This window comes from Lissotriton vulgaris, chromosome 4_1 (assembly GCF_964263255.1).
Source record: "Lissotriton vulgaris chromosome 4_1, aLisVul1.2, whole genome shotgun sequence".
NCBI classification, from domain to species: Eukaryota; Metazoa; Chordata; class Amphibia; order Caudata; family Salamandridae; genus Lissotriton; species Lissotriton vulgaris.
Window position 1 is genome coordinate 581,696,627 of NC_141691.1, and position 288,358 is coordinate 581,984,984.

Consider the following 288,358-nt stretch of genomic DNA (forward strand, 5'->3'; position numbering starts at 1 on the left):
GGTAGTATTCGGGAATACTGCCTCTATTTGAGTTATTTTCTGTGCTAGCCAGAATGGAATTTGTTCCCATTTTGCGGGTGTTTTTCCCAGACATGATTGTATGTTCTGTGGTGTAATTTTATTTGTGTTCCCCTGATGAGGGGTCAGCTGTGGAATATTAACAGCTGGTTGGACTGTTGGAGTCCGCATTACATATTGGACTAACTGTCTGTGAATTTTAATTAGTAATTTTAGCTGTGCTAAAAGTTCTTCTCTTGACATTTTTTCAATGTCTGGATGTGGTGTGTAGCTGGCTAGAACAGGCCATGTTGCTCCTGGTCTACCTAGTGGACCGAGCCTGGTGATGTGATCATTATGTTTTAGGGCGCCTTTAAACCAGAGCAGGTGCTCTTGGTAAGTTAGTGGTATTTCAATATCCTCGAAAGGAGTATATTCATCCGGTGGTTCCTTTATTCTATAATAGTGGAATTCGTGTGTTGTAGCGTTTGCCGCTGGAAAGTTTATCCATGAATAGAATACCTCTGTCTGCCGATATTCGTGTGCCTCTATCACGAAAATGACTGTACCACCTCGTGATGTCAGTCCGTTTTCTATAAGTTTTAAAGTTATAGTTTTTCTTATATTGACCGGAATGAGGATAGCATTCTGTTCATTCTGTAGGAGACTCGTGTCTTCCTCTAGCAGTCGGGATGCTAATCTAGCTGCTTCCCTTTCGTCTTCACTCCCTGGCATTTTTACTGTCAGAAAGGTTTTTGTTGCAGATCAGGTTTCAAGGAAACAAAAGATTAGGTGCACAATATTTTGGAACACTGTATCCTTCAACGTTGACTAAACCAGAAACTCTACATAGGAATCTCTTCCTACTAAGTTCAGGCGGATTTTAACCTTTCACCCACTCCAGACGTCTATTGGAGTATTTACGGGAGAAAGGGTCTGTGTGAAAAAGCACGACTGAGTTACTCCAACGTCTTGCGTTAGTTTTATCGCCTTACCAAACGTTGGGCGCCATGTAGTGTAGTTCCTATTTTCCCTATAGGCCCTGTGCATTGGAATAACATAAACAGCAGTTTAGACGTAGGACTGAGGTCTTCTAGGTCTCTATTGACTATGTTAGACTTAATTTAGGTTTGCGCCAGCTAGCTCAGAGGTCACTGGAAACTTTCTTGACTGAATAGGAAGTGATCAGCTTCCCCGGCTCAGACAAGAAGGGATTCAGCTTCCGACAACCGCATAAACATGAAAACTTTGCTCCCTCAGAATAAGAGTCAATCTCTAGAGTCGTGTGAAACAATAGACAGCTATTTCACTCAGTCAGTTGTGCTTATTTAATTTCACCAGGGTGCAGAGAATAGAGAAACGGGCGTTTTCAATAAAAGGTATTATTTATTGAGCAGTCTTCCTTCTCATGCAAGAGAAATGAATCGCCACAATTGAAATACTTATTGTGAAGTAAAGTACGTACAGTAAAAGGAGTATTATGAAATAATACTGTAAAAGCATTGATATGGTTTCTTAGCCATAAGACACTTTAAAATGGATAAAACATATATACATAGTGTAACATGCTCAACTGGTGCTTCTAAAATACGCCTACCCTGTTGTACCTGACCTAAGCCTAATACCTGGGAAGGAGTAAGTAAGTAGCAGTTCAAGTTAAGTAGGTTTGTTGCCAAGGATCTGTTCAAGAATTCTTTCTAAGGGTTCAGTCAGCACTGTACCTTGGGAATAGAATGTAGGAGGTCTGGTATCTCCCTCTCAGGACCCGATATCCCAGTCACCCGCAAGGGTAGGCTGGAAACACCAGTGCTGGATTTTCTCGGCAGGAGAAAAGACAGCGTCTTTCTCAGCGCGTCAAAGAGGAGGGGCAGCGTCCGTGGGCTTCTTGCTTCTGCTAGGCTCTCGGAAAGTAGATTAGCTGCTCTGCTCCAGAATCACCACCGTGTGTTTGCTTAAGGCAACGTTGGTATTTTTATACCTGAAAGGTGCTGCGTTTGACGTAAGGTTTGGACATAAGACATCAATAAAGATGTCACTAAGAACTGGCCGTTCTTACAGTGCTCGCAGGAGTTCTATTACAAATGAAAACAAAGCAAGCAGGACTTTCCCAAGTTGCTGGAGGTTTGGTGTGTCGAAAGAACTCGGTGTGCTCTCTAGGAATCTAAGGAAGTAGTTTCTGCCATGCCTTGGGCTGCAGGGGCGATTTACTGAAATATGGATCTGATTATTATGCCATTATAGGAATATTATTGATTATAGCCGTATAGGGGCATAAAGTCACAATATTGAATCGGGTTCCTAGATAAAACACATCAGTGGCATAATACAAATCTGATCTGATAAATACATTTTGTTCACCCTCTTTGATGAGCTTAGAGGGCTGTTAAGCCTGCTGGATGAATTGATGAAAAATTTAGTTTTCAATATAGATAAAGAAAGTGCATTGGGTGAGGGTTGCTCTGTGCTCATTTTGGTCTATGAAAAAGCAATTCATTGGGATATTCCCTTTCTGTACCCTCTGTTATCCGAGCATGTGAAGAATATTGGGCTGCATTCAGTTTTCAACTTTTTATAGCTTATCTGCCAAAACTCCATTTTTTTCTGTTTGGCTAGTTTTTGTTGCATGTTATGAGTAATGTCTTTCAGTCTGCCACTATGATCTTTTAAGTCTTGGATTAAAATACCAAGAGTAGCCACTTGCTTAGAAACTTTACATACTGCTGCTTGGGTTTTGTAATGAGATGTATGTATTTCTAGCATGACCTTTTTTATACTCCTCCTGGTAAGAGCTGAACAGTTCAAATATGGAGGCTATATGGAGGTCATTGGTGCCCCAAGTTTGTATCCGAGGTCATGTAATTTAAGGAATATATTTGTTGTATATTGCAAGGAGTAGCAGATTCAATAAAAGAAGCCTTCAACAACAACGTTCACATCTGTATTAGACCCTAGGAGCAATAAACATAGTTTTGATACATCCGAGAGCCCAAAATAGGTTCAGAATATTGTCTCTCGCTTGACAGTGAGAATAGTCTCTCGGGATGGGGGGCTGGGTTGTTAGGCAGAGGGGTCCTTTAAATCAAGAATTTTGCGAAGCCTTAAATATCCTTTCTCACCTCCTTGGACAATGACCTTGTCGACTGTGATGTTTAAACCATGAACAGAGTCGGGCCAGTACCCCCTTCTAAAGTCAGCATCCTCCCACTAAGCAGAGCCATCCATAGAGAAAGTAAAGGTGTTTGCATTCATGCACTTTAATTTCGAAAATTACTTCCTCAGCCATGTAATTGTTTGCAGGTATAGAAGCTTGGAATTGTGTGGTTACCTTTAAATTTAAAGCATCTACACCTTTATTCTGCTAAGTTGTCATATCAGTGGAGGTCAGAGAATCTTGGGGCTGCAGCTGACTGCCTTTACTTTTGTTATTCCTTCGTTACACTTCTCTTGTCCTTTTCGTAGCTAGGAAATATAGTCCCAGGTCAAGGAGTGACCCCGGAAGAGATCTTCCTAGACCTAACCTTCGAGCAAGAAACCACTGGAAGATGTTGGTCGGCCGAGTTCTTGGAGCAGAGTAGTCACTACTGCTGAAACATAACATCACAATATTCTGCAACAAATATGCTTAGCATCAACCAAGAGAAATCCAAAGTCATGTGCATTAACATCCATAGAAACAGAATAACAAATAACTGGTTCTTGGCATCAATGAAGCTGGACATCGTTTGTGAATACAGATATTTGGGGGTCATTGTAGATGACAAGGGCAATTTCAAGCAACAATACGACGCCATAAAAAAGAGAGGCCTAATGACTGCTTTAAGAAACTTAAAAAACAAGATCACTAGTCCAAACCTCCTTTCTCTTATTAAGGTGATCCAAGCTAAACTAATTCCAGTGATTACTTATGGCAGTGAGGTAATGAGAGGGAGGGACGCTGCTACAGTTGACGGCACAGTAGCAAGAGCACTGCGCATGATCTTTGGCTTGTCTAGTTATACATCTCCCGCACAGATGAGACTTGAATTCCGGCTTTAAAGAGAAGAGCTAGCATGCAAAGGATCATATATAAAAAGCTGGCACAAAATAAGCAGGGGAGAATTGAAAACGCTAAATGCTCTCCTGTGGAAGGAGCTACAAACCAAAGAAACTTGCCCTGCAAGGCTTTAATTTGGAGCCTACCATCAACCAGCTGGGGCTACGACAGCTTTGGGAACTTCCAGGGGCCCAGGCAGGCTTAAAAAAGTAGTAAACAAGACCATCAGGAAAGAATCACTTTGGCAGGATAAAGAGTCCCTGGTAGAGCGTTAACATGGCTGGTTTACGGTACGTTCCTACATTAAACTCTTGCCTCAAGGATACCTCCAGACTGGCTTCTCCCAAAAAAAACTAAAGAGACATTTTTGAAATTGCGCCTATAGCTGCTACCCTCGGCAAATCATCTACTTCCTTGGCTACGGGCCCAGACACCAGTAAAGTGTCGTCCTTAAGGAAAAGGTGAAAAAAAAATAGTGCATCTGATAACCATTTGCAGGGAACTACTACAAGATCGACGGGCCCTCCAGAGACTGTTCTTCAACAGAAAACGGATATGGTCTAGCAAGCAAGCGGTGCTGGCATGCTTTTGAGGCGATGATATTCAATTGAGCTACCGGATGGTAAAATTCCTAGCAGCTGCCGAAGCTCGATTCAACAACAAACAGAACTTCATGTAGACAGGAGTACGGATGCAGAGGAGAACACCCTTTCATGACCCACTCGAAGAAAAGCTCCTGAATGCCCTAGCAAAGAAACAGGAAGAACAGCGTTGGCAATTGGAGCTTCTTGATCCAAGACACTACATCTGAAGGGGCGACGGTCGCGATCTTAAAAGTACTGTTTTAATGAATATTTTTTGGTAGCACGTTTTAAACTTTCGATGGTTCAAAACAAGCATAGATTAAGATCATGCAGTGGGTTATCTCAGGCCGCCCCCTTGTACCAATGGTTCTAATAACTAGCTGGGCGGAAATGGAGACCAAGCAAGCTTAATTTACTCAGGGGGGGGGGGAGTTAATCCTAGCGGCTCTGCTACACCTGTCAATGCCCTTTCTCGTAATAAGTCCTCCTCACTTTTTAGTCCTTTGCCAGGCTTATTCTGGCAAGGAGCTCTGTTTCTAGAAATAGCTGCAATTTAAGTACACTATGTATTTCGAGCTAAGCCCCAAGTGCCGATCTTTGAGGCACTGCACCCCCCCCTTAAGGATAATTTTGGAATTAAGTACTCTCTATCTCTTCGCCCATGCTGGGCCGAGAGTGTCAAGACGACTAACGTCAGAAATATATGTAAATTAAGAATCTAAACACAAACTTAAATCATGCCCTGGCTTTTTTTGTCTAATATATCTGCAAAGGCTACCTCGCATATATAGATCTGACTAACTGCTCTTAAGACTAGAACAACCTCATATGGGCAATGAGTAATGAAATCATTTCAACGCCCCCCTGGTCGCCTTATTAAGGCTCTTAATAATCCATACGAATGGTACTGTATTCCCTCCCAACATCCCCTGCAGTAGAAATGGTTCTGATAGGGGAATTTCTGGACAAGCCTTCATGTTTATTTGAGGCTTATAATTTTTTAACCGCATGTTTTATAGTTGTCATCTTGTATTCTGAACAAATAGCCTTTTAGCATTGAACTATTATTGTAATTTGCTGTCCTCTCTTTTTTAGCATGAAACTGTGTAAGAAAGATTTGTAATGGTTTTAATTAACTGCACAATACATTTTATCTTACCTTACTGCTGCAATAGGATGTTATTGAGAATGCTGGGAGAGCACTGCTGTTCTTGTCCCCTCAAATAAAGCGTGGCTTCATACTTCGCTAGGTCCAGCGGTCCATACTTCCCAAACAGTCACATTCAACAACACTCTCCTATGTCAGCCAAGAACAAAGCTACACTCGCAGATTAGACACTGCATAAGTAATTGCTTGCTCATGGCTCCAAATAGTAAGACCAAACAATAGCATGAAGACATGTGAGGGTAAAGCTAAAGTTGGATTTCATAGGAGTTTTTTTCACAATATGTTGATAATGAAATATCATGAAAGCGAAGGGCGGGGTGGGGGGGGTCACTGACATTTCTTCTATCTCAAAAGCACTTGACACTGCCCCCTGACCTTCTCTGCTTATGTTAATCTCTTTCAATAAAGATTCTTGACTTCCTCCTTCGTAAAAAGAAACCAATTAACAAGTTACTTACCTTCGGTATCGCCTTATCTGGTAGAGACTCTATCTAGCGGCAGATTTCTTACCCTAGGATTATCCCCAAGTGGTTTTCATGACTTGTATAAACTATGGAGGGTGAGCCTTAGCATTTTCCCTCTATCTCCCCTTGTTTTCTGATAACTTAGTATTCAGCACGCAGCTGTCGGAGACTCATTTATTACACATTTATTCCAACCCCAATGAGTGTTGTGAATATGACTATATAACATAGCTAGGCTCTTAATCTCTGGTTCAGAGGTTTTCATGACCTGATTATCCCCAAGCGTCAGACTGGATCCAGCAAGTTGTTCATGAGCAGTACCCCTGTGAGTTGGAGGGTGGCGTCATTTGGCTATTTGTCGTACACTTTGTAAGCTATTTGTAGTACACTTTGTATTGCCCACTCACCCGCAATATAATTGGACAAAAGCACAGCTGTTTGGCGGGTCCCTTTCCCGGTACTCCAGACGTAGTTGCTCTTTAGTGGCCATATTGGGGGGATAAAGGCACGCCCGGTGGCAATTCCTAGGCGCGGCAACGGTCTAGTGGTTGCTAGGCGGCTACTTAAGCAGGGTAAATCGAGGAAGTAGCCCTTTTGCGTTAGCTGAGCGCGCGGCGCTGTTGATATCTACATAGCTGCCTGATCGTAGGCTTTTAATAACCCCGTTTTTGTATTTCTGTTGCATTTTGCTTTTCATTCGCCCCCTTTTAAATATTAGCTATTTGTAGTACACTTTGTATTGCCCACTCACCCGCAATATAATTGGACAAAAGCACCGCTGTTTGGCGGGTCCCTTTCCCGGTACTCCCGACGTAGTTGCTCTTTGGCAGCCATATTGGGGGGGGGGTAAAGGCACGCCCGGTGGCAATTCCCAAGCACGGCAACGGTCTAGTGGTCACTAGGACGCTAGGCGGCTACTTAAGCAGGGTAAATCGAGGAAGTAGCCCTTTTGCGTTAGCCGAGCGCGCTGCGCTGTTGATATCTACATAGCTGCCTGATCGTAGGCTTTTAATAACCCCGTTTTTGTATTTGTTGCATTTTGCTTTTCATTCGCCCCCTTTTAAATATTAGCTATTTGTAGTACACTTTGTATTGCCCACTCACCCGCAATATAATTGGACAAAAGCACCGCTGTTTGGCGGGTCCCTTTCCCGGTACTCCCGACGTAGTTGCTCTTTGGCGGCCATATTGGGGGGGTAAAGTCACGCCCGGCGGCGATTCCCACACGCGGCAACGGTCTAGTGGTCACTAGGACGCTAGGCGGATACTTAAGCAGGTCATTCTGACGCGCAGCGGGGTCGCCGGATTTCTGCCGGAGTTATGCCAGAGTTTTGCCCGTCTGCACCCGTCCGCGCTGAGGAGGCGCTGCAGGACGAGCCCAATGGTATCGTTGAAGCTTCCTTGGTACTTAGTCAGGTAGCTTGTTTTTACTCCCTTGGAGATTTAATTGGTCTGAAACCATCTATTTTGCCATGCCATCACAAATCTACCCCTGAGAGCCTGGCAGGCTCTTTCTTTTGCCGCCCATGCAATAAAGACCCCCCTCCTATTACTGTACTAGGAAGTCCATCAGTCTCCTCCTGGGATCGGGTTCCCCCTCATTCGGAAAGGGTTTTTTAATCAATGCCCGATCACTCATCAAAAACAATATCGCCTTCCATGACTTTGTCACGGCCAGGAATCCGTCCTGGGTTTTCACAACGGAAACGTGGGCTTCGGATTCGTCGGGTCCGGACCTTCTGAATGCCATCCTGGAAGGCTATGCGTTACATAGATTGGACAGAGTGAAACGTAGGGGAGGAGGATTGGCGATTCTCTATAAAACCTCTTTCTCATGTCACATAAAAGCTCTTTCCGGGCCCTCTGACTCATTTCAGTCTTTATATTTCGTTATTTCCTCTTCTCCTTCGACATCCTTTACCGGCCTTCTTATCTATAGACCCCTTGGCCCCAGATCTAATTTCTGTCATGATTTATTTAGAATTATGGAGCCTTACTTTGGTAAACCTTACTTCACTATTCTAGGGGATCTTAATTTCCATCTTGACGATTTGAGTTCTAAAGATACCCTCTCTTTAACAGACCCTCTCACAGCATGTGGTTTCCCACAGCTGTTGTCCAGCCCCACCCATCTGGCAGGACACATCCTGGACGGGGTGTTCTCAAATGACCCTAGGTTATCCTCTGGTCCTCCCGTACCACTAGTCTGGTCTGACCATCTAGCTGTGCCTTTGGAGCCGATTACCCCTTAAGGTCCCCTGACTTCTCAGGCTCCCGCCAATTGAATTCCCAAGCGATGCCTTAGGAATATTACCAATGAGGTACTTGCCCTTTTAATAGGATCTGTGGTTGATCTGGCTTCCAGAGACGCCGGTGCTGCTGCACACGAACTTGACAATTCCATCGCGAGAGCTGTTGATGTGCTAGCCCCAGCCTCGCTCTGCTATTCAGCTAGGGCAAAACCCTCGGCCCCCTGGTTCTCAGAGTCCTTGAGACTCTTGAGACAGAAGTGCAGGAGACAGGAGAGGAAATGGCGGAAATCCTGGGAACCTACAGACAGAGACTGCCATAAGCGGCTACTGGGAGAATACAAGGCCGCGATTATTAAGGAAAAAGAGGAGTTTTTCTCAAAACGCACGATGTCCCTTACCTGACCCAGGGAGCTCTTTAAGATTGTCGATACCCTGTGCACTCTACAGGAACCGGATCCAGTCGTAGCTTCTCAAGATCTTTGCGACAGGATCTCTGATTTCTTCCACTCTAAAATAGTGGATATTTACACCATGTTAGAAGCACAGAGAAAGACTCTTGACGACGACTTTAGTCTTACCCAAGACAGTATAGAGCCCTGGTCTAGGGACTCGGCTAAGACCCTTACGGTCTTTCCCCTCCTCTCTTCTGAAGACCTTGACTCCTTGCTGAATAAAACGAAATCGGGTTCCCCTTTGGACCCCTGCCCTTTAAAGGTCATGAGGGATTGTAAGGATACCTTGTTACCACCATTTTTGGAGGCAATGAATGGTGCTATCCATCCTTCAGGGCATTTTTCCAGCAGCCTGGAATAAGGCCATTGTTAAGCCCCTTTTAAAAAAAACTACCTTGGACCCAAGAAATCTTAAAAACTTCAGGCCCATTTCCCTGCTCCCTGCCCCTGCTAAGATGCTGGAATCTCACCTTAATTCTCATCTCACCACTTTTCTTGATTCCTCTTGCTACCTGGACCAATCCCAACATGGGTTCAGGAAATCACACAGCACGGAATCTGCACTTACTGTGGTGATGAATAATATCCGAACTAAGGTTGATCAAGGACAGACCACGTTGCTAGTCCTTTTAGATCTGACGGCAGCATTCGATACACTGTCCCCCTTGACTTTAACAACTCGTCTGAGGGAGGTAGGGTTGCAGGGCCCAGCGTTGAGCTTGCTGTCTTCCTTCTTAGAACTCAGGGAGCAGAGGGTTAAGCTTGGAGAGTTCCTCTCCCCTGCTAAACCGGTGCAATGTGGGGTCCCTCAAAGGTCGGCGTTAAGTCCGACCCTGTTCAATATCTATGTGGCCCCCCCTTGCTAGGTTAGTTAAATCGCAGGGGATGGAGGTTATATCATATGCAGATGATACACAGATTATGGTATCCTTGACCCACTCGGTCAGCACCACCGCGTCCAGCTTCAGGAATTGCATGCAAGTAGTTGCAGAATGGATGATCCGCAATTCCCTGAAGCTGAATGGCGATAAAACCGAGGTGCTGATCTTTGGCAAGGACCAGGATGTCTGGTCCAGTGAGTGGTGGCCTCCATCATTGGGAGCCTGTCCTACACCTTTGCCTTCTGCCAGGAACCTTGGAGTCATCTTTGATACTTCGTTGGCTATGAACTTGCAGGTAAATCGAACGGTGGCTACCTGTTGGGGAGTCATTAGGATTCTGAGGAGAATCGCTCACTATCTCTCCCCCCAGGCACGTAAACAGACTGTAGTCGCGTTGGTGTCTTCTCGATTAGACTACTGCAACGCTCTGTATGCAGACATTAACAAGGACATATTCTACGCCTCCAGAGTGTGCAGAATGCTGCTGCGAGATTTGTGTTGGATGCCCCTAAGTCCTTCTCTGCTACTTTTGCCAGGAAGAACCTCCATTGGCTCCCGATCCAGCAAAGAATTGTGTTCAAAATCCTCTGCTGGGTTTTTGGAGCGCCTTTGGCAGGACCATCAGATGCCCTAGGATCTCTGTTAACCTCCTACTCTCCTAGTAGGAGCCTTCGTTCTTCAAACAAGAATCTTTTGTGCTTCCCGCGTAGCAAAAAAGTCAGATGGGGAGGCAGGGCCTTTGCCACCGTGGCCCCCCGGCTGTGGAATGCCCTCCCCTCCGACATAAAGATGCAACCTTCGTTGCCTCTTTTTAGGAAAGCATTAAAAACATGGTGCTTTATTAAGGCTTATCAATAAGCTTGTTATGTGGATATCTCCTTTGGATTAGGCGCCTTGACGCCCCTCTGGCTAAGTAGCGCATTATAGGATGGACTTTATTCATTCATTTTGCATCGTCTGCTCTGGAAGTGACGTGTGCAGTGCCTTTACAGGCGCAACCCCAATGCGCTGACATTAGTTTCCTTTAATGACTTCTTTTAATGGCGCTTCGTTCCATGGGTGCTAAACTTGTCCAAACACTGACCTTCAAGAAAGCCGGCTGGGGAGGGAGGAGCTTTATCACTTGCACATCCAAGGCATAGAACGAGTTGCCGTTCCACCTGAGTAATGCTGCCAATGTCTTCTGTTTCAGAAGAGCACTGTAAGTGTAGAATTGCACACCAAAGTTTGACCTTCTATTTAAAATGAACCTATGCTTATTCTGTAGTAACAACTATGGAAAAGCGAGCAGTCTAGCTGGGGGAATACCGAACCCCCTAATTGAACAAAGTACTGTCGAGGCCAGGGTACACCCTGGTCTGAAAGACTCTCTGGCTGTGAGACCTAAAACGGTCTTTTAAAGACTTCAACAATTTAGATGCAATGATCATCAAAACTATATAATCAAAATTACTTTAGCAAGAAGAAACACATAACAATACTCTCAATGCTTTCAATCTTTATATTTGAATCAATCATTATTAGAAAGCAGTGCTCTGAAAAAATCATGAATAAATTTAACTCATGAATCAATCCATATATCATTGGTACATAAATAAATGGTGAAAATCAAAAACAAAAACCCAACGCATTTCGGGTCTATATGCGCCCCTTCTTCAGGGGTGAAACATTTCAATATACTATCATGAGCATATTCAGTATCATGTTCACATTGCCCATAGGATCTTGGGTTTCATCGCGCTGGCTTTGTGAAAATATATACATACACCAGTTGTTCGCACATTTCATTATGTATGTCACAATTAAAACAATAGGGTTTGCACATGCGGGACTCTATGTACAGTGCTGCATATGGGGACCACCCAAAGAAACACCCAAAATAAAGGAATAGTGTTTGAAGAAGAGAGCCACCAATATATTCAATGTATCAAAAGTTCAGAAAACTCACGTGCTTCTTATAAGCTTTTAACTCTAAGTTAAAATCAAAAAGCGGAATGAATTTAATGCATTTCCTTACAAGGAAACTTGGGAACCGTTTTCGCACTTCGTATAGAACACAGGTGAAGGCTGTCTCATTGTAATTATCGGTAAGCCTTTCGCTTTCAGCATATTATTACTCTTTGGAAATATCGGAGTCTCAGAAGGAGAGTATCAATGAGGAGTTAACGGAGGAAGAAATTGGGAAGGCCATTAAATTAGGGAAATAAAATAAAGCAGCGGGTCCGGACGGGCTCCCTTTGGAAATATATAAAAAATTAGAGGAAGTGTTAGCTCCAGTTCTAAAAAAACTTTTTTGCGCTATATTTGAAAAGGGAGAAGAGATCCCTCCCTCTTAGAATGAAGCTATTGTTACGCTTATATTAAAACCAGACAAACCACCAGACTGTTGAGACTCGTATAGGCCTATCTCACTTTTAAATTCTGATTATAAGATCTTTTCAAAGATACTAGCGGATAGGCTAAACGGGGTGGTGGGAGCACTCTTGCTTGAGGATCAAAAGGGGTTTGTCAGAGGGAGAAATATTAAAGATCTTACGTATAACCTCATAGGCGCCATCGATCTAGCCTCAACGGATAATTTGCCTTTAGCAGTTATTACTGTTGATGCAACCAAGGCTTTTGATCGAGTGAGCTGGCGATATTTGGAGGAAATTTTGAGGCTATCTAATTTAGGTGGTAATTTCTGTAAGGCCATAATGCAAATATATACAGCTCCATCAGCAAAAATATTAATAAATGGCAGATTATCTCAAAAGTTTAATATCTGCAGGGGGACAAGACAAGGGTGCCCGCTATCCCCTTTACTCTTTAACCTGTATATCGAGCCCCTAGCGGAGAAAATTAGGAAACATGCTAAAATCATTCCTTTCAAAACTAGGGGTTGGGAAAATAAAGTAGGCCTATACGCCGATGACTTTGTGGTATATACATCAAGTTTGGATTTAGCTTTGTCAGAGGTGCATGAGCTTGCTGCCGGTTTTACAGGATCTCTGGTTTCGAAATAAATCAGCGTAAAACTGTTATTATGGCTTGGAATATGGATACACAGGTAGATTGTGTAAAAGAAGAAATGAGATATTTGGGTATAAAAATAGTACAGAACATAGAGCAAATCCCTGAAACTAATTTTCAAAAGGTCAGCAAAGAAATTGGGAAATTGCTGCCGAGTTGGTCACACCTCCCATTATCAATTTATGGAAGAGTAAATATCATTAAAATGGCCATCCTTCCAAAAATCACTTTGCTATTTCAACATATTCCGATGGCCTTTAAGGAAGAATGGCTCAAGAAGGTTCAGTCCAAAATTTCCAGCTTTATTTGGGCCTCTAAAGGAGTGCGTATCTCCTGGAAAAAACTTAGAAGACAAAATGCTTAAGGAGGCCTGAAGTTGCCGGATCTTTCTTACTACGCATGGATGTTTTTACTAAAAGGAGGGAAAAGTCTGGTTAAATCTCCAGAGTCAGATATAGGCAAAATGTATAAAGCTATGCTAAAAAATGTAAAAGGGGGACACACTGATTTTATTCATAAATATGGGGACCCTCCTTATTTTAAAAAGGTTCGATTAAAAACTCTGCAGGGTTTAGCTATTGCTTGGTATAAAGTTAGGAGGGAATTAAAAATTAACTATTATAGCCGTTGGGCGTCAATCTTTGACTCGCCAGGATCCCCGGAATGGACTATGGACAGCTTGGCACTACCACTAAAGGAAGAGGGAATACTGCACTGGGGCTCGGTGATGAAAAACGATGTTTTAATCTCTTGGGAGGAGGCCCAAATATCAACGAAGAGTCCCTTATCAAGATTTAAATATCTCCAAATGCTGAGTTGGAGTCGCACAGTGGGACTCTTTGGCGGCTGGAGCAACCTGAAAAAAGAGGTAGCACAAGGATATTGGCTGTTGGTGGAGCTGAGTGATGGTCATTTTAACCTGCCAAAAGAATTGTGGGAGAAGAGCTTGCCTGGGGAACAGTTGGAAGAATTATGGCAAGTATCTTGTACTACTTTATACTCCACAGTACGGCCCGCAAATTTAAGTCGGAACCACCTCTTGTCTTCACAGGGTTTATTGGACGCCATATAAATTATCTAAAATGGGGAACGGAGTAGTGCCAAAATGTCCTAAATGTGGTAAAGAGAAAGGCGATGAAATCCACATGTTCTTTGATTGTCCAATGATCCAGGAATTTTGGTCGGAAGTGAGTAATACAATTTCTATTATACTTGGAGAGATGCTCCAGGTAAGCATATCTTTGATTTTTTGGGGGTCCCTGTTAATTATGCATCACAGAGATAAAATATAAATAAATTGATCTTTCTTCATATTTTATTCGCCCGGAGGGAAATATGTAAAAATTGGGTAAAAGTGGTGTCTCCCAGCAAAATAGAATGGTTGGCTTCTATACAACATATTCATGTTTTAGATAGAGCTTCAATAAGTAAGAGGAATAACTTTTGGTTTCCATATGAGAAATGGGTTGAATCTTTAATAGTCCAATGATTAGGCCTCTATACCTATTTGCCTAATATTCAGATGGTGGCATACGAGGGCCGTAAAGAATCAGCTACCGATGGGTGAATAAGGAGGGCAAGGTGTAGAGTGATCCATCCCAATATACAGTTGATGGGGCAGTTTCAATCCCTGTTCTTGATTGGGACCCGAGACCCAGCTCTGGTATACTTGGGCAATGAGGACAAAAAAAAAAAAAAAAAAAAAAAAAAAAGAAAGTGGACTTGTTGCACATCCAGCCTTTAAGGTCAGATACCTTCGTTGCATGGGCAGAGATGGGTCTGGTGAGATTCAGTGAAGCATAATGTGCTTAAGAAAGCACACAGGAAAGTCAACTGAGCGATGCAGAGGTCATCCAACATGAAAGGACTGCACAAGATTCAAATGTGTTTTGGATGAATGGCGTTTCTCTCGTGCTAATGGGGAAAGAGTATTACCTGTTGAAGATTATGAAGTTACTGCTGAAATCGTTAGGGGTAGAGTTGCAATCTGAGGGTGTACGTTGGTTGGGGGCTGTTGGAGAGGCAGCTACTGCAGCACTGTACACAAAGTTCAAATGGGGAGTGGGGATAGGAAAACACTTGTTAAGTGTTTTTCTGGTTGCAATAGAAGGCAATAATGATGCACTATTTGGAGAGAGCTAGTACACCACAGTGAGGGCATATCCAACTTGGGTTGGATGGGGAGTACAGGCATCAGTCGACATTACCTGGAAGGAAAATGGCCAGTGGTAACATAATAGTGACGGGGAGCAATAGAATACCTGCTCGTCAGAACAGGCAAGGGTCTGAAGAGTTGTGATGTTTGAATGTCGATACAATTTGTCAGCTGGGGGATATAGTGAGCACAGTGTGGATTAAGGGTGGTAGGCGTTTGAGAATTTGGATTAGTGGGGCAGGGTAATGTATTGACGTATATGTATCACTATGGTGACGTACAGACCTGTACTAATGAAGCAGCCTTTGCCTTTATAAAAATAAAATGCCCTGTGGTCATTTGTGCTGTTTGGCCAGATTTTGTGACAAACCCCATCCAGCTGTACAAATGGGGGGGCAAGCCACTGAAGGCTTACGCCAGATGGTCCGCTCTGCAGCAGCTTAAGCTGTTCTGTCACTCTCAAGCCAAAATTAGGCCGAGCCAAGAAGCTGTAACTTCTGCCTCCTGTATCTCCCTCTTATGTACTATTAGAACATTCTACAAACTCCTCTGGGTGCATTAACGGAGAAGAAAAGCAGAGCTGCTTGTTATTTACAGATCTACGATCAAAATGCAAGGTAGGTGGCACTGGCCAGCCCCTACGCTGTTGCACCCTAGGAGATCTGGGATATGCTATATGAGTGTGTAAGAGGGATGCAGGGAAGGCAGAAAGTAAGGACAGGATCTGTGTTGGCAGAAGACACTGGCTGGCTGCATTATCACTGCATCAAGTAGCTCAGGATAGGGTGTTCAGACAAGGCACAGGAGAGTCAATGGGCCACCAGGGGGTGAAAGCGAACTACAGCAGTGGAAGAGAAAGAAAGATAAAGGGGGAGGAGAAAAGAGACAAAGGGAAAAGAGGAGCCAAAGCGAGCAATAGAAAGAAACAGGAGGCAGGTAGGTAGAGTCTGTGAATCAAGAGTATTCATATGGCAATTTTTTTTTGGCTCTGCTGTTCTGGCTCCAAGAGCCAAGTCGGTCACCTAGAACGGCTCTCATACAGCCCTTGCCTCTAGATGGCCATGCTCATTGCCTCCTGCTCATAATGGAGACAAGTGAAAATTGACATGTTAACGAAGGATGGAGCGATGGAGGGTGTACATGCATGCAAGTAGGATTGAGGTGTGCGAGGGATGGAGAAACATGGGCATGAGGAGCGGAGACATGCGTAAATGTTAGTGAGAGGCATTAAGGGGATGCAGACACCAATGGGAAGAAATCACTGATCTGAACATTGAGAGAAAGTAGGGGAGTGGAGGGAGATCCAGGGCATAAATGCCAACACTTTAGATTTAGGTGGAAGATTTGAGCTTTTTAACCCAAAAGTTGCTAAATGTTTTATTGCAGCTTTCTCCAGTTTACAAAATCCTGTTGGTTGTGTGCATGGAGCAAGGCACTATCCTTGTCACTATCACTCCATGCACAGGGAAAGGGTGGGTTGAGGAAAACGCTGCAGTGGTGCTCTGAGGAGGAGGGGGGGGGGGGGATTTTAACGCAAATCGGGAGGGTGGGAGAGGTTGACTTTGAAGCTCCAAGGTCGGCTCCAGTGGTTGCCTGATAAAAAAATAAATTAAGAGGCTTGGCCAAACAAAAGGAAAAGCTGCCATTAGGAGCGCTTACAAAGCATGGGCAAAATACATGCTGGATGCATAAGGAAAGGGGAGGGGGAAATGTATTTCTGCTCTGAGGGTGAGGGCTTCTAAAGTGAATAACGAGGGGGAAAGAAATAAAGCATAAGAGTGACCCCCTTTAAAGCGTGCTCACGAAAGGAAAGGCAGCCATTAGCAGTCCTCGAGCACTGCTTGACAACAGCTTAAATTGTGCTCACAAGTCTAATAAATAACATGCAGCTTAACAGGCCATGTAACAGGTGGAGTCCTTATGGGAGGTTAAAAAAATCTGAAAAGAAGGAACTATTAAGCTATTTCACCAATGAAAAACCTGTATTTCCCAAGGACAGGAAGAGGAGCCAATAGGAAAGATGGGAGGAGCTTCAAGCCCATATTCTGAACACTGCATGTCTCAGAGACAGCGCAAGAGCTGCCTAGGCAAGACCTAAAAAAAAACGTTTGTGAGTGAGGTTTTTTCAAAGTCACTGTTGGACTTGGCCCGCAGGGCAGGTTCACCCCTAGACTTTTTGCCTTATTTGTGACCCTGTGTCAGTGATTTTTGGGTCTCTGCGCACTTTTCCCTGGGCCCCAGAGTGAAAGTGCGCGCATGTAGTATGGCTGGCCTGCCCTCCCATAGGAATGCATGGGGAATGTGTGTGTCCCTGGTAGTTCCTGATGCGTGGGGAGTACAGGCTCGAGTTTAGTATGTATAAACTCGTGAGAGTGAATGCTGCAAGATGGTGTCTGCGGCATGTTTGTGTCTAGTTGGGAAGTGCTACTTCTGGACATTGAGATATGTGTGCAGTGAGGGTGCTGGAGCGTGATTGGCTGGAGCTGGCTGGCATGCCAGGCTCCAGGAAGTCTGGATGGGTCTGCCCGGTGGTGAGTGGGAGATTAGCATGCTGATGGCTGGGGAGGAGTGTACCTGTGGCCTGAATGAGGCTGGGTTTTCCCCAGACAATGCTGGCTCCGCCCCCCTGTGGTGTGACTGATGTCCCTAGCCCTGCCAGTGAAAGAAAGGGGTGGTTGGGCCATCAAGGGTACTCAAGAACCAGCTGCGACTGGTTCCGCCCCCACCCTGCACCTTCAGACAAAGGAATGTACTGTATAAAAATGGGGCTGTGTCCCCACAGAAGTTGTTCTTCTTTTGGAATCCTGCCAGAGGGGGCTTGTGCCGCTGCTGGGGCCAGAAGGACCGCCACTTGGGGAGTCTCCCTGCCTGGAGACCCAGTGTGCTGGCTCTGGCCCAGCCTTGCCCCCCCCTGCCTGCCTCCAGCCCTGCTGGAGCCCTGTCCTGTCCTCCAGTGCTGAGGAGCACTGAGGACACCTGCCTACAGCCTGAGAGCGCTGCTCTCTGCCCTTCAGCGCTAGGAGCGCTGAGATCGCCTGCCTAAGCGCTGGAAACGCTGTACTTTTGCTCGAGCGCTGTGAGCGCTGTATCCTGCCCGCTTTGTAGGAGGATTCGACGGCGCGGGTGCCACCCCGCTCATTGCCGCGGTACTTTGCCCGGGTTCGTGATTTGTTGGAGTCACGAGGGAGCCCACTCCTCGGATCCTGGGAAGCCGCCTGCCTGCCTAAAACGGGCCGCCGCGCTGCCCGCGACGACCCGGAAGTGTTCCAGACGGCCGGCCAATCAGAGAGCGGCCCCGGAAAGGCCGACCGGAAGTCCCGCCTCCCTCGCCGAGCCGAGAGAGAGCCTGCCGAGGCTCCCCGAGAGGGAAGGAGAGCCCCGGGACCAGCGGGAGAGACCCGCCTCCGTGAAAGACCAGCCGGTGAGTGCAGGTGCCTGCAGAGGAGGGGGGGAGCGTCGGGACACATTGCCGGTGTCCGCCCCGCCCCCTCCCTGCAGCGCGACCTCGCGCTCGCGCGTTGGGAGCCCAGAGAGGCTCAGAGGCAGCATTTTGTTGTTGGAGCCCGAGAGGCTCATCGGGGGCAATTATTTCACGAGCCCTGAGAGGCTCTGAGCGCCCCACCTTCCCTGCGAGTCCCCAGAGGGGGGGCTCCCCCAAAGAGAAGCGCCGCACTTGTGCCTAGAGCCTGAGAGAGGCTCAGGGCGCCCTTTTGGAGAGCCAGAGAGGCTCGCAAGTGCCTTGTCTTTGCCTTGGGTCCCCAGAGAGAGGGACCCCACAGCCCAGCGAGGCTGCACCTTGAGTTGCTGGAGCCCTGAGAGGCTCAGCAGCGCCCTTTCTTGTTTAAGAGCCTGAGAGAGGCTCACCAGTGCCACAGTGGTGGTTCCTTGAGCCCAGAGAGGCTCCAACTTTGTGTTAACTTTACCTGCTCCAGTTGTCCAGCACTTAGTGGACAACTGCCACGTTTAGGCCCTGACATTGGGACACCGGGACAGTCACAGGTGGTGACTTGTGAGTATGGGGTAATGGTTATTGATTCTGCACCGCTGAATGTATTGCTTATGCGTCATGTGCCTTTACACCTCTGAATGTTGATACATCATGTGTTTTATCCTTGCACCCCTATAGGTATTGTGACATGTAGGTGGTTGTTTTCTCCCTAGTACAGGTGGTGCTAGAGAGGTCCTGTTACCAGTGATTACTGGTTGTATGCTCTACTGTTATATTTTTGTGCTACAGTAATTATTTCTAAAAGTGCTGATACCCTTGACAGTGGTCCAAGTGGCCCTGTCCTGTACAAATATCCCTTGTAAATTCCGCCCGTGTCTGTTGGCACCGGGTAATAAGATGTGTGTTTTATCTGATGTATATTTTTATAATACAAAGGCTATTTTTACATAACCTTGTGTGGAGTGTTTCTTTGTGGTGGGCCTTGGGTGTTGTTGCTGGGGTGCGTGCGCAAATACTTAACTTACATCGCCTCCAAGTTTAGCCTTGACTGCTCGCGCCACGTTACCTAGAGGGCGAGTAGGGGTTGCCTTGGTGTGTGACTCCCTTGCCCTGACACTTAGAACTGGCGATCCCTGACTGACCTCGACGCGAGTCTTGGCCGGCCAGGGTCACGGTTCTAACATTGGCGGCAAGCGGTGAGGATAAGGATTTGTGTTTGCGTTGTACCACAGTAGCAACTGGCCACTACAAAGCTCTGCATTTTTAGATGACCACATTGTTGGGGATTATTGTGTTTTTGGTGAAGTTCCATTATTGCTTCTCCTGAAGAGTGTAATTTGATAATTGTGTTCAGTACATTTGTCCCCCGCCCTGCTTCCAGAGTTTGGTACCTGTGTCACTTGTGGTCAGGTTGAGAAGTCAGGGGTGGTAGAAACTGCCTTACCGATCCGAGGGGAGGGTGTGTGTGGATGAATGGTGTGTTTCCCTGGACGCATGAGTGAGTTCTTTTTTTTTTAAGGAGAGTGTGGAAGTTTTGGAATTGTGTACTTTTACTTCAGATTGCTAGTTCCCTTGTGTTGCACGTGTTTGTGAGCATCCTGTCAAGATGGAATCTCCTTTTAACCTTTGTGGCCTGTTTAAGTACAGTGTGCATGAGTTGGTACGGTTATGTAAGGAGAGAGACATCCCAGTGAGTGAGTCAGACACCCAGTCCAAGCTTAGGGATAACATGATCCTGTGGCAGAAGAGTGACTGGGAGCGTGAGCACAGTGAGAGGGAGAGGGCCCGGACCGCACACCATGAGGGTGGTGGGTCTGAGGGGAGCCCTGAAGAGTCTGATGTGGAGAGTGAGTTTGACAGTGGATGGGCGCCAGCAGAGAGCGAGTACCCCCTAGATAGGGAGTCCCTTGCTGGGTCCAGTGTCAGATGTAGCACCCCATCCCTTTCCCTGTCCCCAGAGGAGTGGGTGGATAGGAGAGAAGAGAGGGAGCACCAGCTGGCCATAGAGAAGCTCAGGTTAGAGCATGCCTGGAAGATGGCGCAGCTGGGTGTGAATGAGCGGATTGCAGAGGCTGAGAGGGCCTTGGCCAGGGAGAAGATAGCCCTAGAGTGTAGGTTATCCCCTGACTGCAGTCATAATTTTCTGGATCCCCCAGGGAGGGTTGAGTCCAGTGGTGGCAGCTATTTGAATCTCAGTGCAGGAAATCCCACTCCCAGTTCCCAGAGTCTGGTACCTGTTTCCCCAGAGGAGGAGTATAGGTTGAGATTCAGGGGCAGTAGGAAACTGTCTCACCAGTCTTGGGGGGAGTTTGTGGATGAATGTCAAGGTGCACTGGCTGAATGGTTAGAGGTTCACATGGAATCTGAGTTTGACAAACTATTTGATCTGGTTCTAAGAGAGCAGGTGCTTAGTAGTTGTTTGCCAGAGTTGCGCCTACACCTGTTGGAATGTGGGTTGACTGATCCGGACACCCTTGCAGAAGAAGCAGAGCGCTGGGAGAGTGCCAGAGGTTCTGTAGAGTCATTGGAGAGTGAGTCCAACTGTAGTGGTATAGGTATCTTCCAGCCCAGCGTGGTGGAAGAGGCTCAGTGTAGCCCAGCTAGGTCCCAGTATAGTGAGAGAGGTGGAGGGGCTGACTACCTGGCTCAGTGGAGCAGGAGTCAGTGGGTGGCTGAGAGCCCCCAGAGGCCCGAAGCCCTGTCTCAGAACTTGGGTGGTTTCTTGAGGGAACACCAGGTTAGGGACCTAGGCTGTCCTGGTAGTACACTTGAGGAGGATCTCCTAGTGTCTAGGGAACCTGGAGCGTCTGTAACTAGAGCTCCAGGGGTTCCAGTGTCCGGCAGTGCTACTCCAGGAGGGAGTGCACAGAAGTCCGAAGTGAGGAGTGATTGGGGGATGAGTTTCCCAGTGGATGCACCAGTGGACCAGAGACTAGCCAGTTGGGCTAGATCTTCTTGGGTGGACCCGGGTGGCGCCACTTCTGGTCTGGGGGATCTTTGCGCACTGTCAGGTGGACAGGAGGCGGGAGATCTGCGCCAGACAGACAGTCACACGACACATGGGTCATGTGTCAGCCTCAGGGGGATTGCGTGTGAGTCCCCAGAAGTCCTGGAGTGCCAGGCAATTATTCCACCAAAGGTTTTAGACCGGAGGTTGGGAGGCCAGGTTCAGGTTCTGCCTGACCTGAAGGGTAGGACAACTGTAACCAGTGTCCTGACCGGTTCTTCCAGAGGAACTTCTCCAGTTGGGAGAGGGCAGACCTCTGGAAGGGGGTACAGAGGGTGGGAGAGCCCACCTCTGACCCTGGTGCAACCTGAGGGGTTAAACCCTGGGTTGGAGTGGCGTTGTAAGGGTACCCCTCGCAGGAGGAGGAGGAACCCTGGAAGAAGAGGTAAGGGGAGGAGAGCCTTCCCTGAGACTCCTGGTCCGCCTGAGGTTGTAGACCAAAGGCTGGTGAACCAGTGGCAGTCCAGTCCTGTCTTGCAGACAGGGAGAGTGGAGAATGGGTACTATGTGCCAGGGGTTACTACCCCCCGCTCTGCGAATTGGCAAGGACCGGTGGCACCTGGGTGGCCCAGGGCCTGGTCCGGGCCGCGGACAGCTGAGGAGTACCAGTGGGGTAGCCCAGTTGGTCCTTACAGTAGTTTTAGAAGGAACCCTAGGGGTTCACCGTGGCATAGAACAGGAGGGTGTCCCGGCAGTGGCGGGCCTGCGTCCGTGTTCTATCGCCCCAAGCAGGGAAGTCCATCACGGTGGTGATTGTTCTCCCCTGCGTTTTGGCTGGAAGGGGGTTGTGTTGGACTTGGCCCGCAGGGCAGGTTCACCCCTAGACTTTTTGCCTTATTTGTGACCCTGTGTCAGTGATTTTTGGGTCTCTGCGCACTTTTCCCTGGGCCCCAGAGTGAAAGTGCGCGCATGTAGTATGGCTGGCCTGCCCTCCCATAGGAATGCATGGGGAATGTGTGTGTCCCTGGTAGTTCCTGATGCGTGGGGAGTACAGGCTCGAGTTTAGTATGTATAAACTCGTGAGAGTGAATGCTGCAAGATGGTGTCTGCGGCATGTTTGTGTCTAGTTGGGAAGTGCTACTTCTGGACATTGAGATATGTGTGCAGTGAGGGTGCTGGAGCGTGATTGGCTGGAGCTGGCTGGCATGCCAGGCTCCAGGAAGTCTGGATGGGTCTGCCCGGTGGTGAGTGGGAGATTAGCATGCTGATGGCTGGGGAGGAGTGTACCTGTGGCCTGAATGAGGCTGGGTTTTCCCCAGACAATGCTGGCTCCGCCCCCCTGTGGTGTGACTGATGTCCCTAGCCCTGCCAGTGAAAGAAAGGGGTGGTTGGGCCATCAAGGGTACTCAAGAACCAGCTGCGACTGGTTCCGCCCCCACCCTGCACCTTCAGACAAAGGAATGTACTGTATAAAAATGGGGCTGTGTCCCCACAGAAGTTGTTCTTCTTTTGGAATCCTGCCAGAGGGGGCTTGTGCCGCTGCTGGGGCCAGAAGGACCGCCACTTGGGGAGTCTCCCTGCCTGGAGACCCAGTGTGCTGGCTCTGGCCCAGCCTTGCCCCCCCCTGCCTGCCTCCAGCCCTGCTGGAGCCCTGTCCTGTCCTCCAGTGCTGAGGAGCACTGAGGACACCTGCCTACAGCCTGAGAGCGCTGCTCTCTGCCCTTCAGCGCTAGGAGCGCTGAGATCGCCTGCCTAAGCGCTGGAAACGCTGTACTTTTGCTCGAGCGCTGTGAGCGCTGTATCCTGCCCGCTTTGTAGGAGGATTCGACGGCGCGGGTGCCACCCCGCTCATTGCCGCGGTACTTTGCCCGGGTTCGTGATTTGTTGGAGTCACGAGGGAGCCCACTCCTCGGATCCTGGGAAGCCGCCTGCCTGCCTAAAACGGGCCGCCGCGCTGCCCGCGACGACCCGGAAGTGTTCCAGACGGCCGGCCAATCAGAGAGCGGCCCCGGAAAGGCCGACCGGAAGTCCCGCCTCCCTCGCCGAGCCGAGAGAGAGCCTGCCGAGGCTCCCCGAGAGGGAAGGAGAGCCCCGGGACCAGCGGGAGAGACCCGCCTCCGTGAAAGACCAGCCGGTGAGTGCAGGTGCCTGCAGAGGAGGGGGGGAGCGTCGGGACACATTGCCGGTGTCCGCCCCGCCCCCTCCCTGCAGCGCGACCTCGCGCTCGCGCGTTGGGAGCCCAGAGAGGCTCAGAGGCAGCATTTTGTTGTTGGAGCCCGAGAGGCTCATCGGGGGCAATTATTTCACGAGCCCTGAGAGGCTCTGAGCGCCCCACCTTCCCTGCGAGTCCCCAGAGGGGGGGCTCCCCCAAAGAGAAGCGCCGCACTTGTGCCTAGAGCCTGAGAGAGGCTCAGGGCGCCCTTTTGGAGAGCCAGAGAGGCTCGCAAGTGCCTTGTCTTTGCCTTGGGTCCCCAGAGAGAGGGACCCCACAGCCCAGCGAGGCTGCACCTTGAGTTGCTGGAGCCCTGAGAGGCTCAGCAGCGCCCTTTCTTGTTTAAGAGCCTGAGAGAGGCTCACCAGTGCCACAGTGGTGGTTCCTTGAGCCCAGAGAGGCTCCAACTTTGTGTTAACTTTACCTGCTCCAGTTGTCCAGCACTTAGTGGACAACTGCCACGTTTAGGCCCTGACATTGGGACACCGGGACAGTCACAGGTGGTGACTTGTGAGTATGGGGTAATGGTTATTGATTCTGCACCGCTGAATGTATTGCTTATGCGTCATGTGCCTTTACACCTCTGAATGTTGATACATCATGTGTTTTATCCTTGCACCCCTATAGGTATTGTGACATGTAGGTGGTTGTTTTCTCCCTAGTACAGGTGGTGCTAGAGAGGTCCTGTTACCAGTGATTACTGGTTGTATGCTCTACTGTTATATTTTTGTGCTACAGTAATTATTTCTAAAAGTGCTGATACCCTTGACAGTGGTCCAAGTGGCCCTGTCCTGTACAAATATCCCTTGTAAATTCCGCCCGTGTCTGTTGGCACCGGGTAATAAGATGTGTGTTTTATCTGATGTATATTTTTATAATACAAAGGCTATTTTTACATAACCTTGTGTGGAGTGTTTCTTTGTGGTGGGCCTTGGGTGTTGTTGCTGGGGTGCGTGCGCAAATACTTAACTTACATCGCCTCCAAGTTTAGCCTTGACTGCTCGCGCCACGTTACCTAGAGGGCGAGTAGGGGTTGCCTTGGTGTGTGACTCCCTTGCCCTGACACTTAGAACTGGCGATCCCTGACTGACCTCGACGCGAGTCTTGGCCGGCCAGGGTCCCGGTTCTAACAGTCACCTAGTTTTCTAGTAGGATTGGCCAACACAGCCTATAATATTCGCTGCAAAATTATTTCATGTCATGTGAAAAGACATGGTCTTCCTGAAGTAAAGTGAAAATGGAACCAAAAGGACAATTCATTCAAAGTAGTGCTACAGAATCACGCATGTGGGCAGAACTATTCAATGCTTAGGATGAGCTACGGAGATCCCCTGAAGGAGAATACACAGGTCCCAGAGCAAGAGAGGAGTCACAGCAGGCCTTTTGTTTTGAAACATGTGCAAAAAAAACAAAACAAGTTGCAAACACCCATGCCAAGCGATGCATAGCAGGAGTATCCACAACAGAACATATACAGCTAAAGCTAAACATGCTACCAAAAAAGTATTTCTCTAAATGTGAGCAGCATAGAGATAAGTCAGCCAGTCAAAAAGATAGTAAAGAGGCTATGCTGTAGGTGAGGGACAAACCTGAAACAGATAAGACATTGAATAAGCAGAAAGCTAATGAGTGACAAAAAGCCACCAAACAGTAAGCAAATGATGGGTTCTAAGCCCATAAAGTGTTAGACATCGACAGAAGTCATTCGCAACACTAAAAAAGGAACCCTTGATCCCAACAGGTAGGTCGCTCCCCCTCTGCACAGCACCGCCTGTGTCTCCCTGCCCCAGCTGCCGCTGCTGAGGAAGTTCGAGGCCCTCCATCACCCACAGGCTACCACCTGCACTCATCCCTGGTGGCCAGTAGTAGGCCGTAGGTAGGTTTGTTCATCCTTCGCTTTATTGCTTTTATTGTATTGCCTGTATTTTCATTGTTGTGTCTGCGACTGCTGCGGTCTGTCTTCCCCTGCTGCTTGTACGTGGTCCGTGCCCCTTTTTCTTCCCTCTGTTCCCCTCGCTGTCCCCATGCTCTCTCTGCACGGTCTTTCCTTCTGTACCCCTCGCTGCCCCCGTGTCTCTGCCTAGTTTTCCCTTCTGTTCCCCTCGCTGCCCCGTTCCTCTCTGCCAGTTCTGCCTTTTGTTCTTAGCTGCCCCTGTATTTCTGTGGTCTGTATTTTGCCTCTGTGCCACTCGTTTTTCCCTCGTTTTTGTGCCCCTTTTGCCTTCTGTGCCACTCTTTTGTGCCCTTCTGCCCTCTGTGCCACTCTGTTTTCCCTTGTTTCTGTGCTCCTTTTGCCTTGTTTCACTCGTTATTTGTACCCTTTTGCCTTCTGTGCCACTCGTTTTCCCCTCCATTTTGTGCCCTTTTTCCTTCTATTACCTTCGTTGTCCCTCACCGCCCTCGCCGCTGCGTCCCCTGCAGCCCCCCCCTGACGTCCCACTGCCCATTCGCTGCCCCCGCCTCCCAGCTGCTCCTCCCTCCCACCTCCCCATATATGCCGGCCGCTGGCGCGCCTAAGGCAAGCCCGTCTGCGCCCAAACCCCAGACCCCTGCCACGACGACTGCCGTCACTACGCCAGCAGTCTACAAGCTCTAAACTCCGTAAGGAGCAACACCTGCTTCAAGGCCGCCCCAAAATGCACACACGGCCCCTTCACCTGCCAGAACTGCAGCTACACCAGCCTCAAGAGCCGACGAACCACCTGCCAAGAAACACCCCAACCACCTCCGATGCATACTACTGAACACCTGCTCTGCGCGCAAGCATGCTGTTGAGCTCTGGGAGCTGCTTGACACAACATCCCCTGACATAGCCTTCCTGACAGAGACCTGGTTTAACGACTCCTCCGCATCTGACATAGCCATAGCCATCCCAGATGGCTACAAGATCACCAGCAGAGACCGCACCAACGGAGTCGGAGGAGGAATCGCCATCGTCCACAAGAACAGCATCAGGGTCTCGACTAGCACCGACGACACGCTCAGCACAGCCGAACACATGCATTTCCAGATCCACACAGATCCTAACTCCACCCTCAGAGGCACCCTCGTCTACGGACCCCGCCCCCAGTTCAGCGACTTGATCAGCACGCAAGCCCTGACCTCCACCGACTACATCCTCCTCGGAGACCTGAACTTTCACCTTGAGAACAACCACTCCATAACCCTGATCAATTACCTCACAAACCTCGGACTGAAGCAACTTGTCACAACGCCCACCCACTCCGCCGGCCACATGCTCGACCCAGTCTTCTCCTCAAGCCCGCACGTCCGTCAGCCACACCTCCGAACTCCTCTGGACTGACCACCGCTGCATCCCCTTCACCTCCCAGAAGCCCATCACACACCACCGCACCCAACAGATCCCCCGCCGCTGCTGGAGCAAAATCACCGAAGACCAACTACACGCAAACCTCGCTCTCAGCCCCCCCACCGAACCCTCCAACACCGACGACGCTGCCCACAGCCTCAGACCCTGGGTCGAGGACTGCGCCAACACTCTCGCCCCGCTGAAGAACCCCCCCACAGAGACACCAGCAAGAGGGCCAGCAGGTTCACCCAGGAACTTTTAGCCTTGAAGTAAGCCTGCTGGAAACTAGAGAAGAAATGGCACAGTGAACAAACTCCGGACAGCCACGCAGCACACAAGGATGCCATCCGCAATCACCACCACCTCATCAGGGCGGCTTAGAGGACCTCCTTCAAAGACCGCCTCGACAACAACGCACACAATAGCAAAGAGCTCTTCAACATCGTGAAGGAACTCTCCAACCCCAGCTCCGGCTCGAAAAACCAACGACATCCCGCCGTCGCAAGCCCTGTGCGACTCCCTTGCCACCTTCTTCCACCGCAAGATAGCAGACATCCACGACAGCTTCAACACCCAGACAGCCCCAACAGACAGCAACACAACAGACCCTCCGCACACAATCGACCACGACCCCCTGCTAGCCTCGGCCAGCGTGAGCAACGATGACACAAACAAGACCATGCTCACAATCCACTCAGGCTCTCCGTCAGACCCATTCCCGCACCACGTCCTCAACAGAGCAAGCAGCTCCATCGCACCCGACCTGTGCAACGTCATCAATCTCTCCCTCGAGACCGCAACCTTCCCAGAGATCTGGAAACACGCCAAGATCAACGCCCTACTCAAAAAACCTAAGGCAGACCCAAGAGACCTCAAGAACTTCCGGCCCATCTCTCGGCTCCCCTTCCCGGCCAAGGTCATCGAGAAAACTGTCAGACAGCTAACCCAATACCTCGAAGAAAACAGAATCCTGGACCCTTCCCAGTCAGGATTCAGCAGCAACCACAGCACCGAGACTGCCCTTATCACCGCCACCGATGACACCTGGCCCCTGCTGGACAATGGCAAGACCGCAGCACTCATCCTCCTAGACCTCTCTGCCGCCTTCGACGCCACCTGCCACCGCACACTACGCGCACGCCTCCATGCCGCAGGGATCCGAGACAATGCTCTGGATTGGACCACCTCCTTCCTCTCCGGCAAAATCCAGAGCGTCCGCCTCCCCCCATTACGTTCCAAAGCCTCCGAGATCATCTGCGGTGTACCCCAGGGATCCTCCCTTAGCCCGACGCTGTTCAACATTTACATGGCCCCGCTCGCACACGTAGCCAGACAGCACAACCTCAACATAATCTCCTACACAGACGACTCAGCTGATCCTCTCCCTTACCAAAGGCCCCATCACTGCCAAAGTCAACCTCAATAAAGGCAGTCGCCGACTTGATGAAGACCAGCCGTATGCAGCTCAACTCTGACAAGACTGAGGTCCTCATACTCGGCTCCAACCCTTAAGCCTGCAAAGACTCCTGGTGGCTGACGGCACTGAGGGCAGCCCAGACACCCACTGACCACGCACGCAACCTGGGAATCATCCTCGACTCAACGCTCTCAATGACCAAGCAAGTCAACGCGTCTCCTCCTCCTGCTTCAACACCCTCTGCATGCTCCGCAAGATCTACAGACGGTTTCCAACAGATACAAGAAAGACAGTCACCCAGGCCCTCATCAGCAGCAGACTAGACTACGGAAACACCCTCTACGCGGGAGCCCCGACCAAGCTCATCAAACGACTTCAACTCTGCCAAAACGCCTCGGCACGACTGATCCTTGACGTAACACACTAGGGCCACATCACCCCCAACTGAGAAACCTGCCCTGGCTCAACCGTCAACAAGAGGATATCCTTGTAAATGCAGCATTTGTAAAGCGCACAGCTACCTCCGACGGAGGTGTCCCGGCACTGGGGGCCGTCGGGAAGATTAAGCAAGCTATTGCCCAGAGTCACATGGTGTTGGGTTAACCTGCCGCCGGAGCCAGGGATCGAACCGTGAACCCTGGCTGCTGCGCCACACCTCTTTCACATCCTTCAAGCTCATCACCCACGCACACAAGGTACTCCAAAAGACCGGCACAGCCTACCTCAACAGGCGGCTCTGCGCTCTACATCCCCAACCGCCAACTATGCTCCGCCGACCTCTCACTCACCACCGTCCCGCGCATCCGAAAACTACCACCAGTGGGAGATCCTTCTCCCACCTAGCCGCCAAGACATAGAACACCCTCCCACTGAGCCTACGACAGACCCAAGACCTGCTGACCTTCAGGAGGATACTTAAGACTGTTCGAACAGTAGCGCTTGCCCACCCCTCCCTCCAGCGCCTTGAGACCCTTGCGGGTATGTAGTGCGCTTTACAAATGATTGATTGAACTTCAGTGGCGGCACCTTTTCCAGACCTGCAACGCCCTCTTGAGCTGATGATACGATATTACCAAATCATTTTCTAGGTCTCGTATGGCCCCTGAAAAAGCTTCATATAAGAAATATCTTAGTAAACAATAGCAGTTAGCTTCTATTGATCCAAAATACTATTCTGTGACAGGCAAGCCTCTCAGCTGTGTGAGTGGGAATGTGAAGGTCACAAGAAACACTTAAGAGGGCAGGAGAAAATGACCCTACTCCACGTCAGAAAGTGTAATATGCATGTGGTAATCTAGAAATGACAGTTAACTTAATACAATAATTATGGTTTACACACCCACAGTGTCAGTCTGGTAGTGTGCCATTAAGTCAGTACTGTCCTACTAATGAGTCCCTCTACACGGGAAACATCCTTTACATCACGGCGATAACCGTGCGATGCATTTAGAACGCAGCCATTACATTGACAAGCGTTACATCGACTTGTGCTGGGTGGGTCTATAACCTAAGGAAAAGTAAGATTAACTATTACAACACCTTCCATACTGTACGTAGACTGGTGTTGGAATAGTAAATCTTACTACTCCCTAGTCCAGCGCAAGTCGTTGTAAAGACTTGCGTTGTAAAAACTGCAATGTTACATACTGCGATCATGTTCATCGCGTTGTGACATCACATATTCCTCTACACAGTAGTAATAGTTTTGCAGCTTGAAGAATTTTCTGGATTCACATGCTGTGCATTATTCTGCCATCTAGTGGCTGGGTCCAGAAACATTTGTTTTATTTCTGTCTTTTGTGAATCCAGAAAATTCTTCAAGGTGAAAAACTACTGCTACTGGTAAGTAATCATTTTGTTATGCAGCATGAATACTTTTCTGGATTGACATACTGTGCATTACAATATGTAGAGGTATCCTGTGCCTTGGTTGTTTTGAGTTGGAATGTGGTTGTGCAGACAAACAGCTGTTGTAGTATCTACTTTCTCACCTTTGCCTCCTTATTAATTGTGTTGTCCACATAGTAGTGTTTGTGAAGGTGTGTAGAGATGACCAGATTGCTGCTGTGCAGAAGCTTACATCAATGCGTACATTTGCTAGGAATGCAAGTGTTGTGCACCTCTTACTGACTGAATGCGCTTTTGGGCACAAAGATAATGTTTTTTCCCACTTTGGTGCAGCAGGTTTGCATTATTTTCACTATACATCGTGCTATTGTTCCCTTGGTTACTGGAGATTTCTTCCTTGCTCTGGTAAAGGAGAGAAATTGGCATCCCTTACGAAAACCTTTTGTTTCATGTAGAGAGACTCAGGAGGATAGGGATCCTAGATGAGGCGATCACCTGGATACAATCATACCTAGACAATAGAACCTTTCAGGTCTTTTCAGGGGGACTCAACGTCTAGGAGACTAGCGCTCAGCTGCAGAGTCCCGCAGGGATCTTCGTTGAGCCCCACACTATTTAACGTGTATATGCAGCCACTCGCTGATATCATCTTGCCTCACTGGATTAAAATTGTCACCTATCCGGATGACACGCAGCTGGTCATCACTCTTAATGGTCCCCGTAACTTCCCCTCTGACTTTGAAACATGTCTGAAGAAAGTGGCCTCTTCGATGGAGCACTCCTGTCGCAAACATAACAGAGGGAAAACAGAACTCATGCTCCTAGGTAACAACTCAAGCATGGATCTCAAAAAGATATGGCCCTAGTGCCTTGCCCCCCCAGCCTTACTCCCAAAACTAGGATAAAAAGGCTGGCCATTTGCTTAGACAATTCTCTCAAGTTTGACCACCAAGCAGTGATGGTGACGGGGGCCTGTTTGGAACGCTCAGAGTACTTCAGAAGCTCCTCCCTATCCTTCCAATGGCTGCAAAAAGAATCCCGATTCAGGCCTTGGTCCTATCGCGACTTGACTATGGCAACTCTCTTTACTTAGGGGTTCCCAAAGCAACATTAAGGAAGCACCAAGTCATGCAGGATTCTGTTTGGGATTCCAAAAACTCAGTCAGCAAAGCCAGCCCTAAAGACCCTACACTGGCAGCCAATCCCCGTAAGAGTAAAATTCAAGGCTCTCTGCATGGCCCATAAGACCATGTGGGGAACTGGCCCTGCCATCAACATCTCCCTCATCACCCCCTATCGCCCCAAGAAAGGCCGGCGATCGGCTAATCTCAACCCTGCAGTCGTTCCCAAAATCAGGAGAGTAAGAGGCAGAAGATCCTTTTCCTATAATGTGGCAAAACTCTGGAACACACTACCCCCACACCTTTGCATCAACCCCACCATTTTCCATTTAAAAACTTCTTAAAACCTAGTTATTTCAACAAAAGGCCACATAACCCCACTCGTTTTCCTCTGTTCAGTCTCTAGTGCTGGGATGCCCTAGCGTAAGCTATGCGCTTTACAAATGCTGAATTATAATTACAAATGCTGAATAACAATGTAGGTAGAACATTACTGCCCTCTGCACGTCCAGTGTGCCAAGCACCCTTTATATCTGTTATTGGCTCTTGGAAGAAAACTGATACTTGGATACTTTAGTTGTCATGGTATTGTGTCACCACCTTTGGTAGGAACTGGGGATTTGTTCCAAACACCACCTTGTCCTTGTGGATCTGCGGGTAAGGTTGCTGTATTGTTAGAGCTAGTAGCTCGCTGACTCCGCGTAGGGATATGATCGATAATAGAAATGTTGTTTTAAGAGTTAGAAACTTTAAAATCAGTCTTGTGCATAGGTTCAAACGGGGAAACGGCGTTAATGCTGTACATAACCCAGTAATTTTACAACGTGGTCGTTGCGACAATAACGTTGTTACCACACGTGCCATTACATCAGAAGTCATATCAACGACTTGCTGTAGGGGGCAAGCAATACCAGGGAATGTGTTGGAGTTTAAATCTAACACCTTTCCTAGTGTTGCGCAAACTGGAGTAGGAATAGTAATTAATACTATTCCTAAGTCCATGGGGGCCCCTGCAGCAAGGCGTTGAAACTACTTCCGATGTAATGGCACACGTGGTAACAGTGCGGTCATTGTAAGAAACGCATTATAATGCCATGCATAGTGAATGTATGCGATGTAAAGTCATACATTCGGTCAAAAGGCTCCGTCATCAGTTGTGTTAGCACAGTGTTTAGATTTCACATTGGGGCTGGTATTGTTCTTGGTGGTGCATCCCTTTTTGAACACTCTAAGAATCTTTTCACTACTGGAAGTGTGAAGAGACTGGTCTTTGGTGTACCTCTGGCATAAGCTACTACTGCTGCTTGATGTACCTTTAGTGATGCGTATGCCAGTCCACTGTCTAACAGGTGCATGAGATACATTAATACCGTTTCTGGTTCTATCCTTGTTTCCATCCTTCGGTTGCTTGAGAACCAGTGGATGCGTCAGTTCCATTTATTCAAGTAGTATTTTCTTGCTCTTTGTTTTCTAGTCTCCCTAAGAACTTCCATTCTCCCGGGGGTAGTTGGAGGTGCCTGAATTCCAAGTATTCAGGAGCCATGCTGCTAGGCTGGGTGTGGCTGGTTCCGGATGATGCACTTGTGTTTTGCAATGTTAGCAGATCTTGCTCTGGCCTGATTGGGATCCTGCGTCCCTTGGTCATCTCCAGCAGGTCCGAATACCAGGTCTGTGTGGCCTACTGTGGGACTATGAGGATGTGCGTTGTTCCTCGCTGTTTGGCCTTGTCCAGTATTCCGGAAGGTGGTGGTGGTGGTGGTGGGGTTGGGGGGGGAAAGAATCAATGGAAAGGCCTATGCCAATTTCCCTGGCGAGCCTATTGACAGGGCATTCCCTTTGGGCTGGTGATGTGGAAACCTAGGCGAAGCCTTGGCATTTTGCGTTTTGTGGGCTTGCAGAGATCTAGGCTTGGTGTGTCCCAAGCTTTGAAAATTTTCTTTGGTACCTCCTGTTTTATCTCCAATTTGTGGGAGGTGCTTACTTTCTTGCTCACTCGGTCTCGATGTTTTGTATCCCAAGTAGGTGAACTGTTTAAAGTTCGATCTGTCTTTCGATGTCCCACTTCCATATTTCCAGAGCTAATTTAGAAAGGGTAAATGACTTTGTTCTTCCCTGCATATCGTGGTAGAACTTGGTTGTTGTGTTGTCCGTTTGGATGAGTAGTCTTACCTATTACGTGTGCTTGGAATGCTTTGAAGGCAAGAAAGACTGTCTTAATTTCTAGATAGTTTGTGTTTAAGGGCATCCATGTTGTTCCATACCCTCTAACCTTTAGGTTGCCTGTGTGCACTCCCCAACCCTTGTGGGATGCGTCTGTCATTATAGTCACAGTGGAGGCTGGTGTTTTGAATGGCCTCCCTATGCTCAGATTTTTCGGGGTTCACCATTGTATTTCGTTTTGTATCTTTGCTGTGATAACCGAGAGATCCACCCAGCTCCCTGAGGCTTGAGACAGTCCACTGCAGATGTATTCGTGAATGGGGCACATGCGTTATCTCACATGCAGTATTAGTGAGATGCATGATGCTATCATGCCCATGAGTTTCATGACAGTCCCCACCATCAGAGACCGACCACTCTAGTAAAGGCGAGCCAACACCTCTGCTCTCTTCTGGACTGGGTATGCTTGTGCTTCATTGAGTTTATGGTTGCTCCCAGGAACACTTTCACTTGTTCCAGTTATCATGATGATCCCTTGCAGTTTATGGCGAAGCCAAAGCGCTAAAGTTTGGCAATAACTGTCTGCATGTGTTTGCGGCATTTTTCCTTTTATCGTGCCTTTACTAGCCAGTCGTCTATATACAGATAGACATGCATTCCTTGCCTGTTAGGTGGGCTGCCCCAGCTGATAGAAACTTTGTAACTACTCTTGGTGCTTATTTTATGCTGAATGACAGCACCCTGAACTTTTAATGTACCTTGTCTAGGACGAACCTGAGCTACTTTTTGTATCCTTAGTTCATACATACCTTTAAGTAAGCCTCTTTTAAATCTACGGTGGCCATGCAGTCTCATTTTCTTAGGAGGGGTATTACTCCTTGCAGTGCTGTCATCTTGAAATGTTGAGTTTGTTTGAACTGGTTTAGAAATCTGATGTCTAGGATCGGTCCTAGTATTAAGTCTGGTCTTAGAACCAGAATGTAAGGTGAGTAAATCCCAATATCTGCTCCCCTGGGGGAACCCTTTCTATAGGTCTTTTATGGAGGAATTCTTTGACCTCCCACCCCCTCCCCAGGTGTCTTGTGGTATGGTGACTGTCATTTGCTTGCTGATGCTGCCGAGGAGAGAGACACACACACACTTTGGGGCTCCTGTTACATGGATGTGAATGCCCACCTGCCGGTTGGCGTTCTGTTTGCAGTATCCCCTCTCCTGAAGGATCCTCTGAACTGATGAACCCCCGTGGCCTTTGCAGGAGTAGAAGGAGTCTATGTTTCAGACTCTATTTTTTCACTGCTGGTGAAAAAAACTTCTACGTGCATATATACGTTGAATTTCTCAGAGGATCTGGTAAGTGGCATACAGGAAATCCAAAAACAGGATAGCTCTGAGCTGTAAAATCTCCTTGCTCCTCCTACAAGAAGAAGAAAAAAATTAGAAGACAGTGTATGGACTGATACTTTAACATTAAAGACTTGGGTAAGCAGCTCCAGTTTGTGGGCACAAAAACAAGGAGGCAGTTAAAATGAGAAAGAGGGAGGGAGATACATGAGGAAGAGAGGCGAGCAAGAGGGCTGGGAGGTAGACAGTGGCAGGAATAGTACGGTGTGCGTTTAAAGGAAGTGTATCCTCAGCGTAGAGTTTGCACCTTGAATATCACAGCACTGCCACTTGCTGACTTTCAGTAGATCGATCGAAGAACAACTAGGCTTGGGAGTCTAAGTGCGCTACACACACATCTGGGCAGGTGTGGGGTACACATTTCCACAAGCTCTCTCATGCCAAATATGACACCCCCAGAGCACAACTCTACTTACCTATCAAAAATATTCTACTGGACAAGTTACTTACCGTATGCTTTATCTGTTGGACATGATCTAGCCGCAGATTCACAACCTTAGAACTTCCAGGCATTAGGCTGGATCCGGAAGATTTTGATAGCAGTGCCCTGCGCAACCATAGTTGGAGTCTGTCGACTCAGTGTAACAGCGTGGGCATTGGTTCGTCATTTAGTCTGCGTTGCCTATATAGGCATCACCTCAGCGCACTGACGTCAGTACTTTGCATGACTTTCCATGCCTCAAGCAAGGAGACATGAAGTCACGGACCATGGTGTGTTAAAAAAAACCAACTAAGGCCCTGAAGGGAAACATCCCTGACACTAACTGATCCACAGTGCAGGGAGGATGGGTGGGTCAGTAAGGAATCTGCAGCTAGATCATATAACTACCAGATCAGGTGTTACCGAAGGTAAGTAAGTTGTCTCTCTGATAGCGCCATCTAGCCGTATATTCCTTACCTTAACACAGATACCCAAGCAATACCATCTCGGGAGGAGGGACTGCAGAAAAGTATTAGACCAGAAAGTCCTATAAGACTGAATGGCTGAAGAGGCCTTCCCAACGGACTGGATTATCCAGGCAATGTTTGGCAAACGTGTGCAGGGATGCTCACGTAGCCGCCTGGATGATGTTAAGGACTGGAAGAGCTGTGGTGACTGCCTTAACTCTGGCTGAATGAACTCGAAGACCTTCAGATGACTGTTTCTTTGACAAAGCATTACAGATTTTTCTGCAGAGGATAACCCAACAAGAGATGGTCCTCCTCTGCATGGTATGACCCTTCTTTGCTCCACCATACCAATAGTTTGCCATCCACCTGAAATTCTTTTGTACGATCAATGTAGAACGATAACACTCTTTTTGGGCCCGATAGTGGCGACGCTCTTCCACCCTAGAAGGATGTGGAGGAGCATAGAAGGTGGGCAAGGTCACAGATTGCCCTAGATGGGAAGGTGTCACCACCTTAGGCAAAAAAGGAGACCTACTGTGGGGCACTACTTTGTCCAGAGAGAGGGCCAGGTAATGAGGCTGGGAGGAGAGATCCTACATTTCGTTCACCCTCCTGGTAGAAGTTATTGCCATTAAGAATGCGGTTTTGATAGTAAGCAGCCATAGGGGCAATTATGCAGTGGCTTGAAGTGGGCACAAATCAAATAGGTGAGAACTAGCTTAAGGTCCCACTGGGTCATTATAAATGGTGAGGGAGAACATATGTGTGACCCCCTTCAATAATCTATGTACAATGGGAGATTTAAAAAGTGATGGTTGATCTGGCAACTGTAAAAAAGCAGTAAGGGCCGAAAGGTAACCCTTCAGAGTGCCCAGAGCAGAACCCTACAGGGCCAAAAAGAATGAAAATAAGAACGTCAAAGAGGGAGGTGTACAGGGGGTCAACAGACCGTTCTGTACAATATTTACAAACTTTTTGCCTTTGACAGGCATATTCCGACTTTGTGGAGGGATGCCTAGCTTCCAAAGTGACTTCAGGAAAAAGGTCAAAAGCCTTTAACTGTCGCTGCTCAATCTCCATGCAAGAAGACGGTGGGTGGACAAGTTCGGGTGAAGGACCCTTCCCTGCTGCTGTGACAGAAGATCCTCCCGAAGGGACAGCCTGAGCTTGGGATACCAAACTCTCCATGCCTAGTCGGAGCCACAAGGAAGACTTGAGCCTGGTTGCTCCCGATCTACTGGAGCACTCTGGACAGGAGTGGTGTGGGCAGAAAGGCTTACAGGAGGCCAGTGCTCCACTTGAGATGAAAAGCGTCGCCGAGCAAGAGCCACCTTGGAAACTCCAACACACAAATCTGATGACATTGTGCGTTTTCCGCAGAGGCAAACCAATCTAACCAAGGATCTCCCCGCTGCTTAGAGACCCTGCACCACCTCCGAATGGAGATGCCATTCTTGAGCCGTGAGGCACAGACGGCGGAGTTCGTCTGCCCTGGTATTCAGAGAACCTGCCAGGTGTTGAACCACAAGGGAAATTCCCTGCTGTTCCAGCCAAGGCCCGAAGCACAGGGCTTCCTGACCCAGGGTCACGACCGCACCCCACCTTGTTTTTTTCAGTACCACAGGGCGGTGGTGGTGTCAATGAACATCTGAACTAGCCTTAAGAGATGTTAAGAAGGCTTTCAGTGCCAAACAAATCGCTCAAAGCTTCAGAAAGTTGATGTGGAGTCTGGCTTCTGCCAGAGACCAGAGCCCTTTCATCTCCACCTCTCTCAGGTGGACGCCCCATCCCAAAAGTGATGCATCTTTCCCCACTGTAAGAACTGGAATAGGAAGGGAGAGGGGTCTGCCTCCGACCCAATTGCGGTTTGTCAGTCACCACTGCAGATCTTTTGAAGTGCCCTCCGAGATCTGAACTAGGTCGGCAAGTGTCCCACGATCCTGCGCCCACTGGAACTTCAGGTCCCACTGCGAAGCGCACATGTGCCATCTGGCATGATCCACCGCTAGCATGATGTAGGAGGCCATGAGGCCCAGCAGCCTCAGAGTCAGTCTCATTGAAATCCAGGATAGAGGCTGAACCACTGGTATCTTAGCCGGAATATACTGGCGTGCTGCTCAGGAGTATAGGTTCAAAACTGCATCTTGTCCAGAACTGCTCCGATGAAGGAGAGCGTCTGAGAGAGAGTCCGGTGTGACTTCGGCATGCTGCGAGTGAACACCAGTGAATGCAGGAGGTTCGCCATAGTCTGGAGGTGGGAGATGAAAACCCTGGGCGAGCACGCCTTCAACAACCAGTCATCTAGTTGGGTGCAGGCTGAAACCCCTGACCTTCGCAGATGAACTACGACCACTGCCATCACCTTGGTGGACACCTGCGTGGCACTGGTGAGGCCGAAGGAGAGCATAGTAAACTGAAAGTGCTTGTGATCCACTGTAAACCGCAGGTAGCGGCAATGGGCGGGCAGAACGGGAATATGGAAATAGGTGAAACGCAGGTCCAACCCTTCCATCGTCTCCTGGGTCCAGGGCAGACAGGACCTGAGCAAGAGTGAGCATCTTGAACTTTTCTTTTTTGAGGACATAGTTGGGGGCTTAAAGGTAGAAGATAAGACTAAGGCCTCAGTCCTCCTTCAGAACCAGGAAATAGCAGCCACTGCCTATTTCTGGCCCAGGAATCCTCTCCATAGCTCGTACGTTGGAGGCGTGGAGGGAGGGTTAGCATCCAAGGGAAGAGAGTAGCCCCTTTGGACTATTTGAAAACCCCATATGTCTGAGGTGATGTCCTGCCAGTGATGGAAGTGATAGCATATCCTGCCACGAACTGGAAGGACATGACTAGGAAGGTTTGGAGGTGAAGGGGGGACAGGTTTGTGTCTGGACTAGACTTCTGGCCCCCACAGGGTCGGAATGAACCAAGCCCATGCAGAGGTTGCTGAACTTGCACGGTCCTCTGGCTCGGATAGGGCTGATGCAGTCTGAAGCCCTGTCGGTAGCCACGAAAGGCAGACTCAGGCCGGGATGATAATGAGAGGCCTAAGGACTTGGCTGTAGCCTGAGACTCCTTAAAGTGCTCATTTACAGAGTCTGCCCTGTCTCGGAAGAGACGGGAGACATCAAAGAGCATGTCTATGAGGCTGGTATGGACATCCCCGAAAAGCCAGACGTTCTCAGCCAGGGGTATTGCCTAATGGGCATTTTTCAGGAAATCGCTCTGCCAAGCAGGTCTGTTGTGTCTAGACCACAATGTATGGCAAACTTGGCTGCATCTCTCCTGTCTGCAACAGCTTAGGAGAGGACAGCCTGGGCCTCCTCCAGGAATGTGGCAGCAACTGCGCAACAGTTTCCCATAGCAAATAAGAATAACGGCCCAAGAGGCATGCAGAGTTTTCCGACCGCAATACAAGATTGGTGGAAGAGACTATCTTCCTACCAAAGCTGTCCAGCTTTTGGATTCCCTATCCGGGAGTGAGGAATGGAATGAGTCCAGTGAAGTAGAGGTTTGGACTACCAAGCTCTCGAGGGTTGGGCGATTGGAGAGTAAAGCTGGGTCGCCCGGTGCAGGGCTATGGCGGCAGGCGATAGTTCTGTTCACAGGAGCCCCCACGTACCCAGTAGAACATCTATCAAGGCCTCGTTAAATGGCAGCAAGGGTTCAAAGGTGGAGATACCAGGCTGCAGGACCTCCATCAAGATATTGGTCTTGACTGTCCTAGTAGGAAGCAGTAGGGCCGAGACCTCCGCAGCCCTATGTACCACCATTGCAAATGAAGCCCCCTCCTCCATAGCCAGATTAGGGGAGACAACATACCAGGTTCTGGGGAGGTGTTCAAGCCACTGGCATCACCCAGGTCCTTGTACCAGTCCGCTTCTTCATTGCAATGTGGGATTTCCAAGGGATCCTGCCGCCTCTCCCAATCCTCATCCAATCCTAGCCCTTCAGAATAAGGCACAGGATACTTCATGAAATATTTTGAAGTACTTGGGGTAGAGGGTAGTGATCATTTCCTACTGCTGATGGAATTACAGGTAAACAGGGATCCGCAGAGACAGAGAGTGTTACAAATTGATGTTGAATACCCAAAGCGGCTTACAACCCGGATAAGCGAGGAATATTTAAAGAAACTGAGAGCTCTCCAATTATTAGTTGGGCTTGAAAACCCCCTACCAGGGGAGGCTTTACCCTGGTATGAGGATACAATAAGACAACTGGTGGAATGCCTCAGGTAAAAATCAAACGGGGAAATTTTGAGCAAAAAAGAAAAGCTAGGGCATCCTCAATCAATAAACCTTGGTTTGATGATGAATGTCGGTATTTAAAGGCCGCTCTTAGTAAACATGAGAGGCCTCAGGTGTAATTATAATGCTATATCATCATTAGAACTAAAGAAACTAAGGATAAAATAGAAAGCGACCATTAGAGATAAAAAAAGGTCCTTTAAGGAAAAACGCTGGGTGATCCTACTCGAGACTATTGAAGAAAAAAATGTTAAAGGATTCTGGAAACTGATTAAGACATGCACGGGGAATGTCGTGGGATCCCTGCAGTGCTCCGTTCCAGAGGTTAAGTGGGTAGCCTACCTTGAGGAATTATATGGTAAATGGCCGAGCAAAGGGGAAATAATTCCAACAAGCTGGCCAGGAGTCAGGGAAGATATAGTAGTGCATTTCACCTCAGGATATATTAGAAGTGTAACAGCTGGCTTAAACTTAACACGAGCCGCCGGCCCTGACAACCTACCAGCAATTATAAAAACTAATCCAGACTGGTGGGCTGAGTTTTTTTCAAATATGTTCCAGGGGATATTAAAGACAGGTATCATGCCAGATAGTTGGAAAGGGGCTATTGTTAGACCAGTACACAAAAAAGGCAATGTAAATTCCCCAAAAAACTACTGCCTAATAAATCTCCTTGATATTGGGGAAAAGTTATTCTCCAAAGTAATCCTAGGCCTGCTAAAGGAATGGGCAGAAGATAATTAGATAGTACCCCCAGAACAGGGCGGGTTCAAAGAAGGGCATTCGACGGTGGACCACTGTTTTGCTCTCTGGGCCATCACGCGGAAGTCGATAGAACAGAGGGGTAATTTATTCTGCTGTTTCGTGGAATTCCGCGCGGCTTTCGATCTTGTGGGCAGGGAGCAGTTATGGTCAACCTTGGAAGGATACAATCTACACGGAGACCTTTTGGCCATTATAAAAGCCTTACACACTGAAAACTGGGCCCAGATAATCTTGGATGAGGAGGGTGGGTTGTCTGGGAGGATCCAGATTGGAAATGGCTTGCGGCAGGGGTGCGTACTTGCCCCACTGCTTTTTTCTCTGTTTTTGGCAGACCTAACAGCAAAACTAAGAGAGGTTAAAGGAGCTAGTCCAAAATTGGGAGGTAAGCATGTCTCCTGCCTATTATACTGAGATGATTTACTGAATATGGACCTGTCGCAGATAGGTCTCCAGAGGAAATTAAACATGTTCAACTAACATTGTCGGAATAAAAAGTTAACCGTGAACATGGATAAGGCCAAAATGTTATGCTTCGGTAGGAGTAAAACTATATTCCCTTGGTGTCTGGGTACAAACTTACTCGAGAGGGCGAATGAATACAGATACCTAGGAATCTGGTTTATGAGTAACCTTAAATGGTATACCCATCTGGAGGCTCTTAAAATGAGGGCATCTGCCTCTGTGAAGGGGCTAAAAAGATTCAATAGCGTCTATGGAGAAAACTCAGATAGGCCGGTTATAAAAGCCTACTTAGCAATGGCCCCCCCGCCCCAATTCCTGTATGGGGCAGAAGTGGTTTATTTAAGTGGAAAAAAAGGGTGGGATAAAGAGGGCAATATTTTAAAAAACATGTTCTCATTGCCTAAATCCTCTATGGTACAGGCTGCAAGGCTTCAGCTGGGAACTACTTCCTGGGCTGTAACTGCCTGTATGGCACTAATTCGCTATTGGCAGCGCTTAGGGTCTGGAGAGCGCCTAAAAATTTCCCAGTGGTGCAAAAGCGAAATTGTCGATAGTGAACTGTCCTGGGCGAAAGAAACAAGAGCCGCACTAAGGGAAGCTTATGGAGTGTTGGGTTTAAAACTATCCCCGCAACTGGGTCATCCAGGTATAGCTAAGAATGAACTGAGGACACTGGGTGCTGTGATGTCCCGCACATATGACAGAGTATCTCTCGCGGAAAGTTTCGGTGTCGCATATGATCCTGGCTTGGGAACTTAGCCAACAGTATCCCTATTTAGGCAGATTGCCAAGCTTCCATTTAAGACGTGAGGTACTAAAAGTTCGAATGGGGATAAACCCCTGCTATGGGAATAATGTAGTTAAAAATGTTATGCTGAATAATAATGGTACCTGTACTTGTGCATTAGGTACTCATTGTGATATTGTACATATTTTTTTAGACTGTATGATGTTTTTAGATCTACGAAAAGAGATTTTATGCCCGATATTTAAAAAATACAGGATCAGAAATAGGATGCAAGCTGCTAGCCTAATAGTTGAAATTACGAATCTAGATATTGCTTGTGCTATGGGGAAATTTATGAGCAAAGTGAAGGCGTTCCTTAAGTGTACAGAGTAAATATCGTATTCTGCGCATTTGGGGCAGGATGAGTGTGCATGTAAAGGTTAACGATATGGCATGGAACCTCTTGGAAAGGATTTGATGCTGATGGAAAATTACCGGACTTAATCACCCATAGGGGGACATTTGTATCTAGTATGAAGGAAAGTGCTATTCTATGTGATGTACAGATGCCACGTTTTTAATATGATCTTGCTTATGTTTTTATAGAAATTTTATGTATAGGGTATACTTTTATGGTTGTAATTAACCAAATAAAGTTTTCTTACTGACTGATTACTTCATGGAGCTCAACGATCGGTGGTGTTCTCAGCGTCGGTGGACGCCCAGTCAGTTCGGTCTCTTCCGGAATAAAAGATAGGGGAGGCGTCACAGAGTGTCTTCACTTCAGACAGGGCGCTGGAGAAGGTCGCTTATGAGGTACAACTGGCGCCAGTCCAGATCGCATCCAAAAGGAGTCCTGGGCGCTGGGGTCAGAGCCTGTGGCGCGGAACCCAAAAAATCTCCTTCTGATGAACCTGCAGGGCCTCCGGCATAAATAAGTGGAGCCGGACTCCGCTCCCTGATCCCACGAAGCTGCTGAAGGGTAGGATTAATGCCTAATATCAGAAGCAGTCACTATACCGCCGATTAAGACCCTAAGATGCAGGCTCATGGGGCACGCAACATGTGAAACGACTGGGCCACAATAGGTCAACCTTTTTTCTCACGCTTCACTGAGGGCCCACTCAAGCCCAGAAGCATAACTTGGTAGCCTATTTTTGATACCTAGTTTAGGACATTAGGCATACTATATTTATTTACAATTGAGTATTATCAGTAGGGATCATTAGAGGTCCTGAGGAGTAAGCAGGAGGGGTCTGCTTACGAAACATGTCATGTTGACCAAGTAGATAACGTATTCCATTATACTTTCATTACCCCTTTTTACAGTTCCCAGCCAGAGAAGTTAATAAATTATTTTTTCTACTAGCCAGGGAATTTTTAATTTCCTTTTTTTCACCACCACATGTAATTAGGTCCCTACCCCCCTATCACTTATCACTATCCTCACATCACACATAGCCTATCGTCACCATACAAAGTGCTCCCGCGTAGTTCGTAGCACGCCCCGCCCCGTAGAGGGACGGGAAGACCCCTATGATGAAGCATGACACTAAGGGATTCATAGTGTGTGTGGGGTATTTTAAAAGCATAGTACTCCCTTTTGCCTCCCGCAAAGAGAGCTCTCCTCACTTCTTTAGACACCAGGTCTTTATAGCCAACAATAACTAATAAATATTCACTCCTCACTTTGATAGAATCCCATTGGTTATGGGCCTGAAGGTGCACCAGAAGGATCAAGCTGCCCAAATATGGCATCATAAAAGATTTTTAAACGGCAGGGACTGCTCCTGGCCCCAGAAAGGGAGGGAAACGTGGAGCCAATGCTGAAACTCGAGAAAAGAGAGAGGTCCTACTGGCCTAAGGGACAGGACACTAAAATGACACAAAGTCTAAAATAGAGTCCCTTTGAGATACCTCAATAGCATACCAAAATATTTACTCACCACATTCAAAAACAACCGATCACCAAGAGAGGATAGCGGTAGCCAAAACGCCCTATATGGAAATGTTCATTTGATAGGTTAATACAATAGTTAAAAACAATTTGAAATTTTCCCACAAATGTACCACTTAAAATGTTAAAATTACAAAAATGTCATATTGTAAGACAAAATATAAAACTAAATGTATAGAAAAAGTGCAAATCAATGAATACAACTATTATATGCAAAGGGAACCCTCATGGTTTACACAAAATTATTTTTTATGAAGACCATGAAGCAATGCGTTTCGATGGTATAAAACGGTCTAAAGTGGACTAGTTTCTTCCAGATATCTATTCCCCACACGCATAAAAACAGATGGAAGGGGAATATCACCGCTCTTCCAAAAATGTAAATTCGAAAAAACTAGCGGAAACCAACCCATCAATAATATCCTTTGTTAGTATTCCCAGGCACCGTGTTCTGTTTAGATGGTCTGCTTGGTTTAGAAAGTAGGCTAGTTCCTATATTGCGTTGCTGCTGCAGTTTTTGCCACTAAATTCAATTAAAGGGCCCAATTGCCCGGACTGAAAAATCTCCCTTTTCATAGATTGATCAATATAGGAATTAGCCTACCTTCTAAACCAAGCCGACTATCTAGACAGAACAAGGTGCCTGTGAATACTAACAAAGGATATTATTGATGGGTTGGTTTCCGCTATTTTTTCGAATTTAGCATGTGGACCATATCCCCTAAAGGATCTACGATTTGAAGGGAAGAGCTGCAATATACTGCGACGTATTTATTGTCACGTTTTTGGAAGAGCAGTGAGATACCCCTTCCATTGCTTTGTCTTTATGCGTGTGGAGAATCGATATCTGGAGGAAACTAGTCCCTGTTAGACTTTCAATACGCTCAGACTGTGACAAAAGTGCTGGCAGTCATTTTCACTTAGGCCTGAAGAAGATGGTTGGACCTGTTTATACCACTGAAACGCGTCGCTTCTTGGTCTACATAAAAATCATTTTGTGTAAACCACAAGGGTTCCTTTTGCATATAATAAGAGAAGAGTATTATCAAATGTTGAATCGATTATAATTGTTGGTTTTGGAGTCATATAAATGGATTTACACTTTTTCAATACATGTATTTTGTCTTGCAATATGCAATTTTTGATGAATTTGTAATTTTAACATTGAGTGGTACCTTTGTTGGATTTTTAAAAAAATTCTTTTTAACTATTGTATTAACCTATCAAATAAACATTTCCATATTAGGCTTTTTGGCTTCTGCTATACTCTTGGTGATCGGCTGTTTTTGAATGTGGCGAGTGATTATTTTGGTATGCTATTGAGGTATCCCAAAGGGAATCTATTTTAGACTTAGTGCCAACGCTGAAACACCTGCTCCTGGAGCAGGGCCTCAAGCGCAGAGACGCCTCCGTTGCATCAGGAGACAAACCTGGCGAAGTTAAAGCATGCTTCGGCTTATGTTTTTTATGCTGCTCCTCACCCAACCTCAATGCCTTCGAATAAGATGATGACATGGAAACCCCGGAACGGTGCTCGGACCTTCCTCTCGACAGATCCGGAGCGGAAATGAGATCTCTGGGGAGATCTTCAAGGCACCGGACTCAGAGCTGTGAGCAGCTTTTGGGACTGCTCCCTCAAAGCTTTAGCCGCCATGGCCCGGCAGTCGGAGCACGACTTTGGGTCGTGGTCATGCTGCAGGCATCAAAGAGACATGAGGTGGGGGTCAGTACCCAACATGGCGCGATGAGAGGCACCGCACGGTTTGAACCAAGAGGTCTTTTTACTTGACATACCTACACACTGTGAAAAGTCGTCAAAAAGGCAAAAAATGTCTGTCTAACAGTAAAAGGGGGTAGCTCTCTTTGAACGATCTGCGCTGGCTGGTACGGAAAGAAAAGAACTGAAGTCAGCGCACTGAGTTGGCGCCTATATAGACAACACCTACGTCATCACGAGGAGTCAACTGACCTATCGGCGCACAGGGGTACTGCTATCAAAATCTTACAGATTCAGCCCCAGGCCTGGAAGTTCTATGGTAAGGAATCTGCAGCTAGATTTCTATTAGATTATTAATGACAAGACTGAACATTTTTTGCCATCATGTGCCTATATGTGAAACAAAAGGAAATATGCAGATTTTCTCTGCCAAGCCTAGCATTCCTCTGGAAATTATTTTGCTGTAACAAACCGCACAGCTAACCAGCACTAGTTCTGAGCAGGACACATTTTAAACTCCAATTACATTTGGTGAAATAAATCTATGGCCCTAATCCGGTAGTAATGACACATTTTCACAAAAGCAGCTGCTGTGATTGGTATAATGTGCCATATTCCTATGCATTCCGATTATATATTGTATCTGACTGAAAAAGCTGTTCAGAAAAACCTTGTAGCAACAGAGAAAAACACACCACTTCCCCAAATGAGAAAAGGAACAGCAGCACACTATTCTTCCAGTCTTGCGTGCTAAATATACAAAACAGAAAAACCTTGAATGAAGAAACACTCATTTTTAGGTCGAGGACCGTCGCACTGCGAAGCAGTGGGAGGAGTCCAAAGAGTTAATGCTTTTAGGTCAGGGGGGCTTGAACCCGCCTCTCTCCTCCATTGGCTGGCTTCCTAAACTGAGGCCAGCCATTGGAGGAGACAGGCGTCACTCCTTTAAAGCCCCGTCTCTTTCGGATTCGGGGCGTGTTTTTTGCCTTCTTTCGACTGTGACCTCATCCGTCACTCAAACATAAAAACACGCCCCTGATTCCGAAAATCTCTGAACTTTGAGGCGGCCATTTCTGCCCGAAGCTCGCCATGATGGTTGATGTGACTCTCTAGCGCTCTGCTTCTCATCTCAATCGCCTTGCGCCTTGATCCCTTCCCCTCCCCCCCACCCGCCTGGACCGCTCCGCACTCTTGCCTCGGAGTGCCGCTCCCTTTGCAGCCCCCACCGCAAGAATCCCCTTCGGAGAGCTCAGAGGGGCCTCTGACCGCACCGGTCCATTTGAAGCCCCCTCCACTGGTGCGCGTGTAGAACCTACAGCACACCATAGCAAAACTGTTGGATTCTCTTTGGGGACTGATCAGGAGCACGCGCCACTAGAAAGGTATGATGCACAGACACCGACATGGCGTCATTACAGATTACCCCACTGCAGCGAATGCACGTACTTCACATGGCCATGTTGCGGGGTGACAGTCGTGATTGGTCGGCCATTGTGGCAATGTGGCTGTCTCTGTTTTCCTAAGAGCCGAACCGTGCTTCTGGTTACTCCTGCTTGTGGAAACAAAACACAGACCCGGCTCAGAAACACCTGTGCCATTCAGTCAGCCTCAAGTACGAGAAGCAGAGATGATTGCGAGCACTGTTCATCCGTGCAGTGTTATTATAAATGACTCACTTGGAGCGGCGGACTGAATTTGAACAAAATCCCTCACAATAAGGTTTCAATAGTGTTTACAGTTCCCCCCAGCGTGAAACTTGCCAGATTCTACGCTTAAGGCTAAGGCGAGCCGGTATCTCTTATACAAAACCCATGGACGTACTTATAGCTAGTTGTGACTGTCAAATACTTGCGCTGATGACAGAGTGCAGAGATCCCCCACGTCAGCCGCCTGCCGCGCTCACTTCGGGGCTCCCTGGCTGCAGAAGGTGAGGTAGGAGTTACTGGGGAGGGACATAGAGGCAGGCGGTTCGTTCAACAGGAAAGGGTTGACCATAGTGGCGGGCGACACAGCACACGTCTGCTGCCTAATAACGCACAAATTTGAACCAGCCCCAGATCCCTTCAAAACAGACAGTGTGTGATGTACAATGACCACACAGAAATTCTGAGCGTAATTGTTTTCAGGTAACATCTGGCTGAATTTCGGGTTTTCATTTCTGGTTTTTGTCTGTGAAGTATATTGGGTTTTTTGTTTTTTCAGAGTAGTCTGAGTTAGTTTGATTTGGTTCTTTAACTTGCTTCCTTTCTTGATCACGTATTTGTGAGGTAATTTACGGTTCAGGGAAGTGAAGTCACAACGTCAGATTGCCTTCAAGATAACGTTGAACATTCATTATCTTCAGGAAAGAAAGCAAGCAAGAAGAGTATGCGGGAGAAATAAAGGCTTGCATAGTTAAAATGCATAGTTAAAAAGCAGAAATAGGTGTTCAGAGAGAAGCAATGCTGCACCCAAGTAAGAGTTGATATCACTTTTTCGGATTTCTGCCACAATCGGACACCTGGTTCATATACTGATTCCATAGTTTGGTGCCAGGTTCCCAGAGTGACATTTGCAGCATATCCAGGTATTAACATAATTAGTATGTTCTATTCATAGCGCCAAGTTTCCCAGGTCCATGTGTGATGTTCAGACCCAGTCTATTTTTTTTTTCTTTTTGTGGGGCTTGTAGACTTGTTTTATAGTCGGATAAACACGACTGCAAGTTCCACAATTCAAAGACAAAGGCTGGGACCGTAACAGCACATTACACATTGACCTGGGAAGTTTGACAGGGCTATATATTCTCTCACTGTAGGTGAGCACTAGTAGAATAGACACACAGCTGTACGTCTGAGCTGTACACATCTCATGCACACGCAAATCACCAGTAGGAGCAATGGGCACTTAAATTACTGTTACAAAATATCCCCAGGGCTATGCTCCCTTTACGCCCGGAGAACTAAGAGATAATTTGTAACGGTCTAAACGTTGCCATAGTAATTGTAACTATTTTTTTTCTTGAAATGTTTTTATACAGATTAAAGTTCTATTGATGTGATGTTAGCGAATGACCTTGGACACTGTCCCCTGCAGCAGGGCATGTAAGGCCGAGGCCTTCCTGCCAACCATCTCTGCGGCATGGGGACAGGGCGGTAGGCAATACCACTGGGATAGCACTGACTACTTATTTTATCTTAAACAGCTAAAACGCGGTCTGTAAACATTAAAATATTTTAAGGATCTCACCAGGCCTTTTATTTTTTTAACAGTAAGATACTTTGGGGCAAAGGTAAGAGAGTGATCACTAATCAAAAGATCCACAAACCATTTTGCATTTCTTCCTTATTGTGAAAGAAGGGGGTGATTGCAGTATATTTAAAATGTAAGATTAAAGCAGACCCCAGTCAAACCTCTTAAATGCCACGTCCACTGTTATAGGAACGACCAATCAATTGATGCAATTACTGTGGCTTGGGAGATAGCCTAAACTAATCCGCTAGGACAGGTATCGAGTGGTAGCACAATGCAAGTCAGACATTTTCCCTCGTGAACAAATTAGTGAGTAATGTTGAATTAATATAGTGCTTACTACCCCCGATGAGACGTTGAATTTTGTGTGCCAGTGTCCACGACTGCTTGACCTCATATGTTAAAGCTCTTTGTAACATTGCACCCCTTGCTCGTCACGCGCTTGCCCTGAGATCACTCGATTCTCTGCCCTGCCATGCTTGAGCATCTGATGGACTGCTACTCTCCCATGCGTTTAACTTTATGCCCTGTATCTCCTATGCCTTATGATGCAACATTCCTGTACTCTCCCAAGCCCTCCAATCGCGGCTCTTTCATGACAAAACTCCATGTATGCCACTCTTCCGGCATTCAGCCCCCTCCGTGGCACTTCGTGCCCCCGAGAACCCTTTGCTCTCTGCCCTCCAATGCCCAGAGCTCTCACGTCATATGCCCCTATCACGCCGTCTTCCATTGGAACAGCCCCTCATTCTGCACGCTGTCCTCTCTGCTTGTCACTCACTTGATCCGGCAGTCCATGGTCATCACATCGCGCCTCAGACCGGGCAGACGGAGAAGCCCGTGCAGCCGGCGCCGAAAGCCTCTCAGTTAAGCCGGCGGATGGAAAAAAAAAAATCTTAGCTCTGCAGCAGTACCTATGCGCAACCTTTGAAGTAACTTCAAAGAGACTTGTTATAGTTCTTTCAGTCTCATCATTTCAGAACAGAAGTATTTTCAATATTCTACTCAAGAAAGCCATAGTTGTTGCTTATGCCATTGGCAAAGCCAACAGGCCTGGCTAGTTGTAGGTGTAATGTTACTTGTTGTATCATATGTCTGGTTTCTTTTTCCCCTCAGCGCTACCTGGGAGTGCAAATATTTTGCTCTTTCTTTGTGTGCTGTTTTCCCCTCATTTCCCTAAGCTAATCCATTGCTTTCCTCACTCCTCCCCATCAAGAGAGTGTGTGTTCAATCGTGTATGCATGTGTACGCGCACGTATATACATGTGTTTTCTAATTATTTGATCCCACAACCATTCAATGTTGCTGCGAAAACTGAGTTGCAGACGTGATGGTGCATGCATATGTATATGTCATCATGCTGAGGTACCCGTAGCGTCTGGATGCAGAAATGCTCTTCACAATCATTTGTTACCATATTGGGACTTTCTTTTTAGTTTATTTTTTAACTCTTACGCGTTGGGAATAAAGATTTTTTGTTTGTGGCTACTACACAGCATTGGCAAACAGCAACTGGCTTGCTAATGCTGTCTATATATCAACTTCCACATTTGCTGTTTATAAGCACTGTAAATAAGAGATTATAGTATTTTCAAACTCATTGCTGCTAAGTTTATTAACATCAGAAAAAATAAATGAGTTGATCGATTTAGCCACATTATAAACCTAGATCTCCAGCTGATTCACAGATCTCATCAGCGAGTCCGTAACTCACTGACCTGTCCAAGAAGCATTGATCTTATGTATAACACTAACTTCCCAGATTCTTAGAGCCTTTAAAAACTGATGTTAATATGCCCAACTGAATGATGCTCATTTTATCAGCCATAGAAAGATAAAAGCATGTGCCAGCTACACCAGGATTCAAAACAAACCTAAAAGTTAAACACAAATGTCAACAGTAAGTGTGTCGGTTTGTGAACATATATATTTTGAATATTTTACAGTATCCGGTTTCCACAAAATTTGTCAGGGCCAAAGTGCAGGATTAAACAAATCTGTACATTTCCATTCGGGTGATCGTTTGCTAATGCCTGGTACGCATTTTAGGTTTCACCTGTATAGCGCTTGCAATGTGCTTGAGAAAACGATTGTGTTTAATATAAACCTACAAGGGACTTATATCCTGCCTCACTCTCTCACTATATAATACTCACTCTTTCACTTTTTACTACTCGCTCTCTAATACTCTTTACTAATAACTCTATCCTACTCACTATCAACTACTCACTCTACTACTCTACTGCTTACTCTGTGTGTGGGTGCTAATGCAATAGGTCTCGCATATGCAAACAATTAAGCTATTGGCAATGTAAATGACAATGCCATTTATTTATGATTTAAAAAAAAATGTCACGAGCAATGCCAATAGCTCTACCTTTAATAATGCTGAGACCATTGCATTGTAAATGCTTGTTTTATATATGCCCCAACTAGACGAATGAACGTATAGTCTTGGCAACAAGCGGTTCTTAAATATGAAAAATCGGTGGTAGCAGGTTGCAAGTACTTCATTCACAGTTCAAACAAATTTTTGAGAAGCTTATCACAGCACTCCTGTGGGCTAGTAATTCTAGCAATTAGGGCATAAGTTATAGACCCTCAATATATCAGAACTCTACTACTCGTAGAGTATTTTAGAAGGAAAACAATTGACAAGGTTGCATTCAGTAAGAGATATCAAAACAAAAAGGGTTTCACGATATAGTCCACTTATTTGGTTTTCTTCAATCTTTATTCTTTCAATTCCATAAAACAGATGTTCCCAGCAAAATTTAGATATCACCAACACGTGTTTCGTCCTACACAAGGACTTTTTCAAGGCATGAGCACGGCGAGCTGAGATGTATATTGAGCATCACGTTTTGAACAGAATGAACCGTGACTTAGGGATGAGACTTAATATCCAAAATATATGTGGCAAAGAGAGAGTTAGAGCAGAAATGCGAAATGAGGACAGTTATCCGGTCAGTAGCAACAGTTCCAGTAATCAGATACGACCCAGCTCATCAGCTAGCAATATAATAAACGATAGGTCAGTAAATGTCTGATAATATTAGGTTCTTTAATGGCGAACACTTCGAAGGTAAGCTGGTGTTCTCAATGAGGTAAGATTTACAACCATGACAAGTTGGTGCACATAAGTATAGTTATCGCATTTCTTCACTCAAACGGTATTCGTGACGCGAAGCGATGCGAGTCGAAAAGCGGCATTTTATGCTCTGGCCGCTCAACTCATGGTTGTAAATCTTACCTCATTGAGAACACCAGCTTACCTTCGAAGTGTTCGCCATTAAAGAACCTAATATTATCAGACATTTACTGACCTATCGTTTATTATATTGCTAGCTGATGAGCTGGGTCGTATCTGATTACTGGAACTGTTGCTACTGACCGGATAACTGTCCTCATTTCGCATTTCTGCTCTACCTCTCTCTTTGCCACATATATTTTGGATATTAAGTCTCATCCCTAAGTCACGGTTCATTCTGTTCAAAACGTGATGCTCAATATACATCTCAGCTCGCCGTGCTCATGCCTTGAAAAAGTCCTTGTGTAGGACGAAACACGTGTTGGTGATATCTAAATTTTGCTGGGAACATCTGTTTTATGGAATTGAAAGAATAAAGATTGAAGAAAACCAAATAAGTGGACTATATCGTGAACCCCTTTTTGTTTTGATATCTCTTACTGAATGCAACCTTGTCAATTGTTTTCCTTCTAAAATACTCTACGAGTAGTAGAGTTCTGATATATTGAGGGTCTATAACTTATGCCCTAATTGCTAGAATTACTAGCCCACAGGAGTGCTGTGATAAGCTTCTCAAAAATTTGTTTGAACTTATGTGACACACTTCTAGTGTGTAACTAACGACACCTTTAGGTGGTAGGTGTCTTGAGTTTCTGTAGCACCCTATCGACTATTATTTTTCTTATAAGAAAACAGATCATTTGAAGCGTACCAAATACAGAAATAATAAGATTGTTTTGCAGAGTGTGTGCAGACGTTTCCCTTTGGGAACACTACCACCTATCTTTTTGTACTTCATTCACAGTAACAAGCCAGACAGGCTCCTATTGAAATGATAACATTGCTCTTTGAACAAGCACAACTGCACCACCAAGTAAACACCACAACAATGTTCGGTTTCTTTTTTTAATAAATTAATGTCATTCAAAATACAGTGCCAGAACAGGATGCAGCTGAACATGCTAGTAGGGTTTGTCATGAAGCACCTGTGCTCATGTAAGATTGGAGGTGGCGCCTCACTACTGCTAGTGGTTCCTGGGATTAATGCCAGAGCAGCACTAGGCATCTGCTCGCCTGCACAGAGTACAGAATATTCTTGAACAGTTCACTCTCCTCCCATCCCCCAGAAAAGGTCAAATAAAAAAATGATAGCTACAGAATATCTAAACACAATCACACTACAGTAATGCATGTTATTAAATTAACAAAACGACCTGGTTATTCCAAACTAAAACTTTGTTTTACGATGGAAAATACATCAGCAGCAGGAAGTAATATGCATGAGCCCATGTAACTGTATTACAGAGTGTGGAGGAGTTTGATTAACGCGCTCCACATAGACCCGCACTATGAGGGGCTAGCAATTCTATTGCAAGCCCAGCAACTTAAGTCCACATCTGGTAAATTACCAGCTGCTTGGAAGACCTGTGTTCTAAAAGGACAGGTACAGATAGGTTAGTGAAAACAGAAAACATGCACCTAAAAACAGTGACTGAACCTGCAGCCATGATTTGCTCTGCATGTTACCATAAAACAGAGATCCACCCTTGCTATAACTGGCAGACCAAATGGGATTTGGTTATTTTTCAGGTTTTTCTTTCATGGAATTTATTTATCAACACATCAGTGATAAGTGCACCGGAATTCAACCTTGAGACAATTCGATAACCAGTCCAGCACTTATTAAGAAGTTCAAAAATAAATGGAAGAATCTGCAGAGCATTTTGTTTTACATACCACCCTAGAAATAGTAACTGCCTTGAAGTAAACTCTTCCTTAACGGAAACCCTTTAAAGGGCAAGGATCAATGCATTACACACAATTCAAATGCGTAAGCTGGCATAATATACACAAAGGTTTCTGTCAATTATTTGATAAAATATTTTTGATTATGGAAGCCTATGTCCCCATAAAAATTCACTAATTTGTACAGAACATTAACGGCTACAAACATGTTAATAGGGCATAAAAATAAAAACGTATTAACAAGAAGTCTGATGGTTTCCAGCCCAATTCTTTCATAAACAAAATGAGTCTCAGTTCATGAATGCTTTATGCAAGAAAATCTCCTGTGTCAAGTCTTTTAATCCCCAGAAGCTATACAGGTGGCAGAGTTACCATCTCTCCATCCAGCTCAAATTCATCGTTCCCGTCCGGAGAGAAGAGATATGTTGGAGGTTTCCATGGAGATACTTCAAGGCAAGATGGGTAGAGCTTCCCTACGGTGCAGCGAAAGTCTTTGCCTAAATCCCAAAACACACGCTCAGATATTTGTTGCCGCAAAAACCACTGATCAACTTCCATATCATACTGGTAGATGGCATATTTGGCTCTTTCGTTCATGTGCGTTTCTCGGATGAAGACACATAAGGAATTGGAGATGACCACAGCGCGGACACAAGGGTCAGAGTATCGCTTTGCAGGGATATTGGCGGCCATCCTCCACTCATTTTTATTCACATCGTACACTTCCACTGTTACAGATGACCCATCAACAGTGCTGGTTGGAACTCTTATACCAGAATTGTTGCCAATATGCAACCCTCCAACATAAAAAATGTTATCACCAAAATCAGCAGCTGAAGCAAAGCATCTACTAGTTTGCCGTGTGGCCATTTCCACCCATGTACTTGACCTTGGAAAATAACAGTATGTTAAATTGTGTGCCATAACGTAAATACAGTCATGTACAACTACTGCAGCATTCCACTGCCATGCACAGGGCAATGGGCTTACCATAGTCCACTCATCCTTCTCAGAGTCATACCTTTCAACAGTTCTTCTATTGAGTTCGCCACCTACACTATCTCCTCCAATTGCATAGATATACCCTTCACAGCAGACTAAGGAAGGCTTTAGGCGAACAAACTTCATTGGGGTCTTTGGAATCCAAGCATTTTGCTGTGCATCAAACCAGTAAAAACAATTCACCGTTCTAAATGCAGCTTGCAGTTTGCTTGCTTTGCTGTGATTGCTTTTTGCATTTTTCAGAGGAACTTGGCCACCTGCTATGTAGATGTCATTGTCAGGAGTTACAAGAGTACCAACTTTGTGCAAATCAGCGGGAGGATTGCAAAGCTTGTAAACCTTTTCTGCCTGGGGACTGTAACAGACCGACGAGTAATAACTACCAGAGTTTTCAGCAGCAGCTTCGATGAATATTATCATTTCTTCTTTTGTCATGCCAAGTCTTGGCTTGAAGAACCTGGGCATAGACTTGTACAAGCCTTGAACTACCACAGATTTATCGTTGGGTGGCAGACCCTGGAACCACTCACGCTGAATCACTTCTGAGAGAGCATCGATCCTGATGTGGCTAAGAACAGTGGACAAATACTGCGAACGTGAAACAGTGTTGTACTCCAGCCAGGACATTGCAGCCTCACGAACAGTCTCTTCTTTCTCCACATTTAAATTGTCACTACTTACAAGGTCTATCAGAAGCTCACTGGACAGCTGCATGAAAGCTTCCTGGTGGCAAACAGCAGTAAATTTGTGTTCCACCATCCTTTTTGCACTCTGTTTCAACTCTTCACAGCTAAACAGGTCAGCGAAACTCAACAATCGCACACAGTTTTCGGCATTTATTTTCTTGATTAAATATTCTCTACAGCGATGCAATACATCATCCACCTGTAATTCAAAATAGAGGATAATTAGTTATGGCAATTTTTTTAATGCAATATGTTTATATGTATACACATACGTTTGGCGTTTAGTGTAGAAGGCATTTCAGTGATTTAAATATTTTTAAGGTGAAATCAGAAACTAAATATATAATGATGAAGACTAATTTCACACAGAGATAAAGAATTATGGCTCAATTGGAATGGAACCTCATCAAGCTTGAGATGAAAAAAATGCAAGACAGCAAACCTTTTGCTCTACTACTATGTTCTGAAACTTCCTCCGCACCTTGATCTACACGGTTTTTTGCAACAGGCTCTTCATCTCTTCAAACAACACCACAATATCAAGCAATACTCCGGAAAGTTGACACTAGCGGGTCTCCTGGTAAGAGACCTGCTCTCTCTCTCCCCCTGCAGCTTCGCTGTTGTGAAGCTGCCTGTGCAGTGCCCTGTGCAGGTAGGTGTTCGAGACCTTCCTCCACCTGCAGGCTCCTGCCTGCGCCTCATCCCTGGTGGTCCAGTGGGAGAGCCTTGCTCTTCAGCTGGTTCAGCCGCCATCTGTACTGTGTTGTGCCCGTTTTTAGGTCTCGCCCTGGAATTCGCATCCGAAGGATGCGTCCAGGGCGGAGACTTATAGCTGTCGGCTGCCGGGGAATGAGGGACAAGAAACTGTGACGAGCTTTGGATTGAGCTGCGTGCACGCGCGTCAACATTCACGCATGCGCACATCACAGCCACACGCATACACAGCACTCACGCATGCGCACATACACAGGCACACCCCGTCACCTACACGCATACACAGAGACCCCTCCACACACACCAGCCCCTCTCCTCTCGGCTCCACACACACGCACACGCATTTACACTTACACAGACACGCAGGCACCCAGACAGGCAACCCCCCCCCCCCGTCACACACACGCATACACACAGACTCCAGGACACATACACATACACACACATGCACGCTCACACACATACACAGTCCGCCGCCGCGCGCGCGCACACAGATGCCCCCCCCCCCCCAACAAGGCGAAGCCCCACTCACCGGCATCCTCAGTGCAGCGGCTCCCACCGGCAGCAAGACTCTTCTTCCCTTCTTCGGCACCGGGGCGCAGGGTAGGCTCCTGCCTGCTCCGGTGCTCCAAACAATCGCGGCTCTTCCGTGGGAGGCGGGGTAGGCTCCCGCCCTCCTACTTCCGGTTGTCCCGCCCGGCCTGCCTGACTTCCTGGTCGCAGGCCGGCGCAAAACGCTGCATAAAAAATGCTTACAACAAAGGCTGCTTCTCAGTTTCCGCGACCGCGCTCCGGTTACCGGCGTCTTGTGTTTTTTCTTTTTTAATTGCGAGCCTTATATTTTCAACATTTTTCAGTCTCAATTAAGTGCATACTATTATATAACTGAGTTAAGGTCCCGCGACGAGGGGCTGAGCAACCGTAGTGGCGAAGCGAACCTGCCCTGTGAGGCGGCCTGATTGCTGTGGCGGAGCCTTATATTTTCAACATTTTTCAGTCTCAATTAAGTGCATACTATTATATAACTGAGTTAAGGTCCCGCGACGAGGGGCTGAGCAACCGTAGTGGCGAAGCGAACCTGCCCTGTGAGGCGGCCTGATTGCTGTGGCGGAGCCGGAATCGCGGCGCGACAGACCGAGCCCGGGCCTCATTCAGGTGCGGAGAGAGGCGTCCGCGAAGTAGCAGCAGCTCCGGACTGAATTCCGGCCGCCTTTACCAAGATGGCGGCCGTTTGAGTGAGGTTCCGGACCACAGACGCGGAGACCGAGGGAGAAGCGGAACGGGTCCCACCCGCGAGGCACGGCGCTTGGTGGAGGTGCTACCCGGGAGCGGAGAGCGGGGGGATCCCTTCACCTCCCCCCCCCGCACCCCTCCCCCTCCAACGACGAAAACCGCGGGCGCTTGGATCGGCGGAGCTGGTCCGTTCCCGCAGGCGAGATTGGACGCCTACAACGGAGGTGAGCCCAGGAGTCAAAAGCGGAGGAAGGGACCGCTTGGGGGGGGAGGCCTTGCGCCAGTGGCCTACCGGTCCGGTGCATACCCCCGAATTCCCATTAGTGCCACCCGCATCGACGGAGGTGCCCTCTCCCCACCCCCCATACACACATTCCCGCCTGTGGAACGGCCGGTGGTGAGGACACACGAGACACGGGGGCAGGCGACAGACTACGGGAGGCACCAGCAGCGGAGGCTGACCCCGCCAGGGACGACACTAGCAAGGAATCGGGGCCACGCAGGGAAGGGAGAGCAGAACGATCACGAGAGCGGCAGGGGGTGAGACTCCGGACATTGCCCCCCCTCCCCCTACGTGACAAGGCACACAGCCGAACGGGGAAGAAGGCCCTGAAGCAGCAGTGGGGATACTAGGAACTGGAAGAAGAGATAGTGCCCCCCCCACCCCCCCCCCTGCACCAGGGGTCATTGTGAGAGGACAAGCGCTACACGGGAGAGGGCCGGACCATATTCACGAACCGGGCGGAAGGAGAAGGGATGAGATAGCCACCTCAGCCAACCCTGACCTCAAGGGCCACACGGAGATAGACCACTTGCAAACGCACAACACGCCCCTGCTGGCAGAGACCCGCCTGGGATAGCTCCAAGGGACGGGCTTCGGAGCGACTGAAGACTGAGCACAGGGAAGAAAGACACCTGGATACGACGAGGGGGGTGGCAGGATCGCCCCACCCGGAACCCTGAGGTGGGTGCAGAACCAGACAAGCCCGATACTGTGCGTGCAGAGTGACAGTGAGTGCGGAGTGACAGTGAGTGCGGAGTGACAGTGAGTGCGGAGTGACAGTGAGTGCGGAGTGACAGTGAGTGCAGAGTGACAGTGAGTGCAGAGTGACAGTGAGTGCAGAGTGACAGTGAGTGCAGAGTGACAGTGAGTGCAGAGTGACAGTGAGTGCAGAGTGACAGTGAGTGCAGAGTGACAGTGAGTGCAGAGTGACAGTGAGTGCAGAGTGACAGTGAGTGCAGAGTGACAGTGAGAGCAGAGTGACAGTGAGTGCAGAGTGACAGTGAGTGCAGAGTGACAGTGAGTGCAGAGTGACAGTGAGTGCAGAGTGACAGTGAGTGCAGAGTGACAGTGAGTGCAGAGTGACAGTGAGTGCAGAGTGACAGTGAGTGCAGAGTGACAGTGAGTGCAGAGTGACAGTGAGTGCAGAGTGACAGTGAGTGCAGAGTGACAGTGAGTGCAGAGTGACAGTGAGTGCAGAGTGACAGTGAGTGCAGAGTGACAGTGAGTGCAGAGTGACAGTGAGTGCAGAGTGACAGTGAGTGCAGAGTGACAGTGAGTGCAGAGTGACAGTGAGTGCAGAGTGACAGTGAGTGCAGAGTGACAGTGAGTGCAGAGTGACAGTGAGTGCAGAGTGACAGTGAGTGCAGAGTGACAGTGAGTGCAGAGTGCGTGCAGAGTGCCAGTGAGTGCAGAGTGAGTGCAGAGTGAGTGCAGAGTGACAGTGAGTGCAGAGTGACAGTGAGTGCAGAGTGACAGTGAGTGCAGAGTGACAGTGAGTGCAGAGTGACAGTGAGTGCAGAGTGACAGTGAGTGCAGAGTGACAGTGAGTGCAGAGTGACAGTGAGTGCAGAGTGACAGTGAGTGCAGAGTGACAGTGAGTGCAGAGTGACAGTGAGTGCAGAGTGACAGTGAGTGCAGAGTGACAGTGAGTGCAGAGTGACAGTGAGTGCAGAGTGACAGTGAGTGCAGAGTGACAGTGAGTGCAGTGACAGTGAGTGCAGAGTGACAGTGAGTGCAGAGTGACAGTGAGTGCAGAGTGACAGTGAGTGCAGAGTGAGTGCAGAGTGACAGTGAGTGCAGAGTGAGTGCAGAGTGACAGTGAGTGCAGAGTGCGTGCAGAGTGCCAGTGAGTGCAGAGTGAGTGCAGAGTGACAGTGATTTCAGAGTGAGTGCAGAGTGACAGTGAGTGCAGAGTGACAGTGAGTGCAGAGTGAGTGCAGAGTGACAGTGAGTGCAGAGTGAGTGCAGAGTGACAGTGAGTGCAGAGTGACAGTGAGTGCAGTGACAGTGAGTGCAGAGTGACAGTGAGTGCAGAGTGACAGTGAGTGCAGAGTGACAGTGAGTGCAGAGTTACAGTGAGTGCAGAGTGACAGTGAGTGCAGAGTGACAGTGAGTGCAGAGTGACAGTGAGTGCAGAGTGACAGTGAGTGCAGAGTGACAGTGAGTGCAGAGTGACAGTGAGTGCAGAGTGACAGTGAGTGCAGAGTGACAGTGAGTGCAGAGTGACAGTGAGTGCAGAGTGACAGTGAGTGCAGAGTGACAGTGAGTGCAGAGTGACAGTGAGTGCAGAGTGACAGTGAGTGCAGAGTGACAGTGAGTGCAGAGTGACAGTGAGTGCAGAGTGACAGTGAGTGCAGAGTGACAGTGAGTGCAGAGTGACAGTGAGTGCAGAGTGACAGTGAGTGCAGAGTGACAGTGAGTGCAGAGTGACAGTGAGTGCAGAGTGCATGCAGAGTGCATGCAGAGTGACAGTGAGTGCAGAGTGACAGTGAGTGCAGAGTGCGTGCAGAGTGACAGTGAGTGCAGAGTGCGTGCAGAGTGACAGTGAGTGCAGAGTGACAGTGAGTGCAGAGTGCGTGCAGAGTGAGTGCAGAGTGAGTGCAGAGTGAGTGCAGAGTGAGAGTGAGTGCAGAGTGAGAGTGAGTGCAGAGTGAGAGTGAGTGCAGAGTGAGAGTGAGTGCAGAGTGAGAGTGAGTGCAGAGTGAGAGTGAGTGCAGAGTGAGAGTGAGTGCAGAGTGCGTGCAGAGTGCCAGTGAGTGCAGAGTGCGTGCAGAGTGCCAGTGAGTGCAGAGTGAGTGCAGAGTGACAGTGAGTGCAGAGTGACAGTGAGTGCAGAGTGAGTGCAGAGTGACAGTGAGTGCAGAGTGAGTGCAGAGTGACAGTGAGTGCAGAGTGAGTGCAGAGTGACAGTGAGTGCAGAGTGACAGTGAGTGCAGAGTGACAGTGAGTGCAGAGTGACAGTGAGTGCAGAGTGACAGTGAGTGCAGAGTGACAGTGAGTGCAGAGTGACAGTGAGTGCAGAGTGACAGTGAGTGCAGAGTGACAGTGAGTGCAGAGTGACAGTGAGTGCAGAGTGAGTGCAGAGTGACAGTGAGTGCAGAGTGAGTGCAGAGTGACAGTGAGTGCAGAGTGAGTGCAGAGTGACAGTGAGTGCAGAGTGAGTGCAGAGTGACAGTGAGTGCAGAGTGAGTGCAGAGTGACAGTGAGTGCAGAGTGAGTGCAGAGTGACAGTGAGTGCAGAGTGAGTGCAGAGTGACAGTGATTTCAGAGTGAGTGCAGAGTGACAGTGAGTGCAGAGTGACAGTGAGTGCAGAGTGAGTGCAGAGTGACAGTGAGTGCAGAGTGACAGTGAGTGCAGAGTGACAGTGAGTGCAGAGTGACAGTGAGTGCAGAGTGCGTGCAGAGTGCCAGTGAGTGCAGAGTGAGTGCAGAGTGACAGTGAGTGCAGAGTGAGTGCAGAGTGACAGTGAGTGCAGAGTGACAGTGAGTGCAGAGTGACAGTGAGTGCAGAGTGACAGTGAGTGCAGAGTGACAGTGAGTGCAGAGTGACAGTGAGTGCAGAGTGACAGTGAGTGCAGAGTGACAGTGAGTGCAGAGTGAGTGCAGAGTGACAGTGAGTGCAGAGTGAGTGCAGAGTGACAGTGAGTGCAGAGTGAGTGCAGAGTGACAGTGAGTGCAGAGTGAGTGCAGAGTGACAGTGAGTGCAGAGTGAGTGCAGAGTGACAGTGAGTGCAGAGTGAGTGCAGAGTGACAGTGAGTGCAGAGTGAGTGCAGAGTGACAGTGAGTGCAGAGTGAGTGCAGAGTGACAGTGAGTGCAGAGTGACAGTGAGTGCAGAGTGACAGTGAGTGCAGAGTGACAGTGAGTGCAGAGTGACAGTGAGTGCAGAGTGACAGTGAGTGCAGAGTGACAGTGAGTGCAGAGTGACAGTGAGTGCAGAGTGACAGTGAGTGCAGAGTGACAGTGAGTGCAGAGTGACAGTGAGTGCAGAGTGACAGTGAGTGCAGAGTGACAGTGAGTGCAGAGTGACAGTGAGTGCAGAGTGACAGTGAGTGCAGGGTGACAGTGAGTGCAGGGTGACAGTGAGTGCAGAGTGACAGTGAGTGCAGAGTGACAGTGAGTGCAGAGTGACAGTGAGTGCAGAGTGACAGTGAGTGCAGAGTGACAGTGAGTGCAGAGTGCATGCAGAGTGCATGCAGAGTGACAGTGAGTGCAGAGTGACAGTGAGTGCAGAGTGAGTGCAGAGTGAGTGCAGAGTGAGTGCAGAGTGAGTGCAGAGTGAGTGCAGAGTGACAGTGAGTGCAGAGTGACAGTGAGTGCAGAGTGACAGTGAGTGCAGAGTGACAGTGAGTGCAGAGTGACAGTGAGTGCAGAGTGACAGTGAGTGCAGAGTGACAGTGAGTGCAGAGTGACAGTGAGTGCAGAGTGAGTGCAGAGTGAGTGCAGAGTGAGTGCAGAGTGAGTGCAGAGTGAGTGCAGAGTGAGTGCAGAGTGAGTGCAGAGTGAGTGCAGAGTGAGTGCAGAGTGAGTGCAGAGTGAGTGCAGAGTGAGTGCAGAGTGAGTGCAGAGTGACAGTGAGTGCAGAGTGACAGTGAGTGCAGAGTGACAGTGAGTGCAGAGTGACAGTGAGTGCAGAGTGACAGTGAGTGCAGAGTGACAGTGAGTGCAGAGTGACAGTGAGTGCAGAGTGACAGTGAGTGCAGAGTGACAGTGAGTGCAGAGTGACAGTGAGTGCAGAGTGACAGTGAGTGCAGAGTGACAGTGAGTGCAGAGTGACAGTGAGTGCAGAGTGACAGTGAGTGCAGAGTGACAGTGAGTGCAGTGTGACAGTGAGTGCAGAGTGACAGTGAGTGCAGAGTGCATGCAGAGTGCATGCAGAGTGACAGTGAGTGCAGAGTGACAGTGAGTGCAGAGTGCGTGCAGAGTGAGTGCAGAGTGACAGTGCGTGCAGAGTGAGTGCAGAGTGACAGTGAGTGCAGAGTGCGTGCAGAGTGAGTGCAGAGTGACAGTGAGTGCAGAGTGAGAGTGAGTGCAGAGTGAGAGTGAGAGCAGAGTGAGAGTGAGTGCAGAGTGAGAGAGAGTGCAGAGTGACAGTGAGTGCAGAGTGACAGTGAGTGCAGAGTGCGTGCAGAGTGAGTGCAGAGTGACAGTGAGTGCAGAGTGCGTGCAGAGTGAGTGCAGAGTGACAGTGAGTGCAGAGTGAGAGTGAGTGCAGAGTGAGAGTGAGTGCAGAGTGAGAGTGAGTGCAGAGTGAGAGTGAGTGCAGAGTGAGAGTGAGTGCAGAGTGAGAGTGAGTGCAGAGTGAGAGTGAGTGCAGAGTGAGAGTGAGTGCAGAGTGAGAGTGAGTGCAGAGTGAGAGTGAGTGCAGAGTGAGAGTGAGTGCAGAGTGAGAGTGAGTGCAGAGTGAGAGTGAGTGCAGAGTGAGAGTGAGTGCAGAGTGAGAGCAGAGTGACAGTGAGTGCAGAGTGACAGTGAGTGCAGAGTGACAGTGAGTGCAGAGTGACAGTGAGTGCAGAGTGACAGTGAGTGCAGAGTGACAGTGAGTGCAGAGTGACAGTGAGTGCAGAGTGACAGTGAGTGCAGAGTGACAGTGAGTGCAGAGTGACAGTGAGTGCAGAGTGACAGTGAGTGCAGAGTGACAGTGAGTGCAGAGTGACAGTGAGTGCAGAGTGACAGTGAGTGCAGAGTGACAGTGAGTACAAGCACTCAGCACCACCACATTATCACTCAGAACCACCACAGCACCACTCAGCACCACCACAGCATCACTCAGCACCACCACAGCACCACCATAGCACCACTCAGCACCACCACTGCATCACTCAGCATCACCACAGCCCCATTCAGCACCACCACAGCATCACTCAGCACCACCACAGCACAAATATGTTCTCTCAATGTTTCAAGCTTTATTACAAATGTCACAAAAAGATGTTAATATTTCACTTCTGTTCTTGGATTTTGTTACAATAAAATACACTGAACATAATCTTCACAAAAGTTATTTACAAAAGTTTAAGCTATTGCCATTATAAATTACAATCACTTTTATTAAGTATTAAAAAAAATTAAAAGCCATTGTTATTTGTAATATCAATACATCTAAGTCACGTAAATACAAATGTTGCATGACAAATGCTATAGGTGTCACATTTGCGAAAGTTATAACTATTGGCATTGTAAATGACAAAGCTATTAATTTAGCTATTTTCAAAACCAACACATAAATGAACATTTGGTGAATTTCCATTAAAATATTTGACTTTTTTACTAAGATAGTATTATACTGTTTTATGCAAACAAAATTTAGATACTGCATAAATAACTTTAATAAAACATATTTTATATGAAGCTTTTTATGTAAAAAAAAAACTATAGCATAAAGCAAAAAACAATTGCCATTTACAATGCTAATAGCTATTGCAAATGCTTGTTCTGTCTGTTGTCATGGTGTCCGTTTTTCTGTCCTACCCTTATTGTGCCTCTGTACCTTTATTTGTAATCTGTTAGTTGTTGCTTTGTCATTCTCTGCCCGTTTTGTTTGCCTGCCGGTTTCCTTTTCCTGCCGCCACTGCCCCGCGGCGCCTTCCACATGCCAGTTCCCCCTCCTACCTCGCAGCTGCGCTTCCCTTCCCCATCCCTATTTAATGGCAGCCGCTGTGCGGACACGCCGAAGGCGCACCAATGGCGAGTCCATCTGCGCCCGTCCTTGACCCAACCACGACCAGCGCCAGGGACCCTGGCTCTCCAATCACCCACCGCTACGACTCAAATGCCCTCCTCACACTCAACCCCATAAGAAACAACTTCCAGCTGTCCACGCCTAACCTCAGCAACCCCACCTCCTCCACCCTACTGGACAACCTCGCCAACCTCAGACAGAAACAACTCGTCACCACCTCCACCCACAAGGCAGGACATACCCTCGACCCCATCTTCGCAAGAAGTAACATCCACTTCAGCCACATCACGCAAGCCCCATGGACATACCACCACTGCGAGCACGAACAGGGTCTTTGAACACATCGGCATGCCTCAACATGCCTTTGATCATAGGGAGAGTCTGTGTGTACTACTCAAGGTTTTAAACAAGAAATCTTCCTCTATGAATTCTTTGTGTAATTGTACGCCATGAGATCCTGCAGCTCTGGCAAGTAATTCTAAATAACTTACATTGTTATAAGGAGGGGAAGGCTTTGCAGGGTAAAGGTCTGGGTCATTATCTGTAGGTGAATCAGTATTGTAGTCTTTCCAGGGATCTACAGGTAAATGAGTGCCATCATCATCATCATCATCATCATCATCAGGCTGTGGTGGTAGAGAGATCAGTATATTTTCTAATGCTGGAAAAGGAGGTGAATGTGTAGGGGAGGGTGGTGGAGGAGAAGGGTTAGTACTGACATTCTTCCTCTTTGAAGAGGATTAATGTAAAGTTCCTTTTGTTGTGGGTCAGATTTGGGAGGTGGGATGTCGAAAATCAGATCCTGCAGCTTCGAAGAAGCATTTTTGACTTGTCAGCGCAGGAGGTATGGGTTCCTAAGCAGTTTTCGATTTTGGCGTAGAGGGTTTCGGCTCCGAAGCAGTCTTCTGCTTCGAGCCCGAAGGTTTCGGTTCGGTGCCAGACTTTGGCCAGCTCGATCTCGAGCCGGAAGGCTTAACGATGTGTTTGGGTGCCGAGACGGGATGCAGGGCGTTAGAAAAATTTCTTGATGCAGACCGTGGGCAGGATATGGAACCGAAGCCTTTTGTTTGGTCTGAATTGGATTTCGAGCAATAGATGTTCGGTACTCACGGGACGTTGAACTTGCAGTATGTAGTCTTCCATCTCAGAGTCTAATTCCGGAATAGATACAGGTTCATCTTGCTCCTCTTGGGACCCTTGTGCTTCGTATTCTTCTTGCTCGGATCCTTCACCGTAGATGTACGGCGTGCATTTCACGACGCTGAGCCAGACGATCGCGGAGCAGTCTTGTTCGTTGTGCTCCGGAGATGGGCACAAGCTGTACACTTCGCGTAAATCGGTGCGTGGATACTTTGCGTGGCACCAAGGCCAAAATTTGAATGGAGTCCATTCCATCGACTGTAAGGTGGACCGACACGGTCAGGCCCAACGGCCTTCCACAAGTCTTCTGATCGGAATAGAAATTTTCTTCAACTGATACGCTGAGAAGTGGGATACGTGTACGAAACAATACTGATGCGGGTAGAGTGGATTGCGCACCAAGGGTAACCAGAAGAACGGTTTGGAACCGGAGAGTAACAATGCACATCCAAACCCGAAGGCGATGCCCATACGCGCTATCACCGAAAGGAGGAGCCACCTTACCCCGTGACTGGAAAGACTTCTTCAAAGAAAAACAACATGCAAACACCTGGACGCAACACTAGATGGAAGGAGTATGCAAAGCATGTGATCTACAGCTCACATGCCTCGAACCAAGATATTTCTGCGGGTGTCAGTTTAGGCTATCAAGAGGTATGGTTGAGGCTTCCCTGGTAGAGAAGACTCATTCAAGGGAGATAAGATGGTTGAAGCCTTTGAGGACCAGATGTCTAACAGATATGAGGTTAATTTAACCTGCCTGTTTATGACACTTTTCCAGGCTGTATAGGGGATACAATCTGATTTTAGAGGTGTGCCTTCGATTTGAAGTGAGCTTATTGCTTTTTGAGCTGGTTGGTATACCAAGGATTCCCTGGGCTCTCAAACGTTTCTTTTAAGCATGCTTTTAGAGTGTTTTCCTGAGCTTTTAATACCCTTATATAGAATTCCAGAGTGTCAGCATCGCTTGCGAGTGATTGTTTTGGGAGTCCGAACTCTAGCCGCAGTCCCCACCCTCTGTTTGTATTTGGGGAGTTAAAAAATCATTTGTAGGCCCAACGTTGGGTGTGGTCTTGGTTAGCTGCACACTACTCTGGGAAGGCATGTTGCATGTAATGTAAGGCCAAGAGAAGAGTGGCTTTTATGATCTTTAGTATGAGGTCGGCTTAGGCGCTGTTCAAGGTCTGGTTGAAACTGATCAAGCTGTTTGTTATGGCTTCAGCTTTCTTTTCCAAGGCGGCTAGGCGGACCAAGGGTCTGGAGGACTCGCTCAACTAGACCACTAGATTGTTATACTTAGTTGTTGTTTTGATGGATGGACTCCCATATTCCAGGTTAGGAATCTCATATTTTGTGTGATGACCAAAAACCAGGACTTTAGGCTTGCCCTGGTTGATTGAGAACGTTGGCCTAGTTTTATTCCTGTAGCCGGTTCAAGGAGAGTTAGATTCCAGTTTTGGTGTGGTCTATTATGACGATGTCATCGGTATAATGTAATAGGTGTAGTTTTGAGTGGCCCAGATGTGGTGGAACCATGCAGCTAGGCTCCAGGAAACTCCACAGATTGGCAGTATAGAGGATGAAAAGGAAGGGGGCAAGGACGCACCCTTGCTTCAGGCCACCGTTGTTAGTAATTTTTGAAGATATAGTTGAGGGGCCTGTTCGCACCCGTACCCATGTGTTTGTGTGTAGAGAGAGTGGAGCTCCAAGGAGCAGCCGGGGTCTCACCCAAGTATTTCATTTTTTTCCAAAGAGTGCTCTGGGACCAATTTGTCGAAAGAAGCACTGTAGTCAGTGAAACAGAAGTAGCGAGGGGTGGATTCTTTTTTAGCTGTTCAGTGACTCAGGATGGCTAGTGCTGTGATACTGTGGATTGTGGAAGCGTCAGCGCGGAACTCAGTTTGGAAGTAAGGCAAGATATAATTTTCTACAACCCATTCTTCTAGCAATTTGAAAAGACACCTGGCATAGACCTTGGCCTCTTAATCTACCACGGCTATAAGTCTGTAGTTAGAAGTGATGGTTGAATTCCCTTTTTTATAGGGTCGATCCTCTCCATGACTCAGGGATCTGTGCTACAGTGTAGGCTTGGTTGAAAAGGGAGGGGGGCGGTTTAACACCGTGGCACAGCTTTTGCCAATTTGGGATTACCACGCTGAACAGTACAGGTTTAGGAGAGAGCACAGGCACTAGGGTCTTGGCAGCAGACTCCAGCGCACTATCAGTCATAACCAACAGCATCTAGAGCAACGCGGACGAACTCGCCCCACTGAGGACCCCGCCCAGCAGACCCGGCAGCAAGAAGGCCCCGTGGTTCACCGACGAACTCAAGAGCTCCAAGAAGAACTGCAGAGCCCTCGAGAAAGCCTGGAGAAGGGAACCAACACCGGACAACATGACCACCCTCAAGCTTGCCACCCGGAAGCACCACCAACTGATCCGCGCCACCAAGAAAACTGCATTCAAGGACCGGCTGGACAACAACGCACACAACTGCAAGGAACTCTTCAACATCGTGAAAGAGCTCTCCAACCCCAACGCCGGAAACAACGACATCACCCCATCGCAAGACCTCTGCAACTCCCTCGCCTCCTACTTCCACAACAAGATCGCGGACATACACAACGGCTTCAGCACTCAACCGACGCACGCCACGACCGAACCACCGCCCCCCACCACCACCCTCCGCGCCTGGACTCCGATCACCACCGAAGACACTGTCCGCATGATGAACTCCATCCACTCCAGATCTCCAACCGACCCCTGCCCTCACCACGTCTTCAACAAGGCCGACGCTGTCATCGCACCCCACCTGCGGGACATCATCAACACCTCCTTCGACATCGCCACCTTCCCGGAGAGCTGGAAGCATGCCGAACTCAGCGCCCTACTCAAGAAACCTACAGCGGACCCCACCGAACTCAAGAATTACCGCCCCATCTCGCTCCTCCCGTTTCCAGCCAAAGTCATCGAGAAGACCGTCAACAAGCAGCTGGCCGCCTTCCTCGAGATGAATGGATCCCTCGACCCCTCACAGTCTGGCTTCCGAGCCAACCACAGCACCGAGACCGCCCTCATCGCTGCTACCGATGACATCCGAGCCCTCATGGACAACGGAGAAACAGCGGCCCTCATCCTCCTAGACCTCTCCGCGGCATTCGACACTGTCTGCCACCGCACCCTAGTGCAGCGCCTCAGCAAAGTCGGAATCCAGGAGAGGGCACTGGAGTGGATCATCTCCTTCCTCGACGGAAGAACACAGAGTCCGACTACCACCGTACAAGTCAGAGGCCACCGAAGTCATCTGCGGCGTCCCTCAAGGATCCTCGCTGAGCCCCACCCTCTTCAACGTCTACATGAGCCCCCTCGCGGCCATCGCACGCCAGCACAACCTCAACATCATCTCCTACGCTGACGACACCCAGCTGATCCTCTCCCTGACCAACGACCCCGCCGCCGCCAGAGCCGACCTCCACGAAGGGATGAAAGACGTAGCCGAGTGGATGACGACCAGCCGCCTGAAACTGAACTCAGACAAGACGGAAGTCCTCATCCTGGGCTCCTCAACCTCCGCCTGGGACGACTCCTGGTGGCCCCCCGCCCTGGGCACCGCACCCAAACCGACAGACCACGCACGGAACCTGGGCGTCATCCTGGACTCCTCCCTCTCCATGACCAGACAAGTCAACGCCGTCTCCTCGTCGTGCTTCAACATCCTGCGCATGCTACGGAAGATCTTCCGGTGGATCCCCACCGAGACCAGGAAGACGTTCACCCAGGCCCTCGTCACCAGCCGACTGGACTACGGCAACGCTCTCTACGCCGGAACCACCGCCAAGCTCCAGAAGAGACTCCAGCGGATCCAGAACACCTCAGCCAGACTCATCCTCGACATCCCACGTCACAGCCACATCTCCGGACATCTGAGAGACCTGCATTGGCTCCCCGTCAACAAAAGAATCACCTTCCGTCTCCTCACCCACGCACACAAAGCCCTACACGATCAAGGCCCGAGCTACCTCAACAACCGCATCAACTTCTACGCTCCCAAACGCCATCTCCGATCAGCCAGTCACGCCCTCGCCGCCGTCCCCCGCATCCAATGAACGGCAACAGGAGGAAGGTCCTTCTCCTACCTGGCCGCCAAGACCTGGAGCTCCCTCCTGACCTGCGCCTGACCCAAGACCACCTCTCCTTCAGGAAGAAGCTCAAGACCTGGCTGTTCGAGCAGTAGCAGCCCCCCCCCCAAATGTCTTTGATTGATTAAGGGTGATCGTACAAAAAGGGGCACTTGCCTACAGTAAGGTAGAAGGATAGATTCTGGACTATTGAAAATGCTCATTGGACTCCAAATACACTACACAGACTGGGTCTACTAGATTCCAATCAACGCTAGAATTGTGAAGAAGAAAATGATGACCTAAACAATATGTCGTACTACTGCATATACACCAAAGCCCTCTGGTCCAAAAAACAGATCCTTTTGCAAAACAAAACCTTCACATCCGCATGGAATTAAAGCCCACTATTGTAGCCTTGGTTAGCTATGCAGTTATACCTACTTTTCCATTAAAAAAGAAATCTGAACTTTTACTGATTGATCTTTTCTCGGCTCAAGGTCTCAAAAGCATACCACCAGAGTGGAAAAACATAGTAAACTTTTTTAAAAAATTTGGTGGGCCTGGCTCTACTTCACAAGAAGTGTCGATAATATGTTCTCCTCAAAAAACCACTCAATTTGCTCCCCCAAAACAACTCTGGAATAAAATCGAGCTCCACCTATATAATAACAATCTACAATGAACACAACATGGGGGTATCCTTTGTGACATTGATTAGGTACATAAAAATCACCTCTATTAAGTCAAACACATCTCCACTACTTCCAATCCCACATGGATATCATAATATTGCTATAGGTTATTTTACTGATGAGTGCCACAACCTCTGTCTTCATTTACTTCAAACTCTTTCTCACTATTCCTTTAAATACTGTATTATTTTTCTCTTTCTACGTGGACACATTTTCACCACCATACAACACATAATACTTTACTACTACACTTATGTCACCTACAATGAGCACTCACTCTCAAATCTAGTTAGAACTGATTGTTCAGCCTAAAAACTGGGATTTATGATTCAAGTTATTTTTATCTCAAAGACTCAAGAGCACTACTCTGACTCTGTAGCACAATATGCTGCAAACTAATGATTGCCATCTTTCAAATGCAATAAGTTTGACATACATTATGTGTTAAACTTTCTGATAAATATTGATCTCTGCATCTTGAGTCAACTAAATTCTTTCAAAAATAAAAATGTAAGAAATAAAAAAAATGTTAGTTACTTTTACTATTTCAATGATTGGGACAGCTTTTACCAGTTGAGGTTAGGCAGTTCCAGAAGGGTCATGGTATTGGAGTGCTAGGAACATATGAGAAGTGCAAGGCTATCTAGTGTCAACTGGACAATCTATTTTCAGTTTTTGTGTGTGCAGGAAATGAAGTATTTAATGGTCTTCTATGTTAAAAATAAAAGATACATTTTTATTCAGCTGTCAGATCATACTGAAGCTTAATTTAAACAAGTAAGGGACTGGTAGCAAAAATCTGATTGCAACTCGCAACCAGTATTTTTGTGATCAGTCAACAATTTTGAGAACTGGCCTATGTACTAATAAGATGGCTCATTACATTTGTGGGTCGCATTCCGATCCTGGACTAATGACCATCCCAACCCCCTTTTTTTTGGCAAAGGTTCATAAATCTGCAAAAGCATTACCAACCTAACTCAGGAGCGAGTCATTTTTCAAAGTTTTGCGACTTGATTAGGGTCACAAACATTGATTAATCACATACCAATTCGTAATTCGTTAGAGTGGACTAGAACACACACCTTCCAATTTGCATATCAATATCCATTGAGAAAGCCATGTTAGGAGCTGGTAAAAGTTTACAGACTAGTAAAATGGATTTAGCACATCCAAAAAAGCATTTTAACAGTTGCAAATACTGAATCAGAGCACTAGCAACTGTTAAAATACTTTGTACATCTGGCCTAGGATTGTCAAGAGCATTACACTACATGGTCTACATACAACCCAAAAGTAACCAAGGCCTCTGGTAACCAGTAAAAAACATTTTTCACAAAAAGCATGAATGTTCATGAGATGAGACATTTACTTTAAAAGGGATCAGATTTCTAGTTCTTGGTTAGCATGCACAGGGAAGTGTAATAGAAGGGCAAATGCCACATATCTGAAGGCTCTTCAGTATGAGAAGTCAAGTCAAGTCAAACGATTTATATAGCGCGCTACATACTTAGAGGGTCTCAAGGCGCTTGAAGAAGGGTGGGGAATTACTTGTCGAATATCCAAGTTTTAAGTTGCTTTCTGAATGCTAGGTGGTTCTGAGTGAGGCGAAGGTGAGTGGGAAGTGAGTTCCAGGTTTTAGCTGCCAGGTAGGAGAAGGATCTACCTCCCATGGTGGTTTTGTTGATGCGAGGTACAGTAGCAAGGGCTTGGTTGGAGGATCGTAGCTGGCGGGAGGGGGTGTAGAAGGAAAGTCGTGTGTTGAGGCATTCGGGTCCAAGTTCGTAAAGTGCTTTGTGTGCGTGGGTTAGGAGGCGGAAAGTAATCCTCTTATTAACGGGGAGCCAGTGGAGGTTTTTCAGGTGGCCAGAGATGTGGTCTTTACGCGGGATGTCTAGTATGAGTCTGGCTGAAGCGTTCTGGATGCGTTGGGAGTTTTTTCTGGAGTTTTGCGGTGGTACCGGCGTATAGGGTGTTTCCGTAGTCCAGGCGGCTCATGACCAGTGCGTGGGTGACCGTTTTTCTAGTTTCGGTGGGGATCCAGCGAAATGTTTTTTGAGCATGCGAAGAATATTGAAGCAAGATGATGAAACGGCGTTGACTTGTCTGTTCATAGAGAGTGAGGAGTCCAGGATGACGCCTAGGTTCCGTGCGTGGTCTGTCGGGATGGGTTCTTTTCCAAGGGCCTCTGGCCACCAAGAGTCATCCCAGGCGGAGGGGGAGGTACCTAGGATAAGGACTTCTGTTTTGTCTGAGTTCAGTTTTAGACGGCTGTGCTTCATCCACTCGGCTACTTCTTTCATTCCTTCATGTAGGTTGGTTTTGGCAGTGTTAGGGTCTTTGGTGAGCGATAGGATCAGTTGAGTGTCATCAGCGTAGGAGATGATGTTGAGGTTGTGTTGGCGTGCGATGGCCGCGAGGGGGCTCATGTATACGTTGAAGAGGGTGGGCTGAGTGAAGATCCTTGTGGCACGCCGCAGATGACTTCAGTGGCTTCTGACTTGAATGGTGGGAGGCGGACTCTCTGGGTTCTTCCGGTGAGGAACGAGGTGATCCATTCCAGTGCTTTTCCTTGGATTCCGATGTTTCTGAGGCGCTGTAATAGGGTGCTATGACAGACTGTGTCGAAGGCTGCGGAGAGGTCGAGGAGGATGAGGGCGACTGTCTCCATTGTCCCGTAGAGTTCGAATGTCGTCTGTTGCTGCGATGAGGGCGGTCTCAGTGCTGTGCTTGGCTCGGAAGCCGGACTGTGAGGAGTCGAGGGATTTGTTGGTTTCAAGGAAGGCGGCGAGTTGATTGTTGACCGCTTTCTCGATGACTTTGGCCGGGAATGGAATGAGCGAGATGGGGGCGGTAGTTTTTGAGTTCGGTGGGGTCAGCTGTGGGTTTTTTCAGAAGGGCGCTGAGTTCGCCGTGTTTCCAGCTATCCGGGAAGGTGGCGGAGTTGAGGGAGCAGTAGATGACGTCTCGGAGGTGTGGTGCTATGATGGAGTCTGCTTTGTTGAAGATGTGGTGAGGGCATGGGTCTGTGGGGGATCCTGAGTGGATGGAGTTCATCAGGCGGATGGTGTCCTCAGTGGAGATTGGGTTCCAGTCATTAAGGATGTTCAAGGGGGGTGAAGGTCCTGCAAAGGGTTGGGTGGGTTGGTCTCCGGGTCGGTTGCCGAAGCTGTTGTGGATGTCTGCGATTTTGTCGTGGAAGAATAAAGCTAGGGAGTCGCAAAGGGCTTGAGAGGGGGTGATGTCGTTGGAGTTGGCTGAGGGGTTGGTAAATTCTTTGATGACGTTGAATAATTCCTTGCTGTTGTGGGCGTTATCTAGACGGTCTTTGAATGCGGCTTTCTTGGCAGACCGGATTAGTTGGTGGTGTATGCGGGTGGCGTTTTTGAAGGCGTCCCTGGTGCTTGGGTCTTTTTTCCAGGCCTTCGAGGGAGCGACAGAGTTTCTTAGATTTCTTAAGATCATCGTTGAACCAGGAGGCGTTTTTGCTGCCTAGTTTGATTTGACGTTTTTTCAACGGTGCTAGGATGTAGGCGCTGTTGGATAGCCATTGGGTGAGGTTAATGGCTGCTTGGTGGGGGTTTGAGGAGTGGGCAGGGGGGTTTTGAAGAATCGATGAGGAGATCTGGTCGATGGTGATTTTGTTCCAGTTTCTTCGCAGAGTAGGTTGAGGATGGTTGTGGTCTTATTGTAGATAAAGTGAACGTAGGTGTGGTCCGTCCAAAGGAGAGCAAAGTGTTGGAGCTTAAAGAACCTGTTTTGGAGACACACAGCAAGCCTGCTCGATATGTTAAGAATCTAACTAAGTGGGATACAACAAAAAAATCTTAGAAAAAGGTAGGTAAAAAATCCACAAGCCAAGTGTCGTACATTCAGTTAATCCATAAGGAATATGCTACTTACCAGTATGCATCTGTTCTTGGCATAGAGGGCTGCAGAGTGGTACATTATGAATAGATCGCCATCTGGTGTTGGGCTCGGATGATTGCACTTTGTTTTTCTCTTGGAGAGTCTTTTGTATGTTGGTGACTCCTCCCTTAGTTGGTAGTGCGCATGGGCATCGGCTCCATCCTTAGATTGTTTTGCCATAGTAGGGTTAGATGGAGTAGTATAGTAGAATACAGATAAGAGTGCCCATGTAAGTGTATCTAAATAAGATAATGTTGGAACAGACACAGGTTTCCGGGGAGGCTGGGAGGGCATGTACCACTCTGCAGCCCTCTATGCCAAGAACAGATGCATACTGGTAAGTAGCATATTCCGTTCGAGGCATATGGGCTGCAGATGGTACATTATGAATAGACTATACAGCAGTTCTCTCCTTAGCGGTGGTCGCCCGTGTCTGTTGCAACTGTCTGAAACAATGTTTTTAATACTGCTTGTCCCACTCTAGCTTGTTGTGTTGTGTGCACATCAACACAATAGTGTTTTGTGAAAGTGTGCGGTGTAACCCAGGTAGCCGCTTTGCATATGTCATCTAGTGGAATGTTTCCCAGAAATGCTATAGATGCTCCTAGTTTACGTGTAGAGTGAGCTCTAGGAGGAACAGTTAATGTTCTCTTTGCCTTTAAGTAGCATATTTGAATGCATTTTACAATCCATCTGGCAATGCCCGCTTTGGAGATGGGATTGCCTTTATGTGTGGGAGAAAACGCAACAAATAGCTGTTTTGTCTTTCTGAAAGTTTGTGTTCTCTCTATATAGTACAATATGGCCCTCCTAACATCCAGTGTATGTAGTGCTCTTTCCGCTACTGTTTGTGGTTTTGGAAAGAAAACCGGTAATTCCACTGACTGATTGATGTGGAATGCTGAGATAACCTTTGGTAAGAATTTTGGGTTTGTTCTAAGAAACACTTTATTTTGGTGTAGCTGCATAAATGGTTCTTGAATCGTAAAAGCCTGCAGTTCACTTACTCTTCTAAGTGACGTGATAGCTATGAGGAAGGCCACCTTCCATGTGAGGAATTGTATTTCACACCTATGCATAGGTTCAAAGGGTGGCCCCATTAGTCTGGTAAGCACTATGTTGAGATTCCAGACTGGGGAAGGTGGTCTTCTTGGTGGAATGACTCTTTTGAGTCCTTCCATGAAAGCTTTAATTGCTGGTACTTTAAACAGTGACAGGTGTTGCCTGTTTTGTAGGTACGCCGCTATGGCTGCTAGATGAACCCTAATAGAGGTATATGCTAGATTACATTGCTGTAAGTGTAATAAATAGCAAATGATTTGTTTAGTGGATGCGTCCAGAGGGTTGATGTGCTTACTGTTACAGTGTATAGCAAACCTCTTCCATTTTGCTGCATAGCATGCTCTGGTGGTAGGACGTCTTGCCTGTTTAATGATTTCCATGCATTCTGGTGGTAAATCTAAATACCCAAACTCTATGACCTCAGGAGCCAGATCGCTAGGTTCAGTTGTTTGGGATCTGGGTGCATTATTTCTCCATGGTTCTGTGTAAGATGCATGGGTAATAACCTTAGCTTTTGATGTGGTACTTGTGAGAGTTGTAGCAGCGTGGTGAACCACGGCTGTCTTGCCCACGTGGGTGCCACTAGTATCATTGTCATTGAGTGTTGCTGCAGTTTCCTCACCAGTAATGGAATTAGTGGTAGAGGAGGGAACGCATAAGCAAATTTGTTGGACCAATTTATCCACAGTGCATTGCCCTGGGACCTTTGGTGTGGGTACCTGGATGCAAATTGTTTGCATTTTGCGTTCTGATGATTTGCAAACAGATCTATCTCTGGTTGCCCCCATTTTTGGAAGAATGGCTGTAGTATTTGGTCGTGCAGTTCCCATTCGTGAACTTGTTCTGACTGTCTGCTTAGGATGTCTGCTATTTGATTTTGAATTCCTGGTAGGTGTTCCGCTAACAGGTAGATTTTTTGAGGAATGGCCCATCTCCATATGTCCTGTGCTAGTTTGGACAGTTGGAGAGAGTGTGTCCCCCCCTGTTTTTGAATATAATACATTGCAGTCATGTTGTCTGTTCTGATCAGGACTGCCTTGTTTGTTATTTGCATTTGGAAAGCTTTTAGTGCTAGAAATATTGCTAATAGTTCTAGGTAGTTGATGTGCAGTTTCTTTTGCTGCGCACTCCACTTCCCCTGTACTGTGTATTTGTCCATATGCGCTCCCCATCCGGAGAGCGATGCGTCCGCTGTTATTATTACTTGTGGAATTGGCTCTAGGAACGACCGTCCCTTGGAAATGTTTTCTGTGTTCCACCACTTCAGAGAGCGATACGTCCGGTCGTTTACCAACACCAGATCTGTAATCTGACCTTGAGCCTGATTCCACTGTGTCGCTAGACACTCTTGTAGTGGGCGCATTTGTAGTCTGGCATGTGGTATTAGCAGTATGCAAGAGGACATCATGCCTAATAGTTGCATAAACACTCGTGCTGGTAGTGAGTGTTGTGGTTGAAATCTTTGTATTAACCCGACCATTGTCTGTACTCTGATTGGGTTGGGGTATGCTATTGCCTTTTCTGTGTCTACTGTAGCCCCCAGGTATTGCTGGATCTGGTTTGGTTGCAGGTGTGATTTTTTGTAGTTCACCGTAAACCCTAGGTGGTGCAGCAGTTGAATTGTCTTCTGTGTGTTGTGAAGACATTCTTCCTTTGATTTGGCCTTTATTAGCCAATCGTCCAAGTATGGGAAGACATGTATTTGTTGTCTTCTTAGGTGTGCTGCCACCACAGCTAGGCATTTTGTGAAAACTCTCGGTGCTGTTGTGACACCGAACGGAAGGACCTTGAACTGGTAGTGTTGTCCTTCTAACACAAACCTTAGGTATTTTCTGTGGGCTTTGTGAATTGGGATATGAAAGTAAGCGTCTTTTAGATCCAGTGTAGAAAGAAAGTCCCCTTTCTTCAGTAAAGGGAGTACTTGTTGGAGCGTGACCATGTGGAAGTGTTCCGAATTTATGTAAGCATTGAGAGGTCTGAGGTCTAATATTGGTCGTAGGGACCCGTCCTTTTTGGGGATCAGGAAGTATAGAGAGTATACTCCTGTTCCTTGTTGATCCTTTGGGACCTTCTCTATTGCATGCTTTTGTAGAAGTGCTAGCACTTCTTCTCTTAACAATGTCAGATGATCCTGACTCATTGGACGCTGTTTGGGGGGGATGTTTGGTGGGGTAGCTGTGAGTTCTAGGCAATAACCATGTTGGATAATTTGTCTCACCCACTTGTCTGACGTGATGTTTTCCCAGACAGGTAGGAACTGTGATAGACGTCCCCCGACCGGTGTTATGTGGTCTGGGGGAAGATCTATGAAGTCACTGTTTTGGTGTTGAGGCGTTGCGGTTGTTATTATTTCCGCGGCCTCTACCCTTATTGTTGTTACCTCTGTAATTACCTCTTGAATTACCTCTGGGTGATGTTGGTGTGAAAGATGTGGATTGCTGATTTGTTCCTGTGTTTTTTGAGCCCCCTCTATAGGTGGATCTACGAAAGGAACCTCTGTGCGTTGGCTGTTGCAATGCTCCCATTGACTTAGCCGTTTCCGTATCTTTCTTCATCTTTTCTAATGTCTCGTCTGTACTTGAACCAAACAATGTCTTCTGATCAAATGGTCTGTTCAGTAGGGCTGTTTGAACTTCTTGTTTGAATCCTGAGATTCTAAGCCACGCGTGCCTTCTTAGCATGACACTAGTGTTAATAGACCTTGCTGCAGTGTCTGCTGCGTCTAATGCACACTTAATGGAAGTATTGGTTATTATTTTACCTTCCTGTATTAATTGGTCTGCCTTCTTCTGATGTTCTTTTGGAAGATGTGTGAGAAGTTTTTCTAACTCATCGTAATGTGCCCTGTCGTAACGTGCGAGTAGTGCTTGTGTATTAGCTATACGCCAGCTATTCGCTGCCTGTGATGCTACTCTTTTGCCTGATGCATCTATTAACTTTGACTCTTTATCTGGTGGAGGAGCCTCTCCTGTAGATAATGAGTTTGCTCTTTTACGAGCGTTTGAGACCACCAGCGAGTCTAGAGGTACATGGCCTCTAATAAATATTGGGTCCTTTGGAGCCGCTTTGTATTTTTTATCGATTCTTGGGTTTAACACCCTGGCTCTCACTGGGTTTTCGAATATTTCTTCTGTGTGAGTGAGAAGACCCTTTAGCATAGGAAGAGTGCCTGATGTTCTCTGTGCACTAGGTAGAGTCTCTAACAAGAAATCCTCTATCTGAGGTTCTGTGTGCATATCTAGTTTGTGATATTTTGCTGCCCTATTAATGAGCTGCACAAAACCTGTGTTATCATCAGGTGGTGAAGGCTTTGAGGGGTATAGCTCTGGGTCGTTGTCCTCATCTGACCCTACATCGTAATTTTCCCATGGATCTTCCTCATCTGGGATAGATTAGTCATCCCCTTGAGGTTCTCCCTCCCCTATATCACTGTCTACATCTGACTGAGGTGTAGCTGGTCTTGGTGTGGAGGGTGTAGGAATATGTGGCCTATTGTGAGGAATAGGAGAAGAGGGTGTGTCTCTAGGACGAGGAGAAGCAGGAGGAGTTATGTTCGTCCCCATTGTTCTCTTTTTTGAAGGAAGAGGTTTATCTTCTGACTGTTCACTCTTTCTCTTCTTCGTGACCACTTTCCCAGTTTGTGGGTCAATAAACAAGATCTTTTGTTTGGGATCTGTTTGTTGCTCTTGAATCGGTACCGAGGGTCCTGGTTCCGAGAGCTGTTTTTGTTTTCGATCTTCAGATCTTTCTGTTTGACACCGAATGTCTGCTCGATTCCGACTTTTTGGGTATCGAGTGTCTTTTGGGCGATACATCATATTTCTTTTTCGACATGGAATGTTTCGATACCGAGCTCTCCTTTGTATGCAGCCTCGGTGTCGAAGTCGATGACGCCCTTTTCTCGGATCCGACGTGGTGGGATTCCGAGTGTTTCGGTTTCGTTGCCGGGCCCGAAGGCGGGGCGTCGGAAACTTTTTTCAGCGGTTTAACCGGGCCCGAGGGCGGGGTCGTTACCGCACGGGGTCGGTTTTTTGGTAAGGGGACGTCGTCACTCACGGTTTGTTGCTCAAAGAGTTCTTCAACCTCCGACTGGTCCCCTTCCGACCCCGACTGGTCCTCTTCTTCCTCGATTTGTTTGTCTCCGAACAGCTCCGGGATTGCCTCTGCCTGCATTCTGGAAGCCTCGTGTCTTCGAGCTCGACGATTTCTAATCGTTAGCTTGGAGGAGAATGCTGCGCAGGCTTCGCAGTCCCTGGATTCATGTTCAGGCGATAGACAGAGGTTGCACACCTCGTGTAGGTCCTTGTGTGGGAACTTAGCACCACACGATGGACATTTTTTGAATGGAGTCCTTTCCATGGACTCCGGGCTTGACTGCGTCGAGAAAGGTCTCCTGTTCTTCGACGTAGATCCAAGTTTTTCTCTTCTATTTTGAATTTGTAACGCGTCGGAATGGAAAAGAACGCGTTCGCTAATACCGTCGAATTGGAAAGGGAATACGCGCCGAAAAATCACTTTCTTCTGAAGTTGATCTGGAGCGTCTCGATCTTCATCCGAACCCGATGGCGGAAAAAAACAATCTAAGGATGGAGCCGATGCCCATGCGCACTACCAACTAAGGGAGGAGTCACCAACATACAAAAGACTCTCCAAGAGAAAAACAAAGTGCAATCATCCGAGCCCAACACCAGATGGCGATCTATTCATAATGTACCATCTGCAGCCCATATGCCTCGAACACTAATCCCTTCGATAATACAGAACGCATATTTAGCTGTGAAGACCTATTGATTCTCTCTGGCACAATGAAGCTAAGCAGTAACAAAGAAAATAATTCAAGTGCTGCAACACACTGAAGATCATATGCATGGAATAAATGAATAGTTTACAAGGGACATGTTATTTTTGTGAACACAAAAGGAAAGTGAATAAAAAGAATGGACAAGAACCACTAGATCTGAGAAAAATCAAACAGACTAAACAAATATAAGAACTGAAAAATCGAGTTAAAAGCACTTTCCATATTTGGATCAAGAGGTTAGCAAATTTGGGATCTAGGCACTCAATTTCCAATTGATCTAACCTTCCAGTATATAGAATGCATCTGGCATACCCAGAAGACAGCTTAATTCTTTTTAGGATATTGGCTTCATCACATGCTATTTGGCTGCACATGTTCTCAATGTGTTTCACAATATACAAGTATCCAACTATCCTTCATTTAATCATAACTTTATAGAATCTTACTGTGAGGGTGCAAAGGTGGAATATATTTCAGTAACTAAAAGCTTCCATTATCTCAGATATGTAGCCTAGTCAGTATATTTTTTAACATTAAAATTACTGTAAAACTATCTCCTCTCACATTATGATTAATGTAGATATTTAAATTCTATGTCAGGACCCGGAGGCAAGGATTAGGCTGTTCTTTCTTCTTTAATTTAACACGTTCGAAAGCTAGGAAATTTTTCATTCATATTACATAATGTGCCCTGAAATTATTTTTACTGTTCACCTTACTTTACACCATAAGCTTTGATAAATACTCACATTATATATACTGAAATGAATTAAATGGAAGTTAAGGTAATTTTCTGGTCTCTCTCTTAAATTAAAAATAAAATAGAAAAATGACTTCATATTAATGCATTTATTTCACATATAATAAGCTCTCAGCCTAACAATAAGCAAAAATAAGATTTCTAATGTAATTAGCTTAGTGAATTAAATTATTATAAATGGATTTTTTTCACACAAGGAAACCTTAAAGCCCTGCTAGCAAACCCCAACACACAACTATGGTATTTACTATACTTATTTTATCTATTTTTGATTAGTTTCAATTATATTTGACACCGCTTACCCAAATCAAATTTATTCTACTAAAACTGTAAAAATAAGGATATTTGGAATGGTCACTATAAATAAACAAAAATTTAGCAAGAATGTCGCAGGGCAGTGAAAAACATTTTCCACGTAGAGGATCCAATCAAATTGGATAGATTAAAGATTGCTGAAAGAGCACTTTATTCCATTTATTGTTGAGCTGTATTTGGCTTCAAGGACGTGCCCCCAGATAAGGGGGTCTTCCAATTACATTTTGCTTACACCAAATCAATGTATTAAATCATTAAGTTACTAAGTTCTCTATCTTATGACACTTTGACATCATCAGAATCAATGCATTTGAATTCTAATTCTTTTGGGAAACTGATCCCCTGTCTCATCAACATTGACTTGGTACACACTCCGATTATAGTCTCACCAAGATAAACGCTATTTTCTCAGGTTTTCTTCTTGAGTCTTGCTGGGCTAAAACAGTTAAATCTGTGGCCTCCTCCTTCACTCGCTACATAACTTCCCTTTGCTATACTCATCTTAATTTAGGGACTGTGCCGACAGCTTGAAAGGCTTCTTTGGTAATTCCTTTAGTTAAATAAATGTAAAAAAAATACAAACCTTACTCTTGACCAGACTTATTTCAAACTACTGGCTGGCTTCTTAGCTACCTTCAATGGATGAGATTGTGGAAAGGTGTGTTACAGAATCTGAAAACACACTGATGAACACTTCTTACTGGATACCTTCCAATCCGGGTTTCTACCCCACCTTAGCAAGGAGGCTGCATTAGGTGCATCTTTCAATAACATAAGGAGGATTCTAGATATGGGAGACTGCCCTCACCCTTCTGGACCTTTACGCAGCCTTTGATACAGTCTCTAATGGTATCTTGCTTTGTAGATTGGATGCCATTAGTGTCACCTGCAGAATCTACAACTGGCTCTCCTATTTTTTCTTTTTTTTAAGAGCTGTCCCAAGTTGTGACCATGGCGGACTATCATTCCACATTTAAGCCCATCAATTGCAGCAATCTATATGCAGCATCATATGCTCTTTAACATCTATGGCAGGGCTCGAAAATTCCACTCGACCGCTCGCATAGTCAAGCTAAATTAACAAGGTAGAGTTGTTTTTAGGTCCTACTCGCCCTTTCTGGCGAGTAGGAAAACAAACCAACTTTTGCCCTCTGTGAAAACAGAGCAAATGTGACAAGATTTAAAGGCATTTTTATTGCTCACAAAGTTAATGAGCACTAAAGATGGCTTTAAATCTTGTTATCTTGTCACATTTGCTCCGCTTTCACAGACGGAGGTCAAGTAGGTTGCAGTTAGGTAGAGGACATTTTTCAAGGTACTAGTCCTGCAGGACTAGTACCACTTTTTTTTTTATTTTGAGCCCTGTATGTGACTCCATCTGACGCCCTAATTTCATTTTATGAACTTCGATGCCACGCTTTTGTGCATGATGCGTAGATTTTACAACAAGTTTGATATTGCAAATGCTACTTACCAGTATGCATCTGTTCTTGGCATGTAGGGCTGCTGACATTCATATCTGTGCATAGATCGCCGCCTAGTGTTGGGTCCGGATGATTGCACATTGTTGTCCTGGAAGAGTCTTCGAAGTATCACGAGATAGGTGGCTCCTCCCCTGGACTACAGTGCGCATGGGCATCGCCTCCATCCCCAGATTGTTTTTAGCCATTGGCCGAGATGGAGTGAACTATGTGAGTGATGCCCATGCTATGAGCATATATAAATATGAATACTGCAGCTGCTAAAGGCGCCGGGGAGGAGGGCGGGCGATATGAATGTCAGCAGCCCTACATGCCAAGAACAGATGCATACTGGTAAGTAGCATTTGCAGTTCGAGGCATGTGGGCTGCTGAATTCATATCTGTGCATAGAATACATAGCAGTCCTCCTATCATTGGCGGCCGCCCGTGCCAGCTGCAGCAGTTTGAAAAAGTGTTTTGAGAACAGCCTGACCAACAGCTGCCTGCTGTTTAGAGTGCACGTCTACACAGTAATGTTTAGTAAAAGTATGTGTGGTAGACCATGTGGCTGCTCTACAAATATCCTCTAAGGGAATGTTCCCAAGGAAAGCCATAGAGGCCCCCAACTTTCTGGTGGAGTGGGCTCTTGGTGGAATTGTGAGAGTGCGTTTAGCCTTAGCGTAACAGATCTGAATGCATTTCACGATCCACCTAGCAATACCAGCTTTGGAAATAGCGTTACCCTTGTGGTGTGAGGCAAATGCAAAGAAAAGTTGCTTGGTCTTTCGAAAATCCTTTGTCCTGTCAATGTAGTACATTAACGCTCTTTTAACGTCAAGGGTGTGGAGCATCCGCTCCGCCAGCGATTCAGGGTTTTGAAAAAACACTGGCAACTCAATGGTCTGGTTTATGTGGAATTGAGATACAACCTTGGGTAGAAATTTAGGGTTAGTGCGGAGCACCACCCTGTTAGCATGTACTTGGAAAAAAGGTTCTTGGATGGTGAGTGCCTGTAACTCACTAACCCTCCGTAGCGATGTAATTGCTACTAAGAAAGCCACCTTCCAAGTCAGAAACTGAAGCTCACAAGAGTGCAGTGGCTCAAAGGGAGGACCCATCAGCCTTGTAAGAACCACATTGAGGTTCCATTCCGGGGCTGGTGGTGTCCGTGGTGGAATGACCCTTTTGAGTCCTTCCAGAAATGCCTTGATAGCAGGAACCTTGAAAAGTGATAGGTGTTGCCTATTCTGGAGGTATGCGGCCATTGCAGACAGGTGAATGCGGATGGAAGAATACGCCAAATTGCATTGGTACAGATGGAACAGGTAACAAATGATGTTCTGAATGGAAGCATCCAGCGGGTCAATGTCGTGGTTTACACAATAAACGACAAACCGCTTCCATTTAGCCGCATAACATGCTCTAGTAGTGGGCTTCCTTGCCTCCCGAATGATGTCCATGCAATCGGGGGGAAGATTGAGGTAGCCAAACTCTAGGACTTCAGGAGCCAGATCGCCAGGTTGAGCTGTTGCGGATCTGGGTGCTGAATGTCGCCATGGCTCTGCGTCAGAAGGCTGGGTGTGAGATGAAGCCTTTGATGCGGTACCACGGAAAGTTCCAGAAACGTGGTGTACCATGGCTGGCGAGCCCACGTTGGAGCAACCAGGATGAGAGTCATCGAGTGCTGCCTGAGCTTGCGTGCCACCAGCGGTATCAGAGGTGCTGGGGGAAAAGCGTATGTAAATCTGCCTGACCAGTTCATCCACATCGCATTGCCCTGCGATTGCGGGTGTGGGAACCTGGCGGCGAAGCTTTGGCATTTTGCGTTCTCCCTTGTGGCGAACAGGTCTATACCTGGATGACCCCACCTTTGGAAGTACGGTTGGAGTACTGATGGATGTATCTCCCACTCGTGTATTTGGTAGCTGTGCCTGCTGAGCAGGTCCGCCATCTGATTGTCCTTGCCTGGGAGATGCTCCGCCATGAGGAAGATGTTCCTCTGAATGGCCCACTTCCACATGCTCTGAGCCAGATGAGACGGCTGCGGAGAGTGTGTGCCTCCCTGCTTCTGAATGTAGTACATGGCCGTCATGTTGTCCGTCCGGATCAACACGACCTTGTTGCACAGATGTACTTTGAATGCCTTCAAGGCCATGAAGATCGCCATCAGTTCCAATACATTGATGTGCATCTTCCTTTGCTGTAGTGTCCATAGTCCCTGCACTGTGTAGTGGAGTACATGCGCTCCCCATCCTTGGAGAGAAGCGTCCGTCGTCAGGATAATCTGTGGCACAGGCTCTTGGAACGGTCGGCCCTTGCAAAGGTTTTGTGGATTCCACCAATGCAGAGAGTTGTACGCCCGACCGCTCACCAACACTAGGTCTGTTAGTTGCCCGTGAGCCTGAGTCCACTGACGTGCTAGGCACTCCTGGAGCGGACGCATATGTAACCTCGCGTGCGGGACGATGGAGATGCAGGAGGCCATCATGCCTATCAACTGCATGAATACCTTCGCTGGAAGCGAGTGCCGAGGTCTGAATCGTTGGATCAGCGTCTGGATACTGGCGATTCTCACTGAAGTTGGCTGCGCAGTGGCTGCCAGAGTGTCTATTGTCGCGCCCAGATACTGCCGTATATGGGCGGGTTGGAGATGGGATTTTGGGTAATTCAGCGAGAATCCCAGATCGTGCAGGAGATGAATGGTGCGGGACACGTGGTCGGCGCACTGCTGTTCTGACTTTGCCTGAATGAGCCAGTCGTCCAGATAGGGATAAACGTGGATGTTCTGGCGTCGTAGATGCGCTGCCACAGTCGCCAGGCACTTTGTAAAAACTCTTGGCGCTGTGGTGACCCCGAAAGGCAGAACCCTGAACTGGCAGTGCTGGTCTTGAATTGTGAATCTGAGGTACTTCCTGTGTGAAGGATGCAGGGGAATGTGAAAGTATGCATCCTTGAGATCTAGCGTAGCCAGGAAGTCCCCTTGCTGAAGCAGAGGGAGAACCTGCTGCAACGTGAGCATATGGAAGTGTTCTGACAGAATGTACCAGTTGAGGGGCCTGAGGTCCAGGATGGGCCTGAGGGATCCGTCCTTTTTGGGGATTAGAAAGTACAGAGAGTAAACTCCTGTTCCCCTTTCTTGCAGTGGCACGAGCTCTATTGCCCCTATTTGCAGCATGACTATGACCTCCTGCTGCAACAAGTGCAAGTGCTCACCGGACATAGGACGGTTTTTTGGAGGTATGTTTGGTGGAGTGGAAATAAGTTCCAGACAGTAACCGTACTGGATAAGAGATTTGACCCACCTGCCCGTGGTGATGGATTTCCACGCGGGCAGGAACTGCTGGAGTCTCCCCCGACCGGTGTTGTGTGGTCGGGGGGCAGCGACAAGGCGTCACTGTTTGTTGGTGGTGGAGGACCTGGAGCTGTTGTTTCCACGTCCCCTGCCTTTGACGTTGTTGCCCCTGTAACCACCTCTACCCTTGTTGGTGTATGAGGTCTGGGTGTTGCTTTTATAGTACTGCGTGGATTGCGATGCCTGACCCCTTGAGGTGCCTCTGTTATTGGAGCGGCGAAAGGAACCACCCCAAAACTGCTGGGACTGGAGGGCCCCCATAGACTTGGCAGTGTCCGTGTCTTTTTTCATTTTTTCAAGGGTTGCATCCACTTCAGGGCCAAACAGGTGGTCTGGATTAACTGTTTGATTTAAGATGGTTGTCTGTATGTCTGGTTTGAAGCCTGATATTCTAAGCCATGCATGCCTACGCAGTAACACGCTAGTGTTTATAGCCCTGGAGGCGGTATCAGCCACGTCCAGTGCACACTTAATGGAAGCATTGGTGATTAGCTTCCCCTCCTGAATTAACATTTCAGCCCTCTCTTTGTACTGTGCAGAAGTGTTTCTAGGGTGTCGTAGTGCGCCCTATCGTAGCGTGCAAGTAAGGCCTGCGTGTTTGAAATGCGCCAAATATTAGCTGCCTGCGCAGCAATACGTTTTCCTGAGGCTTCAAAGATTTTCGATTCTTTGCCGGGGGGAGGAGCATCACCCGTGGTCTGCGAGTTTGCCCGCTTGCGTGCGTTGGATACAACCAAAGAATCCAGTGGCAAGTGTCCCTTGATGTAAGTTGGATCAGTGGGCGCTGCCTTGTATTTTTTGTCAATACGAGGATTGATGACTCGCGCCCGAGTGGGCTCCCTGAAAACCTCTTGCGCGTGCTTCAGCACTCCCTTGAGCATAGGCAATGTTTTTACCGACTTTTCAGCCACTGAGAAAGAGTCAAACAGAAAATCGACATCCACCGGGTCCGCATGGAGGTCGACATCATGATTAGCCGCAGCTCTCTCAATTAGAGCGTTGAAGGCTGCAGAGTCCTCTGTTGGAGAAGTTTTCGCTGCAAAAAGCTGCGGTTCGTGACCTGACTGAGGGTCCTCAGGGTCGCCTCCAGCAGACCAAGGTTCATTGACCTCCTCTGGATCAGAGTACGCTCGATAATTGTACTCGTCCTCCTCATCTCCGTCACCTTCCCCAGCGTTGGAATGAGTTGGTGAGAGTTCTAGATTTTGTGGAGATGCAGGCTCCATAGGGGCAGAAGTACCCGCAGAGTCCAACTTCTTTTTGAGTGGAATACGAAAATGTTCTAACACTGGCTCCGGGGTAATCTTCCTTTTAAGGAGAGAGAGTTTGCCTGTGTTGGCGTCGATGACAACCTCTCGACGCTCCTCGTCCGCGAGTGGCTGGAGCCGAGGCTTCGGCACTACCAATGACGCTTTAGGCGTCGACACCAGCTTCAAGGGCACCCCGGCCCCATGTCCTGGAGCGAAAGCCTTCGGTGTCGTCTTCGGCGGCAGCGTGAAGCGGATCGGCGTCTGCGCCTTTGCCGGTTTCTGTGGAGGCTTCGGCACCACATCCTTCGGTTCGGGAGCCAATGCGTCCTTCCGAATACGTTGAAGGGATTCCGTGACCTTTTTGGTGAAGGACGGGGAGGGCTGGCCCGGCCCGAGCGATTCCCCCGAGTCCGGAATAGGGTCGGCGATCAAAGGCACAGTCTTCGGAGCCGACACATCACCACCCTTGGCCTTGACGACCGGAATCGGCGCAGCCAGAGCTTTGGGGTCGTCTTGACGCTTCTTCGAGGCTTTTTTCGGGTAATCGACCTCGACCATCTTCGGCGCCGACGCGGCCGCGTTCGTCGTCTTCGCCTTCGACACCGGGGTCTTCGGGTCGGCCATCTTGGCTTGGCTCTTGATGTCGGCGGCCATCTTGGACCTTTTAGGCGCTGAGGCCTCAGGAGCCTTCTGTCCCACCAGTGCGACTTTCACTTTCGGTTTCGATACCGTTGGTGTGGACCCTGACTGCTTCACTTTCGGTTTCTTTACCGGGAGTGGCGCATCACCAATGTCCGTGGCCGGGCTCGGAGGCGGGGCCGTGGGACGAGTATTGAGGTCTTGGGTAAGGCCCGAAGGCGATCCCTCGACCTGGGCCGTATAATGGGGATTGACCCCTGAGTCAGTCTGAGGATGCTCCTCCTCTGAGCTATCCTCCACGGTGGCAATGGCCCCGTCGTCGTCCCCTACCTCTCCGACGGCTTCCTCAAACTCCTCGTCCCCCGCGTCGTAGTTTTCCTCCTCTGACGCCGGGCTGGAGTCGGAAACTTGTAAGACGGTGTCGTCATCAACGTCTTCCTCGAAGATGTTGTCTGGTGGGGGCGCTGATAACTGGGCCTGGAGTCTAGCGGCCCGATGAAGCTTGAGAGTCTTCTTACACCGGAACTTGGAGCAGGCCATACACCTGGCTTCATCGTGGTCCGGCGACAAACACTTGTTGCACACTGGGTGCACGTCGAGGTGTGAATACTTTGAGGTGCACACCGGGCACCTCTTAAACGGAGTTCGTTCCATGTTAAGTAGTCTGGAGCGTCGTGTAGGCCCGTCCGCGCCGACAGCACGCGGAAGGGCAGCAAGTGTTCGGAGCTGAGGAATAAACAAACCCGAACGATGGACAATACCGACGCTAATCCTAAAGACCTTTTGGTCTCAAGTAAGGAAAGTTAAACAACTATCGATTCCGACAGAGGGAACCGAAACACATCCGAACCCAATGGCGGAAAAAAACAATCTGGGGATGGAGGCGATGCCCATGCGCACTGTAGTCCAGGGGAGGAGCCACCTATCTCGTGATACTTCGAAGACTCTTCCAGGACAACAATGTGCAATCATCCGGACCCAACACTAGGCGGCGATCTATGCACAGATATGAATTCAGCAGCCCACATGCCTCGAACCTGAATTTCCTACAGAGCCCATTCAAAGTGTGCCTCTGCTCTATAACCGGCTGGACTAATTCCAACTCTCTCATACACAATTGAATAAGACAGAGGTTATCCTTTTTGAAAAGCCCTCCATCTGGTACTACTGCAGTAGGCCTGACACTCTTTGTGGCCCTCATATTTTTACCTACACTCAAAACCTTGCCATAATATTCAATGAAAAGCTTACCTTTTAGGCATACATTATTAAGCTCACCTTAAGATAGACTGAAAGCCAAAAGAACAAGCATTGGAAATGCAATAGGTCTCGCAGTAGTAAAGTTTGAGCTATAGGTGTTATTTATTTTTTTGTTTTTTATTTATGTGTTGTTTTTTCTAAATAGCTAAATTAATAGCTTTCTTCTTTACAAAGCCAATAGTTATAATTTTTGTAAATGTGACACCTCTAGCATTTGTAAAGCAACACGTTTTGTATTAACGGGACTTATATGTGACTTATATGTATTGATATAAAAAAAATCAATGGCTTTAAAAAACAATTAATAATTAATACGTAAATAAAATGGATTTTATTTTATATTGCCAATAGCTTAAAGCTTAATAAATATATTTAGTGAAGATGCTGTGGTTGCGCTGAGTGAGGGTGAGGGTGAGTGAGGGTGAGGGTGAGTGAGGGGTTGAGGGTGAGTGAGGGTGAGCGGTTGAGGGTGGGTGAGGGGTTGAGGGTGAGTGAGGGTGGGTGAGGGTGAGTGAGGGTGGGTGAGGGTGAGTGAGTGAGGGTGAGTGAGTGAGTGAGGGTGAGTGAGAGTGAGTGAGGGTGAGGGGTTGAGGGTGAGTGAGGGTGAGGGGTTGAGGGTGAGTGAGGGTGAGGGTGAGTGAGGGTGAGTGAGGGTGAGGGTGAGGGTGAGTGAGGGTGATGGTGAGTGAGGGTGAGGGATTGAGGGTGAGGGGTTGAGGGTGAGTGAGGGTGAGTGTGAGTGAGGGTGAGGGTGAGTGAGGGTGAGTGAGGGTGAGGGTGAGTGAGGATGAGGTGTTGAGGGTGGGTGAGGGTGAGGGTGAGTGAGGGTGAGGGTGAGTGAGGGTGAGTCTTTGCCACTAAGTGTGGCTCCTCGGCCCCCGCGGGATGTCACAGAGTTACTAGTTAAATTAAGGAATTTAGCAAAAGCTAAAGATGGGCTATGATATGGTGCATGTGCTGTGTAAAGGTCTCTGTAGACTTTGTACACTAATGCACCAGCGGCTGATGAATAGGTGCCAGGATCAGCGAGCTAGAGAATGTCCTCTTTGTTCCACCGGCCAACACTGTTGATGCAGTTTGCATTGTTTGCACTATGCAGGTAGCCTAGCCAGACAAGCCGCAGTCAAGGCGGGATGAGCTAAACTTGCCAAGAATGCTATTCGAGGACGTATGTAAAGAAGGGTGTGCCAATTTTGCATCTAAAGGAATTGAGTTAGTTACCCTTCGAACATAACCAGTTGGTCTGTGTCCAGCTGAGGTGACTGCTTGCTCACTCCATCCACCAGAAACTGAGTTGTAAATCAGCACAGGGGTCCAGTAAGCAAACCAAACAGGAGTCTACCCAAATCAAGAGACAGGTACATTTTGCTGCAGTGCGTTCTCATTTGCACGAAACCTTTGACAGAGCTCAACAGCGTGGGGTTACTTTGTGACTGCAGTGACTTTAAAAAGCAGTGAGAACGTTGGACTGCTTAAACTATGCAGCAGTCTAAAGACACACAAATTCAAGAGGGTTGTCTTGATTCTGCCAGATCCGGACATCTTTAGAAAAAAATCTGCATGATTCTGACCGAGACGCGTAGGGACCAGCTTTCGCCATCTTGCCTCCCAAATAGCTCAGTCTCACAGAAACTAGTAAACTACATGTTCCAGCCCCGTCTGCCTCCAGCATTGTGGCTTCCTACAAACAGTAGGGGTTTAAAGTAGCAGGCGTGAGTCACCGACCGTCTCAGAGGCAGAGGAAATTAAAACTGCAGACGATTTACTGAAAAGACACCGAAGTGATTTGTTGGGGGTGGAGGGGGGCGCTTAAAAACGGGAGCTGCTTATACTGCTGTCTCCGGACACAATGAATTCCTTCCGCAGGTAATTTCACAGTGTCATCCAGAAGACGAAGGCAATTGCTGCACGTAGCCAGCAGCTATGTCTGCGCCGGCTTCATTAAAGGCGCACCTGAAACCTCCAAGTAAAATCTAATCTGGCCTGCAGGCAGGATCAGAAGATAGCGCAGGACTTTCTGGTTTGTGTCGATAAATCAATCCCCCTGCTAAGCAAGCTCTCTCTGGGTTTTCAAGTCTTAAACGGGTTTTAAAAAGGCACAAGGAAGAGCTACGTAGGTTTGCTTTCGGCATGTACTCAGGGCATTGATATTGGGCACCCGGTGACCCGGAAGAGGTCCGTGTGCACCACCACATCGCAGAATACTGTTTCCGGTGTCGTCCGGGGCTCCTCAGTACGGGGCGACCCAGCACTCTAAATAAAGGTGACCTTGAGGGTACTGTCCTACAGACATAAGAAGGGGACGGGTGAGTAGCAGCGCTCACAGGGACCCACTCAAAACGGGGGGCCATGTCTGCACAGCAAAGCAGAAACCGCCCCATCACGGCCACTTAGGCAAGCTGGACATCTAGTGAAGGGAAACGAATGTAGTCGCACATCTCAAAGCATTTCAACAATAAATGTTGTACAGGCAAATAGATTCATATATCATTACTGTAACAGCTCTGTGGTGAGGAGACTACTACTTAAATACAAGAACTGGACGTGGGTTTCTCGAATGTTATGGGACCTATTACAAATAATTGGTGGTAGACAATTACAATTCCACCGCAAAAACAGTTTCCAGTCAAAGCATTCTGAACCCCTAGCCTGGTAGCATGAATATTCACTCTGCGCTGTATGCACTGCACTACACAGTATTCAACGGTATGTGTTGGCAGTGTTTACTTACAGCGTCTAGTCACCACAGTAACAAACAATACCTGCTCCCGTGACTTGCGCACAGCCTTCCGGAACAATGGCAGCGTGACGCGGGCAGATCTATCAGCTGCAAAAAACAAGACTGACCGGTGACGGCGAGCCTAAGAAGGTAAACACCGGGGCGACACGAAGGAGAAACATAATCGGGGGAGGGAAGGAGAAGGATCGGCTCCGAGATCAAGGCGGACGGGGCAACCTGAGGAGCGGGTGGTTTACGAACATAAGAAGGACGGTGTTAGGAGTGAAGAGAAGAACAGTTAAGGTAGTATTGGGAGCAGTAGGATGAAGAGATTCGATGGAAGGTTGCAGCGGAAAGACTGTAGAAGAGTGCTGGGAGAGAGAGAGAGAGAGAGTGGGGAGGAGAGTAGGAGGAGGAGGGGGGAGGAGAGGAGGAGGGGGGAGGAGAGGAGGAGAGGAGGAGGGGGGAGGAGAGTAGGGTAGGCACGGCGAAGTGAAGAGACAAGACGGAGGAAAGGCAGAGAAGGGGAAGGGGAGGGGGAGGAGAAATGAGACACGGCGGGCGGGGGGGGGGGGGGGGGGGGGGGGGTGGGAGGAGTGCGCCTTGAGGGAAAATACGGCTGGGGGCATGTGCACGCGCTTTTAAGCTCAATGCGCATGCGCATTGAGCTTAAAAGTCACGGGCACTGCAAGGAATCGCCACGATTCCTTGCAAGTTGGACAAAGAGTGGATAAGCCCCCATAGTCTCGCTTGCTCGATGCGCATGCGCATCGACAGGCGAGACCTAAAAACTACTTTCTTACTGCCCAGCTGCTCCAGAAAAACTTTGGTTGAAGCGCTTATCTCCAGGCTGGATTACTGCAATTCCCTTTTTCTAGCTTTGCTCAGTCATATCCTTCAGAAATTCAGAAACTAATCCAGAACGCAAATGCCAGCCTCATCCTAGGATTGAGCAACAAATCCCGTACTCTGGCCAATCTTTCCATCCTTAATTGATTATCTGTACAGAAACACTACTAACACAGTATTTTTAGCCTTATGTTTTTCCCACACATCCTTGTGTAGCTTGTCTTACGACAACTATATGACATTGCTCCTCGCTCAACTGCCACATGTTTTTTAAATTCCAATCTGCTAATGTGATCATTCTCACTTGTAAAAATTGCAGTTTTGGCAGCGACTACTTTTCTCTCAATCTAGTAGCACTCTTCCTTCTTTCATAAGATCTCGGTAAAATCTTTTCAAATTTTGTAAACTATTAAAAGTTTGCTTGTTTTCACTCTAGGTCGGTTCTGTGTGATCAAGTTTCCCACAGCTAGGACACCTATTTCTAGGGTAATCACTTTCTATATACAACTGAGGAGATTACAGGAAGGTAGGGCTAAACCCATGCCAGCTAAAGATTAAGAACATACATCTACTCACACTGTGCCCAAGTCTGAAAAAACATGCAGTTTCGCCAGAAAAAGCAGAGCAATTATGCCAGGGCGGAGTACTGTTCTAATACTTTATTGAGGGTCATGTATCCTAAAAACTTCAATCTGATTGAAACATTGCAATTGTCAAAAAAAGGCTGAATGCTCTAAAACTCTGCCAGTTTTACATCTTTTAATACAAATTTTTTTACTCGCAATGGGCATATATGTTCCCCTGAGTTCCCACCCGAAGGGTTTAGCATCGTACTGCAGCCTCCTTTTTCTTAGATGTCATATTCCCTGTTGCAAGCATATGACTACATGATGCACTGGTTTAACAGGAATAAGAATTCAAAACGGACTTGTGACGTTTTCTTGCCCAGTAAGGAACATTATTAACATTGATGCACTGGTCTATCAGGAATAAGAATTCATAACTGGCATGTGACGTTTTCTTGCCCAGCAAGGAACATTATTAACATTGATGTCATTTTCACAGAGTGAGAATAGGAACTCCAAACCCTAACATATAGCGTCATTTATCGCTACTATCTTTGGGGACTCTATCCATCCATCCAAGAAGAGTGCATATATAAGAGAATATTGACAAACTACAAACGCTTGGAATAACGAACAAAGAGGTGAGAATCCTCATACTAACAGGTGCATGTTTCTTGCACCTGGTGATGGGCATGGTCTTAAATGGTGGAAATACTCCGTACAAAGTCACCCAAACATAACAATTTGCATCTTGAACTGTGCTGTGTGTTCCCTTGGTCCTCTAATACTTTAGATGGCCAATATCCTTGTTCACTTTTCCACCAGTATAAACTTATGGTCTCTGGGAGACTTGATCCACTAGGGTGTTTCTGTCTGCTTATAATCACTCTATTTGGTTCAAAAGTGCTTTGTATAAAACTAGGTTGATTATCTTAAGTTACGAGGGATTTTGCATGCCCAACTGACAATTGCAATGTTTCAATCAGATTGAAAGTAATCACTATCTGATGGATATGTACAAACATTTACTTGCAGCCTTGAAAAAGCCCTGCGGACGAAACGTGCGTCGGCTGCTGTCTTTCCTCTTATGAACTGTGGAAATTAAAACGAGATCTCAACCTAAGAAGATTTGTTTGGACTCTCTACTTTTCCTTTGAGACTTTTTGGATTTAGAACATACAGGACACTGAGACTTCATTGACTGTTTTAGAAAAATACTTACACTACTTTAATTTGAAATAATGATATGGTGTGCTCAGGTGTTGTACATACTTTAAAAAAAGGTAAGCATTATAAATCAGTCTGTCAAAAAAGTAAATTTTGTCATATATGCCTGGCAGATTTGAGGTCTTGCATCATTACTCAAACACACTGAAGCATTTTCAACAGGATTGCCTAAAGCTTGGAAGAGAATAGGTGACATGTGTGGAGTAAAGGAGGAGTTGGTCAGAAACAAGATGTAGCTCACATCAGAAATGTGATGGGGGTTACTACTCGAAAAAAATGGCATGCATGCATTATGATCCAATAAACCCTTACCACACGACTGGTTGTTAAAACATTCTGGACTAGCATGAACTGTCAATATGTGATGCTAATATTTAAATATTTGTTGTAAACTAGATGAGGAATCTTTTGCAATAATTTTTATTACATTTTTTACAGGTAATGGTTCATGGGTTCTGCAGGTTGTACAACTTCGCCTATATCTACCAGAAGAGTTATTTTCCATGCACCTGGTAGGGTTGGTTAGAGAGATACTTTAAGACTGTTCCTCATACCACTTTATTTTAAATGTATTGTGAGTGTCAAAAACTACGTTCAGTGCGGCTGTACTATTTAGGCATGTTCTTTACTGTTTGAAGGCCTTACCTGCAAGAAACACGCAGTCTCATATAGCTGCTCTACAGTGCTCTCTTTTATTGCCAGGTTACCCGTGTATGCATAAGTTATTATGATCTGTAACGAAGATGAATCCACATTTCTCAGATGTACATGTGTCTGCTTGCTTTCACTTAATCCACTCATGAACATAGCCCTGGAAACAGAAGTAGTTTAACAGGTTAGTAAACAAATCAACAGAGCAGCAAACACTAGGTTTAAATCACAACTCCATTACGCATCATGCCCATCACATAACATGTTATTGTTAAAGGTTAAAAGTTAAATAAATGGCTTAGTTTGTAAAAAAAATGAAAAAAAAAATGTAATGAAAGCTTTGAGTTATACCGTAAATAGAAAGCTTGCGGAGAGTGAGAGGTTCCACTAAAACGTATTTGTTAACACTAGTAGTTAATTTGAATATCACCACAAATGATCGCAAATGCTAAACATACAGGCTAATTTACTACTTACTGCCAATGACTAGTTTCCAACAATTACCATTAACAAATTTCGAACAATAATGATGCGCCGAGTAAAAAAATGTATTTAAAAAAAAAGAATCACAACACACAAGTTGAAAAGGCAGACTCCCGGTAGTTTCATATTTTACTTCTAATTTTACATTACATTTTATTTGCTTTATCATCATCCTTGTACAATACAAAAATTTTACAATCTTATAAATAAAGTCTAAAACGTTTCTCACATTATGAGCCAGCTGTTTAATATGCTGAACAAAAGCATCTAAAATGCCCACTTTTCTGCAACTGTGGAACCTATTGATAAAGGTTGATCGATATGTCCTTTTGTGGTTAATGGCATAGCTTTAGAAAATGTGTTCAAGAGACTCTAGCAACACTTTTGGGTAAACACTAAAGTGCAAAAACCACAGTTGATGGACAGAATGCAGAACAATGTCATACATTCACCCCAGTACAGAGATCTGGGCCTAAATCTATCGTTTTTTTCCAGTCCACACCACCCCAGTTCAGACATGGCCATATGCAAATCAGCCTTGACCCTGTGCCTCATGGGAACAGTCCAGCCCGTACTACCAAGCCATGTCTGAACTGGGGTAGTGTGGACTGCAAAAAAACGATGGAATTAGGCCCAGATCTCTGTACTGGGGTAAATGTATGACATGGTTCTGCATTCTGTCCATCAACTGTGGTTAAAGAGTAAAGTGCTCCATAATCCCAAGGTGATTTATGAAGAGTAATCTTTATAGCTCTGGGTCCATTGAGAAAGTGCAGTTGCTTGGTAAGAGAAGCTCATGGAGATGGAAAAGATTCAATGAATATGACTTAATGGTTTTGTGATTGACACTGTAAAACAGATTTCTTAAAAACACTTGTGAGAAGATATGTAAAAATAATCACCTAGTCCATCATTCTCTCCCCAAAAATGTAAGTATTGTACCAAGGAATTCGATTCAGAGGTTTTTGTTTTGCATTTAGTCCTAAGAAGTTGCTGCTCACCACTCTTCCTTTTAAGGACAAAAACCTGCAATGACAGATTAGCAAAACCCAAGCACAAATCCATTCTCACTGTGTGCACTGGTCTAGGATAACTACATGATATTATAGATGTTCTAATGCTAAATGCTTAACTAAAGCTAGCTGGATACAGATTTGCCATCAACCCTACTGTTGTGCAAAACATCAACATACCATCGGGGATTGATGTGTGAAAGCTGCTGTGGCTTTCTAATGTAGTTCTAACGGTGGCTAAAGTGAAGAGGATTTACAATCTGTTCTTGGGAAATCAATCAGATTGAGACACTGATTCTACTATCAACAGTTAGTTGGGTAAGGGAGAAAATTGTATATTTGCAACGCTTTCCTTGCTCCATGGTGTTGGAAACCCAAAGCAGATCTGATGCTTTACACAGACGTGATCTGCTAGCAGGGAGGTATGTAGGACGGCCAGCAAGAGGTTGAAGAAGATACAAAGGCAAGAAGTGTCACACTGTGCCTTTTGCCACATACATTAATAGTTTTTCATGGCACATGATGCTCACTAGTCACATGCTTTGTTTAGAGTATTCTTTTGTAAACACCCTGGCTTCTAATGTTAACCATTAGCATATCTCTCATCATCTGAAGCCACAGAAAAACTTTCAGTCCATCGTCGAACGACTGAAGTGGTGAGAATGGGGGAAGGCTCTTCCTTACAACCCTTTTCTTTAAGAAAAGAGGTATACAAATCGGGTTGTCCACAATGTCAGGTGGAGGACCAGGGCTTTGGAATGTGCAATTACTGCTTCACAGAAGGCTTTGAGTGCTTTCTGTGTGTTGTCGACCTATAATTCGAGAAAAAAACACAAGGTTTAGCTAAAGAAAAGTTATAGTTCGCTTTAGTTCGAACAGCTTCAAGGTTTACTGGAAAAAACAGTTAGTGAAGTTACGGTTTACAAAACAATGTTAGCTTAACAAGCACCAGCAATCGAAATATAACTGGCATATAAATGAAACCGCCTCTTCAATCACTGATGGATTTAGGAACCAAAAATTCACCATGTATGTCATCTACCACTGCTCCTTACACTCGTGCATCCATTCAGCCACCCACTTAATTATGCTTACATTTACCCACTTTTACAATAAAACACCCAAAACAACATGTGCAACATTAAAAAAAGAAGAAAAAAAACAAACTAGCTGCAACCTAAATTGAAGTTTCATGCTTGCAATAACAAATGAAATATGGTAGCGGGGGCAGTTTGCAATAGTATTGCACAGTGTATTATTTTAAAGATACATCCTAGCTGCCAGGTTTAGAAAACATCTTCGAATGGTACATCAATGATAAACCATTTAATGATTGTCCCCAGCCCGTTACCACAATCAGATGAACTGCAGCATCTTCTAAAAATGAAAATAAAAAGAGTAAATGAAAGGGGGTCTAAAAAAAAAAAAGAGACGCACACATTTTCAGGCAGATATGCATGTTGTCATGCAAGTGTTGTCATTTACAGTGCAAGGGACGCAATGGCTGAAGTGTACTGATCCACGACCCCCATGATGTCATGGACGGGCACGCAGTATAAATGACACTCATACAGACCAATGGCAGAAGACTACTGACCCAAAAATAAGTGAAGAGAGACTGAGTAATTGCTCCTTTTTTGCTGAATTGTATTGCTGGTTTTTAGACTCTGCACACTGGAGCACGGCTGCTCAGTATATGTGCTCCGATTCATTAAACATGTATAAAGTGGCTAATCCCAGATTGGCTTCTTTAACTTCTCTTTAAAGCCATAGAATATAGTGAGGATTAATACCCTCATGGTATGAAACATTTTCACCTGTGGACTGCGGCACTTAATGTGACATCTTGGATGACAAAGGAAAACATGGCTTCAGGCCTATCATTGTAGCCTGAAAGTTGGTTATTCCTAGTTGTTTTGCCCTGAGCTGCACCCTCGGGGCAGCACTTTCTGCAATTCAAAATACGACTTTATAACCCTTCCTAAATATATTTGGGGAAAGTTTCTCTTCCCCTAATATTAAGAATACAACATTTTAACTCCCAGTGTCACGTACTCCCATTGCTGTACTGAGTGCACAGTTCAAGGCAAAAAACACGAAAGTGCCGACAGTTAGTCTAAAACCTCTAGTAAGACCTGTTAAAATAAGCCTTTTTAACAGGTAAAAACATCCATCTTAAATATTACTCAGTCAGTCCTAGATCTTCTTGAAGATCACAAGTTAAGGTGCCTTGTATTTAAAAATAGGTCATGTCGAAACTTAATGATACCATGTGCCTGCAGTGACTACGCCTTAAAAGCTATTTCCACTGTGGCAGGCCTGTCTTGCACAGAAAATCAGAGTACAGATTAAAATACTAATACTATATAATCTGTAATTGGACCAGCTAGAAAAATATTCAAACAATTAATTTAAATTGCTATTAACAATCCAATTAAATGGTGAAGTCATATTTTAGATAAATATTAAGCAAAAGTAACTTTCGGAAAATTACCCTTTATATGCCTGAACTGCCCAAAGGCAATTTAGCATAAGTTTCAGTCAGTTCCCAGTCAGCATTCAAGCCCAGGAATAGGTGGGAAACGCCTCCCAAGAGCAAATAGGCTGACCTAGATGGGGAGATGACAACTTATCTTAACTCCACAGAATGTTCACAGTTGGGACTAAAGCATTGTGTTGATATCACCCCGTGAAATCCTGCTCGACAGATCTGCGGAGCCACATGCACCACTTGGGGCACACTTCAAAGGAAGAGAACAGAGTGCCAAGACAATTCCTGTGTATACCGTCTGGTTGCTGAAGGACCTTGCTTTCGTCCTGGCAGACTTTGGTCTCTGGATTTGTTGTGGGTACAGTGCCTACTTCAAATTAGAATTTAGTGTTCGATATGGGAGGACACTGGTAGTTCCCCTATGATACTCCCACCCACCTCAAGCTCAGGGCCATCTTTAAAATGCCTTGCAACAAGGAATATGGGTCAGTTTGCAGTAAGACAAACAGGACCTACCTAAAAGGTGGGTAAGGGGGGCCCCTTACCCACCTTTTAGGTAGGTCCTGGAAGTTTTACCCCATTGGTTAGGGAGAGCTCAGGAGTCATCCCCACACAGTGGATAATGCCAGACATACATTTAGCATCCCATGGCAACTCTTCAGAACATTGCAGGCCTTACAAAAGGATACCAGGCAGGCTAATTTTGCTGTATTTGGGATCTGTGACCTGCGAGACGGACTTGCCCTGTTGAAACAACCGGATCAATTAAAAGATGGCCACCCAAGTAATGCTGGTTCGGCGATAATCTCTTGTCCTCCCTCACTACGTCACAATTTTGACGGATATTTAGGACCTTTGGTTAAGTTGGAAGCACATTTACTTTATAGAAAAAAATATATTATACCACACCAGGAATACAATGCTGTGAAGGTAAGTCGGATAGCAAATGTGTGAGTTTGGCCTGGGACAGGAAGTGAATAATAGCTCAATTTATGTTTGGATTTTTTGTAGGAACAGCGCATGTGTTTACCTTATGAGACTGTTCGTTCACCGTATGAGATTCTATTGTGTGTGTAACAAATTGGAAGTACATGAACTATCTTTGAATTGGTGGGGTGTTAGATGCTGGTACTTTGAGACACACATACTGGAGACATAGATTATGTAGGTAATCAAAATACTTTAGTTAGTTTGAATTGTTTTCTCTATAATTGCGTGATCGGTGTATGTATGTATTGGTGGATATCCGGTGTAATGGACTATGACTATCTTTATTCTAATTACCCTGATGAAGAGACGGATACTTAAATACAGCAGTGCTGATTCCCAGAACAGATGGCAATTCAGAAAAGTTTTATATGAAGTGCAATGACCTTTAGGTGTAGGTGAGGTGTGTGATTGAATGCGAATGGTTATAGAAATAGATAAACGGCGGCGATTGTTTACAAAGGTGTCATGGTGGTTTAGCAAAATCTGCAATCTTGATGAAGAGTATTTGCTGTCCTTAGGAAGGTGTACTGTGTCTGCCAGGTTTCACTAAAACATGAGTCCGCACCAAACAAATAGTTTACCTGTCGGTGTAGTTTTGCAGCATGAAGATCTTTCTGGATTCACTATGTTGTGCATTATTCCGCGGTCTAGTGGTTGGGTCCGGAATCATAGTCTTTTCTTTCTTTTTTTCGTAGGCCAGATGGGCATCGACGACTCACCTTTTGGTGTACTTCCTGTGACGTCGGCACGCTTCCTGCGGAAGCTCCCACCTTTGGGCGCCCTTTTTCTTGTTTTTATATTCTGTTTGTGAATCCTTTGGCAACTTTTTCTAGTTCTTCCTCCAAGTAAATGATTTTTCCACTTTGTCTTTTAAGGTGTCTGTATATTGTCCTTGTATTTCCACCTTCTTCTCCTGCCTTCTCTTTCCGGCATAGGTGGGTGGGTTCGCTAGTGAATCCAGAAAGATCTTCAAGCTGCAAAACTACACCGACAGGTAAGAAACTATTTGTTTTGCAGCGTGAATCTTTCTGCATTCACTATGCTGTGCATAGACTTTGTAGCGGTTTGTTATGTTTGTGGCGGCTGGGTCGAAGATGAGCGTTGGTTGTTGAATATATGTTGAAGCACCTTCTGTCCTACTTGTGCTTCCTTGTTCATTTGTATATCCACACAGTAGTGCTAAGTGAACGTGTGCACTGAAGCCCATGTAGCTGCCAGGCATTTGTCTTGAATGGGTGTGTTAGCCAGGAAGGCTATTGTTGCTCCCTTCTTCCTGGTAGAGTGGGCTCGTGCCCCCTCTGCTAGTTCTTGGCCTGCCCGTTTGTGGCAGAATTGTATAGTTTGTGCGATCCATTGTGCGATGGCTCCCTTCGTTACTGGTCTATCCAGGAAACTGCTCCCGAAGGACACAAATAACTGCTTTGTTTTCCTGTGCTCCTTAGTTCTTTTCATGTAATGCATTACTGCTCTTCTAGCGTCCAGAGTGTGCAGTGCGCTTGTGGATGGTTTCTGAAAGAATCTTGGTATTTGCACTGTCTGGTTCATGTGAAACCTAGACACCACCTTTGGCATAAAGTGTGGGTCAGTTCTCATTACCACCCTATCATTGTGTATTTGAAGGGTTCTTGTAGCGTCAGCACTTGCAGTTCGCTCACCCTGCGAAGCGACGTGATTGCCAATAGAAAGGCTGTCTTCATTGTTAGCATTTGCAGTGAGGCCTTATGGATGCGTTCAAAGGGCGCTTTCATAAGTTCAGTTAGGACCAAATTGAGGTTCCATGCCGGTGGCGGCATCCTCTTAGGTGGTGCGATCCTTTTTGCCCCTTCCAGGAATCTCTTTACTGCTTGTGGAGTGGTGTGGCTTACTAGTTAGAGGCGGCAGACCCGTAAGCAGAGAATAGCCCGGGACCAGGGTTCAATCCCCGACGCGGCAGGGTCGTGGACCAGGGTCAAACAGACCCGATAATTCTCACCTTGGTGCCTACTCTAACCAGGGAACACACTCGGCAACTCTGGGCATTAAGCTTGCCTCATCTCTACAACGGCCCCCCACAGACGCCGGTGATGCCTGGTTTCACCTTGAAGATACCCAGAAAGGGACCATCTCACAGGGAAAACCAGGACGGGTTCCCCAGCGGTCTTCAGCGCCAGGATACTCCTTGGAGTCACTGTGCGCTTTACAAGTACACCCACATTTACATGTACTTGTGATGTAAAGAAGCTCTTTCCGGTCTCTCCTCTTGTGTAGGCTAGTATCGCTGCTAGGTGTACTCTTAGCGAGGATGAACTTAGTTTTGCTTTCAGCAGGTGTGTGAGATATCTTAGCACAGTTGATTCCCTTGTCATCTTCTTGTGTAGTTTTTTCTTGCTGCACCATTGTGTGAACCTCTTCCATTTTGCCACATAGCACCTTCGTGTGGTAGGCCTCTTGCCTCTCGTAGCACCCGCAGGGTGCTCTCCGGTAGCCTTAGGTGTGCAAACTATGTCTTAAGGAGCCATGCAGCTAGGCTGAGGCTCTCTGGTCTGGGTGTAATTCTTCTCTGTTTTGCATGGAGAGTAGGTCTTTTCTTTTCCCGAACTTGTGGGGTGGTCCCTGTGCCGTTTCCATTATTTGTGAGTACCTTGCCCACTGTGGTGCCACCAGTATTAGTGTCATGTTGCTGGTTCTGCACGTTGAGTACCCTGTGTATCAGTGGTATTGGGGGAAAGGCGTAGGCAAATGTTTTAGACCAGCTTATCCATAGGGCATTCCTTTGGGATCGTTCCCCTGGTTGCCTGAATGCGAAGTATCAGCATTTTGCATTCTGGTGTGTTGCAAATAGGTCTATCGTCGGTGTTCCCCACCTTCTGAATAGCCTTTGCGTTTCCTGTGCATTGAGCTCCCACTCGTGGGAAGCTGAATCTGTCTGCTGAGCCGGTCTGCTTCCACATTGTCCTTCCCTGGTAGGTGTATGGCTAGCAGGTCTATTTTGAGTGGGATGGCCCATTTCCATATTTCCTGCGCTAGGTTGGACAGTGCGACTGATTGTGTTCCTCCCAGTTTGTTGATGTAGAACATCGTTGTTGTGTTGTCTGTTTGTATCAACACTCTCTGGTTGTACAGTTGTTTCTGGAAGGCCTTCAGGGCGAGGAACACGGTCTTCAATTCCAGGTAGTTGATGTGCCTGACCACATCTGCTGGAGTCCACAGACCCCTCACCTTGAGCTTGTTCATGTGTGCTCCCCATCCCATCTGGGATGAGTCTGTGGTGATGGTCACCGTTGGGGTTGGTGGTGTTAAAGTCTTCCCTTTTGTTATGTTCTCCCTGTTCCACCACGTTATCTCCTCCTGCACTGCGTGCGTTACAACTACTAGATCTTCCCAACTTGCTGTAGCTTGTGACCATTGATGTTGGAGCCATTCCTGGAATGGTCTCATGTGGACCCGTATATTGGTGACCAGGTGTATGCAGGACGCCATCATCCCCATTATCTTGCTCGCTGTCCTCACGGCCGGAGCTCGCCCCGTCTGGTGGTGGCATGTCTCCTTGAGCAGAGCCAGTGTTCTCTTGTTGCGGAGGAACACCTTGCGCTGTATGGTGTTGATCTGTGCACCCAGGAAGATCTTCACTTGCTCTGGTTCCATTGAGGATTTCCCCCAGTGTATGGAGAATCCCAGGTCTGTCAGCGTTTCTGTGACCCGCTGTGCATGTTCCTTGCATGTCCTGTGTGAACATGCTTTTATTAGCCAGTCGTCGAGGTAAGGGTATATATGAATCCCTTCGCTCCACAGGTACGCTGCCACGGCCGAGAGACATTTGGTGAAGACCCGTGGTGCGGATTTTAGTCCGAAGGCTAGGGCTGTGAACTGGTAGTGTTCTCTGCTGATGGTAAATCTTAGTAGATGTTTGTGCTGCCTGTTCATGGGAATGTTTAGGTAGGCACCTTTGAGGTCTATGGTGGATATGAAATCTCCGTCCCTTATCTGAGGAATAACCTCTTGTAGGGATGTCATTTTTAATTTGTGTCTTTATGTATTTGTTTAGGAACCTTAGATCCAGGATGGGTCTTAGCGTTTCATCCACCTTGGGTACTAGGAAATAGTCTGAGTACACTCCCTTGTTCCCTTCTCTGAATGAAACCGGTTCGTTGGCCTCCTTTCAGAGGAGTTCCTGTGATTCCTTTAGGAGCAGCGCTAGTTCTTTTCCTGAATGAGCCTTCCTTTTTGGTTTTCTGTTTGGTGGTTTCTTTTCCAGTTCTATGCAGTATCCGAACTGTATGATGTTGAGTATCCATTTGTCTATAGTTATCTTCTTCCACTCCTGGAAGAAGTGCCTCAGCCTGCCTCCTACTGGTGTTACATGTTCGTTGATGTTTGGTCAATGTAACCCTTACTTGTTGACCTTGTTGTGCTCCACCCTCGGAGGGGTTGTGTGGGTGGGCACACCTTGGTGGACGGAGTCACTGATGTGGGTTGTTGGCCCCCTCTTCTTGTTTGGCCTCGTCCAATTCGCCCTCCTGCGAAAGGACTAGCCCAGAGGCTGGTACTGCCAGGTTTGTTTTTGCTGTCCCTGCCGTGATTTATGGCCACCCTGGTGCGCCTGGTGTGACGTTCCCGGCCGGTTTCCTCCCCTTCCGTTTGGTCTCCGTGTCGGGGTACCCCTTCTCATCCCTCTGAATTGTAAGGCCCCAATGGACCTTGCAGTTTAATTTTCTTTCTTGAGCTGGGTAAGTTTTTCATCCACCGGTGCCCCCGAACAGTGTTTCTACATTGAAAGGGGTGCTCAGAATGTTGTTCTGTACTTCCGACTTGAAGCCTGAGATCCTGAGCCAGGCATGCCTTCTTTCTGTGATTCCTATTATCATAAGTCTGCTGGATGTGTTAGCCCCATCCAAGGCTGTTTTCAGGCAAGAATTTGCAATATTCTTTCCTTCCTCCACCAGGTGTGACGCTCTTTGCTGGTATTCCTCGAGGAGGTGCTTGAGCAGTTGTCCGACCTTGTCACAATGCTGGTACTGGTGTCTGTTTAGTAGGGCATTGGAGTTCGCCAAGCGCCAGTGTACCGCTGCATTTCTCTCTATTTTTCTCCCAGTTAGGTCCATCCTCCTACTTTCTTTGTCTGGTGGTGGGCCTGATGTTGTAGGGACGTTTGCCCTCTTCCTGGCTGTTGCCGCAATAATGGAGTCCGCCGTGACGAATCCCTGGATGTAGGGAGGATCCTGAGAGGAGTGCTTGTATTTTTTCGCCGTACTAGGTGCGACAGACCTACAGGTCGCTGGGTCTTTGAACGCCTCCCTCCCTCGGTCCATGACAGACGGAAGCCTGGTGAGGAACTGACTCTTTGTTTGAGTGGGGAGCAGGGTCTCTAAGAGGAAGCATGCCTTTGGTTTTTCCTCCTCCAGTTTGACTTCATAAGCCGCTGCCGCATTCCTGATCATGTTATAGGCCCCAATGTCATCTGGCAGCGAAGGCCTCGAAGGATACGTCTCTACGGGCTCTCCCGGGTTTTTGGAGTCGAGGTCCTGCCATTCCAGGTCCTGTGCCATCGAGGATGCAGAGCCGAAACTCGTTCGGTGGTCATCGTCGCCTTCTTCCTCATAGAATAGGCCCTCTTCCTCTTGGTGTTCCTGGGCCTCTGGAGTTTTCGGGCGGCTCTTCGGCATCAAACTCCTCTTCCTCTTCTATTTTTTTTTTGTTGTGGAAAACCTTTATTTAAAATTCAAAGCACACAGCTATTCAGCCTTACATCCCGGAGGCTAGGCAGCATTGTAGAGAACGGATAAGAGGTGCGCACAAAACAGGTCAAATAACATATCAGGTTTAATTTTTAAATGTAAATACAATAAATCTATAAAATACTAACGAAAAAGAAACACTAAGAAAAGGCAATAGGCAAGGAACAGTGCAAAAGCGACAACACACAGTCCCGGGAAGTAGGGAGGGCCAAGCGGCTTCACAGAGCAACCATACTGTATAAAGTAAATGAACGCGGGGGAAAGAGAATCAGGATATCAACCAAATGAGAAAATGGTTGGAAGGGAGGGCTAGGGAGAAAGACGAACCTCCATCGGGTCACCATCGGAAGGTAAACAAATGTCGCCCCTATATTCATTCCAGGCCCCCCAAATCACTCTCCACCTCTTGGGTTTACCCCTGGCCACGTACACAGTCTTCTCTCGAAGCATGCACCAATCCATATTGGTCTTCCATAATTCCACGGAGGGGGGAGATGGGGCCCCCCACTTCTGGGCGATATCCCGCTTAGCCACCATGTTCCCCAGCGTGACCCATTGAGTTTGGGCATTATTGTAGTCCGTAGGACCCCACACATTTAACAGACAGCGCCGGGCCTCCGCTGGCAAGTCTACCCCCGTTACCTCACGCATCACTGCATGCACTCGTTTCCATTAAGAGGCTATAGCCTGGCACTCCCAGATGGTGTGCAAGAATGTGGCCAGTTCTCCACAGCCACGCCTACAAAGCCCGTCCACTGAGAGTCCCATATAAATTAGCCTGGGGCCAGTCACATACACCCTGTGGAGAATCTTCAATTGAACCAGACGCAATCTGGCCGAAATTGCCACCTCTTTAGGGGAAGACACCGCACACTGCCAGTCCTCATCATCCAGTTCTACTCCATCCCGCACCCACTGGTCTCTCACACCTAACAAAAGATCCGTGTGGACATTGATCAACTTTTTGTAGATCAGGATAATGGCACTGTCTGGCATATGGCCGTCCAGCACCCTATCTTCCAGCGGGGACGATTCGGGGACCTGTTCTCCCGCCGGCAATGCCGATGTCAGGGCATGTCGCAATTGAGCATATCTAAAGTATTCAGTGTTTCCCAATTGAAATTCAGTTTGCAAAGCATCAAAAGACTATCTCACCCCTGGCCATCATATCACCAACTTTGGAGATACCAATGAGGTCCCACCGGTCAAATCCCTTCGTATGCCACATCCTACCCAACAGATCAGAGTCATACAGTGGAGTAGCCCTAGTAATCCTACCCTGCCACCCCTGTGCTTTCCTAATGGCCCTCCAAAGGTGCACAGCGGTCCTGGTGGGACCAGTCCTTTTTCCATCCAGAGATCTTGAGTATAGTGCTCTCTAGTACTTCCCATCGTCCAGGAGCCACCGATACATGGCATACCCCGGGCTGTCGGCCGGTCCATAGAAGCCATGATTAAGAGCTGCGAGTTGAGGCCCAGTAGTACCTCCGGATATCAGGCAAAGCAACACCGCCGTCGTACCAAAGGATCGTCAACTTGGCAACAGCAATACGCGGCCTACCCTCCCACAGGAGGGTCCGCTGCAAACCTTCAACCTCGTGAAAATATTTAGAAGGGACAGGGTCCTGAGTGTTCTGGAGCGCATACAGAAATCTGGGCAGGGACATCATCTTAAACAACGCCGCACGTCCAAGCAGGGACAGCGGCAACTTTCTCCAACCCTCCACGTCGTGCCAAAGGCGCGCAAGGGGGGGAAGCAAATTATTGGAGTATCGTGTCCGGGCATCCGTTGATATATAAACACCCAGGTATTTGAAACCCTGCCCCGCGATCTGTATAGTACAGCCCCTGGGAAGACGTGGGGTCTCTCCACTAAGTACGTAGAGGTAAGATTTCGACCAGTTAATGACTAGGCCCGAATATCTTCCAAAAGTACCAAACACGTCGAAGGTCACAATCAAGGACTTACAAGGGGAGGTGAGGTAGAGCAGGATATCATCCGCGTATAACGACACGCGGTTCTCAAAGCCAGGCGACCACTTAATCTCACGAATGTCTGGGTGGGTACGTATCCAAGCAGCAAGCGGCTCAAGCGCAAGAGCAAAAAGGAGCGGCGACAGAGGACAGCCCTGTCTGGTGCCTCTGCGCAAAGCAAAGTAAGCTGATACACGGCCGTTGACCGTAACATTGGCCAGCGGGGAAGCATATAGAAGTCTAACCCAACTGAGAAATTCAGGGCCAAACCCAAACTCGGTCAGCACCGCCCACATGTAATTCCATTCGAGGGAATCAAACGCCATTGTTGCGTCCAAGGATGCCAAGACGGTCGGCTCACAGAGTTTGTCAGCTCGTGCCATGACCGCATTGAGTCTCCTGAGGTTTAGGGCGGTGTTGCGGTGGGGTATAAATCCCGATTGGTCCGGGTGGACCAGATCAGCGATCACACCCACCAGCCGGTTGGCCAATAGCTTAGCCAGAATTTTAGGTTTGGCGTTCAGCAGGGAAATCGGGCGGTACGACCTACAAAGGTCTCTAGGCTTCCCCTCCTTGTGAATAACCACAATGGTGGCCAGTCGCTGGTCCAGAGGGAGCTCACCGGCCTCGCGCGCCTCCAGGCACATATGTCGCAGGGGTACGGCAATGGTATCAGCCCTAATCTTGTATAGCTCTACCGGAAGACCATTGGGGCCGGGAGCTTTACCAGATCGTAAGGAGCGTATCGCAAGCGCTATTTCGTCCGGCGTAATGCCCCTGTCCATGTCATCACGCTCGGTATCCGACACGCAAGGAAGCTCAATCCCGTCAAGGAGAGAAGCCGAATCCAACTCCGTCATGGTAGAAACCGATGTGTACACAGACTCGAAGTAGTTGGCAAAGGCCGTAACTATAGCGCTGGGGTCAGTAACAACCACCCCGTCGTCACCCAGCACCTCGGGCACCACACGAGAAGCCATCTCCTTTTTATCCAGCCAAGCGATAAGCTTGCCTGCCTTATCCCCTGCATCGTAGATCCTCCCTTGCTGTTCTCTGCCCATCACCTTGGCCGCGTCAATGGCAGTGGCTCGGTACTCCGCCTGCTTTAGAGAGAGAGCATGCAACAGGGCAGGCGTCGGATCAGTTTCCAGTTGAGAATCAAGATCCTCAATCTCCGACTCCAACCGCACCACATCCTCATCTCTGCGTCTGCGCGCCTCAGCTATTAAGGAGAAAGCTTCACCTCTCAGGACAGTTTTGAAGGCCTCCCATAGGGACATGGCCGACGGCACCGAACCCGTATTCTCGGAAAAATACAGGTCAATGGCTTTAGCCAGGAGGTCACAAGTCTTAGGGTTGCGAAAATACCATGGATTGACCGGCGCTACCCTAGAGGCTGCCACGATACCAAAGTCAAAGGACACCCAGACCAGGGAGTGGTCCGATATGCCTCTAGCCATCAAGCAGGCCCCGGAGACAGCCGGGGCCTGGGCAGCTGGAGCCAAGATGTAGTCAATCCTGGAGAGGCTACCGTGCGCACCCGAATGAAAGGAATATTGCCGCTGGGCGGGATGGAGAAGCCTCCAGCAATCAATAAGTCCCATGGTATTCAGGAAGTCAGGGAGCCAAGATTGCGCACCACGAAGATCTCTGGATGGAAAACGGTCAAGGGTCCCAGATACAACTGCATTGAAATCTCCAACTATGAGCCGTCCCTCCGGCAGGCTCAAAATGGCGCTCCCGAGATCTCGAAAGGTCGACGATTGCAAGCCAGGGGGTACATAAACAGAAACCAAAACCAGGGGACGCCCCTCCCATCTACCCATGACGGCAACGTATCTTCCTCTATCATCGATTACACTAGTCTCCACCTCGAACGGGAGAGACATGCGCACCATAATCCCCACCCCTCGGGACCCCGAAGAGAACCCCGAGTGTGCCACCATTTTAAACCCTTTCCTGTTGAGTGCGTGGCACGTATTGCCAATGAGATGAGTTTCTTGTAATAAAATGACATCGGGAACACACCTTTTGAACATTTGCAACACCAACCCACGTTTTATGCGATCACCCAGCCCATTCACATTCCAACTCAATACATTTAACGTCTTACCCCCATCATCAAAGCACGCCCCCCCCCCAGAGAGCAGTCATCGCTACATAGTGTTCAGAAGAGTGATCACCTTGCCTTGAAAAAGAAGAAAGGAAAACACAAAGAAAACAATCAACCCAACCACCCCCCACCCTGCACCCCTGCATTAGACTAAAAAGCCCCCCCAACTAGCAGTGTGCCTGTCGCCCTAAAAACTACTCTACGAAAAGCCCCCAGAGGAGAAAGGAGACAACCTATCCCCCCCGTATCCCCCGATCCTGAAAAAGAACAATAATAGAAAACAATAGTCAGCGACTGATTGCATGTGCAGGCCCATCCACCGAAGGCAGTCCGAGAAAGTTCACTCACTCCTGAGGATCAGGTCCGCCCGACGCCCCTTCCGTCTGGTCCTCAGGCGTACCCCGTCATTGAGGCAAAGTGTCCAGCCAGTCCCCAGCCGCTTCCGGCATGTCGAAGAACATCGCCCGGCCATTATGTTCAATCCGAAGTTTCGCTGGAAACAACATGGAGTATCTCATCCCCAACTCCCTCAACCTACGCTTGACTCCCATGAAACTTTGCCGGCGTTTCTGCACCGCCTGGGTGAAGTCCGGGAGAAAGTTAATCTCAGCGTTCTGAAACTTCAATGGCCCACCTCTCCTGGATGCCTGCAGGATAGCATCTCGGTCCCTAAAATTGAAGACCCTGGCAATAAAGGGGCGCGGAGAGGCTCCCAGTTTCGGCTGGCCTCCAGGTAGTCTGTGCGCCCGCTCCACCGAGAAGAACTTGCTCAGTCCACCGGGAGCCAAGTGCTTGAGTACTAGGTTCTCGACAAAAAGGTCGGTAGCATCCTCCTCAGCGCCCTCCGGTACTCCAATGATGCGGACGTTCTGGCGCCTGGCCCGTCCTTCGAAGTCATCGAGCCTGCGGGCAAATAACATGTTCGAGGCTTTCAGGTCCCGAATCTCCGACTGTAGGTCAGTCACGTCAGAAGTTAGACTCGACGCCTTTATGTCGAGCGACTTGACCCTGTCATTAGTTTTGCCAAGATCGGCTCTGATGAGATTGACTTCAATCGCCAGCGTGTCGACTTTGTGCGTTAATACTTCATGCTGTTTATGCATTTCGGCCTTGATGCCAGCAATGGCTCCCATGACATCTCGGAGGGTGGGTTCCGAATCATCTGGGAGACACAGCTCGCTGCGGGTCTTTTGTGCGGCCTGAGGCACCAGGCGATCCCTTCGGGAGGGTGAAGCGCTCGGAGATAGTGGGCTGCGAAAGTGAGGGTTTCCTGCTGACCCTAGGCTTCCCTTTGTCCGGATCTCCCCTGCCCGCCATGTTGGGTGAAGGGGGTCGCTCAGTTAGGAGAGGGACCCGGTCGGCCCTGCAGCCCCTCGTCGGTAGAGGTCAACACTTGCCTTCACCGCTCCTTCAGCACTTCAATCCGCTCAGTGGTCTGGTCCGGCCGCTGTTGTAGAACGGGGCAGTCTCCACCAAATCAAACTACAAGCACGTAGCAGCACCGCCGTCGCCCACGTAATGCCAGGCTATTATGGCGTCGTCATCCCCAATCGTCAACACGGTGTAACTCCGCGTAGGAAGCTCGGATCTCCGATCAGAGAACGGGTCCCGCATCAGCAGCAGTTCAGCGACAGATTCCCACTAGTGTGGGACAGGATAGATAGCAGGATTAATTCGTAGGATCGGAGGGTCTTCGGAGCTCAGAGCTCACGCGGCCATCTTGGTTGCCCGCAAAGCTCCTCCCCCTTCCTCTTCTATTTTGATGATAATCTGCGGTTTCGACAGAATCTTGAACCTTTTCATTTTCTCGTCGAACTCTTCCTTTGCAGGATGTTCTCCATTTCGGCCTCGAGCCTTCTCTTTTTTCTCTCCATCTTGGTGGCATGTTCAGCGTCGAGCGTTTCGGCCTATGTCTTCGACTCAGTCGTTGATGTCGAAGCAACCTTCGGGTCCTTCTCTTTCGAAGTCGAGCGGTCCTTTTCGGGGACGTGCTTGGCTTTTCGCCGGTCTTCGCCGCCTGAGAGTCCTTTTCGAAGGATCCGCTGGGTTGTTTGTCCTTGGATGCAGCTGCGGGCGTCGAGATTTGGCGCCAGTGCTCCCTTCGAGGACTTAGACTGTTTTTCGAGAGTCTAACTCGGGCTTTCGAGAGTCTTTCGGGGTTTAGGGGTCGACATCTCTCCTACCTCTTTAGATGCCTTCTTATCAGTCTCTACGACCGTGTAGTTGGCTCTCCTCTGTCTCCCTCTAACCCTGAATGTCTTCGGGGTGAAGGCGGAGCATGCGTTTTAATCCTTGCTCTCGTGGACAACCGGCAGGCAGAGGTTGCAGACCGGGTGCTGGTCCTTCTGCGCATATTTGTGGTGGCAGTTACGGCAGAATGTAAAAGGTGTTTTGTCCATTCCTGTGCTCAGGGGGCCCCATGTGTGCGCATTCTCCGTTGGACGTCGAAGATCTCGAAGTTCTCCTCCTTAGTTGGCGTCCCGGCTTGGTGATCTTGTTCCTCGGTATCTTCTCCAATCTTTTCAGTGTAAAATTCGTCTTTTTCCTCTTATTTCCTGCAAAAACTCTGGAGCCTCTCTGTGACAATCCAGACCCAACGGCGGAAAAAAGAATCTGAAGATGGCGCCCAAAGGTGGGAGCTTCCGCAGGAAGCGTGCCCACATCACAGTTAGTACACCAAAAGGTGGGAGGTAGAAGCCCACTTGGGCTACGGAAAAGGAAAAAAAAAAAAAAAAAAAAAAGACTATGATTCCGGACCCAACCACTAGACCACGGAATAATTCACAGCATAGTGAATCCAGAAAAATTCACGCTGCAAAACTGGACCCACATCATAAAGATATAGAGGGCTGATATAACTGGTTAATTTTCTGTGGCCTACAGTAAAATGATTGAAGGGAATTTTTTATATGCATCTATGTAACTTTAAAAGTATTACATTGGTATAACACTCTTTAAACTAAATAATTGTCTAAGTCTGTGCAATGATCCCATTGATATGGGTAACATTCATTTAAATTGGTTTATAGATGCAATGTATGGTATGTATGACGAGTGAGTGTGCGGCATGTATTTTATGAGGGGATGAACGCACAGGAAGAGAGGAAGGGAGAATGATAGATTGAATCTGTGTTATTGTAAAATGAATTATAGTTAGTATTTGTAGAAGTATACTTTGCACAAAAGAAATATATCCTAATAGAAGGAATTTTGATAATAGCTGTTAACTTCAAATTAAACAAAGTAAGTTTATATTATTAAATAACAAAATAATTTGTAAGGACAATATGGTTAAAGGTAGGCGGTTTCATTGATGCCATTTAGGCCTACAGTCTTTAACATTGACTTCAGATTATAACCAAAACAGGCCTATTGAAGTTTGCATAAACTGAAACCATCTTGCTTACAGTTACACAATTACAAAGATGTACAAAACTACAGTCTGCAAAACAATACGCAACCCATCTGAAAACGAGCTAACAGATCACGTAAAAAGCTTCTATCCCAGGTTGCATTGGGAGGAGAGGGAGGACCAAAACTAGAACATGTGCCTGCCACAGTAATCCGTGGGATTTGAAGTAACAAAATATTTGTCTGAAACCTGTACCAACGTGTTATCAATCCACTCTTAAAGGCCTATTGGCCTTAACAAATGCTATTCTGAATTAAAATGTTATGCCTACAATCTTTGTTATAACTTTTTATAACTAACAGGCAGTGAGCACAAACTTTCCCTAACGGCAACCGTAAAGACAAACCGTCATAGAATTAAAAATACATGTACAAAAATATAGTTGGCAAAACATACTACCATTCCTAGGATGGCCTAACAAGAATTATAACAGAGCTAATCTTCTCACCACAGTTTGTCAGAGGGGTTAACAAACACCAAACTCCTCGCCTACTACAGTAATCTGTGAGTTGCAATCTAAAAACATTCCTCTCTACAAGCTTCAATTCAGAGTAATAACAATCCACCCTTAAATGCCTAATAATGTTACATGCTTTTCAGAATAAAAATGTGATGGATATGGTCTTTATTATAGTGATAGTAAAGAAATCCATTTTGTAGCCTTGTCGACTAGCTTGCCGCTATTGCCAACTCAATATTACACATATGCTTTTCCATAAGGCTAGAAGTGCATGCAAACACTTTCAGTGAAATCAACTTCTGTCTAACCAAGTGCTGTACTGAAAGGGAGCATACACTAGGGCAAAGCCTTAGCACCTCTATCACTAATACATATGAAAGTTTTCTATTTATGACATAAGGTACACATCAAAAGCTAACTGAAATTATCCATTTACGTAAACTAACCATAACTCAAGGTCCAGGTCATGCACTTTCTTATAACGTCATCACAGGTGATACCACTGATGAAATCATCCTCTGTTACCAATAATCTGCACATTTTCCTTTAAGAAAATGATTTTTTTAATGAACAATCTAATACATTTTTAAAAGTAACCACAAAAACAACTAAAACAGGTTCACCGGTTCCCCATGTGACATGTCAGTCATACAACACTAGGTCTTGGAGAGATTAAGTGTCTAAAGCAAAATAGTCCAGCTATTTGCCCCATATACGGGAGTGTTTATGCTGGCTGCCACTGGCCACGTAGATTTGTTTTTCCAGTGGCACCCACCAGTCCAATCTTCTCTACCATTCCCTAAGGGCGGTTGTTGACTCTGGCCTGCATTTTCAGGCAATGTCACGCTTCGCCACCACCATTGCCATCCCAACCAGAGACTGATCCTCGCGAGAATGCCAGACCCCATCCAAAAAGGACAGAAAAGCCTGAGTGGGTGCAAGGGCGATGTGGGTTTGGAGAATTGGAGTTAGGGCGGCCATAATTTGCTGCCAGTAGGCATTTATGAAGGGGCACTGCCACGCCACGTGGAAAAAGTCTGCATTCGTACAGGGACATCGGGGACATCCCGGGGTGTTACCTCCAAGGCCTGCAAAGCAGTGTGAGATAGGGGACATGGAGAAAGCTAAGATACATCAAGCGGAGCCTCGAGGCTATTGATTATTTCACGGCAGGCCATTGGCTCCAAGCACCGCTCATTATCGTCCAGCTGACCAAACCAACCCTCGCATTTCTGTCTGCAGAATCGGAAAGCGACTGGAGCATTGGTCAAGAGTGCACGCTACAGCTGGGAGATGCCACCTTTCTCCAACCCACTGATCAGTACCTTGGGATTTAGGGGGCTATGTTCTGGGAGGGAGAGTATTTGGGGTTTATAGGGTTGTAGGGAATGCCTCAGTTGCAAGAGTATTTGTGACAAATTGGCTGCTGGAAAGGGAGGGTGTCTGGCGGGCCTGGAACATACTCACGAGCCCCCCACCCACATCTTTAAGGGTTGTGATGCTAATCCTGTCCCACTTGACAAATCCTGATAGTCAGCCCATGTGCTTAAGGCAATGACCCTGCAACAGCGGGGTCTGGATGGTCAGGATGTTCCTGCACCCCATATTCCGGGACACCTCCCGCCATGTGTGAAATACCACTGCGTCCAAAAGAATGCCTATCAAACTGTCCAACCCGGGAAGTGAGAGTTCGGATCAGAATGCCAGGTCGTCCCAGCCACTAGTCAGTCTTTGAGAACTCGTAGTTGTGCAGCTCTGTAATAAAACTGTATATCAGCCATGCCTAAACCTCAATCATAAACTTACTTACGCAGCTCTTTGTGTGGGGATGAGGGCTGGCAGGATCAGAGAAAGGAGAAGAACATGGAGGTCAAACAGCGGAACCAGCAGTCAAGGATATGGAGAGGGATGTTCTAGAGAAAATACAAGTATTTCTGAAGGGTCATCATTTTGACTACGACCACTCTCCCAGGGATTTTCAGTGGCACGGCTCCCTAGCAAAGATGATCTGCGTAAGTTTACGGATTTAAGCAGTTTAGATTAAGTTCCCACATCTCCGCACCATTTCCAGAGAAATAGATCTCTAAATATTTTAAAGCTGTGGTGCATACGGGCATTGGCAAAACAAAACGGCAGCAACGTGTATGGGTTTGCTCCGTGCTCTACGGAAAATCTTGCCACTTCTCCCTCGGGGCTCCAGAGCTGAGGTAGTGCGTAGTTCCATTCTCAGTAGGATCGACTACTGCAACGCACTACTTCTGGGGGCCCCGAAGATTCTGGTCCTAAAGCTCCAAAGGATACAGAATATGGCCGCTAAATTGGCCTTGTCTCGACCGCGGTCCGCCTCTTCATCGGCAGCTTTGGTCGATTTGCATTGGCTCCCAGTCCAGCAGAGAATTGCGTTTAAAGCTCTCTGCCTTGTTTTTAGGGCCCTGCATGGACTAGGACCAATACCTCTTCAGACTCTTTTCCTCTGGTATCAGGCAGCCAGACCTCTAAGATCATCTTCGGCGTTCCTGGTAAAAGTCCCTAAAATCAATAGAATGAGAATGGGTGGTCGCGCTTTCAGCTTTACGGCTGCCACGCTGTGGAATACTCTACCCCTGGCATTAAGGAGTTGCCCTGATCTGCTTACTTTTAAAAAGGACCTTAAAACTTACTTGTTCCCCAGAGTAATGTAGCTTTTTTAATAGATGCATGGTTAGGTCTCAGCGCCAGGATACCCTTTGGGTGACAGCTGCGCTCAATAAGCAATAAATACATACATACATACATTGGCGCTTGTCACATCGGTTTGTCATTCCCCTCCCAAATGAAACAAGGATGAATTTGCAGCAAGTTGACTCGAAGGTCTGTGGCCTGCTCATACAAAAGCCAAGATTTAAATACAATAGGATCCAGAGGTCTGGAGACAGGAGAGCTAGAGCAGGATATCGTCTCCGTCTAATGCAATTTTGTCCTCAACTCCCCCCTACTATTCCCAGCCTGTTACTCGGGCATCACAGCATACTAGTTTCGCCAAGGGGTTCAATCACGAAGAAAGAAAGTGGTGATAATGGGTTGGTGGTGCTGAAGAAGGGGCACGGATGAGATAGGACACACTTTACCAGTGAAGAAAATGTCTTTTAAGATGATTACCATAGCTGCTGTAAAACAAAAACATTCACACTTCAACAGTTTCTGTAACGTAGTAACACCCACCAATATAAACATGACACCCGAATCACAAACACAGAATTGATAAATAAAAACAACTTGCAGCCACTCCAACTATGAAAATCAATAACCGATATACCCACTATCATCAAGTAACATACACCAACATATAAAATAGCACACAAGCACAAAATTAGTACGGCAAACCCATAACCCCACACCTCCATATATATATTCAAACAGTGCAACTTATAAATATGCAAACCCAGTAGGGCTTGACTTTATGCGAGTGCTGAGCTGCCAGCTTTTGCCAATGTTTGTCCGTGAAGTACTGCTTAAAAATGTAAAAGAAAGTAACATTACAAAATACTGGAATAAAGGTCTGATGTACGTTTCACTGAAATCAGCAATTTGGTCTTCCAAATAGCCCAGGGGACAGATTTATAGGCCTCAAGGAGAAATGTCATCCTAAGTACACCTTCCACCTTAGGCGTTAGCTGAGCGAGTGCTGCAGATGGTCATTGCCAAAAACGCCTTTGTGTGCCAAAGTTTGTACTTTCATGTACTATGTGGATGCAGGAGATAAAACAAAGATATCCTCTAAAGTATGCATGCTCTTCAGCTATTCCTCAGCAAGAAGAATGGCGTGAGGAGCAACACAGTACAAGGGGAGTGCAAGGGAGGGAACCACCACATACAGGAGAGAGCTAGAAAACATACTCACTCTCCTGGAGAGATGAATGCAAAAGAATGAGGTTTCCTAAACGTGACCAGGGAAAAGGCACAGGTTAGCCAATTAAAAATATCGTAAAGAGGCAATGCTACAGTGGATGGACAAACACAAGAAGAGGAAGGCAAACCATCGAAGAAGAAGCAAGTAAATAACAGTGCAAAGTCAACCAATGGTAAGCAACTGCAGGCTGTAAGTTCAGTGCAAGTTCACAATATGTCTTTCGCAATCAGACAGCTTGTGCTATCTGGTATGAGTCTAAAAAACTAACCAAAACATTGGACCCAAAATAACTTGTTACATATAGGTCCGATTTCCATACTATCACGTTGTTAAATCCTTAGACTCCCCCCAAAAAAAGAAAAAAGTTCAAGGGATTCTAAATTTCAAGTGCAAAACCTTCAAAACTCTGAAACGCGCCATTTGTGGCATATTAAAAGAAAATAATTAATTGCATACCCTGCATGTACTGCTTGCGACATCTGAGGTCAATGAGGACTTCAACATTACAACATCCCTAATGTGTATAGTTAGGTCAGAGTTTCCATAGCGGAGCATGTATACGTTTTCCCTAATAACTTTGATGCGGTTTGACAAATCTGCACGAAGCTCACTAATTATTATTATTATTTTTTTTTCAAAAAAGCTCTTCCACCTCTGCTCCTTCATGGAAAGTTTTAAGTCTGTCAAATAAGGTCCAAGAAAAACAGGAGTCCCATAATGGCGTTTTCCCATGTTAATTCTTAAAGGAAACTGTGTTCTCAGACACATAAAAAAGCTGGTGAAAATAATGAATGCATTCGATTTGACAATAAGTTATAATCTTACCCAGAAAGTGAGCCTTTTGTGATTTGTTGTGAATTTGTTCAACCGTGTAAGAAATTCGGGTTAAAAAAGGGATTCTGGTTGGGTACTTCCGAGCCTGTCCCATGAGGTACTGTGGGAGTACTGCAGGAGCCGCTGTACAAGCTTACATCCAACTGTACCGTGCAAGCTTCCTCGGAAGAAAAGTTGTGCATAGCAGGGGATTGGACCACCAACAGTGGGGCTGGGTGCAACAGGAGTGAGCAGTAGGCCCGTGCACAACTGGGACGCTGACTGCAGGTTGCCAGAGGAGGTTGGACTCATACTCACATTTGAGTATTATTAAAACACTCGAATTTACTGGGAAAACGAAAAGTAAATGACATTTCCACCAAACGTTCCTTTAAAGTTGTTTTTTTCCAGTGATTTTCAAGTTTTTTTGTTTTTTTATCGTTAGTCACCATCCATACATTAAAGGCAGGCCTACTGGTTTTGTCTAGTGGTTATTGCATTGCCTGTAAATATTTGAATTAAGCATTCATAATAAAACCAATATTAATCAAGTGCAGACTATCTTTTACACTCTTCCAAGCCACATGATGCAGCCATATGACTAACCACAAGGGGTCCCTGTATTCTAAAACTGAAGAGCAAGGACCCATCTTTGGGCTGATGCACTCCCCGCAATACAGCACCCTATTACATACATTTTTTTTTAAATAAAAGTGCCGATGGTACCCTGCACGGATTACAGCATAAATAAAAAAAAATCAAAGGAGTGAGGTAGAAGAAGCGTCTTCACGCTAGGTGCAATCTGCTGTGCACCCACGCCATTCTCGGTGACCATTAGAGTCTCTGTATTTGGTACCCAATAATAGTAATAGCAAGGCCTCACAGACCACTTTCCTCAGTAAAATTTTATCACCACTTGCATACTTGTGACCTTGGCATCAATGGACCTCTCCTTCACCAGGAATGTTGAGTCTTTACTCTGAGACATGCCGGGATCCGAGCAAAGAGTTACTTAAAATGTCTTCCTGTTTGACTTATCAGCCAATCTTTGTGGCCCGAGGCTGCCCACAAAAGCACTACCGGATATGGAAGCGATGGGACGACTATCGAGGCCTGTGGCTGAAGCCTCCGGTGGAACGGGAGGTTGCTCTGGAGGTGGCATAAACGGGGCCTAAAGGAAGGTGTGTGTACATGATCAGACCAAAGCTTGGTTCGTAGTAACTGTGAGACTATGTCGTGCGACCGGGGCGGGTGGGATCCAGGTGGGGGGGGGGGGGAGTTGGGAGACAGGTGGGGGGGGGAGTTGGGGGACGGGGACGGGGGTGTAGATTTGTTACGTTTGATATTTTTTGACTAAAAATAAATGCATAGATTGCCAATTCTTTGAGGTTGTGTATTTGATTGGCAGTTAACTCCGGAGTACGGGGTGCTGCGCTATGTGGGCAATCTGTCAATACAAAAATGTTTAAAAAAAAGCTTGCTGTTTTTTAAGAAAAATGCTTTTAATCTGAAGTTAAAGAGAACCGAGGCAAGGTTAAAAAACAAAACGGGATGTGTACAAGACATTAGGTCGTTCTACACATCTAATAAAGAAAAGAACGGGAGGTCGCCATGTTTCAGCCAACTTGAGCCCAACAAGGTTGGTGGCTTTCCTCAGGACCAAAGTTATCAGATCCCCACAATACTTAATGAGACGATTTGTTCCCCTGCAACATATTTTGATGGTGCAATTCGCACATACCTTTAGGTTAAAATCTTCACAGCCCCTAGAAAATAAACAAAGAAGGGAGAAAACTATGTATATACTCTTCACTCAGAAGAAAAAAAATACATTATGCCTGGTAAAGGGCATACACAACTAGTGTGAATGTTCAAAAAGTGTACTCAATGGCTTTCCTAGTTAATTGTGTTCTGCAAGTCAGAGGGGCCAAGTACGATGCACCCGTATGGTGATGGACTTGGTGCACTCGGATTCCCATTGAACTCTATGGGAGCCTGTTACTGAACGCGTTCACAAGCTCCCATAGCAAAAAGGGGTGGGTGGGGAAAAGCATACACCCTGTGATGGACACCCCATGGTACTCGCCACACTGTGCATGCATGGGAATGGGGGACCCATTGGTCCCCCACGGGACAGATTCGGATGGTCCCTGGTGAAGAGGGGCACAATACAGCCCCCCAAAGTCAGATTGCCACAGTTGTTTTGTGTCGCTGAGACAGTCGATACGGTTGTCCGGATCGTGCAGCACGATTCAGCTGTGAACGAGTCGGACTGGCAGGATAGGGTTGGGAAACGATTCGGTCGACGCAGACTAGATCTTTGCATTATACTTGGTGGTTCCGAACAGGGATGATTCAGTCGGAAATAGGATTCGAATCGGATATGCTCGTTTCAGAACCCATCTGGAGGCCTTCCTAGCGAGATCGTACTCGGGCCCATAATATTACAAGCATTGGAAATGCAATAGGTCTCGCAGTAGTAAAGTTTGAGCTATAGGTGTTATTTATTTTTTTGTTTTTTATTTATGTGTTGTTTTTTCTAAATAGCTAAATTAATAGCTTTCTTCTTTACAAAGCCAATAGTTATAATTTTTGTAAATGTGACACCTCTAGCATTTGTAAAGCAACATGTTTTGTATTAACGGGACTTATATGTGACATATATGTATTGATATAAAAAAAATCAATGGCTTTAAAAAAAAAAAATAATACGTAAATAAAATGGATTTTATTTTATATTGCCAATAGCTTAAAGTTTATTAAATATATTTAGTGAAGATGCTGTGGTTGCGCTGGGTGAGGGTGGGTGAGGGTGGGTGAGGGTGGGTGAGGGTGGGTGAGTGAGGGTGAGTGAGGGGTTGAGGGTGGGTGAGGGTGGGTGAGGGTGAGTGAGGGTGAGTGAGGGTGAGTGAGGGTGAGTGAGGGTGAGTGAGGGTGAGTGAGGGTGAGTGAGGGTGAGTGAGGGTGAGTGAGGGTGAGTGAGGGTGAGTGAGGGTGAGTGAGGGTGAGGGTGAGTGAGGGTGAGTGAGGGTGAGTGAGGGTGAGTGAGGGTGAGTGAGGGTGAGTGAGGGTGAGTGAGGGTGAGTGAGGGTGAGTGAGGGTGAGTGAGGGTGAGTGAGGGTGAGTGAGGGTGAGTGAGGGTGAGTGAGGGTGAGTGAGGGTGAGTGAGGGTGAGTGAGGGTGAGTGAGGGTGAGTGAGGGTGAGGGTGAGTGAGGGTGAGTGAGGGTGAGGGGTTGAGGGTGAGTGAGGGTGAGGGGTTGAGGGTGAGTGAGGGTGAGTGAGGGTGAGTGAGGGTGAGTGAGGGTGAGTGAGGGTGAGGGGTTGAGGGTGAGTGAGGGTGAGGGTGGGTGAGGGTGGGTGAGGGTGAGTGAGGGTGAGGGGTTGAGGGTGAGTGAGGGTGAGGGGTTGAGGGTGAGTGAGGGTGAGGGGTTGAGGGTGAGTGAGGGTGAGGGGTTGAGGGTGGGTGAGGGTGAGGGGTTGAGGGTGGGTGGGGGGTTGAGGGTGAGTGAGGGTGAGTGAGGGTGAGTGAGGGTGGGGGGTTGAGGGTGAGTGAGGGTGAGTGAGGGTGAGTGAGGGTGGGGGGTTGAGGGTGAGTGAGGGTGAGTGAGGGTGAGTGAGGGTGGTGGGTGAGGGTGAGTGAGGGAGGGTGAGTGAGGGTGAGTGAGGGTGAGGGTGAGGGAGGGTGGGTGAGGGTGAGTGAGGGAGGGTGAGTGAGGGTGAGTGAGGGAGGGTGAGTGAGGGAGGGTGAGTGAGGGAGGGTGAGTGAGGGAGGGTGAGTGAGGGTGAGTGAGGGTGAGTGAGGGTGAGTGAGGGGAGGGTGAGTGAGGGTGAGTGAGGGAGGGTGAGTGAGGGTGAGTGAGGGTGAGTGAGGGTGAGTGAGGGTGAGTGAGGGTGAGTGAGGGAGGGTGAGGGAGGGTGAGTGAGGGAGGGTGAGTGAGGGAGGGTGAGTGAGGGAGGGTGGGTGAGGGAGGGTGGGTGAGTGAGGGTGAGTGAGGGTGAGTGAGGGTGAGTGAGGGAGGGTGAGTGAGGGTGAGTGAGGGTGAGTGAGGGTGAGTGAGGGAGGGTGAGTGAGGGTGAGTGAGGGTGAGTGAGGGTGAGTGAGGGTGAGTGAGGGTGAGTGAGGGTGAGTGAGGGTGAGTGAGGGTGAGTGAGGGTGAGTGAGGGTGAGTGAGGGTGAGTGAGGGTGAGTGAGGGTGAGTGAGGGTGAGTGAGGGTGAGTGAGGGTGGGTGAGGGTGGGTGAGGGGTGAGGGTGAGTGAGGGTGAGGGGTTGAGGGTGAGTGAGGGTGAGGGTGAGTGAGGGTGAGTGAGGGTGAGTGAGGGTGAGGGTGGGTGAGGGTGGGTGAGGGTGAGTGAGGGTGAGGGGTTGAGGGTGAGTGAGGGTGAGGGGTTGAGGGTGAGTGAGGGTGAGGGGTTGAGGGTGAGTGAGGGTGAGGGGTTGAGGGTGAGTGAGGGTGAGGGGTTGAGGGTGAGTGAGGGTGAGGGGTTGAGGGTGGGTGGGGGGTTGAGGGTGAGTGAGGGTGGGTGAGGGTGAGGGGTTGAGGGTGGGTGGGGGGTTGAGGGTGAGTGAGGGTGAGGGGTTGAGGGTGGGTGGGGGGTTGAGGGTGAGTGAGGGTGGGGGGTTGAGGGTGAGTGAGGGTGAGGGGTTGAGGGTGGGTGGGGGGTTGAGGGTGAGTGAGGGGGGTTGAGGGTGAGTGAGGGTGAGGGGTTGAGGGTGAGTGAGGGTGGGGGGTTGAGGGTGAGTGAGGGTGAGTGAGGGTGGGTGAGGGTGAGTGAGGGAGGGTGAGTGAGGGTGGGTGAGGGTGAGTGAGGGAGGGTGAGTGAGGGTGGGTGAGGGTGAGTGAGGGAGGGTGAGTGAGGGTGGGTGAGGGAGGGTGAGTGAGGGAGGGTGAGTGAGGGAGGGTGAGTGAGGGAGGGTGAGTGAGGGAGGGTGAGTGAGGGAGGGTGAGTGAGGGAGGGTGAGTGAGGGAGGGTGAGTGAGTGAGGGTGAGTGAGGGTGAGTGAGGGTGAGTGAGGGTGAGTGAGGGTGAGTGAGGGTGAGTGAGGGTGAGTGAGGGTGAGTGAGGGTGAGTGAGGGTGAGTGAGGGTGAGTGAGGGTGAGTGAGGGTGAGTGAGGGTGAGTGAGGGTGAGTGAGGGTGAGTGAGGGTGAGTGAGGGTGAGTGAGGGTGAGGGGTTGGGGGTTGAGTGAGGGTGAGGGGTTGAGGGTGAGTGAGGGTGAGTGAGGGTGAGTGAGGGTGAGGGGTTGAGTGAGGGTGAGGGGTTGAGGGTGAGTGAGGGTGAGGGGTTGAGGGTGAGTGAGGGTGAGGGGTTGAGGGTGAGTGAGGGTGAGGGTGAGTGAGGGTGAGGGTGGGTGAGGGTGAGTGAGGGTGAGGGTGGGTGAGGGTGAGTGAGGGTGAGGGGTTGAGGGTGAAAAAAATCCATATAAGTTCTAGGCCAGTCATATCCGATAGTTAACACCACAGCATAACCTGGCTCAGCCTCGAATAATGCTAGCTCTGCGCGATTTTCCATCTGGGACAGGAGATACGATACAGTCTAAGAAAGATTTAAACAGCTGTGGAACTACAGAGATGTAGGAAACATCAAAGGATAAAAAAAACAATCCTAAACTAATGATAAACCCGGATATGCACATGCTTCAGTGACCGCCAGCGAGGCATTTACTGCTGAATGAAGGCCATGCACAGAGTGTGGAAATCTGTGGTCAGTGTTTAAAATGCCGTAACCAGCAACGGCATGCATTTGTAAAGAGCTCACAACATTCCTTTGAAACTAAACATTGAGAGATTTCTCTCACTCTTTGAACGAATGCTATTTTGTCCAGCAAGACTTTCTGAATTCAGTTTGGGGCTTACTGTGGTGGGCCATCCAAAAGTCACAAGAGAGAATGTGCTTGAATGTGTGTGATGGGGGAGGGGGTTTGATGAAATCATGAAGAAAGTTTCTGGTTGCACACCACGGTCTATGCCCCAGCCACCCTGTTCACTTACCATAACACTGAAAAGTTTTCATATTTTTAGAAAAATATGTTTTTAATCTAAAAAAAAAATCTAAAATAAGTCTCTCCGCATACGCAGTCCGCAGTTATTGTTCATGCTTTTTTGGTATCATACTGAACGCGCCTGGTATCCATTAGTCCATAGGACAAGCAAGTGCAGCAATCCCTAATGCTCGCTTGTATGGGGGCAATGCCTATGCCAGTTCCATGTGCCAAGGACCGCTTTCATCAGACCACAGTGAAAGGAGGGGCATGCACTTATACGGACCCTTCGCAAGAAGATTACAGGCTATCCCTAACAAGACGGACGGACGGAAGAGAGGGGAGGGGGGAGGAGAAATGCGACACGGCGGGAGAGGGCTGAGCGGGTAAACATAGACGAGAGGGGAGGGGGGAGGAGACGCAGTTATTGTTCATGCTTTTTTGGTATCATACTGAACGCGCCTGGTATCCATTAGTCCATAGGACAAGCAAGTGCAGCAATCCCTAATGCTCGCTTGTATGGGGGCAATGCCTATGCCAGTTCCATGTGCCAAGGACCGCTTTCATCAGACCACAGTGAAAGGAGGGGCATGCACTTATACGGACCCTTCGCAAGAAGATTACAGGCTATCCCTAACAAGACGGACGGACGGAAGAGAGGGGAGGGGGGAGGAGAAATGCGACACGGCGGGAGGGGGCGGAGCGGGTAAACATAGACGAGAGGGGAGGGGGGAGGAGACGCAGTTATTGTTCATGCTTTTTTGGTATCATACTGAACGCGCCTGGTATCCATTAGTCCATAGGACAAGCAAGTGCAGCAATCCCTAATGCTCGCTTGTATGGGGGCAATGCCTATGCCAGTTCCATGTGCCAAGGACCGCTTTCATCAGACCACAGTGAAAGGAGGGGCATGCACTTATACGGACCCTTCGCAAGAAGATTACAGGCTATCCCTAACAAGACGGACGGACGGAAGAGAGGGGAGGGGGGAGGAGAAATGCGACACGGCGGGAGGGGGCGGAGCGGGTAAACATAGACGAGAGGGGAGGGGGGAGGAGAAATGCGACACGGCGGGAGGGGGCGGAGCGGGTAAACATAGACGGACGTGCACGCGCTTTTAAGGTCAATGCGCATGCGCATAAGCTCAATGCGCATGCGCATTGACCTTAAAAGTCACGGGCACTGCAAGGAATCGCCACGATTCCTTGCAGTGTAGATAAAGAGTGGATAAGTCGCAATACTCTCGCTTGCTCGATGCGCATGCGCATCGACAGGCGAGACCTAAAAAGGGTGTAGATAAAGGAAGGGCAGACAGTGGGCGTGCCTTATTTAAAAGTGCATCAATGTCTATACTATTTACAGTTAATAAACAACTGTCGTAAGTTACTCCGCTGAATTTCTAGCACAAAACTCCTACACGTTTCGAATAAATGTTCTTGATCAAGGCAGTGTTCTACATTAGTCCTTTTTTAATTTCCACATTTTATACTCTCACCCTTTAGCTTTCAGGGTGATGCATTATGGGCCATGAAGTTTATTTGTTATTGTTCATTTTCAGTATGTTTTAGCTGGGATTATTGTGGGGATGCTTATCTAAAGTGATACTCTTTAACACGTATGATCCTTTAGTAGGAGATTTATTACGTGTTTGATCATGGAAAACCGTGAAGATGTCCCATGAATGCCATTGTTAAGCAAAATAGTTTTTTGAGTATTCACTGAATTATATCGCATTAATTACTCGGGGTGAGTGCCCGTTACCCCACCTATTACCCACTTATATACTATTCACTATTAGAGGCCCTAGAGTAATTAATGCGATATTCAGTGAATACTCAAAAAACTATTTTGCTTAACTAATGTAGAACACTGCTGTGATCAAGAACGTTTGTTCGAAAAGCGTAGGAGTTTTGCGCTAGACCTGTGAAAATAAACGAAATATCTGCTGCCAAGAAGTGTGCTGCATGATTTCTTGTTTCTGCATCAAACTGAGACACGCTCCCGGTCTCAAACGCGGGCATCGACAGACTGAGTTCCCTCTGCGACGGGAACAGCTGAGAGGAAATATGGAGATATATATTTCCACAATCCTGAAGTGTGTGCAGCCAGCCAGCGACACAGGTACAGACCACAGCAAGGGATCGTAGGGATTTAAAGTGCTTTTATTCCATCGATGGGATGTATATGTACATACATTTGAAACCTACATTTCTCAAAAACTACTACTGAACTGATTTATAGCAAGTCATAAAAAGCATGATTTCTGGACTAAGGTCTACCTTTCTACTAAATTTGGAGCAATTCAGTTCAGCCTTTTTTTGCTGCATCGCTGCTCAGTTTTTCTATAGAAAACTGCTTGGGTAAAACACGTTTTGGGACCCTCCCCTTTACTAGGCCCCTGCTTGATGGAGCACTACAACATTTTCCATGAAGGAGCGGATGTTGTTAACCTGTGTTTCTTTTTTGGCGTCGGAGGCTGGGGGGGACGTTTTGTGAATATTCATCAAACGATGCCAAACTTATTAGCAAACCAAAAAATGCTTTCCTATGGAAACATGGACCTCCTAACCATAACTAACCAGGGGTGACTGCCAATGGGTAATATATATTTGTATTTATTTATTTGAGGGTCCAGCAGTCGTATATTGCAGTCTGGCCACTCTGCATGAAATATATATTTTTTATAACACTTTCACACTGGTACCTTTTTTTAAATGTATTGCTCCAAGTGGAGTCTGCCATTTTGGATTGGTAAATAAAAAATAAAATAGCGCTCTCGTCAATCAGGAGGCACATGCGTGAAGGGATGCATATGCGCACATATATCACAAATGTACTCTCAATGATATGAAGGTATCACACTTTTTCTCTAATGCTGTGCAATACTGGAAATAAGCATTTTGCTTTGTTTAGATGCTGTGTAGCATCATTTAAAAGCATTGGCAAAGCCAAGAGGTCACAGAGGTGCAAGCTACCACCATCGATGATAGCAATTATATTATAATAGCAATGCACTGTCAGTTACTTTCTATCAAGAAGGTGCACGTGCTCCTTCCATATTTCTACTAACAGTACTTGCCAAAAGTTGAATCAGTTTCACCAGAATTTCTGAACTGGACAGCAGCCACTGGTTTACCAAATAATTGAGTTTTATGTGAATGAGCAGTCCTAACCTTCTCCAGGAGCAAGTAATTATAATTTTTCTGTGTGAACGGAAATCCCCAAAGGCACACAAATATACTAGTTGGGGAATTAATGCCACCTTCCTTTCCTGCCAGGATGTTCAATTGAATTTTTATTCACCTCACCTCAGTGACATGCAAAAACCTTTGTCTTGCGCCAAAGGCTGAGTCACCAATGGGGTGATAAATAAATTGCAAAGTGAGATAGACTCTCTAAATAGACATTCATTTCTGGGATTTTGTTTCCTACTTGAGAAACTCCAAACTGGAGGCTACAATAACCCAGCAACTATATTTTGGTCCCAGGAGAATGATTGAAGATTTCAACTGAGTAGCTCAGTGTGCTTTTTTGAGACACTGTCCTTTATAAGGCAAGGCAGCTTATCTTCTGACAAACTTCAGAAAATCAAATGGCATGCACCTAATCCCTTACGCTGGCACCAGACTCTTAGATAAGTGTAGTAATAACACAAAGAAGTTAAGATCCTTTAAGACCCTGATACTATAGAGTACAATACTTAGTGGATACTGGTTAGGCAGGGGGTCCAATATCCAACCCCGCAATGCACCTGGGAGAGACAACACTAACATTCATTATCATGTAGGTTTGTATGGAAGGTCGCAAGATCAACTCAGTGCCTTTCAGATTACAACTGCAAAAAGAACAATTGATGGACAGAATGCAGATCAAAATTCATACATTAACCCCCATACAGAGATCTGGGTCTAAATCCATTGTTTTTTTGCTCACCATGCCATTCCAGTTTGGACAAAGCCATATGCAAATCAGTCTTGACCCTGCCCCCAATGGGAAGAGTCCAGCCCAAACTGCCAGGCCAGGTCCTCCCTGGACTGCCAACAAGCATCCACGGAGGGTTTCAGCCCTGATCAGCCAGGATAGCTCGACTCCAGTGGCATGGAGAGCACAGGACTCATGTCTGAGCATACACGTCCCACTCGGGTGACAAATGCAAAAAGAACAATTGATGGACAGAATGCATAACAATGCCATACATTCACCACAGTACAGAGTTGTGGACCTAAATCCATAGTTTTAGAAGAGGGATGAAACCCCAAAACCGGTCCTAGGATGCTTGTTTCCAGTCCAGGGAGGACCTGGCTTGGCAGTTCGGGCTGGACTGTTCCCATGAGGCACAGGGTCAAGACTGATTTGCATATGGCCAGGTCTAAACTGGGGTGGCATGGCGAGCAAAAGAATGATGGATGGATGGACATCTTATACAAGTCAGGCTTGGTAATGCTCCAATAAGAGTAGCCCAGCCCAAATTGATAGGCCATGTCTCCTCCAGATGGAAAGGCAAGCAAACTCAGACCAATTTCAGCCAAAGTAATTACCACTGGCTGAGATTAATACAAGCATTTCCACTATCATTTGTTTTGTATTTTTCATTGTGATACCCCAGGTGCAACAAGTATGCCCAGATGTGGGTCCGTGCTCAATTTCATCTTCTACCTACACATCGGGCCACTTGGTGCATCAAGATACACAACTCTACTTAAAAGGCACATCTACTTTAGTTATCCAATGCCTGTAAAACTGCTTGCACATAATCCAGACCTTGATGGACAGTGCCTTCAACTCAAGACAGAATTCCTTTCATTTGAAAAGAAAAATAAAGAAAGTACAAACCTGGCTCAATGAAAAGAACCTGGACTTCTTCTAACCTCGACTTTCACGGAATGCCAAATCACTTGGATTTGCCCTGGATACTTACACCTTGCCCTCAAGCGACGCACTGACCAAAAAGCACTCCTCCCCTCCCCCCAAAAATAAAAACAGACCTTGGTACCAGCTCTCTTGTATAAAGAAAGTTAAACCATTGCTTCCAGGAAGGTACTTCATAACTTCAAGCATTTGCACTCTCACCTAGATAGTGGTAATGACCTTCTCAGTGACCTCCCAGACTCTAAACTGATACCACTTAGGCCCTGGAAGAGACCTTTCGGATGCCCCTGAGGAAACATGTTCACTTCACTCCCATCATGAAGGAGATCCTCTATTGGCTACCCATGCCGGCCCGCACTATCTTCAAAACCAGCTGCATCACCTACAAATTTATCACAAACAGCAGCCATGCTCATCTTGCAGACAAGTTCACCAATGCTGGTGGATCCCAGCACACCCATAGCCAGGACACTGTACACTAAGTGTAAAAAAGAAAAAAAAGAAGACAGTAGGCGTTTCCCATCTATGTACACAGCATCTGGAACCCACTCCGTATCCAACTGGACCACCCCAACACTATCCAAATTAGGAAAGAGAAGTAGACTCGCCTCTTCAAACAAAACTACATCAAAATCATCCTCAACCCAGCTTCCACTCCTCTAACTCGTAGACTTTATATAGGTCTTTGACCATGTACAGTGCACATACATACATACTGTGCTTTTGGAATCAAACCAACAAAATCTAGAGGCCTAAATAAGCTGAAATTAGTCTGGGAGTGCTGGAGTACCGCTTCACAGAGGACCTGACTTGGCAGTTCAGGTTGGTCTTTACGGATTAGAGCACAACCAAGGCTGGTTTGCTCATGGCTGGGTCTAATCTGATGTGACATGGCCACACAAAAAAAGAAAAAGAAAACGATGGACTGGGATGCAGCACCAAGTTATTAATAGTAGCGTAGAGAGATTAATTCAAGCATTCCATCCATCACGTTTTAGGTTGAGCCTGGACAACGCATGCGCTGCTCTGCGAGGCATGCTGTATTCAGGTATTGACTTGAAGCTCTGCCCACTTCCCGGACATCTTTTCAATGGGCTGCTGTGACGGTTCTTCCTAAATTTTGGCTTTTGATTTGTTAAAAGGCTTATGAGTCCCTCCTTAGTACCCCCAGTCTTCTTTTGTAACCTCCCATCAATGCTGGATCTTTTAGCAACGGCAGCAGCTTTTTTTTTTCCAGGGAGCTATGAGCCCTTTCAATTTCACAATGGAACGCGGCTGCATGCCTTTCTTTTTCTCTGTATTTTTGAATTATTCTTGTGGAAGCCCAGCCTGGTTCGGCAGCAGTGTATAGCAATGTAAGTCCTCTCGTCACACCCCATCAGCTCCTGGGCTCTGCCCTCCGTACAGCAGCGCAGCCTGGCTTCAGCACAGGAGAGGGACTGCATGCGTGCACGGAGGGAGGTTGTGATTAAATGTGCAAATCTCCTCGGGCTTTGTTCTGGGCAGAGCAGCAGATGAATTAATTCAAGGTTCTGAACCTGGGAGCAGCCACATTACATTCCCGTCAGTGGCAGGGGTTACATTTCTCAGCGATTCGCAGTCAACATGTATATTTCAACTATCTCCTTTGTTTAAACAAGCATTTACAATGCAACAGTTTCGCCTTTGAAAAAGTTATCGCTATTGGCATTGTAAATGACAACATTTTTATTTATGTGTTGGTTTTCAAAACCGATAAATAAATGGCACGGTCATTTACAAAGCCAATAGCTTAATCTCTGGCAAATGCCACACACAGACCCACAGAGTCCCATACACATACATACCTGCAGAGCCACACACACATACACAGAGCCACAGACACACACATACACAGAGCCACAGACACACACAGCCCCCCTCTCCCCCCGTTGGGACGCACACTCCAGGACCAGCATGGACGGGAAGTCCTTGCAGTTTGCATAAAATGGAAAAACGGTGATGTTTCAATTTTGCTAAAAGCAGTGCAATTACCACTCTTTCACCCACACACTGTTACTCTGGCTGGAATTATGCCCGAAAAGCATATTATAAATCAGTTATCTTACAATCACTTTTCATTTGTAGGGATCGTTTTAAGCATGTTCTTATGTGAGGGTGTTGGTTATTGTGAACATCATACTTTGAAGACTTGAATTTGCATCACAAATATTGCAGAGACCCCAGTTTCATTTGTACAAATATAAGTCCTAGGGTCAGAGGTCTGCCACTGCAGCTGGCATTAACCACAGCTCCTCCAAATGCCAGTGTCTGTATTACTGTGGCAGCATTACTTACAGAAGCTGACATTTTACACAATTCCAGGTCGCCCGAGCTTTAGGAAAGGCCCCAAAGTGCTATTTCTATTTATGTTTTTATAGTACATAGCATTGGTTTGTTAAAAAATAGAGAGACAGCGTCGCCTTGTGGTTTACTGTTCTAAATAATTGTCGGTGTTTAGAAACAAGCAACGGTGCCAATCATTGGCAAACACTGGCACTAACTGACCAATGGCAGTGGCTCAAAACACGTCAGAGGATCCTAGAGCAACCTGTTGCATCCACCGCCACCAGTCGCTACTATCTCCAGTATAAAGGACTGCTGCTGCTGGAGCAACTCCCTGCTGCTGCCATCCCAGCCAAATGCTACAGGTGGAGCTACCCAGAGATCAACAGCAGTGTCATAGCAATCAGACGAAGATGTGAACCCGTTACACACGAATAAATCATGCACATATCATCAACCAATAAACAACAAAAGACACAAATGAATTTGCTATTGGCTTGGAAAGTGTTTTTTAGCCATATGAAGCAGTGTGGGTGCTGTGCAGCATGTGTGAAAATTTGGAGAAGGAAATGTCATGAAACAGCCAGCACTGGCTGCATCATATTGTTTTGTTTCTGGTGGGAAGGGAGGGGGCAAATAACAGAGCAGCACAAGCAACAATACTATAGGGAGCATGAGGGACAAGGGCTAGTAACAAGGCGAGTAATGTAATGAGGGGCATGGGAACGCAACAGGGTGTCTGTGGGGAAGATGGACAGGTAAGCCACAACAGGGGAGGGGTCGAAGTTACAAGGCAAGCAACAATAACGAACAGGGAGGCGGGGGGAGTAGGGAAAAGCAGCAACAATAGCAAAATGGAAAGGGAGAGGGACGGGAGCAAGCAATAACAAGCATTGGCAAAGCTAATAGGCTTTAAAAAATAAATATATATTTTGGCAGTGAGACGTGAAAGAATGACAGGAGGGATAAAATAATCAGAACAGAAGGACAGGTAGGGGAAATAGCATGGAGGGCAGGTGGGGGAGAAGCGGAGTTGAAAAATAAAAGCACACTGGAAACAGAGGAAAGCAGTGGGGAGAAAAGTACACGACAGACAACAGGTGGACACACATGCACTCTCATGGAGTGCTTCGCAAAAAGGAAAAAATAAAACCTGAAAAGCAGACACTGGTGCACGCTTAGAAGCAGCCAATCAGAAGGGTCCCGAGAAGGGACAATTACAGGCTGGCCTAGCTAATACATTGCGCCAGCGAAGGACAAAACAAAAAGGCAGTGTTTAGCAATGGGAAAAGTGCACTCCTAGGTCCGTTTTCAGCATGTCCACAAGAAGCCAGCACACGGTCTGGTGGGCTCCGACCTAAAAAACTGTCTTTATTTTATTTATCCAGCTATGTTGCATTCAGACTTGCTTTAGTCCTCCGTGTAGGCAAGAGGTGGGAAAGCAGCTTTTACTTAACCAGAGAGAGAAGGAAAAAGCTAGAGCTACTCTGCCTCTAAGAGATGCTATTTCCATTACAGATAACAGGACAATTGTTCAAGTGAGGCACTGGAGCACGGGTGCAGCTTAGCCTCGTAGCTCCCTTTCATTTTAGAAGTCTAGTGCACCAATATTTTTTATTGTCTTTACCAACAGAGCAATAACAATTGCTAAAAATTCTCCCCTTTTAGGCCTGTCAAGTAAGTTACAGAAGGTACACATGATGGAATTTACACACTAACAATTTACGTATACAGTCGGGATTATAAACAAGGTGAAGATAAAATCTCGCATGAATCGGTGGAGCAGACCGGAAAATATTGGTGAAAATTAAAGCAGGAACAAGAAGGTGGTAGCACAGTGAAAAAGAGAATGGGGTATGGGGAGGAAAGAGAGAAACAGGAATGGATGAAGGGAAGAGAGCAACAACAGAAGGGCTAAAGGAACAAGTGAGTGCGAGGTTAAATACATCACGAGCATGCAGCACGGCAAAGAATACATGGGTAGAGGGAAGGGGAGGCTAGAGCGGGACAAAGGAGAGCTGCAGGCGGAAGGGGTGCACAAACAGGGAGTCAGAGGCAACAAACAACGGCACAAACAAGGGGGTAGGAAAACGGCACAAACAGGGGGGCAGAGGCTTACCTCATGTCCTCGGTAGACGCTGCTTGGAAAGCAGAGCGCCGTGTAGGGGTTCGGGGGCGTGTGTTTCGTGCTCTCCCCTTCCCATTGGCTGGAAGGTAAAATTCCAGCCAATGGGAAGAGGAGAGGGCGGGACTTAAAAAAAGACATGGAAAAGCCCCCGAATCGCGTTGTGACGGGGAAAGAGTGATTGACAACCAATCTCTTCCAATTGCTAGCCTCCATTTATGGAGCTAGCCAATGGAAGAGAAGGCGGGACAAAGCCCCACACTGTAGGATCAAAAGATTTCGCCTGCGCGAGCACTGCTGCGCAGTGCTACGGCCAGGCGAAACCTAAAAAACAGGAATGCAAATAAGAGATGCGTGGGCTTGGGAACACGTGCATGATGCTTTGAGGTATTCCAGTCATGGATTTGTGTGGTTTAGTCAGTGCCCCATACGGCGCTTTCACTTTAATGTCAGCCACGCCCCTTTCTTTAGACAAGCCACGTCTAAATAAAGGTGTGCGGCCGTTATTAAAGTAAAACTGTGGCATGGGGCACTTTTACAAATAAAAACATTTGTCTGTCAACTTGACAAACAGATGCTTTTTTATTTTTATTTCGTGAAAGCGCCCCATGCCAAGGTTTCACTTTAATAGTAGTAGTGCCCCTTTCTTTAAAAAGGGGCGCGACCGCCATAAAAGTTAAGGCGCTTTTCCAAAAATTGCATTTGAAATGCAAAAGGTCTCGCATTTGTGAGAATTTAAGCTATTGTCAATTACAATGCCAATAGCGCAAACTCTCGTAAATGTGAGACCTATTGCACTACAAAGGTTTGTTGTATTTTTCTTTCAAAATACAACTGCAGGTCACATCTTACAACCAACCCATTAGATGGGATAAGGTATGTACATTGACCCCATGGATAAACCTAGTCACACATATGCAGCCGCCCAAAAACTTTAAAGAGCCTACCTGATAGACATAAGCTGTATAAAAAATGTGACACAAACCACAGGAAGCATCTCCATTTGTCATACATGTTTCAGTGCGACAAATAATTCCTCTCAGATTAAAAGCATTGGATATTTGCCTTCGACCACCAACTTGCACAGCTGAGCAAGTGCTGTTGGAGTTAAAATATTGAGCCAGCCAGAGTTGTGACCCAAGAGATGACCCTTCTCTTTAATTTCAGGAGGCCAAGCAGAAGGGTGCGTCAAGAAATGCCTGAGATACAGTAGCAAGTAATTCTTGCACTGAATGTCCACTTATGGCCAATTCCTGTCCATAATTCTTAGGAAACATGAGAAATATGGTTACTGGAAACTCTGTATGGAGGTTTCTAGATCCCTCTCTTTGCCTTTAAATTAAATTATAAGGACTGACCTAACCAAATGTACCAGCCACTACAGAGTGCCCAAGTGGCTCAAAAGTGAAGCCTCAGATATGTCAACATCGAGCAACAGCACACTACGGCAAGACTGGCCTGCTCTATGATGCATTGCACAATTCAGTTCAACTAGTAACACCAACCACCTCCTGAACCCCTTTTTATAATCCATGTTCTTCTATATAGGCATGTAGTTATGTGGCATTTGTAGGCATGTAGTTTTGTAGTATTTGTATAGTAGGAACCTGGACAAAGGCAGAGGAGGGCTGTACAGGGTCAAAGACAAGTATACAGCCAACAAGGAATTTGAGAGGTAGTAGGTTTGTGAACTGTTACTGCATCATGATGTAGTATTCTGCAAATAAACATCTATCCAATTCTTTCCTGAATTGGAGCAGATTTGGGGCTGTCCTGGTGGAAACAGATTTTGTTCCAGATCCTGGTTGCATAAATGAAAAATACCTATTTTTTCATTTTCACACTTTGTCTCCAGTCTGGTTGTGTTATAGCTTTGGGTGTGCTCATACCTACCAGACATGGTGAGCTTGTCAGCCTGACAGACAGGGATACAGGTTGTAATGGCTTTGTAAATGATGCAACTGGTTTTGAGATGGTGAAGGCTGGCATCGGGAGTCACTGAGGCTCCCTCAAGATCGAAATTATGTGGTCATATGTCTTCAGCCCCTGCATGATACATGCTGCAACCTGTATGATGTGCTTAAGGGGTGGTGTGCCAGTGTGATAGCCAGGAGGCCATGGAAGATTTCACCATCCTGATGTGACAGTATGTCTTAGAGAAGCAGTTCTGAAGTTGCTCTCTGAAAAGAACAGTTTCATTTTGTTCAGTAGAGACAATGGAATTAGGCCATCTGTTTTCTTGGTAATGTACTCGAGTTGGAGGTTGGAATCCAGGTGCAAGTAACTAGCCATTGGATGAAAGTTGGGGTTTGAGGACATCAAAATTCATGTCATTGAGTCAGGTTTACACTATTTCTGGGCAGATACCAGGAAGTCTGTCTTGGTGGGGTGATTCAGGTAGGTGCTAGATATCCAGGTCTTGATGAGGTGCAGGCAGTTTTGGAGGTGCTGGATGTCTAATGCAGAGGAAAATGTCAAGTAGAATTGTGTATCTTGGGCACATTAGTGGAGCCTAAAGTGGTTATCGCTGATTAGAGTCCTAGAGAGTACCATGTATGGAACTCTGGGGGAAAGTACAGGTAATGGGGCTCTTCTGGGACTTCAAAGAGCCCATGAAAATGAAGTGTTGTCAGTACCAAAAGTAGGAGAACCATTATAACATACTGCCAGTGAATCTCAGAATTAAGGGTATGGATGAAGGTGGGATAGTAGACTGTCAAAGGCAGCTGACAGGTTTATAAATATCAGTAGGCAGGAGACATCATTGGGTTAAAGTAGCTGTCTCCATGCCGCAGAGTGAGCTGAAGCAAGCTGAGCAGTCATGCAGGAGATGGACACTGAAGTGATATTGGAGTTAAATGTACTGTTTTTAATTATCTTTCAGATAAAAGTTTGATAAGTGATGTATAATTGGACAGGTCATCTGGCCCTAAAGTCGTTTTCTCTAGGAGTGAGCAGATGTGGCATGTCATGAGAGCTACTTGGAAGATGACCCGAGCAAGTGAGGCACTGACAACAGTGAGTAGGGGTGAGTGCTACTCCAGACACATCTAAAAGGACATGTTTAAAATATTTTCATACGAGGTGGCTTTGAGGGACTTGATCATCTTTGTGGCATTCACTAGAAATAGGGTTTTGATAGATCATCATTACAGGTGTCTGTAAGAGGAGAAGCGGCTAGGTGTCGCCAATGTGCAATGTGTGAATGTCTGTTTATTCTTCACTTAAGAAGAGTTTGATATCTTTACATAAGAAGAGTTTGATATCTTTACACTGGCCTGTATTGTATGTTACTACACATTTCTCATTACACGGTCACCAAAGCCCCCAGCCTCTAGCATGGACAGCCTGCACCCGCACATGTACAGAAGAAAGGCAGGATGCTTGTGTCAAACACCGCATTCTACTTTTTAAATCTTGCCTGAGACAGCACATGTGCTGCCGCTTGGAAGATTTTGTTTACTTACAGGAGGCTTATAGCTGTCCATTACCTACAATTGGTTGACTTTGTCATCGCTCATCTCCTTGGCCCGCATGGGCAGGCTTTACTTCCTCTGCATTAGTATGTCCCCTGGAGCTTGGCCCAAGTACTGCTTCCTTGCCCAGTCAACTACCACTGGTTGTGCTTTCAGAGTTTACTTTTTTCTTTTAGTTGCAGCACTCAATAAGAGAGCATGTGTTTACAGATCATACCTTTCCTGACCCTCCCAAGCCCTGCTCCCTGTATAATACCCCTTCACACAGTCTAGTTACAGAAAGTCAGTTCTTTTTGTCCACATAGAGGCTTATGAAGGGTATAGCACAGATATCTCTGCTGCATAAAAATCTCAGAAAGAACACAAACAAGAAATGTCTCTTCCTTTAGAGACAGAAACTGCCCTTTATAACTTAGTCTGGGAGGTGAATTCCGCTCGCAGTGTTCGGCACTCCGCGTAGTTCCCAAAAACTCCGGTTCGCGGAGCAGAGTTTTTTTCTGTGCTCCTGTTCGTCAACGTTAAGTTGGCGAGTGCAAGCGAGGAAAATCCACCTGTCGAGCACGGAAAATCAACGTCCTGGCAAGATTTCTCAACGCGGGCGGTCAGATCTCATTGCGAGTGGTAGCGTATGCTCGCGTTGAGAAACCATCTGTTCGCGTTGAGAAAGCTGGCGCTCGAGTAAAAATCTACTCAAACGGCAAAAAGGAAACGCCACCCGCTTGCGCTGTGCATGGTGATTGCACAGTGCGGACAGGCATCTTGCACTGAAAATCACAGCAACAGCATTTATTTAACACACTCCAGTGCTGGCGAAGCTCTTCGTAGCGCTGCAGTTAGTCTTTGCACTTTGCAGAGTTCCGAGTAGTGGAACTTCGCAAACTCTGCACAGGCTTATTTAACCCCTTCCACGCTGATGACGAGCTGGGCTCGTCATGGCGTAGCCTCCTCGCACGCTGATGACTAGCCCAGCTCGTCACGTAAAGTGCGATTTACAAAAACTCCGCGCAGGAGCGGAATTCCGCTAGCGCGCATGGAGTTATAACCCACAGAATAGTATGGGTGGAGGGTATACAAGAACAAACCGAGCACCAGAAAACAAGAGGGTGGGAAAGAAAAAGCTTAAATGAAGAAAAGTAACAACAAAAAGAATTTTGGACAGAGGTTTCCTCATCCAAACGAATCATTAATTTGCTTTTTCTGCAATAGGTTACTTCTCAGAAACCCCTATCCCCCCCCAGCAGCATGACCTTCAGATGCTGTTACTCAAAGCATCATTTGTGTAGATTTTTCAGGCTTTCAATTGCTGGCAATTAATAATTTTAGTTTAACAACTGCTAAAACAAGATCTTGCACCTACCTGAAATAAGAGCTGCAGGTGGCAAGGACCATTTTATGACATGGAAATTCAGTGCCCTCCACAATTAATACTATATCAGTTAACAACTGTTGTTCATAGAACAATTTCAACTGCTCCAGCAAGGACACAGCATACTCCGTATTGATCTGCCTTTCGTCCTGGCTGGACATGACTGTTTTCCATTAATATTCCAAGCTCCAAATCAGAAATGCCAGGACCGTATATTAACAGTTCAGCCTGCGTTTTCAGGAGCGGAAGAAAATTGCGCAGTAGCTTCCACCTGCAATGCGATTAGAGCTCCGAGTGACACATTTTGCGAGGATCTCACAGGCTGCTGAATCAGAGCGTTGCAGACTTCCGAGCAGGAGGTCCTAGGTCATTCTGCATTGATTAGTTGTCACAATTCACTCCCCAGAGGCTTTGATAAGGAGCCTGCAGATGCTATGTCACAGCACATTTAGCCCACCCAAAAAAAAGGTGAGGGCCGAGGTAGATTCACGAAAACGTCCGATAGGCAGCTTCTGTCAGAAGCTAAAAGGAAAGGGAAAAAAAAGGTTTTACTATTCATTCAAGACACTGCAGCAACAATAAATCAGACATTTCAAAATATCTGGGGCTAATTATTACAAAAAGGTGTATTAAAGAATGGACTACTTCCCAAGCTTTTAATAATCTCGTTGCCCCGTACTAAACATAACCATGCAAATACATACAAATACAGACATTTTAATCACCAGACCAATAACTGTTTAATAATTGAAGAAGTTCGCGCTTTCCAGTAACCATACTTTAAGTATGGAGCATCAATTGATAACTTCAGCTGGTATGACATCCTAACCATCCCAAACACGAAGCTCAACGGTATGTGCAAGTATGTAAATGGTCTGTTTTATGAGACCGTGCCAACAGACTAAATTGTGTATGCAAAAGGTTTACACTAATTTAAAACAGCATTGTTCAATTTTATTGTAATCTATATGTTGCATGGCGCTCTGAAACCCAAAAGGGAAGTCGCGGGTTATACAAAACATGCAAAAATAAAAAGAATCTTCGCTAACTGTTCCAGCATTAAGGCATGGAATAAAGTAGATTCTATGCACAGTCAACTCCTCCAGCAGGTTATGGAGATTCCTGCATAAAACAAAACAATAGGTCTGGCGTTGCTTGTCAGCGTATTGGCAATTTCTGTTTCGTCATGGATTCTACAAAGGTTTATTTTTCAGGAAGCTGCTTAGGGTCTCGACAAAAAAAAAAAAAAGAAGTCTCATAGTAGCAGACATTACCATACCTTGGAAATGACGGGAACTACTGATACTGAAATCAGCCTATGGCTAAAGTTGGCCAGACGGACTGCCCCTCTGATGCATGATCGAGTGGGCTGGAGAAAAATGTGAACAAGATAAACACAGACAAATGGATGAAGTATGCCTGAAAACTCCTATAATTAAAGGTCACATATAATTATAGTAAAACCAAATGGCCTTTGCTAACAAACCTAGGGTGAGAGGAAAGCTAGAAGGAAGTAAAGAAAGAAAAATGAAAGTAAAGAAAGAGGCAAGAAAGGAAGGCTAGAACTAAAGAAAGAAAGGAAAAAGGCTAGAAAAATGAAAGGACAGGGGAGGAAAAAAGCAGAAAAGGATGGAAGAAAGAAAGATGGAAGGAAGAAAAGCAAGAAAGAAATAACGGCGAAACAAAGCAAGAAAGGAGGAAAGAAAAGAGAAGGAAGAAGGAAACAAAGTAGAAAGGAAATAAAGAACCATTTACTTACCTTTGGTAACCCCATATCTGGTAGAGACTATCTAGCCACCGATTCTCTTTCAGTACAATATTCCCCAGGTGTCAGACTGGATCAAACAATATTCGAGCAGTACCCCTGTCCACCGGTACGTGACATTATTTGGCTCCACGTCAGCCACGGCAGAAGTGACGTGCACTTATGTGCACACCACCCCAATGCGCTAAGGTCTGTTTATTTTCACAACTTCCCACGCCAGAAACACAGCCATGAGAAATGCTGACATACTTGAGAGGATTGATAAGGCATGGGGAGGATGGGATGGCTGGTAAGGAAACTGAGACTAGTCTCTACCAGGTTAGGAGTTAAGGAAGGTAATTAACTTGTTCATCAGATAGAGATTTATAGCCAAAGATTCTTTACCTCAGAATAGATACCCAAGCAATTCCTTCCCGGAGCCGGCTCTGTAAAACAAATGAAATTCAAAAGACCTACAGGACTGAACGACGGACCAGACCATCTAGACAGTAATGCTTTGTAAACGTGTGAAATGACACCCACGTTGCCGCCCGACAGATGTCCAGGACAGAGATGGTGCACGCTAACTCAGTGGTTGCAGCCTTGGCTCCAGTAGAATAAGCATGCAAGCCCACAAGGGGTTGCTTTTTGGCCAATGAGCAGCAGGTCTTCACCATCAATCGTGAGAGGATCAGTTTCCGCACGGTCTTCTCTTTCAGATATATAATCTTTAACAGTGCCCAAAGCAGAGTCCTGCTGGGCTTGAGAAATAATAGGGGGAGGGGTGCATCGGGTCAAAAGCTGTAAACTGGAGGGGCGTGGCTTGAGCGCCGCACAAGATGGCGGCTTGACGTCGGAGCTCCGCTGACCGGGCACCGGCGCCGGCAGTTATCTCCGCTTTTACCGGACAATTACGGACACCACACACAGATTTTGGTGTCGGAACATGAGGTGAGCAGGAGGATCTGTGCCTTTTTCCTCTACTCCAGCGACATGCGCTCCTTTTCACAGTGACGCGGTCCGCTATTCCGGCGGCCGCCATTTTCTTTCTGCAGCGATATTTTCTCGAGCGGTAATTGCCGCTTTTATGCCTCATTATCTTCTCTACAAGACTTTTTACTGTCTGCCTCATGCCTCAATAGTCTGAACACATTGCAGAATGCCTCTCCAGCTTCAGCTTTCCTCTTTTATATTTTGACGTGCAAGCGCCGTTTACCATAACTCTGCCTCAGCACTTCACGCTTCGTCTTCCTGAATGGCGCCTCTTTCCACCGCAGTTTAACTTGCGCAACACTTGCAAGTCTACCACAGGGTTTCTCAATACGCATTGACATTGCAGTAATCTTCCTCACGAACATTGATTCCATTAACATATTGACTTGCTGGATATACTGCGTATCCTCTTCATTGCTGTCCTTGTCCATGCGCTTGGATTTACTGTTTCTTGACTTACTGCAATGTTCTATTTGCGCACAATATTTATGGAAGTTCTCCTGAGGAGGAGCAGTGTGATGTACAGCTACCAATCTGCATAATCCGACATTTTCTCAGCATTGTTGGGCGCATTTCCTGTACGCATTCAATAGTGCCGCGCCACAGTGCTTATCCCTCGCATATTATTTATAAAATCTTTCTCCTGTGGTGGCACTAATATTTTCCCCCCTGCCTTTTATGGGGAAACTGCGTATCCTCAAGCTTACTGCTTCTAAGACCAAACCACGTCATTCCTCAGATTCTGACTCCACGACTCAGAACATGGATGATCCCGTTTCCCTTAAGCCGGACTTAACCCCTGGGGCAATTCCTAAAGCTACTCCCTCAAGTAAGCTTTTACAACCTGCTTCAACAAAACGTCTAAAAAAGGATCCTCCCTCCCCAGGCTCTTCGTCGCATTCGGCATCTATGGATCTTATTCTTGAGGAAATTCGTGCGCTCAAACCCTTCATGGCTGAGACTACTAAGACTTTGCAGTTTCTTCACGACAAATGGTCCACTCTTGAATCACGGGTTCTTCTGGTGGAACAAACCACGGAGTCTCTTCAGACCTCATGTTCTAAGATTTCGCTGCTGGAGAAGGATGTCTCTTCTGAGAAGGCAGACAGAGGAGTTGGAAAATCGTAATCGTAGAAATAACCTACGCCTTTATGGACTTCCTGAACTTACAGAGGGATCCAACCCAACTGCTTTTTTCCAAACCTTTCTACCGAAAATTTTGGATCTTCCTCCTTCCTCTTCACTTAACATTCAGCGTGCACATAGACTTGGTCCTAAAGTTTCCACCAAACCCCGCGGAGTCATCATGCTGTTCTTACAATATACTGACCTCCTTCAAGTACTTTCAGCAGCAAAAGCTAAAAAACAAGTTATATGGGAAGGTCACCGATTATATCTTTCTCAGGATGTAGCTAAAGTGACAGCTGATCGACGGAAACAATTCCTTGATTTGAGACCACGACTGCGAGCTCTCGATGCCAGGTTTGGACTGCTTCACCCATGTCTCTTCAAGGTGACCTATAAAGATAAGACAACAACTTTCGAGGATCCACAAGTCCTTCAAGAGTTTCTTCGTCATCATGAGACCGAAAGCATGGACACTGCAAGAGCTGTTTAAACACCCATGTTTCACCATGCTAGACTAACTTGTTTGCCTTTCTGTTACCCTACCGTATCTTGTTTTTGTTCCTTCTTCCCTGCTGAATATATCTTGCCCTAGTATTGTGCAGTTTGTATTTTGTATTTCATATGTCTCTTTAACATTCCGCTTAATTTTTGTCTTCTTACAGATCCTCTTCCCCTTTTCTTCATCCCGGTGTATTTATGCATCCCTTCAATTCGGTCCTCTGCTGGTTCCTCAGGTGTTCGGTGGCGTGTGTTCCGTTGTCGATGTCGTCATTTTCTGGCGTCGTCACCCCTCATTCTTCGTTCTGTATCTGTTGGTATGTTTCTACATTCTTCTTACATTATTCCATTTTTTCTACTGTTCTCTTTTACTATCTCCTTTCTTTGCTCTTTTCTCTCCCTTTTCCTTACTATATTAACACTATTTTCTCTTGATTTATTTCTCTTACATACTCTATTTTTACATTCCTGCTATTACTCTCTTATCTTCTCGACTCACTTTTTTATTCTATCTTTTCTTTCATATCATTCTATTGTTGATTTATATTCCGCGTAGTTACTTGGAATGTTAAGGGGTTAAATATGTTTTTCACTCTCCTGCCTTGGGTAAGAAAAATGGTTCTGTTATATTGTGTCATAAAAAGTTAACAGTTTCTGTTATATCTCAAGAACGTAATGTTAATGGTCGTTGGGTTCTTATAAATCTTCTTATAGATAAAATACCTATAGTTATTTTCAATGTTTATGCTCCTACAGGGGTTGATAAATTGTTTTGGCCTGCTATTTCTGACAAACTTGTTACACTTGATGAACAATATGTTATTTTCGGTGGTGATTGCAATCAAGTCCTAGACCCCTTTTTAGACAGGAATTTTAGAGTTAAGTTTGTTTCCTCCAAAATGCATCCCCAATTTACTGCATCTATTCGAAATAACGCTTTAGTTGACATTTGGAGATTATGTAATCCTGACCTTAGAGAGTACACATTTTATTCCCCCACCCATCACTCCCAATCTCGTATTGATTACCTCTTTCTTAGCAAACCCCTAGCACAACTTGCCCTTCACTCAGAAATCGGTTCAATCTTAATTTCAGACCACGCTCCCGTCTTTGTTGATATTGATCTTATTCCCTTCTCTCCTCACTCAGGACGTTGGAGATTTAATAACTCTTTACTCCTTGACTCCGATTTCTGCACTCAATTTACAGCTTTTACCACTGAATTTTTTACACTTAATCATCTCCCTGAATCTTCCTTTCTCATGGTGTGGGATTCATTTAAAGCGGCTGCTAGGGGATTTATCATTAATTTTGTTTCTCAAAAGAAAAAGCAATCAATTTCTAAGTCAACTCAACTTTTGGATAAAATTAAGAAGTTAGAATATGCTTATTATAATTCTAACTCTGAATCTTCCCTTCGCAAGCTTATATCAGCCAAATATGATTTTAATAAATTCACCACAAATGCAGCGTCAAATTCTCTCCTTAAATGCAACTCTCGTTATTATGGTGGTCAAAACAAAATGGGCAAACTTCTAGCCAATTATCTCAAAATACGAAAAGAAAGAACAAAAATTGACTCTCTGCAAGGTCCGGCTGGAGTTTCTCTGTTTAAAGATAAGGACATATTAACTCAATTTGTTTCCTTCTACCAAACTTTATACATTCCTGAATCTAGTCCTGATCCTATTGATCTTCTTACTTATTTTCAAGACATCCCTTCCCCTCTCTCCTCTCATGTTGATTTTCAATCACTTGATTTGGATATCTCCCTCTCTGAAATTTCACATGCTGTTTCTGTCCTTCGTCGTGGTAAAGCGCCTGGGCCTGACGGTTTCACTATTGAATTCTACAATCACTTTTCCTCCCTTCTCCTCCCTAAACTACTCCTATTATTTCAGTCTTTTGTGGATTCCGGATCTTCCCAGGGAACCTTTCAAGAAGCATTAAGTTGTTTAATTCCCAAACCAGACAAAGATCATACCTTATGTAAAAACTATCGCCCCATCTCCCTGGTAAACACCGATTATAAAATTTGCGCCAAAATTATAGCTCTTAGATTAGATCCTCTGTTACCTGAAATTATTGGCTCTGAACAATCAGGCTTTGTCAAAGGCCGTTTATCGTCAGATAACTCTCGTGTTTTCTTTAACATTTTGAGTAAGGCCCCCTCCCTTTCTAGTCCATTAGCTGATATCTCTCTTGACGCTGAGAAGGTTTTTGATAGAATAGGATGGGACTTTGTTTCAAGCTCTTCGTTGGTTCGGTTTCTCACCTAAATTCATTTCTCTTATTTCTTTACTTTATTCTAGTCCCCATGCTTCAATTTTTGCAAATGGTATGACTTCAGATTACTTTCCCCTTCAAAGGGGTGTAAGGTCAAGGTTGCCCTTTATCTCCTCTTTTGTTTGTTTTAGCTTTAGAACCCTTTTTAACTAAGTTTAGACTTGATGAAAATATTTCTGGTTTTCATTATGGCTCTCAACAGCAAGTTAAACTATCTGTATATGCGGATGATATTTTATTCTATTGTTCAGACCCTCAATCAACTTTACCTTTCTTTTTAAATCAAGTTTCCTCCTTCTCTAACGTTTCTGGTTACCGTCTTAATATTGATAAATGCGAAATCTTGCCCTTGAACCCTCTCTGTCAAAAACATCTCTTTGATACTTCTGGCTTTTCCTGGCAGCCTTCTAAGATTAAATATCTTGGTGTTTGGTTCGCTCCTCGTCTCTCAGACACTCTTAAGTTCAATTTCGTATCACTTTCTAGTAAACTTACTGCATCTATCAATCGTTGGAATCCTCTCTTCCTCTCCTGGTGGGGTCGTCTTGACTCCATCAAAAGGATGCTGGCACCTCTAGTACTTTACTCCATTTCCATGATTCCCATTCGCATCCCAGATCATTACTACAAGTCGATAGATTCTATTCTGCTAAAATTTTTGTGGAAAGGTAAGAAATCTCGAATAGCCCTTTCTGCTTTGAAAAAAGATAAATCCCTGGGTGGAGTCAAATTTCCTAGTTTTAAATCTTATCATAACGCTTTTTCCTTAAAGCAAGCCTTGCGTTGGCTCTCTTCAGATCTTCCTTATTATCCCCCTCTTTGGCTAACGTTAGAATCTTCTTTCCTTCATCCTTTTGACTTTAGTGAGGTTCTTTCCTTCTCCTCTAATGTAACGTCTCTTCGTTCCCCCATTATCTCTCGTTCCCGCTCTCTTCTTCAACCTTACTTACTATCCTCTTACCCTTCTGCTTCCTCTACTCATACCCAACCTATTTGGCATAATAAACACCTCAAAATTCGTAATCGCTCATTATATTGGAAAACCTGGCATTCTCTTGGTTTAAAATGGATCTCTCAACTTCTTTCCGGTAATCAACCTCTTCCTTTTCAAGACCTCCAAAAACAATTTTCGTTGCCATCCTCTTCTCGTACACAATATTTATCACCGATTCCTTCCCTTACCCAATACCTTTCTTCACTCCCTGCTACCAACTCTATCCCTATAACATATCTTCCTGTTTCTAATGCCCTCGATCAGTCCCCTTCTGCTTCTTTTCTCTTTAAGTCTATTCAATCTTTTACTGAGCGTACCAAATCTAGGGTTGAGTTGGCTTGGGAAAAAGATTTGTCTCAAATTTGGTCCTTCACTTTATGGGATAAAATTTGGTCTAAGATTCACAGTAGCTCCAGAGCTGCTAACACTACCCAAACCTTATTTTTTGTTTATAACCGTACACTATTTACTCCATTAATTCTGTCATCATTCTCCTCAGACACTCCCTCCACTTGTTGGTCCTGTCCCTGCCCTTCAGCTGATTTGATGCATATGCTGTTCGACTGTCCTCCCATTTTTCATTTCTGGCAATTGGTATGGTCCCAGTTTCAAAAGATTTTCAAATTTCATTTTTCCTTCTCCACTGTTCATATTTTTCTAGGTTCTCTTTCTCCTATTTTTACCGATTCGTCCCACAAACATAAATTACTTGACCTTTTGATAGCCATTGCCTTACACCATATTACATCGCATTGGAAACAGGCTAAAGATGTTTCCTTTAATGCTTGGTGGAATGCAGTCGGTTTTAATCATCGTCTAGACACTAACTTTGTTTCCCCCGTTTCCCTAGCAATCAAACGTGATCTTTTATGGCTTCCCCTTACCGAGTATTTATCCAGAGTTGTCAGAATCCCTCCCACTTCTCAAGTCTGCAATGTTGAAGTCCAAAAACCACCGTGATTGCATTTTCTTAATTGCATGTAATGTTTTTTCATATCACTTATGTGTTTTATTATACAGGTTATACCTCAATTCCCCTATGTTCATGAGCATTATTGTTTACCCTATTTTTCTGTATAGATATTTTAATCAGTTCTACTTTTTTGTAAGAGAGATTTCTTGTTTTTTATAACTTATGACTGTTTCTTCATTTTCTGTCTGCTTCTTTATACTTTAATAAACTTCAAACTTAAAAAAAAAAAAAAAGCTGTAAACTGTCCCTGCTCAATCTCCACACATGAAAGTGGAGATTGTGCATCACCTCTGGGTAGGAACGCAATTCCTGATCTGTTGCGCATCAATGCCGAGTTAGTCTATCCTGGCATTCACAAAGCCCACAGGTGCCGTACCACCAGGGGAATACCCCCACATTCCAGCCATGTCCAGAGAGGTAGGTCTCCCTGACAAAGGGTTTATGATCCCACCTCACCCTGCTTGCTGCAATGCCACATAGCAGTGGTGTTGTCCTTGAAGACATGAACTAGCCTTCCATTGTTTGAAGGAAGAAAGGCTTTCAAAGTAAAATCAGATCACAGAATAGCCGAGAGCTCCAGCAGGGTGATGTGAAGCCCAGACTGCGCTGGAGACCAGAGCCCTCTGGTCTCACCTCTACCAGATGGACGTCCCATGCTACAGTTCACTCCGGTTGGAGAAGGAAGATGGGTATGCTGCTGACCCAATCGCAGTTCATTAACCACCACTGCAGGTCTTTTGCAAGTCCACAGAGAACTGAACCAGATCTGAGAGATTTCCCTGATGCTGTGCCACTGGAACTTCAGGACCCACTGCAGAGCACTCATGTGCTGCAGGGCATGTATCACAAGAAGGATACAGGACACCATGAGGCCCAACAGCCTTAAAGCCAGTCTCGCCACAATCCAGGATAGAGGTTTAAACATTGGAATTATAGCCAGAAAACCATGGACTCACAATTTTGGGAGGACAGGCCCAAAACTACAGTGTGTCCAGAACAGCCTTGATGAAAGGGAGCATCTGAGAGGGAGTGAGGTATGCCTTCGGCATGTTGATGGTAAACCCCAGCGAATGCAGGAGGTTCGCCGTTAGTCTGGAGTTGGAAGAATTCTGCCTTGAGCGAGTCCGCCTTTAACAGCCAACGATCAAGGTAAGGGAAGATTGGAACCCCAGACTTCTGCAAACACCCCAATCTCCTTCATGAACACCCTGCGCAGGCCACAGAGGAGCATGGCAAACTGAAAATACTCTCTGCTTACCCTGATTCACGGATAGTGCGTGTGGGGCAGCAGGACCGGGATGTAGAACTGTGTCCTGCAAGTCCAACTCCACCATCCAGTCTGCAGGGAACCAAGGATTCGAGCAGGAAGCAGTTGAGAAGGGGCAAGATTAGGTTAGTTATGGGGCCTCTGTCCTTAATGGGCACAGAAAGTAGCAGGAATAGCAACCACAACCTACTTCTGATGCCGGCAACCTCTTAATGGCAAAAGAGCTAACACTTTCTGATGGTGCAAGGAACCGGAAATCGGCCGGAAGTAATTAGGTGGCATTGGAGGAGGTGGCTCCAGAAAAAGGATGAAGTAGCTCTTCTGGACCCACTTTTCAGATGTTATCGACTTCTAGTGAGGCAGGAAAGGGCAAATCCTGCCTCCCCATTAGGTGCCCCTTGTGGTAGGAGAAAATTGCAAAAAACACAGTTGATGGACAGAATGTAGAACAATGTCATACATTCACCCCAGTACAAGGATCTGGGCCTAAATCCATCGTTTTTTTGCACTCCACACCACCCTGGGTTAGACACTGGCTATATGCAAATCAGCTCTAACCCTGTGCCCCATGGGAACAGTCCAGTCCGAACTACCAAGCCATGTCTTTCCCAGACCGGAATCAAGCATACAAGGACCGGTTTCTGGCTATCAGCCTTCATTCAGCCTGGATAGCTTGACTCCAGTGGTGTGGAGAGCCTGGGACTGACGTCTGAGTATACCCAGCACACTCTGGGTGAAAATTGTCAGGGTCTGACTATGCGCCTGCATGAACTTCTGGGGGGAACTGCATTACGTATATTCCGAAAATGGCAAGGAAAACTACATTTCCCAGAAGCCTCGGCTGAGGCTACTTTAGGCGGAATGACACGCATCCTGTTGCGTGTTATTCCAGTGTTTTGGTTCGGCGAGAGAGGAGTCTCCTCTCGTTGCTCCGTGTATCCTTCTTAGAAACTCCTGCTCTGGAAACCGCGGAGAAAGGTAGGAGCGGAATCCCCGCCCCTTATATTTACAGGCTTTGAGCGGAGCGCTGTGGTAGCCGCCACGCGTTGCCGTCTTGACCTTGCGTGCAGTGAAGGAACTGCAGCGCATATCCATTGATTCGATTCCTTTTGATGCGGAGCATAGTGGTATTCTGCCACACGTTGCCGTATCTATCTGAACTTGATTTTCTTCCTGTTACTTGTTCGAGACTTCCTTACTACGGTGGCGTAGGTGGTGCACGGTGGTGGTCGCAGCTACGTGACACCAGAACAAGCTGCTTGTTTACATAAGTGTGGTGATCTGATTCAACATTCTAGCGGAGCGCGGTGGCGGTCGCAGCTACGCGTTTCCGTGAGTGATACTGATGACTACATGGGGTGCTGTGTCCTTATAGTATTAGTCTGTGATAATACTATTCAACAACACACCTTTCTTTCTTTTGGATTCCTTCGTTTATTATCTGTGGAAGACAAACTGTTTGTTTATTCTATTAGATTCGGCAGAGCGGAATGCTGTGGTTCTTGCATCCCACGCATTGCCGTGTTCTGCGTTTCTACCTTCTGTGCTGCCTCTCTTTGTTCTCCTCAGTCCTCCTCTTCAGTGTTATTAGTGGGAAGCTATCCCAGGAACTCCCTTATGTTGAATAGCAGTTACTTGTAGAAGGTAGGATTGACATAGTATACCAGGTTCAGTTTTGTGCAGTTGTGTATATGATTCTTGGTCTCACTGTACTTATATTTCATATAGGACGAGTGTACATGCAAAGAGGGATAACAGAGAGACATTATTCGAATTCCTGCTTTTATCCACAGGTATTCAGATTATAAGGAAACTATATGAGTGTTCATATTGCTGAAAGGAACGGTGTTCTTATCCCTGTGTATTTTGTCGTTTCAGATATTCCCTTTCCCAGCAGCCCCCTTCCTTTCCTTCCCTGTTTATTATTTTGTATTTACCCCTCACCTAATGGCTCAAATCCTGTTGAAATTTAATCAGAGGGTTTGTGACGTTTGGAGGTGGGCTGTATGATCAACATCCGGATCCTGTGGAGCGTACCTGACAAAAATTGCAAAAAACACAGTTAATGGACAGAATGTAGAACAATGTCATACATTCACCCCAGTACAAGTATCTGGGCCTAAATCCATCGTTTTTTTGCACTCCACACCACCCTGGGTTAGACACTGGCTATATGCAAATCAGCTCTGACCCTGTGCCCCATGGGAAAAGTCCAGTCCGAACTACCAAGCCATGTCTTTCCCAGACCGGAATCAAGCATCCAAGGACCGGTTTCTGGCTATCAGCCTTCATTCTGCCTGGATAGCTTGACTCCAGTGGTGTGGAGAGCCTGGGACTCACGTCTGAGTATACCCAGCACACTTTTTTGCAATTTTCACCCAGAGTGTGCTGGGTATACTCAGACGGGAGTCCCAGGCTCTCCACACCACTGGAGTCAAGCTATCCAGGCTGAATGAAGGCTGATAGCCAGAAACCGGTCCTTGGATGCTTGATTCCGGTCTGGGAAAGACATGGCTTGGTAGTTCGGACTGGACTGTTCCCATGGGGTACAGGGTCAGAGCTGATTTGCATATAGCCAGTGTCTAACCCAGGGTGGTGTGGAGTGCAAAAAAACGATGGATTTAGGCCTAGATCCTTGTACTGGGTTGAATGTATAGCATTGTTCTACATTCTGTCCATCAACTGTGTTTTTTGCAATTTTCACCCCTTGTGGTAGGAGAGCAAACTAAAGGAGTTTGGAGGCTGCAGCTGTTGGGGGAAGAGGGGGAGGGGGCTGGCCTTACCCGACCTCTGGCTGGGGTGTTCCCATCTTGATTTGTGGCCATGAAAGGGCTGGGAACCCTGTTGGCCTTGGTGGCTGGACAGGAAAGGATTCAGTTGGTAGCCCCTACAATAGCCACATAAGGGGCAGAAGGCGGACTGGTGTTGGTGAGAGGCTATAGATATACCATAAAAGCGCTTCAGCACAGAGTCTGCCTTCTCACCTAAAAGGAGAGAGCCATCAAAGGGCATGGCATGTCCATAAGTGAAGCTTGGACATCCCCAAAAAGTCAGTGGGGACAACTGAAAGGTCCAAGACCTCAGCTGCCCTCCGCACCACAATTGCAAATGAGGCACCCTCCTCCAAAGCCACGTGAGGACAGTGTCTGGCGAGATGTCCAAACCACTGGCATTCGCCAGTTCCTCATACCAGTATTCATCTATGTCATTAAGGGGTTGATGGTAATGATAAGGGTCTTCAGTCCCCTCCCATTCGTAACCCTCTCCAGGCCCGTCAAAAGGAAAAGGCACTGGCTCAGACTCGGAAGGCATGGTATCAGTAGGTGCCAAGTTGGCGACAGGCATCCCCCCATCTGGCTCTATGTCGAAGTTCGGTGTAACGATGGGGCCAGGCAATGGCAGTGCCAGGAGCAATGGCACTAGAACGGATGTAGAGGAAGGTTGTGATCTTGCATGCCATGCTGCTCTGGATTCAGCACCAGGCTGACAGAGGGCAAACTCGCTGGTGAAGGGCCAGTGAGGATCCCTACCGTACCCATGGGGTCCGAAGGTGCGTCAGAGGGACCGGGCCACTCAAATCTGAAAGGCATGACCGCAAAACTGAGTTGGGATGGGGCCAATCCGGCTCTGGGAAAATCAGATAGGCACGGAGATGACCAGGACACAGGCTCCACCGCTGAGCGAAGCCTTAAGTGCCGACTCTACAGCTGAACTGGTGCGGAGAAGTAAAAAAAAAAACACTTCCACTTGGACTTCTTTTTCTTGTGGGACTTACCCGACTATTTTGATTGAGACAACGATCATTGGGAGTGGCTGCACGAGCAGTCTTAGGCACCTTCTGTATGACTGGGATCAAGAGCAACACAGGGTCTTCCGGCAGCAAGGACCTTGATGGATCACACGTCCAGAGCCTTGTGTTTCATGGCATAGCAGTACTTGCAGGTCTTGGAATCGTTGTGCCATTCCAAGCACCAGAGGCAAACTAATATGGGTCTGTCACAGATATCTGCCCAGGATATGCACCACATGGTTTAAAGCCTTTTCTTAGGGGAAATTCCTAGTTCACCACGAGTTTTAAATCTCAAAAAAGCCTTGAGAAATACATTTGAGGGAAGTGTCAATCAAAAATTGACTGGGGGTAGCTTTCTCTAGATGCGCGCTACCTGTTGTGGAAAGAAAAGAGCAGTCATCAGCGCGGTGGAGAGGTGCAAATATAGTTACCGCGCACGTTACTCAACGTCGACCCGAACAAAGACCTACTGGGGTACACTGGTACTGCTTGAAATTTTACAGAACCAGTCTGACACCTGGAGAATATTCCAAGGTAAGGAATCTACCTATCAGATAAACGTGTTACAATAAAGGCTGATTTATTAAAGAACAAGTAAAAACAAAAACACAGGCCCTGACGGAAACTACCTTGTGTGCTCATTGTGAGACAGTGGAGTGCAGTCACTCAAAGAGAGGTTAACCAGTGGCTGAAGTAGGTTGACCCACTGCCACATGCTGTGTACTATAGTGGGCAAAAGCAGCATGTGAATGGCACAATAGACCAATGAATAAAGAGAGGTAGCTGAAAGCCCCTTTGTGTGTGTATACATATACGTTTAGTCAAATCAAAAGGTCTTGGCTAAGGTTAGGCCTAAAAATGGAGCTGGAGTCAGTCTACAACAGCTGCTCAAATGATTGAGGCAAATATTTTTCTAAGACACGTAGTATACCATATGTTCCCCTTACTTACTCTAATGCATGGAGGTACTCTGAGATGTTTGCATCAGTTTCATATGTTCCTATCCTTACATTGGTGCACAACGGATTCAATTTTCAGCATCGCTTCTGGCACTAGCGACAAGACTCACTTTTTGATCCCGCTTCGTTAGTTAGTTTCTGCTGGTCTAAGTTACATCGAGGACCTAGAAACTAACAGCTTCCAAGGTCTAAAGAAGGGGGGATTTACACTCACCTAAGGCCCAGCTCATGCAAACCTGCTACAGGATGCAAAAGCAGTGTTCCATGAGACAACAGCTCAGGCCATCCAGGATGGACCAAGGGTGTCGCAGACTGCACTCTGGATAGCTGCACTAAAGGCAGCAATGGTGTAAATGATACAGGGCTCATGGCACAACAGCCTGATATTATATCAGTGAAGAAAAGGGTTCCTGTCACTGGCAAACGCAGGAGGGAGCCCTGCTGTATGTACCCCCGCCTTATTTCTGCAAAGTCGTTGATGATCCTCTTCACTGTGGTTTGATGTAAGGCGGGGGGGGGAATGCATCAATGGATTTCTGGTGATCTGTGGAGCCGATCGACAGCACAAGACAAGAGTTGCCAGTTTGGGTGGGTGGGTCAGACAGGTAAGGATATGCACAGGGCTGTCTGGGTGCCTCTCATGACACCTCCATTTTTGTAAACTGCTTATATGAGACATTCAAAGTGGGAGAGGGGAGTTGCTACCTCTCTATGAACTGGGATTGCTGTACAGGAGCATGTTCGCTATTCTAAATGCTGACAAAGACTTTGAAAGAACTACTTTGGTGGCTTCTCAGGGCACCAGCATCCTGAAGAAACCTTGCTATGCAGGGTTCACTCAATGTGATGCTCAATGCAGCATTACAGGGTAGTGAACACACATACTAAACATTGTCACAAATCTATTTGGGGACGTTCTAGCGGACAGACTGTTGACCATTGTGATGGAGTTCATGCACAGCAACCACTGTAGGTTTATACCACAAAGGACTGCCCTCAATTTGAAGCACTTGGCACAGGTCATTGGGGGGAAACTCAGAGGGGAAAAGATCCGGAGTAGATTTCTCTAAACGAAAGAAGACCTTTAATACGGTCTGTTGATGCCACTTGTTCAGGGTACAGCAGTGCGTAAGCTTTGGACGAAATACAATGGGAGACTAAAGCAGCTCTATAAACAAACAATTGCATTTGTCAAAACCAATATCGTGGTATCGGGATGCTGGAAAGAGAAACTGCTGTGGCAGATGATGGTCCCCCACTCTTTTCACCCTGGCATTTGAACCACTAGCATGGAAATGATGTCTCCTATAGTTAAGGCTAAAGAAGTAGGCACAAAGGAGCACATGGTCTCTGTTTATGCAGACACACTTTTTTCATATGAGAGATCCATTGATAGTGGACTGCCTCATGGAGATTTTGAAACTGTTTGGCTGTATGAATGGCCTGAAAGTAAATGGAGCTTAAATGATCCAACATGATCATTGTACTCCAGTCTGGCTGGTTCCCTGCGGGCTTTGCATAGGCACTTTTACTACTGGCTAGCAGGGCTGAGCTGCACAAAGTTTCAACGCTTTAAGAAATATAGGGACTAGCAAAAAGGTGAAAAATACAGGGAGTTATGGAATGGCACACAATCCCTCTCTCAGGGTAATTCACTAACTGTCATGCATGGATTTTCCTGGCACTACTCCATTGCCCTCGGTCTCGGTGACTGCGCAGGCAGCACCTCCATATCAAAAACGGCCTCACTAGGTTAGTCTTGAGGTGCCCTTCCCTCAGAAACAGTTCTCCCACTGTGGATAGGATCCACTTCTTACCCCTTTCAATTACCATCCGGGTCACCGTACCCTACATTTAGTGACAAAACCACGAGAAATCTGGGTTTCAGGGGTGACCTGGGCGACATCCAGTACCTGCTTTTTTCACATCAGTGGGATCTCATTGCCAAGGTTGCAGTCAATATGCATCTGGGACAACCAAGGACCCTACTCAAGCCAAGTACCCCCTTCCAATTTTAAGAATAACATGTCCACAGGATGCAAAAAGTCCTGCCTATGAGCCTGGCCCACCCTAAAAAGCTGTCCTGTCATTGTTCTGGGGGTGGGGGAAGCCCTGCTACCACCATAGTCTGGCTGGCGCAGGTATCCTGAAGAGCAGTGACAGGGAACACATTCACTCGGACCGACTGCAATTGAAGGCTACAATCCTCCGGTTTCACCAGCTTACCTTCTGGGTTCACCTTCTAACTAAGGGATACTATCTACCCCCTCCAACTGGGGACAACCTCACCTAAGGTTACACTGGCCACTCCTTTGGAGTGCCCACCGGTGGCTTCTCTTGTGTCCCAAGAAAAGGGAGGGTAAAATGGCTATCTGGGCTTCCACCAATTAAAACCTACCCATCAACTCCGCTCTAAAGGAGAATGGGACTTCTACCCTCCAAAACCTTTTGAGGCCCTTTTGGGAATTTCTCTGCATTATCCTAGTCTCCCTCTGTAGAGAGGAGCTTGAACCACCCTTTCTGTGGTCACTTCCAAATGCCATCCTGGCTACTCTAGTGCGGATCCAGAGGTTAGATTTCCCCCCCCCCCCCCCCCCCCCCCAAGCTCTCTGGACACAGTGAGCTTGCTGTATATCAGGTGCTGGCGTAGCTCTGTAAAATAAGGAATCCAAATGTACTCTTTCAACATCAAATTGTAAGCCCATCATAATTATTTTACTTTGCTGCCCTTCAGCCAATCGTTCAGCACCATACTGGAAGATTCCACAAAAATCAACCAGCGACTGGTGTGTCTGCTTCTGGTTATTGCTGAACTGCAAGCAAAACTTTTTTGGGGTTAAACAAAATCTTAGCAGTAAGGGATTTCTTCAAGAAGGCAGATTTCATCTGGTCAGCTACATCTAGAGCCAATAAGAAAATCTATGCCGCAGTGGACATGTACGTCCACTGACTAGGACCTCAACTCCGCTCTAGAACTCCATGCATTTGTAGAGCCACCTCTTCTGCTACAAACCACTGATCTAGGTCCTCCTCCTCCACCATATACTTAGGTGGGGAAACAGCCTTTACAACACAGCCTTTACCACATGCACGACGAAAATGTAAGTATTTCGCAAGTAGGTGTATTATATACGTTACTACTTAAGACTACTTGCAAAATCCTAAAATACTTAAATTTTCGTTGGAACTGTATGCATTCTAAAGGCTTATTCATGGTACAGACACATGCCTGGTAATGGTTTTACGTGGTTCAGGTGTGTGTGAGCACAAACACAGCAAGGGTGTTTCTAGGGTTTAGAGGTGGGCGAGGTTATTGGGTGGTAAGGGTACTTTTTAGGGTAGGTGTTTATGGGTAGCAAGGGATTTTTTGTGTTTAGGGTGGCAAGGGAATTTTTGGAGGCTGAGGGTAATTTTAAGGTTTAAGGGAGGCTGGATTAAAGAGTTGTGGGTTAATAAGGAACACACACACACACACACACACCCCGCCCACCCTTTAAATCTAAATCTTTCTTTATACCTGTGATGTCTAGAGACTCCTTAGATTTCCATGCTGTATTAGTAATTTCAGATCTTATGGAATTAGCTATTGAGTCAAGTCAAGACTTTAGGAGTATTGACACAAATCAAACACATAGGTATTCTCAGGTTATCAATAAAGTGAAAGACAGGAAAGATGTAGTAGTGCAATGGTCGTACAAGGGAGGCAATATAGCCCTGTGGCTGCTGGATATGTACGTACGTGAGGCTAATAAACAACTTCCAAGACAAAGAATGTTAGTGTAAGGGTCAGCCAAATCAGTCGAAAAGAAACAAAAGAAACATTCCACAGTGATTTATCTAAATGGAGAAGTTGAAATCACAAGAGGAATTTGAACACCCAGTTACTCCAATTCTATATCTCGTTCCAAAGGTTCATACAAATGCTCAGATTTCACTTGGGAGATCCAGAATTTCAGCTATAGGGGGATTATTTGAGAATACCTCGACATATATAGATCACTTCCGTCAACAGCATGTACGGAACCTACCATCCTTTAGAATAGATTCTCATGATTTCCTACGTAGGATATACAATATAGCGTGGGATGACTCCTATGTTCTAATGACTATGGATGTCACTACATTACATACTACACACCTTGATGGCATTAGAGCTTTAAAACACTATTTAGACACTAGACCAATACACCATCACTACACATAGATGCTCATCAAAATGACTAAGTGGTGTCTCAACAGTAATTTTTCCCTTTTTGGAGAGGAAACAGACAGGTCAGGGGAAGGCCATGGGTACCTGCTTTGGCCCCAGTTATGTTCATTTGCATATGGGCTGGTGGAAGGAGCAGGTGCTCGAGCAGAACACGCCCAAGAATGGTCTGAGAACATAGTCCTGTGGACTAGATTTATTGATGACCTGTTTATTTTATGGAAAGAAACACCAGAAACCACAAGATAATTTGCAGATAAATTAAACAATAACAATTTGAACCTCTCCTTTACTACTAAAATAAGTACGTAAGAGGTACATTTTCTAGATCTAGCTATATATATGTGAAGGACAATGCAAATCACACAAAAACATTTAGGAAGCCTACATCAGGGAACTCTATACTGCATTCAAGTATCTACCACCCGACCAAACTAAAAAACAGCATTCCCTATGCGGAGACTCTTCGCATGAGACTCAATTGTAGTGATGAAGAGTCACTGAAAGGGATACAGGATGAGCTAAATGAAAGACTCCGAATGAGAGGGTATAATAAGCCAGTCTTACATATAGTTAAGGAGAAAGCAAATGCTAAAAAGTGAGTATCTACAGTTCAAAACTCTGAAAAAGTCATGAGCTGTAGGAGATCCTAGACAAACCAGATTGATTACTGGATACTCTGTTTATCATCAAAAACTTTGGGGCACTCTATCCAAGCATTGGAAACTCATTAGAAGTGACCCTGTTATTGGTCAAAACACACCTAGAATTCCCTTTAATGTCATTCAGACAGGCGAAATTAACTAGTGCTGAATCGCCCGCAAAAGAGCCAAGAGGGGACTTGGTTAAGGGGAAGTTCGGGATTTCAGAAATGCCATAGATGCAAAACCTGTCATTACAGGCAAAACACCCAAGAAATCCAGACACCCCTAAAAAATACTCTTAGACCACATACTCACTTCTGCAGTTCCTGTCTTTGCGTATGGTTATATGTGCTACAATGTTAGTTTCCGAAAATGAACGTAGGGAGTACTATCCACATGGTCCATGTCAGAATACTACAACACCTACGAACTATAGCCAATAAGGACTAGAGCTACTCAGTTGCCCATCATATACATGAACATCATAGAGGCAATGCAAATGAACTGGTCCATTATGTTATAGACTAAATCCCAAATAATTCTAGAGGCCGGAAAAGGAAGCTACAATTAAAGAGACTAGAATGCTAATATATAGTAGTCTTAATAGCAGAATTCCAAATGGATCGAATTCAGATGAAGATTTATATGTGAATTTGTAAAATATCCTCACTGTCCAGCAGGAGCCATGAGTAGAGGGAATTTATTTAAGATAATGAATTAATCTCATGGTTACAATATAATTTATCTTTTTTCATTCGGTTAAAGAAACTTTATTATGTGTAACTTTAGGTTTTGACACAATGTTAGTATCACTTTCCATGTATATGGAATATTATTATTTCTAGGTGGTCTTTAATTTCATTATGTTCGATTTAAAAGAATAAGATAGTTGGGTACTTCAACATGAAGGTTTGAATGAGAATAGTGTGTTTAGAACTCCCGCAGGGTAAAATCAATCAGACACAGAGTTGTGTGTATAACAACTGCATGGTCGCCCAATTGGAGCGGGACTTAATAAAAGTGATTAGGAGGTGTGGATATGAATTAAGATGCTAACGATTTACCCACTTGGGGTTTAGCTACTTTGAAAACATACCCAGTGAACTTGGAACTACATTTGAAGTGGGCTGCCCTTTGATAATGTACTTACTAATTGTAGGCGACATTCACCCAATAGGGACTTTGACTAATATATATATTTTTTTAAACTTAGTTTTTTCAGTTTATGTCACATATATAAACCCCCCCCCTCCCCCCAATTGGCATCGGTACAACACATGTACACAGTTCGACAACCTCATTATGCCACTTGGGGACGTAGGCATCATCTAGAGAGGTACGGACACATGAGGAATAACAGATTAGCAGTCAAATAAATAACATCGTGAGGCAGCAGCTAAGCACAGCACAACAACTCCTGGTGACAGATAAACCCTAGTGGTCCCCCCTCCCTCCCCATCAGATCCCGACCCCACTGGCGCCAGTCCAGAGGCACACATGATTCGCCCGGGGAGTAGATCGTCCTGCAGTTTCTTGTCCCGCCGAGTAAGTTGCATATGAGTTTCCTCGGCCAGGGACCACTCTCTCACATCTTTAAGCCAGGTGGGCACCTCCGGAGCCCTCTGTCCCATCCAAGTGATCGCCACCCTGCGCCTGGCAAGCACCAACATAAATTGTAAGAGTTTATAGGAGAGTTTCCTTTTCTTGGGCTTGGGGACTAACACCAGTAAACATTGCAAGGTATTCATTGCTATCTGGAGGCCTGTAGTGGTGACTATACGATCTACCACCCCTGCCCAGAAACTCCTGATCAAAGGGCAGTCCCAGGCTAAGCGTAAGAAACCTGCTCCCCCTGCACTACATCTGGGGCAGCTGTCCCCGATGTCCCCAGAGATGCGCTTCAACGAGACCGGTGTCAGGTAGGTGCGGTGTATGAAATTAAAGTGTATCAATTTGAACTGTGCATTGCACGATACCTTGCATGCGTGGGACCCTTTTCGCTTCCGCTGCCCCTGTTTCAGCGCAGCACCAAGACCCGCCTCCCATGCCGCCCAGGACGGCGGCACCGGTGGGGTGGAGTCCTGTTTCATAGCCGTGTATAGCAGAGCGATTAGTCTATGCCCCCTGCCGCAGGAAAGAAGAATGTTTAAGGTATGGGTCATTGGTGGTGCGTCCGGGCACTGAGGCCAGGTAACCTTCACCACATCCTGCAGTCCCCAATAGTGCAGGTATTGTCCTCTCCCAAGGCCGAAGGCCTCCCCCTCCTGCTCATAAGTCAGGAAGAACTTGTTGGGGTAGAGATCAGCTAGAACCTCGCACCCCCCCTCCTGCCAAGTATGGAAGGACATGTGTTTCTTCATGGCAACGAAAGGGGCTAGTATCCAGACCGGTAGCTCCCTATGGAAGAGCGCCTGCCGCAAGACCCTCTCCACAAACCGCTGCCATATGTCTGCTGTGTGACGCACAACATCAGGAAGAGTTTTGTCTGCTCTCCTGCCCTGCATCAGTGCGACCTGTAGCACCTTTACGTTCACCCTGCCCGCCAAGAGGCGCATCTCCCAGTTATCTGCGTCTGTGAACCATCGGGCCGCAGGCTGTAGTTGTGCCGCATAATAAAAGTCGAAGCGTGGCACCTCCAGGCCTCCCTCTTCGTAGCTGCGAACGATAGTCTGGAGTGCTACCCTGTTGCGCCGGCCCGCCCAAAGCAGGGACGTGAGCAGCATGTTGAGTGCACGAAAGACTCATGGGGGAAGAGGACACAGCGAATTCTGGAGGACGTATAGCATCCTGGGAAGCATTACCATCTTGACGACTGCCAGCCGTCCCATTAAAGAAAGCGGCAAGAAATTTCAAAAGGACACCGATTGCTATAGGGACTTGAGTATCCGATCAATATTCCGGATCAGCAGCTGCGAGTCCGTCGGGGCCACCTGAATTACGAGGTAACGGAATCCCTCCCGTTCCCAGCGCAGCCCGAGGTCTGGCAAGTCCTCCAGTGGCACTGAGTCAACCCCAGCAAGCGGGAAGATAAAAGACTTGCCGCGGATAAGATTCAGTCCCGACGCCTCGCCGAACCGATCCAGGTGGCGCAGCAATATCGGCAGTGCCGCCCGCGGTGCTGTCAAATAAAACAAGGCGTCATCCGCATATAAAGAGATGACACTGCATGTGTCTCCCACTGTGCCATCTCCGTTTGGACTCGGACAGCAGAGGGCTCTACGGCCAGGGCAAACAGGAGCAGTGAGAGGGGACACCCCTGGCGTGTACCCCGTCCCAGTCGCCATCCTCCGACCGTGTAGTTCCAAGTCTCACCCTGGCGCGAGGGGCCATATATAGGATGCGAATCCAGCGGCAAAAGTTGGGGCCCAACCCTACTGCCCGGAGGACCTCTAGTAGATACCCCTAATCAACTGCATTAAACGCTTTAGCGAGGTCGACCGACACCAGAGCCATCGGATCTTCTCTGCCATGTACTTCATGCATAATGTGATTCAACCGCTGCAGGTTCATGGCCGTGTTGCGTCCCAGAATAAACCCGCACTGGTCTGCATGGACCAGGCGAGACATATATGGTGCCAAACGCGTGGCTAGTAACTTGGACAAAATCTTCCCGTCCGTGTTGATCATCGTAATCGGGCGATACGACGAAGGGTCATGTTTGTCCCCCCAAGGCTTCAGGATCATACATATTTCCCCCTGTGTCATACTCAGTGGGAGAGTCTCGTGGTCAAACGCCTCGAGAAATACTTGCAAGAGGAGGCGGGAAAGTGTACCCTCGAATGCCTGATAAAATTCAGGAGGGAACCCATCACTCCCCGGGGACTTAGCTTGCGGCAAGCGGCTCAATGCAGAACACACCTCGCCCAGAGTCAGGGCTTCATCTAACTCCTCCTGTGCCGCCTTGGGAAGCGACTGCAGGGTCAACCCCTGAAGGTAAGGGAGATAAGAGGCCTCGGTAATGGCAGGGTCTGCGGCATATACCCTCTGTAGGTGAGACTGGAGAACTCGCAGGATGCCCACCTCTGAGTGGACCACGCCTCCTGTAGGCTCCTGCAGGGCCACAATGCGCTCGGGTCTGCTCCCACCGAAGGATCCAGGCCAAAAGGCGACCTGATTTATCGCCCTCCCTGTGAAGGCACTGTCTATATTGGCTGAGGGTATATCTGTCCAGCCGTTCTAGGATGTCATTAATGCGAGACCGAGCATTCTGTTCCTCCTCCTGCTGTAAAGCATCATGGTCCGTCGAGGCTTGCAAGTCCAAAAGACTATCCTCTGCCTCCTAAGTCCCGGTGGAGCTGTCTCTGAACCCCATAGGCGAGACCCATGCACGCCCCTCTCACCACCACCTTTAAGGCATCCAATCTAGTGGCCAAAGTAAGCCCCCCCCCCTCCCAGTTGAGGTCCACGTCATCGTTAAGAGCGGTCTCTATATGACCTGCCCCACCTGGTCCTGAGGGATATCTGCCGGCAACCTCCAGGTCCGGGGGCGTGAAACCGGAGCCCCCCCCAATTCACCATGCACGCCAGCGGGGAGTGATCAGATAAGAAACTGGCCTGATGAGTAACCTCAAGTGACATGTTTGTCTCTGTGTTCGCCACTAGTACCTTATCCAAGCGACTATGTGTATTGTGAGTGGAGGAAAAGCAGGTGTACACCTGCGTCTGGTTTCTCTGGCGGCAAAAATCAAGAGCTCCCATATTCCCCATGACCTCCCTAAGCTTCGCTGTCATTCGTGGTTTTGTGCCAGCTCTGGGCTGAAACCTATCCAGAGCGAGATCAAGGACACAGGTAAAATCCCTTAACCAAAGCACCGGTGCCTCCAGGTCTGGGATCAGGACCTCCTGAAGGGTCTGGAAAAAGACAGGGTCATCCGTGTTGGGTATGACTTTAGTAAGGTGATGTCCATGCCATCCAGTTTCACCCGGAGGAGCAGGTACCTTCCGTGTATGTCCGCCTCCACATATTGGATAGTAAACGGGACCCGGGTGCCACCCATATCAGGACCCCCCTGGCATATGTAGAAAACGAAGCATGGAACACCTGACCCCGCCACTTTTTCCCCAATTTTTGGGCTCCATCCTCAGCAAGGTGGGTTTCCGGGAGGGACGCAATGGAAACCCTGTGCCTGCGAAGGAAGGACAGGACCCTATATCTTTTAGTACATGTGCCCAGCACCCTCACGTTCCAACTCAAAAACTTATACCCCATGTCTGATTACATATCCGAACAAGCCATAGTTCTCTACCCATGGTGCCACCCCGATCCCGTGCCTGAAATGCGATACATACGATGCCTTAACATTTCCCCTCAACAACACCTCCCAAAACATCAACCACCCCCTTCCCACGAGCAATATACTTGCAACAACAAAACATGCGGATATGCCCTTACCCTGCTGGTGCCAGGACGTGCACAGCCACCCCATACGCCCAACAGGGCTGAAACACCCAACAACTAAAAAAAGAAGACTTCCCTCCCCCACCCAGCTCCCAACACAACCAGCTGTCTCAACATGGACATAGGGCTCGGACCATCAGGAGTTATATATGCACAACTCTCAGAACCCCCACCCCCCTAGGAACAGCGCCCCCTCCCCCCAATCCTAGTATCCTCAGAATACTCTCCCTGTCGTGAGTGTGACCAGTTAGGCCGACCAAAGCCCACAGATCAGAACAATTCAGAGCACAACAAGATATGTCCTTCAGGACAGGGCCTCAGGGGCAACCAGCCAGGCCCCAGCCGTTTCAGGGACCGTGTCGGTGGTAGGCGGGAGAGTGTCTGTAGTGGGCTGCAGGGTGTCCAGAACCAGTACCTCATCACGAAGGGGAGCTACCGAAAGCGCAGGAAGGCGGTCGGTCCCTGACAACTCCAGGCGGAGGGCCAAATCGTCTCCTACCGTGACTCGCTGCCTCTCCTCGCATTCAGCAGCGTCTGACGAATGTCTGCGTTTGTTACTGCGTCGACAACAAAGTTTTTAAATACAGGTGTGATTTCGCTGGCTGAAAAAATTAATAAAGCTTCGTTTTCAGCAGCAGTGAGTGCTTCCAGGTATGCTTTGGGATAAAAATATATATACACACACACAATAAAAAAAAAAATATATATATATATATATATATATATATATATATATATATATATATATCCTACTGGCGATAGCCAGTAGGTATATATAGTTAGGATTAATTTTCTATGGAACTTTTGAAAATTCTATGTCTAATAACTTTGGCGTTTGTGGACGGAATCGACTGAAATTCAGGAAAATGGCACATTTTGTTTCTGAGCAGCTCTTGAAAATTTGGGGGGGTTTCGTCAAGGGGGGGCCGAGAAAAAAGGGGGTCCCAAAACGCGTTTTTCCCATGTTAATTTCCATAGGGCGTTTGGCCTCACTTTTAGCTCGAACGGCTGAATGGATTTGCACGAAACTTGGCAAAATTGTAGGGACTGTTAGCCCGATGTGCCTTTGCTGGGTCTCAATATATGTGCTCCAGTGGATTTTGAGAAATTAACGTTTTAAAAAATTTATATATCTGACAGCGTCCCGGGTAGCGCTCCAGATCGCGTACTTTTCGCGTCACGGAGCTTTGCGAAGCGATGCTGATTGGCTCTCCGGTGTCTGTCAACATTCTAAACAGTCCGGTGCGGCCGCCATCTTGTCTCTCGGTAGGATCGAGAGACAAGAAGAGGTGAAAAACGAAGGGGGAATTTAATGAAAGGGGGCAAGGTAGACCCCTCTTGACCCCCTAGGAATGATGTTGGGGTTATTAAAGGGTCCCGTGGGGAAAATAAAAAAAATTTGATTTGATTTTTCACGGTAGAAGCGCTTCCCGGATCGCGAACCGGGCCGCAAACTGGTAGCGAAACGGGAATTCGCCATTTTGTGTTTCGATTTAATTAAATTACTAGGTATAAGGGGGTACGGGAGACGTATCCTGATCCCTTATGTTCTGAGGGTGGCTGAGGAGGCTCATATATGTTGATACATGTCTTCCAGCGGCTGTGCGTGAGCGTTTTATTTTTTTTGCTGCGTGACGTCTGTTAACGTTCGATTCGAAGGAAATCAGGAAGTGTTGACCGCCATTTTGTCACTGCGATAAAATATTTTGTTATAAATTAATCCTTATTGATAAACATTGTCTGCGCCATCTTGCCTTTTTTCCAATGCCACACTTTTGTCGAGCCCGGCAGCCATTTTAGATGCCTTGACCAGACCCACTGTCTGCACCCTCGCAAGCATCTCCCCCACGCACTGGTCACTCCCGCTCTCTTTCTCATGTATGGGCTAGAAACCTCCTCCCATCTGCGCTGTTCTTCTCTGAGAATCACACCCTGTGCCCGCCCGACACCTGCCTTTCACCCTATTCACTACCGCACCCTCTGACACTCCTCTTCCTCTGTGTCCGATTGTCCAGGCCCCTCCCAGGCTATCACCTAGCCCTGCAGATGTAGTTTATGGCCTCAACTGTAAAGAATCACCCCTCTTCAAAGAAGTTACAGTAGATCAAGGCCCCCACCCGATGAGATCCGTCACACTACACGCGTTCCTGCAATCTGATAACCATCCTGTATTGTGATTGGAGAGGGGATTCTCACTGTGAGGGTGTGTGGGACCTAGCCTGAAGCGGAAGATTACAGGGATGCCTTTTTGTACATCAAAGTCTTCACAATTATGTGTCACATTAAAAATATTTAGTACTCCAACAAAGTAGAAGGAAAATAACACTTTAATAACTTATAAATATATACATCGCAACAAAAACAGTAAACACCTTAAAACATTTTTTATTAAAACAGAAGCAACAATGGTTTATGACATGGGGAACAGTAGTGATATCCTGGGCGGGTGATGGAACTGGGTTTGTTAATGGAAAAACATCTACAGAGAAAACTATTGGTAAATTATACTTCTCCGGAAATTTTAAACTCACAAATGTTTCATTTGTGTAATCGTTTTATGAACATGTACATTAAAAAACTAAAAGAAATGCCAAGAACGCCCCATGTGAAAGTGAATTTAAAGCAGAGCAGGCTGGAACTGTAAATGGGGGGGGGGGGGGTATTTATTTGTGGAAAACATAACAGAGTAAGTGGTCGTTGATTTCATAGTAAAAAGTGCGACAAGTGCAACAAAATCTTATCGATAATTCATTGTGAGCAAGTACCAAAAGTGTCGACAATTCTAACCTTCAATAAATACAGTAATCAATGATGCATTAGAACTTAATATCAATTCATTGTCCGAATGTGTAATCAGTACAAGTCCCATGTCAATTTATTGTTTGAACGTATAATCAATACCCATCCCGGATCAATTCATTGTCCGAACATCAGTCTTATCCCATATCAATTCATGTGCTAAAAACGGCATACATATCTCATGATATCAAGGCTGAGCAATCGGGGCACAATAGTTTCATTTGTACCGGCGCCATTTTCGGTGAGGTCAGGAAGGTCCAAGTATAGTCAAAATGTCTCCACCAACTCGTGGTTGGACCGGGACCTCTTTCTGCAGTCTAAAAGTTTTCGTTGAAGGGTAGTAGATGGGACTGGCGACATGAACCATCAGTCAAAGAGAGGTGGGAGGCAAAAATCTCTCCTACCGGGTCATACTGGTGTCCCACCGGAACTGATCAAGTTGGTAGTCTTGCAGGATTTTGGTGATTTCAAGACTGAGGCCGGCGCCGGCATGAGCGCGCCGACGTACCGCGGCTACGTCGTGGTCGCTCCGTGGGTGATCATGGCAGTCATTCCCCATCGGGGGTCGGGGGCCCCCGTGGCTCTTATAGAATCTTCAAAGTTGAGGAGAACGTTTCTGGATGCAGGACTCATTTTGTAGTTGAACTCAGAAGCACCGTTGCACCGCAACAGTGGACGAGACCTCCGCTGGGTGAGCGGAGCATCATTGCCTCGCAATAGTGGACGAGACCTTTTGTCGGGTGAGTGCAGCGTCGCTGCATCGCAAAAGTGGAGGAACCCTTTTGTTGGGTGAGTGGAGCGTCGCTGCATCGCAAGAGTGGACAAACCCTTTTGTTGGGTGAGTGGAGCGTCGCTGCATCGCAAGAGTGGACGAACCCTTTTGTTGGGCGAGTGGAGCGTCGCTGTATCGCAAGAGTGGACGAACCCTTTTGTTGGGTGAGTGGAGCGTTGGGGGTGCAGCTGAGGGGGGTGGGAGAGGCTTGTTCGCGCCGCCTCTCCCTCCCTGCGCACCCCACGCAGACACCTGGCGTTGATATCCGTGATGTCTGGACCAGGCGATAAGGGGGGGGGGGGGGGGGGGTCGTAGGCAGAGGCAAGACATCCCCCCCCCCCCCCGTGGCCTGCAGGGCGCCGCTTCAGGCCCGAACGGGGAGCTCATATCAAGCCGGGGCCAGACCAGGAGATACGAGGGGGGGGTCGGTGGCATGTGCAAGACATCACCCCCCGTTGTCGCAGCCATTATCTAAGAAAGAAGAAGAATTCCTCGGCTTCTTTCTTGGCCCGGAGATACGAGGGGAGGGGGGGGGGGGGTCGGTGGCATGTGCAAGACATCCCCCCCCCGCGTGTTGTCGCAGCCATTATTGAAGAAAGAAGAAGAATCCCATCGGCCTCGGCTCCTCTCCTGGCCCACCTTACGGGATGACCTCCCCGGCCGAAGGGTGCCAGCAGGACTCTCCCTACACGTGCCGAAGGCCTCGTCTTCCGGATGGGCGTAGCCGCGAACCTGTTGCACTTCGGGAGTTTCCGGAATGGGGGTAGGTATCTGCTGATTTGTATTTATTTCATGTTACCGTTATTGGGCGTGGCGGGCGGTGGGACAGACATGCTTGGAGCAGTGGGGGGGTGGCGGAGCCTAGCTACCTTGTGGCTGCCGTAACGTCAAGCTTGGCTTCTTTCACCACTTTCATGTTTCTTATTTCTAGCAAAGTCAAAAACTCATCAGAGGCCTGATTTTGTTCGGTTTCTTTCCCTTCCTTTTCAAGTGTGTTTCATGCTAAAGTTTCTGTTTAACAGGATACAGGGATTACTTCGTATTTTACATATGTCTTCTTTATTAGGGGTTCTCTCCGGTTGAGTCAGATGATGTACCTCTAATAAATGGTCCGGGTGGAAGTAGTTTCTCAATCAGTGGGGAGTAGATGGGCATGACAGATTACAACGGGGGACAAAGGTCCGCATTACCCACCCTTCACTACTTGCAAAGACTAGACAGAATATTTCTATTCCACGTTATTTGCAAACAGAGAGTACCTCGAAAGAACTATTTCTTGAACAATAAATGTCCAGCCAATCAATCAATCAGGCATGACGGATTACAACGGGGGACAAAAGTCCGCATTACCTATCCTTCACTATCTGCAAAGGGAGACAGAATATTTCTATTCTTCTCTGTTTGTAGACAGGGAATATCTCAAACAGCAATAATCGATAAAAAAAAAATAGGATTATAACACTTTAATAAATTATAAATATATACATCGCAACAAAATCAGTAAACACCTTAAAACATTTTTTATTAAAACAGAAGCAACAATGACAACTAACAGTAGTGATATCCTGGGCGGGTGATGGAACTGGGATTGTTAATGGAAAAAGATCTACAGAGAAAACTATTGGTGAATTATACTTCTCCGGAAATGTAAAACTCACAAATGTTTTATTTGTGTAATCGTTTCAGGTCAAACGGATTGTGGGACAATGTTCACAATGGAAGAGTCACCAAAAGGCATTTGGATCGATGTTGCAGCAGGCTGCCATGTATATAGTTATTTAATAAAACGTTTTACCCTGTTACTTTGCTGGTGTGTTGTATATATTTATAATATTTGCATAGGGTTTGTCGTTATTTTGGGTGGGGTGGGGTGGGCGGCGGAGTCGAGCTGTCTTGCAGCCATCATGGTCTGGAGCCAAGTTAATCTTACTAGTTTCGTATTTCTTATGAGGGGTTGTTCTTAATGTTTCTATTTTAGCGAGGTCAAAAACAGATCCCATTAGTGGCCTACTGATTTTGCTCGATTCCTTTTGTGTTTTTTAAACTATTTTCCACTATCTGCAAAGACTAAACAGAGTATTGCGACTCTGTGCTTGTTTGTAAATACAGAATGAACCAAAGAGAACCAATTCTAAAACAGTAAATGCTTGGATAGCAATCAATCAAAAAGAGAGAAAAGCAGGCACGACCGATTACAACGGGGGCAAAGGCCTGCATTAACTACCCTTCACTATCTGCAAAGAGAGAGTACTGCTAAGAGAAAAGAGGGGGGAGGGGTCGGGGGGGGCAGCGTTCAAAGCACATCAGCGTGCATAAACACGAAAATGTTTTTACCTATCATGTACTTGACATTTGACAGCATTTGATATTTGGTATGTGATGTCACTGACCAGGTCATGAATGATGTAATATGTGACATCATCAGCAGTGGATTGCGGGTGCGCGATATATAGTTAGCGCATCTAACTATATATGCGAATTTCAATGGTTTTGTGCGAGTGAAATAAGGTTTTGTAAATGCTAATTCCTAACTATATATGGCCTAAAACCTATGGTTTTTTCTGTGAATATATGTGTATATATATATATATATATATATATATATATATATATATATATATATACATACATATATACACACATACACATACATATATACAGGACACCTGTGTCCTGCGTTTTTCCACTGTAACCCCTCTGGACCGTCCTTTACTTTAGTATATATTTTTCTTCCAAAGAAAATACTAAACCAACAAATCTATCAGATTTTGTACTAAAGTGCGACTGTTTTTTTTTTAAATCTGCTGCAGCTCCATACCTGCATACACACATGCACCTTGACCAAGCTTAGGGCAATGGGTGGTCTAGTGTCAAAGGGAAGGGACACCTATACCTATCTCACTGATACACAGGATTTTACAATTATCCGTGTGCCACACAACTTCCTTATCTCAAACGTAATTTACATGCACTAACCTCCAAGAAAATGCAATTTTGGCAAAATAATCAGACTTTAGGTCTATTTGACAGCACAGATTTTTTTTAAGTCTCACCTAATCCTATCGTGTGGTTGATGTATTATCCCACCTCCTAGCATGTGCTTCCACTGGAATGCCTGAAAGACCACTTTACAACTCAAAAGTATGCAGAATGAAGGGAGTAGTTTGTTGGCCCATGGTAGCGGTCACAATCTAGCAAAGCTCCACGCTAGCCCACTAATAATTATCCTTAAACTCTTGTTGCAAAACTTTTGCAGTACAAAATGCACACAGTGCATCATTAATTAATAACATTGTGCGTAAAAAATATAATACCACATTAGATATTTTAACATTTTTTTCTGTCAAAACATTGCCCCAGAAAGTAGGTATTTGACCGCTTTCTCAATTATGGGGACACAGCGTCACTTCTGTCATCTCCCAAAGGGATTCAAGAATAGTCTGGGGTTATTTTCAGCGAGGGTAACAGAGTTACTACAGACTTATGATGACGAAGCATTGTCATATGTCGATGACATCTATCTAACAGACAATGACTTGGCTAGGCACTTGAATAGGGTGAATACAATTATATTAGGATTTGCCTCTGAAAGGTACAAATTCAATTTTAAAAAATCTAGAATTGTCCATTTAAACGTCATCTTTCTAGGATATGAACTTTCAAGTGAAGGATAAAATCCAGAAAACACATGTGTCGAGATGACAGCACTAATCTGCACCAACTTTGGTGGAACACTCAAGCAAAACAACAAGTAAGTGCGCACTGCAAACTGCATTTACCATAATGCTAAGGGGCGAACTGTGCTGGGAGGTCAGCAGTCTGCTCCCACCCCTTCCTGTGTCAACTGGAAATGTTTAATATGGTCCCTTGTATCAGACAAATTTGACCAACCTCTACGTTTTCATGCACTTCAGCATCATGCATCCATTCCATCTGATTTTCCTCCGTAATCACATCCTGTTTGGAGTACTGTTTGTGATTTCCCATTTATCTTACATATCTACTGTTCCCTTGCTTCTTCCAGTCTCTAACATTTCCTTTTTCCAAGCTTTCTGATTTTGCATTACACACACTTGCAAAACAATTGAAATATCTGCATTTCTGCCACGGTTGCCCTGACACTGTAATGATAAGTTTACTCATGTGGAATTTGCAATCAACATTTGTAACATTGTTTCTTTCCTGTCTTCTCACTCTCAAATTTTCCTGTCTCACTTACAAAGTTCTTTGACACCTCTCTTACGTGCTCTATTATTTTAATTCTCCCTTGCTCAACATTAGCCGTATTGGTCTTTGCTCGTATCCATTTGAGCCATTTTTAGAATTTTTGGTAAATCTTATATCTTTCTTAATATTTTTCTTAACTCTGTGGAGTTAAAAAGTTCAATTATTCGTAACCTTATCGCTTTCTCATAATCCTTTCAAATTCACAAAACGTTACAAGTTTTCTTAAATCTATAACATAATCATTCATAGATTCTTCCTCATCTTGACACGCCATATTGAATTGTATCTTTTGAAATCTATGTTTCTATGCTGGTCAAATTTTTCATTGAGACATTTTATGAGGCCTCTATCGCTATATAGACTTGTCTCCTGTTCAGAGAAAGTCACAATTAGGTCGTCTACTTCAGCACCTACTAGATTGAGTAGTAAGTCCCTTGCTTACTCAACCAAATGTTTTTGCATGTGGCTTTTAAAGAAAAAATGTTCACACCTTTTTCATCTTTCCCACTTAGGTGCAACAGTTTGTTGTTCTGTCATGTCAAATGGCATTGTCTGCAAATTAATGCGATAGAAACCCTTTTTAGGTCGAGGGACCTATAAGCTGCGAAGCAGCTTCCGTCCGGAGATCTTATGTTGTATAGTAGGGCAGTTTAGGCCCGCCTCTCAGCTCCGTTCGCTTCCATTGGCTGGCTTCCTAAACAGAGGCCAGCCATTGGAAGAGAAGTGAGTCACTTCAAACAAGCCCCATCTTTTTCGGATTCGGGGGCGTAAGTTTTGCTGTTCTTTAGCTTGTGACGTCGTCCGTCACTCAGGACAGCAAAACACGCCCCCGAATTCGAAAATTTCGTAAACTTTGTGGCCGCCATTGTTGCCCAGCCGGCGCAGAGTACGGTGATGCAACGCACATGCTCCGGCACAAACGGCGGATGGGGCTCCCGCCCAGAGCCTCGGAGCCTAGCTGCAGTCTTTTCCGCCCACACGCGATGCAAGGAGAAGCAAATTGCTCCTGCCGCTTCCTTGCACACAAGCTGTGCTGATTCAGAGGCTATCGGCTCCTGCCGAAAACTAGAGCTGCTTCCTCTGCTCTGGAGCGGACAGTCAGGTAGGTTTTCTTGTTTTAAATGTATTTTTTATCCCCCCGTGCGAGTACCCCAGCACGCGCCCCCCCCCCCCCCCCGCGAGGAGTTTATACTCTTCGCCAACTTCAACAAACAAGCCAGTCAATCAAGATGGAGCGCATCCCTTTTGTGATATCTGGCTACTTTCGCATGTAGAAGGCTTTCGGACGATGCCTCATCTCTGCCTCACAAAGGTATTGATGAATATCTTCGAAGTACTCTTCAGAAACCAATAACTCAGTACCAGATTCAGACTGATCTTCTGTTAATTCGTCAGAATCATCTACCACTTGGGACTGGAAAGACGTGTCTACCATCATAGGAGACCCTGTACTGAGATCAAGAACCAAAGTCATTTTTCACAGCATTCAGATCCAGAGGTGGTTTAGAGGGATCCACATTTTCAACCTGGAAGCGACATTGGTCCTTTGCATCTCTTGGCTCATCCACAAAGATGGAGAAACCCTGTTTGGTGGGCACACATGTAGGAATGTTCTTCCCAGGGAGAGGGACTGCATTCTCAGCCCCTGGTAAAAAGGCAACTGTAGGAGCACCCTGGAAAAATGAGCGTCTGTGCTGGTCGTTCTCAGTCAGCACCCCCAGCACGGCTCTGTGGTGAATACGCTGGGGAAGCAGGGCCGGCTGAGGTACGTTCTCCTTCATTATGGCAATGAACAGCTGGGAGTTGTCCTGGCCATAGGAGGTAGTCCTGAAGAACACACTGGAGGAAGTAACAACGCATTGTTGGGGTATAAGATTAGCTGGTGCGGTGCTGCAGTTCCGTACGGCTGTTGTGCGGGCAGACAGGCAGTGATGGTCCGGTCAGCATCCAGGGTCGATAAAACAAGGAGCATTGGTCACAGCTGAGCGCCGACGCCGCGTACTAGCTATGCAAAAATGCACATTCCTGACCCTGTTGTAGTACAGGGTTCGCGGGCACTAACGTACGGGCTACGCAGTGGGGGATGAAAACCTGGGATTTTACGTTCCTGCGACCAGCCTGCGACTTAATTGTCCGACACATGTGTGTTTCTGTGTGTGCCTGTGTATGCATCTTTGGGTCTGCAACGCCACGCGACTGCTTGTCCAGCTAGGTTTGTGTATGTTTGTGTCACTGTTACCTGCTTCTGTGTATGTTGTGCAACAGTGATTTTGTATGCGTGTGTGTTTTTGATTACATTTGCGTGTACCTTTGTGTGTATACCTGTAATTCTGTTTTGTATTGATCTTGGCGAACATTTAATTTTGGGTTACCTTGCTGGCTTGTCTGTGCTTGCATAGAAGAACATTCATATGTGACTGTGTTCCTGTGTGTAAGTATGTTAATATTTGTGTCTATGTGTTTGTGTAGTAGTGTGTGTGGATAGATATATAGATATAGATATATATATATATTTCGGTCTATGTTTCACTATGAGTGTTGTGGGTGTGTACTTTCTGCCTGCGTGTTGATTAATAATGGTCAAATGAGCACTTCTACAAGTGTCTGTACGTGTCTGGGTGGTATAGTGGGGCACGTGTTGTGTGTCTATGCATATATGTGTACTTGTGAGTTTTGGTTTCTATAAATTTACATGTGTGCTTCTGTGTGCCTAAATGTGTACATGTGCTTGTGTGGGCATGTTTGAGCCTGTTTGTATCTGTGCATCTGTGTGCTTATGCCTTATTCTGTGGTACTACTGTGGGTAAGTACTTCTGAACTGCATGCTCTTATATGTTAGTTTGGGTGTCAATTTGTGCGTGTTTATGTGCATCGGTTCAGGCTGTGAAGCTGTTAAGTCAGTACACCTAGACGTGTGCTTATGAGGGTGTCGTTTTCTTTGTTTATAAGTCTATGTCCATGCTTGTCAGTCTGTGTGTAACTATCGGCCCATCAGACAGTGTTTCTAAGTGCTTGTGTGTCTATGGGTCTGTGTTTTAAGACTGTGCAAGTTTCTCTGTGGGTGAAGAGGGTCTTTTGCTAATGGGCTTGAGTGCACTTGTGCGCTTATACGTTTGTTAATGTAATGTGTCTCTTGTGGGCACTCTCTGCGTTTGTATAACAGTGATAGTCAATCTCTGCATGTTTTTCTGTCTACCCGCCAGTTGGTGAGTGTGTGTGACTGTGTGTAACTATGTACTTCTGTTTGTGCATCTGTCTCTGTGTTTTCCAGTCCATGTGTTAATCCGTCCATTGGTGTGTTCCTGTGGTAGTTTGCTTGCCTGATATGTATACTTGTATTTATCAGTGTCTGTTTCTCAGTCTGCGTGTTGTCTTTTTTGTTGGTATGGCTGTGTGTTTGCCTGAGTGTGTAAGTGTGTATGCTTGTGTTTGCCAGTCTTTGTATCTGTTTGGCAGTTTGTATGTGGTCTGTTTGTTAATCTGGCAGTGTGTATGCATGGTTGTGTTTGCCAGTCTGTGTTTGCCAGTTTGTGTGTAGCCTGACTGTATGTGTGCTCACGTTTACTAGGCTGTATTAGTCAGTCTATCTGTTGCCTGTTTGTTGGTTCGGCTCTGTTTGCCGGAGTGTATGTATGCTCGTGTTTGTCAGTCTGGGCTTGTCAGTATGTGTTGCATTAGTGTATGTATGCTTGTGATTACTAGTTTGTGCTTGTTAGTCGACATGGTGCCTGTTAGTTAGTGTGGCTGTGTGTTTACCTGACTGTATATATGCTTGAGTTTCTCATTCTGTGTGCTGCCTGCATGTATGTATGCTCGCAATTACCAGGCTATGTTTTTCAGTCTATTTGGGTGGCTCTCTGTGTGGGTGGCTCTCTGTGTGGGTGGCTCTCTGTGTGGGTGGCTTTCTATGAGAAGGCTGAAGTGAGGCTGCTTTCCAGTGGGCAATACGCTGACAAAATATTAAGTCATGTTAAATCCGTATGGCTGACGCTTTATTTCTTTTTCTGTCTGTCTCTCTTTCTCTCTCTCTCTTTCTCTTTCTCCCTCCTCGGTCTTTCCACTCTTTCCTGGCCTTCCCTCTTTTCTCTTCAATCTCCTTTCCCTTCTCTCTCCTGCGCACCCTCCCCTCTTCATGTCTCACTCTGTCTCCTCCTCACGGTCTCCCACCCCCTCAGTATGCCGGGGAGCCCTGTCGCCTGTCTCATCTCCCTTATCTCACTCGCTCCCACACCTGTCCCACAGCTCATCTCTTTCTTAAACAGTACAGGACCCCATTCACCAGTCTGTTCCTCCTCACCAGCGTTTGTTGCTTAGTGTCCACCCCTCCCCCAATATCTGTCCCTCATACCAGTGTCTATCCCTATGCATGTCCCTCCCCGGACATCTGTTGCCACCTACACTCATTTCTGTCTCCTGCCACCAGTGTCCACCCTCACCGCTGATGTCAGCCCCAACACCAGTGTCTGTCCTCACACAGGTGTCTGCCTGTTCCCATACACTAGTACCAGTCCCTCAGCAACACCGTCTGTTCCCCTTCACCAGCGTCTGTTCCCCTTCACCAGCGTCTGTTCCCCTTCACCAGCGTCTGTTCCCCTTCACCAGCGTCTGTTCCCCTTCACCAGCGTCTGTTCCCCTTCACCAGCGTCTGTTCCCCTTCACCAGCGTCTGTTCCCCTTCACCAGCGTCTGTTCCCCTTCACCACTGTCTGCTCCCCTTCACCAGTGTTCCCCTTCCTCCCTGTACATCTGTCGTCACCTACACAAGTGTCTGTTTGTGTCTGTTCCCCTTCACCAGTGTCTGCTGCTTAGTGTCTACCGCTCCCCCAATATCTGCCCTAACACCAGTATCTGTCCCTCATACCAGTACTATCCCCATACATGTCCATCCCCATACATCCGTTGCCACCTACACTTGTGTATGCCTCGCAGCACCAGTGCCCATCCTCACCATTGAGGTCTGCCCCAACACCATGTCCATCCTTACACCAGTAAGAGTCTGTCTGTCTCCCTACGCTGGCACCAGTCCCTCAGCAACAGTGTCTGTCCCCAAATGTTGCAGTTTCTGTCTCAGCAAGGAGGGAGCGCATATTTGCAGACTGTAGACATGTGAATAGGTCAGCAGCTGTTAAGTGTCTGGGAACCACTAGGAATCCATTTCAGAAAGGTGCCAATGCCACCAGGAAGGCAACATTTTCCCTCTACATCCCTCCACCAGGCATGCCCTCCACAGACATTTAGGAGCAGTTAGAAGTGTGAGTGCAAGGAAAGGAATGTGGGATCTGCCCCTTACGGACACCATCTGCTGGAGTCGGTATCAAAGGGTCGCCTCTTCCCCGCTTTCCAAGAAGCAAACTCAGTTATAGGTGAGACTGTGTGTGTGTGTGTGTGTGTGTGTGTGTGTGTGTGTGTGTGTGTGTGTGTGTGCGTGTGCGTGTGTGTGTGTGGTGGGGTGGCTCTGTGTGTGTGTGTGTGTGGGGTGGGGTGGCTCTGTGTGTGTGTGTGGGGGGGGGTGGCTTTGTGTGTGTGTGTGTGTGTGGGGGGTGGCTGTGTGTGTGTGGGGGGTGGCTGTGTGTGTGTGTGTGTGGGGGTGGCTGTGTGTGTGTGTGTGGGGAGGGGGGGGGCTCTGTGTGTGTGTGGGGGGTGGCTCTGTGTGTGTGTGGAGGTGGCTCTGTGTGTGGGGGGGTGGGGCTCTGTGTGTGTGTGTGTGTGTGTGTGTGTGTGTGGGTGGGGAGGGGTGGCTCTCTGTGTGTGTGTGTGGGGGTGGGGTGGCTCTGTGTGTGTGTGTGGGGGGTGGCTTTGTGTGTGGGGGGGTGGCTGTGTGTGTGGGTGGCTCTGTGTGTGTGTGGAGGTGGCTCTGTGTGTGTGGGGGTGGGCTCTGTGTGTGTGTGTGGGGGTGGTTCTGTGTGTGTGTGTGTGTGTGTGTGTGTGTGTGTGTGTGTGTGTGTGTGTGGAGGTGGCTCTGTGTGTGTGGGGGTGGGCCTCTGTGTGTGGGGGTGGGCCTCTGTGTGTGTGGGGGTGGGGAGGGGTGGCGCTCTGTGAGTGGCGCTCTGTGAGTGGCGCTCTGAGTGGCGCTCTGAGTGGCGCTCTGAGTGGCGCTCTGAGTGGCGCTCTGAGTGGCGCTCTGTGTGGATAGCTTTTTTTGTAGGTGGCTCTATGTGTGGGTGGCTCTGTCTGTGTGAGGGTGACTGTGTAGGTGGCTCTGTGTGTGTGGGTAGCTCTATGTGAATGACTCTGGGTGGCTCTGTGTGGGTGGCTCTGTATGTGTGTGTGGGTGGCTTTGTGTGTTTGGCTCTGTGGGTGTAAATGCAATAGGTTATGCTTTTGCAAGCGATTGAGCTATTAGCATTGTAAATGACAATGCCATTTATTTAACGATTAAGCTATTGGCAATGTAAATGACAATGCCATTTATTTATGATTTTAAAAAAATAAAAAAAAATGTCATGAGCAATGCCAATAGCTCTACCTTTAATAATGCCGAGACCATTGCATTGTAAATTCTTGTTTCCTCTTCCATTAAATGTATTTTATCAATTTTAGTCATTTATGTTGATGTAGTTTCATTTCCTTGTAACATTTTAATTACTTCCCTTTTTTACCAACTTGTGCGTGAGTATATATGTATAATATTTTAATTATAGGTTTTCTTTATCAATTTGAATTGTTAAACAATGGCCAAGAGTCTGGCTTCAAAATGGCTTAATTACATGAGCTATATCCATTTGCCTGGTTTCAAAATAGCTACTCCCATTGAATTCTGTGGGGAACTGCTAAAATGCCGGACCAAAAGATGGCCACTGCCTCAGAGTTATCGTGATCTCCCGTTTGCAGAGTATACATTTTAAATTGAAGGAATTACCCTTCATCTCCTTTTCGAGCGCTCCTTTAATAAGAGTGTGCGCCACTGTCACTTTACTGACAACGATCACCTTTCTTTCTTTATGCGTAGCAATGCAGATAATCCACTGGTTTTTTTTGTCAGCCCAAGATTCATGACTTATATGACAACAGGCTCTCTGTTCCTCTGGACCTCATCCACAAACTAGAACATCCTGATACCATATTACATCACAGATATTGAGTAGGAATGTTCGTTATTTTTCCAAATCACTGCTCTTCAACTGACACGAACTAACCTCAGAATCCTGCACACATTCTCAGTGTTATCATCAGAGGGGACATATAATTCTAGCTATATGTTGCAATATCACACCAAGGAGAATCCTTGAGCTTGCTGCATAGAACACATGACTAGGTAATATTATAAGATGTTTCCAGGCTCCTACCTTATCCGTGGCAATAACAAATGTTCTGAGACGTATTACTTAACCCCATGTGCATTTTTATTAATTTATAGAGAACTTATGCGCAGTGGACATACTGGTCCCTCTTCAGATAATCAGGTATACAGAAATCAGACACAGACTCAAGGCAACTGCACTTAATGAACATATACCTTAATGGCAAAGAACTCTCACCCCAGCACATTGCCAACTGTGCAAAGCATGCAACATGGTCACTAAAATCAAATTTTGGATTTCAAAATAATGGCAAGGGTGCAATGCACTCCTCTTTATATTTCTCAATCAGTAGATTATAAATGGAGCCTGCACATTGGCACTGAAGCTGCTGCTCAAAATAACTCAAGATGCAAAAGTCTTAATGGCAATTCTACTCTATGAATACTATGCGTTCTCCACCTGTACGGTTTTGTTTTTCGGAACTGAAGAGAAAGAAGCAGTATTCCGAACTGCTAGGAGCACCGAGATGTTAAAAATAACTTGCCTACCATACATGGTCAGAGAGGCTGACATGTCAATTAATAATCCAGTTCCAGTCGCCCTCTCTGTATCGGACTGACAATGCTTAAAATCAAGAAAGCAAAGCCTAACTGGTCCAGTAAACCAGGTTTCCTGAATAGCAAATATGTTGAACTTGTGACTGCATGAAATTGTGCGATCAAAAGGCATCATTTTTAGTCCAATACGTTTCATGACTAAAGAGAGGGGCGCTTGTATTGCCAGCAATAATTTCAGCAGGACACCAGTCTGTCACGACCAATCATTAATGACCACAGGTCTTATGTAGCAATTTTGAGTTGTCTGTTGTCTTCTTTACAGGTTGCGCAAGAATTCCAGTACACATTCGCCATCTGTTTGCTTTACAAAGAACTAATCAACGAAAGAGGAGCAGCAAAAGCAAACCACTTCAATGCCACAACCCTTTTATGAACTGGGGCGCTTCAACACATCGAGTAACTTCTAAGGCCAGGAATGGCCTTCAAGGAGTACACCACCAGCTCCCGAAAGCCGTGCTCTTCAGAATCACAGCAGGCACTGCAGGGCTTGTAAGAGAAGTACCGCGCCAATCACAGACCGAAGAAAGCAGCAATATTCTAGCAGCATTCGCTTTATTGCTGCTTCGGCCTTTAGTAACCTGTGCTACTTGAGAGCAAGTTTGAAAGCCTGAACTGGATATATGGATCTAGCACAACTCTGGACATTCAACACTGCACTCCTCCGCTGCACAGCGGAGCACAAGCGGTCAAAAGCAGTCTGACAATCCTAGACAAACAGTAAATAGCAAAAAGTCAAACTGCTTAGGTTCAACGCAGCTTATAGAAATGTATGGCACAGAAATCCAGAGGCACAAAGAAGCTGATAGCAGTTCTGGCTTTATGGCAACTAAGCAGGTTAAAGGATTATGATATCTAAGAAGTCCTTAAATAAGGGTTCTTCAACTAGTAGGCTCAGGGGCTACTCTTAGCTCACCTTATGTTTATCCAAACCTAGTAAATTAACAGCTTTTGTTTGGTTAAATTAAATGTTTCCATAATGGAAAAATATTTATTTAAAAGTAATATGAGGTTATTCTCAGAACTGATAAGCTAATGTATGCAACAACAAAAATATAATACACACAGCCAATATTAACCCTTTCCTTGCTGCCGTCGGCCATGGGCCGACGGCAGCACTACCTTCCCAGTGCTGCCGTCGGCCAATGGCCGACGCGGCCCCACCCGCGCACGGAAACACCTGCACCGCGGCGGAATTACCGCCGCGGTTAACGGGTTAAAATGCCAAATCATGTTGGTTGGGGTCTTTTTTCTGATGGGTCTTTGTTCGGTCCAGGGGCATTGTGCGAACTCTGCGATCAGATTGCCACTTTTTTCCACACTAAAATCTCGGATATTTACACTGCTCTCCAGAGTCATAATCTTACCCATGTCCCCTATCCCTCCTTAGATCAGCCCTCAGCCTCCAAAGATATTTTGACCAACTTCCCTCTTCTCTCGACTGAGACACTGGACAAATTACTAGACGCAACCAAGTCTGGCTCCCCTCTGGATCCCTGTCCCCTTAAAATCCTTAAAAATTGCAGGGATACCCTACTTCCCCCTTTGCTGGAAGTTATGAATAGAGCCATCTCCAGTGGTGAATTCCCAGCCCCTTGGAAGACTGCCATCGTTAAGCCCCTTTTAAAAAAGGCCTCCTTGGATCCTGGGATTCTGAAGAATTTTCGCCCCATTTCTCTTCTTCCCGCTCCAGCTAAGATGTTGGAGGCTCATTTAAACCACCACCTTAGTGCCTTTCTAGATAACACCTGCCTGCTTGATCCATCTCAGCATGGCTTTCGAAAGGCACATAGTACAGAGTCAGCCCTTACAGTGGTGGTCAATAATGTTCGCGCCAAGGTCGATAGTGGTCAGACCACTCTTCTGATCCTACTCGACCTTACGGCAGCATTTGACACCCTGTCTCCCACCATTCTGGCCGCCCGCCTCAGTGAGACGGGAGTGAAGGGGCTGGCTCTCAGCCTCCTCACTTCTTTTCTTAACCATCGGGAGCAAAGGGTCAAACTGGGTGACTTCCTTTCCAATGCCATGCCTTTGCAATGTGGGGTACCACAGGGCTCTGCTTTGAGCCCTACATTGTTCAATATCTACGTGGCCCCACTTGCAAGACTGGTAAGATCTTTTGGACTGCAAGTACTCTCATATGCCGACGACACCCAGATTATGGTCTCCTTGTCCCACTCTGTTGAGACCACGGCTCTAAATTTCCGAAACTGTATGGAAGCTGTGGCAGGCTGGATGGCCTCGAATTTTCTTAAATTGAACGGGGAGAAAACGGAGATCCTGATCTTCGGGGGAAAAAAAGGAGATCTGGTCAGATGATTGGTGGCCCCAGACTCTTGGATCCTGTCCCCAGCCTTCCCTTTCTGCCCGTAACCTGGGAGTCATTTTTGACACCTCACTCGCTTTTGATAAGCAAGTAAGTAGAACTGTCGCAACCTGCTGTGGGGTCCTAAGAATCCTAAGAAAACTCACTCTGTACCTCTCCCCTGATGCCCGGAAACAGGTAGCAGTTGCCCTTCTATCCTCGCGACTGGATTACTGCAATGCTCTTTACCTTGGCATGAGCGCTAAACTACTCCATCGCCTGCAGGTTATCCAGAACGTGGTAGCAAGATTCGTTGTCAACGCCCCCAGACGTTCCTCCGGGACCAGGATCAGGAGAAACCTTCACTGGCTCCCGGTGTATGCCAGAATAAAATTTAAGATTCTGACCATCACCCACAAGGCTCTTCACGGTGCTGGCGCTGAGGGCATCAGGACTTTAGTGTCATCCTATACCCCAGGCAGGGCACTACGCTCCTCCGGTCAGTACCTGTTGTCTATTCCCCGAGTTGCCAAGGCGAGATGGGGTGGTAAGGCATTCTCCACACTAGCTCCCAGACTTTGGAATGAGCTCCCCCTGGAACTCAGGGTCCAGGATTCCCTGCTACTCTTCAGAAAGGGCCTCAAAACCCTGCTCTTCACTGAAGCCTACTCTTCGGCCTTTTCTCATCTCCTTTTCATCTCAGTACCTGGCTATTTTATTCCATCTTTTGCGCCTTGACGCCTTTGGGCAAAGTAGCGCTTGTATAAATCGCCATTCATTCATTCATTCATTGTAGGAAGGTGGAATCCGACTGCATAGTTACCCCCACTTTTTCCCTGGAGTTTCGATGGGTTTTGGCTGGGATCCTGCTATCCAGGGTCCCAGCCTGTTTCCCTCTCTAAACTGATTGCATGTACATTAGGTACACTCCAAATTGGTTACTGGGTTACCTTTGTGAGTCCCTAGGCATAGGTACCCCAGAGGCCTACCAGGGGCTGAAGCATATATTATGCCACCCCTGGGCAGCCTTCCAAAATGACACCACAGGTCTGCTACTGCAGCCTGGGTAAGGTGGTGCTTGCATCCCTTACTTAGATATAGTATACCTATATCTACCTTTTAAAACAGACACATATAAACCTATAAGTCACTCCTATGGCAGGCCTTGACAATCCTGGAGGCAGAGTGCTTGGTTTTGTGTGAGAGCAAGAGCTGAGCCCCTCAGCAGCTTTCGGAATCCCTTCCTTATAGCCATTCTGTGAAACAGCCATACCATATACTCTTAAGTGCATTATAACCTCCTGGTTAATGCCAACTTTGGAATGGCTGGATCAAATCATGTCGTTTTTGGTGTCAAACACTTTGGAATACTACCCCCCGCCAGTCCTGGCGGCGGGGGTACCATTCCACCCTTCTAGAGGTAGAAGACATGTACACACTGATCTAACCGGTAAAAGTTAAACAGAGCCCCAGCAAGAGAAAATGGATGCTGCTGCCACAGACACGAGTCTGACCTCCTGCTGCTGGGCGAAAATCCAGCAGGGGTGGCCTGGACAATAGGTTTCCTGTCCAGGGAGGTGTAACCACCTCCCCAAATAGGCTTTAGTGTTTTGGGTCACTGTGGGTGCATTCAGTGAATGCTTTACAGACAGTGCCTGGGGCACACAAGGTGTCCCTCTGCATTTCCCAGTTCAAACCGGTTGCTGGGGCACTCAGCCCCAGCTCTGGCGGGAAACTGGACAAAGGGGAAGGGGTGTAACCATCCCCTCCCCAGCTCCTCCCATAGGTGGGACCTTGGAGTTCGTCCATCCCCTAAACTTAGTATAAGTATAGGAACCCAGTCCCTAGGACTTTAGACTACCCTGGACGAAACTCTGCAACATATATCTTGGACCTTCGACATTCTATTTCGACAAGAAGACTGAAGAAATCTCCCTTGGGGTCAAGGAGTGACTCCCCTGTTCAAACAGGCGCCAAAGAAGCATCTTGCCAGTCTGCATTTTCGAGGCTCCCGCCGGATCCCGAAGAATCTGCAACACAGGACACAGACTTCCAGACATCTCCATTGCCTAAATAAGTCCCCAGCAAAGCGGAGACCTGTAGCCATCAAGAGAGACGTAGGACTGGAACTCCTGGACATCCAGCACATTTGCTAGTGCATCGAGTTCCAGAGCTTTCCCGAAGTTGTGCATTGGGCTACTTGTAGTCCAAGCCCTGAGCACCTTTTGCACCGAAGTTTGTGGGCCTACACTCCACAAGTGTTCTGTAGGCCCGCTTCCTGCCTTTCTGCTACAGGCCACTTCGCGATCCCTGGTCCGTCGACTGGTGGGTCCCCATGAAGGAATCTCTTTGGTTTTATGTATTTATTTTATTTAACTTTTAAGGCACACAGCTACCCATACAGGGTTTCCCGGCGCCATGGGTAGTCTAAAAGGGTGAAAAGATAACAAAATGCAGCTTATTGTAGAAAAAGCCATGTCTTGAGGCCCTTTCAAAAGTTGAAATATTTGGTTTCAGTTTTCAATGAAGTAGGCAAGGAATTCCAAATCCCATTTCTTGGGACCAGTGTTGGGGGGCCCCATAGGTCCTTGAGTTTGCCCAGGATGACAACCTCGGTCTTGAAAAGTTGTTACGCATCCATTCTGAGAATTTATACAATCCCTGTTTGAGGGCTAAGATGTTATCATCTTCGGTGGCGGAAAGAGAAAAGATGATTTGTGTGTCGTCAGCGTATGAAAATAGAGAAAGACCAACATTCTCCACGATTGTGGCCAGGGTTCTAATACGGATATTAAAGGAGTAAGGGACTCAAAATAGCCCCTGGGGCACTTCGTACGCTGAACAACAGATTTTAGAAGAGGCTTTAGAGGAAAAGACCTGAAAGGTGCGGCCACTAAGGAAGGAGGCAGCCAGGCGGGACCTTCCCACTCCCAAGGACAGGAGAGAGGCAAGAAGAATAAAATGCGACTGTATTGAATGTGGCACTCAAATCAAGTAATACGAGTGCTGTTGTCTCTCCACGGTCCATGCAATGACGCAATCTCTTAGTGACTCCAAGAAGAGTCGTTTGTGTGGAGTGGTTAGCCCATAAGCCCGATTGGGATGGATGCAGGAAACCAAATCTCTCCACATGAGGAGTTAATTGATTGTTGACATGTCTTTCCAGGATCTTAGAGAGCACGGGGAGTAAAGAGATTGGCCTAAAATTTGACAGTATCAAACGGGTCAGCTCCAACCTTTTTTAAGAGTGGAATAACCATTGCGTGTTTCCACTCAAGCGGGACAAAGGCATCTCTCAGTGAGGAATTAAGAAGCTCTTTTAGGACGTTAAAGTCAGGAAGGAGTTGACGCAATATTTTAGTTGGCAAAGGGTCACGTGGAGAGCCCGATTTAATGCTTAACAGACAGTCATAAAAAGACATCATCAAATGGTAGCCAGGTACATAATTTGGCTACGGAATCAAGCTCACTTTCGTGAGTAGGGTCAAAAGTCAGCATGGATCTGACTGGGAGGGAAGAGGAACCCAAAGTACCATAAATAAGTTCAACCTCCTCGATGAATAAGTCAGCAATTTTATCACATTGAATCTCATAGAGGATCGGGGGAGGCGGAGTAGTGTCAGAGCCTGTCAACTTCTTTACCACCAAGAAGAGGGCTTTCCTCGTTGGTCCAGATGTGCCCTGACTCCCCTCCAACGGGTGAGTCCCTCAGACCTTGCTGGTCTGCACCAAAGTCCATCTTTACATTCAACGTGGGTTGCTGTTGCCAAGGCTTTTTGGGTCCATCTGGATACAGATGCTGCAGCACTCGACATCTGACGTGGGACAAGCCGAATCCAGCTCCTGGTTGCAGTCGACGCCTCCTGGTCCTTGTGGCTGAAGAGTCACATCACCTGAAATCACCAGACATCGACTGGCATCTCCTTGTTGCCTCCCTGGTCACTGGAATGTGGGCCAGACTCTGTCCCCTCTGCTTTCAGGTTATTCAGATCCCCGAACCACCCTTGGATCCATCCGGACACTCTTCATCTGGTCGCCTGCAGCACTTCTTTGCAGCTCTCCATAGGAAGCCCGACATGGAAAGAAGACCTATGCACCCGGCTTCCCTGGGTGAGCTAACATGAGTACTTCGGTGCTCCTGTGGGTCTTGACTCTCGAAGTGTTCAGTACTGGAGGGGTTTGTTCCTAGTCCACTCTCCTTAATCTTTAAAAATCTAACCACAACTTTCTACATAGAAGTCAATGGCGATTAGCGGCTGTGTTTAGACATTGCAAGCGTCCACAGCAGGTCTCCTGCGTCCCTACCTTGGGTGGTTCCTGGTTGCCCCAGCGGTTCTACAGGCTCTAGGCCTTGTTTCTATGCTCCTCGTGGTTCTTGTACCACTTTATTAGGATATGGTTTGTGAGGCCCCTAGGTGAAAACGTATACTGTGTGCGCTAATTAATTGTATTGTACTTTTGCCTCTAGCCTCATAAAGAGACTAGAGGGGTGTGTTTAGAATATATATATATATATATATATATATATATATATATATATATATATATATATATATACACATATACACACACACACACACCCACTAGCAGCCCGTCCCGACGTTGTCCGGGAGCAAAAGGCTGCTTCAGGGCCCCCGCCCGCCCCGCAGAAGAGTTGTCTGTGCAAGTCCTGGCCCTGTTCAACTGATTTGGCCCACTTGTATTATTTTTTTGATTCGTATGTATTGTTTTCCGCGTTTTATGTTGTCCGCAAGATGTGAGGAAAGTGTTGTGTCACCTGTTTAATGTTTTTTTTCTTTCGAAGACTCTTTCAGTGTGTTCGTTTTTGTATCCCTTCAAAGAAGTTTCCCTTTCGTTTTGTCAATTGTGTGGTGAAGTCCTGGCAGTGCTCGAGTGATTATGGGCAGTTGTGGTACTTTTGTTATTCGTATGTCTTATTGTAAGCATTTTATCTTGTCCGCAAGATGTGAGGAAAGTCTTGTGAATGCGCAGTCGGGTGCGTTTCTCCGTTAAGAAATGTCGGCTTTTTTTGTTCGCGTTAACCCCCTGTGACGTTGTTGGTCAATGGCCAATGGTTAAAGACTTTTTTTTTGGTAAACCGAAGTCGTGTGTGTTTCTTTAGTGCGTTGTGATTGGTGTAGTATGCGATTAATCCTGCCCCCTGTGTGGCGTCAGTTGACACTCCTCGTCGATGGAAGGCCCGCCCGGTTTTTAATGCTAAGGAGTCAATGTTGTCTGGGTAACTGCAACGAATGTGTGCATTTCTTATAGCGCGCACCTCTGCTGTTTTTGTATATTGGTGTTACCGCGCTGTATGTGTGAATTTAAATTAATTGAAAGCGCATTTCCGCTGTATGTGTTGGGATTTGCAAAGGTTTGTTAGAAATTCATTGAAAGCGCATTTCCGCTCTGTGTGCATATGCAAGTGTGTTGTGAAGTCGCTTGGCCTAGGTTTGATATTTGCACTTGGCACGGCCCTGTAAACGCCCGCATTTGTTGTTTGAGACGCCCACGACCACGCCCCCAAGGGACTACTTTACCACTTTTGGCGTTTTTGCTTTTTTAATGTATATGGTGTACATATCTATAGCCTATGTCCTTCTGCCACATCTCCCCTTTTAAATGGTGTATTGGGTGTAGTGATTGGTGCATTACTTTTGTAGTTTACCTGGCTCAAAGGTTTGTGTTCTCTCTTTAAAATGCAGCAAGAGGGTTAGTTTCTGGGATCCGGTTCCCGTAGTCAGGTGGCGTGTAAATCTCGGCAAACCCCGCCACCGAGTAATTTCAATAGTTCTCAAAGTTTTACCGTAGTAAGCAACACACGCACTCGGAAAAGGTACAGCTAGTGAGCATTTATTCCCAAAGTAACGCTACGCGTTTCAGCACAAAAGTGCCTTGTTCACACGTTTTGTACACACACACACACACACACACATATATATATATATATATATACATATACATATATACATACCTGGTGTGGTTCTCCTTTCATTTGATCACTCATGAGATTATAGACTGGTAAAACAAGCTGCTTTACATTCCTTCAAGACTTAGCCTGAAGGCTGCTCTACACAGCTACCACTAGGATAGCTTTCTATAAAGGTTGTCTTTAAACCTATCAATAAGGGTTGTTTGGACTAGTGCAAAGTGCCCGCTAGAATAGTGGACAGCATATGCCAGGCCAACTTCTCACAAGCATTACATATATAAGACTAAAATGACATGTAGAGCAATTCAAAATTTAAACTGAAAGCTTTTTTGACATTGTGGACAACCTTGCCAGATGCCCCGAGGTGGTCACTACCAGTAATTCTCCATGCAAAGGCCACTAATGGGATCGTGTTTGAAGTGGTCACTATTGTACTACTGTAATTTGTGTTAGCAGGTCTGAATGATTCTTATTGAATTAAAGTAGCTTTTACTGTGGAAAATGTTAGAGATCGCTGCTCTAAAGAATGTGAATGGGCCAAAGGAAAAACAAAATGTATAATACAGTGCATCGGAAACTTTAGACTGAACCGAATAACTAGGTGTAATTAGAGTGTGAACATCTCAGGTAATGCATTACCAGGTGAATTTGTGTCCACTTCTGAAAGTTACAGCTCCAGAAAGGAGCAGGCCAACATGGAACAGTTCAGGAGTAAAACCACTGCTAAATTGATCTACAGCAGAAACCACAGCTCCTTACAAAAGTGATCAAGAAATTACAAGACCTGGAGGAAAGCAGCAATCCAGAAACACAGAAAGAAAGAACAAGCATTGGAAATGCAAAAGGTCTCGCGTTTCCTCGAGTTGGAGCTATTGGCGTTGTAAATGACAATGTCTTTTACCCATGTGTTATGGAGTGTATGTACGTGATGTGTAATGGAATTATGTGGGTTGGATTGTAATTGTTAGTTGTGGAATTGTGTGGGGTGGAACTGTGTGATGTGGACTGGATTTGTGTAGTGGAATTATGTGGCATGGTGTGAAGAGGAATTATGTGGATAGTATTTATGTGGTATTGAGAGTCTATGTAGGCGATAATTTCTCAGGCCTGGGTCATTGTTTTTCTTTGATTTAAAGTGAACTAGAAGGGTCACTGTGGTCTGATACTTCTACACAGAACAGAAAAATATGACACTTAACATGAAAAACAGCATGCTTATTACAGCTCCTACTACACTGCTGTACCAGTTTGCCTGCAAAGGATTTTAAGGATATTGAAATGCATTTCCGTAAAATAAGAAGCAGAATGCAAAGTTAAAAAAAATGACAGGCAGAAAGAAATAACAAGTGGATGATAAGCAATATGTAAATTCATCATTGTTTAGTAAGTTAACCATTCACTGATGTTATCTATTGTGACCAGCATGTCAAAATTTCAAATGCTGGCTCCCACAACTCAGCCTTTTTAATCTTTCTGAGGTCATAAAATAAGTACCATTCGATTGGGTAATAACAGCATTGTAAAATTAACACATTACTCTTGGCATATTTATTTATGTGGTTTGTGCAATGCAGATTTTCGTGTGCATATGCAATAAACATCAGAACAAGAACAAAATGGGTTAATCTTTAAACTTACAGGACCAGTCGTATTGCTATGCACAGCAGTGCTCAAAATGACCCCCTATACAAGTGTACTTTCTTGAGTCTGATAAGTGCTGATACAGTCCAATTAAAAGCATTGCAACTCTGCTGAGAAGTGCAGATACGCTCCCTCGCAAAATAAAGAAGTGCAGGTACTCAGTACCTGCCCATCTAAAGCACTGATATACAGTGATTTTATGTAACACGAAATCTATAATGCAGTAGATACTAAACTTTCACCTATAATAAATAATTAACATGTGGCCGGACGGGGTTCCTGTAGACATATACAAATCCAATGCTAAGTTCTGGGCACCACTTTTGACTAATGTTTTAAATAGTTGTAACGAAACTGGGTTTCTCCCTACATGGCAAGAGGCCATTGTGGTTCCAATCTTCAAGAAAGGAGATTGTAATGATCCTAAATGTTACAGGCCAATTTAATTGCTGGACTCCCTGATGAAGGTTGCGGGATGGGTAGTATTAAACAGATTACAGATATGGGCAGAAGACACAGGTATTCTCTCAAAATTTCAATATGGTTTTAGAGCAGGATTAGGTACCACGGAACAAGGACTAAATTTAGCAATGATAATAGGCAAATATATGGCGACAAAAAGGGATAAATTATATTTAACATTCATTGATCTGAGCTCGGCCTTTGACTGCTTGAATCACGAAATGTTATGATCTACACTACTGCAACTAGGTATTGATGTAAACCTGTTGAATTTTATTAAAGAATTATATCGGGAGGCAGGTGCGAAGGTACGGTTTGGGAGTAATGGTGAGTGTACCACCAAATTTCGCATAAACAAAGGAGTCAGGCAAGGAATGCATACTTGCACCGTTTTTATTAAACTTATATATAAAGTGTGGCATCCTATCTTATTCAAGATAGACAGGACTACCCCCAAATTGGAGACCTCCCAGTCCCCATTTTACTATACGCAGATGACGCGGTAATCATGGCCAGGACTCAAGTGGGTCTACAGAGATCGCTCACCACCTTTTCAAATTATAGGAGTACCAAAGGATTAAAAATCAATATTAGCAAGACTTTTAGCATGTGTTGTACTACCAAGAAAAACCCTGTGTGTAAAATGTTCCTATCAAATACAAAGATTGATACAACTAATACATTCTCTTACCTTGGCATAAATTTTGATAATAAGGGGACATGGTCGTCAGCAGCTTATACAAGGAAATTAGCCTTCTTGCGTACCATTGGAGCAGTGAGAAACTTCGCTAACAAATTAGGGGGTCGACCTTTGCAAGTTTTGGTGGAGATATACAAATCCAAATGTGTGTCCACTGTAACATACGGTGCAGGAATTTGGGGGATAGCGGATACTCACGAAATCCAACTTTGTGAGACCGCATTCCTCCGATACTTGTTAGCAGTTCCTAGGGTCTACTTCTACATATGTATGCCATAAAGAATTAGGTATAGTTTACATCTCAGACCTCATTAAAGTTAGTCCTATACTATTATGGCACAAGGTATGGACTTCTGATGAGACCGTACTCAATAGAGATATAATCATGGATTGTCTGAAACTCTAGGGGGGGGGGGGGGGGGGTCTTAGAATTGATTGGATAACATACATAAAGAGCTTCTTGAGAGATATCGGACATCCTGAATATTTCGATTCCCGACCTGTTTAGCGACAATATCGAGAACAAAGCTGAAAGAAACTGGTCTCCTTTTTTTGGAGAACAAACGCTGGCTGCTAGAGGGTAGATCTGTCTTGGAGAATCAATTGATTCTACATTGACAGGGCATTCAGCAATACCAGATTTCCATCCAAAGCAGTTACTATCATATGTTATTGACTCGCTTCAGGAGGGGGGGGGGGGGGGGGGGGGCGGGCTAGTTTCTTTAGACTACTCACGTTCCCCGAGGCCAATTCTTGGTCTAAAAACCTGATCCTGTGCCCTTGCGATGACACATCTCTACAGTCGCTGTTACATTGTATTTTGTTCTGCAAATTCTATACCTTGCCTGAGGAAAAATATTTAATATTTTTGTTGAGAAAGTGGGGTCTGAGACAATGCAGACTGGCTCTCCTGAGAATGCAAATGCTGGAAGATGAAATGACTATGTGCTTAGTGTCCATGTTTTTAAAAAGCATAATTAGACAGACTATCAATGAATTGACCAAATCTTTTATAATATTGTACTTCCGTATTGCCTGGTTCTAAATTAATTTTAATGTGTATGATGATTATGTATTTCTGTTTTTTAACTGTACATTTACCTGTACTTTTGTGATTTATAATTGAAATCGATTAAAGCTATTCTTGAACTGTACTGTCATATGAATAATGGTGTAGAGAAGCAGATTTTATTTTCACTAGCATCGCAATACTCCATTTCTATTCATTATTGGTTACTGAAGGGATTTATGCCCTTGTGCTCCAGCTGTTTAAACCATAGTAGTTAATATCTTCTGCATTTGACAAATACATCATGGCATGAATCAAAGTGATCAGGAGATACAGGGCAAGTGTGTATGTGACGCCATATGGGGAAGGCTGGCTGAGCAGAGTTATTCTAAGCCTGGGTGATCTTTCTTGAGACCCGACGTTCACCATTTAAACGTATTCTTCCTCAACTCGACTCATCCAGAATTCTGGGCATTTTTGCGACAGCAAGTTCCATTTATATGTTGTTAAATTTGAGTTGGAATCAGTTTGCAGATACAGTAAAAACGGAGCTGATGGGGACAAAAATATATTATGCAGGTTGCCTGGGCGGTGGTCCTTTTTTTCTTCAAGGTTGCAGCTCGGCAACGAAAGATAATGCAATCAGATGCAAAGAGGAAAATGAACCTCGTGCAAAACCACACAGCAGCATCCATTGTTGGGCCAGAGCACATCTCTTTTCAACAAGAGGATTCCAGTGAGCGCCATGACGGGTGAGACCTACTAGGCACCGCTCTACCACTGCAACAGCCGCCCACGAGCTAGAGCCAAGAAAAGTGCGCCCAATGCGCCAAAGAATAAGATGGCCGACAGTTAGGAGAGACCCAGTGAGCAGGAGAGTAATGGGGAGGAAAGATGAGTCTGCTGTTACAACTCCACCCAGGGCCTCTGTCACTCGCTACCTTCATTGCTATTCAACTGTTGGAGGCTCGTGGGGACAATGGCGCCGCCCTTTGTAAAGGGTAGCTAATCACAAACACAACGAAGATTCCGATGGCTAGCATACAAGGTTGTGGGAAAGTACACCAGGTTAGTAGTGTCATGTCGTTTTAGTACACAGCATTTCCAAACAAGCATTTGCATAGCCAATAGGTCTCGCCTTTGGGACCTTATAAGTGTTTAGCCATGCAACACTTGATGTTGTTGCACAAAGGATATTTAGAGACCCTCTCTAAAGAGCGCTCTTTCTCAATAAAGAGCAGGGAATGTGAAAAGTCATTGCACACCGTAGCACAAAACAATACACCATTGTGTTAGGTGGAAAACTCTAAAGAACAATTCGCTGCCTGTACCGGATTGGCAGACACCTATTCTCTGTGCCCGGGCAGTTTACAAGCTGAGAAATGAAAGAGGTGGAGACGCGGAAGGTGGTGGGGGATGGCATGTGAAAAGGAGGAGGTGATTTACAACATCAAGTGTGGCAGCCGGAGCCATGGTAAAGATAAACATGCGCTGCCGCGAAAGTGAAAGCGACATCAAAGTAACTTCATCCACAACAGATGGCACCCTGCGCGCCACTGCTCGCTCCCAGAACGCAGCTGGCGCTCTGCTCGCTCCCGCAAGGCGTAGGCTGTGGGAGTGAACATTTGTCTAAAAGGAGGGACATGTGCCCGTGTTTAGCCATTGGCAGGCTACAAAAACACAATGACACAGGAAACAGCCAACCAAATGCGGGGGGCGAATCTGAGCCACACTGAAAAGTTTATACTGATTACATTAAGCCTCCCATAGAGCAGCGCATGCGCTAGGCTCGACCAAATAAGAACCAAGCATGTTTAAAACAAAAAAAATATATCCCTCCTAGGACACAACATCACAAAACTGATGGAGGTGCAGGATAATCATTTACAAACTATTTTTGTACACAGGAGAACATTAAAGAATGACAATCTTCAAGCAGAAATGGTAGAAACAAAAGAGAATTTAAAAACTACCCTGAAAAGGAAACCAGGAATAATATTAAATATTGATAAAAACAAATGGCACCACACAGTCCGGCATTAATACAGCAGTAATCTAATATAGCACCAATTAATGCATAGGGCATCCATTATTGTCCTATTGAAGCCATAAAAAGCTTGAACATTATGACTGCAGGATGGTCTTTTGAGCATGGTCTTTGAAAGGCATTAGCCAACCCTTTGGCTTTGCAAGTGCTGATTACCACGGTTCAACATCATCATTAAAATTATTAAGAAGAAAATAAAGGCCCATTCAGTGTCCCAACTTTTTCTATACTGCAAAGTGTATCCCAGTGTGATCTATGTGCATGCATCACCATGCATACACATGTATGTGTTATGATGCTGCAGCAGCACGATTTTTTATCTTTTACTTTGCTTCATGACGGCGGGTGTCATCTTTAGTGAAAGAAGCAGCAGAGAGGCATATTGCAGCAGCCATGCCCTCCAAAACATTTTTTTTAAAAGAGAGAAAGCTAGTCTGGGGAGGTGCAGAGAAGCAACACCGCTGAGCAACTTGGAGCAACACTGAGAAGGCAGGAAGCAACAGGAATAGATAAGTTAACACATTTACTCCCATGCAGTGTTGAAAGCAAATGATAAAAAAGTAGTTCTCTGAAAGCAAGTAGTGGAGGATTACCAGTCATCTATTTAGAAGGATGATCAAGAAGCTATGGGCCAAGGAAAGAACAAAGTGGAAGGCAATCCATTTAATAAGCAGGACAGCAAATGAGATTGACATGAAAGCGAACTAAGGATGAGCAAAGAGCTGACCCGCCGCTATTGTACACAATAGGTGTTTCGACAACAGCTACAGCTGTATGTCGGCCAAACCTCAAACATAATTGGCGTTGCCAATGCTGAGCAGCACTGATTTTTCCCCCAATGCAGCTGCGTTATGACCTATCAAACTCATATGAAATGACACACATGCCTTTTTTTCCAGCAATTTACTGCCTGGCCCTAACCCAAAAGAAAATGTACACACACACACACACACGTATATATCCTTATTGGCACTGCAAATTATAAATAAAAGTAATCTAATGTAATAAGAAAATCTCCCCTCCCCTTTGTTTTTTTATTCCCCGATTTGGTGCCGCCAAGCGACTGTCAGTGGACTGTCAACTTCTTGGGATATGTAGATATATATCCAGCACTCCTTTTCTTTTACGATCCTCTGAGTCCACGAATCAAAAAATGCAAGGACTCCTTATTTCATGCAGTAGTTACATTTTATTTTTTTGTTCTCCGCAGCCATGCCTAGATTGTGTACGTGTATGTGTATATATATATATATATATATATATATATATATATATATATATATATATATATATATATATATATATATATATATATATATATTTTTTTTAGTAGTAGTAATAGCTTTATTCGATAAAAACATATCATAAAAGCATTTCTTACATCTTTAAAAACAATTTTATCAACAATCATCAACGTTAAAACATTTTTATATACGAACAGCATATTGGGCAGGGGGGCTCATTCACTGGATTAGTAGTTTTTTTGCAGTTCTTAAACGCCATGCCCAGCCCAAGAATTTTGCCATGCAAGTGGAAAAGAGGGGTCTAGCATCTGTACGTAGAATTCGTAGGGCTTCTGAATGAGAACGAGTTCCTAAACACCTGCAAAGGGGCTTCAACCACCTACGTCTCGGGCCTGCATAGACACTACACTCAAACAACACGTGGGACACGGACTCTACCCTTAGATCACAGAAGGGGCAGTAAGGTACGGTTTGAGCGGGCGGTTTCCAGGTGGAAGTGAACTCACACAGTGGAAGCACCCCCACCCTAAACTTGATGTACAATGATCTGTCCCATGAGCTCTGAATAGTGTCTAGATAAGGTTCCCTATACGGGGTCTCTTTGACTAACAGAAACAGGGCTACAGATTTGCAATGATTTGTACTTCGAACCCTCTCATAGTCTACCCATGCCCAATAAGCCTTCTTTAGCTTTTGTTTCGGAGGTGCAGATTTGTTGGCCCAAGCCTCTCCTAGTCCTAATTTATGAAGCAGCTTTTTGACCTCCCTAAGCCAGATGATGTTATGCAAGCCCGGTAGGGACATAATGTCGTTTAAGGCTTCTGCATAACTGCTAAGTTCTTGCACATTCCAGATTCTGGACCATAGGAGAAGTGGGCGTAATCTCGCTTGATCGCATATTGCCCGGGTACCTGCGTCTAGTAGCAGTGGGATTGTTGGTGTGCTGTGGGGCAAGCCCTTAAGGTCTTTGTGGAAGTTGTTCTCAAGATGAGCCAGAGTATCAACTCTGTGAGTGCCCCACAGTTCGGCACCGTATAGTGCCGCGCTCACAACCCTTGCCCTATAAATATCTAGGGGGGCCCCAATTGGTTTTAGTAATGAGGCTCGCTGTTCCTTGAGCAAGAAACCTGCCACCCTTTTGTGAGTCAGAAACACTTTTTGGTGGTGTGCCTTCCAGCTCATGGTGTCACTGATACGTATACCCAGGTAGTCAAATTCTTTGACGCGATCAAGTGGGACAGAATCTAGGGCCGGTGGAAAAAGTCTTTTTGGGCGGGTTAAGGACTAGAAACTTAGTTTTACCTATGTTTATAGCCAAGCCCCTTCCATCACAGAAGGCCTTGAAGCTGGAAAGCAACGATCGGATGCCCATTGGTGATTTCGAGATTAGGAGGGTATCGTCCGCGAACAGGAGCGTTGGGATTTTCCTTCCAGCCAGGGTGGGTGCATCTGATGGTTGCTGGAGAAGGTGCTCCACCACTCCGTTAATGTAAAGAGAAAACAGAGGGGGGGCACAAACACACCCTTGGCGGACGCCCCTGTCCACGGGGATACGAGGTGTTTTCTCTCCCTGTGCACCCCATCTAATTTGGGCAAAATTCCTGTCATGAAATTTTACAAGCAACGACAGCAAATAAGGAGGGAGGCCTAACCCATCGAGGACGTTCCATAAGAGTGCGCGTGGTACTAGGTCGAAGGCAGTCCGCAAGTCAATAAAGACTAAGTACAAACTGCCCCCTCCCAGCACCACCACTTTCCAATAGATCATTAGAAGGCGGAACGTCTGCTCGATTGTGCCTGTTCCTGTTCTGAAGCCCGCTTGAAGATCTGACAGGATCCGATTTTCATCGGCCCACTGGATGATCCTGCCCAGTACCACCTTTCCTGCTACCTTTTGGGAGGAGTCCAATAAACTAATTGGTCGATAGTTCGCTGGGTCGTCCCTAGAGCCTTTTTTAAAAATAGGTACGACTTCAGCGCCCCTCCATGAGTCAGGAAAAACCCCAGCCAACAATACCTCGTTCAAAAGGGAGGCAATTAGTCTACTCCAAGAAGGCGGGTAATTCTTAATTAGGTCTCCTGGGATTCCGTCGGGACCTGACGCTTTGTTCGAGACAATACATCGAATTGCTCTCTCTACTTCCAGGCTGGTAAATAGACTATCATAACACGGGAGGTCAGTTATAGGATTAGGCAATGAACCCAAAGATGGGCAAGCTAACTGAGATGCACCTGGAGGAGCGGAGTACAATTTCAAAAAGTGGTTAAACCATACGTCCCCAGGAATATTGCAAGTTAGCTGCTGGTCAGTGGGCTTTTCCCTAACTCTTAGTAGGTCCCAGAACCTCTTAGCATCCTTCCTAATGCTTGCCTCTACTAGATCTCCCCAGAAATTAGAATCATAATCACACATATATATATATATATATTTATACACACACACACCTCGTTGCACAATTCCTTCTTGAAAGAACGAGCGCAGACCAAAGTTGTGCTTAGTTTATTTCGCCACCAGATCTAGTCGCGTTTCGGCCGTCCCTCAGCCTTGATCACATGACGATATATATATCGTAGCGGGAGAGCAGGAGGAAACATAGGTAATCTGCCATTTTGAGCTCAGCGAAACTAATACGTTCATTGCTGAGATAGTCCTTCCCTCTGCCCTACGATGTCTTAAGGACACCGATCAGGAGTCTTTTTTTCTCGCCTAGTTAGGTTTGAGCAAATAGCAATTGCAGATTTTTGCAATTCTGGTACCAAGAATCTAGAATTGGATACACATTAGAGGGTGTAGACCGTCCATTTTCTTGCACCTCGGTCCTGATGAAAACCTGGAAACTACCACACATAGGTTGAAACATGTAGACCACTCACATAGATACTCATGGTCATAATCACCCACTAAGTATCTCAACACCCTTGTTTAGCATTGTCCAGTAGCTTGCGAATAAAGTTTTTTCTCCCAAGTCATACCAGGACAATTTATATTTTCTGCACTTATCACTCAACAACCAGCTATACTGTAGTTGAGGTGTTGCAGCACACCCTGATGGCACGTCATCAGGGTGGACCCCAATGATGAAGCATGTCACCACTAAGCTGGCGAGTGAGGGTTTTTTTACAAAAGGAAAAATGTTCCTCTTCTCAAATACACATCCCATTCAGAATCTATGATTATCGGTGGTGATACTCCTTTTTTTGTTACTAAGACATATATACACACACACACTGTACAAACATTGGCAAAGCCAACACAAGTGGCTATAATGACACCCCAAGCAAATATATGCACATTGAAATTCAATTTGCAGATGTTAGCACAATATACCCATCTGCTTTTGCCAGTGCCTGCATTATATACCTGCAATATTTATTGTGCAAAAATCTGTCCTATTCCACCAGCCAAATTACAAAATGCTACCTACTCAGAGTTCGTAAGTGCAATTATCATAGGCGTTCTCACTGCAAGGTGCAAAATTATTTAATCTGTACGAAAATATACACTAATAAACTGGAAGAACAAGTGATTTGCCTTCGGTAAGTTATTATCTGGTAGCGACATAGTCTAGCCGCAGATTACTTACCTTCTGAATTCTCCACAGGTGCCAGAGGACGGCAGCTTATGACTTTGTGGGGACGTTGACTCCAGTGGTGAAGTCGTATAAATCCCCTCCGACATGTGAACGTCAGTTTCTTCTGTTAAGCCTTATGCACCAAAATGCATAGCCACTATAGAAACTGGCTGTGAAAGCAGTGTGACAAAAATATCAATGCATCTTTAAAATAGAATTAGAAAATGGAAATAAATGGTATGATAATACCCAGACAAGGCCCATAAGAAAAGACCCAATATTGTGATGAAGCAATTGGAAATGGAAGGTATGGCAATACCAAGTCAATATTTAATTGGTCTGTTGAATTACACAATTACGTGAAACGGGGATCACTCGTATATAAAACCAGTATTGAAAAGGGGTATAACCCTCACAGTGCATATTGACGCTATGACAGAAGAGACTTGAAAGCAAAACTGCAAAATACCAAAAGAGAACCAATAATTTAAGGTAATTGCTGGAACAACCAGGTTGTAATCTGCTTTCTAAACTCCAAAAGGGTTGTGGTCTGTCTTAGCAATATAGGCATGCTATTCCAAACCCGAGCCACTTGAACACTGTAGAACCAACCTCCACAGCGAGCTCTACAAAAACTCGGTGCCGTGATCAAGTATTGATGGGCTGATCTTAACTTTCTACGAGGAGTGTAAAAGGACATTCTATTTCTGCTGTAGTGTGCCCCTACCCCATGAAGAGCTTTGAAGGCAAGAGTCCGAGCTTTAAAATGCATTCTGGCCCAAATTGGGAGCCAATGTAGTTTCTTCAGATGGGGAGATATCCGTTCCCTGGCCCCTAACTTCAAGACTGCTCTAGCAGCCGAATTTTTATCAATCTGCAGCCTGTTCGTTAAATACTCCGGCAGACCAAGATATAGGACGTTGACATAATCCAGTCTGGAGGTAATGAGGGCTTGCACCACTGACTTCCTATGCATCATTGGTAACAGGTACAGAAATTTCCTGATCATTTTCAGTAGTCCGAAGCATATGTCAGTCACTGACTGCACTGGAGTTTCCATGGATAGCCTGTCATCCATTTTTACTCCCAGATTTCTCACTGTATTGACTGCCGTCTGGGGTGGCGACATTTTATCCAGGTGTTAAGGAATCTGCGGCTAGACGAGGTCTCTACCAGATAATATGTTACAGAAGTTAAGTAACTTGTTCATCGATAAGAATCTGCGGCTAGATGTCTAACTTTTTTAATAAATCCCACTGCTACACCCACATAGAGACGGGTGGGCGAACTGATCCTATGAAAGCTCTCAAAGTGAACCAGCTGGTCAAAATTGACACAGACCAGACTTACGTAGGAATTAAACAAGAAAGAGCATGGCTCTCCATAAAAACTATAGCAATGACCATAGACAATGTAAATAAGAACAACCCCGCAGGCACAAGTAAACCAAAGTCTCAAGTGAAACCGGAAAGTACCACATCAGAAGACATCTGACAATAGTCAAACAATCGCATCTAATCCCCAAAGGGTATGTAAGTCCTTGGACTAAAAGCAAAATTAAGGCCATGAAACCCGCATTCTCATCAGAAAAGAAATACCTGCAGGAAATCTGTCCTGATAATTCCAAAAACGAAGGGCTTCCAAAACCCATTCCCAGTAAAACCAAGATGATTAAACCTATTCATTGCAAGGCCGGGAAGATCAACCAAAGCATTAAGACAGATAAACGGCAAGTCAATTTCCAAAACAAAGATCTCTCTTTTTTTTTGTTAAACAAAATTTCTACCAGCCTTCACACAATGCTTAGTGCCCACAAAGATGAAAAGATGGCAAACAGATATGAATCTGCTATAAATATTGATCCATTGTACCCAGATCTATATATCCACATTCCACGCATACATATAGATCCTTACGAAAAATTTACAGTGAGGAGAGGCAATCAAGTCTCATAACATTTTTTTTTTAAGATGATTATATAATTTTATTACATATAGCAGAGCTATATCTTTCTATGTGTAAACACATATGCAACACACGCCTGTAAACTATGCATACACACACAGATAAAGGGAACTGAAAAACCGGTCCCAAAAAAACATACAATATAATATCAAGATAGATATCACACCCTCAATAAAAAGCTTGAGCGACTTAGCATTAAAATAATACTGTCTGTCAAAAGTATCCTAACAGGCTGGTACTACCTAAATAAAACCCACATGAAAATAAGCTCTTGCCAGTAGCAAGCACTTACGACCCACACTTGGCCTCCTAGACATTCACGATGAATAAAATAAAACAAACCCCTAGAAAATACCCAAAAAGTGAACCCAGTTTGGTCCACAAGGCATATAAGCTAAAATCCAATCTGATTGTTAGGTAGAGAATTGCTCAAATACGTATAATTGGTTCTATAAAAACACAAGAAGCACCTGACCATATGTTCACACTATGATCCCTTAAAGGTCTAAAAGGTGTAGAAAAAAACAAAATGCCTAATAGAGAAATGTCTCCAATGAGACAAAACATCCAACCTCCTGGCAAGAAATGTAGGACTATCAGTAGCCCAAGGGGCATGGAAATATCCAGGAGGTTTCTAAAGTGAAGAAAGATCAAGATGCAAACATGCTCTTCAGATAAAAAACAGAAATCTTTCAACCATGGAAGACATGGTTGTAAACCGCTCTAAAAAGGTAAATATTCAGACACTGCATCGCAAAAAACCTTAGAAGCAGAGCACACGGGACAACCATGTTCCAAAATTGAACACAAGAGTAAATATCACCTTCAAGAATAACACCACAAATCAGACACCTTGAATTGCAAACCTAATGACCAAAAAAAGGGGCACATTTCCATGGAACAAATTTCTAAGTGCAGGTAAGGAATACATCACATAATAAAGCAGACATAACCCTCTCACCGGGAAGCATAGCCTAAAAATTATCTAGCACAAAGGCCATCCATGCACCACTTTAACACAATGCAAAGTGCACCCTGCTAAAGTAGCACAAGCATTTGCAATGCAATAGGTCTCGCATTATGAAAGTTTGAGCTATTGGTCTTGTAAATTACAATTTTTTTATTTATGTGTTGGTTTTGAATGCCAATAGTTATAACTTTCGCAAATGTGACACCTATAGCATTTGTAATGCAACAGGTCTTGTATTTACGTGACTTAGATGTATTGATATTACAAATAACTGCTTTTAATTTTTTTAAATAATTAATACTTAAATCAAAGTGATTGTAATTTATAATGGCAATAGCTTAAACTTTTGTAAATAACTTTTGTGAAGATTATGTTCAGTGTATTTTATTGTGATGAAAATCCAAGAACAGAAGTGAAATTACATCTTTTTGTTACATTTGTAATAAAGCTTGAAACATTGAGAGAACATAATTGAACCAGTTGTTGAATGGTTGCACAGAGTGATGCTGTGGTGGCGCCGAGTGATGCTGTGGTGGCGCCGAGTGATGCTGTGGTGGCGCCGAGTGATGCTGTGGTGGCGCCGAGTGATGCTGTGGTGGCGCCGAGTGATGCTGTGGTGGCGCCGAGTGATGCTGTGGTGGCGCCGAGTGATGCTGTGGTGGCGCCGAGTGATGCTGTGGTGGCGCCGAGTGATGCTGTGGTGGCGCCGAGTGATGCTGTGGTGGCGCCGAGTGATGCTGTGGTGGCGCCGAGTGATGCTGTGGTGGCGCCGAGTGATGCTGTGGTGGCGCCGAGTGATGCTGTGGTGGCGCCGAGTGATGCTGTGGTGGCGCCGAGTGATGCTGTGGTGGCGCCGAGTGATGCTGTGGTGGCGCCGAGTGATGCTGTGGTGGCGCCGAGTGATGCTGTGGTGGCGCCGAGTGATGCTGTGGTGGCGCCGAGTGATGCTGTGGTGGCGCCGAGTGATGCTGTGGTGGCGCCGAGTGATGCTGTGGTGGCGCCGAGTGATGCTGTGGTGGCGCCGAGTGATGCTGTGGTGGCGCCGAGTGATGCTGTGGTGGCGCCGAGTGATGCTGTGGTGGCGCCGAGTGATGCTGTGGTGGCGCCGAGTGATGCTGTGGTGGCGCCGAGTGATGCTGTGGTGGCGCCGAGTGATGCTGTGGTGGCGCCGAGTGATGCTGTGGTGGCGCCGAGTGATGCTGTGGTGGCGCCGAGTGATGCTGTGGTGGCGCCGAGTGATGCTGTGGTGGCGCCGAGTGATGCTGTAGTGGCGCCGAGTGATGCTGTAGTGGCGCCGAGTGATGCTGTGGTGGCGCCGAGTGATGCTGTGGTGGCGCCGAGTGATGCTGTGGTGGCGCCGAGTGATGCTGTGGTGGCGCCGAGTGATGCTGTGGTGGCGCCGAGTGATGCTGTGGTGGCGCCGAGTGATGCTGTGGTGGCGCCGAGTGATGCTGTGGTGGCGCCGAGTGATGCTGTGGTGGCGCCGAGTGATGCTGTGGTGGCGCCGAGTGATGCTGTGGTGGCGCCGAGTGATGCTGTGGTGGCGCCGAGTGATGCTGTGGTGGCGCCGAGTGATGCTGTAGTGGCGCCGAGTGATGCTGTAGTGGCGCCGAGTGATGCTGTGGTGGCGCCGAGTGATGCTGTGGTGGCGCCGAATGATGCTGTGGTGGCGCCGAGTGCACTCTGCACTCGGAAGCTCCACTCTACATATGGTATGTTATGCTTACATACGTTCCATATATTATCCATGTATATGCCACATTTAGTTAAGAATATATGTTCTGTTTAGTTACATTACTTTGTTTGTATTCCCTCTAATGCTGCTCTGTAGTTATTTCAATGGGTGAAATGCGGAGCCTGGACAGCAAGAAGGAGAAGATAAGAGTGCATCGAGTGCGGACTTGTGAGCAAGCGCCTTAAGCCATCAGGATGCTACTTCTAGGCATGTAGACAGGGTCGTAATACCCAATGATACGCGTAAAGGTAGCTACAAAAAATGGCATTAGGTTGTGCACACACCCTGCAAAGATGTGTGTAGTGCCTGAAGTCACATTGGAACCTGGTGTTCGCTACAATAGACGATAGTTCTCAGTGAGGTATGATATGGCTCACCTGGCTTTGTTCCACCATGAAACGAAAGTAAACAGCTCATTATAAAGCGTTTCTTTTATGAATTTAGCGTGGTATGCAAGGCAAATGGGCACAGTTCTGCCTGCTAAGCACGGGAGGTGTGAATGATGATAGCAGCCCCTTTGAAGCTTGTTTACTGAGAGGTAATAAATGAAGATGCGCAGGAGCCAGTAGGGAGGAGTAGAGAGGCGAACCAGATGGTCGCTGCAGGGAAGAATGCCGGCTTTGATAAGCGGGCGTAATGCCGCGCTGGATGGAAAGAGCGCGCAGCAGGGGGCGGAGCGGATCCGTTTGAAGTGACGGAGTTGCATCAGGAAAGCTAAACCAGCAGGCGGATGTGTGTTCACGATCACATGCACTTGTGGAAATCGGCCGGCTGGTTTAGCTTTCCTGATGCAACACTAAAATTCTTCCCTATCCATTCCTGCGGAATGGGATAGGCTCGACCTAAAAAAAGGACTGCGTTGAAGTAACCAGAGACCAAAATTGTACTGAAGAGGAAATTTAAAGTATTCGTAAACAAGCACTTGCAATGCAATAGGTCTCGCAATTACGCGAGTTTAAGCTATTAGCATTGTAAATAGAATGCCTTTTATTTACATTTTATAAACGAAAACATAAATGAAAGTCATTGTCATTTATAATGCCAAAAGGTAAACCTCATGTAAATGCGAGACCTATTGCACTGCAAATGCTGGTTTCAATTGTTAGCGTATAATTGCTGTGCATCTTTCTTGCCAGTGCCACTTACTCTTCTTGAGCTCAGTGCCACTCCCTGCAGACATGTTTGCTGCTGTCCATTGGTGCATAATGATGAGGCCTCGTAGGAGTCAATGTGTAATACTTCCGGGGCAGAGCTTGCAGTATATTGGCAGTTCTACTTAGGGACCCTTTGTTCCTGGAGAAGTGGCCTCCAGCACTGTACATGCACCTCAAATTGAGGTGTTTCCAGAAATGGGCGCAGAACTCTATACAAGGCACAAAAAAACAGGGCGCAACATTTATGTTGACACTTCGAGAATGGACATAGTGAAATAGCAACCCTTGCACTGCTGCTAGAAATAATCTGGACACAAGAATCCAGACTGGGCCTTCGGGACTTGATAATAATGTTTCCAGTGTCCCCTCGCAAAGGATGTCTGCTGTTCTAGAACAGCTCTGTTTTCTGTGTCAAAGCTGATTGCAGCGCTGCGATCGGTCTGCAGCGCTTGCAGTGGGTACGCTGCTGGAACCTGTATTGCTCTCAGTAAAGGCACTGTTTGGAGCGGCAGTGCTTACAGTTAAGGTAGTAATGGGATCTGCAGTGATTGCAGTGCAGGCACCAGTGGGATGTTTGCAATGAAAGCACTGCTTGGACCTGTCTGCAGTGCCTTGCGTGGGAGGCACTGCTGGGGTCTGCAGCAGAGGCTTCAGATCGCCGATGCTTCTGGGGTACTCAGTGCTGGGATCAGCAGTGATCACGTTGGGATCGTGGGACAGGATGAGGAAGAGTAGTGCGGGTTAGAGCACTGGCCTCTAGCTTGAGTTGAAGGTACTAAATTAAACTCTGGACTTTGCCCGAGGCACAGCAAGTCACCACCGACTCGGTTTATGAATGACATGGAATCGCGGGAGTGGATGCCCGGGGGTGGGGGGGGGGGGGGGGGGGCGTCCACGCTGTGGCATCACTGGCTGGATGTCGAAGTCGGCTAATCGATCATGGACGCCGAAGGTGAGGTCCCCGAAGGGCTGTGCACGTGCATCGTAGCAGAGTCGGCCGACGCTGACCCAAAGGCTCAACCAACACCGAGGACAAACACACCGGCGTGTGTTCCCCCTACCTAGATGAGGCCAATGAGTGTTTTAGTGGAAGGTGGGTTCCCAAAGGTGGAGTTCTAATACTCTCTCATCTGGGCCATCGCAGACCCTGCTCCTGAAAAGACGGGGAGACACAAGGTGGAGTCTCAAACGGCCTCCTCAACTGGTGAGCGCGAGAAGCTGTGGGAGACTTAATCTCCATGCGGTGGGGTCAGGGGATGCTGCGACTTCATACACCTGCGCTTACCCTCGAACGTTTCTGAAGTACAATATCCTGGAGAATGACTCTGGCTCCTAGAACAGCTTTGCAAACTGACCTACATATGACAAGACAACAGAGACCGCAAAGTCTCCGAGGACCGCAACAGACATGCTGCCAGCAACTTCATACAATGTTCCTTGAGCGCCTTCCGTTTTAGCTTCTGGCAGGAGCTGCAATCCTTGGAGTCGTGATGTTCTCCCAAAAACCACAATACGGTATGTGGATCCATACCGACATTTGTCGAGAACAGGACCTAACAGCAATGACATTGGAGAAAGGCACACTGTTACAGCCGAAGTCAATGTCGAAGTCGGCTGATCGATCATAGCATTCAGCTCTTTAAAACTGGGAAGCAAGATGGCAGGATAGTGCCAGAGAGTGTGAAGCATTGACACTGAAATCTGAACTACCTCTAGTATAATATACTCCTCTTCTCAGCTCTATAGTGCTGGTTTGCGGGCTGTAAATATGGGCCACAGTATTTCTGTGACAGGCACATTTAGAGCCTGTTGCTAAAATATCGCAAATTCTGCTTTTTTATACCACAAATTTCTTTGAGGGTGCAAATTTGGCAAATAATCATAAAGCAAAATCTGGGTGGCTCCTCCATTAGGGTGAAGGAGCATCGCCCTACTGCTTTCTCGCAGTGCGAGAAGCAGAAACAATAAAATACTGTTTTATGTTTCTACTTTTTGCTCTGCGAGAAAGCAGAAGGGTATGCCTGAGTGGGGCGGGTGGATCGGGGAGGAATGGCTTGCCCAATGCTGTGGGCCCTGACTGTTTGGTCTGCCCTCTGGGGCTGACCACACCAGTCATGCGCACTCTGCATTTTCTCTATGTTAGCTGCATGCAGCCTACATAGAGAAATGGCCTACCCATAGGTGCAAGGGTGGGCGCTGTCCTCACCAATCACAATGCTACCATTGCAGCGTTGTGATTGGCTTAGGCCGGGGAAGGCAGGGAGGCTGCCTGCTTCCTGTGCAACAAACAAAATAGCCAGACAGATTCGTTTTTTGGATTTTTTGATCCCACACAGCCGATCAGTTCTGGAGGGTCATCTATTTTATTTTAGTATTTTTGTATTTTTAGAAAAAACATTTAACCATTTGATTTGTATATGTCATCAAACAGGCAGTCAACAAACAGTGAAAAAATACATACAGACAAGTAAAGTGTGCATAAATGTACAAGTGCTCAAAATTTATATAATCAATACTATAAGTTCATACAGGCAACACCAAAAAACCATTAATCCAATACCTAACAATAAATTCGCATTAGGAACCATTCCTTTGTATTAGGCACAAGAAGACAGGCGGACACCCAGTTCAAAAGCACTGCCTGCCTGTCTTACTAAACCAGGGATAGGGAAGTGAATTGTAGAGTTGCAAAGCTAGGGATGACATTTTATAGATTTAAATGGTCCTAGTGGCACCCTCCTTTTTCCCAGGCTTAGGGTCAACGCGTTTCGAACCACAAGGTTAGTATGGGTTCTCCTCAGGACACGGACTGGATGGAGCCGAAAATGGGCATTAGAGATGAATGTCACTCGTGTATCGCTGTAGTGATGTGGATGGCCTCACGCGTACCGGGGTTCTTAGTATCAAGGTGCGTCACTTATGCAATTAATTGGAGTTCGTGGGCGGATTCCAGCAGGAGCCTACTTTGTTTGGAGCGGCCTGCGCCGTGGCTCGGGGATCTTCAATATACATTAAAGTGTTTCTTAGTTCTTCGGCGATTTACGGCACGAACTTGCTATGTGAGGTAGGCGATCTGCTCTCTTCACTCGCGGGCGGCGGTTGGCAGGACCTGGCCAATAGCGGAGGCGGCGCGGGACCCGATAAGTTACGTTTCTTTGTGTATTTTTTTTTTTAATCTCCCCCACCCCCGAACCCCGTCGCGACCCCTCCACCCACCCTCCCATCTTCGAGTCATGCAAGCAGCGACTGCCAAAGAACCCATCATTTTGGACAGGTTTGTCATATCGGAACAACCACCAGACACTTCATCTTTCAGTCAAATCCGATGCACCACTTCAACTTGATTGCTACCTAATTACATCCCAGAATGACTTTATTAACCCTTCACTTTTGTAAAGTTCACATAGGAACTTCAACCCCAAATCAGCCAATCTTTTCACAACGCAAAGGCCACTTTGGAAACAAAAATCTAATAGCAGGATTACATACTTGGATACTCATAAATATCAAGAGTAGGCCCTAAAACGCCAACCCCCAAAGCTCGCCATGGCAAACAGAATATGCTGTGAGGTTTAACAGAGCCTGGAGAGTAACTTGGGATTTATCAGCATCACAACACTCAAAATAGTCATAAACTGACCTTTCAAAGCAATAATTCATACAAGGCCACCAATATTGGTCGTCTTTAACCTTTATTTTTGATAATATCAATTTATCCTCCATGTTGTTGTAAAACCTTATCTCTTAAACTTGACAGGGGTACTTCTCTACCACCTCAACAAAACTTCAGACCAATCACTTAATTAACTTCTGACATCCTAATAGCCCATGACCTCTGCACTGAGATTACTCTTACCAAACACTTAATATATTTCCATACTCTTCCTTACATTCAGGTATCACCCTCATAGTAAACCTCAATACACTAACTTACTTTAGAAGACTGCGACAGAAAATGGTTAACTAACTTACACAATATATGTGTTCTAGTTTTATAGACAATACAAATAAAACAAAGTTATGCAGATCGGTTGTCAAAATTACTACAGTGGAGAATGGTACCTAATCAAGATCAGAAGGCTCAGTGAACCAATTAACCAGACGTAAAGACTATATAATCTGATAAATCGAGTTTGACGCTCCTTCGATGGGGTAGTAATGTGGTAAACGGCGCTACATCCGTGAGCAACTTTGAGGATGTGGAAAACGACCCACACTAAACTGCTGAGGCCGGGACAGTAAGCCCCATCCCGCTACTTCCCTGAAGGGAGAAGAGATAAAGGCTCCGTTTTCCACCAAAACACTGTTTACTTCCCGACCACGCACCGTGTACACAACCCCGCACCCCGATTGCTTTCCTCCAAACTCTGACCACCCTTTCGCATTCAAACAAACACAAGTCAAACTGAACGCCCACGCTCTAGGCTTCTCCTAAAGGGGCTGCGGGTGGAGCCCCCCTGTAATCATTGAGTAAGCAACATATACCAGGAAAATGAGCCTTCAACCGCGCAGAAATAGAAATAAAACAAGATTAACTGTATAAAGGAGACTGCACTCTAGCCTGGTCAACAAACATATCCCCCCGCCACAACCCCCTCAAGGAACTGATGGGAAGAGTGTATGTGCCTCGAAGTCGGTCTCCCTAAAGAGTAGCAAGGACGCCTTTGTCGTAACAACTCACCGCGCGCTAGGCCGCTGATGCTGCCGGTCCGAGGCGTCGCTGCTCCGTGTATCGTTGCTGAGCCCGGAGGTTGAAGGGGCTGGGGGCGGAGGAATCAATGGTTAGGCGACGGAGGGAAGTGACTCACGCTCTATGCGCGCGCAAGTTCCCCCTTCTTCCTCTGGCGCAGAGGCCTTCGCTTCCCCTCTATGACAGCCGCCGCGTTCCCTCCCTCCTTCTTCTTCCGGCCCCTCCCCGCACTGTGTGTAAACGCACGAGCTCAGCGTGGGAACCTTAAACGCGCCACCTTTCCCAGCACCTTTGTCATGGGTACCTGCGCCTCGCGTTGGTCTTTCCAAGAAGGGCGTAGTACACAACTGAGACTTGCGCCCACCCCCTTTACCTCCATACGTGTTGTCATATTTGTAGGCGCTTAGAAATCATACGGTGATGTTTATTTTCGTTATTTAAAAAAAATATGTTTGTCAGCGATGGCGTTTGGAAATAGGAGGGAATGGGTGGAATACTCTCTCCGTCATGTGCTTTATACATACGTGTTTTACTTTTATATGTAACCTTGACTGCGGGCCTTATGTGGTTTCTATTTGGTGGTGGCCATCATAAGGTCAGTCAAAATCGGGATGCTCATATAGGTTGATCGCTACAGGTCGTATAACAATCTGACTGACCCGAAGGTGACCATAGCTGGTGAAGCCATCAATCTGGTCTTATGATAAACTCAGTATCTTGAAGACGTCGTGGCACCACTGCCAAAATGAAAGATGCTGGCTGTGATAACATGGGAAAGGGAACCCAGGGAAGTCCGATGTACAGCCCCAAAAAGAAGTTACCATCTTGAAAATGTGGTTGTAACGAGCAAGTTCCGCCATGAAGAATATACATTTCTGTGATTGGCATGTTTGTGTAATAGCGAAACCTGGTTTAAAAAATGTGTGCAAATATTCGTATTTCCCATTTTTTCCAGATCTACAAACGCGCGCTCGTTAAAACAATCTGAAGAGGTGTGGCCATTATTTCTTTTAAAACCCATATCTGGTTCTGATTATGTTCATATTGACCTGAAGCGACCTTTACTGTGAATGTGTCCAAAACCAGCCTTAAAGCGACTTCCGTTACGAGATCCGTTTTTTATTTCAATGACCAGTGCACTTTCGAGTTTGATTTACATCAAATTGGCTACTTTCCAAGATCTTCCGTGCAGGAAGTGTAAACGTTTTTATGAATGGCGCGTAGGCGAGTGTCTTAAAGCGGTAGTAGGAACATATGAATCACCAGTAAGTGCACAACTGCCAATTACGCCGAGCTTATCAGTTTTCACGTTGGGTGGTCAACCACGTAGATATGAAACCACAGTTGCGAAGGAATAATCGGGTCAGGTTGTCGCTGCCTCACAGTGACAGAGCAGACCGAGACTGACAGTGCTTGGGTGATGCGGCTCGCTCTCAGTTTATCACTCACTCTCAATTGGATGCTCAACGTTCGACTTCGTTCCCATGATAGATAAACTTAAACTAGCAGGCTTCCACTTGGTACTTTTAACATTTTTATTTCAGAGTTTTCAGAAGAGCCACAGATACAATCATAAAATGTCATAAAATGTTACCTTGCGCACTGTTGTAAATAACTATAAAACACTACAGTATAGATAAAGCTGTAGTTTAATGGAGTACAAGTAGCAGTAACCCTAACGCTAGCTGGCCAGGCACAAAACTGACTCTCACAAAGTTCTAGTTGAGTCCGAGCTATCTAGAAAGTAGAACACAGGAAAGAGCATAGAGAATAAAACCATAGAGTTTAAGAAGAAAATAATATACAACACATCTTCCCTCATAATACAGAATGTCCAGCAGTGCGTGGGGCAGCGTCACCTAAAGGTCAGGAGCGGTAAGGCGGTTCTGGGCGAGAGGCTTCAGCGGGGCTGCGAGCGTGCGGGGACTCCAACGTCCAGGAGTCCCTGCGAGACCAATAGCCAGCATCCGGTCCGCTCTCCCTGCGGGCCCGCCCCCTGCCCAACACGCCCCCTTTATCATAGCCTCAGACTCCCGCAGCGCGGGGCGAAGACCGGGCAAAGAGCGGGCCGTTTGAGGCCGTTCGAGGTCCAAGAGGTCTGGTCTGGGCCCCCCCCTTTCGCCCCTTGCTCTGCCACCGGTACTGTCCACATTGCTCCTTTCTGTTGTTTATGCTGGTTGCCTACCTTAACACCTTGGCTGCTAGGTGTTTTCCCCTCCTGTGCTGACTTTTTTAGATGATCATTTTGCATGACGAGCTCAGCTCGTCATCATCCACAGCTCAACCGTGCCTCATGACGAGCTGAGCTCGTCATGAGCATGGAAGGGGTTATTTAGATATGTGCACTCGGGCTAGCCGCAGTAGGGCTGCTAAGGGGGGTTGAAACAAAATGGCCCTATGGGTGATTTCATTACACGCACAAATATTGCTATAGACAATGAAATCAGCAAATTGCAAACTCGTGTCTCCTTAGATTTGGCTGCTGCTAGAAGATTGTTGCAGGACATTGCTAATTCTAAAAAATCATCCTTGGGTCACATAGCATCTGCTATTACTCCGGAGCGTCTGGACAACCCGCGCTGCGTAATTACGCAGGCGGATGTCCATTACACTCCAGTTTCGCTCGTTCCACCTCCAACTTTGTGTCCCACACTCCAGTTTGTAAGTCAGACCCCACCCGTGGCTATTCTTGACCAACAAACCACTATCACTCCCCATACCTTGGAAATTCCCGACGAATCTGCATGCAATAGCACTAAAGGTAAACTGCACAAAAGGAAACGTACCTCAAGGTCTGCATACTCACGTAAGAAGGCTAAAATTGTTGGGGCACACCAACTTAATGTTGGTAGTTTTCCTGTGACTAGCGTTACAGGAGGGTATGCTTCTTCATTACAGGCACCCTGGGGAAAAGATAGCGTTGGTGTAGCCCCTGCAACCACTAAAGTTAACACAATTGCAGAGGAAATTGGACCACACTTAGCGGACCAGGAAGGGAGGGATGGGGAGTTTATAGGAATAGTTTGGGAAACCTTAAAAAAGCTCCTATCTCCCTTGGACCTAAGACTATCACGCATTGAGAACCATCTACTAGAGATGGAAAAGAGCATCATAGCTTTGGCCACTCTTGGCTTGCGAGGTCTAGAAAACCAAGGTCTCCTAGAGAATAACTTAGCCCCACAGACTCCAATCCTTCCCCCTCCAGCACCAGTTATAACACGGCCAGTCCCCAAACCTCGTACTAAGGGAGTCGATCACAAAACCTCTGATCCCCCGCCTAGGGCGCCAAAGCACCCCATTCCCCAAGCTCCTATACATACTAATGCGGGTGCTCCTCCGAGGCTGAATGTTAGCAACACTGCCCACCGACCCATCCAGGGCTCACACAACAAGAGCAATTTTCGAGGGGGTTATATTGATCTCCCCCCCCAGAGGCCAATGATTACGTGGTGGTGCTGACGGGTGTGCCTGAGGTCGAGAATGACCACCATGAAAACCATTGGTCTCTGAAGAATAGTCATGTCAAGTCAAGTCAGATAATTTATATAGCGCACTACATACCCAGAGGGTCTCAAGGCGCTTAGAAAGGGGAGGAGGATTACTTGTCAAATATCCACGTTTTAAGTTGCTTTCTGAATGCTAGGTGGTTCTGGGTAAGGCGAAGGTAAGCGGGGAGTGAGTTCCATGTTTTAGCAGCTAGGTATGAGTAGGATCTGCCTCCCATGGTGGTCTTGTTGATGCGAGGTACAGTGGCGAGGGCTTGGCTGGAAGAACGTAGATGGCGGGGTGGGGGTGTAGAAGGACAGTCGTGAGTTGAGGCATTCTGGTCCGATGTCGTAGAGTGATTTGTGTGCGTGGGTTAGCAGTCGGAAGGTGATTCTCTTATTGACGGGTAGCCAGTGGAGGTCTTTCAGGTGACCAGAGATGTGATCGTTGCGCGGGATGTCTAATATGATCCTGGCTGAGGCGTTTTGGATTCGTTGGAGTTTCTTCTGGAGTTTAGCGGTAGTACCTGCGTAGAGGGTGTTTCCGTAGTCCAGTCGGCTCGTGACCAGAGCATGGGTGATTGTTTTCCTTGTTTCGGTGGGGATCCAGCGAAAAGTTTTTTTGAGCATGCGGAGAATGTTGAAGCAGGATGAGGATACAGCGCTGACTTGTCGGTTCATTGAGAGTGAAGAATCCAGGATGACGCCTAGGTTCCGTGCGTGGTCTGTCGGGATGGGTGCTTTTCCAAGGGCTTCCGGCCACCAAGAGTCGTCCCATGCAGAGGGGGATGTACCTAAGATGAGGACTTCTGTTTTGTCTGAGTTCAGTTTCAGACGGCTTTGTTTCATCCATTCGGCAACTTCTTTCATTCCTTCGTGTAGGTTAGTTTTGGCGGTGCTGGGGTCATTGGTGAGAGAAAGGATTAGTTGAGTGTCATCTGCGTAGGAGATGATGTTGAGGTTGTGTTGGCGGGCGATGGCCGCGAGGGGGCTCATGTATACGTTGAAGAGGGTGGGGCTGAGTGAGGATCCTTGTGGTACGCCACAGATGACTTCAGTGGCCCCGGACTTGAATGGTGGAAGGCGGACTAAGGTCATGCACTGGCTCAATGTGAATAGACCGATCCCAAATGGTCGGAGAAGTAGAGTTTTAATGGTGCGAAGAGTTCCCTGGGTAGGTCCCTCACAGAAATCTAGTCCTGGTGACTGTATAGTCGTGACGTTTGAGGATCCATACACGGCCCACCATATCTGTTCATGGTTTATTGATGGCGAAGGTGCATCTATTGTACCCAGGCCACTAACTTTCTTTTACCCACCACGCACCACACATACCTATGGGGGTGATTGGTCCCTGGTACATCATCAGGCCGGGAGGGGGTATCCTAATAAAGAGCAAGTTCCAACTAGACGCTGGTTCGGGGCACCAACCTCGAACAGGTTTGGCTGTCTTGAAGAAGTAGATTGACTTCTCAAGCCAGTTGATCCTCCACTGCTTCCAAAGGCTTCCTTATCCCAGGGGGACTGTGACTCCTTATCCTTGGCAATCAAATCTGACGGAACCAGCTCCGCTCCACTTGTCCAACCAACGGCACATGCCTTGCTAGCGCAGGGAGTGCTGAACACCTTTAATACTCGTAGAACTCGTGCAATTGTGCACAAGATAGTTGCACCCCCAACGACCTCTATGTTATTCCACCAGTTGACCCTGCCTGCTGGCAAACGTACCACCGGCACCAGGGCAAATATTCGTATCCAGAATGAGGACACTCAAATACCAACCAGAGCTGATGTAGTGGCGACAGTGTTGGATCATGACTCAAGAAGGGCAGGCCCTGCTTCTGATCTTGATCCCCTTGCTTCTGCCCCAATGACCAGACAGAGAACCACAGGAAACTCACAGCTGAAGATCCTAAGTTGGAATGTGGCAGGGCTTGCACGCAATTTTGACAATCCAGATTGGAATTCCTTTGTGGATCCCTTCGGGATTTGTCTTCTGCAGGAAACATGGTGCTTGGAACCTCGCCACAGGGTAGGGTACACAACCTACTTTGTGCCTGCATCCCAACCTCAGGGCAGCAAAGGTCGCCCGTCGGGTGACCTTCTCATTTGGGTCAGTATTGCATTGGGACTAACCATAAGGCATATAAACACACACTCTCCCGATCTTCAGAGAGTAACAATACAGTGCCATGGAGGTAGGAAGCTAGAAGTGTTCAACCTCTATTCAAGGGGGGCTAGGCTCGGGGCCTCAACGTTATCCTCATCCGGAATAGAAGAGGAGCTTGGATCCTGTAACATCGATTCCTTTGTTGTCTTAGCAGGAGATTTTAACTGTTGCTTCGAACCTCTAGCCAGTGAGGACATTTTGGACACCTGGGAAGACGATGCCAGGAGAGGCATTCCCTCGCTCTCTCTAGACCCGATCAAAAAATGGACCCAGAGTGCCATAGATATTAACTCACTCTGTATGGAATACGACCTTAGAGCAACTAATGGTCGATCCAAGTCAGATCCTGGGGGAGCGCACACCTACAATAGGGTGGGACACACTTCTAGAATTGATTACATATTGCTGAATCACAAGCTATGGCCGTATCACCAAGATATGGAAGTCCTATCGACTTCTGATAGTGACCACAACCCTTTGGCCCTAACCCTCACCCCCGTGGCAAGACAGGAACCCAACCACGTCTCTACCCATATGGAAATCTTCCCATGAACTTGTTCCTTCAAACTGTGGTAGGCGACTAAAATGGGCTAAAGTTGCCGCGGACGAGGGAAGGATGGCCCAAGCTAAGACCATAATGACAGCTGTGAAGTTCTGCTTAGACACAACGGAAACCATTAATCTTGCTGTCCTTACGGCCTTCACAGAAACTATCTCAGCTCTAAGTGAGTTGTTCATAGTCCCACAGAGTAGGGCAAGGGCCACAAGTAGAGGCGCAACCAAGGGCAGAGATAAATGGTACTCCTCTGCATGTCGTGCTGCCAAAGGGGAACTCATTCTGGCCGTGAAATTAAAAGACCCAGGTCAAATTAGTCTCGCTAGGAAAAGCTATAAAAAAGCTCTATCCTTGGCAAGGGAAGCACACGAAACCAACTTCTGGAGAGAGCTAATGGATGCGAGTTCTAGAAAGGACTCGAAGGGGTTCTGGGATCTGCTTAGAGCTAGGGATAAGCCCGTCGATTCACAATTGACTTGTAACATCACAGGGGAGGCTTGGTTTGCCCATTTTTCCAAGCTTTACTCCATTCCAACAGGCGCACTACAATCAAACACGGCTCCTTTGTATAGAGCGCCGGTTGTCAACACAATCAATGACCTCCCCTTTGTTGCCAAGGAAATCGAAGGGGCAATTAGGTGCCTTGTTGCTAAAAAGGCTGCAGGCCCAGATGGCATCCCAGGTGATCTGTTACGGGTCAATACAGAGGTGTGGAGCAGTCTTATTGCCTCACTCCTGAATGATGCCGTGATGGGAGGCTGCCTTCCTGACTCCTGGAGGGGTGCGGAGGTCGTCCAGATTTTTAAGAAAGGCTGCCGGGACGACCCTGCTAATTATCGTCCAATTAGCTTGCTCGACTCCACCCAGAAGGTAGCGGGCAAAGTAGTCTTAGGTAGGATTTTGCACTGGGTTGAAGAAAATCAGGTACTGTCAGACTTCCAGGCTGGTTTTAGATCAGGAACTGGCACCATTGAACAGATATTTCGCCTTTTAATGCTTTATTGGAAAGTGGTCGTATTGGGCAAAGGCAGTCTGTATCTCGCATTCATAGACTTACGGACTGCCTTTGACCTGGTCCCAACTGTGGAATGTCTTAGAGGGTTTGGGTATCCCTCCGTATTTGCTGGGTTTGCTCATTAAGTTTCATGAAAGCAACTTTGCACAGATCAGGTGGGGAGACCAGGGGCAAAAAACATCTCGCATTCCTGTAGATAGGGGAGTCCGCCAGGGTTGTGTGCTAGCCCCCACTCTGTTTTCACTCTATATTAACGGAGTGGTGGAGCACCTCCTCCAACATCCAGCAGATGCACCCTCCCTGGCTGGCAGAAAAATACCTACCCTCCTATTTGCAGATGACACCCTCCTGATCTCAAAAACCCCGATAGGCCTCCAAACGCTGCTTTCTAGTTTCAAGGACTTTTGCGACTCCAGGGGCCTTGTTATTAATGTAAGCAAAACCAAATTCCTGGTCCTAAACCCCCCTAGGAAGACTGTCATTCCCCCAACCTTAGACTCAGTCCCACTTGAAAGGGTAGAGGAGTTTGATTATTTAGGCATTCGACTCTGACTCCATGAATTGGAAGGCTCACCACCAAAAAGTCTTTCTGAGTCATCAGAGGGTTACAGGGGCCCTGCTAAAAGAACATCGTGCCTCGTCCCTTAAACCCATTGGGGCGATATTAGACATCTATAGGGCAAGGGTGGTGAGTGCGGCGCTGTATGGGTCGGAATTGTGGGGTGTCCAGAGAGTTGACACCTTGTCTCATCTTGAAAACAAATTCCACAAAGATCTCATGAGGCTACCACACAGCACCCCTACTCTCCCACTCTTACTAGATGCAGGTACACGCCCAATAGGCGATCAAGCAAGGCTACGCCCCCTCTTACTGTGGGCTCGGTTATGGAATGTACCAGAACTGTCCAGTTACGCTGAAGCCCTAAGTGAACTCCTTTCATCCCCCGGCTGGTACAAGGTTGCCTGGCTCAGGGAAGTTAAGCGGCTTCTCTGCGAACTGGGCCTTGGAGACCCTTGGGTTAATAGAACAGCTCCACCCAAACAGACGTTAAAGAAATTATATTGGTCATGGGTGACTAACGAGAAAATGAGCAACTCTAAATTATGCAGATCTGTAGTAGAGTTCCTGCTAATCAAGGAGCTTCCCTATAGAGAACCCTATCTGGACTTGATCCTTAATCCGAGGGATAGGTCATTGTATTTCAAATTCAGGGTGGGAGTTCTACCTTTAGGGCAGTTGACAGCAAGCTGGAAGCCACCACTACAAACCACACCGTATTGCCTTTTTTTGCGAGAAAAGGGATGAGTCCATTGCTCACCTAATGTTTGAGTGTCCAGCCTACGCAGCCCCTCGGTGCAGATTGCTGAAACCACTATGCAGGAGCCTTGGCACAAGATCGCACTTGGAGGCTCTACGCATCTTAAGATCTGATGCTCGCCCCTTGTTCGCCTGTTGCCTGGCTAAATTCCTGGGTTGGGTATGGCGGATAAGATCCGCGAGGAAATTGTCCCTCCAGTAACATGATCTGCATTGCTTCAGTCCCATATTCTAGCTATGTTCTATAACTTTTCGGTAAATGAATTCCTTTTTAAGATATTTTATTGTTGTTTACAAGAAATCGAAGAATTGATAAAATTGTATAAAGTGAATAGAGGGATGAATTGTTACATTGTATTGCATTTTTAACTGTTTTTGTATTGTAATGCTTTTATGATATGATAAATATATCGAAATAAAGCTATTCATAATACAGAAAAGGAAACATAAAACAGTAATGAATCACAGAAAATAAAATAGCAAATCAATCACAACAATAATCATTTAAGTACAAATGTGGTCTACGATACCTTGAATTTCTGACCACACTAGAATTGGAAGCAGAACTATAAATTGATTGATTTGAAGTAATGTTAGGAACACTACTGCTGCATTCAGAGTCATAAGCATCACCACCTCCATCACTCCGTCTGAAAACAGGAAAGGGATGAGAAGTAACGGAATCTTCAGCAGAAGAAAACTTATAACCACTATTCCTGCTGTTGGAGGCAATTTTCCCAGAAGAAGAGTTAGAACAAAAACCCTTGCTACTAACTCCCTTCTGATACAAAGCCACCCTCCGTAAATTCCATTTCCCACCATTAGACAAAACAATATATTGTGGGAAAACGCTTTTAACCATGAAGGACCTCTAAATTTTGATAAACCACCAGCAATCCTGCCAGGTTTCACCTTCACTAGATCGCCTTTTTCAATTTTAGAAGAGTGAGATTGTGGACTGGCGGAAACAGAAGTCTGCTCTTCATTAGACAATTTTTTTTTAACCATGAGGTGTTAACTTAGTGCTAGGAACTCTGCCTCGCATGATTTCAAATGGAGAGTTATCCTTCAAACCATGACAAGTAGTACGATATGCATATACCATTTCCTGCACCAAGTCATTAACAGAGACAACTTGGATAAGCGCCATCTGAATGGTACCCTTTACAAGTCTGTTTAAGCGTTCACACAAACCATTACCTTGAGGGTTATATAGTGAGGTCCTGTGATGCGTAATGCCAGAGCTGCCTAAAAACGAACACATGGAATGAGACACCAACTGTGTACCATTGTCTGTAATTATAATACTTGGGAAACCCTTTTGTTGAAACAGAGATCTCAACTGTCTAATAGTTGTTTCAGTGGTGATGTCACTCAAAAATTCCACAGATAACCAATTGCTAAACAAATCAATTGAAACTAAAGCAAAACGTTGAGACAATAGCAACTCACCCATTGGACCAATAAAATCTATACACAAAGTGTGCCAAGGTGAACCAGGATCAGACAACTTCCCCATGTTTGAGCCAACAGCAATTTTCAATCTTTTCTCACTTTCCTTGCAATACGAACATGACTCAATCCAAGAACAAACCTGAGAATCCAAACCAGGCCACCAAAAATTAACTTTCAACCTTTGTTGTGTTAAAGTATGGCCCAAGTGACCTTCATGTGCAAAGGCTATCAACTTTTGCCTTAAACCAGAGGGTGGAACAAATTTCTCTCCACGCAATAAAACATTGTCACAGCACAACGAAAATTCATGAATTATCTTTAAAAAGGGTCTAACACTGACACTGACACATGACTCTCTCCTTGAACCAAGTTTCATTAACTGAATGACCTCATTAAGAACAACATTCATCAGTCATTGCAGCAAACCAATCTTCCTTAGAAAAAGAACCTTCACCCAAACAAACAATGTCATCAATCCAGGCAATGTTACAGTCAAAATCCTTCAGACTAAAACCAAGCTTGTTCGTGTCCTCAGGAGCAACTGAAAGCCTAGACAAGCAATCCGCCTGAAAATTCTTCCACCCCTGCAAATGAGAAATTTCAAAATTGTACTTCTGTAGCTTTGCAGCTAATCTAGCAAGTCTAGGTGAAGCAGAAATGGTACAACCAGGAGAGAATATACGAATCAATGGTTTGAATGCTGAGACTCTGTCCTCCTGAGGCGAAAAGCCGGGAGGTACAGAGCACGTTTGTTTTTTAAAAGTGTGTGTCTGGCTGAAGGTCGATTTAGGACTGAAAGCCTTTTTAAAAATCGGAAATTGCATTTTACCTGTGCACGAGTAACTCCCACTGCCTAAAGACCTCTGCTGGTCCCCCACAGCCGATTCACGGGCTGACACGGGCCGGCATTGAAGGAACACACGCCATCTTGGGGGTGGTGGAAGGGGAGAGTTCCAGCTGCCTGGCCCCTCCCTCTCTCTGGCAAGTACTTAAACCACCACTAAACCTCCGTAGCGCTTAATGCTGAGACTCTGTCCTCCTGAGGTGAAAAGCCGGGAGGTACAGAGCACGTTTGTTTTTTAAAAGTGTGTGTATGGCTGAAGGTCGATTTAGGACTGAAAGCCTTTTTAAAAATCGGAAATTGCATTTTACCTGTGCACGAGTAACTCCCACTGCCTACAGACCTCTGCTGGTCCCCCACAGCCGATTCACGGGCTGACACGGGCCGGCATTGAAGGAACACACGCCATCTTGGGGGTGGTGGAAGGGGAGCGTTCCAGCTGCCTGGCCCCTCCCTCTCTCTGGCAAGTACTTAAACCACCACTAAACCTCCGTAGCGCTTAATGCTGAGACTCTGTCCTCCTGAGGCGAAAAGCCGGGAGGTACAGAGCACGTTTGTTTTTTAAAAGTGTGTGTCTGGCTGAAGGTCGATTTAGGACTGAAAGCCTTTTTAAAAATCGGAAATTGCATTTTACCTGTGCACGAGTAACTCCCACTGCCTACAGACCTCTGCTGGTCCCCCACAGCCGATTCACGGGCTGACACGGGCCGGCATTGAAGGAACACACGCCATCTTGGGGGTGGTAGAAGGGGAGTGTTCCAGCTGCCTGGCCCATCCCTCCATCGTCTACTCCCGCTACAAATGCCTGACCTCTGCCGTAGGCGCAGCGGACGGGTGCAGCGGGCGCGCCGGAAGCGCGCCAAAGGCGCGCCAAAGGCAAGCCCGCCTGTGCCCGTCCGTGACCGACCGGGGCTAGGAGCAGGACCCCTAGGGGTCATACGTTCCGGAAATACTATAGTTCCCTGGAACTTAGAAACCTGTGTCGTCCCATTGACAATATATTCCAGCACAGTATAAACATTAACCATGGAGACAAAACATGTGCACATTGCCCTTTCATTCTCAACAGACAACTAGGATCGAGGCACAATGGTAGAATATTAAATCTTGCCCTGCTCAACTGCCGATCTCTAGGGAAACACAAGCTGGAAATATACGAGCATCTGACGGATCACCAGGTAGACGCATTATTCCTCACGGAGACGTGGCTACATTCTGCGTCTGAACCAGATGTACTGGCCGCGCTTCCACCAGGATATGATATCAAGAGAGTTGACAGGAAGAAGGGGAAAGGGGGGGGTTGCGATTATACATAAGCATGAGCTGACTTGCACTCTAGAAGAGAGGTACATTGGAAAAAGCGAGATAGGTTTCTTTTCCCTAGCAGTGCCCCATGGATACGGTCTCCAGGGATTTTTAATATATTGCCCACCGGGACCTGGAGCCAGCTTTCCCACGCAACTGTTGGATACTCTCACACTCTCTGCTCTAACTCATGAGAGACTCCTCCTCTTAGGGGACCTAAACTATCATTTTGATGACCCCCTAAATAACGAAGCGCAGGAACTCAGACAGGAATTAGAAGGCATACAGATGTTGCTAAAATCAGATATGCCTACTCATTGCCAGGGCCATCTTTTGGACCCTATCTACGCCAACTGGAATACTCTGACCGTAGCACCCCCAACGCCTGTCATTTGGTCTGACCATTTTCTAGTACCATTTCGGGTAGCGGTCCCGGAAAACGGACCTCAGAATGGGAAAACCACTACTAATAAACGCAGGAAATGGGCCAAGTTTTGCCCAGAGGAATTTAATAAAATAATAAAATCTGAGGGCCCGCTTGAGGTCGAGGAAATTGATTCTGCCTGTGAAATATTAAACCTACGAATCCAAAAAGCGCTAGATCACACAGCCCCATGGCCTCGGAATGCGCCAGTAAGGAAATCTAAATCTGCCCCCTGGTTCGATACTGAACTGCGAGATCTAAAAGCCTCATGCAAAAATCTAGAAAGGAAATGGCGTAGGGCTTATTCTGAGACAGACTGAGCCGAATATAAGAAAGGCCTTAAAGAATATCATGCCACCATCCGGAAAACAAAGAGAACCTATTACTGCACCAGAATTAAGAACGCAAACAATTCCATGAAGGAAATGTTCCTAGAATACAGGGAACTATCTGATCTCACCCCACTGACAGCTCCAATAGACGGATCAGTCAGAGCTTGCAATCAAATAGCAGAGTTTTTCGCCAGTAAAGTGGATAAAATCTATACGGCGTTTCCGGAGGCAGCTAGAGTAGGGGGTGGGAGAACGGAAACCCCCCCTACTATACAAAACAACAACTGCCTCTCGGCATTTTTAGTGCCCTCACGGGAATAAATATGCCATATCGCAGGCAGCATTAAATCAGGATCACCTAATGACCCAGCCCCACCAAAAAAACTCTTTGGTAGCTTAACCACTCTGGAGCCATATATTAGTCACTTACTCACTCTCTCATTTGCATCAGGACAAGTACCTGCTGCCTGGAAGAGAGCAATAGTCCTCCCTTTGAGGAAAAAACCCAACATCAGCCTTGCAAAACTGGACAACCTGCGACCTATTTCCCTTCTCCCCTACTTTGTTAAAATTGCGGAGAAAGCAGTAAATCAACAACTGTCTGCATTCGCAGAGACCAACGGTCTGCTCCACCCCTCTCAGTCGGGATTCCGTGCTTTACACTCCACGGAGTCGGCCCTACTGGCCTCAACGGAAACGCTACGGAGCTACGCAGATGAAGGTCAGACAGCGGCACTCATTATGTTGGACCTTAGTGCCGCTTTCGACACTGTGGCGCATCACACACTGCTGCAGTGTCTTAGAAAGGGAGGAGTAAGAGGCAAAGCATGGGAGTGGCTGGAATCATTCCTTACAGGCTGCAGTTTCCAGGTTGCTCAAGGACAGTTTAGGTCCAATGAAATAAAACTCAAGCAGGGAGTTCCACAAGGCTCCAGTCTCAGCCCCACCTTATTTAATTTGTATGTGGCTCCGATTGGAGCGATCACAGACAAATTTAGGGTTGAGACAGTGTCATACGCAGACGACACGCAATTGATTGTGACTCTCACGCAACCAGAAGAGCAATGCGCTGCTAATTTTAAGACCTGCATGCAGGAACTGGCCAAGTGGATGACGGACAATTGCCTCCGTCTTAACGGAAATAAAACAGAGGTACTGATCACAGGCAAAACCCCATCAGTATGGACCTCAGCGTGGTGGCCAGACGAGCTGGGTGAACTACCCACACCCAGCAATCTAGTGAAAAACCTAGGAGTCTGGCTGGATAAAAATTTATCCTTCGAACACCAGACCAAACAAGTGGCAGGCACTTGTTTTGGTATACTACGGGTCCTTAGAAAAACATTGGACCTTATGCCTACGCCGGTGCGCCAAACCCTAGTTCATGCACTGATAACATCCAGGCTGGACTACGGAAACGTATTGTATCTAGGAGCCAACGAAAAATGCATCACTAGACTGCAGCGCATACAAATTGCGACGGCCCGCCTGATCCTTCAACTGCCCAGAATGGCATCTTCACAAAAGGCTCTAAAAACACTTCACTGGCTCCCTATTAGGGAACGGTTGAGGTTTAAGGCCCTCTGTATAGGACATCGTATCCTAAACGGGAAAGGCCCTAGGTACCTGCTCAACTATCTTAAACGGTATGAACCCACACGCCAATTAAGATCATGGGGCACGGGACTGTTGCAGGTCCCAAAGATAAAAAGAGTAAGAATGGGTGGAAAATCCTTTAGAGTCTCGACCGCTAAGCTGTGGAACAAGCTGACTGAGAAGATGCGACTGGAAAAATCCGAACTCATATTCCGTAAAGAACTGAAAACAATCCTGTTTCCCAACTCTCAAGGCCTCAAATAGGGCTTCGAGCCACAACAAGAATTCCACTCTTAAGGAAACAGACAGCAGCTTCTAGCGCGGGGACACACCAGCAGGTGTAACCAAGCGCTTTATAAAATCTATAATAATTTGTGATCAGTTTTTAGACTAAATTTTGTACCCCACAAGTATGTACGAAAGTAGTGCGTCCCCCAAGCCACCGCCAAAGCCTCTTTCTCAATGACAGAATAATTTTTCTCAGACGGAGAAAGAGTGTGTGAGGCGAACGCTATGGGACGATCACCCCCTTTGTGCTTCTGTAAAAGAACAGCGCCTATCCCAGAGGCACTAGCATCAACCATCATAATAGAGGTTTTGCTGGTATCAAAAGGTGCAAGAATCTTAGCGTTACAAATATCTTTTTTTATGTTATTAAAACAACTATCATGTTCAACACTCCAAACAAATTTGCAGCCTTTCTTTAATAGCTCTCTCAAAAGCATGTTTTTTTCTGAGAACTTCTCAACAAATTTCGAGTAATATTCAATCAACCCCCTAAAGGAGCGCAATTGATCTTTATCATTAGGACTTGGAGCAAGACGTATAGCTTCCAAAAGATCTTTCTTCGGCTTGACACCATCAACCGAAATTTAATGTCCCAGATATTCAATGTTCTGCACAAGAAAGGAACACTTGTCTTCACATAAAGTAAGTCCAGTATCCAAAATCCTCAGCAAAACATCTGAGTACTCTGTTGTGAGTAGCAACGGTGTCACCAAAAAGTAAAATGTCGTCTTGGAAGAAAACAACATTGTTTAAACCTTTGAAAATCTCACTTACCATTTTTTGAAACACACTGGCCGCCGAAATTAATGCAAACGGAAGCAGTGTGAACTGAAATATCCCCTCAGTGGTCACAAAAGCAGTGAGATGTTTTGAGGTTTCGTGCAATCTGACCTGATGGTATGCACTCTTCAGGTCGAGCTTAGAGAAAAACTTAGCTCCCTGAAGGGTGGAAACCATCTCACCTATGTTAGGTAAAGGGAAGGTGTCTGCAATTACACATTTATTTAAAGACCTACGGTCAACACAGAACCTCAATTTTCCGTCAGATTTTTTTTAAATGACTACCGGAGAAACCCACGCAGAGGCCTCTACCGGTTCGATCACACCACTCTGCAACATGTCATCTATAAGAGATTTCACCTCATCTCTAATAGACAGAGGAATTCTCCTTAATTTGTGTTGAACAGGAATACTATTTTTCTTTAATCTGATAAGATGAGAATACCCTTTCAAGAGGGGGCATGGCTACGGAGCCGAGGGAAATGGCGGCGTGAGCGCGGAGCTCCGCGCCTAATCCCCGTAAACATCCTTCTAAAAGGGCGGTGGCGCCCGCAGGAGCCTCCCCAAGCAGACCCGAGGAGAGGGAGACGTGGTGGGATCCCTCGGCAGCGTGAAAGAGGGATGGATTGGCCCCCCGGCGCGAGGCAGGATCGTCGCAGACCGGGACGGGCCGCTGAACAAAATGGCGGATGCCCTCATAAGCGGTTCTGTCGGCGCCGAGTGATTGGAGTGGTGGAGGCTAGCGCCGGGCTGCGGGAGTGCGACCCGCCAACGACGCGGAGGAGGCGGACCCTGAATTGGCGCAGGGGTAGCGGCGCTCTGACCTGGGCTGAGCTGAGGCCCGGCGCTGAGAGACCGAGCAAAGATCACCGAGGAGTGACGAGAGCGGCGCTCCCTCCTGGCTCCCTCGGAAGACGACCCCCCACTCCCCTCCTGGACATCGGAACAGAGGTGAGCGACCCGCTGCTTGCCGGCGGGACCACTGGTTCGCCTGGGGTGCTAAGGGGTGTTCGCAGCGGCCCGATCCCAGCAGCAAGAGAGCAGTACGGCGGACGGAGCGAAGTGCCGCCGCCTTGCCACGCACCACACGCGAGGAAGGAGGCGACCGCTGTCCGGGCGGAGAGAACGGGGGCCCCGACGGCGCGCAAAGGCGGACTTCCCCTGCGTCACCATCCCAGGGGACAGGAGCTGCTTTCGCCTGATCTAGCGGAGGGCAGGCTGAGGAGAGGGGCCCTACTCCCGGAACAACTGCCCAGGACGGAGGCTGGCTCCTGAAAACAGAGGACCTCGCAGGCCGGCAGACAGAGCGCGGCGACGAAGGGCTCCCGAGACCTTGGCCCCAAACGGCAACGCACCTTGAGCGGGCGGGAGCTCGTGGCTCCCTGCCGAGCAGAGGCAGGGCTGCCTGAACTGGGGGACCACGTTTGCCGGCGACAGGAGGGACTGCGGCCTGGCGCACTGGACTCTGAGGTGGGCACAGACTGGATTGTCCTGAAGGCACCCGGCCATGCAGCGGGACGCCACTGGAGAGCCGGCCCGCCGAGCTTTGTGGGCAGGGATCCGAGATCGTGGGTATATGGGCAGCGACCGCTGCGTGAAAGGGCTGTCCTGTGCTGCGGGAGGCAGGGTAACGCAGCACACCCGTGAACGACTTGATGGAGGGCCGCTCTTGAAACGAGCGTTCGGGAGGTGACACTCCCCACGAACACTGCAACACGGAGCGGAGGTGCTCCAGCTGACCACGGCACTACCTTGGGCTGAGAAAGAGAGCGGCCCCCCCTTGATAGCGAGCTGCCGGGGCGGTGCGGCGGCGGAGAAAACTGAGAGGTGCGGAGATCTGACGGCCCTATAGCAACATGGGGAAAGTCAAGGGCAAGACCGAGAGAGCCACGGCTGCCGAGACCTCTGCTGGTCCCCCACAGCCGATTCACGGGCTGACACGGGCCGGCATTGAAGGAACACACGCCATCTTGGGGGTGGTGGAAGGGGAGCGTTCCAGCTGCCTGGCCCCTCCCTCTCTCTGGCAAGTACTTAAACCACCACTAAACCTCCGTAGCGCTTAATGCTGAGACTCTGTCCTCCTGAGGCGAAAAGCCGGGAGGAACAGAGCACATTTGTTTTTTTAAAAGTGTGTGTCTGGCTGAAGGTCGATTTAGGACTGAAAGCCTTTTTAAAAATCGGAAATTGCATTTTACCTGTGCACGAGTAAATCCCACTGCCTACAGACCTCTGCTGGTCCCCCACAGCCGATTCACGGGCTGACACGGGCCGGCATTGAAGGAACACACGCCATCTTGGGGGTGGTGGAAGGAGAGCGTTCCAGCTGCCTGGCCCCTCCCTCTCTCTGGCAAGTACTCAACAGAAACTCTACGGAGCTACGCAGATGAAGGTCAGACAGCGGCACTCATTATGTTGGACCTTAGTGCCGCTTTCGACACTGTGGCGCATCACACACTGCTGCAGTGTCTTAGAAAGGGAGGAGTAAAAGGCAAAGCATGGGAGTGGCTGGAATCATTCCTTACAGGCCGCAGTTTCCAGGTTGCACAAGTACAGTTTAGGTCCAATGAAATAAAACTCAAGCAGGGAGTTCCACAAGGCTCCAGTCTCAGCCCCACCTTATTTAATTTGTATGTGGCTCCGATTGGAGCGATCACAGACAAATTTGGGGTTGAGACAGTGTCATACGCAGACGACACGCAATTGATCGTGACGCTCACGCAACCAGAAGAGCAATGCGCTGCTAATTTTAAGACCTGCATGCAGGAACTGGCCAAGTGGATGACGGACAATTGCCTCTGTCTTAACGGAAATAAAACAGAGGTACTGATCACAGGCAAAACCCCATCAGTATGGACCTCAGCGTGGTGGCCAGACGAGCTGGGTGAACTACCCACACCCAGCAATCTAGTGAAAAACCTAGGAGTCTGGCTGGATAAAAATTTATCCTTCGACCACCAGACCAAACAAGTGGCAGGCACTTGTTTTGGTATACTACGGGTCCTTAGAAAAACATTGGACCTTATGCCTACGCCGGTGCGCCAAACCCTAGTTCATGCACTGATAACATCCAGGCTGGACTACGGAAACGTATTGTATCTAGGAGCCAACGAAAAATGCATCACTAGACTGCAGCGCATACAAAATGCGACGGCCCGCCTGATCCTTCAACTGCCCAGAATGGCATCTTCACAAAAGGCTCTAAAAACACTTCACTGGCTCCCTATTAGGGAACGGTTGAGGTTTAAGGCCCTCTGTATAGGACATCGTATCCTAAACGGGAAAGGCCCTAGGTACCTGCTCAACTATCTTAAACGGTATGAACCCACACGCCAATTAAGATCATGGGGCACGGGACTGGTGCAGGTCCCAAAGATAAAAAGAGTAAGAATGGGTGGAAAATCCTTTAGAGTCTCGACCGCTAAGCTGTGGAACAAGCTGCCAGGGAAGATGCGACTGGAAAAATCCGAACTCATATTCCGTGAAGAACTGAAAACAATCCTGTTTCCCAACTCTCAAGGCCTCAAATAGGGCTTCGAGCCGCAACAAGAATTCCACTCTTAAGGAAACAGACAGCAGCTTCTAGCGCGGGGACACACCAGCAGGTGTAATCAAGCGCTTTATAAAATCTATAATAATAATAATAATTTGTGATCAGTTTTTAGACTAAATTTTGTACCCCACAAGTATGTACGAAAGTAGTGCGTCCCCCAAGCCGCCGCCAAAGCCTCTTTCTCAATGACAGAATCATTTTTCTCAGATGGAGAAAGAGTGTGTGAGGCGAACGCTATGGGACGATCACCCCCTTTGTGCTTCTGTAAAAGAGCAGCGCCTATCCCAGAGGCACTAGCATCAACCATCAAAATAGAGGTTTTGCTGGTATCAAAAGGTGCAAGAATCTTAGCGTTACAAATATCTTTTTTTATGTTATTAAAACAACTATCATGTTCAACACTCCAAACAAATTTGCAGCCTTTCTTTAATAGCTCTCTCAAAAGCATGTTTTTTTCTGAGAACTTCTCAACAAATTTCGAGTAATATTCAATCAACCCCATAAAGGAGCTCAATTGATCTTTATCATGAGGACTTGGAGCTAGACGTATAGCTTCCAAAAGATCTTTCTTCGGCTTGACACCATCAACCGAAATGTAATGTCCCAGATATTCAATGTTCTGCACAAGAAAGGAACACTTGTCTTCATGTAAAGTGAGTCCAGTATCCAAAATCCTCAGCAAAACATCTGAGTACTCTGTTGTGAGTAGCAACGGTGTCACCAAAAAGTAAAATGTCGTCTTGGAAGAAAACAACATTGTTTAAACCTTTGAAAATCTCACTTACCATTCTTTGAAACACACTGGCCGCCGAAATTAATGCAAACGGAAGCAGTGTGAACTGAAATATCCCCTCAGTGGTCACAAAAGCAGTGAGATGTTTTGAGGTTTCGTGCAATCTGACCTGATGGTATGCACTCTTCAGGTCGAGCTTAGAGAAAAACTTAGCTCCCTGAAGGGTGAAAACCATCTCACCTATGTTAGGTAAAGGGAAGGTGTCTGCAATTACACATTTATTTAAAGACCTATGGTCAACACAGAACCTCAATTTTCCGTCAGATTTTTTTTAAATGACTACCGGAGAAACCCACGCAGAGGCCTCTACTGGTTCGATCACACCACTCTGCAACATGTCATCTATAAGAGATTTCACCTCATCTCTAATAGACAAAGGAATTCTCCTTAATTTGTGTTGAACAGGAATTCTATTTTTCTTTAATCTGATAAGATGAGAATACCCTTTCAAGAGGGGGCATGGCTACGGAGCCGAGGGAAATGGCGGCGTGAGCTCGGAGCTCCGCGCCTAATCCCCGCAAACATCCTTCTAAAAGGGCGGTGGCGCCCGCAGGAGCCTCCCCAAGCAGACCCGAGCAGAGGGAGACGTGGTGGGAGCCCTCGGCAGCGTGGAAGAGGGAAGGATTGGCTCCCCCGGCGCGAGGCAGGATCGTCGCAGACCGGGACGGGCCGCTGAACAAAATGGCGGATGCCCTCGTAAGCGGTTCTGTCGGCGCCGAGTGATTGGAGTGGTGGAGGCTAGCGCCGGGCTGCGGGAGTGCGACCCGCCAACGACGCGGAGGAGGTGGACCCTGAATTGGCGCAGGGGTAGCGGCGCTCTGACCTGGGCTGAGCTGAGGCCCGGCGCTGAGAGACCGAGCAAAGAACACAGAGGAGTGACGAGAGCTGCGCTCCCTCCTGGCTCCCTGTCGAAGGAGGCTCTCTCGGAAGACGACACCCCCCCCCCCTCCTGGACATCGGAACAGAGGTGAGCGACCCGCTGCTTGCCGGCGGGACCACTGGTTCGCCTGGGGTGCGAAGGGGTGTTCGCAGCGGCCCGATCCCGGCAGCAAGAGAGCAGTACGGCGGACGGAGCGAAGTGCAGCCGCCTTGCCACGCACCACAGGCGAGGAAGGAGGCGACCGCTGTCCGGGCGGAGAGAACGGGGGGCCCGACGGCACGCAAAAGCGGACTTCCCCTGCGTCACCATCCCAGGGGACAGGAGCTGCTTTCGCCTGATCTAGCGGAGGGCAGGCTGAGGAGAGGGGCCCTACTCCTGGAACAACTGCCGAGGACGGAGGCTGGCTCCTGAAGCCCGAGGACCTCGCAGGCCGGCAGACAGAGCGCGGCGACGAAGGGCTCCCGAGACCTTGGCCCCAAACGGCAACGCACCTTGAGCGGGCGGGAGCTCGTGGCTCCCTGCCGAGCAGAGGCAGGGCTGCCTGAACTGGGGGACCACGTTTGCCGGCGAGGGGAGGGACTGCGGCCTGGCGCACTGGACCCTGAGGTGGGCCCAGACTGGATTGTCCTGAAGGCACCCGGCCATGCAGCGGGACACCGCTGGAGAGCCGCCCCCGCCGAGCTTGGTGGGCAGGGATCCGAGATCGTGGGGATATGGGCAGCGACCGCTGCGTGAAAGGGCTGTCCTGTGCTGCGGGAGGCAGGGTAACTCAGCACACCCGTGAACGACTTGATGGAAGGCTGCTCTTGAAACGAGCATTCGGGAGGTGACACTCCCCACGAACACTGCAACACGGAGCGGAGGTGCTCCAGCTGACCACCGCACTACCTTGGGCTGAGAAAGAGAGCGCCCCCCCCTTGATAGCGAGCTGCCGGGGCAGTGCGGCGGCGGAGAAAACCGAGAGGTGCGGAGATCTGACGGCCCTATAGCAACATGGGGAAAGTCAAGGGCAAGACCGAGAGAGCCACGGCTGCCGAGACCCTGGAGGTAGGAGCAACGGGAACGACGGACTTACAGCGGCTTCAGGAGCGCATCCTTGAGGCTATAGCAGCAACCAAAGATGCTTTGCAGCACGACATTGCGCAGGTGGTAACGGGCCTGGGGCTCCTGCGAGCTGACCATGATAAACTCAAAGACAGAGTGAAAGAAACGGAAGTGACTCTGGAGGCCCTGGCCCCTGCCCACAAATCTATGGAAGCACGGCACTCGGACGCCATGGAGAGGATACAAACGCTGGAGAGAAGGGCAGAGGATGCCGAAAACAGAAGCAGACGCAGCAATGTGCGAATAGTGGGCCTGCCGGAAAAAACGGAGGGGGAGGATATGCTTGGATACTTGGACGACTGGCTGAAGACTCAGGTGGCGCCGGAGGGCCTGTCGCCGTCCTTCACCTTGGAGCGGGCACACCGGGTCCCGGCCCGACCCCCCAAGCCGGGATTGCCTCCCAGACCGGTGGTGGCCAAACTGTTACATTACAGAGACAGAGACCTCTTGCTCCAGCGGGCCCGAGAAGTAGGGCCTTTCCAGGTGGCGAACAGCAAGGTGACCTTATTTCCGGACTACACCTTTGAGACGCAAAAGCTGCGGGCGTCCTTTTTATCTATCAAACGGGAGCTGCGAAATGAAGGAATTAGGTACTCCCTGCTCTTCCCGGCTAAACTGAGAGTCGTAGTGGACGACAAGACTCACTTTTTCCCCACATCGGCAGATGCCTGGGACTGGTGGGAAACGTATAAAGCGGGAACGGATGGCGCCAAGATACGGGAGGAGCGGGAGAGAGCGAAGACGCAACCCCAAAAGTCCCAGAGATTGCGTTGGAGGCGGCAAGGCACAAAAAAGCCCTCGGTGTCTCAGACGGAGGCGGAGAGGAAGGCGGCGCTGCAGGCCGTCGAAGAGCTCTCCAACGCGACCGTTTCGCCTTCGCAGCAGGGTTCACAATCTGAGACTAAGGACACAGGGTCTGAGTCAGAGGCTTTAGAGACAAGCAGTACTAAGGGCCCATTGGTGACCCCACAGACTTCGGGGGAGATCCTGAACATTTGAAAGGATGAGAACGCTGGCGAGCCGCTCCTTCGAAGACCCACAATTGTGAACTGTAAGGTACTGCGATGGGGAGGGCTCAGGCGGGGGGTTCAGACCGCTGCTGCCTACTGGGAGCGGGGAGAGCGGTTTTTCCCTTCCTCAGACCTAGCCACAACCCGCTTGCCCTTAAGGCATCCACGGTTACGGCCGTGAACTAGACTGGAATTGGGGGTTTGTCTTAGTTTGGATGGGTACTGATAGTTTGGAAATGGGGCCTATTCTGGGGGGGGTGGTAGTGGGTACTGTTGGAGTTGACCTGGTTTTAGAGCTAAAGTTTGCACAGGATTGGCGGGGACATACTAAGCCAGTCGTTCTGATGGTTTGTTGGGGGGGGTCCACCACACACGAGGTTGTTGCGCTGAGACGAATACAGACTCATGTACTATGGGATAATGGCTAATATGAGTGAAATAAGATGTATAACCTGGAATGTGCGGGGGCTGCACACCATGGCACGGAGACACAAAGTACACGCCTACCTGGTCCGCCGAAGGGTACACATTGCACTGCTACAGGAGACCCACATTACAAAACGGGAAAGGATAGCGCTACATAAGAGGTGGAGGGGCCAGCTATTCAATATCACTTACTCCGCGTTTGACAGGGGGGCTTTAATTTGGGTCAGGGCGGGGGTCCCGTTCCAGGCGGCAAGGCACGTGGTAGATCCTGCGGGTCGCTATGTCGCGGTGGAAGGGAGGTTGGGAGGGAAGGACATCACACTATGTAGCATCTATGCGCCAAACACGGACCAGGTGCCCTTTTTTACTACACTCTCGGGGGCACTGGCGCATTTTCTGACAGGCCCAATTCTGATTGGGGGGGATTTTAATTCAGTAGCAAACACCACACTAGATAGATCCCACCCACCATTAGTAGATTCTCCCGTCCACCGCCTCACAAAAGGTAGATTAGATTGGCAGGAGCGTTGGGGATTGGAGGACGTGTGGCGTGTACAGCACCCTACGGAGAGGGACTACTCGTTCTTCTCGGGTCTCCACGACCTACATGTTCGGATCGATGCAGTATTGTGCTCCCGAGAGGTCGGGAGATCAGTCCTAAGAACTGAGTACTTGACCAGAACGATCTCAGACCACAATCCTCTGCTAGTTGAACTGGGATGGGTCAGAGAGGTGTCACGGGTCCCGACCTGGAGGCTGCGCCCCGAGACGTTGGACGATCCGCCCTTCCGAGAGGAACTGGGAGAGGGCATTAGCCAATACTTTGAGATCAACGAGGGGTCTACAGCGTCCAGGACACTGGAGTGGAACGCTTTTAAGGTGGTGGTCAGGGGCCAATGTATAGGGAAACATGCGGGAGCGTGGAGGGTGCTGATGAGGGACTTACAAAAGGCAGACTCCAAATTGAGGGATGCTGAACGGGCTCGACCGGGACGCCCCGACTTACAATAAGAGGTGAACTCGGCCCGAGAGGCAGTGGCAGTGGAGGTAGAGCGCCTCCGCAGCTTCGACTATAAGGCGTATCTCCTTCGGACCCACGTTGAGGGGGACAAAGCGGGTGCGCTACTTGCGTGGCTAGCAAACCCTGCCAGGCGTAGCTTTCCGATACTGGCGATCGAAGGGGCGGAGGGCCAAATGCACTACTCGCAGATGGAAATACTGGACCGCTTTCAGAACTACTACACGACCCTCTATTGTAGTACATTGATGGGACGGGAGGACGATATACAGACCTTTCTGGGTGAACTTCGATTGCCACAACTAGAGGAGGAACAGGCGACTGCACTGGGGAGGGACATAGAACTGGGCGAGATTCGGGGAGCGATAAAACGAATGGCTCGGAACAAAACGTCGGGACTGGATGGCATACCCATCGAATTCTATAGTACATACATTGACTTGCTGGCGCCCAAACTACAAACGGTATATAATGAGGCCAAAAAGACCGGACAACTGCCCCAATCCATGCGGGAGGCCTTGGTGATCCCAATCTTGAAACATGGAAGAGCTGGGGAACAACTGGCTTCCTACAGGCCGTTGTCCATGCTGACAACCGATTACAAGATACTAAGCTCCATCCTGGCGGAGAGACTTCTACAACATATGCCCGGCCTGGTCCATGAAGACCAATCAGGATTCATCCCTGCCGTAGTACGACTATAAATATACGGAGACTCTCACGTCTGGTGGACTGCCCACACATGGAAGCTCAGACTCCCCTGGCCTTATCCATAGATATAGAGAAGGCTTTTGATAGCCTGGAATGGTCCTATTTATATAGAGCTATGGAATGTTTTGGGCTAGGAGAGGGCTATATCAAATGGACAAAGGTACTATATGTGGCGGCGGTAGCCAAAGTGAGGATAGGACCCCTTGTCTTGCACCAGTACCCGGTGGAGAGAGGTACTCGACAGGGCTGCTCCTTGTCCCCCCTTCTATTTGTCCTGGCTATTGAGCCTCTAGCGGCAGCAGCCCGCACGGGCGAGTACTTTCAGGGAACAGATAGCAGGAGGGGGCAGCAATTCATCTCCCTATACACGGATGACCTGCTGCTATTCTTGGAAGACGGAGCGGAAGCCCTAGAAGGGGCGGAACGCTTACTGGAACGGTTCGGGGCACTTTCAGGGCTGAAAGTTAATTGGCTGAAAACCTGCTTGTTCCCCCTGCGGCGGACCACAGTACAGCCTGATCTTCATCTGGGGCTTTGATGGGAACCAGATTGCTTGCATTACTTAGGGGTATATATTTACCACAGATCATTGGACGTATTGGAGGGCAATATAGGAAGATGCATACGCGCGCTGAAAGGCTGCATGGCCTTTTGGGCCACGTTGCCATTGACAGTCACGGGACATATCTCGCTGCTGAAAATGGTGGCCCTGCCGCGCCTACTTTATTTCTTTCGCACTCTACCAGTTTGGATACCTAGAGCCCTGTTCACACAACTGAAGTCCCTGATGACCTCCTTCATATGGGGGACGGGCAGACGTAGGATCGCCCTTGCGACCCTCTCCCGCCCGAAGGACGAGGGTGGATTAGCGGCACCCGACTTTGAACTTTACTACTTAGCAACGCAACTACAGATCTTTACGCAGGAGGTAGCGAGAGTGTATCGTGGGCCGGAAGAGGTGAGGGATAGGGGCACCCCTGCGCCATGTTTTAGCTTATCTAACTCTACAGCAGAGAATAGCAAGGGGAGATATGATGCCCGAAGAACGAACGTTTAAGCTTTGTTGGGAGCGCTCTCGGCGCCGAGCGGGAGTATCCCACCCGTACGCCCCGGAGATTCCCTTAGGAATGCTTACAGCCCTGCCCCACGGGGGGATTGGTCCCAGCTGCAGGACTGGGAGGAAGCAGGAGTGCAAGTGGTAGGAGACCTCTATGAGGATGGGGCACTGGTACCGTTTCAGGACTTGCAGGAAAAATACGAGCTACCCAGGGGGGGCTACTTACTACACGCCGCGGTGACTAGAGCTATTCAAGCACACTGGAGGGAGGGGCTTATAGAGCCAACGACAACTATGGCCTGTCAATATACCATGATGGCGCCCGGAACCTATAAGGCGGTGACCTGCTTGTACTCGAGGATGCTCCGGGAGAACTTGCCGCCGCTGACGACGTTGAGGACCAAGTGGGAAGCAGACTTGGATAGAGAGATACCGGAAACGGTTTGGGCAGGGTTGGTGCGGAGGGCCAAGAATAGCACAAGGAATGCGCGTTTTCAACAGATCCATTTTTATGTGTTGCACAGGGCATATTTGACCCCGGGGAAAATCAAGAAATACTTCGGGCGGATACTGCAGTATGCCCGAGATGTACTTCCGAGGGAGCGGAACTGGCCCACATGTTATGGTCTTGCCCTGCTCTCCGGGAATACTGGCGGGATGTGGGAGATACCTTGACGGAGGTGACCGAGAGAATGATCCAATATGACATTGCAGGTTGCTTGCTACATTAGTTTCCCCACACGCCTAAAAACAAAACAACGAGCAAATTAATTGACATGGGCTTACTGGTGGCCAAGCGGGAAATCACGAGAAACTGGAAGGCGAGAGTGGGTCCCACACACAAGAGATGGACCGCGGAATTCTTGAAATGGGCCGCGTGCGATAGTACGCACAGATACCAGATGGCTCGCCGTACACCAACGGAAAGGGCACTGGACACGGCGGCGGCTTGGGAGGCGATGGTTCAAGCCTTGAGGGATAGTGGGCAGCAGGAGGAGGAGACGGACTTGGAAGACACAGAGGTAGACCCTAGCGCGGACCCAGGGACATCGCAACACTAGACCACTTCTGAACACGGCTACTATTGGCACCCATAGGTAGAGAAGAAGTACATAATCCGAAGTGGGAGGTGGATCCGGAGGGAGGGGGAGGGGAGGGAGTTGGCGGGACTTTGGGAGGGGGTGTTTGCAGGGTAGATCTTCAGAAAAGCAGAAAGGATCATACTTCAGAGGGGAGGGTCACACAGACCACACAGGAGTGGACAAAGGACAGTCTCCTATATATCGCCGCCCGACCTCCAGGTTGTGGGCCGAAAGGCTGTGTAAAGAAACTGAAGGGAAATGAACGAAAAGAGTAATGATCGAAGTGACCCGATGTAACTCATGTGTCAATGTAAATCTGCAATAAAAATTATGTTTAAAAAAAAAAAAATTAGAATACCCTTTCAACTCCCCCAGCTCATTTGAGAATACAGGCTTGAACTCTTGGAGAATGCTGTCCACGCTCTCTTCCTCTATCACCATTACCTGATTATTTGCCCTAGGATTGATCATAATATAAAGGTCATACTGATGTCCCCAACCCAAGATGGGTGGGCCATCCACAGAGACGTAAATTCTACCAAAAGTAGACCTTTTATGAAAAACAATATCAGAGTCAAAGTAACCAATGATGTCAATTTTTTCTCCTTGAAATCCAGTCTGAGAAATATCACTATGAGCAAGTTCCTTTTCTTTCCATATGCTCTTGAACAAATCCTGTGGTATTATTGTATTTCTGGATCCAGTGTCACCATCAAGAACACTTCACATTTGTCGATATAGAAGAGGGCCTTGGGTCTGTTTTGACGTCTCTCTTCACCTACGACACCCACTTAATTGTCAACAAGAAGTTTATCCCTTTGTTTAAAGTCTTCACGTATATAATCCTCAACGACAGTTACACTCTGTTTCATTTTAGACCTGCACATCTTTGAGAAGTGTCCAACACGGCCACATTTGAGCCACTCTTTATTTGCAGCAAAGCAAAACCTTGCATCAGAAAATTGGCTAAAGCTGCAACATCTTGAGCATTGTTTGTTGCTTTGAACATTCCTTCTCTGAAAGGATTTATTTTTATTCTTAACGACTGCAATAGACTGTTCCTCATATTGCTCACTCTCTGGACAGGCCTTCTTGTCAGAGACCTCAGAAACATCTTGTTGTATGATGTTCTTTTTTTTTTTTCTTTTTTTCTTTTCATTACAAGTCTGTTTTATTTTGGAACAAAACCCCTGGGAGGGGCACAAAAACATAGCGTTAAGCCTACAACCTCTATCCGAGGCCGGCCGCGAAGAATGCGCAACAGAATTTGCTCAGTCAGAGTATTTAACACAGCGTCTTGCCTACAACCCCGAGGGACCGGCCGCGTGGCTTAGGAGAAGCTGTTAAAGTTTTTCAGCGCTGAAAGAACACCAATTACGAATCAGGGGGAGGAAATGAGAGGGCAACAAGCCCAGCACTTACTATCGACCCAACAGAGGTCCGTGAAAACAGAGAGGAGCTACAGAGGAAAGAGAGAAAAGGAGAGTGAAGGGGAAGTAAGCCAGAGACAGAGGATAGAGGAGTGATTGTGCTAGCAGGCGTATGCTGGTCCGTGGATGGAAAGCGGCACTAGGCAGCGAGGGCCACCCTCCGGAGCTCAGTTGTTATAGGAGTCGCCTACGGGAGCAACCTAGTAGGATCTGTAGGGACAATAGCATCCTCAAAGAGATGTAGGGTCCTGAGTTTAGTGGGCATGTGTTGTGCATGCTCCATTGAGCACAAGTAGCGCACCAGGGGCTTCCAAACTGCCTCAAAGCGGGTGTGGCGCATCTGGAGCCGCGCCGTAAGGAGCTCCATTGCCAAGACGCACCACAGCCGCACAAACCAGGAGGCTATAGGAGGTGCTTCAGTCTTCTTCCAATACAAGGCTATGAGTTGCTTGGCCGCCCCTAGCATCTGTAATGTTACAATCCATTCACTACGGGTTAGGGCCTTAAGGTTTGATGGTCTGACACCCAGCAGGATCGTACCTATGGCTTCAGGCAAAGCGAACCCCAGTACCCCCTGATGTGGCTAAGGACCTCCTTCCAGAAGACAGTGAGGAGCGGACATGCCCACCATATGTGCACAAAGTCCCCCGTCGCAGCCCGACACCTCCAGCACAATGGCGAGACATTGGGGAACATCTTGTGAAGTCACAGGGGGGTGTAATACCATTGAGTTAAAAGTTTATATGCATTTTCTCTCTGCGGGATGCTCCGATACACCTTGGGGATATCTCTCCACACCACTTCCCACTGTGAAGGCGTGATATCCGTATCGACCGCTATCTACCATTGACGCTGATATGGGTGGGTGGGTATGAGTGGCGGGTGCTGTAGAATGTGATAAATCTGAGAGATCAATCATTTCAAACCTCCAAGGATGCACGCCAATCATTCGAAGGGGGTGAAGGCGCGTGTAGCAGCCCGGTATACACTATCTTCAGAAGCCCAGTGCCGCAGTTGGGCGTATTGCAGCTGCGCGGCAGGCTGCAAGAGAAACTCCTCACAACATTGATCGAACGATTTAAAAGAGCCCCCGTCGAACAGTCGCAAAGCACCCTACAGTCCCCCTGTACCCAGTTCTCAAATGCCCTAGTTTGATGCGCCGGCGGGAAGTGAGGGTTTGCCGCTATGGGGGTATGCGGGGACGGGAACGTAGTAAGGCCCCTGGAGACAGCAGTGGCGTCCCAGATGTCCAGCACCGTTTTCGTGGGCACTGCCAGGTACGCACTTCTAGAGCGGGCCGCTCGATGGAGCCATGGCAGGTGCCAAATAGTACGTCCCGTCACCGCCCTGTCCATGTGTAGCCACCCTTTTTCACTCTCTCTGACCCCCCACTCTATCACAAATCGGAGGTGCGCGGCCCAATAGTAGTGGACCAAGTTAGGACAGGCTAGTCCCCCCCTGTCGCGCGGGGCCATGAGGATTTTCTGGGAAAAACGGGGGCGCTTGCCACCCCAGATGAAGGATGTGAGCTCACGTTGCAAGCTCCGTATGCAGTGCAGCGGGATTGGAGTGGGGAGGCATTGAAATACGTATAGGATTTTGGGAAGGATCGACATTTTGACTGCGTGGAGGCAGCCTAACCAGGACATCATCAGGGGTTTCCACCGCCGTCATCTAAGACCTCCTTTCGGCAGGCCCGCCAATTAACAGAACTCCAGTCATCAAGGGAGGGGGTCAAGGTGAGACCCAAGTATTTGATATGGCGCTCAGCCCACTGGTAGGGCACAATCTCTCTCAGGGTGGGGAGATCTTCCGCCGGGATGGTAAGATTCAGGGCCCAGGACTTGTCGTGGTTGATCTTGAGGCCGGAAGCTCTTTCCAAGAGACAAAGCGCCCTATGGACAGCCGGCAGGGAGTCTCGCGGGCGCGTGAGAGTAAGGATCAGATCGTCCGCAAACATCGCCACCTTATTGTCCGTCCCCCCTGTGCTATCCCGTCGATGTCCGAGTCACGCCGTATAAGCTCCGCGAGGGGTTCCACTGCAAGAGTGAATAGGAGGGGTGAGAGGGGGCACCCCTGTCTAGTGCCACTGTGAATCGCTAGGGGTAGTGTTAAGTCTGCATTGACTTGAATTCAAGCGTGGGGCCCTATGTATGGAGCCATAATCCTAGCCATCATCTTCGGACCCAGCCCGAGTTTACGGAGTACCGCCCTAAGGAAGGCCCAGTCCACCCGATCGAACGCCTTCTCTGCGTCCAGGGGGAGAAGGAGGCCGGGATTTTCCAATGCCGCACTTTCCCTACAAGGTGCGCAAGTTTGCGCCTGTTGTCTGTCCCTTGGCGATCGTGGATAAATTCAACCTGATCGGGGTCCACAAGCCACTGCATATACGGGTCTAAGCGTTGGGCGAGGAGCTTAGTGTATATTTTGAGATCCGTATTAAGCAAGGCGATAGGGCGGTAGGACGCACACAGTGCGGGGTCTTTCCCGGGTTTCGGTATTAACGCTATCTCCGCCATGCCCATGTCAGGGGACGGACCCACCTCTTCTGAGAAAGAGTTGAACAGTCTGAGGAGGTGAGGCCGTACTGGGCCTGAAATGTGAGATAGAAAGATAACTGCAAGCCATCTGGGCCCGGCGTTTTCCCCAAAGATAGGTCCTTAATTGCCGCTGTGACCTCATCTTCCGTAAAGAGGTTTTCCAGCTCCATCGCGTCCCCAGCCGGCATCCTCGGCCCCTCATAGTCATCTAGGGCGGCTGCTATCGCATCCACCGATACAGGTTCACTCCTGTACAGGGATGTATAATAGTCCATAAATGCGGCCTGTTTGGATTTCTCCGAAACTACTTTCGATCCGTCCTGCAGTTGGACACTAGTTATGTGGGCCTTGGCAGGACGTGCTCTCAGCCTTCCCGACAGCAGTCGGCCTACCTTGTCGCCACCCTCAAAGTACCGCTGCTTCAAGGCCAACAGGGCACCTGCCGCCTTGTTGATGCGCAGCAGTCTGAGTTGCCCTCTGAGAGTGGCCAATCTCCTCCTAGTGTCTCGAGACGACCGCTCCCGGTCCTGCATCTCGGCTTTCTTAATATCCGCTGCCAACTCAGCCTCCAGTTTGCAGGCAGCACGCCTGCGTGCAATCGCCAGGGAGGTGATGTGTCCCTGAATCGTGGCCTTGAAGGCATCCCAAACCACCGGGAAAGGCATGCCCGGGGTGTCGTTAGAAGCAAAGTAGGCGTCTATGGCCTCCCGGATGCTATCCACATCGTCAGCGTCCTGGAGAACACCCGGTGGGAAAGACCAAATGGGGACACGCATGGGACGCACCGCCGGGTCCTGAAGACGCATTTCAACATGAGCGTGATCCGACAGAGAAATGTCCGAGATGGAAGCACCTAGCGTGTCTCGGAGCAACTCCAGCGACGCAAAGAGGAAATCGATACAGGAGTAAGACCTATGAGTATGCGAATAGAATGAGTAATCTCTAAGGTCCGGGTTGTGATAGCGCCACACATCCAGTAGTCCTAAGTCTGCAATCTGCTTGCGCAGGGCAGAGGACATCACCCCGGAAGCGTTGGAGGTAGCACCACATTGATCCAAGTCCGATTCCCACACTAGGTTGAAGTCTCCACCCAGTATCATGTGCGGGTCTCCACAGGGTACCTGCTCCCTCAATAGTGCCTGGAGATAGCAGTCTTGTAACTGGTTAGGAGCATACACATTGCATAAGGTGAGCCTGCGCTTTCCCGCACATACCGTAACCTTGATGAAGCATCCATCCCCACTCTTATAGGGCCGGGAATCCCCCCGCCTGAAGCCAGCTCTGCATAGTATGGCCACCCCCGCAGTTTTAGTGTCCGCTGCCGCCCAAAACTGAAGAGGGTACTTGGGGTGGGCCATGCGGTGCGTGTCCCCCTGCAGTAGGTGGGTTTCCTGAAGATAAATAATGTCAGGTTGCTGTTGGAGGAGGTAGCGCCAAACCTGCTTGCGCTTATTAGGGGAGTTCAGGCCCTTAACGTTAAGTGATAAAACCTTCAGGGTACTAGGTATAGTCGCAGCCATAGCAAACGTCGAGCAGGATCCGCCCATGTGCCCCGCTCCCACCAGCGCAGGAAAAGGAGACCATAGGGAGTTGCCAAAGGGTCCGCTTCCCCACCCAGACAGCAGCCGCCACCCCAACCCCACTCCACCACCCGCCAGACCAGAGGAAAGGGAAAGAGAGGAAGGCCATGGAAGGGAAAGCAAAGAAGATAAGAGGAAGAGAAAGAGAAAGAGAGAGGAAACAGCAGGAGGCCAAACACGCCTCAGATATACCAAGAACAACAAAGGCCAACAGGGCCACATCGGACTACCCCAGTCACCGGGCATCCTCTACCCAAGGGTGTGGACGCAGTCAGGAATGTCACTCCCTATGGGGCAGTAGAGGGGGCACCCACAGGCAGGATAGGAGACCTCAGCCCCGGTGGCCCCGCTGCTCGAACCAGGGTCAGGGGCATCGCGTAACTAAGTGGAGCAGTTGAGCATATCAATGGCCATCGCCTAGCCCCTGATGGCGAACCAGACATTGCAATGCGAATAGGGCCCCACTGGGACCAAGCCCGTCCCGCAAGCAGCTCCGGGGGGGTCCGCATGTTGAGGTCAGGAACAGTAGAGTCTCCAGGCGTAGGCCAGGACAAGGCACCGTGGGGGCGTAGGTCGCCTGTGTCTCAAGGGGACTGGCGCTCCAACTAGCGACAGCAGCAAAGTGTAGGAGTCTAGGCATCTCATAGGGCGTCTGTGCAGGCAGCAAGCCAAGACAGGATTGCAAGGTGACAGTCAGAGGAGCGCTCAGAGCGCCGGAGGGAGTCACTGAAGAGTATGCTCCAACACGGCCCAGATCATGGGGTGGGCGGCTGAGAGGTCTGGCCATCGCGGTCACCCTCAAGGGAGCGGATATGTGCTATGATGTCCAGCTTGGCCTGCGACGCGGTCTTCTCATCTACTGGAGGGGATCGACGATGCCGCCGAACCTGGGTCCAGTCCGGGCAAAAAGGGACTCTCCTGTTGACATGATCTTGAGGGGCTGTGGGCCGGCGAGTCCGGCATCTTGAGAAGTTGTGCTGCCTCTTGGTAGGACCGGAGGACCCTACGCTTGTCCTCCCAGCGAAAGATGAGGGCAAAGGGGTGGCCCCACTGGTAGGCAATGTTGGGAGACCTCAACTTCTCCGTTACCGTCCGAAAAGTTCTTCGTCGTCGCAGTGTGTTAGGAGCCAGGTCTTGAAAAATCTGTATTTTGTGACCTCCGTAGGTGAGGTTAGGCTTGTCCCGGGCCGCGTTCAAGGTGGCTTCCTTCTCTGTAAAGTAGTGCACCCGTGTCAGGATGTCTGGGAGGAGGCCCGCTCTACTTGCTGGTCCATACACCCGATGGACACGGTCCAGTGTCGGAGGGGAGGCATCCTCGTCCCCCCACACCTCGTGCAGGAGTTGCGCTACGTAGGTCAGAATGTCCATCCCTTCCTCGTCGAGCGGTACACCACGGATTCGGAGGTTGTTCCGGCGGCTCCTGTTCTCAAGATCCTCCTGCTTAAACTGCAGTTCAATGTTTTGCTCTTCCAGGGCCGCCACCCTCTGCCACAGCCGTTCCTGGTCCTCCGTACGCGCGTCAACTAGCTTCTCCAAGCCGTCCACTCTATCGCCCAGTTCAGTGACCTCCTTGCGCATCTCCTTGACGCATGTTTGGACTTCCGTGCGCAAGGAGCCTATCTCCGTCTTGAGATCAGACATGAAGGAGGCCATAAAGGCTTGAGTTACCGGCGGCGAGTCCCCAGCCATCGTCAAGGGGTCTTCAGTTGGCGCCGCCGCTCCAGACTTGCCCCACATAGCCATCACCGACGTGCCTTTGGCCGTTGCCGCCGGTTCCTGCTTGCCCCCTTTGGATTTTGTCATCGTCAGGCCGGCAGCTAAGAGCTAAGCGTTCGTGTCCCCAGACGGCAGCAGTCCAGCGACCAAAGCTCCCGTCCACCACAGACCCAGGTGGGAGGCCCGCCAGAAGCGCCCCCGGACAGTGCGGGCAGAAGATAGTGTCCAGCAGCGCAGAGCGGAGGTCAAGGCGCCGCACCCAGGGCAGAGAGGCAGGAAATCGGGGACCAGATGCCAGGGCACACACAGTTCAAGAAGGCAAGGCCCCAAGTGATGCAACACCAGCACCAGCATCGCAATAGGAAGAAGCAGCCCGCTCTAGTAGGCCGAGGAAGGGTCCTCCCCACCCTCAAGGGCTCAAAGCTAATGGCGTCAACAGTCTCTCCGGCCGTTAATTGCACGCCACCAGCCGGGGAAGGCAGGCCACAGGTAGGTGAGGCCCAACTGGACATCACGGCGCGCCGCCACTGCAGTCAGGGTAGAGCACACCAGCCGGAGGACCAGCACAAGTTCTAGGCTCCCTGGGCCAAGTCGTACCTCCCACGAGGAGGGCTCGCAGCATCTCACCGCCTCCCGCCCCACAGGCCGCTTCTCTAGGTCCCCAGCCGAGACAGTCCGCCGCAGTCCCCTGCCTCCTGGGCCTACGGGTGGGGGGGTCAGTAGATGGCAAGGGCTCATGGGTTCTCCGCGTCCCCCGCCGTAGGGCCGCAGGGTTTCAGCTCACCTCCGCACTCTTCTCCAATGTCTCAGGTCTCCGCAGCCAGGCGGCGACTCCACCGCCAGCCGCGTCCCCCACGGCGGCCAGAAATCAAAGATGGCGACTGCAGTGGCGCCTCGGGCCTTTCCGCCGCCGTAGCACCGCGACCCCCGGACAGTCCAGCTCCCAGGGCCTCCGTGCTCTCAAGCCACTCCGCCCGTCACTGGGAGCGACCGGCCCTGGTCCTGGCGCGCGGCGACAGCACGGCCCCCCGGCAGGCCAGCACCAGGACTCCCCACCTCCGTAGGCCTCTCCGCCGCCTCCAAGTCAGGCGCCCGTCCCAGCCTCGGGGCTGCGAGGCTACCGCCGTCCGCTGCACCAGGCTCCGGTTCTGTAGCGTGGGAGCGGAGCGCTGAGCTGCCCAGTGTCACCCCGGAGAGGGAAGGAAGGGTCCGCCACCGGCTCCCCAGCTAAAATGGCGGGCTCGACTGCCCGCCGGAACTCCGCCGTCACACCACCGCTGCACTGTCAGCTCCCGGGGGTCCGGACACCACTCTCACAGCGCCCCACTCGACCAGGGATCTCTCTCAGACCCGGGGATGGTGAGTAGCCCTCAAATTCCGCTTGAAATGGCTAATATAGGCAGCGGGGCACCGGAGCTCTTCAGGTTCACAGCCTACTCCATTGCCTCTGAAGCCACGCCCCCCCATGATGTTCTTTTTGTGAGAATCTATGACCTTCATACAATTCTCCCATTCTTCAATAACCTTTGCTAGCTCAATGGCTGTTTTTAAGGAGGGATTCTTCGCTGCCCAAAGTCGTTCTTGAATCTTTTTGTTTGAACACTGCACAATGAGTTGGTCTCTTATAAGTTCATCATTCATGGTCCCAAATTTACACTTGATAGACAACTCCCTAAGACGTGCTAGAAACTCATCTATAGACTCAGCCTCTCTTTGACGCTGCGTGTAAAATTTGTACCGACTCATTACAAGATTCTCTTTTGCGAATCTGACTTCCAGCCTACCGATAGCCTCCTTATACTCATCTGGCATTGGTTGCCCATTAGCTTGTAAAGCTATAGGTAAAAACCGAAAAACCCTATGCCCTTCCTTACCAAGGGTACTAAGAAGAATTGCTTTCTTGCGCTTTGCAGAAAACTCCTGCCCATCTAATGCTTCAAGGTAATTGTCAAAAATGATAAACCAATCCTCCCATTGCATTTGTGGATTACCAACATCGCTCAAGAAAGGAGGCGGTAAAATTACATTTACAGGAACACTTGTTTGTTGCGCCATTTCTGTTTCAAAATGTCACTTCATACAAGATAAATCCACAATTGAAGATGGCAAAACACCCTTGTAAGAGTTCCTCTGAATGTGGTTAAACAGTCCTTATTACAATTGCAAAGATACGTTTTTTTTTTTATTTTCTCCAATGAAAACAAAGTAGTTATGTTTACAGGATGTACAGTCACATACCTTGGAATGCACACGAATTGTAATCTCAGGAAGATTTCTTGTTAAAATTGCCAAAAATCTCAAATCCTTTGAAGTTATTACGAGATGCGTGTGAAACGAACTCCACACAGCATCCCAAAATGGCCGCGATCCCAAAACGAGGCTTGGAACACAAAAATGCGAGGTCTGGAACGCAAAACGTCACGTAGCCTTAGCGCATAACCTCACTGCGTGATTGCCATTGTCCTAGTGAAGGTTGCTAGGGAGCAGGTTGCAGGGCCTCGCAGGGAATGTCGCCCACAGAATGCGGGATGAATTTAAAGGTGGCAAACTACTCACGGACCGTTGGGTGAGTCGCAGGCTTTGAAGTATTTCTAAAACGAATGTCCTTATTTAAGAAATTCTTCCTCCAGCTCGACACACACTGGGAGATTCTTCCGTGTGGTGGGTCCACAGCGATAGGGATCGGCTGCTTGTAGTAGACACACTCTCCTTAAGTGGTCCAGAATAGGCTCCAAAAACGATAAAAGTCTTCTCTCCACTCCTGGCCAGCGGAATCCGTCGCCAACAAATGTTGTAAATAACTACAAAACACTACAGTATAGATAAAGCTGTAGTTTAATGGAGTACAAGTAGCAGTAACCCTAACGCTAGCTGGCCAGGCACAAAACTGACTCTCACAAAGTTCTAGTTGAGTCAGAGCCATCTAGAATATAGAACACAGGAAAGAGCATAGAGAATAAAACCACAGAGTTTAAGAAGTAAATAATAAACAACACGCACGTTTGGAAATGGAAGTTAGACAACATAATATAGCCAGGGACTACCGGAACCCCCCCCCCCTGTGTTAACCAACATTATTACATTGACATGAGACGGATTTCTTCGGAGGCGGGGTTCGTACAGCCCCCGGCCGTATTTATTAAAACATAAAATCAAATAAAAATTAAAAATTTGCTAACATTCGTGCCAAGAATTTTCAATTCTATTAAGGACAGGAGGCGAGGATTATGCTCTCTCATTTCTTTACTGGCAAAATACAGCAGCCAATTAGAACACAGTAAACAAACAAAAAACTACATTTCCCATGAGTACCCCTGATGACCATAGAGGCTACATAGTATAAACGGTACCATAGAGGACAACACTTCCTCTTTCTTTGCTGCTTCGCAGCCAGTTAAGTGCACTTTACCTCTTATTATACTGTTCCTCTTTCTTTGTCCATAACCAGTTCAACAATGAGAATAAAGTCCCAACTGAAACCAAAGTATCCATGAAGGAGATCACGAAGAACAGACCACCGGAAGGCAGAACGAAGAAACTGAAGCTGAAGATCTTCCGTGCAAAGCACAAGCCTCAGGCAACGGGGAACACGAAGGTAGAACCTCTTTTAGGATCTGAACCTGAAAGGTAAAACAGAGCCGTAATACACTACACCCACAAAGGCATAAATGCATAGAAAACCAAAAGTAGCGAGGGAAAAAGACAATGCATAGAACAGCATGAAACATAGCATAGTACAGTTGCATACAAAGCAAATGGCAATGAACACTAGAAATGCAGATATAAAACAAGGGTGGGATAATCCTCGCCTCCTGTCCTTAATAGAATTGAAAATTCTTGGCATAAATGTTAGCGAATTTTTTATTCTATGGCAGGACGGAGGCTCCGATTATGCTTGTTCAAAGCTTAGCCACCACAACTGAAGCAACATCCATAATAGGTTTGAAATAAAAGGATTTAAACACAGACTCCGAAGACCAATCAGCGGCCTTCATGATATCATGGCGACTGACACCCAAAGAAAAGGCTTTAGAGGCCATAGCCCCGCGTGCAGAATGTGCACCAAAGAGGGAAACATCAATGCCAGCCTTCATCATTAGCCAACGCACCCATCTTGCCAACCTAGCAGGAGTCACAGGCTTGAAAGGTTTTTGCAAAGCAATTAACAGTTGACCATGTGAATCATGTTGAAAAGGTGCACTGAACCACACAAAGTTGTGGATTATGTGGAAAAGAAGGGTAAGTCACAGAAGACGTGTTACATTTAGTACGCCGAGAAATAACAAAAGACACACCTTCAGGAGAGAACGTACGACCAGAAAGGTCCAAAGCACGAACATCTGAAACACGTTTGCAGGAAAGCAGGCACAACAACATAGTCAGTTTAGCAGAGAGTTGTTTGCGTGTCAATAAGGAATTGGAAGGCCAGGATTCCAAGAAACGCAGAACAACGGACACATCCCATAAAGTTACATACTTAGGACAAGGAGGTTTTACCATCCGAATGCCTCTGAGAAATTTTGAAACCAAAGGATGTTCCCCAACAGGCTTACCATCGATGGAAACATGCCCAGCTGAAATGGCAGAACGAAAATTATTAACAGTTCTATACGCCAAACTAGACGAAGCAATGGACGCAAGAAAATTTATAACCAAAGTTATATCTGCAGAAGCGGGATCCACTTGCCGTTGTGAACACCAATCACACCATTGTTTCCAAGCTGACGCATAACGTTTGTGTGTGTTGGGGGCCCAAGCCTCACCGATAAATCTGGCAGCGTCGCTAGATAGGCCTGGGATTTGCAAGCGACCCCCGAAATCCTCCACGCCACCAGACGGAGATGACCCGATAGAACGAGGGTGTGAGGTTCTAGAAGAGGATCCAGCAATAGGTTCCATTTGCGGGGAAGAAGGAGCGGCGTCGAGCAGCTCATCTCCAGAAGAACTGGAAACAACGCTTGGGCTCTCCATAGAGGGGTGATGAGAATGAGCTCTGAAAGAAAGTGCCTCGTGGACGGGTGCCTAGCTCTAATAATCCATGTCCAACCCAAGAATTTTGCTACAGCAATGGCCACTGGGGCAGATGTATTCGTCCTCAGCAGCCATAGAGCTTCCTTTCCCACCCGTGTTCTCAAGTTATTACAAATTGGTTTTAACCATTTTCTCCGGGGGGCTAGGTAGGCTGGGGAGACAAAGAAAACATGGCCAATTGACTCTTTCTGAACATTACACCAAGGGCAAGTGTCTTTGGACTGGCCCCGCCATTTGTATGTAAAGGATCTCAGTGGAAACGACCCGGCTCTAAACTGGTGATAGAGCTTTCTATCACTGCTCTTGGTGATAACATCCAAGTAATCTTCTAATGAGGGGTCGAGCTTGTGACCCAAAAACCTACCAGACAAAGAGGATGAGTCATACTGGACAATAATCTGATTTCTTTGAACCGCCCAATACAGTTCCTTAAATACCTTTTTTGGAGGAAATGCATTATTTCCAGGGGCCAACCACAGCTGACTAAGGCCCATGTTCTCCAATATAAATTTTACATTCTTAAACCAGGGGAGATTACCTGAGCCCACTATAGATCTAAGGTCTTGGATTTCCTTTGCAAAAGGTGCTAGTTCCGGAGTTGACCATATCCTTCTCCACAAGGCAACAGTCCTAAACCGAGCTACTTCTTCAATGGATTGACAACCCAGGTCCAGTAACAAGGGTTTCATAGGGGTAGATTTAGGCAGACCAACAAGATTGCGAAAAAATGTATTTTGTACTTTAACTAGTGAAGACAAATCCGAGAAGCCCCAAAGGTCCGCACCATACAAAATTGCAGAATTTATTTTAGCATTATATATTTTAAGTGCAGGACCAATCCTTTTTGTTAGTGAGGTTCTCTGTTCCTTGATAAGACACCCAGTCAAATGGTCGAATTTCAAGGAGAGTACATCAATCAGCGGTTTCCATCTAAGCCTATTTTCTAAAACAACCCCTAAGTAGGTCATCACTTCCACCTGCTCTAATCCAGTGCCATTCAAGCTAACATGACCCACCACCGGCCTATTTTTCGTTAGCACCATAAATTTGGTCTTGCTTACGTTGACCTGAAGATCATTATGCTTGCAAAACTCCTCAAATTTATTTAGTGCAATTTGAAGCCCCTTTTGAGTTTTAGATAGGATAAGGGTTCCAGCTGCAAAGATGAGGAGTGGGAACTTTGTGCCACCTAATGCCTGGGCATCTGTTGGTGTGTCTGCAAAATTCTGCACAACTCTGTTGATAAATAATAAAAACAGAGTTGGTGCGAGTACACACCTCTGGCGGACTCCACGAGTGACTGGAAATCTCTGCGTAACCTGCCCCTGCCTACCCCATCTAACCTGCGCGAAATTTGCCTCGTGCAGTCTTATTACAAAATCCAAAAGATCACTTGGCATACCCATGGATCCCAAAGCATCCCATAGCTTGGTTCTGGGGACAAGATCGAATGCAGACTTTAAGTCTACAAACGCAGCATAAATTGTTCCTCCACCCAAGGACACCACCTTCCAGTAAATAAGAATAAATCTAAGCACCTGGTCGATCGTACTGACACAGGATCTAAAACCAGCCTGCATTGGGGATAAAATATTCTCAGCATCCATCCAAACCTGGATTTTGGCCAACACCATCCTAGCTATAATTTTTTGGATAGCATCTATTAGACTAATGGGGCAGTAATTCTCCTAGGCCGAATAGTCCCCCTTTTTAAATATAGGTAGCATTTCGGCCCCCCGCCAAGAATCCGGAATAGGGGCCCCATTAGTGATTGCATTCGCTAAAATAGTAATATACAGCACCCAATTCACTGGATCATACTTAAATAAATCTGCCGGAATACAATCCATGCCTGGGGCCCTACCAGCTTTTACCAGACCCAATGCAATCTCTGCATCTTTGTTCTCAAATACTGTGTGAGGACCCGGCGTCCTTGACAATGGGGCACTCACGGCAAGGCCACAGGCAATATCTATTTCAGGACCCCTAAACTGGGAATCAAAATGAACAACCCAATCATCCGCTGCTACATGATTTGATGGAGTTTGCAATTCCAGAGTACTTCCCCATTTGACAATTTGCCAAAACTTAGTCTGATTAATAGACCTGCTAGCCTCATAAAGATCCTGCCAATGACAGTCATCCCATTCTCTCTTGGCCTCTCTCTGGATCTTTTTGTACTTAAGCCGTGCCTTCCTAATATCTGCACTAACACGGGTTTTTAGCTCTTCAATCAGGGATCTATGTGCCTGACGGCACAATTTATTATACCATTTGTGGCCAGATTTTTAGCCAAGATTTTCCCTGGCTTGGTATTTTTAGAAAAAAGGACTTTCAGAGTAAATCAAATCGTAAATCGTACGTTCTTATATAGCGCCTTTCACCGTAAGGTCTCAAGGCGCTTGCTTTGGGAAGCCGTCCTGGCCTTTCCCTGCGAGATTACCACTACTGGGCATTCCCAAGGTGAAGACCAGGCATCCCATCGCGGTGGGGAGTGCTAAAGAGCTGCTTGTGAAGTACGCTTATATGCGCCAGATTATCCAAGGGATCAGCCAGTACCTGAAAGGCATGCATGTAGTTAGGACTTCGTGGGAAATCCTGTCCAAAACTGTAGGGTCTTCCACTACCCTACTCCACCGCAACCTACAACTATTATTTGTTAAAATGGCCTCTGCTGTAGCGCACTCTGTGGCTCTAATGCTCACTGGACTACTCTCTAGCTTTAAACTGAGAACCAGTGGATTATGATCACTCTCTGGGCGGGCGGAGACTAACATGTCCTCCAAAGAGGACCAACATTCAGCTTTAATTAGGATGTAATCGATTCGACTCGTTCTAATACCATTGTCGAATGTAGCCCTACCCGCTTTGTCGGAAAGAGATCGACCATTGACTGCTTTCAGCCCCCACTCGAGGCAGAATCCCAACCAGTGTAGTGCAGCCTCAGTCACTTTCTTAATTGGTTTCAATTCAAGAGAAGGGACATTCCAAATCATATCTTCTTTTGCATAAAAATCTTCCCCATCCCCCCTAAGGGGCTCAAAGTACAATTCAAATCCCCAGCCACAACTACAAACATGTCCTTCCCCATAGAGTTAAGTAGAGAATCAAGCTCATTAATAATCACCGGTCTCCGCCCTCCAGGAAGGCCACAGGCATAGACATTAACAATGAAGATTTCCCGGTGGTTCGGCCTGGTGAGCTTTATCCCAAGAATATCTTGGTTATATACAATCACCTCTGTGGGCCTAAGTCTAAGAGACTGCCTTACCCAAATAATTAAGCCTCCTGACGCTCTACCTATATTGGCACTAGTAGCGGGTTTATAAAAATTGAGATACCCTAGACGGTGAGTAGGGTCAGTAGCCCAACTCTCCTGAAAAATTAGAATATCTTGAGCATCCACAAAATCTGCCCACTCACCTATTGCTATTTTGCTTTTCAGCCCTGCAATGTTCCACAAGACTATTTTAAGGGGAGCATCCTGACTTTCCAACCGAGGTTGGGCTAGCACACTCGGGTTGGACTCAAGAGACTACTCAACCTCCAACGACGAATCTCTACCCGAGGGTTCACTGGCTATGGAGACCGGGGGAGACCTTCCCATGTCAGCACTAACCTCCTGACCCACCGGATCCTTCACTATACTATTACAAGGTACAGTTGCTCCTCCGGGATCGACTGCATCCCCCAGAGAACCCTCCTCCGATTCGGAGCTTCCAGATTGCTTAGGCAAAACTTAACCACCAGATTCATTCATAAGTCAATCCACCCCCTCTAAACCAGTAAGAGGGTCAAACCTATTAGACAGGGGGAGATAATGAGCCTCCCGATCGGAGTAGTTAACTCCATAGGGTCTTCCCTGACGGGATTTAGACTGGGGGTTGAATGGGCCACCATTTGTGCGTGGATAAAAGTAATCTAGGCTCAATGATTGCACATCACCCACTCTCCCAAACCTAGGTTCTCTTCGGATGTAGTCAACCACCCAGGGATCCCTAAAGTTCACAACAACACAATCTCCCTCTAAGTCCTTGGGGCTGTGTCCCACCCAGCTCACCCTTCTAACTCCTAGTACCTCTGTGTTGGAATAGGGGGAAGAGTTCTATTCTTGTTGAGCCAGTAGATTACCTTGTTTTTCAGCTCCCTATGCGATTCTAAAATCTCCTCCCCTAATTCTCGTACTCCCACCAGTATGATCGTGTATGGCGCGGACTCTGGGGGGAGATTTATGCAAGAGAGACGCTGTTTAGAGACCTCCTTCTCCAGTGAGGTATGCCCATTAGACTTTCTACCTACATCTAAGATACGGGGTGCAGACTGCGTTCTAGGCACCGCGCCTACCACCTTGCCCCCAGCCCTTGTATTGCCCGGGGGGTTTTTACCAACAGGGGGGTTCCCCACCATGATTTTTCAGACTGGGTGTTGGGATTGGCAATAGCAGCTTGTGGGGCCGCCCTATCGCCATTACCAGAACCCAAACCCTTGGAAGTAGTGTCTGGGACCTTTATGTTATCCATACACTCGGCAACTCTGGGCATTAGCTTGCCTCATCTTCACTAATGGCCCCACCTGACCGCCGGGGATGCCTGGTCTCACCCTGGAGATACCCATTAAGGGACCATCTCTCAGGGAAGCCAGGAAGGGTTTTGCAGCGGTCGAAGCGCCTTGGGACCCTCCGGGTAAGTAGTGCGCTATATAAATGCCTTTACATACATACATACATACATACCTCTTACCATATTGTCCAATGTAATTGAGTTTGCTACAACTTGTTTCTCAATTTGATCTAATTTAGCATTGATCATCCTAGTTCTTTCCAAAAGAGGTAACATCAAAGATTTAATAAAAATTTCTATTTTGCCCAGGAACCCGACATCGTCTAAACCACAGAAGGGGGATTGTTCAGTAGATTCTATTGGGGCCCGAGACGGGCTAGGGGGCAGAACGGCAACATGAGGAACCAGGATTTTAGTATTTTTCTTTTGAACTTTTGCCAGACCCCCCTTCAAAGTACCACACCCTCTTTTCCTTTTGTTGTGAGTAGTGGAAACTGGTGGCCCCTGGTTCTGAGCTGAAGGGGATACTCTATGTGTTAAGGGAGAATTTGATACTCTTGTATTGGAACTACTAGAGACTGTACTGGTTATAGATAAGTTCAGAATAGAGCAGCCCACTACATCATCAGTGCCTGCCGGCAAGGGACTTGCACTACAACCATGGGTAACTAAAGGGTCTGGTTGTCTTAACGGTTCGGGAGAGACCACTGACCCAATTGGACCTAAAGACGAGCGCTTTCCCGTTATAAGATCCAGGGATAAGCGCTTCTCTGTGAAGGCTATTTCTTTTTCAATAATTGTTGTAGCCTGTTTAAAAACAATTGGTCCAGAGTACCAGTAACCACCCCTCTCGATGACGAAAGGGTTACATTTGTGTCCTTGCCAGACCGTGAAGACATGATAGCTGGTTCTTTAGGACTTTAGCACAAGAAAGAAAATCATGCAAGATCATACAATGTCAATGTGAAGGAATGCTAAAGTAGGTTCATAGAAGGATACAACAGGGGACCTCAAATGAAAGAGGGGGGGTCCAGCCCGGCCTCGTACAACCCCCTTTGCCCGGGCTTTCCCCGGCGCCCACCCCCACGGCGTCCCGCTTCACGGGAAAGTGCGGTCAGTTTTAACCTTCCTGGCAATGGGCGTGTACACCGAGGGAAGAGGCACGAGCTGTGGGAAGTGTAGCCTGCTGGTCCTCGCAGTCCCCCGGTGATTTCCTCCGGCGGCAAAAGTCGGTAGTCCCTCAAGCGGCACCTGTGGAGCGGGGACCGCAAAGCACAACAAAGTTTGGGGTTCGGACCCTCCAAACACCAGCAAACACCTCCAAATCAGGTTAATCACGGCAGGATAATGAGACCTCTGTGAGCGGCACCCGCGGAGCGGGGACCGCGATAAGTGGTTATAGAGCCCTGGAAGGGGGCGTGTACACCGAGGGAAGAGGCACCAGCTGTGGAAGTGTAGCCTGCTGGTCCTCGCAGTCCCCCGGTGATTTCCTCCGACGGCAAAAGTCGGCAGTCCCTCAAGCGGCACCCGTGGAGTGGGGACCGCAAAGCACAACAAAGTTTGGGGTTCGGACCCTCCAAACACCAGCAAACCCCTCCAAATCAGGTTAATCACGGCAGGATAATGAGACCTCTGTGAGAGGCTCCCGCAGAGCGGGGGCCGCAATAAGTTGTTATAGAGCCCTGGCAGGGGGCGTATACACCGAAGGAAGAGGCACCAGCTGTGGGAAGTGTAGCCTGCTGGTCCTCGCAGTCCCCCGGTGATTTCCTCCAGTGGCAAAAGTCGGTAGTCCCTCAAGCGGCACCCGTGGAGCGGGGACCGCAAAGCACAACAAAGTTCGGGGTTCAGACCCTCCAAACACCAGCAAACACCTCCAAATCATGTTAATCACGGCAGGATAATGAGACCTCTGTGAGCGGCACCCCTGGGAATCATCACAAAAGGTGGAAAGGCATAACACAGGTGAGGAGGCCAAGACTGGAGAAAAGCATCCGTGGCCAAGGCCTCCGGATCCGCACGCCAACTGTAAAACCGGGGAAGCTGTTTGTTGAGGCAAGAGGCAAACAGGTCGAGGTGACAACGTCCCCAAATCTGGGACAATGTCCGAAATACTCGAGGGTGAAGCCTCCAATCGCTGTAATCCCGCAGATGGCGAGAGTTCCAATCTGCTGTCCGATTGTCGCGACCAGGAAGGTACTCTGCAATAACTGTGATCTGTCGTTGCAGACAAAGATGCCATAAGTACTTCCCAAACTCCGCCAGGAGCTTGGACCTGGTTCCCTCCAGTTTGTTGACATACCGCACCGCTGAGATATTGTCCGTGCGGATTAGAATGTAACAATTCGACGCCGGAGGGGTTAGACAACGAATCGCAAAAGAGCCCGCAAGGAGCTCCAAGCAATTGATGTGAAGGGTCAATTCCTTCGGAGACCAACGGCCGCCCGTCGCAACAGGGCCGCACCGGGCTCCCCAACCCCAAAGACTCGCATCCGATTCTATTACCACATCTGGGGTCTTCCCGAACAGTGCACGACCGTTCCAAGACTCCATGTGCTCCAGCCACCATAACATCTCCTAACGCGCATCCTCTATCAGGGGAATGAGATCGGAATAACGAAGACCCTTCTGAAGATGCTTGATCTTGAGACGCTGAAGAGCACGATAGCGCAACGGACCTGGGAATATTGCTTTGATCGAAGAGGACAACAGACCTACAATCCGAGCCACCGATCTCAAGGAGACCATCTGTTTGGACAGGACTATCCTCAATTTCCTCTTGATGGTTCTGATTTTCTGACCGGGCAAGAGGAGTTGACATGAAACCGAGTCGATCCGAAAACGGAGGAAGTCCTTTGACTGAGAGGGAAGGAAGTCGGACTTCTGAGGATTCACAAGAAAACCGAGTGATTGTAATAGTTCTATGGACCAATGTAAATGAGTCTTCAAAAGCAGAGGGCATTGTGCTATGATTAGAATATCGTCGAGATATACTATCAGGCGAACTCCTCGGGCTCGCAAAGACTCCACCACTGGGCGCAGAAGCTTCGTGAAACTCCACGGAGCTGACAAGAGTCCGAATGGTAGGACAGTGTACTCGAACCACTTCCCGAGCCACTGGAATTGAAGGAAGCGTCGATGAGGACCGGAAATTGGAACCAACAGATAGGCGTCTTTCAGGTCTAGGCGGACCATCCAGTCCTCCTCCTGAAGAAGGTCCCTGAGAAGATGGATGCCCTCCATCTTGAAATGACGGTAGATCATTCCGCCGTTAAAGTCCTTTAGATTGAGGACCAAGCGCGCACGCCTCACTTTTTCTCCACCAGAAAGACAGTGCTGACGAAGCCGTTGGGATGCAGAGAAGTGGGAACGATGGCCCCTTTGGTCAGAAGAACTCGATTTCCACGGAGATGAACTCCTGATCTTGTTGGGAAAATACAAGGGGCAGAGGAGTGCGGTGTTGGTGCAGATGTTCTTAGATCTCTATTCTGTATCCCTGCACCGTCTCCAACACCCAAGCATCGTTTGAGATTAATTGCCAATTGTGGAGGAAAAACCTCAACCTGCCCCCCAAAACAACCTCTGAAGCCAGAATCAAGCTCACCTGAGTTAGAGGAATCGTGACGTCCACCTTGGGTCCCGCCGTAACCTCCTTTCTTAAACTGTCCTCTCCCTTTGCGGGATGGGTAGAAGTTTGACTTGTTTGAACCGTAGGAGTCTTGACCTCCACCTCTCTGGGACTGGGCACCACGTTGGTTCTGTTGGTTGTTACCTCGGCCGGACGAGCGTCCCCTTCGTCCGGCCCTACCAAAAACCGGGCGGAATGCCCGACGTAGATTGGATTGTGCCTTGCCCAGGCCACTGAATGTAGCTACAAATTTCGTGAGTTCCTTAAGGAAAGGATGTCCAAAAAGCAAACCTTGGGCCAGTGAACCAGACTCAGAGGGCACCAAATCGGTGAGTTTTGGTTCCAGCTTAAGGAGGATAGAGCGGCGGCGCTCACATGAAATAGCGCAATTTGCATAGCCTAACATACAGATAGCCCTCTGTGACCAACCCACCAGCTCATCCGGATCGATGAGAGCATCAGACTTCTTGGCCCTGAAGGACAAATCGAGAATTTTTGTCAGAGGACCGAGAAGGTCCAACATCTTGTCCTGACAGGACCTCCAAGACCTGTCCAAACCCTTCTTGAGATCCTTAGAGTACTTCTTCATGTAGGTTACCATGGTTGGGTCTACGTCAGGCGTATCCGCCAACTTATCCGAAAGATCTGGACGTGGACACTCCGACCGCAATCGGGCCCGAACATCTTTTTTAAAAGGGACGGTGAATATGTGTTTGTACATAATCCGCCACTTCAGGGGAGGGAAGCCAGGAAGTGGAGTTTGGATGGACAATATCCGACGGATCAAAGGTGAGAACCTGGGGATTAGAAGGGGCGTCTACAAAGTGTTCCTTACGAGCCTTCTTTTTTGGTGGAGGAACCACAGGGCCAGAGGACGAGGAATCAGAAGAGGAAGAGCCAGCATCCGAAGGGGAGTCCGGGGACGAACGTGCAGACTTTGAAGATTTTTTGGAAGGCTGTGCAGAGGACAGAGTCTTCGCCAATTTAGCAAAATCCGAATGATGCGGATTTTTAGGAGACTTTTTAGAATGCCCAGAAGATGGAGGCAACCAACCCTGTTGCGTGGCATATTCAGACAAATGCCGCTTCAATGGGGCAATCGCGTGGAACAACGCTTGACCCATCAAGCCGCTGTCCACAGAGCCCGAGGGCTCCTCTTCATCTTAGTAATACTCCTCATCATTATAATAGTCTCCCATTACGCCAACTGTAAGTTGGTAATATGCCCATGTGAGAAGAATAAACAATATTAACAGCCCAAAGGCCAAATCAGGGGGCGTGGGACCCCAAAGCAAGCCAAAAAGAAATGGCAGGAAAACCTGACAGCACCAGCAGTAATTAAGAGTGGAGGGAGGGCTTGCTTTAAAACTAAAGTCACTCTAGGCAAAGCCTATGCACAATTTTACAACCCCCAAACTATACAGAAAAGGGGGCGTAGGTGGAGGCAAGTCGAACAGGCTAATGGGCAAATGCTGTGGAAGCAGCTCCAAATATCACCTCCTGAGGAGAAACGCCAGCAAAGAACACTCGCTGATGGCAACAGGAGCAAAATGTAAACAGTGCAGCCGCGCATGCGTGAGAAAACAGCTGCCTGTCGATAGAGAGACACGCGAGCTACAAGCGCGTCTCTCAGCCCCCAAACTCCTGCTCCACAAAGAGAAAAACAGGCGCGGACTACGCGCACCTGCAACGGGGAGGTGACACACGCTCCCGGTAATTAACGCTGACACAGCAAGCGGGCGAAACCGAAACTCGAAAACGGTAATAAACAAGCCGATAACGCGGCGAAACTGCAATTACAATGAGCACACAGGCAATAAGAACCTGCACAATAGAACAGTATAATAAGAGGTAAAGTGCACTTAACTGGCTGCGAAGCAGCAAAGAAAGAGGAAGTGTTGTCCTCTATGGTACCTTTTATACTATGTAGCCTCTATGGTCATCAGGGGTACTCATGGGAAATGTAGTTTTTTGTTTCTTTACTGTGTTCTTATTGGCTGCTGTATTTTGCCAGTAAAGAAATGAGAGAGCATAATCGGAGCCTCCGTCCTGCCATAGAATTGAAATAAACAATATTTACACACTTACACAGAAAACGTTTCATAACATTTGATTAATAATAAACACCACAGCGAGGCTAGTGTGAACCACATACATTTGTGGTTTGCATTGGTATAACTTTAATGCATTTAAAAGATGAAAACATTTATAGTCAGCAGTGTCTGAACGTATCAAGAGATCGACATTGTGCTAGTAACATACGTAGGATATTTGTAATGAGTAGCAGTTGTGGTGTGGGGAAAAATCCTTTAAGCTGTGTAAATCATTTAATCTCTCTTACTATCCCCCTCAAGGACAGTCTTTTTAGTGTCTTTTTCTTTATATATATCTCTCTTACTATCCCCCTCAAGGACAAAGAAACCCCTTAAAGAAAAATATTCCTAAGAGGAACCAATGTCCCTGTGGGATTTCCAGAAGGATAGGAAAATCTTATCACTCACCACTAATTGGTGACATGCTTCATCATTGGGTCCCCGCTGGGGTGGCCGAATGCCCCCCCAGCGTGCTACAACTCATGATTACAGTGGAGTGGGATGTGGTGAGTGCAACAGTGCCCAAATTAAGGTGTGAGTGTAACTGTGGGTGCAAAATTAAATACAAGGTTGTTGCCTATACAAAAATCTTTAATACCGGCCAACCTGTATTAGGTTAAAAACAAAGTGGCGGACAGCTAGGTTCTGTCTTAGGAAACCTGTGTCCTTTAAAACGAACAACTGGTCAACATGTTTCTGCTGCTACAACTGCAAATTCGCTCAGCATTCGTCAGGACCTAAATTATGTCCTCCGGTGGTGTACGCGCTAAGGCGCACCCTCCCGTGAGGCTCTAAATGTGAAAAAATTATTTTGAAGTTTAGACCATATAGTGTTATTCACGGTTAGTAGCCGTGGTAGCTCACTGTGATTTGCAGGGGCACAAAAAACCTGTGGAGAGGGAAAGAAAAAGACAATACACAATAACATATAATGACACACACTGACATAGAATAAGCTCATTGTAATAGCAAAAAAAGTGCATAGCAATGTTACATGCACAATGTCAGAATGCCTTTAAACAGCAGTGGGCCTGCAAACTTGAACCAGTCAATCTGGCAGGATGTGAGGCGGGTGTTTTCACCATAAAGATTGACGGGAACATGACTATAAAGGGTCTGCTAGTCTATCGCCCACCAGGACCTATGTCCAGATTCAAAGGCAGTCTTTTAGAGTGCGTCACAGAAACAGCGATCAGGAGGGATAAGTTTCTGCTGCTAGGAGACTTAAACACACACCTGGAAGACTTATCAGATAAAGGAGCGGTGGAGTTCCGTGAAGAACTTCACACCCTACAGCTAGAGCTAAAGGGGCAGCTTCCAACACATAATCATTGGCACTTGCTAGACCCAATATTTGCTAACTGGGAGGATGTCTCAGTTGCTCCCCCAGTGCCCCTGCCCTGGACAGATCACTTCTATGTTCCATTTGTTATCTATCTGCCCAAACATAAAGCTATCGCCCCTACCCCACTTAACTATTCTCGACGCAGGTGGGCAAGATTCTCCCTGCAAGAGTTTAATAAGGCTCTTACTGCGGAAGGGCCCCCAGGAGGCAATGACGTGGCGACGGCAAATAAATTGCTCAATGACCGCATCACGGCTGCTCTGGACTGCACAGCCCCACTGGGTCGGCCAAAAAAAGGTGTCCACAGACAAAGAACAGCTCTCTGGTTTAGCGAGGCGCTGCGCTGCGCCAAAAGAGACTGCAAACGTGCAGAAAGACAGTGGAGAGTGGCATATGATGACCGGATGAAAGAGGCCTATCTCGCAAAGAGACGCACCTGTCACAATAAGATCCGGACAGAGAAGGCCACATACTATGCTGACAGAATCCAAGAGGCAGAGAACTCTGCCAGGGAACTGTTCAGCATATATTAATCCCTGGCCACCCCAAAAACCTCCACTCAAGATGAAGATCACTCAGTAGCAGCATGCAATCGCATTGCCAACTACTTCGGGGATAAAGTGTCTAAGATTTACTCTGCTTTTCCCGATACACCACCAGCAGCGGAAGTGCCAGCAGACTCTTCAAGAGATGAAGCCGATCAAAATCTGTTACTCAATTTCACCACCCCTTCATCGGTGGATTTAGTTAAAATATGCAGATCGGTCAAATCTGGCTCTCCTCGAGATCCCGCCTCCCCAAAAAGGTTGGGAGACAGTCTGGAAACACTCGAAATCTACATTAGACACCTGCTGGATATCTCCTTCCGCTCCAGTTCCATACCAGAGGACTGGAAACAGGCTGTGGTGCTTCCCCTCCGCAAGAAGCCCAACATTAGTTGTGAGAAGCTAGACAACCTTCGCCCCATCTCCTTGCTGCCTTATTTCTCTAAGGTAGCGGAGAAGGTGGTAAATAAACAGCTAATGAAATTTGTGGAGGAAAGCAACCTTCTTCATCCTACCCAATTCGGGTTTCGGCCCGTCACTCCACGGAGTCTGCCCTTCTCAGGGCTACCGAAACCCTTAGGCAAGGTGCTGATGAGGGACAAACTATGGCCTTAATCCTCTTAGACCTCAGCGCGGCGTTCGACACTGTAGCACACTCCTTCTTGCTACAGTGTCTGAACAAAGGCGGGGTGAGAGGGGCAGCGCTGAAATGGATTCATTCATTTCTTACAGGCCGAGGCTTCCAAGTGAGGCAAGGTGATCATTACTCGGAGCGAATATCTTTGGATCAGGGGGTGCTGCAGGGCTCGTCCCTGAGTCCGACACTTTTTAACCTTTATGTTGCCCCGATTGCCACCTTAGTAGAGAGTTACGGCCTTCGAATGGTGTCTTATGCCGACGACACGCAGTTGGTCATCTCCCTGTCGCGTGCGCCCGGTCCCTCGGCGGACATTTTCAGAGCTTGCATGCAAGACCTTGCTGCCTGGATGTCCACCAATTGCCTCAAGCTCAATGGAGGCAAGACCGAGGTGCTGGTAGTGGGGGGTGGCCAATCGGCGTGGACGTCGGCATGGTGGCCGCCTTGTTTAGGTCCAACACCCACCCCTTGCCAGAAAGCAAAGAACTTGGGCATCTGGTTTGATTCCGACCTTACCTTTGGCCCCCAGATCAATCAGGTGGTTGGATCATGCTTCGGGACTCTCAAAAGTCTTAGGAAGGTATTGAAGTTCTTACCTATCAGAGCCCGTCAAACCCTGGTACATGCACTAGTCACGTCAAAGATGGACTATGGCAATCTTCTCTACTTAGGGACCCTGGAGAAGAATCTGAGCCGCCTACAGGTTTTACAGAATGCCGCTGCCCGACTAGTGCTCAGACTACCCAGAAGAGCTGCATCCATAGCGGCCCTCCGGTCTTTGCACTGGCTCCCGATCAGAAGCAGGGTAGAATTCAAGGCACTATGTACGTGCCACCGGATTATCAATGGGAGGTCTCCTCTCCCGTTGAAAGGACTGCTGACACCCTACGAGCCGTCCCGCTCCCTGAGATCTTCCGTCTCAGGACTCCTAGTCATTCCTAAGGTGTCCAGAGCTCGGATGGGCGGAAGATCCTTTAGGCACCTTGCAGCTTCTAGATGGAATAAGCTACCCACGGCGTTGCGATTAGAACCATCAGAACCACTCTTTAGAGCCAAGCTTAAAACTGTACTATTCGCACAGTAAGTTGTTCCGCATGTGTAAGTTCCAGTAAATATCAGCTCCTCAGCGCGGGGACACGCCGCTGTGCGTCACCAAGCGCTTTACAAAACACCCTAAATAGAAATAGAAATAGAAATGGTGTCAAAGCCATTGTTTTATTAAGGTGACCATTCACAGGCACTCCAGAATTCACAGAGAGCCTTCAAGGTTTTATGATGTCCCCCATAGGTAGAGTGAAAAACGTCTCAGCCCGGAAGTGACTTCAAACGCTGTATTACTGCTGCTTTTATTTAATGTAGGCAGAATGTCGAGGGAGTATACTTTACTCAGCCTATCACTGCCAAAAGTGATAATTAAAAGAAATGTAGCTATCGTACTTCGTCCTAAATGGTATAGTGCCTCTTTTGATAGTACCAGGAAAACCAGTAAAAAAAAAAACCCTTGTAAGAGTTCAGTGGTGCTTTTTTCAGTAGCGACATACAAACACAAACACTCACGTTACGAGAGCAAAAAACTGTCCCCGTGGGTCGAGACAGCGTGGGATGCCTTCACGCGGTGTCTATCTTTAAAAAGAGGAGAGAAAATGTTATCCCTCGAACAGAAAGTGTTCTTCCTTGTTGCCGCCAAATCGTATTAGAGCTTGTGACTTACTTGAGCACTCACAACTCCCCGCATTGTACCTGCACTCTGGGCTGCTGTCTCCCCGGAAGTAAGGTATGCTTTCCCGCGATCGCATTTATCTTGCAGTACGAGGAAGTTCCGATCACGTGGGTAGCTTAACGTCACTTTGTTTACGCTAGGCTCCAACTCTTAAAGAGGTAGTGTCTGATATCATGCTTGTATTTGGAGTTAAAGTCCCCAATGGGCTAGATGGTGTGAATATTACAATTCAGACATTACTCCCTAAACCATGCCAAAATTCATAGTGCACGGTGTTAATTAATGTGATGGTAATGATAGTGCCCGACATGTGGATTTTTTAGTTCAAGGCTAAAAGCCGGTATCTGATATCATGCTTATATTCGCGGTTCGAATACCCAATGAGCTAGATGGTGCGAATATTGTAGTTCAGACATTACTCCCTAAACCAGGGGTACTCATAGTACGGCCCGCTGTCAAGCCTACCACGGCGGCCCGCGGACCTTTCAGACATCGTACCCGAATTTATTTTTGGGTTTAAAGGCTGTCTGCAACCAGAGCTGATTCCGAGACTCTGCTGCCTGTGGGGGCCGGGCGATTTCCGCCGTAGTCAGAGTGGGGCTGCAGTGGCGCTGAGAGGTGAAAATAGCCTCTTTAACATGCTAATGGTCTTTTAAAGACCTGTGAAATGCTTGGGTGCGGCTGTGTGCGAGTGCCTGGAAGCTGTCACAGCCCGGGGCTATCGATGGCTTCGCTTGCCCCGGGCTCCCGCTTTGATATGTTAATCCGCCCGAGTCCAAAATTCTGCAGAGATCATATTAATGTTGTGTGGACTAGGGGTTGGTGCGGACCGGAATAACAGGCGTGGAGGCATATGTATTTCGCTATTGTAGCTGTTTTATTATTGTTCGATATTAGGGTAGTGAAAAGGGTGTGAGCCTGGATGCCGTAAAGTCCTTTCCGAGCGTCAACTGGACGGAGTATCTCACGACTGGGCGGCCTTTCGAGGGACGGGGTCTTCGGGGTGTCTTCTGGTCGTCAGACGGGATCCGGTTTAGCCTCGGAGGGAATAGAGAGAGACAGGGCGATTAGTCCTTTTTGGTTGGACAACACCCAGGTTGTGAGGGGACAAAGAAGAACGTGAGGACGGGGATGAAAAGGGAGGACTCAGAGGGGGGGGGGGAGGAGTAAGGGGAATGGGGAGAGCGTGCCTAAGTGAGGGAGGAGTGTAGGGACTGAGGAACAAAGCAATAGGTGAAGTGACACGACTAAATATTATATACGACTAAATATTATATACAGTGCTCTGGTGATCTATCAGTGGAAAACTACGTATGTACAGGTATTTACAAGTATCTACAAAGAGGCACGGAGAAAAGGTAACAGTGTACTCATGTGCCCTGCCGCAACTCTCCAGCGAGTCGCGGCCGCTCTCCAGCAACCTCCTGAGGACTCCACCAGTCGTCGGTCCATACGTCCTCCTCTTCCTCGTCGTCGCTCCTCACACTCCTTCCGCTCTCCTTCTCCGGTTCTCTGCACGCTGTCTCCTGCCACGAGCTCGCCGTCTGGAACGCTCTCCTCTCTTCGCCGCCGGCTTTTCTGTGTGTCGGGCTGAGGGCGGGACTTCCGGGGTCTCTGGGGTCACAGGTGTCCGCTTCCGGTTCGTTGCGCGACCCCGCTGGTTGTTCTGAGTCCTGCAGGGGAAGAGAGAAAAGAGGAGTCCCGGACGTCAGGGACGCAGGAGGGTTAGCGGTCATGGAATCCCTGCTCGGGCGCCGCCCTGTCGAGGTGAGAGGCACTCCCCTTCCACATGTTGCTCATACCGAGCCCGGCCTCCCCGCAGCTGCGTATGCACAGATCCAATTTCAAAAGAAATTAACGAGGACGCATTCTCTGCTTTTAATGAGTCAAAAGTATGTTTGTTAGTATGTTTCCCTGTAAAGCGCTTCAGCCGCAAAATCTCAAAGCGCTGTATTGGTAGTTGGTGTTATGTAATCTATGGATTGTCGACTTCTTATTGGCCCCAGAGAGATAAAAGGTTGAGGGTGTGCGCCAGAACTGGAACCGGTGGTTTGCAGGCTGCCCATTAGCCCTTGCAGCATGTGCATTATTCCACTGAGCAGATTTACATGGTTCCTTTACATTCGAAGAAAGTGTAAACTGCCTTTAACTATAGTCGGGGCGTTTAATAATACTACCTTGTTATTCTGCATGAAAACTCTGCCCCCTTTGGAGCTGCCACTTCTAAATATTTGGATAAAAAGATTACACGCTGATACTTGGCCCTTGTCGTTTGTGATGTCAAGCCTGGATGGCAAACTCCAGCGAAAAAAAATCAGAAAAGCTACGGTTTGGCTGCTTTTGTGATCACACAGCCGTCCTGCCCCAGGCATCTTTCATGCTTAAACAGCGCCGTTGCCCCTGGGCCAGGAAGAGAGGCCCCGACAGCCACGAGAGCGCAGAGAGAGAGAGAGCTAGAGGGAGGGAGGGAGACAGAGACAGAGAGAGAGAGATAGAGAGAGAGAGAGAGAAAGAGAGAGAGAGAGAAAGAGAGAGAGAGAGAAAGAGAGAGAAAGAGAAAGAGAGGGAGAAAGAGAGAGAGAGAGAGAAAGAGAGAGAGAGAGAGAAAGAGAGAAAGAGAGAGAGAAAGAGATGGAGAGAGAGAGAGAGAGAGAGAGAAAGAGAGAGGTGTGTATGGCGGGTATTGTAGCTCAGTGGACGAAGGCGTCTGCTGCAGGGACCTGTGTTCAACCTCATGGTCGCAGTTTTTTTTTGTTGCTCTAGGCCCACCCCCTCCCCCACTGACCCCGCCCCCACCGGTGCAGCCCTCGGACACAAACCACACTGTAAATTTGGCCCCCGAGAGAAAGTTTGTGAGTACCCATGCCCTAAACCATGCCAAAATTCATAGTGCACGATGTTAGTTAGTGTAATGATTATAAAAGTGTCCGACAAAAGGATTTTTTAGTTCAAGGCTAAAAGCCGGCAGTAGGCTCTTCCAGCGGGGCCTTGAGGTTAGACTTGAGTCATTAATTACATGTGAACTCAGCACTGGTCAGTCAAATAAAATTGCTGATTGGAAAATAGAGTACCCAGGGGTTGGTACAAAACAGAGGGGGCCTATCATGAGATGTTATACACCAGTTCAGATTATGTCAACCCAAACTAACATGACAGAGAAATTCAGAACAATGATGTGGCCTTAGTCACTATCTTAACACACTGCCCCAAGGAATATCATCGTTCAGCCCAGTTTTGTTGGTGCCCAAGCGATAAATCCAACGTTGTTCTTTCTGAAACAACGCTGCTTCTGAGCCTGTTTCCAGGTGCTCCAGAACTGTCCAATTTAAGTCATTAGGAGTGTGGTTCTTTTCTAAGAAGTGTGCAGTTAGCTTGGTTGTTGCTCTGTGACAACGGATATTGCTGCGATGTTCGCATATCCTTGTCTTGATGCGTCTTGTTGTCATGCCTATGTACTGTAGGCTACATCGGCAAGTTATTAAAGTCGCAATGTTGGTGGTGTTGCAGTTTGTGTGACTGCGCTGCTCCCAACGTTTACCATCAGCCAGGTCCCAAAATTTGGTGTGGGTTGTGAGATGGCAAATATTGCAATTTCCACACGGGAAATGCCCTGTGACTGGGGGTAAACCCCATGCATTTAGTACATTGGCTTCCCGTTTACCTGGGTTTACCCTAGGTCGTGTGTGTACTAGGGAGTCTTTTAAACTGGTGGCTCTTTTGTACGAGAAGAGGGGCTTCTCCCATTTGTTTTTGGTGCTAGTTAGTATTTTCCAATTCTTTGATATGCATTTGCTTACGGCATTTGACAAGGGGATTAAAAGTCGTGACACAAGTCAAAGGGATCCCTTCGTTTCCAGTTTTGGGATGGTCTTCTAGGAGTCCGTCCCTTTGTTGATTTCTAGCTCTTTTTTGGCTTTTGTCAATTATGCCTCTGTTCTCCAACTTTGTTGTCAAGTCACTCGCCTGTTGTTTATAGTCAGATAGATTGCTGCAATTCCGGCGTATCCGGAGATACTGCCCATACGGGAGATTCTCCCGCAGGGCCCGAGGGTGGTAACTGGTAAAGTGCAGTAAGTTGTTTTTAGCAGTTGGCTTGTAAAAGGTTTTGGTCTCAAGTTGGTCACCCTTCCTGCTGATACTAACATCCCAAAAAGTTATGTTATCCGCCGCATGCACATGTATGAATTTAAGATGGTTGTCACAAATTTTGACCCAAGTGAAAAAATTAAATAGTTCATTCTCGTCACCTTTCCAGATCATGAGCACGTCATCTATGTAGCGTTGACATAAGATGATATTTGCTGCGTATGGGTTTGTTGGATTTAGTATGAAGTTGCACTCAAAATTGTACACATACAGACCCGCCACCGAAGGGGCAAAAGTGCTGCCCATGGAAGGGCCCACTGAGATGAGGTACTGGGGTCTGGCAGGGCTGGGGATCCACTGGTGTATGCACAAGAGACAGAATACACTATTTAGAAGGGACACGCACGCTAAGACACAGGGTGTGCTGGAAAATATCACAGGTCCTGACTGGCGGGGTGTGGGGACCCCCCTTGCCTGTTACGCATGAGTACACCGCACTGTGTTGCTGATTCTCCTGCCTTAATATAAACTTCGGCCTCAATGTCTCGCCACTTTCAGACACAGGGGGAATATAGCGGGACTGCGCAAGAGTGGACGTGACGTGCCCAAGAACTGCCATGGGCAAGCCAGATACTAGACAGCCTAAATTGAACTTTGAGGCGGCGAGGCAGAAGAATCTAGGCTCACAGGAAGATCAGGATCATGACAGGAGAGATGAAGTGCTGGGGAGTGCGGCAGTGCAGACAGCAGACGTGCAGAGTATCCTGCAGGAGGTTCGCCAGGGATTCGCCACCATCATGGATAAAGTAGACAGAATGTCCTCACGGATGGACGCCATTGCTCATAAGCTGGAGGGGCACGAGGACAGAATAAAAGAGGCAGAGAGGCACATATCAGACACCGAAGACACAGCGGCCAGAGCCACAATGCAAATTGCTCACATGAACAAACTTCTGAAACTTATTGCTGCAAAGAACAAGGATTTAGAAGCACGCAGTAGGCGCATAACATTCGCATAATAGGCATCCCCGAGTCGACCTACACAGGCAAGATGGAGGAGTACGTTGAACAACTGTTATTGTCTTCGATCGGAGCAGAGTCCCTGTCCAATCAGTTCATAGTAGAACGGGCCCATCGTTCCCTGGGACCACGCCCTCCGCCTGGTAGCACACCACGGCCCATAATGGCAAGACTTTTGAATTATAGGGATCGAGATGTGGCGCTGCTTGTGGCACGGAGTAAACAACAACTAACATATGATGGCAATAAGTTCTCAATTTACCCGGATTTTACCCCTACTGTTCAGGAGGAAAGGCGCAAATTCATAGATGTCAAGAACAAATTGAGGATGGCCCAAATCGACTGTATCTGTATCCTGCACGCCTCAAGGTTACCCATCAGGGGAAGCAGCGCTTCTTCACCAAACCACAGCAGGTGGAGGAGTTCCTAAAACAATTGAAGCGTACAAATCGCACTACTGGGAATCATTCAGCGTCGCAGCAATCCTCATCGACGGGAGCGGAGGATGACTCACAATGAACAATATTTTTTTATAGTTACAGATGATTGGAGCTTGCAACAAGAGGTAATGGACACGTGACAGTCGGACCTACTTCACGGGACAAGTAACCTACGCAGCTGGTATGCCACATTGGGCTGACTTTCTGCACACCAGGCACCCTCTGCGCCATAGAGCCCAGATATACCAGCTTAGAAGGACTCTGGGGTTTGAGAGGTACCTGTGCTGTCCCCTAAGTTTGGCCCCCAATGGGTATTCCCCCACTGTTGATCACTGCAGAAAATTTGCAGGGATGGTTGGCTGTTTGCTGCCTAAAATGGGATTAAGGGAGGGAGGGTGGGAGATAATTTCTGGCAAGTTGTGGTTGCTTCAGTGGGTGGGGGTGGGAGTAGGGGGGAAGGTTTCACTTTAAGTATGTCTTTCGCACATGGTGCTGTTATTTTCCCCAGTTTAACATGGTCCATGTGTAGATTAGAAGTTGAGCACTCTGCATGCAGTATGACATTATGCAATATACACACATGGGTGAGGGGCAGTGCGCTTCAGGCTCAAGACCCGACTCTATCAGAGAAGCGTGTAAATGGCTAACACTAACATTGAACACTTGAATGTTATTACGTGGAACGTCAGGGGGTTGGGGGACCCGAGGAAAAAGCTGCATGTACTGGCTTACTTAGACAGACACCAGGCACATATAGCTATGCTACAGGAAACTCACTTTACTCCCCAGAGACCCAATACTTTTGCGTGTAGGTGGGCGGAGCACAGAATCTTGTCCTCTTACTCATCCTATGCGAGGGGCACAGCCATACTAATAAAAAACAGGTGCCCTTTCATCTCGCTGGAGCTTCCTGGGATGCTGTGGGGAGGTACTGCCTGGCATGGGAGCGACTAGGATCAGAATCAGTAACTTTGGCCTATTACTACGGGCCAAATATAGACGTCCCGGATTTCTATACTTCACTATGGGCTGAGATAACTGCAATAGGTTCTAATTATATCATCTGGGGTGGAGATTTCAACGTTACGTATAATCCAAGCATGGACCGGTCCCACCCTGCCCCCCACCACTACACTAAGGTGCGCACTGTTATACAGGATACACTGACTGCTTATAAACTGATTCATGCATGGAGACATACCAATCCCTTGAAACGGGAAGGGATGTATTACCAAGCAAAGGCAGCGTCATGGGCGAGACTGGATTATTGGCTGTTGTCTAGGTGGCTGCGTCCAGCCATTCTTAAGGTACATCATTTAGCTAGGACTTACTCTGACCACGCTCCGGTTAAACTCACATTGTTATCAGCAGATTTGAGTCCACCACGTAGTGCTTGGAGACTCAATGGTCATTTCTTATTAGATGTAGTCTTCCAGGAGGAACTGCGGGAAGAGATTCAGGACTTTTTTTGCACAGTACAAATGCACGGTAAAGAGTGTGGAGACCATCTGGGAGGCATTTAAAGTCACACTCCGGGGGTTCTCCATATCAAAAGGGGCTGGGGTGCCTAGGGACATCACCAACACACTTCACCGACTGGACTCAGAACTTAAGGCATTAGAAGAGATGCTGGCACTAGGGCCGGATAGACTTGCGCAACATAAGTTCAGAGAGACGCTTACAGAATACATGGATATGGCACAAAGGGAAACACAATTTAGGGACAAGCACTGGGTAGCCCGCCAGTACGGAGAGGGGGAGAGGCCGGGCAAGGCATTGGCAGATGCAATTAGTAAACGGCGCTACTCCAATTATGTTTTGGAGCTGGAAGGCCAAGACGAGACTGTGTGTCAAGACACCGCGCATATCCTTAATGCTTTCACACGCCATTACACTACCCTATACACCACGACCAGAGGAGACAAACTGGACCTTGAGGCATACTTGGGAGATGTTTCATTGGGGTGGTTGAGGGATGTGCACCGTGAATTTCTGTGTGCCCCGTTTGAGCTAGACGAGGTTAGGGAAGCCACTATGCACATGCAATCGGGGAAAGCTACCGGCACAGATGGCATACCTATAGAGTTTTACAAAACATTTATAGATTTGATGGCCCCTATTCTGCGGGAGGTCTATGAGGAGTCACTGGATGTGGGCTGCCTCTTACCATCCATGAGAGAAGCTCTCATCATCTCCCTTTTGAAACCGGAGAAACCGCCCCAGCAATGCGGATCCTACAGGCCGCTATCCCTTCTTAATTGCGATGCAAACATTTTAGTGAAACTCATCTCCAATCGGCTTAGCCTGCTGCTAGAACATCTGATTCTCCCGACCAGTCGGGATTTGTGCCCGGAAGAGCCTCCTCCCATAATCTGAGAACTCTTTTCACCATTTTAAATAATGTTTCTCCAGACCTACCCCTGGCGGCTGTTTTTTTGAACGCCACTAAGGCTTTTGATTCCATCGAGTGGGACTTATTTTTTGGAGTAATGTTACAAATGGGGATCCTGCCTCTTTTTATGTCCTGGATTCAACTGTTGTATCACCAGCCGGTTGCTAAGGTACTTATAAATGGACACACATCCCAGACTTTCCCGATCACCAGAGGCACTCGACAAGGGTGCCCCCGTCCTACTTACTTTTTGCCTTAGCGGTGGAAGCACTGGCGGCAAAGCTGAGACAACACCACAACAATAAGGCCCGGCGGTGTAACATGAGGCAGATACTCATTTCGTTGTATGCAGATGATATTACTTTATATGTTAGGGACCCTCAACAAAATTTAAACCCACTCCTCCGGGAAATCATTGTATTTGGGAAACTCTTGTAGATTCAAATTAACTGGGGGAAGTCCTGTCTTTTCCCACTGACAACGTCAGTAACGCGCTTTCCGTTGGACTACCCATTGGAATGGTGCAATGACGATCTGCGTTACCTGGGCATCCGCGTCACCAGAGATAGAGAAGAACTGATGCGCCTTAACTATGGCACTGCGTTGAATCTCATACCGGACTGCGTCGCCCGCTGGATTACACTACCACTCTCTATGGCGGGACGGGCTTCCCGAATTAAAATGGTGGTACTTCCCCATTTGCTTTATCTTTTTTTAAATATACCATATTATCTGGGAATAAATTTTTTTAAGGCTCCTAAATCGGAGCTGATCCGACTGGTATGGGGAGGTAAGCAACCGAGGTTACAGTGGAATGTACTTATAAGACCATACTCAAAGGGGGAGTTTGGAATACCAGACTTTGAACTTTACTATATTAGTGCACAAGCCCTTTATGCGTATTTCTGCGTGAATGAGCCGAGATATATGCCACAAGTGGCGGCGAGGCACTGGCTTGCGCACTCGATACCGATTGTGGGGGCCCTGTACGCTGTGCCAAACGTCCAGGAGAGGATGCAGACCACTGTTAAAGCCACGATTACAGCATGGCAATGCATTGGGCGCCTGCTGAACGCCCCCATGCTTTATTCCCCGCTCCTGCCACTTACGTTTCATCCGTGCATGCCCCTCCTCCAGGTAACATTATTTCATAGCTTTAGGGACTGAGTGAAAGTGAGCACCAGGGGAGACCTATACCATGATGGACAGTTCCGTAACACAGAGCATGTCTTTCAGGACGTACTACAGACTCCGCTTGATGTTTTTCTGTATATAAGGCTTAGACAGGGGGTCCGGTCTCTAACCCCGGATTTCCAGACTGAACCTCAGGCACTTGCACCACTGCAATTATTCCTCAAAATGCGACGGCCAAACGCCTTGTCTCCCTGATATACCGCACAGTGTACACATAACGAGAGGTACTGGCCACACTGTCCCGCACACGCTGGGGTAAGGAACTGGGCTTTGCCCTGAATGAATGGGAATACTGCTGTTCACAGACTGAGCGGGTGTCGGCCAGCAGTAGGTTACGTATAATACACTATAAATCCCTGCATAGATTGTATTACACGCGAGTCAAGATGCACAGATATCAGTTACGAAATACGGACAGATGTGAACGATGTCAGGCTCCTAAAGCAGATTTTCTGCACCTGGCCTGGGAATGCCCGGGAGTGAATGAATTCTGAGGGCATGTTTTTGAGGCCTTGGATTTGATGACAAACATACACATTGAGCCTACACCACTGATGGCCCTGCTAGGTTATGTTAAACACGTACAGGTGTCACATCGAAAATATGTAGCCCTTGCACTACTCATGGCCAAGAGTCGAGTGGCCTGCAGATGGGGCAGGGGGAGGGCGCCTACATATAAGACCTGGCTCGTCAACATGATTTATTGTCAGGAACAACTCAACAATTATGCCGAACTGTTACGTAGTACTTCCAGGCCCAGATATATCTGGTCACCACTAACATGTTATTTCCTGACGCACCCGCGTGAGCATTCAACAGCTGAGCCACAGGGACCAGTACCATAGAGTACTCCGGATTTGTGCACAAATGTCATGGGGGTTCTACTGTGCGGAGTTGCGAATCTCTATCGTGAATTACATGAAGTATGTTTTGGTGTAGATGAACTAACTGTCACACATATGAACACACATCAATGATAGGCCTGTGTAACCAACAAAGTGTGAGATGCCCCCATGGAGTAGTACTTGCCCTTTGACGTTTCTGCAGAAAATGTGTTAAGCCTTGCTATGTAATATGATGTGATTCTATCTGTGTACACTCATGGACTTGCGGCTAAAAAAACGGTGTCGAGTGCTGTAAGTATTGTTACTTAATTGTCTTGTTTGTATGAAACTAATAAAGATTTTTTTTAAAGTGCGTCACGCTTGGTTAGCGAGGCTCCCTCACACATGAATGAGGACTTAGTCCCTCCCAGGCCTCCTTCCAAGGAGGGGTTTTCCACTTCTGATGATTTATTTGACCTCTTTGATGTCTCAGACCCTCCTTCCCCTCCTGCTAAGAAAGCAAAGTCTGATTCTTTCGCGTTCGCTCCTCTTTTGGACTCTGATGGTGCTCCTATGTTTGACCCTTCTACCATTCGTCATCCTAATTCTACATTTCCCGGCCTTCCATGTTGGCGATTATATTTCTGCCAGACTCCGTCTTCCCTTGGACAAATCCTCCAGGTCCAAGCTGAAGTCTGAATGTCCCAAGCCTTCTTTGCCCTCTAACATTACTGTTGCCCCTTCCATTGATCAGCCCTCACTTACGTTCTTCTCCAAGTTTGGTAAAGATCCCCACAAAGGGGTGGACAAAGCTTAGTTCACCTGCCAGGACAAGCTTCTTGATGTCGTGGGTCCTTTGGCTCGCATTTTTGACCCTGCAGAATCTGCTCGTCTGGATGGTAAAGATTTAAATACTGAAGATATCTCACTGTGGGTTGAACAAGCCGTTTGTCTTCTAGGAAATGCCAATGCCACTATCCCTCATGAACGCTGCAAGGGTCTCCTGATTAAACTCGACTCTGAGCTGGCTAACCTGGCTGCCCTTGACCCTGGTACTAAGGCAGACAGCCTTCTGTTTGGAGATTCTCTTGTCAAAGACTTGAGCAAGTTCGTCACTACTTTTGCTTCTCTTGATAAGGCTTATCAGTCCATCAAAAAAGTGTTTTCCCCTCGGATTTCCCTGCGAGCCGGCAGAGGCAGGGGTCGTTCTGTCGGTTGCTCCTATCAAAATCAAAGCTCAAGAGGATCCTCCAATGCAGGTTACCAAGAATACACACCTCAATTCTACCCACAAAGAGGTCGTGGTTACAGAGGTCGAGGACAGAAGAACTTCCGCAACAGCGCCCAACAAGGTAGGTCCTTCAACTCTTCCCCCAATTGGGGGTCGCTTAAGCCTCTTCATACAAAAATGGCACACTCTCACCACAGATCCCTGGGTTCTAAACTCGGTCCAAGGTTATCTTATAGCGTTGTACGTGCCACCTTTCAAAACAGTTTTCCCTCCTCTAGTTTTTTCGGCAGACATGACTCAACTCATTTCAATAGAGGTCCAAAACCTGCTCCAAAAACAGGCTATTCAAATTGCTCCTCTAGATCCCTCGGGGTTCCTCAGTTCCATTTTCCTAGTTCGAAAAAAGAACAAAAAAATGCGCCCAGGGATAAATCTAACGTGGTTCAACCAATTTGTGGTGTATCGTCACTTCAAAATGGAAACTATCATTCACTTACGAGATACCCTTCGACGGAACGACTGGATGGTCCGGATAGATTTACAGGACGCATATCTTACCATTCCTATTCGCGCTTCTCACACCAAGTTTCTTTAGTTCCAATGGTTAGGAGTAACCTATCGATTTTGTTCCCTTCCTTTCGGCCTGTCGTCCGCACAATGGTGCTTTACAAAAATCATGAAGCTGGTAGTGTCTTATATGCGATCCCTCGGGATCAGACTAATTATTTATCTAGACGACATTCTGTTAATGAATCCGGACAAACAGAATATTCTGTCCAATTTGCACACCACTCGGTGCCTGCTTCTAGAGCTGGGTTTTCTTCTCAAACCTGAAAAATCTATGCTCATTCCTTCGCAACGCATGGAATTCTTGGGCTTTCTCGTGGACTCTTCCATGGCTTCTCTTCTTTTTCCTCAGTTAAAAGTCTCAGCCATAAAGTTAGAAATTTCTCACGTTCTTCGGACCCCTCTGGTCTCTCTCAGATCTCTTGCAAGGATCGTCGGTCTGCTCTCTGCTTCCATCCAAGCCATTTTTCCAGGTCCTCTTCACTATGGTGCCCTTCAGCGACTAACGATCCAACATTTTCGTCAAGGGTTGGCCTACTCTGACCTCATCACTTTGGATCAGGAGTCTCGTATCGAGCTTCAATGGTGGATTGACCATTTAGATGCGTGGAACGGGTGAACTATTTTCACTTCGGCCCCAGATCTTGTATTAGAATCCAATGCAAGCCTGTCGGGTTGGGGTGCCCGCTGTGGGCCAATATCGACTGGTGGTACATAATCTCGCGAGGAGTCGAGATTGCACATCAATTGTTTAGAGATGCTAGCAGGCTCCTTTGCAATCCAAAGCCTCACAAAGAACAACGCTTGTTGTTCCATTCTCTTTCATATGGACAATGTTTCTGCGGTCCACTACATCTACCATCTAGGTGGCACCAGGTCCAAACCACTCGCAGAGTTAGCAAAGAGTCTATGGGAATATTGCCTGGCAAACAAGCTATCTCTCAAGGCAGAGTATCTTCCTGGAGATCTCAACTCCATAGAAGATTGGCACTCCTGCTATCTTTGAGATTCCAGCGACTGGAAGCTGCTTCCATCCGACTTCCTATCTCTCTCTCAAAAGTGGGGCATTTTCATATTGATCTCTTTGCTTCTTGTCTCAATGCCCAATTGCCCCATTTCTTCAGTTGGCGTCCGGATCCTTTGTCCGTGGCTACAGATGCTTTACTCCAGGATTGGTCCCTCCATCTCAACAATGCCTTTCCTCCTTTTCTCATGATCAACAGGGTTCTTTCCCAGGTGCAGCGCCAATCGACCTCCCTGGTCATAGTGGTTCCATTCTGGCAATCACAGATTTGGTTCCCATCTCCCATCTGCTCTTTGGAACAAGCTCCCGCTTCACATCCGCAAGGAAGATAACTATGCCAGATTTAGAAAGAACCTGAAGACCTGGCTCTTCCATAAATAAATCCTGTCATCTATCAATTTTCTCCCACTTGTTTCTGATCGGTCATCGGCGCCGGGAAACCCTTTTTGGGTAGCTGTGCGCCATACAAGTTTAAAAAATAAAATAAATAAATAAAATATCTCTTCTGGAGATGGCTGTGGACTTCCCTGTTCTCCTCCCTGCTCTCAACAACCTGCTTTGGAACCCCTTGGGCCAACCACACAGTCTCATTCTGGACAACACTTTGGTACTGTCAGCGTAGAAGGTCTCCAGAATGTCCCTCCTGACCTCCTCATTTCGCAAGAAGCTTCTCTCCTTCAGCAAAGCCTGGGCCCCAGGTACATCCAAAGTATACAAATCTGCTTGGTCTTTATGGGCAAGCTGGTGTCTGGGAAAACATATCGATCTCTTTTCAGCCCCTCTGAACTTTATCGTCAATTTCCTGGCTTCTGAAGCCAGTGTAGGTAAGTCCTACAGAACGGTCAATTTGTATAGATCAGCCATTTCCCTTAATCCCTTTCCTATTGATGGAAAACCGGGTGGCGTTCACCCTTTGATTTGTCGCCTGTTAAGAGGAGTACGATTTTCAAAACCTCAGTTGGCTAAGTATTCTAATTTATGGGATGTAAATTTGGTTCTTAAATTGTTTTCTGATTGGCCAGATAATAAATCTCTTTCTCTGAAAATGCTTTCTGCTATTTCTATAAAACGTGTTTCCGATGTTACAGCATTGGATGTTTCTTCTCGTCAGTTTTCTCCTACAGGAGTACTGTTTCAGATTAACAAATGTACAAAGACAAATTTGAACTCTGTTTTTCATCCTTATTTTCCTTCCCATCCTAAGTTGTGCATAGTACAATGCCTCAATGTATACGAGCAAAGAACCTTTGATCTCAAAACATCCTCTCACTCCCAAATTCTCATTTCCTTCCGCAAGCCCCATCTCCCTGTTTCCTCGGCCACTCTGGCCCGGTGAGTTTGTTGGGTCATGTCCCTTGCCGGCATAGAAGTGTCGGTTTTTGGGGCTCATTCCATCAGAGGAACCATGGCCTCCAAAGCTTTTTGGACAGGCTCCTGTTTGAAGGACATTCTGAGATCTGCGGATTGGTCTAATGACAATGTATTCCGAATGTTTTATTGCAAACCTGTGGTTACTGCTGTTTCTTTGGTTGTTGATATGCTTTGAAGAAGCATAATAGGAGCCTCCGGTCTTGCCATAAAATGTAGATTTTCCTAATAAGTTATGACGGAAAGTCTTAATTTTATTAAAGACACGGAGGCAAGTATTATCGTGCCACAACACTTCTAATATGTGTTTTTCTCCCTCCATACAGCGGCTCCAGCGTAGCCTCCCGCATCTTCGTGATGCGATTCATGATCTTCAAGGGAGTTCTTCTCCTCTGCGTGATGTCCCTTCCTCCTGCTCTGCTTCTACCACCGTGATTCCTGCCTATCGGTCGACTTAGTTGGAATATGGTCAAGATATTTTTTCCTGGACTTTGGCATTCTGTATTGTTTTCTCCATTGTTCCTCTGTTTATGGATTCTATCTGAGCTGCTCGCCAGCGAAAAGAGGGCTGTTCGCAGTCAGTACTGACGTTATACCTATGACTGCGCTCTCATTGGTTAATGGTTTTGTGACTTTGTGTGTTCCCATTGGCCAGCGGTTCACTCGGCCCTCTGGGAAATGTAGGTTTTAGTACTTATCTTGGCTGCTATTTGAATAAATGCAAGATAAGAAAGCATAATACTCGCCTCCATGTCTTTAATAAAATTAAGACTTTCCGTCATAATTTATTAGGAAAATCTAGATTACCAGATAAAATGTGCAACATAAACATGCACTTTTAACCACAAATTTAAACCGCATTATATGAAATGTCTTTTTTACATGATAATATTTCACAGTTTGTGGGCAAGTGAAAGGTAAAACAGAATAATGAACAGAATGATTAGGGCCTATATCTAAATTAGGGTTTTGATTCCTTTCATTCCCCTCTCTAGTCGATTCTTCAACTACTTTCTCACTACCCCTGTAAGCTTCTTCCAATTCTGTATTTTGCATCTCTTTATTTCTTACTATAGGAAACATACCTCCCACTTTTGCTGTAACCCTCTTGCAACATGCTAAGATAACCTGAAATACTAGGCACATCAATAGCAACAGAACTATTATAGGCAACAAGGCCTTAGACAACCCTAACATCCAGGAAGGCACCCAGTGAAACCAGCCAGTGAACCACTCATTTGGAGCACCCCCCTTTCTTCATCTGTGTATGCAAAATATGCAAAGTTAATATGGCGGAGTCAGATTTCCTTCATCTTCATCATTTGGCAGTATGAAAGTGCAGTATAAGGAATTTATCATTCTATATACCCTTCCTTCGTTTGCTGTCATCAAGTCCAAAACATATCTGTTTTCCATTACCATAAGTCTGATTAAACACAGCTCTTCTTTAATTGCATTAAAGCCACCTACAGTAGCATTATTTGCTTTCATCAATTCCCAACTGGTGATTTGAACCCAGCAAGCTGTTGCTTTTGCTTGAAACATAAGTAACAAACTCCCAGAAAATGTTTGGGTGTCATTGAACAACCTATACTCCTTGGGCACATCCTGACACACTGTAGTTCCAAAGTACTCAGCTATCCTTTTTCTTCTGTGGTGGTGCAGCAAAGTTGATGCTTCACTCATGGAATGCAAATGCAAATCTTTTATTTATTTTGCTGGTATTACCATAGATGGAGTATGCAAAGTCACCAGGGAACAGATTCCACTCCAGTCAGGGGGTATTTGAGTGTATATTCGAGTGCCACACTGCCAGAAAAAATCCAAAAGGCTGGAGGTACCGCCCTGCATATCAGCTTTGTAAATAGTTGAGCTGCAATAGAGATTCCGTCCCACTTTAACAATCCAATTTCCCTGAAAGCAAAGAGAAAATCTCATTAGTTTCACAGCCAGCTTAGGATGTCTATGTATATAGCTGTATGTTTTCATCCCATACTTGCTGACATGATACTTTTATATCATCAAATTTCAAATGACTTTTTGTTTCTGTGCCATTCCATAAAGATATGGCCCTACATGAAAACCTAGTTCCAGCAAACCATTTATTATTGCAAATACTGATGCTTTAATACTTATTACTGGCCTGGCTGCACAATCTGGGGGCACTAGTTTGGCAGAATAATCTTATGGGTGGAAGGTGGATTAGAGCTCCCTAGAATACCTCGTTCCAATACTGCTTCCTCACAATTTCTATATTTTTGCTCTGCTCCCTTCATTCTGGATATCACTTTCATTATCTCTGTGTTATCTGTCAGAATTTGCAAAATTTCATGGGTTGTTCTAGTTGTATTAACTCAGACAGTCATAGTACTAACATGAATTGGCTGTAACTGCATTTGTATCCTACATAAGAAAAGGTGTAATAAACACTTTGTCATATTAACAGGCACTTCTTTAGGATACATTAAAGGTGGTATTTCTATGGCATGGGGAATAAGAAAACATACATTACAACTATCATTTTGTGTATTGGTACCTATATCATGCATGCTTTTGTACCACAAATTATCAAGTGAAGAATCATGCAAATAATGTATTTCTGTTTAATTGAAAACAGCTCTACAAAGCGTAATATTTCTTAATTATGAGTGGGGTCTTTTGCATCTAGATAACACATAATACAATGGCAAATTATCAGAGTTATAATCCTAACCACTGTACTCATTATTATACTATGAAAAATATCATTTAACTGTCTCTTCATTGTATCATTTATTTTTGGACCATTGCCTCCTACCCTTTCTGTGGGAGTGAGGTAAAAATGGATAAAGATCTGTTACGTGCACCCAGTTCCGCATCCCGTCCACATTTACTGCTGTTGGGGTGCTCTGTGTTGCTTGGTAGAGGCCTTGAAACTTAGGATCTTTCCATGTTCTCACGAAGTTGCGCACAAAGACCCAGGAACCAATGCTGATGGCTGTAGACAATTGCCATATACCTCGAGGTACTAGACACTACTTCTTCTGCTGTATATACTTAAGTCTCTGGTTGTGTTGTGTGTGTGTATATAGTTCTTTCAATAATGAAAGTATAATTAATTAGGTATATTTGATTCCTTGGGAAGTATTTGTTTGAATTTCCCTAAAGTCCTGAAGAGGCCTGAAAGAAAAGAGAGGCTGAAACGCGTCGACTGCTTCTTTATGGCATCAGCATAATATAATTGATATAAAGTATATGAAATTATAGGAAAGAAGCTGGATACAAATGGAGGGAGAAAAGATTAGACCTTCTTAAGCTCCATTATACTTTTTGTTGGTGACCTAAGTATAGGGAATGTATTGATATAATGATAGGTTAACATCCCTTACTAGAATTGATTGTGGGCATTTGAACCATAAGTAAGGTTCTTTATATATGTTTGAATTTCTTCTATGTTTGTAATTTGTGGATTTGTAAAAATATTGTATATATGTGTATATATATTTGTTAAATGTTTGTATATATATATATGTGTTTTCAAAAATAAGAGAAAAAGGAGAAAGATAAATATAACATAAAAATCAACATTTGGAATTTTTTTCTGAGTCATTAATTTGATGAACATGCATGTATAGGAATGAAGTTTATTTAAAATATTAGATTGTTTTAATTCAGAAGATAACATATTGTGTTAAGGAAAGATAATTAGTGGTATCTGTCCTACAATTAATATATACAAAAAAACTGCACCGTAGGCATCGTTGTTCTTACTTACTGCTTTATTCCCAGATGCCTTTGGGTTATTCAGGTTCCCCTGTTTACATTGACGGCTGTAGACAAGGGCAGGGGTGGTGCAGTACTGTCGGCCTGTTGCAACTGAACCTGTTTAGAATGAACCTGTACAGCTTTTGTTATGGTAGACATGTATGCATTCATTTCTTGCCAAACACTTTCTGATGCAGACTTAGTTTCAGAACAAATCATTTGATTTTGTTTAGAGGAAAAATGTGAATGCCTACCTGTTACCACTTGGTGAGGGGTCAAATTATGATCCTTTGAAGGGGCATTTCTCAATGCGTACAGAGCAAGGGGAAGGTAGTAAAGCTAATTCTTTTTCAGTGTCTCTCAAATCTTTGACACTTTGCTTTTCAATAAGCCATTCATCCTCTCAACAATTCCATTACACCCTGGGCGATAAACTGATGTAAACTGGTGTTCCACTCCTAATAGTTCAGAAATTTGCTGAAATACTGTGTTAGCAAAGTGTTTGCCATTATCGCTGCGTATTGCTTCTGGAAGCCCCTACCTCGGTATGACCTCTCTCACCAGGAATTTAGATGCCTGGTCAGCATCACACCTGCAACAGGGTCCCACTTCAATCCATCGTGAAAATGGACACACCACTACTAACAAGTACCTATATCCGTTACATTTTTGTATCATATCTACAAAGTCTGTGTGTAACACTATAAAAGGACCTAATGGTCTTGGAATGGAGGATGAAGGCATTTTTGGTAACCCCTTATTAGGGTACTTATAACACATGACATGAAGCTAGGAATATATCAATTCATTTTCCTAGATTAAAGATAAACCAGCTTTTATTTAATTCATCCATCATTACTCTTTTAGAATTGTGTGTTGGTAAATGAAGTTGTCGAAGGGCTGTTATAAGTAGTGACTGGGGCATTATAACATTGTCTGAAGTTGCTGATCTATAAAGGAGATCTAGAAATCCAGTCACTCTCCCCTTGATTTCCAGAGATCTTTCTCATATTGTGGTGCTACATTTTAAATCTCAAATAATGCCTCTGTATACATATTATAAATATTTTCAAAGTGTTTTATCTCAACTTCATATTCTGCATCTAAACTGTGCATACTGCATGTTTTCATTGCAAATAAACTAGCTTCCTTTGCTGCTGTATCAGCAGCTTAATTTCCCTTAGACACCAAGGGGGTCATTACAATCGCGGACGGACTTGAGTCCGTCCGCGACCCCAGAGCATGAGGGAACGTCCGCATGGGCTGCGGCGTTCCCTCTGTGCAGATTAGGATGTGACCGCCAGGGTGGCGGTCACATCCTCTATTTTAACATTGCGGCGGGTGGAGCTTCGAGCTGCACCCGCAGCAATGTTAAAAATGCATGCACAGCATTTGCGTGCACAAAGCGGCAGGCACCGCGCGGTGCCTGCTGCATTGTGCACGCAAATGCAGGGGGTACCTATGGTATCCCCCATGTGCACCCCCCACTACACCTAGGGGGCCCGCAACGGGCCCCCGCAGTGCAGTTACACATGCTTTTCCACGGCGGAAAAGCCGCCGCGGAAAAGCATGTTCCCAAGCACATCCTAATCTGGCTGACGGTGTCTGAGAGACACCGTCACCATTTTAGTGCTTTTCCGCCGCGGTTGTAAGCCAGCCGCGGCGGAAAAGCTGCGGACCTAAACCATGACCCACCAGCCATCCTAATGTGGCGGTGGGTCCGCAGAGGATTTTCCGCATCCTCCGGGCCGGCGGTGGCTTCCGCCGGCCCGGGGGATGCGGAAAATCCTCCATCGTAATGACCCCCCAAATCTGTTCCTTTTGTATGTGGCTGGCACTTAACCACTGCTACTTGACATGGTATGTGCAATGCAGCAATATGGTGTCCCATCAGATGTAAGAAATCCTCGCCATCCCCATCTCTTCAGCCCTGAGACAACGATGGAAGCTACATATGCTGAATCAGTGTATATCGTTATTGGCTGACCCTTGCAAGCTTGTACGGCTGTTATCAATGCTTTTAATTCAGCCACTTTGGCTGAGTCTTGGGATGGCAAAGGTAAGAGGTGCAATGTGTGTAAGGTATAATCAGTAGGTGTACCAATAGCCTCAACAGCAGCTGCACCTGTATGTCTTTTGCCTGTCTCCTGGTATATCTATGAGGAACCATCAATAAACAATTGTTGGCCATCAGACAAGGGGTCCTCATGTGCCAGGTTGTCGTCCTCCTCCAATGTTATACTACAGTCATGATCAGTGGGCTCTAGTGGGTGCACTAGGAAAGTTGCAGGATTGACTGAGTGTACTCGCTTAATGGAGATAGAAGAGTTTGACAGTATTACCTCATAACCTGTCGCTCTTTGAGTGGTCAGTGTACTTTTCTGCAGCACAGCAAATGGAGAGTGCTCAACATACAGTGTTACAGGGCATCCTACTGTAATAGTATTACTCTTTTCTACTTCAAAAGCTACTGCTGCAAGTGCTCGCTCACAAGAAAAGTGACTCTCCATTACTGGATCTAATAAGCCAGTAAAATAGGCGACAGGTTTGTGGCCCATCAGGTATTTTTGAGAAAGGACTGATATCATGGAATCCTCTGTGGCAGCAGAAAACCGAAAAAACTTCTTTGTATAGTCTGGATTTGCTAGCACTGGGGGCTGGAGCAATTGCTTCTTTCAATGTCTGAAATGCACTTACACTGTCATCACTCCACTTTTCGCCTGTGTTGTCAGTTTTAGCTTTCTTCATTGCATTTATTAGTGGTTGTATGATGGTAGCATAATCAAATACCCACTGACAAAATTGCAAAGGCCTAGAAATTTCAGCATGTCTTTTACTGTCTTGGGCTGAGGCTGATCACATATAGTTTGTATTCTAGAACCTGCTATCTTTTTACCTTCTGCAGACAACACTTGGCCAGAATACAGCACTTCTTTGTGCACAAACTGTAAGTTTTTCCTGTTCACTTTGTATCCCTTAGTAGCAAGTAGTGTTAAAAGACAGTGTCCAAAACACATCCAGATTCTGTTTTACTACATGTTAGTAAATCATCTACATATTGCAAGTCTGTACTGTCTGACTAAAAATTTAACAAATCGTCTCTCAATACTCTATTAAACACAGATGGAGACTCACAATAGCCTTGTGGGAGTCTAGAGTACTGGATTTGTTCACCATTAAATCTGAAGGCTGTCAAATAATGTCTGTCAGCGTGTAAAATGTGCTAAAAAAAGCATTCTTTAGATCCACTACACAAAACCATTTGCTGTCAGTTGGTATATTATATCACAGATGGGCCTGGCACTATGTTGTACTCTGCTAATACTATGGCATTAAGGGGGTGAAAATCCTGAACCATCCTCCAAGTATTACCTGTAAAAATGTTTACAGGATCAATTGCAGTGTTACAAGGTGATGGATAGGAATACAGGACTCCCTGATCCTTTAGTGTTTGTATTGTCCCTCTAATACCTTCTTTTGCTTCTTTGGACAGTGGATTCTGTTTTACACGTGGTGATTGTGCACCTGGCTTCAACTTTATCTTAAATGGTTCTGCAGATAGTATCACTATTACCTCATCTGGAGCTGATGTCCAGAGACAAGGTGGGACTGCTGTAAGAGCTTCAATATCATGGTAGTGGCATGGCACAACTAGTAACGTGGTCTTTGCACGGTAAACATGCACTAACAAGGGTGCAGTGTGTGTATAAACTATCTCAGTCCTGGTGGGATCGTCTGAAAAGAGTTTTGAGTCAGAAATGTCCTGTGGTCTCAGACCAGGCATAAGAAAAATAAGGACCTTCCAAACTCCTCCATCATTATCTGTTGGTGCCAGAACACTCCACCTACTGGATATTTCCATGCACTCAAGGTAAAGGGTATTCACACGTCCCAGTTCATCACCACCAGCCTGCCTCCCGTAAATTAGTCTAGGTAGCAATTCCATCCATCTCCCTAAAAGTATTTCCTCTGTCTTCAGAACAGTAAGTACTGCATCTGCTAGCAATTTATAATGCTTTGGCTCTGCCCTTTCAACCACATTTTCCTCTGGTATTCTTAGCAAGTGTATCCCACATTTCGCTTGCCCTGGTATTTCACATGTCATGGACCCATCACAGGAAAACCTTATTGTCATGTTTAATTTAGACATGATATCCCTGCCTAATAAATTTGCTGGTGAATTTAGAGAATAAAGCGGACGCTCCTGCGTTCGCGCACCTGCCACCTCTATGGGCACATGTGTTGTGTATGGAATGCTCTGTACTTCACCAGAGACGCCCTACGTATCCATGGTGCCAGCGGACAATGGAACATTTCCTTCTGAGAGGCAAGATTTTGTTGCCCCTGCATCAACCAAGAAAGCATTCCTCCTTCCTATTATAATCATTTCTAACATTGTTTCTTCCTCTAGGTCTAGAGTCCTAGCTACCACAGAACAATTGGGATTCCTTGGTGCGTCCCATCATGTTGTATGATAAAATCTGTTCCCTCTTTGAACAATTACTACCCTTTGTCCTTGACTCCCTGTGCTCACCACTGCAGTAATCTGCACCTGATACTGGCCTCTTGTATGCAAAACAGGTGCTGGTGCCCCTTGAACAGGTACATTAGCAAATTGCTGTTGTGACATATACACCTGTGGTAGTGGAGTTATTTGTTGTTGAGGATAGGGGACATACTGATGAGGATCATATTGAGGTGCTTGCCCTGACGTGTTCACATTTTGTCTTCCTCTCCCTATTCCTTTCACTTGATGTGCATCATCACTCTTCTTAAAACAGCATTCAGCAATAAAATGTCCAATGTTACCACAGTAATGGCATTTACAATTTCTTCTTCCTTGCATCCTTCTCCCCTCTCTTTGGCCCCTTCCTTGCTCCCTGTTTGCAACAGGAGCCTGCACAGTCATTTCTTTTCCTGTATTTTCCTTCTCATTTTTCTGTATTTTTTGTGTCACAAGTTTGGCTTGGGCTCTGTCACTTTGGTCTTTATTTTTCCTCTCCTTTTCTTCCTTTTTTCACAAAAATGTATAATATGTGCTTGTATTTCTGCCCAGGGTTTTACATCTAAGGCCAAAGCCTGATCTAAATGGTCTTGTATATCTCCTGGTAGCCCCTGTTTTACAACACTATAGAATAATCAACAACTACCTCCCATGTCTACAGGTCCTACATCTGCTTTCCACTTTATCTTCATCATTGTTATGTAGTCTGCACAGGACTGTCCTGGAAACATAGTTTGTGCCATCAATGCCCCAATGTCTAGTCGGTCTGGATACCTATTCCTTAATTCAGTCCACACCCTATAGCGCACCACTCCAAAAGCAGACCCATCATGTTTTCCTTTAGTAATAGTTACTCCTTGTATCCCTGCACTTCTCATTATACTGTCAACCTCATCCCCTACTATGGAGCTCAACAGGTTCTTTACATCCCCAAGAGCTGAAGGTATCCCAGCAGTAGAATTTTCAAATGCTTTTATCCATTTTTCTGCTCCTTCGTGTAATGGAGGCAGGCTTCTCTTTAGGTTTTCTTTATCCATGTGTTGCCATGGAACATAGACAGGCTGTGATCCCTGTGTCTTATACACCAGTGGCATCTGCATTATAGCCAAATTCCTGTCACCATGTCCTTCATAAGGTGTCTCAGACCTTAAAGCATATTTCTTCCACACACACAGACTTTCTTGCATGTAATCATAATCCTACTCTGGGTCCCCATAACCATGAAAAAATGCGTAAATCAGCCATATTTATCAATTTAGGGTCAAAGTATCCTGCTCTTGGTCACATTTTCATCTGTGGCACAATACCTTCTGTCTACCCTGCAAGGGTATTAGTATATGGGACAACATTATACAGACTGTTTTCTTCCTATGCTACTATTTAATTGGGTGTCAAGTTACTGTTTCCTTTCCTTTCTTTTCTCTGTATGAAACCTGTCATTCCCTGCAAATTTTGTACAGGAAGTGATCTTACTTCAGCCGGAGTTGAACTTTGACATAACTCTATCATACCCTCTGCTCAAAATGGATGGCCAGACCTTGTTATACTACTGGGAAACACCTGATTTCCTCTTGTTTGTTCTCTAAAGGTACTTTGTTCCTCTAATCTTCTTCCATTTATTTCAACATTTCTGTTCTCACCCTCTTGCCACAATTCCATGCATCCACGGTCAAGAACCCCTCTAATTTCAGTCCCCACTGAATCTATTTCTTCCTCATCTATCTCATCCTTTCTTGTCACATTCTTGATTTCTATATCATATCCTATATCACTTACAACTGGCTTTTCATCTGGTTTAAATAATATAGATTTACATATATTTGAAAAGTCATCAGCAATAAAGCTTAATCTCTCAGTTGTATTCTGTATTCCCTGTACACTGGTGGTCACGTAACGATTACCCTTATCCTCTTCCTTTTTTTTTATTTTTTAAAAATATTTGTATTGGAATAAAAGGTGCATTAAAAATGACATTGTAATTAATTTGATGCAAACAAGCAAAACCAGGGCTCGTGCCCAGCATAAAATTGATACCAATATACACAGAATCAGCATTGACAATCAAAAAGATAAATACAAAGTTGATGATAAAGGCACGATGATAAAAAACAATTCCCACAGGCCACCCCGACTAAACATCTTAAGTATAGCATTATCATACTACCTCCTAGATCACATTTTTGCTTCTCTCCACTCTGTAATCGGGGCCCAAATACATCTTCCCATCTCCCGTTTTTTTGCCCCCTTCAATTCATATAAACTGGACTCAATATTGTGTATACCCAATAATCTAGAGAGCCACATCTGGAAGGAGGGAGCGGTAACATCTTTCCAGCCCGCAGAGATTAAAATCCGAAGCACTGCAACTGACATAAAAACTAGGGCCTCCTCATCCTTCCCAAGGTTCAGCTTAGAGTCCGTGCCCAATAGCATCAGGGTAGGGGATAGGTCGATCCTGAGGCGGAAGCCGGGAGTTAGGCACTCCCCTCCCTATTTTAATCTTTTAATATCACTATTGCACTTTGGAAGTGAAAAACTGTGTGGGAAACGAACTCTCGCTCTTAATTGATTGCTGGCTCTTACGCTGTCTGAGACAGCCGGGCGCTTACTCTCGCCGCTTTGATACTCACCGGGGGCCGATTTTAGGGCCTTTTCGGTGGAAGACAGGATTGCAAAGGGCGACGACTTTGGCCGCCATTGCAGCAGAAACACCACGGTCAGCGCTCTAGCGCTCGGGCGAATCACAGCCCGAGCGTATAAGAACAGCAGGCCTATCAAGGATTCTTCTTGCTAACTTGCACTTATTTGAACAGAAAAGCGCTCCTGAGGCGGAAGCCGGGAGTTAGGCACTCCCCTCCCTATTTTAATCTTTTAATATCACTATTGCACTTTGGAAGTGAAAAACTGTGTGGGAAACGAACTCTCGCTCTTAATTGATTGCTGGCTCTTACGCTGTCTGAGACAGCCGGGCGCTTACTCTCGCCGCTTTGATACTCACCGGGGGCCGATTTTAGGGCCTTTTCGGTGGAAGACAGGATTGCAAAGGGCGACGACTTTGGCCGCCATTGCAGCAGAAACACCACGGTCAGCGCTCTAGCGCTCGGGCGAATCACAGCCCGAGCGTATAAGAACAGCAGGCCTATCAAGGATTCTTCTTGCTAACTTGCACTTATTTGAACAGAAAAGCGCTCCTGAGGCGGAAGCCGGGAGTTAGGCACTCCCCTCCCTATTTTAATCTTTTAATATCACTATTGCACTTTGGAAGTGAAAAACTGTGTGGGAAACGAACTCTCGC

At 47.0% G+C, this 288,358-nt stretch overlaps 1 protein-coding gene and 1 pseudogene across 1 annotated transcript; both read right to left on the bottom strand.

Annotated features, from left to right (window-relative positions):
• Positions 1–52,992: 52,992 nt before the first annotated feature.
• Positions 52,993–208,948, bottom strand: KBTBD2 (kelch repeat and BTB domain containing 2). The gene is made up of 4 exons (XM_086964798.1): positions 208,644–208,948; positions 138,682–139,212; positions 95,213–95,378; positions 52,993–55,733 (listed from the first exon to the last, which is right to left on the bottom strand). The coding sequence occupies exons 2-4, from the start codon at positions 138,849–138,851 to the stop codon at positions 54,198–54,200; spliced, it is 1,872 nt and encodes a 623-aa protein (XP_086820924.1). The 5' UTR covers positions 138,852–139,212; positions 208,644–208,948; the 3' UTR covers positions 52,993–54,197.
• Positions 172,468–198,245, bottom strand: LOC147722289 (cyclin-A1-like; annotated as a pseudogene).
• Positions 208,949–288,358: the final 79,410 nt, after the last annotated feature.

Coding starts and splice junctions, on each gene's coding strand:
- KBTBD2 (XM_086964798.1), bottom strand. CDS start 138,851: ATGTCCAGCCAGGACGAAAGGCAGATCAATACGGAGTATGCTGTGTCC. Junction 95,379..138,681: donor ACCTGCAGCTCTTATTTCAG/GTAGGTGCAAGA, acceptor TTCTGTTTCCAG/GGCTATGTTCATGAGTGGAT. Junction 55,734..95,212: donor AGACTGCGTGTTTCTTGCAG/GTAAGGCCTTCA, acceptor TTTGAATTACAG/GTGGATGATGTATTGCATCG.